The sequence below is a fragment of the Catharus ustulatus genome, chromosome 2 (genome assembly GCF_009819885.2).
Source record: "Catharus ustulatus isolate bCatUst1 chromosome 2, bCatUst1.pri.v2, whole genome shotgun sequence".
In the NCBI taxonomy this organism is placed as follows: domain Eukaryota; kingdom Metazoa; phylum Chordata; class Aves; order Passeriformes; family Turdidae; genus Catharus; species Catharus ustulatus.
This window is the reverse complement of record NC_046222.1, coordinates 108,712,578-109,000,935: the sequence shown is the minus strand read 5'-3', so window position 1 is coordinate 109,000,935 and position 288,358 is coordinate 108,712,578. Positions and strand designations below refer to the sequence as shown.

Here is a 288,358-nt window from a genome sequence, read left to right as displayed (position 1 = left end):
GCCGCGACCGCCCCGAGCCCCGCCTTGCCAGCCGGCACTGCAGGCAGACGGGAGTGCCGAGGCTCGTGGCAGGGGGAGGGTGCCTGGGACTGCATTTAAAGGCTGCGCCAATCTGTGAAAAGTGCTGGCAAATTGAGCACATGCCAGTAAACTTGCGATGGTGCGATTCTGTTACTAATTCATTACTTTCTTGCGCGCTGCGCGGCTCCTCACTGCAAAAAAAAAATGCACCTTATAGTCCGGTGTACCTTATCTGATCTACAAAGTTGCAACATTTGCCGACTCCCAGGGGGTGCGCCTTATAGTCCGGTGCACCTTGTGGTTGTGAAATTACTGTACTTGTATTCGGAAAAGTTCATGATGTGGTTGAAGGGATATGGAGGATGTAAAAGGCAGCTTGTGTACAGCAAGACTGTCTCCACTGACTCCACAAGAGTTTGTGAGAAAGATCTTAAAGTTAGATTCCCTGTACAGATTTCATTTTTTAAATGGGCAGAAGAAGCAGTGTGGTGGTGTTTGCTCTGAGATGCTGCGTATTCGGGTGGGTTCCTTTTGAGAATTTAATGTCCTCCAGACCTTTTTTTTGGAGATAAGGGCTTTTGTACTGATGAAGAGTAGTAACAGGTAAACTTTTGGAGATAGAATTCACTTTCTATGGTAGGAAAGTCAGATAGCCCAACTTAGGAAGGATGCTTCCTTCTCTAACCAGAAGTTCAGTCAATTATTTTCATTCATCCCATTCTACTTTAAAAATTATTTACTTTTTAAACAATACAGAATAGTTAACTGACTACTGCTTGAGTTTTGCATATTAAAGTTGGCATTGTCTTGGTATTGTATTAAGGGTCTTTTCCAGGCCTATACTAGGTGCTAAGAAAATAATTTTATAGTATCTGTAATACCTAATCACTTTACAGTGTTAAAGTAACAGCACTTGTACATAAGAGCTCTGAAAGACATACCTTACAGAAATATGTAAGTATGTATTTTATCTGGACTTAACATATAGTGAGAAGTCCTAATTTTCCTGAAAAATTACTATAGAAGTTAGAGTTCTGTCCAGATTTTCATGATCTATCAAGTCTCTACAGTTCTAGTTTTCAAAAAAACCAATTTTACTTCTGTGTAGGCAGAATCTAGTTGTTTCAAAAGAGATGTTTGATGTGACTTTGTTTTATCTTTACTGAAGGAGTTTAAATTCAGTAGGCTGGTATGTATAAAGGTGCGAATTTTTACTAGTGCTTTAACTTAATGGATATGTATTATTTTACTAAGAATATTGGTTCTCTCTCTCCTTCTACATAAGAAAATATCTACCCCGGATATATTCACAGAAAACTCCTTAAAAATTGTAGTGCAATTACAGTAATTTCACGACTATAAGGCGCACCCTTTTGACTAAAATCTCCCCCCAAAACCGGAAGTGCGCCTTATAGTCCGGTGCGCCTTATCTGATCTACAAAGTTGCGACATTTGCCACCCCGGAAGTGAGAGCCCGTCGGCATCGGGGCCTCCCCCACGCGGGGCGGGCCCACTGGCATCGGGGCCTCCCCCGCGCGGGGCGGACCCGCCGGCATCGGAGCCTCCCCCGCGCGGGGCGGGCCCACCGGCATCGGGGCCTCCCCGCCGGCTTCGGGGCCGCCCCCGCGCGGGGCGGACCCGCCGGCATCGGGGCCTCCCCGCCGGCATCGGGGCCGCCCCCGCGCGGGGCGGACCCGCCGGCATCGGGGCCGCCCCCGTGCGGGGCGGACCCGCCGGTTTTGAGGCCGCCCCCGCGCGGGGCCGGCCCGCCGACATTGGGACGGCTCCCTTGCGGGGGGTGTGAAAGCTGCAGGAATCGGATCGGCTGCTGCGCGGAGGGGGCGAAAGCCCCCGGAATCACGGCGGCCGCCGCGCGGGGGGGGCGAAAGCCACCGGAAGCACCGCGGCCGCCGCGCGGGGAGGGCGAAAGCCGCCGGAAGCACCGTGGCCGCCGCGCGGGGGGGGCGAAAGCCGCCGGAATCACAGCGGCTGCCATGCGGAGAGGGGGAAAGCCGCCAGAATCGGAGCGGCTGCCACGCGGGGAGGGGGCAAGCAGCTGGAATCGGGGCAGTGGCGGCACGGGGCAAGCCTGCCGGCATTGGGTCACCCGGAGCGCCAGGGAGCTCCCAGAACAGCGGGGCCCTGGGGATGCTGCACGGAGGGGCGGTGGGCATAGCCTGGCCCTGCCGGGTACAGGCAGGCCCGGGAGCCAATGGCTGCCGGATTGAGGCGGGGCCTCGGCCAGCAAGCGCGCGGGAGGAGCTGGGGGCGGAGCCTCGCTGCAAAAAAAAACCCGGTGCGCCTTATAGACCGGTGCGCCTTATCTGATCTACAAAGTTGCAAAATGTGCCGGCTCCCGGGGGGTGCGCCTTATAGTCCGGTGCGCCTTATGGTCGTGAAATTACTGTAATTGAATTTCCGTGTATTCATCCTGCCATATATCAGAGTTGCTGCTTTTAGCTTCATGCAGTGTACAACATTCAACAAAAATTAACTGGAATTTTTCATCTTGTCAAGCTCTCATGTTGTCTCTGACTTCAGATCGCTGGTCCCAGCATAGGGGTAGCCAGGCAGCAATCTGCTTACTTGGCTGGCAGCTGTCATCTTTGTGCATCTCACACCTTGCTCAGGAACAGGGACTGGTTAATTTCTGTCTCTCCTGAGTATTTATATGATGTGCATGCACATCATGGTGTTCATACATGTTACATTTTTGGTTGCTGCTATTTTAATCCACTCCATCTTCACTCAAGCAAATGTGCTGAATAGGTTTCTGAAGACACTGGAGATGGAAGAGAACTGGCAAAGCTCTTGGCCTAATCTGTATTTTCCATAAGTATGAAAAGATAAACTGAGGAAAAAACTGAACTGAAAAGAGTTTAACTTCCAGCTTTCAAAAAGTCTTGACACATATTTCTCAATGAATGCAAAGTAGTTTTGCAAATCATTTTCAAGTGAGGCAAGTGCCACATCTAAAAGGATTGTGTTTTTAAAAGTGTGTTTATGTATATGTGTGTGTTCAAATATATATGAAATCCTCTGCTCCTAAAAAATCTTCTTATTTTGCAGTTGAAACTACTGCTACACTGCCTAGCAGAAAAATAACAGGTATGTTGGGGTTCTGTGGGATTTTGCCCCATTATTCTTTTATTTTGGAAAGTGTGTAGTAAGATTGCTGCTAATGTTACTTTTTAATTCTTGGAGATAGTTAAGCATGTGCAAACACTTGTGAGTTAATTTTCCATATCATCCTTGTGGCTTATTAGCTAATTTTGTGGTGCAAATAGCATCAGTAATTTTCCAGAGAAAATGAAAATAAAGTCACTGAGATTCTGATTCTCCCTTCATTACAGAAGTCATATTCACATTTATCCTTTGGAAAGAAGCTGTTGCTAGTCCTCAGTAAGGCATGCAAAATAGTCTTAGTGGAGCAAGGAATTCATGAATGTTTAGCATTTCAGAAAATCCTTGTTTACTATTTTTAATTTTAAAAATCTGTTTTTCTTCAGGGACTTTTGGTATCTCTGATTTAAGTCTTCTGCAGCAGTAGGAAAGACTTTACACTAAAATTAGTGTATTGTAAGTAACATTATAGGATGACTTTTGACCTTTGAAAGATGTTGAAATACCTTAAGTGTATTTTTGAACAGTGCTTCATGTTTGCATCCAGCTGTTTTTTAGATTATATTTTTGTGATAACTGTGACCTGTAACTTGACTTGTCTCTGACAGTATCAAACCACCCAGTGACTGAAAGGGCGAACTTTAAAGTTGCTATGTGAACAAGATACCAAATTTCCTAATTTCTTTTTGAGCAAAATCCTAACTGTAACTATATAAAAATCTAATAGCTAGAGTTTGCTAAGTAAATAGTTGGCTGGTTCCTGTTAAAATCACAGGTTCAAACTTGAAATTAATTTTTTTTCCCTGCTGCTTTTTGCAGAATAGGAAAAGAGAATACATATGAATAGGATAAATTTTAAGTCACTAGTCTCACTGTTATTATAAAAAGTCTGAGAGGAGTTCTTCATACCCAGCCAGAGCCATCTTGCTGTGTATGCTTGATTCCCATTCCCAGAATTAGAAAGACACTAAGGATGAGCATGTAGCTTTCAGGCTTGGGTCTTTAACATTATATAATTGTGGTTTTGTAACATTATACAGTTCAAACTGTCCAGTATTTCTTGAAAAAAAAAAAATTGTCTTGCATCGAATTCTATTTGAGTGCATAAAAATTGTGGGTTTTTTTGGTTTTTGTTTTTTTAACCAGAGATTGCTACATCTGCCTTTTTTGACAACCTGTGTTGTTCTTAAAGAGCAGGTGTTGCCCTCTTCTGGTCAATGCAGTAAACTTTTGATAATATAAGAAAAGCCTGCTGAGAATGATAATGTATATGTTTGAAACTCCATAATGGTCTTTTTTTTTTTTTTTTAATCTAAAACAAAATTCACAGATTCAGAAGAATCAGCTGCAACAACAACTTTTGGTAAGAAAATCAGGACTTTACTGATTTTTCCAATCTTTGTTATTTCCTCTTAGATAAATCTACTTTTATCTGAGGTAGTGCAGAAAGGTTGTAATGTAGTAGAGTTCCAAAATTAAATTTTTTAAATTTCAAATTACTTGCTCCATTCTGCATTGTAAAAAGCTTATCTTATAGGATCACTCATGGCTTGTGGCAGTGGTGCTTGGAGTGAAGTAGGTGCAAGATGCTTGGTCAGGAACCTTTTTTTCAGTAGTCTGAACAGTGAAGAATTTGGAGAGATGGCAGAGGAGGAAAATTGTAGTGAGAACTCCTTTACATGTCCTCCCACCCTAGCAGGTGGTGTTTCACACACGGGGCTCTAGCAACTTCTGGAACCAGAGGTGATAAGCATCATCTCTGAAAGCATTTAAAAAAAACTATGAATGAGACACCCAGAAATAACTTGTGTGAAAGCCAGTTGCTTTCTTGCTCAGTGTATATTGACATAGAGGAAGTAGCAAGTGCTCTGGATAAAAGAAATAATGCAGATGCAAACACACCAGATCTTGTTATTTTACAGATACGGTCTGTCTTTGGGAATGGTTCATCTTTAACAACTGTATCATATTTAATATTTGTGTAGTGTATACTAGGCCAAGTAAAACAGATGAAAGCAGCAGTTAGTTACCACTCTGCTCATATTTTGGCTACTCGTTAATTGCCTCAGAAAATTTCTTCTTCTGTTGTGAATCTGATCTGGTCCATTTAAATGAAGTCACTAAGTTGAAGTGAAATAAAGTGGTCTTCTGACCACTTTGTTTTCCTGTGCAGACACCTAAAATATTCTTACTAAGCAGAGCCCTTTAAATTTTCATCTATTGTCTTGATTTTTTTTTTCCTTTTGATGTAGCTGAAAAAAAACTTTACATCATTATTTTATTTATAGATGGTTATTGACAAAAACAGCTTTTTTGGAGAGACAGTTTGCCAAACCCAGTGCCATCTCTGCTTATGAATTTTGTGAGTTCATGCAGGAAAAGGTCCTTGAGGTTAAGCAGTTACTGCAATTGGATATGCAAAAATTCATCTGCACCTTCTGAAAGAATGAAACCAGTAAAAGGAACTTATCTGAGTAAAATTTGATTCCCAGCTGGTTGTATTCAGATACTTAGATTTTCGAAATAACATGAACTCTATTTCAATTAGTATTGAGATAATGTGAACACTCCTAACAAGCTTTGCAGTTTTTCTAAAATGAAATTTAAATAAATAATATTCAGGTTTTGTTCAAAATCTTGCAGGCTTGATCTTTTTTCCTCAAAAATTCATAGAAGTAAAATACTTTATTAATACTATTTTTACTTCTTTTATCTTTTTGTCCCTAGAATTCTGTATTGGTTTTTTTATCACCTAACCTATTAATTCTTCAGGCAAGATGTTACTAATATTTCTTATTTAGATTTTGCTGTGTTTAGACTTCTGGGCTTTTCTTGTTTTATTTTATTTTTATAGATCTTATTGTTATGAATTTTTTTATTTCAGATATGTCTTCAGAGGAGACTACACAAAGTACAGGTGAGAATTTGCATGAAGAGAGTAAGTTTTCAAGGGAGATGTTAGTTGCATTCATGTTTTTTGTTGCTTTTTTGTTGTTGCTTTTAGTAACTGGGATTTGTTTATTCAAATATATTTTCATACATGATTTTAAAATTTGCATTTATCTGCAGTCTGTATTTTTATTCTGCTTGACTAGGTCTCTGAGGTGCACTTAGCTGAGCTGTAAACCTTTATATTTCATTCAAAATACTGTGTTGCTTACCAAAACCCAAACAGGGCAGATTATTTTTAGCAAGTATATAGGGAGGTTTTGCATATAGAATGTTTTCTATGCTTTCTGATACTATGTAAGCTATTTAACAGAAGTAAAATGTACATCCCATTCCTTGAAGACATATGCTCTTGCAAGGAGTTGTCAAATAGGTCAGAAAAGACTCAATTAAAAGAACTTGTTACCTTTCCTGATATTCCCATTTGAAACAAGGAGTAGGTTCTTTCCATATCAGTATGGGTTCTTCCATGCCTGTACAGGAGCTGGACATCTTGCTGTTCTTCATTGTTTATTGAAAAACACATTTTTAGAACAGGATTCCTCTTATGCTGAAGTGCCCATGTGGAAAAGGATAAATAGGAATCACCTTAAAAGCACCACTTTCTCCTCTTAACAATAGAGAGCCAGGAGTCACTGGCTCAGATGGGGATACAAACTGATTGGATGGTTCTTACTCCCTTTGGTGCTTTTGCATTTCCCACACTGAAAGTAACTTCATTTTCTTATAAATTGTCAGGTGTTTACACTTTTCCTGTAAAGACGGAGTCTGAAATAGAAATGAGCTTATTTCTGTGACATGTATTTCATGGGGGTTTTTTTAAGTTAAAATGTGAAAACTTTTGACTTTTTTTTTTTTTTTTAATTAACAGAAGTCCTTGCAACAACTGATTATTACTCCACCACAGCACCAGGTAGGATTCATCTATCACCACTGTTACATTTTTTTGCATCTCAAATTTTAAATGCGTGTGAGTTCAGGAAGTCTCCTGGCAAATTTTTAACATGCTTTTTACTTGGTATCGAGGTGTGCATTTTAACAGTCTGCCTTACCTCACATTAATGTCCAGTCTGGTAGAATAACTAATTCTGCAATGCTTGTCTAGATGGCTGCATATAGAAGAGTTTGGTTATTTTGTAAGTCAGAGCAGTAGATCGCTGTAATGTAAGAAACACAATCTCAGGGACCATGTTTACTTAAAAAGAAATCTTTGTGCTTTTTAGTAGATTGAAGCAAACTGAATACAGTTGTTGTATTTGCACTCAGGGCAGGCCCAGTAGGACCAGGAATAGACTGAATTTTATTTTTTAATTGTCCACATACAAGGTCAGTAGCCCAATTGCAATGGATTTGCCCTGAGTTAGAGCAAGTGGAAGAAGAACTGGCTTGGAGCCTTAAAGACAAGGATAATTTGACTGTGTGAACATCACCTGCAGAAACATTGCAGCTGTGTTATCTGATGCTCTCAGGGAACTGGAAGCCCTAGTGATTTTTGATCAATTTTTTATCCTCCACACTTCTAATGTATTTTGTGCATTTCGGTGGCATGCAGAGATCTTAAGACTAGGAGGCATACAAATGGGTGATCTCTAAGGAAAAGGGATCTGATATTAATCTTTTGTGGCACTTTCAGATTTTGTATTAGGTTTTTATAATTTACTCTCTGTGTAGTAAATAATGTTGACAATTTATTGTTATATTCACATTTGATTATTGTTTATTAGTTATTTATGAGCATTTTATTTTTTAAGGACTATTTAAAAAAGCAGTATACAAGGTTTGTAACTATTTCACTGCCAATGAAAGGGAAGGCAAACTTAAAGTCAAGGAATTGTTAAGGTTGGAAAAGATGTCTAAGATAATCAAGTCCAACCATCAAATTTATTTGATTCTAAACTGCTGTCTAAAAATTTTTTTTCTAATAATTTGAATACTGACACCAGCTTACAGTCTGTAACATGGCTTATTTATTGATGGTGATAAAATTAATAAAGCAGCAATCTTTTACATAAAATATTTGTACCACAGAGAAAGTGAAAAAAAAAAAATCCCTTCTCTATTGGTACTAACTAATAACAGCAGAAAAAATAGAATTTGTTTCTTTTCTGTTAATGGAGGCCAATCCATCTGCTTAAGTAAGGAAATTATTTTTAATGAACAAGTGTAGGAGTTTTGTCTTGGTTGCAAATATCTTTCCAGTGCTTTATTTTGAAATTATACAACAGAGCCATCTGTTTACAGTAGCCTAATTTAGGATCAATGTTATTTCTCAGCAGTGTAGGTTATATTAAAAATATGGAAAATATGCAGCAGCCAAAAGCCTTCAGTAACTGAATGAAGGCATGTTCTACTAGATGAAAGTGTACATGGTTGCTGTCATCCTAGCTTGAATTCCATCAGATAGAACAGTTTTGGCTTCATGCTATGGAGCCATAGTAGGATCCTCAGAAGCAGATAATATGCTAGTGATTGAGTTCTGTGATAATGAAAGAGCTTATCAATTATATGTTGATTTCTGTTTCTATTTAAATTTTTAAAAAAAGAAAAAAATTGAGACCACTTGCATGTAAGTGTTCTGTCAAAACTGTTGCAGAAAATTATTCAAAATAAATTAAACAAAGGCAGCATATTTCTGAATACTAAGTCTTAGAAAATTTCATGGTAAGTGCTGTAGAGAGGTGAAGCCTAGACAGTATGTCAAATACTTCCAGAAGATAAGGACATTTACATTTCAAACACTGGAATGATTGTAAATACATGTGATAATATTGGATTTAAGTTTAACTTTTTTATTCAGTAATTTTTTGGTTTTTTTCCCCAAAAAATCTATAGCAGGAGAAACCATTGTATGCAATGTAACACGTGTCTGTAATCATTCAGGTTAGTAGTTTTCTTTTGCTTGTTTTAAAATAAAAATCCAACTATTTTGTACACTATACAACTATTTTATAGAGTGATGAAGCAATGTTTAGTTGTCATGTAAAGTTAGGTTTGTAATAAATTTCCTTGTCAATTTAGAGAGATTTTATATGAATTCAAAATTATTAAAGGTGGGGAGCTTAAGAAGTGTTCAGACTCTTGTGCTTTTGATCTTTGGTTTCTCAGCAAAGGCACACAATTGCAGATAAGAATTGCAAAAAACCCCAAGAAACAAGTAAGCTATGTAGTTCTGTTTATAGCGATGTGAAGGGCAGTTTTTCTGTTTTGGGAAAAAATTAACTGGAAGGAATTTAGGGACAGCCATCAAAGTTAAATATATTTAATTAAGCTATTGGACTAGTTCATTTTTTGAAATAGGTGAAAAATTGGAAGAAAAATGGCAAAAATAGATAAGCTAGTGCAAGTGTTCTTGTTTCCCTTGTATCAAAACACAAGACATTAAATTTTTCAATTCTCAAAAAAGTCTGTGTTTTAGCATTGATTTTCCTAACTTTTTTATACTTTTGGTTTTAGTGTTCTATGTGGGCAAGGTGAAACTTCGGGCAAGTGAAGAAAGTAATGCATCATTAAATGTAGAAATAGTAAGTATTCTTTCTTTTAAAACTTTATTTTAAGGAAGATTGAAATAAGTTTGTCTACACTTAAAATAAGTGACGTGATTCTTACTGTGTTTGCAGTGGATAGACCATCTCTGTTTTAAACAGCTGCTTTGCAGATGAATTCTAAAATTGCAGCTAAGTAAACTTGCTACTGTAAGGACCTGTATTCTCTTCATAGCTACTGAGAGGAGGGGGAAGCCCTGGGTAATCTCAAGAGTTTACATTTAGACATGCAGGATCTTCCTTTGGAGATTAATTTAGGCACTTGCTTTTGGAAGATAAGCATCGTTAGATGGCAACTATTTGAGCATAATTAAATAGTTCATGTTGAGATTCTCATAGTTATATGTTTTTTTGTGTATTTTTTGATTATGCTTTTGATTGATCATTCTGTGTTTTTTTGGCTTGTGGTTACTGAGTTATTAATTTTGCAATAGGCTTATGTGACATGAGTGTGTCCATTTATACAATACAAGAGAGGGTTAAGAGGACCCTATCAAGCATGGCAAGGACTGTATAGATGACCCAGTATCAAGATAATACTAAGAGGATGAGAATGTTTCATTGTTACAGATGGAAACTGAGGGGAGGGAAAAACAAGGACCTTGTACCTTTATCCTACACATCCGTGTCAGCCCTCAGCCTGAGATTTCACATGCAAGTCTCTGAAAGCATGCACATGGAGCGTCGAGTTTGGTCAGGGATATGGCCCTGGCAAAAGCCACCTCTACATTCTGTTGTGTTTCAGTGGTGACAGTGCCTACTGAAACTGTCCTAGTAAGGTAGCATTACACCTACAGCTTCTGGAAAAACTGGTTTACATCTCTTGAAACTCTTTTGCTTTTTAGAAGAATATTTCTTGGGGAAGTCAATACCGTGTATATTAGAGTATGTGTTTCCTCATGGCCCTTGCTGCTTGCACAAAATGTGAAAATAACCAGTAATGCTGGTAACCAGAAGAGCATAAGAATGCATATATGGAAAGGGTTCTTAGATAAACCTCAGTGTATCCCCAGACCCTAATGGTAGATCATACTTACAGTAATTTCACGAATACAAGCCGCACCAATTTGACCAAAATTTTGGTGGAAACCCGGAAGTGCGGCCAATATTCCGGGGCGGCTAATACATTAACAAAATTCTAAAAGCTGCCAACACGGAAGTGAGAGCCCGCGGCAGCCCCAAGCCAAGCTGGAGCCCGGCCGGCCCCGGCTGAGGTGGGAAAGCCTGGCAGAGGCGGGGCCAGCAGTGTGGGGGGCGGGCGGCAGAGCCTGAGCCAGCAGGGCGGGGCAGGGGGGGCGGCAGAGCCCGGGCCAGCAGGGCAGGGGAGCGCGGGAGAACTGGGGCTAGCAGTGCAGGGGAGCATGGCAGAAGCAGGAAGGCCGGCGGGTGGGGCTGCCTGGCAGCGGGGGAAGCCCAGCAGAATCGGGGCCAGCAACGTGGGGGAGCCCGGCGGTGCGGGGGCCTGCAGTGCCGGTCAGGGCGAGGAAACGCGGCGGCGGTGCAGACGGGAGGGGGCGGCCGGCGAGCCTGGTGGCGGCGGCGGCAGCCCTGCCGGCGGGGCGAGCGAACGCGGCGCGGGGCGAGCGAGGCGCGGCACGAGCGAAAGCGGCGCGAGCGAAAGCGGCGCGAGCGAACGCGGCGCGGGGCGAGCGAGGCGCGGTGAGGGGCGAGCGAGGCGCGGGGCGAGCGAGGCGCGGGGCGAGCGAAAGCGGCGCGGGGCGAGCGAGGCGCGGCGCGAGCGAAAACGGCGCGGGGCGAGCGAGGCGCGGGGCGAGCGAGGCGCGGCGCGAGCGAAAGCGGCGCGAGCGAAAGCGGTGCGGGGCGAGCGCGGCGCGGGGTGAGCGAGGCGCGGGGCGAGCGAGGCGCGGGGCGAGCGCGGCGCGAGCGAAAGCGGCGCGAGTGAAAGCGGCGCGGGGCGAACGCGGCGCGGGGCGAACGCGGTGCGGGGCGAACGAACGCGGCGCGGGGCGAGCGGCGAGCCCGGCGGCGGCGGCAGCCCTGCCAGCTGGGCGAGCGAACGCGGCAGCGGGGCGGTGCTGACGGGAGAGGGGGGCCAGCGAGCCCGGCGGCGGCGGCAGCACCAGCCGGCCAGCCCCGCCGAGCCGTGGCGCTGAGCTGGGCCACCCGGCCCCGTCGGCAACCATGAGCGGGCCGAGCCTGCCTGGCCCCGCCCCGAGCCAGTAAACCCTGCTATGCCGCGATCCTGTTACTAATTGGCCAATTTGTGAAAGCTGCGCACGGATTCTCGCGACGAACGAAAGTGCGGCTAATATTCGGGGTGCGGCTTATCTATTGACAAAGACAGCAACATTGTCGAGGCACCGGGGGTGCGGCTTATAATCCGTGCGGCTTGTATTCGTGAAACTACTGTACTCAGCTCAGTTCTATCATGTCTTTCACTACAGTTCTTGAATTCTCACTGCAAGTATTCTGTCATCTGTTATTTGTGTCATTTATGGAGCTTGTCCCATTGTTGCTCTTTGAGTTTAAAAATTCATTCAGAGTCTGGACTAAGATGTCTTTGTTGCAAACTAAGCCAAATTCCTCTTTTACCAGCATAAGACATGCTGAGTTCATTGTCCTTTTGCCCATTTCACAAAGATTTAGGGGTTTGGCCTATACTAGATCAACACTTCCTTCCATAGATAGTGACAACAGTGTCACGGTAAATATTTGTTGCAGTGTATTCATGATAAAACATGCTTCTTATCTTTGTAATTTCAGCCTATTAAAATGCATGCTATGAATAATTTTCTTTTAAGGCTAAAAATTACTGATTATACTTAGCTGTGGGATCTTTTTTTTTGTAACAGATTAATAACATAACTACCCACAATCAAGTCAAAAAATTAATTGAAATTCCAGCACATACCCCACAGCAACTGAGGTAAGTAATTCTGAATAAGGATTGAAATCTTTTTTATATTTGAAAAAGATAAAGTGAAACCTTCCATGTGTTGAGCAGACTTTATTTTATTCCTGCACATTAAAAATTTCACACGTTGCAAGTTCTTGCTCTTTAACATAAAGTTCATACTTGCTAGTTTATGTATCATTGGAGTTTCTTTTAAAAAATAGTACACCAAATGTTTGTTACAATTTAAGGATTCAGTCTATGTGGTAGGAAGTGATGAAAAGAGCTTTCCTAGTTGATGTTCTTCAATAAATATTCTTAAAATCATATCTATGGTTTTATTTTGATGTAGTTGTTTCTTTGTCAGTCTTTATAAGAAGAGATTTGAATGAATTAATATTTCCCAAACTTGCCCTGAAAATCAGGGTGATGTGGTTGGCCAACAAATCTTGTTTGTAGAAGAAATCCATATTTCTTACTTGTTCTATTTCTGTGGCTTTGAGTCTTGGTAAAAGGCTACATTAAGATTTATATTTTGCTCTGTTAAATAACATTTGCAGTGGGTTGATGTTCAAATGTGATGACAGAGGTTTAAATTTAGTTTGTGTAGTGACTAATAAAAGTCAGCTCTTCAAATGTTTAATGCTCTGAAGAGTGGTTTTGCAGCATTAGAACTGGTGTGACGTTAAATAATCATTGATTGGAAAAATATTTTTTTCTCTGTAACTGTTTTTTTAATTAAATTGTTGTAATTATTTTTAGAGGCATAAATAAAAATCCTCCGTAACAGTAATATTTTATTTTAAAGCGTTTCAGAGTTCAACAAAACGTTGCAAGCAGTAAGTGAGGTAAGATTACTGATTTTTGTCACTGTTTGGAAAACTTTTTTCCAACTTACTCCTGATTTCTCCTTATAAACCCTTTTTTTCTGTTTTCATTTTTCATTACAGTCCTCTGTTATGGAATGCAGTGCAGAAAACCAGAGGTTTGTTCTTAAATTTTTAAATGCAAAATATTTCAAAGCTCACATATTGTCTTGTGATATATGAAGTATGAATGGATCTGATTCAGAAGAAAAAGACAAACTCTAGGAAGTTCAGAAGTTCAAGAAACAGTCTGGAGAAATATATATAGGTTAACAAAGAAATTCTGATTTCATTATTGTCCTACCATTAGTGATTTTGGAACAACCTTTTAGAGTTTGTTGGTTTTGTTTAAACCAAATGTATTGTTTCTCATTAGTCTTCTGCTGAAGCCCAGGCTTCCCTGCCGTATTTCTTCTGCATCTTGGTATCTGAGTCACATAACTGGGAGCACCAGAGTTCCAGAACGTGTGAATGCAATGCAATCTTTATGAGGGATTTGCTTGAGTTGCTGTTCTTCAGCTTGGGAAACCAACTATCTTTGGGGTAGGGGGAGCCTGAGGAAGTAACCAGTTCAGAGTCTGAAAACCATGGATTGTCAGAAGGGCAAAGCTGCTCCAGAGAGGTGATCCTGGAAATCCTGAAACATAGATGATGTCTCTCAGTTTAATAGTTGCCCACCATTAAATTTTCCATTAAAATGACCAGCTTAGAAACACTGTATTCTAAGACAAAACATGAAACTTTCCCCAAATACTTGAATCTGGACTTTATCTTCCTGGATTAGGATGAAAGAAAAGTTCAAAACACTCAAATAAAATAGACATAAAGTAGTTAAATCTCACCTTCATGTCACATACTGGCAGTTGCTAGGGGAATCTTTTCATTCTTATGAGCTGGAAAGAAACTGTTTTATTCATCTCTGTTTGCATTTGCTGAATATGAAAATCTTTTACTAGAAGTTCCCTAGTTTAGGCAGGGCTTCAAGTCCTTGAACTGTAGTCGTAAAGATGGAGTTACATGCTTGAATGAGTCACTGAAGTTCTCTCTAAAGTCATGAGAGAATGCTGGCTTACTCAGATGATGGAGGTTTCATAAACACATTACATTATTATCCTTATAAAATCATCAATTCTTTAATAACCAGCATTGATTAGGGAGGACCCCATTTAAGAATTGACATAGTAGAGATAAGGGACAATAAGTGCCACAAGCTGATGTATTATGCTTCCAATCAGCCTAGTGGTTTGCATGCATTAAAAGTATGCCCAGACCTGACAGAGACTAGGAAGAATGTGCTCTCACACTTAGCATTTATGCTGATGTGCTTTCATTTAGCATTTGATGTTAGTTCCATGTGTTATAAAGATGAGGCAGCTCTGTTTCTTGAGTCTTAAGCTTTTCTCTTCTCATTATAGTACATACTGCAAATTCATAATGAAGCTGGCTGAGAGACAGAATATAAGCAGTTTAACAGAAAAAGCAAAAATAAGTCAACTTGGTAAGTTATGTTTTAAACACAGTCTCATCACAATTTTATGTCTTTACGTGTGGTCTTCAAGTAGCTAAAAAGACAAGATAGTTACTTTTAGTTCAAAATATTTTCTGTTTTGAGCAATAGAAATACATAAAAATGCAGCCTTCTGATTTTGGGGGGTGTATGTGATAGAAATAACTTTAAAAAAAAAATTGGTATAAAATGACCAGCTACTTTAATAGAGCACACTTTGAAAGGGTTAGGTGTAAAATAAGCTGATAACATAAATGTCTTGCTGAAATGACAATCTGAATTGAAAGGATTGCTAAGTAGCCAAACTTTCTTAGTGATATTGTGACAGGATGGAGTACTGGCTCATACCATTTGTCTGTTTTAAAAGCTGTAGTGTTGAATTTTGGTTTATATAAAATAAAAAAATGTAAAAAAACCCCAAACCAAATCTGAACTTGTCAGGCATTGAACAAAACTCTGGGGGTATGGCAGTATCCTGACTGGTCAAGAGTTCTTTTGTTTTGCAAAACTAATTTGAAAACAAACTTCAAAATAAATTATGCAGTATGTACTGTAGTTTAAAGACATAATACACATGGTTAAATATTCTACTTAATGATATTAGCCATTTTTATGCTTAAGGATAATGCTTCTTTGTCATCTCAGATCAGTGCTGCTGTTCATCACTGAAGTATTGTTCTTTGACTGCTGAAGAATTACAAATTTAGTAAGTATAAATACCAAATTTGACTTGCTTATTTCCTTAATTTCCTAATACGTGGCTAGAGTCAACTTCCATGCTTCAGTGTAATAGCCAGAAAGGACTCCACAAGAAAAAGCTGACTGTCATTTTACTGACTCTAAACAGTGAAGCATGAAACATCCAATCTGACTGATTTTAAAATATTAATTATCAATAATTAGTATGTCCACATAATTTATATATATACCTCTATTATAACTTGTTTTCTTTAAAATAGAAAAAGTGTTAAACTTAACATGGATTTTTGTGTCTTTTTTTTCTTTTACAGTACTATACAAGTGCCACCTCATTTTATATGGGTTCCTTCCCCTCATTCTCCATCTCTCCCTGAAAAGAATTTGTTCAAATATGGTTCTTCTATTTCTCCCACTATCCTTTCTGCTAAAAAAAGCCCCTCAATTAGACCACTGATCCCACCAGTCACAGAACATTATCTTTCTGGAACTCTTTCCCTATCTCCCTTTACAAACCTTATCTCTGAAAATTCTATGCCTTCGACCAGTGTTACCACTACACGTTCCTCATCTGAGTCTCTTGCTCAACCTACCATGTCAACTTTTTCTTCGATAACTTCTAATAAATCCATCACTGTTCCCATACCTGCAACAGAGTCTGTCACTAATACTGCTTTCTCAATTAAATCTGATGCTGCACACCTTAGCAAGACTTTTACAGTACTTTCTCCTTCTGTAGGTTTCACTAAACATTCTTCACCTTCTTCTTCTGAGCCTCACAAACTTCCAATTGTAAGTGGTCACCTTGAGGCTATCACCAAATCTGTTGCACAAATTCCCCCTGCTACAAGCCAATCTATATCTGGTCACAAAAATGTTAGTACAGTACCTATTGTTCCCCTTACTCCTTTCACCCCTACTATTAGTCCTGTCAACCATTCTGTGTCAGCTTCTCGTCCTCATTCAACTGCTGATGGCCATGGGACCCCAGGTAAATATGACAAGTAAATAATTACTTTTGTTTGGATGCCATATACTGCATTTTCTTTTAAACTTCATTAAACAATGTTATATATATATGAGAGGTGACCTTACAATTATTATGAATTACTTTGGACGGAGTGTTGATCTGCTGGAGGGTGAGAAGGCTCTACAGAAGGATGGATCGATGAGCCAAGGCCAACTGTATGAGAGGCTCAACAAGGCCAAGTGCTGGGTCCTGCACTTGAGTCACAGCAACCCTAGGGAACAGTCCAAACTTGGGAATAGTGTCTGAAAGCTGCCTGAAGGAAAAGGACCCAGGGTGCTGACTGACAGTGGCTGAACCTGAGCCAGGGTGTGCCCAGGTGGCCGAGAAAGCCAATGGCATCCTGGCCTGTGTCAGCAATAGTGTGGCCAGCAGGACCAGGCCAGTGACTGTCTCCTTGTTCTCAGCACTGGTGAGGCTTTACTTCACACCTCATGTCCATTTCTGGACCCCTCACTACAAGAAGGACATTGAGGTGCTGGAGTGAGTCCAGAGAAGGGCTGTGGAGCTGGGGAAGGGTCTGGAGAAGAGGAGTCTCAGGGGTAACCTTATCACTCTGTACAACTCCCTGAAAAGAGATTTTAGCCAGGTGGGGATCAGCCTCTTCTCCCAGGCAACCAGTGACAGGATAGGAGTAAATGACTACAAGCTGTGCCAGGAAGATTGCTGGGCATCAGGAAAAATTTCTTCTCTGAAAGGATTGTTAAGCGCTGGAATGGGCTGCCCAGGAATGTAGTAGAGTCACCATCTCTGGAGATGTTTAGAGAACAACTAGACATGGCACTCAGTGCTCTGGTCTAGTTTACAAGGTGATGTTTACTGAAAGGCTGGACTTGATGATCTTAAAGGTCTTTTCCAAGCTAAATGATTCTGGGATTCTATTCTGTGTGAAAACCCTGAGACGACTTCCGCTTGGTGTGCACATATTTTGAGATACATATTTCTGATTCCTTTTGGCATGGTGGGTGATAACTCAACCTACACTACTGTTAGTAACTGTCGTAGGTAGGTAGGCTTGGTTCCCATTAAAACAAATGTCTTTTGGACAGAAAAAAATTAATCTGAGAGCAAAGTAGATTTTTTTTACACTAACCTAATATTTAAAATACTACACAGTAATGTTGGATCATCCTTAAAATATTGTTATTGACTTGGACTATTTTTGGTGGCTATGTATTTTCTTATGAAAACTGTACACATCTTTACAAGCTTCTTTTCAAATTTCTGACACTATCTTGATTTTACTCTGCATTCAGGTGTTCAGTGGCTAAAAATCCAAAATAATAAGTTATTGAATGTATTAATGGTCTGATATGTGGAACTTTGAAATCAATAAAATGTGAAATTAATGTTGTCAGTTTGAAACCTTGCTTTATGTTTTCATGAGATTTAAATTACTGCTTTCTGCGAAGTAGATGATAGGGAGGACTTGCATAACTTGTTGAGAAACCTTATGAGTAGTGATAAAAGTTTTTAATCATGAAGACTGTTTAATTTTTCTGCTTCTCCAACCTTATGTCATTTGTTGAACACAATGTTTAACTTTTCATTTGTCACAGGAAAAACCCTTTCAGTTACCACGAATCTAACTTCTGTACACACCACCATCAGTGTCGCCACAGCTGAGCAAATCGTGTCCAAAATAGAAAATGATTTAGCAGCTGGAAAAATAGAGCCAAAAGATGTAGAAAGGATGGTTAGTGAGGTGAGCAGTATCCTCACTGCTTCTCAGCCATTACCACCACGAATTTCTAACAGGTAGGTCATTTTGGCAATAGATTACAGGAGCGTTGTATTTACTGTCTTGATAAATTGGCTTCAGCAAGTTTTACTTTTTCATAGTCATAATCCAGAAGAATATGTCTTGTTCCTTAATGTAGTTGTTCAAAGTGGAAGGACTACTATTCTAATGTTGCCAGCTCTACTATAATATAATGCCATGGAAAACGTTGGGGGTTGTTTTGTTGCCACCATAATAAGTGAGCATTTTGCACTGCATGCAGATTATTGCTCCATAACCATAACTTGCTTGAGAATTTTGGATGTATGTGCTTGGTCATACTAAGTATCCTTTTTTCCAACAGAATTATAAAACTGGTGGACTATATTGGCTTAAAACTAAACTTATCAACATCATCTGCAGAATTTGTCTCCCCATCCTTGGCCCTGGCGGTTGTCAAAACCAACAGAATCCGCTCCAGTGAAATGTCTTTTGCTGTCCAGGACTCAGCTGATCTCCAGGTTACAAAATACTTACAATATCTGCAAATAGTCGAACATTTATTTTAAAGTGTTTATGGTTTTATATTTATAGGAACATGAGTTTGTTCTTTGTTTATGTCAATTTCAGGATCTTTAGTCCATGTTAGTTACATACTTTTTTTTAAGCCCTTCACAGTTTTTCATTTAACTTTCAACTATGTAAATAGGTGCAAAAGAAAACTGACTTAGCAGAAACTGGCAGAACGAATGTTAGAGAGGGTATGCTAGAACACCAGAATGGACAAGTGCTTTGCAGAGTAACTTTGCCCCAAGCCCCCTGAATTATGAGTCATTTATTCAGCCACCATGACAGTGCTGAAATTTTTCAGGAGTGTTGCAAGATGACTTCATCGGTTAGAAGGAAGTAATTGTAAAGGGTTCTAGGAAAGAGCTCTTAGGTGTGTTGTTTGGACAATGATGCTCAAACATTTGTCACTAATGGCATCTCACCAAGAAAGAAGTGCTTAGAAATTTTAGTTTGATCCCCTTTATCTCATTCAAAACCTCCCTCCTGACAGAGAAAATAATGGACAATACCAGCCTTGGAGGCTTAAGCAAGGAGAGATGGAAAGTTTTGGACCAAATTTGACACATTCTGCCTCCTCAGAGAAGAAAATAGCTTAATGTATCATAGGCCATATGTAGTACTGGAACTTTTCTGTGTTACTGAAAATTACATAAATGTTTAACATTTGAATCCTTTTATATTTTTTAGCAGTATATAGTGCATGAATGTGAGATGACTAGGAGATGGTAGTGCTGATGTACAGATACTTATTTGCTTAGGAAAGATTTTTTATTTCATGGCACTGGTAATGAAAATCTGAAAATTTTCAATAAGTATCATCTACTTCAAGCTAGAGCAACAGGCGTGTTTTTGTGGAATTCAGGATTTCTTTGATGGCTGCCTACACCAGTGATCTCCCAAGTGGGATTTGAGTACCTCAGGGTGTGCACACAACACTCCATTGCCATGCAGGATAATGTTATTTATATGATTAATCAATAAAAAATACATTTTTAAAGTAATTTTTAATCTCCTTAATTTTATTTTATATTTTATAACTTGCATAATATATTAGTAGACTAATTAATACATCTAACTTATAAATAGGTATATCCTAGGATTCATGCTCAAAAACTTTCAGGGGCTGCATCATCAAAAGCATTTGGAGTATGCTGGTGTAAACAGATGAGTTAAACCACATTGTTAGGGCACTTTGGGGAGTTCACACTGTTACTCTTATTGCAGCCATTCTTGCAATGCTCAGATAATTTCTTTCTGCAGTACTACTAATGTTTCACATCTCCCAGGAACTCTGAGGTGATGATATTTGTATGTAAAGGACTAATGTATGACAGGAATGTTAAGAGATTTTGTACTAAGCAAAGCTCCCTGTACTGTAAGCACAGCACATCAAATGTGCAGTGCATAAAATGGGTGAAAGTTCAGATCCCTTTTTGTACAGTAGTTAATCACTAAGCTCTTGAGGTACCTGAATTGTTGCTTAGCCAGTTTACTTTTGTAATTTTGGCCAGATGATCAATAAGTTAGGGTTTATGTTCTTATCTGAGAACATAAACTTAACCTACTGAACTTAAAAATGTATTGGCAAATAATGACTATTTACACTTTTCCTTGATTCTGACATACTTCCTACAGGGTGTAAAAATTCTTTGGCTTTGCAGACTTTCATGCTGTGCAATATTGATCTCCCTACATAGTTACAATTACAAAGAACTAGCTGGGTTTTTGCTCCTCACCTTTTCCAAATGCACAGTAGTGTGTTGTGTCCCTGTAAGGAAATGGTTAAAGCCAGATATTTTCAATGGTAGGCAGACCTGAAATAGGATGTATTTTTCAGTGCTGTAAGTGCTTTTTATGCATTGGAGCAGAAGAGGAATGACAGCAGCAGTGGGGTTGTGACAGTAATTAAAGAGATAATGGTTTATTTTCAGTTTAAAACTTCAAAATAAGTATTTATTTGGAGACTGAAACAAAGCATAATCCTGGTGTTTATTTTTCAGATCTCTCTAGGAGTTCAGAGAATTCAGAGTTTAAATAATCTTGGATCAATTACACTTCCTTCATCATTGCTGAAAAATTTACCCACTGAAGATTTGGAGGTGGCTTCTAGAATTATATTCAACTTCTTTAAAAAGACCACTGTGTTCCAGGTATTTTTTGACCCACAGTTCATAAGGATTTTAAATTTAAATTTGTCCAGTGCTTGTTCGACATAGTAAATGAGCTTGTGGGTACTGTACTCTAGTATTGTTTCCTTTAGGATTTTAAAGTCTGGGATTTTTTTTGTCATTCCAGGATCTGTCCTTGAAGAATGCATCTTTAATCAGCGGTGTTATATCATCAAGTGTTTCTAACCTCACAATTAGCTACTTAAGGGCAAATGTTACTGTCATTTTGCAGAATATCAAGCCTAATCAGGTAAAATTTACATTTTGGCAGACTTGAAGTACAGTTTTGTTGCCTCCACTGAAGTTGTAGTGGAAACATTTTACTAAGAATGCAGGTTCTGCTTTACTAGTGTGGACATTTAATCTCCACCCAGACATTAAAAATCACTCATATTTGCCTATTTACCACTGGTATAAATTTTGGTTTTCAAGTAATGTTAGGTAATTTTGCTCTATCAGAAATTCATCCAGCTTTTCTCTTTCTTACTTACCCTTCTGTTATATTGTACAAAGAATAAAAGCTCTTAGAGGGAAGACTGACAGTGTGAATTGCTGTGGTAGATGTTGCAGTTGTGACATTTATGGGTGTTGCATGGCCAGAAAATAAGCATTTTTTCTTAGGGAAGCTGAAAAACAGGATTTTGTCATCTGGAAGTATTAGAATTATTGCATGCCATCCCTTTCTAAAAAGAGCATCAAGGATCAAAGTCTTCTATCTCATATCTTAAGAAAGTTTAAAATACTCAATTATTATAAAGTGAAAAATGTAGGGATTCCACCCATGCACCTGGAGCCTTTCTCAGGAGATGGCTTAGTGGAGTCTTTATTTGACAGAATAATAAGTTTTGAAATAAAACTGTAGAAGTATCAATATTTATAGCGATATAGTGTATACTGGTATTTATAGAATTTGCATGTGTCTGGGGAAATCTACATGTAAATGTTTAACATTGGGATAGTAGAAGTGATCAAATATTTGCAAATGAAAAGGTTTTTCCTTTACTGTGGGGTCATGACTTCAAAAGTTACAAAGTCTGGAAGGAGAAGAAATCCCAAGAATTTATATGGTGTGGGAAGACAATGAAAAGCATTCAAAAGGTTCTACCAGGAACAGAATCTTTGCATAAGCACAAGAGCTAGCTCCTGTCTGGTGACTTCAGATTTGTTCAGCATATTTTTGCATGCAGTTTGCAATATTCATCCTTTTATACAATTAAATTAATTCTGTGTTCACGTAGAACAGACACATTTGCTGTGTACAGTGTTTATTCTTGCCTGAGTTTTGTAGATAATTCGTAAATCATTTGATCTAAACTCACGGTTTAGTAAGTTGTTTTTGGTTTGTTTTTTTTTCTTTTTACTTCTAAACAGGATAATTCAACGGTTAGATGTGTTTTTTGGGACTTTAATAAAAATGGTAAGTACTTGAGATCACCCAAGATGCTATGCTGTTTTAACATGTTAATCCATGTTAATATAAATGAAGCCTTTTATGAATAACAAAGCTGCTTTTTTTAACAGGTGGACATGGAGGCTGGTCATATGAAGGTTGCACAGTTAAAGAAAGTCGAGTAAATGAAACAGTCTGTTCATGCAACCATCTCACAAGTTTTGCAGTTTTGATGGTAATTATTTTAAAAATTATGCAATCTTGCACTTGTTCAAGAACACATTTACCCTTGAGTTGTCTTAAGCACGTGAAGACCCAGTAAGCTCATACAAACTAATAAATAATACTCAGGTTCTATTCACTTTAGTGTTAATACAGCTAGTTGTGCAATTAGTCACATGCTTAAACTCCTGTTTGAGTGGGAGTCCATGGGTTCCACTGGAGGTAAAAAAAAATTCTTTAAGTGCTGCAGCTTTTACATTTGGGCAGCTTTTTATACTTTAGGAAATAAAATTTAGGAAACCAAATTTAAAACAGGTTTTTAGTCAAATGGGTTTTCACGATTAGAGTCATAGAATTATAAAATAGTATCTCAAGTTGGAAGGGACCCATAAGGATCATGGAGTCCCTGCTCCCTGCTCTTTACAAAACTAGATTGGCTTTTTTTGTCATCTAACCTTTTATAAGAGCCATGATGAAAAGAATGCAGTCCTTTTTTTTTATTTAAAAGTGTAGAGGGAAAGGTGCATTTTGATTTATTTTGGTGGATTTTAAATCTTTTTCCATTAAATAAACCTTTTGTCTGAAAATAACTTCTATTTCTGTTTTAGGACCTGTATGGAAATAGTCCTTTGAATCCCACACAAGAATTGGTACTGACTTTTATATCATACATAGGCTGCGGCCTCTCTGCAATTTTTCTTTCTGTTACTCTTGTGACCTACATAGCCTTTGAGTAAGTACCATTCAGCTGAGCTCCCATTATTCTTCAGTTGTGATTGATAATAATCTTCACTGAGAAATCCTTTCCAATCGTTATGGATTCTGTCTCCACAAACAATTCACAGATTTGGCCAGTTCACCAGGAAGGTGTTGATTCCATCTAGGCAGTAAGAAGTGAAGAAGTAGCGGTCTGAAGTATTTTATAACGGATTATCATAATAGAAGTGTGAAGGAATGTATTTAAGATACAACATACAAAAAGAAGTACAAAATTTTAGCATTTTTGAAAGCATTTGTATTCTTTCTTTATTCTCCCATTATTCTAAATTGAGACTTGTCTCTATGAAGGTTTCAGACACCCAGTCTAAAGCTTGGTCTAGGATAGCAATAAAGAACAGACACGTTTTGGGTTTGGGTAACAATGTGACAAGAAGTCCAACATACAGTGTAAAAAAACCAAAAACAAAGTACTAAACACTTTGACTCCAAGTTATTATTTTTATTTATGTAACCTTTTATAAAAATCTTTATATATACAGACCATTAATTTAGAAGTATGTTGTAAATTATTATCTCCATGTATAAATGCAACACATGAAGCATTGTATATGAATGAAAACTTTTTTTTTTCTTGGCATTTGTGAAGGCTAAGGACTACAAGAGAGGAAATAAGCCAGGGATCCATGGAGACCTGATGTCATCTCATAAATTTGCTTTTTTTTAGGAAAATCCGGAGAGACTACCCCTCCAAAATACTTATTCAGCTGTGTGCTGCATTACTTCTACTCAACTTAGTTTTTCTCCTGGACTCATGGATTGCACTGTATGATACACAAGGCCTATGCATTGCAGTTGCAGTATTTCTTCACTATTTCCTCTTGGTTTCCTTCACCTGGATGGGCCTGGAAGCTTTCCACATGTATTTGGCCCTTGTGAAAGTCTTTAACACCTATGTACGGAAATACATCCTTAAATTTTGTGTTGTTGGTTGGGGTATGTATTTTTTTTTACTTTTTATTCTAAATAGATAATTCCTCTTATCAAGTATTTCAGTGAATGTGACACAAGACAGAAATGAAAATTAGGCAATCATTAAATGTTATGATACATGTTCCACCTTTCTGAGGCATGAAGACTGATGGCATTTGTTACTTTGTTCAGAAAGTTTTGGACCTGACTGTGGAGGACTCCTCTTGTTTCTTTGCAAGTTGTGCTCCTGAGCAGTTTGAATGCTGCAATTTTTCAGACAGCTAGTAGTCAGCAGAATTCAACAGCCAAATTTCAGAAACAAGTTGTAGATTCTGTAGAAAAATACAGTGATTTCAAATCCTCATAATACTGTCTCTGTTAGGATTCTTATGTATGTGTTTGTTCATAATCTTTTTAGGGTTACCAGCAGGAGTTGTGTCCATTGTGTTGGCAGTATCACCGGATAATTATGGACTTATAACCACTGGAAAGGTTTCAATAAATGGACCTGATGAATTGTGAGTTAAAGGGAGGTTCTTTGGGAGAGGTGAAGGTGGGGATTGGAGGGAGGTCCTACAAACTGCTTTTCTTTAAATAAAATGAGAAGGAAGGCAAGGAAACAATAGCAGTGCTTTGAAATGGTATAACTCTATGGTATCTCATGTGGTTTAGGGTTAGTGTCTGTAAGAAGGCTCATATGCTTTGGCAAGAAAAACCCCCCCTTTTTGTAAAAAGGCAATAATGGTTTGCATGTGCAACAAACTACAAGTTTTTCTTATGTTTACTTCACTTAATTTCTGTTTCTGATAATGTTTGACAGACTGTTCTTTTGTTCTAGCTGCTGGATCAAAAATAGAATTGTCTTCTATATTACTGCTGTGGGATACTTTTGCCTGATATTCCTGATCAATGTCAGCATGTTCATTGTTGTGCTGATCCAGCTCTGTCGTATCAAAAAGAAGAAACAACTCGGTGCTCAAAGGAAAACAAGTATCCAAGACCTTAGGAGTGTTGCTGGCCTTACATTCTTGCTGGGAATTACTTGGGGGTTTGCTTTCTTCACAGTAAATGAGGTATTTACTTACCTCTTTACTATTTTCAACACTTTGCAAGGTAAGTTTGTCCTCCATGTAACAACTTCCTGTGTATAATATAACAAACCAAATATTTTGAAATGTCATTTTCTTGATTCAGCAGTAAAAAATTAACTTTGATATGTGCAGTATCATATTAATTATATTAGAGATGAGATGATAACTGCTTTACAGTTATCTTAAATTGCAGGTTTGTTGTGATAAGGTATAGCCTAACTAGATACTATTTGTATAGGCATGGTATAGTTATAAATATTGTCATTTAAAAAGTGTCTGCAAACTAGATATCCCTGGAAGTGACTGTATTTCATTAATAAACAGATGAATTTTGAATACTTAGCTACTCTAAGTGTTCATGTTATAATGCAATTAATGTAGTGAAAATGGTATCATTTCCCCAGTTCCTCTAAGGCTTCAGGGGGAGGCTTGACATTCAGCAAAGGGTCATTGAGATAGGCAAGGCTGCAACATCTAAAAGTTAGTGACCCAACTCTTAAGCACGGCCTGTATAGTACTTGTGAACATAAGGGAAGTAGATGTGAAAACAGGAAGCTTTGCAAAGGCCAGGGCACTACTGCATATCCAAAAGCAGAGTTGGTGCAAAGACTTTTATGTAAACAGGAGGTATTGTAGCTGTCCACAGTGTCCTAAATATACCTGAACTGCCCTTCTGAAGTTTGGATCCAAACTTCTGCTTAAATGACACTTAGATGACTGGCTGAATGATTTCCCAGAGAGACTAAAGCCATGAAAATTGCAGTTCAGTGTATACACCACCCCCCAGTTTGCTGTGTTGGTTTGCTATTATTTACTATTCATTCTAAACCTAATACAACTGTTTCCCTTTGCAGATTGGAAACTGTGCAAAGATTGTGTGCCGCTTTCCCTTAAAGGGGGGAATTGTGATGAACTTTTTAGCACAGGAAGTTAGATGCCACCCTTTGTCAGTAGTGAATGAGAAGTAGACAAAGACTGTTATGTGGCACTGGTTGGAGATGGGATGAGCACCATCCCTTCTAAAAAATATTTGAAATCATGGTAAAGGGGGTACCATTTATAGTTATTTTAGATATGAATTATTTTCTTTGTATGAGTGCTCAAAATTTTATAGCAGGTAATAGGTTAGCTGCTAATAAATGATGTAACACAGTCACCCCATGTGCTAAAAAAGCTTTATAGTCTGACAGTATGTCTTTGACATTGCTTTGAGTTCTTTTCCAAGAGCATGAAGTATATTTCAAGATCAACAGAATTTTACCTTTTTATTTGATAGAAGGAAACTTTACACACTTCATGCATTTGGTTGTATTTGTTGTTTTTTCTTTGTCTTCATGATTCCTCTAATCTATGTAAGGAAAATGTGCTCTGTAGTGTTCAGAGTTGCAAACATTTTCAGGTGTCATTACTTTTCATTAGAATTTTAAAATAAATGAAAGAAAACCAAAACATTGTTCATTAGGAACTAGTAATAGTGAATTTTGCAACAGTCTTTTATGTTATTGCTTTGCAGGGTTCTTCATTTTCATCTTCTACTGTGTGACAAAGGAGAATGTCCGTAAACAGTGGAGAAGATATCTTTGTTGTGGGAAATTCAGGCTGCCTGAAAACTCTGGTAAATTTTTCATTTTTAAACTTCTGAATACTTACATATAGTGTTAAATTCCTGGGATTTTGTAATAATTACAAAAAAAAAGAAAAAGGCAATTGATCATGTTGCTGCAGTTGCACTTCTAATTTATTATCCAAGGTACAGTAAATCTCCAAAATTATACTTTTTAAAGGTGGTAACTGATGCAGCTCTTGCATGTTTACATGCTGTTGTCTAAAGCTGTTAACTGCTAAGAGATGACCTCTTCCACTGCAGGGTAAAGGCATGTCTTTGCAGAAGACTTTTGGTCAGTTAGAAACGGTAAGATTTGTTCCAGCTTCTGGGTCAACCATAGTTTTACCAGTGACTTCCACAAAAAAAAAGCGAAGTATGGTTTGAACCATAAAAGACATTAATTACTCTGTGTTATTTTGTTACTAAGTAGTTGTCCTTTTGTAAAGCCATCTACTTTTTATACATTTTCACTTAAAGGATCAACTGCAAGTCAGTTATTTTTCTGATCTGGTCTGCAGCTGTGAAACTATGACAGTTGGCTGCTTGTATTTTAAAAAGGGACAAGAGAAAAGGAACTAGATTTAAATAATTTTAAACAACGAGAGTATTTAAATTCTTAGGAGAATATAATTCTGTATAGAATACTGTAAGAAGTGTATAAAAGCTTGGTTTTACATCAATTCAGTTGCTTTATTAACTATATTTTTATATAGTGCTTGTATGACTTGTGTTATTTTCTGTTTTAGACTGGAGTAGAACAGCTACGAATGGTTTAAAGAAGCAGACTGTAAATCAAGGAGTATCGAGTTCTTCCAATTCCTTACAATCAAACAGTAACTCCACTAACTCTACAACACTGCTAATGAATAATGATTATTCAGTCCATGCAAATGGAAATGGTGAGTATAATGCAAAATAGTATTTCTTCAGAAGTAAAATTCTCCATCCTTCCTGTTCTAACATAGTACTGTCCTCTGCACTGCAGCCCTCTGCTCTGTTCCTGAGAAGTTGAAATGCAGGTATAAGTAGCACTGCACTCAATTTCAGTTGCAATTTGCTGTGGCCTGTCTGTTAAGAAAACTAGATATGAATCACCATTGAATGAATTTATTAAAAAATGAGCTTTTTTCAGTGAACATAACCTAGTTCTGCACACTCTTGCAGGACACATGCCATGCTGCTGATTTGAGCTCTCAGTTAAGATAATCAGTTTTTCAAACTGAAAAATAATTTAAAAATCTGGAATGTGTAAAACCCTAAGTCGAACAAAAGTCAGAAGACATTATTCCTGTGTGCCTGAGGTATTTTCCCTAATTGATCAAGAATTGAGGCTAAGAAGTCATATCGTCAACTAGAATGTTTATTATGAAGTTGTTGAACATGCTTGGAGAGGCTGTGTTGTCCTCATTTCTTGGCCTTTCTTCTGACAACACATAATCATCAGGATTATATCAGCAGATAACCTCTCAAATGTACAGAGTAAAAGCTATGGAGTTCATGTGTGGGTTAAAGGTTACAGTTACTTTGAGTGTACTAACTGCGGAGAAATCACAACACTTCGGAAGATGGCATTTGGATATGCGCTGAACAGCTTTCTAAATTGAGGTTTTTTGGGATTTTTAAAATTCATTTGTAAAATCTCCTTGTTTGGACATCACATAATGCAATAATTAACATACAGTAATTTCACGATTATAAGCTGCACCATTTTGACTAAAATTTTGGTCCGAACCCAAAGTGCGGCTTATAATCAGGTGCAGCTTATATATGGACAAAGAACGAAAAGTTGCTGTTTTAGTTTGGAGGACAGGTGTCTGCTGAGAAAGGCAGGAGCTTCTCTTTGAAATGAAGAATGTAAACCCCCTCCCTCCAAATTGTTATAATTTTGAAATCAAGGGGCTTTCAGGCAAACATATGGGAATTAGGAATAACAGTTCTTTACGAGGGAAATTAAAAATAGAAATACAGTACTACAAAGAAACAAACTCCAAAACCTGACAAAGTCAGAGTACAACCTGACACCGCGTCAGGCAGGGTGTTGGTAGCAGTCCCATTAAATGGTGGCTGCATCCTCCTGCAGTGACAGATGTGATTCAGTTGAAGCAGTGCTCCTGTAGAAGGTGCAGTTTCCCTCCAGAGGTCCAGTGGTGATGTGGAGAAATCAAGTTTTCCTCTGGAGTCCCGTGGAGAAAGGGGCTCCCTTAGTGTCCCAAAACCTCTGTTTTTATTTTGGTAAGAAATGTCGGGCTCTTCCCCCTGACTGGAGCAACTTCCAATGGGATGCAGTAATTTTATCAGTCACACAGTGGGACTCAATGGGCCATTAGCAGAAAATGACTCGCTAGAGGAAGGATGGGTTGTGAAAAGATAAAGAACAATGCTCTGCCTGGTTTCAATGGATGGCCCATTAGCAGAATATCTCCCATGGAGATAAGGATCACTGTCCCCACCCTCAACAGATGGTGATAGAATAGATACCTTTTATCACACTGTATTGTAATGCAAGACAGTTGCTGACACCCGGACATGTGGCTTATAATCAGGTGGGGCTTATAATCTTGAAATTACTGTAGTACTTTTTATCTAAATCAGTTGAGAACCAGAATCCAGTAATAGTCGCTATAATTAAATACAAAAGAAGGCAATATTTTTAGGTAGAAATACTTCCTTTCAAAGAGAGAAATTTTCAGGCACAAAAGTCTACATGTCTTGTAGGGTTCTTTTTTCCCTGCTGCATTAATGACTCTGATGAAAGAAACCATCTCTCCCTGCAACATCTGACATCCTTATACATAGCTACAAAAGCATTCTGACTGCTTTTCTCAACAGAAAGAAAGATTGCAAAAATGTTCTATTGAATTTGTTTATTGTAGCAACTGAGTGAATGAGCCTATTGTGACTTTCTGGAAGAAGTTTTGTTCTTTTGGGTATTTTAGAATGAGATGCTAAATTGATGATCTAAACCATTGAGTGATGCCAGTTCTGTTGGATGTGCTCCAATTCTGTCCTATTATATTCACATAATCAGACATTTCCAGTGTGAATGTCTCTATGTCCTGTTCCAAAAGCTTCTTAGACAAAAGCAGCTGAAAGAACTTCAACAAAACCTTGTTCCTGCACACTTACAAATATGGATATCTCGGGTGACCCACCTAATTTCCTATTTTATTGTCTATTTTGAATGCTGTGAACCTGATACCACATCTTCCGTTCATAGCAAGAGGGTTGTATCATACCTTGCCTACATAGTTTGACTAATTAATTCTTCTGGGCCCTTAGAACTTCTGTAAGAGGCTAAACCTATGCTTGGATAGCTCCCAGCAGAGCTCTTGGAGGCAATTCCTTACAGCTGGGCTAATGCCTCCAAAAGGTATTAGACTGCTGTTAGTAGCAGTAGTTGTAGTTGGTATCAGACATGGGACCTTCTAATTTGCTGCACCTGATTGCTCTCCTCTCAAAGCTGGAACTCGAAAATAATGTTGCAACACTTCATTTTAAAAAGCAACCTCCAAAACCACCAAAAAACCTAGAAATTAAGACCTATGTCATAAATATTCTGAGCTGTAGACACTTCATGGTTTTAGCCTCACTGCTTCTACTGAAATGCTATTCCAGATTCAGGACTGAGTGACTTACTGTGGTAAGTTTGGGATGTCTGTATAACCTGTGACTTTGCTTTCCTGCTGGACTTCATCTATTCGTGGCATTCTAATATTTCCTTATTTTCAGTTTTTCTCTTGTAGATTTGCATGTTTCAGAAACTACCATTAGGTATCACATGGCAGATTTCCTGCAGATTTCCTCACTGAGGAACAAATCACCTTTCTGAATTTTTTCACAGAAAAGCCTTATATTCTTCTCAGCTTTTGCCCTAACATTAGGGTACAGCTATTTTGAACACTCCTAAGATATAACAGTGTTAGTCAAGGGATTTAACAAAAATCACAGTATTAGCAAGTATGGTTATTTTCTGTAATTTCAACCTTTTTCTTAGTTGAATTAATGAACAAAGCTCTCTGCTTGTCTTACCCTGTCTACATTTGTGCCTATTTAAGTGCTTGATGGCTGCTTAAATTAATAACTAAATGTTTAAAAAAATCCAAACTGAAGTGTTTGCACAAATACTTACAATAAAAAACTCAAAATTCTCATTAAAAATATTTAGAACATGATACATAGAAGCAGGAGATTTATACAGTGAACTAAACATTTGTGGAGCATTTCAATAAAAGGCTTCAGTCAGCAGTGGTATTAGATGTGTTCATTGTGGATTCACCTAAATGTGTAAGATTCCCTGCAGTCTAAATATGATTTTGACCCATGATGAGCCTTATTCTGATTGTCCTTCAGAAGTAAATGCTGTAAGCTGAATTCCTTTCCAAGGCAAAAAAAAAATTCCTTGTATTCTCAAACACATTCTTCTTTCAGATGCATGGCACACCTGAGATGCCTTTAAAACTAAATTCGATAAAGAAAATCTTTAAAATGAGGAGTGTTTTGCATCTTATCTAGTAGTGATACTTATTCCAAGTGAAGTCTGCATTTTGAGAATTGTCACCTTCATTGCTTAAAATATAGAATCCTTGTGCATAAATATATTAAATTTCTCAAATATCAGAATTTCATAAAGGAAAAGAAATATATACAAAATATTTACCGAAAATATGCATTTTAAAATTGTTGCAGGGAATGAACTCCCTACAGTGACTAAAAAAGCATGGGAGGCTTGATTCTGAACCTTTCTGATAGGAGATGCACTTTTTTGTTTCAACAGGTCATCTTTCCAGTGAGAAGAATGGTGTTTGTTTCAGTGTACAGAATGGTGATGTGTGTCTCCATGACTTTTCAGGCAAACAACTTGTATTTCAAGACAAGGACGATACTGGAAGCCAAGAAAGCCAAATCTCACACAGAAGGACTGCAAAGAGAGGAAGCCTAAGTTCTATGGAGAAAATGTGATTTCCTTTTAAACAGCACATTGTTTTACAGTGTGAAGTAGAGTTTTACTTTACCAGTTTTACATAATGTGAGCAGACCCAGAACTGGTTTAATTTAATATATGGTACTGGAACTTCAAGGCAGCCATGCAATGGATTGACAAGGACAATTTTTTTTTTTAAAGAAAAAGGAATCTACTATTTTGACAAGGTCTTGGATGTCAGATTACAGCTGGCACACTTCCATTTTGTTTCTTCAACAGAGTGGGCTTTTTTGAGGTTTTTGGGGTTTTTTTTACATTTAAACAAAAGTTTTATTTAGACTTTTTTCTTTACAATTAAGTTTATCTGGATATAATACTTAGTAGTATTGTATAAATGTAGAAAGTTACAGCTTGTGCATACAAACAATGTTAACTTTAAAAATGTTAGCTACGCTGTCTTCAACTTTTTGTACGTTTTAGTATCAAACTCTGCAGAGGTGTACATAAGCAGAAAATATCAACCTTTAAGCATCTCAATGATACTTTTATATTTATTTCTTGTAATATAAATTTAAATATACCATGTATAGAAAAATAACTGGTATTTTATTTGTAACTTTTATTGTAAGTTTGCATTTTTTCTTCAGTTAATTAACTTTAACATAGAATGATACAAAAGTTAATTTGTCCAGTAAGTGGATTGAGTATATTCACTAGATGCAGAACTGTAAATAACAAACACAATCAGTCTCGAACCTCTAGCTACCTTTTAGTACATTCAAATGGAGTGCCATGAATGGAGTACTAAATAGTAGGTTACTAAGTACTTGTTCTAAGTTGTGTTGGGGGCTTGAGTGAACTCATCAGTTTTTTCTATTGATTTCAACAGGGTCAGTATTTATCTTGAGTGGTGAGACACTGCCATTTCTCATTTTCAATTATGAAAGTAGAGAAGTTTGGGGCTGGCGGGAGGCAAGTTGAAGAAAAAATAGAAATAATAAATGACAGCTGCTGTATTTAGCAGCTGAGAAATTGTTTCATTGCATGGCTGTTTTTTAAGGGGCAGCTCCTGAGGTATTCTAATGAGTATTTCTGCTTGTGCTTTGGCTTTTGGTTGCCAAACCAAATACTGAGGTGCTAGCTCAGTAATTGCTGAAGCAAAATTTCATTCCTCTTGTGCTATTCACCTGAAAAAAATTAATTTTGACTCTTCATGTAAAACAGCTGAAAATCCATACAACATTGTGAAGATTCCTCCTGAACAGAAACTGGCCTAAGCACTGGATTTACCTCTTCTTCCTCACACACATGTGCATCTCTGGCCACTGCTTTTTCAATTTGCATTCTTGGGTGAAAGTTGGATGCTCCCAAAGCAAGCCAGGACAAACTAGTGCCAGACTGCAGAGTACCAGGCCCTGTAAAGAGGGCTGCATGAAGCAGGTGCATGCTGAAGGGGAGCAAGGGCTTTGCTTTCCCAGTGGGGAAGGCTCTGTGGGGCACCCTGAAAACACTCTCCTGAACAAAAAGCATGAGTTACATGCCTTTTACCTGGGGCTCTCTTGGAGTTAGCAATTGAACCTCTTCAGTACTCAAACCCCAATGTGGTTCTGTGGGCAACACATGGGGTTCTTTCAGTCACTTACGTCCAAGATTACTCTGACTATGCTTTTAAGGTGAGAATTTAAAGTATTTGTTGTGTTTATCCACAGGGTTTTAGCTGCATGTTGGTAAAAGCCCATCCTGGAATGCTAGTAGCTGGAATACATTTCTGTGAATGCTTTGACTGTTTGGCTAGTTGTCTTTGCAGTGTTTCTTGTAAATTTATTTAATGTTCTTATATTTATAATTTCAACTGTAAAAAAAAAAGTAATAAATTTGTAGCAAGTACAACACAAAATATATAAACTTTGTCTTTTAGATAAATGTGTCATTAATACTGGGCTGTGTTACAATTCTTCAGATGACAGGATCAACAGTACATAACCTCTTGGAGAAAAAGCTGAGCCACCTTTTGCATTTATTGTCTGCTACATATTCTACCTTGCATGGTTCTAACAGATCTGGATTTTAGCAGAGAAAACCCTGACATAAGTCCAGTCAACACCTGCCCTCAAGTCTGCTGAAGCTCTCCCGCAGGAATGCTGTAAGCAAAAGCACATAGCTGAGTTTGGCTTCAGTAATTAAATTCCATATGAGTACACATGCTCCACTGACCTGTCCGGAGTCTTCTTTTTGTTTTTATTTTTGCACACTAAAATACGTTAGGATTCTTGAAATAATTTTTATTTTATATATTCTTAGAGGAGACTTTGTGGCTTTGCCACTTACTAGCATGTACATACTGTAGTAAAAGTTTGCACTTAGACCAGCATAATACTTTAGCATAATATGTTAGCTCATCCTCAAACTAGCTGAAAACGTGTTTTTACATTGGGTATTACAGTATCCTTTTGGTATTTGGTCTCTCGGACTTGGTTTAGCCAGGACATCCAGAGCTCGGGGAAAGCTGCAACATCTACCCAGAGCACAAAGTAAAATTCTTTGCATCGGTTTGTGGCTGCAGAGCTATCTCGGGACATCTGTAAGGAGGTTTTAAGCTTAGTCAAAGAAAACAGCAACCGGCTCTGTACAGCTGGCATCACCCTGCTCAGCAAACTTGGTCTCACTAAAAGCGGTGCCCTGAAAGGAGCTCAGGGCAAGAGGGAGCCGGTCCGTGTTCTGGCACGGCGCAGATTTCACCGCGTGGCTCTGAGGAGGGAGATGAAGCAGCCCGAGCTCTGCCCTCTTCACTGCTGTGCAGAGCCCGCAGAGCGCTGTCCCACCGCCACCGAGGGAACGAGCACGTCTGTGAGCGCCGCGTTCTCAACCGCGGCAGTCAATGAACAACAGCGAGGAAAAGTTACAACAGTAATTCTGTTCATGCTACGATTTCACTTAAAAAAAAAAAAAAGACAACGGGAAAAAAAATCTTTCTGAATTTTGAGTGAATACCACACCTTCAGCTACTCTGCAACATCTGCTCCGTGTTTTCATTCGATCAGATAGATCTCAGAACGGTGGGGGTTTTCAAGGCTGGGGGAAAGTAAAGCTCCCAGTAAGTATTCTGACATTCTCAGCTTTATTTTAAGAAGTTACGAAGAGGCTGTATAAAATCGACACGACGTTTTACAAATGCAGCCGGGCTTCTGACACGCCAGGCGGGCCCTCCCGTGCTCGGTCCCTGCGCACGGTGTTCCCGAGTCCCCGCGGTGCCTGAGGGCGGAGGCCGCTCCCGCCCCGCCCCGCTCCGCCCCGCTCCGCCGTGAGGGCGGGGAGAGGCCGCCGCCATCTCCGGGTACCGGCGCTCCGAGCGCAGCCGGGCCGGCCGTGGGGCCATGAGGAGCCGCAGCAACTCGGGGGTGCGCCTGGACGGCTACGCCCGCCTGGTCCAGCGGACCATCCTCTGCCACCAGGTGAGGAGCAGCCGCCGCCCCGGGACTGGGCTGAGGCTGAGGTTGCCGGGCGCGGTGGGGCCGTGCCGGGGCCGTGCGGCGGCTGCCGGGGCGGGGGCTGCAGGAGGAACACGAACATCCATCCCTGCTCCGGCCGGAGCACGGCCTCCTGTCCGCATGTCCCGCCCCGCCTGCGGAGCGGCGCCGGGAATGCTAAGGCGGGGCGGATCCTGGGGGTGCTTGAGTAAATGCAACTTGGAAATCCTTGTGTGGAAAACACAGCGAGTCTGAGCTTGTAAATAATAATAGTATTGTGTATACAATGTTTTCATGGCCATATAATACACACCCACCCGTTGTGCACTATATATACTATAGACTACGTATATGGATATATATATACACAAACGCACAGCAGCAGCAGCGCTACGCCCCGGTGAGATAAGAGCTCCGGGCAGGACTTTGTGCCGTGCCTGTCAGCAGAGCGGTGCGGATCCCTGCGTGCTCCCCGCAGCACGTGTGGCGGCAGGGCACGTCCCAGAGCTTCCAGTCTGTTCTCCCGCTGTCCGCACTGCTGAGGCTCTGGAGCGTCAGGCGGGGCTGCCTGCACGGCCGAGCGGCGGAACAACGAACGTAGCAGGGATAGTTGGGGCAGGTGGTGGAGCACCCTGTGTTCCCTGTGTGTTTTGGTCAGCACAGTGCTCTCTGCTTTGTGTGCTTGCTTCGCCCAGATGGGCACTGAGGACTCAGAAGGTGTTCAGCAGTGTCATGCTTTGATTAAAACAATCCAGTATATAAGGATGAGCAGCAGCATTTTTTGCACAGATTCATTACCAAATACGGTTTGTTGGTGACAGTTGCAAGAAGCTGGTAAGCAGTGAAAGAAGAGGCTGGGACCCAAAGGCACTTTGATCAGTAAGATTTTTGTCACTGGCTGTTTTGAACACAGGGTCCAAACACCTGTGAGTTGGTGTTTGTGTACTAATTATTGTAGACTTAGTAGAAACAAATTCAAGAACTGGTATATATGGTGTGAGAAGATAATTTTTGTCTCTTGCTGCGCTGGGGTGCAGGAGAAGCTTTTAGTTGTGCTCCCATCTCTGCCTTTTGACAGCAAGATGACCTTGGGCAAGTCACTTTGGCTTCCAGTGCCTGCCTTGATTTCCTTGTTTATAAGATGAGGATGCTGATAACAGCTTCCATTAAGGGATACATGGAGCCTCTGAGAGTCAGAGCTCAGACATGCCCCATGAAAGTCTTGATGATATAAATATTTAACAATGGTAAAAAGAGTAAGTAAATGGTAATACAGGGGTTCATACTGGTGACCCAGAATTTTGTAATTGCTATTTAAAGCAATAGGATAAGTGTTCATGACTGTATATTGGTATTTCCACTAAGGGCTCAATGTCAAGAAGAATTCAGAGGTGGGGAAAGCAGGTAAGTAAGTTTTCTTCTTTGTGTGGAAAGCAAGTCACAAACTAGCATCAAGGCAGAGGATCAGTGGTATCTCAAGATATCAGAGAGATGCTCAAGGCACATTTCCAGATTTTTTTTCCCTGTAATTACAGTCTTTCTGGTTTTGTCCCTGCAATAGATTGAAAATGTTGCGTATAGCTGGGTGAAGAGATGCAGTGCTTACTTGGGCAAGTTGGGAAGGCTGTCTTTGGGCCATGTGCAACTGTGTCTTTCTTGGGAGCACAAAGTCTGTGGCTGTATGGGCTTGGGCGCTGCTGCTTCACTGCTGCTGGTGCTTTGTTAGTGCCTCTCGGGAAGGAGCCAGGGAGGTGGGTTTTAGCCATGGCTTTGCATAGGAACAGCCTGGCAGAAGAACCAGAAGGTGTTTAAAACGCTTCTGAGGTGTCTCTGCTCAGCAGGGGAGTGATGTGTGTCTGTGACCCTGCACCTCACATCCCCAGCTGCGGGAATGCAGCCTTGGCACATCAGCTGCTGTGCTCTGACAGAGGGCAGGGCCATGCTCACTCTGTGGGGTGCAGCAAGGGCAGCGGGGAGCGTGCACAGAGCGCTGGTCTTTGATCAGATGTTTAATACACCAGGAGCCAGGTTTCTCAGTTGCAGCAATTGATCTTGTGCCCATTCCAATCCCTCTAAATCAGTGGGATTTTAGAGGCAATTTTAAATGCAGGATATCTGCAGATGTGTTCAAAGGACAGGTGCAACTGCGCCAGGGCTGACAGTTTTCTGTGTGTGGCACCTTGCAGGATCAGGTCAGTAGCAAACCTTTTCTGTTTTGCAGAAGTTGCATTGTCCTTGTCAGTTCCTGTAGCATGCACAGTGATAGTTACCATCCTGTTAAAGGTTGTAAAAGGAGGATTAGACCAGACTACTGGCTCCTGTCTGTGGGGGGCCTGCCTTCTGTTGCATGTACCCCTAGGGACAGGGGTCAGAGGGATGCTTTGGTGCTGAAGCAGAGCAGACATTGAAAAGCCACCAGAAGGATGTTCTCAGCTGCTTATTACACCTGTTAAATTGAATGACATAAGAAAAAAATGCGAATATTGAGATCAGGAAATAGTAAAACTTAACATCTCTGTACATTTTAAGTATTGCTATGGTACTATAAGTGAAAAGCATATGGACCTGATAAGGAAAGCTCATACCTTTATGGGTAACCCCAGCTGTGTTACAGACTCGCAAGAATCATCAAGTCCAACTACTGATCCTGGACAGGACTGCCCCAAGACTCACACGCATCATGTTACGTCTGGTTTCACAAGCAAATCTACAAGATTTGCTAGAGCTGACCTCAGTTTCACCTGACAGGTCAATGAGACAATCTGTTTAATTTGCACCTTTCAGAAAGATGCTAAATTACTCATTTGCTGTTCTTGTTAGAACCCCACTGGGTTTGTGTCCATCCTACTGAAGTTCTTATGACACCTGCTGTCCTGTAGGAACTGGTGTGTTTTGTGGTTTGGGATGTTGGAGGGCCTTTTTGTCTCCAGACTGACAGATAGATTTAAAAATAGGTTTGGGTGTGATACAACAGTTTAAAGTCTTAGTCCAGCAATCAGCTTTCTATTGCAGTGCTCTCAGCTGGCAGCCAGTGGTGCTGATAAAATTCTTTGCTCTGTGGATCTTACATGCAGTGTGATTTGCAGGATGAGACCTGCTAGTCTAATTAGCCATCATTGCATAAATGGAATGCTTGAATTACTAGCTAAGCTAAAATCCCTTTGACATCAGTGGGATTAAGTGCACTCTGTTTCTGGGGGTTCTTTATTACCTTGTAAGCGCTGTAGTTTTCACATAGTGTCAGCAGGTAACAGAAGAAAGTAATTGTAGTTTTTATGAGAAGACACTTCAAAAAACTGAAACAAAACCACTTAAAATATTAGTATATTACATTGCTCTGCTAACATTCTGGATGTGCATGAGGAAAAACATTAATGTGTTGTCAGTCCATGAGAGCCAGCACCAGTGCACCCCAAAAGCTGGGCCCAACTTGTAGAGGAATCAAAGGTGGTGAAATGGTGATAGCTGCCTGTAGATATGTTTAATACAACCTATTGAGGTAGGCAAATTCCTCCCTGGGAGCTGAATAGGCTTTTAAAGTCTTGGATGGTCCATTTCTCTGGGATTTCCATGTGGTACAAAAAGACTTTTTGATTTTTCAACTGACAGCTAGCCCAGCATGGAGAGTAGGGAAAAATAAACCAAAATGGTAATTTCTCAGACCGCAGAGTGATCGCTATCAGGCCAGGGCTGTGGGTGAGTAGACATTTGCTGTCCTGTGTTGGAGGGAGGGAAACAAAATGTCCTCTACAAATGTTGGGAATATGTGATCTGCCTTTTGAGACACTGGGTTTTGTCATGTGGGCACAGTGCTGAACTGGGACTTCTGTTACTCCTTGTTGGACTTTTCAAGATCAAAAAGAAGTTTTTTAAGCTGTTTGCATTCATATGTGCTAGTTTTCTTGTCAAATAGGTGAGTAGGGGTCCTTCAGCTGTTACTTGTTTTGTGAAGACTTTGCTGTGGTGGGGCTGTTGCAGCAGAACTTCATTTCTACTCTGAGTGAGCCACTCAGCATTGCTGTATTAAACCATAACAATAGGGCTGACTGTGCTGGGTCATGTCTGTCTCCCCTGTGCTGCTCAGGGTCACATGCAGAGACCAGGAAATTGTAACTAAAGCCCCTCCCCCTCAAATCAACTTTTTAAAAAATAATGAGTTGAGTTTCTCTCCTCAGTGTGTGGGAGAAATGAAAAATTGGTGGATGTATACTTTTAAATTTTACTTTTGTAAAAGTAGTCTTTACTATTGTAATCTTTGCCCTTTGTCACACCAACCCCACCAACTGGTCTTCATTCACTGAAATTTTCTGTAAAGGCTTGATTTGATTGAAAGTTCTATTGAACTTCTGCTTCTTTGTCTCATTTTTTTTGTTAGTCAAGAATGTACACCCAAGAAAGTCTAAAAAAAATTAAGGATAGTGAAGTGATGAGAATTAATGATGCAGTGTAAAATTTAATGGAGTATTTAGGATGCAGGAGATTACTCATTGCTCTGCTTTTCAGACAGTGCTGCCTTTCAACACCTTCAGAATTTTTTTCCTCCAAAGGAGGGTATAAAAAGGTTTTGCATTCATTTAGCTATCATAAACCCAGTGGGCAGATATCTAGAAATACTTCTTTAATCTCCTAGAGGATCACTAGTGGTTTTTTTACTTTCGCAAGAGTATGCCACAGACCAGTTACATAGAGAAGCATATATCCCACACTCAATTTCTAGTGCGAACTCAGTACCTTCTTTTCCTCATAAATATGTAAAATTTAAATTTCCATTTCCTTGATGTGTTCTGAATTTCACTCGGTGACTTAGCTACTAATCCTGCATAGATGAAGATGTCCAGCTGGATGCTGTAAACTTACAACCTGAAGTGTTCAAATAAATTTTGCATTTCACTTGTGTGAGTTTGGGAGAGAACGATGTGATCTCACTTCTGTTGTGAAATCACGAGCAACCGCAGTGTGCACTTGGCATGAAATCATCTTTAGTTTGTTACCCTTAAATACAGACAGAAGTGATGCTTCTTAAAAGATGAGACTGAGCTGGTAATGTTTTTCCTTTGTTCCTTGTGCCCTGGATAGAACCCAGTGACAGGGCTGCTTTCAGCCGGGGTGGACCATAAGGATGCCTGGGTCCGAGACAACATCTACAGCATCCTGGCCGTGTGGGGGCTGGGAATGGCGTATCGGAAGAACGCCGACCGGGATGAGGATAAAGCCAAAGCCTACGAGCTCGAGCAGGTGCGTCAAGGCTCGGCATAAACCAGTTCCACTCTTTGGGTTTTCTTACTGTAGTGTTTTTGGAGAGTGCATTCACACTGCTCCTGTGTCTGGGATCTGGCAGGGTTTTCCCATCTTGGAGTACATGTCTTGTTCCAAAGACAGCAACATCCATGTAGTGTGTGGTGTACAGTATCCCTGGTAACCTTCTGGCAAGGAGGATTTGAAGAACTGGATGGTAGAGAGGCTAACATCTGAATTTAACTACAAGCAAAAGAAAAATGTGTAGAAGCCAAACTTCCATCAGTTGACTGATTGTTGAAAATTAGACTTCTGAGAGATTTTGTACTCCAATTTAGAAGCCTCTCTGTGATTGAACCTTGACGTCCCTTATGAATGTGTTATGGAGCAGCCTAGGCTGTTTGGATCTTGCAGCAATTTATCTGTTATCTCTTTTCCCATAAAGAGAAGCATGCCATTTAAAGTAGAAGTCTTTGAAATGTGCACAGGGGTTGTACATGGTGTGTAGGTGTGTTTGATCATAGCAGAGAAGGTAACAGTCTCCAGACTGATAAGATCTGTGCTGGAGAATTGGAAGGGGACATAATTCACACAGTTAAATACTAAAATCTGCAGCTGGGAATGTGAGTATCAGAAATGACAGGGTAGACAGACGTGGGTTAAATGGGAAGTGAGAGACTGTTGGTGTCCTGATGTTGTTTTGGAGTCACTAGATAATTTTTTTGTTCGAACCAGGGAGGTCCATGGTGACAGTTGTATAATCATATTTTGAGGCTATATTTTTGGGGTGAAAAGGTGGGGTTGATTATTTATTTAATGCACAGTCTTGTACTTCTCTGCATTCACATTTACAGCCCTTTCTCTGCCAGTCATTTGATTTTTGTTGTACTGTATAAAGAGTAGAAGAAGCTTTACAGGTTTTGCAGTCATGTCAATCTCTTGAAGTCACCTACCAATGTTCCCTAGATCTGTCACGCAAAAAATTATTAGTATTAATTTTCTTACAAGACATAGCATTCTTCTTACTTCCTTTAGCTGGCTAGAAGGACCACAAAGAGTTGTTCTATTGTTTAGAGAGGACCTTTGTGAAAAGAATTCTTCTAGATAGGGATGAAGAAATAAAATCTGATTAGCATATTAAAAAAAAAAGCATGCAAAACATTTTTGGCAAATACACATTATTTTTCCCCTTGGGCAGGACATTAATAGAGGGTGTGAACTTAGCCATTTTTGGATGTTGTTTGTAAGAGCTGATGAGGCTGAAATTATCACTGCCTGTTTTGTTCCTGCAGAATGTTGTGAAGCTGATGCGGGGACTCTTGCAGTGCATGATGAGACAGGTAATGCCATAGGATTGAGCTGAATTAGTAGATGTTGTATGTACAAAGCATTTCATTGAAGCGTGTAGTTCTTGTGTCTTCTGTGGAGTCACTTATTTTGTGTGTGTGCAGATGATGGTGTGGGGAGTCTTCTTAAAACTCTTGAGCAAAATACTGACCTTTTGAGGTAACATTTTGAGATAGTGCTTGTAGCAAATTAGAGTTTTGCCTTTGCAAACTGATTTTCACCAAGATGCATGCCTGTAGTTTAGATCTGAACTCAACAAGGTAATTTAATCATACTCTTTCCTGTGGAGATGTGGATTTAACTGGAGTCTAAAGTCAGAGTAGTGTTTAAGCCCTCTGATCAATCAAAACTGAGTGAGGTAACAGGATTAAGACCTCAAGATTCTCCTCACCTAAGAAAAGTTGTTAATTTTGAAGTAATTTGGAGAATTTCTTCCAAAATGTTCCAGATTTGAGATTTGTGGTGTTTTCTAGGTAGATAAGGTAGAGAAATTCAAACGCACTCAGAGTACCAAAGACTGCCTCCATGCCAAGTATAACTCTGCAACTTGTGCCACCGTGGTTGGCGATGACCAGTGGGGGCATCTACAAGTGGATGCAACTTCCCTCTACCTGCTCTTCTTGGCACAGATGACTGCATCAGGTAAGCAGAAGATATTTTTGCCTTTTGTTGCAACCTTTTCTATTCCAGCTTTTATTTTAAAAGGACAAAACCCAGTAACCAGCTTCAAAGATCTTTATATAATTATTACAGTAAATTCACGAATACAAGCCGCACTGATTATAAGCCGCATCTCTGGGTCTTGGCAAACATTTCGGTTTTTGTCCATAGATAAGCCGCACTCGAATATAAGCCGCTTTGTTGTTCGCAGCGAGGACCCGCGTGCAATTAGTAACAGAACCGCGGGAGGGCGGGGTTTACTGGCTGAGCTAAGGCTGTGCAGGCTCGGCCCGCTAGGGGCCGCTGACGGGGCCAGGTGGCCCAGCCCGGTGCTGCAGCTCGGGGCCGGCCGCCACTGCCACTGGGCTCGGTCACCCCGGGTCGGCGCTGCCCCGCGGTGGCAGGCAGGGACGGAGCTTCCCCCGCTCCTACGGCAGTGGCGGCGGGCGGGGACGGAGCTTTCCCGCGCCCGTGGCGCCGGCGGCGGGCAGGGACGGAGTTTCCCCGCTCCTGCCGCGGCGGCGGCGGGCGGGGACAAAGCACCCCGTCGGCTCCCCGAGCCACGGCAATGGCTGCACAGGGCTCCCGTCGGCTCCCCGAGCCACAGCAATGGCTTGCGCGGGGCTCCCGTCGGCTCCCCGGGCCACAGCAATGGCGGCGCGGGCTTCTCCCCCCCTCCCCGGGCCGCAGCAATGGCGGCGCGGGCTTCCCCCCCTCTCCCTGGGCCGCGGTAGGGGCGGCCCGGGTCCCCCCTCTCCTCCCCGAGCTGCAGCAATGGCGGTGCCCCCCCACCCCCGTCTCTCCCCTGGGCTGTGGCAGAGGAGGAAAGAGAGCTCTCCCGCCTCTCTCCCCGCCCCCCGTGCTGCCTACAGGGAGCCAGGCTCCACCCGCGGTGCAACAGAGTAGCGATTTGTAACAATCGCAAAATGCCGACTTTGCAGCTGCTCGGCTCAGCACTCTGGCAGGCACTTCTGAGGTTGTATTAGCCGCTCCTGATTATTAGCCGCATTTCCGGTTTAGGAGCAAAATCTTAGTCAAATTGGTGCGGCTTGTATTCGTGAAATTACTGTACTCAGAAGCAAGTCATGTTTCTCTGGAAAAGAGATATACTTTACTTGGAATTTCATGTTTATAGTAACTGGCAGTGTCTATGCCCTTAATCAAGGCATCGTATGAGATATTTAGAGTCATGTCAGAGAAGTCTCATGTTTAAAGACTTCATGGGATACAACCACATTTGTCAGGTGCACTTGTGCCATCAGTGTTTTTTCTCTTACTGGTGCTGTTTCATCTTCTGTTCTTCATCGTACTCCTCCTGTGAGGATAAGGATCCGCTTCCTTACATGCTTTTCTGCCCTTGAAACCCCTTGCAACTGATCCCTTCAGGCTTCTGGTCATCTTGAAAATTCCTGGATAGAGCACTAAGCAGGCAGAGGGCTGGGGAACTGCAGGAATTGGTATGCACTGCTCTGGGGAGCCAGAAGTGACTCAGGTGCCTCTGCTTTATACCCATGGTCTGAGTGTCACCCTCACTGAGGTAGTTTTTGGTTGGTGATTGAAACAATCTGTAGTGGTGGGGTTTGAATTATTTTTTCATTATCAAAATATTGGTCAGTAGCAAGTATTGAGGCTTGCTGCCTGACCTTTGGAAATCAGTTTGAGTTTTTCCTTTGATTTCAGTGAGCAGGGGTTGGTAGCAATTAAACAAAAGCATGAAACTCACTGAAGAGTAGCTGTTGCCGTTCTGATGCAATGTAATTATTCTCTTTCCTTCTTTTGGTCAGGGCTACGTATTATCTTCACCCTTGATGAAGTTACCTTTATCCAGAATCTTGTTTTTTACATAGAAGCTGCCTACAAAGTTGCTGTAAGTAGTTATTTATATGTAAATCATCTGAACACTGCTCAAGCGTGGGTGGAAAATTATTTATTGCTGGAGAAGTATAATAGGGGCTTGTTTTTTCCATGAGAAGATATCAGAACCTGTCAGTGCTTTACATTGTGAGCAGCATCTTTGGAGCTGTTGGGAGGGCTGTGGAGGATTTACTGCTGTGTGGGTGAGGTATACTTGTTCTATCATAATAATAGGGGGTTTTATTGATAATTAATATTATTTCCTGATGTGTAAGTCTTGTGGGCCTTTATAGAAAGGACAGGTTGTTATCAAACCAAGTTCAAGGGACATGAGGATAAGCATGCACAGGAAGAGGGATAAAGGGCTTTTTGTGTTCTGTGAACGCAGTGATTCATGACTTTGTACGTGGTCCTGCTGGGGTGTATTTTTATGTGCTGCTTTTCACACATGAGAAGGGTCTCTTGAGACTTGGAGCCCCCCTTTTATTTAATAATAAACTAATTTCATGTAGGGATGCCCCTTTTTTTTTTAATAATAAACTAATTTCATGTAGGGATGGGGATTTGTTGTGGGACAGAACATTGCTTTTGTATATAATCATGCCATTTTTTTCTTGATGATGTTCTAGGATTATGGAATTTGGGAACGTGGTGACAAGACAAACCAAGGAATCCCTGAACTGAATGCGAGCTCCGTAGGGATGGCCAAAGTGAGAATGTCTTCTTGACATCTCCTTCGTGGCTGCTGTGTTGTGCTTAAGGCCTCTGACAAACCTGATGGCTTCCTTTGTATGGTCTTCTTGGCCACTGCAATAATTAGCTGATTGTATAAGAATTTTTGTTTAGGTATGAGTATTTTTTAGTGTAAAATCTGAGATAATGACTCTCATTGAAGGACTTCAGCACAGTTGTTCCAGGAATTGCAAGAAGGGTACCAGATTAATTGAACCATGAATCTGACAGATTCAGTGAGGTGAGGTCTTATAAAGTGGCCTCTGGTTTTCTTTCCCTCCTCCTTAATTCTTCAGCCTCAGTGTCATCTGTGATGTTATCATGGTAAGATTAGCTAAGATACAAATTATAAAAAACAGCAGAATATCAGTTTAAGAAATTTTCTACAGGTAGTTTAGAGAGAAAAATAAATGAAGATATACTTAAGAGAAAATGGCTATTTTTGATTCCCTCATAGCATAAGATCGCAGAGATACTGAATGAAGCTCAGAAGACCATAAATGTAAATGTGCAATTGACAACTACCTCATTACATGGTGTCTGAGAGACAGACAGAAGACAAATATTGTTAAGGTCAAAGGTGTATTTGCCTTTCAGCAGCATTTGTTAGATCTTGTGTGCACTGCAAGAGGGAGAGACTGGTGATCCTGGCCCCACACTGATAAAGGGGGCTGTTTTTGAATATAGGACAGGACAAGCGTTTTTTACTAAGTATGTTAATATTTAGATGATGTCTCAGTGGAAACCCAGCTCCCAGTTTTTTTGCATTGCCTTTGAATTGTAGGAAGGATCACCAGTACGTCAATCCTCTATCCTACTACTTGAAAACCAGAAATAGTTACTTTTTCTAAAATATTGCCAAGCTTCCCTTTAAGGATGAAAAGAATGTCAGTGGGGCAAACTGCTGTCTTATGTAATTTCCTTCAGAGATTAAGCACAGGTGCTAGGGTGTATACTTGGTTTAAAAGATATTTATTGATTTTAGATTGTGGTTTGGTTTTCTTTGAAGGCTGCTTTGGAAGCCATTGATGAACTAGATCTTTTTGGAGCTCATGGAGGACACAAGTCAGTGATTCATGTTCTTCCGGATGAAGTGGAACACTGTCAGGTAAAAATTAGTCTGCTCTTTGCTTTGCTAGGGGAAAGCCTAACACCCTTTGTTTTTAAATGAAGTGTTGATTAACTAAGCCAAGAATGTATCATAGTAAGGACGTCTTAAGGCTAAGCTGCTTATTCTGTTCCTAGTAGATCATGTGAAATTGAATAGTGTAAAGCATTCTCAGTCTAACTCAGTTAAAAATAACTGCACAGACTTCTCTGTCAGTTTGCAAACAGTGTAGTCTCATTTGCACATGACATAGATTTTTTGAAGTAGGAAAATTGTTTTACATCCCTCTCTCCTGTTCTTGTTTTGCTCAGTCTATTCTGTACTCCATGTTGCCAAGGGCATCCACATCAAAGGAGATAGATGCTGGCCTTCTGTCTATTATTTCTTACCCAGCTTTTGCAGTGGAGGATGTAAACCTTGTTAATGTCACCAAGAGTGAAATCATATCCAAATTGCAGGTAAGGATTGATTTTATTTTTGTTTTCCAAAGACAGGAGTAGAACCTCTTTCTAAACCAAAAATCCTAATTAAACAAGGGTTGCCAGACTTGGTTCATCTGTACATGAAGAGAGAGAGGAAGATCCCTAAGTGACCAGTAATAATCAGCACATACTTTTATGCTGACATTAGTCTGAAGAAGTGCATGGGAAATGTTCTACAATGTTGTCTGTTTTTACAGGGCCGTTATGGCTGCTGTCGCTTTCTCCGCGATGGTTACAAGACACCCAGAGAGGTATTTATGATGTATATTTTCAGTAAGACCATGGGAAGAATTTTATCTTGTCTTTATAGACGTATTTTGTTTTATTTACATGAAGGGGTGAAGTTCTCCACCACTGCTAAGACTTCTTAGTGGATTTGGGGGTAACCCACATATCCACCCTGGAAAGGACATATTTGAGGGGAGACTAAGGGTTTATAAAACAGTTATTGAGGACAGAACTTAATTCATAATTCTGTAGATATACTTATGGTGTCTAAAATGAAATGGTATCTCTGAAACATCCCAAAATATCTTTGAAGTGAGAGAGAGCCAAAATCATTTGGGAGACACTTAGGTCCTGAGACTGAGAGGAATCAATTTGTCTGGAGTACCATTAAATGAGTTTGAGAGTGGCAAAGTCAAGAGACTGCATGGAAGCTATTTCTGGTGGGTTTATTTATTTCTGTGTTTTAATTTGTATAAAATAGGCTACCATTATGATTGGAATGTAAGTTACTTATTTAGCACTGTGACTGAATGAGTGTGGTTGAATTTTTTAGGATCCAAGCAGGCTGCACTATGATCCTGCTGAGCTCAAGCTCTTTGAGAATATTGAATGTGAGTGGCCAGTATTCTGGACATACTTCCTAATTGATGGAATATTTAATGAGGACAAAATTCAGGTGAGGAAAGAAGAAATTGCTTTCAAATTGCAAAACCATTTGCCCACAGTATTTTGTAACGTTGTTCTGTGTTTGTTTTGGGTATTATTTGGATATTCCACCCCAATATCTTCAGTCTTCAGCCAATTTCTGCTTGCTGGGGAGTTCATGGCGTGGTAGAGAGGCAGGAGGGTTGTGCACACTGGGGCCTGGTTGCCTTCTCCCTAGCAGGTTGAGTGGCTCTGTTAGCTGGGTGTAAAACTGGGCTGAATAGGGTTTATTTCCCTGGTTTTGTCTTATCACCAACCTTGATGTTCCTTTCACAATTACTTCAGGATGAGACAAGCTTCTTTTTCCCCAACCTCTCTGACTTGGCTGCTGAGAACAAGATTTGTAGTACTTTCAGTCTTTTTCTGCTTTGGTATTTGCTTATGTGGGGCAATTTCATTTTCACTAATTCCCTAAATCACTTCATGCCATTACTACCAGACATCCAGTGGTCAGTGGAACTAAACTGATTGAAGCCGTCCAAAGGTTAGGGTCGCACCTGGGCAGTGTTGGTGAGTTAAAGAGCAGCAAGGAGCCAGGACTAAATTCATTCGTACCAGAACTTCTGCAGATTGGTAGCTTGAAAGAAATTAAGAATACATGTAAAATTGCCTAGTATGCAAAGGGATGAGAGATTGCTAAACTTCTTTAAAAATTAAAATGTTATCAGAAAAAAATCAGAGAATTTCATACCCAAGAGCCCTCTTTCTGTATCAGATGTTGTAAATCAGGTGAAATTCCTCCTGACACTAGACACATGAAATGTTTTCCTGAACACAGTGAAAGTGTTCAGGTGAGGAGAGAAATGGCATTATTTTGTGAGGGGGAAAATCAGAAAGTTTACTGAAACTTCAGTACCACCAATAAAATACCACTAGCAATCTCTAGACCTTAGTTGGATTATCTGGGACAGTATGTACCTGGTTGTTTTTTTTTTTTGGCATGCAGATAGACTGTCAGGGCATGGTCAGGGCAATTGCTCCCAGTTTCCACTGTTTAAACATAGCTGAATGAGTCACTGAAACGCTCAGGTGAATGTCTAGTCCCCAGTTACCGGTGCAAAAAAATCATTTTGCTAGAAAAATAAGCACCCTCAGGACTCAAAAAAGTCCTCAAAGGAGTGGGACAGGATACTGGAAATGTCAGTGTATGTGAACCTGTGGGTACTTACTGTGAGTGACCCACTGTACTACAGAATAGCATAAAAAAGGGTTTCTGAGGCAGGTGCTGGTAGTTCTTGAAGAGTTTCCCTCAAAGTAAAAACTTGTAATGGATAGTTAATAAATGGAACTGGAAAGGAATCTAGTAAAAAGAAAATGTATTACATGTTCTTATCTGTCTGCTATTCTTATTCCTAATAGGTTGTCTAATATCACAAGAACAAAAGGGTTTGCTGTTCAGTGAACTTGGATATTTTAAAATATATTTTAAACTCTATTTTAACCTTTTCTTGTGACAAAATTTTAATCAAATCAGTGAAAAGAAACTGATTTCCCAGTCCTACAAAGCAGAATTCAGTAAACCATAGACAAAATTCATGACATACAGCTAATAATTTATACACCTTACACTCTGATCAATACTGACAGTCTGATGTGTGTGTCAATGCACTGTCATCCATTAAAAACTCCATGTAGGATCTATTCCAGTGACTTCCCAATAGGAATATATTGGAAGTTTTGTACAGCAGCAATGTGTTACAGATTAAAGACAAATGTTCATTTTTCTCATAACACTGAAATGCTGGAACAGTCTCTGATAATTTGAGTTCTTCCATCAGTGAGTTACGACTCCTCCACTCCTTTTTTCTTTTTTAAATATATAATTTTCAGTAAAAAAGTACAGTAATTTCATGATTATAAGCCGCACCATTTTGACTAAAATTTTGGTCCAAACCCGAAGAGCGGCTTATAATCAGGTGTGGCTTATATATGATGAGATTCAGAAATTTGCTAACCCGGAAGTGCGAGCCCGCACGGCCCCGAGCCGATCTGAGCCCACACGGCCCCGACAGGGGAAAAAGCGGGGCCAATCTGAGTCTGCACAGCCCAGGTGGTGGGATGGAGGGGCCAATCTGAGCCTGCACAGCCCAGGTGGTGGGATGGAGGGGCCAATCTGAGCCTGCACAGCCCAGGCGGTGGGATGGAGGGGCCAATCTGAGCCTGCACAGCCCAGGTGGTGGGATGGAGGGGCCAATCTGAGCCTGCACGGCCCCAGCGAAGGCGGTGGCAGGGCCGATCCGAGCCTGCACAGCCTCGAGCCGAGCCAGTAAATTCCGCAATCCCACGATTCTGTTACTATTTAGCAACTTTGTGAAAGTTGCACATGGATCCTGGCTGCGAACAAAAGTGTAGCTTATAATCCGGTGCGGCTTGTATATGGAGGAAAAACAAAACGTTGCTGATACCCCAGAAGTGCGGCTTATAATCTATGCGGCTTGTAATCATGAAATTACTGTACTGTTCAAAAATACTTTATTGTTTCAGTTATGTTGACTGTAATGTGATGTCTCATGCTCTTTTAAAAATAATTCCAGGTACAAGAGTACAGAGAGGCTCTGGAAGGAATACTTATTAGAGAGAAGAATGGATTAGTGCTAATGCCTGAACTGTACGCAGTCCCTCCAGAAAAGGTATTGTGAAAATGCAGCATCCATTTCAGAATGCAAATAGAGAGAGTGAGAGGAATGTCAGTCTTACATTTTTCCTGTGTCTGATAAATCTCAACCAACAATAAAAAAGACTATTGCACATTAGTTTAAAAAGTAAGAGACCTCTCACAGCTCCTGCTGGGAAATGGTGAACTTTAGGCTTCCAAATGGTCACATTTTTCACTTGTAGATTTGAGTATCTGTGGAAATATTACAGCAGGTCTAAAATTTTACATCCTTAGAGCAAGACATGTATTTAAGAAGTGTTGATACTGACTTGGGAAATGAGGCTCAAAGAAGAAATAAAACACAGACTGTCCTGCCTGTCTAGTCCATTGGTTGTGCTGCCCTTTTCCAGAGCATGTATGGGAGGCAGGTTTCAAAAGGATCAGGGCTTGGTCTGGGATTTTTGTTTGGTTTGTTTGGGTATTGTACCCCACCTTGCCTCTTACTGTTTATCTCATTCTCCCATTGTGACAGAAAAATTCAGATGAGCTTATGTGCTCTTCCATGCTATTTGCCTTTGTATCCCTCCTTGCCAACAACTTCTCCCACTCCAGACTTCAGCACTCACTCACTAAGGGTATGGAGCCTCCTGGGTTGGTCTGAGTTGCTCAGCCGACAGCTGATGCCTTGCTCGCAGATCTGAGGTGGAAACTGAATTGCCTTCCTAGTGGGAACAAGTGTGTAAGAGTCCAGAGCCTTCTTGTGAATTTTGATATGATAATGATCTGGAAAACATGCCACATAAACAGGGTAGATTTTTGTCTGTCTGTAAAACAAATGTGAAATAGCTGCCTGAAGATGTGATCTGGGAGGGTTTTTGCCCTGTCCTCAATAGATCTGTATACTGCAAAACTAAGGCTGGTTTTCTAAATTAGTGAGTCTACCCTCAATTTTTCAATTGACCATCATTGCTAATGCAGGAAAGGTGGAATAATCTTAATATTGGAAAGTACCTTTGCTTCAGAAAGCTACATAGACATCAGTGAAGTTAAAGTGTGATCTTGGAACGGGTTGGAAAGCAGACACTGAATTATCTATGAGCAGCCTAGAGGGAAGGCAGCAAAGGCACAGTGAGAAGAAAGTGGAAGAACTCATTTCAAAGCTGTAATTGCATGCAGAGTCTCCATTCATCCTCCAGCTTTGAAGGGTGAGAAAAGGTACAAAAAGGAAGTATAGTTCTTGTCCCGGAAAAGGTGTAGCCTTATAAGTGAACCCACAACATCTACACGAGTAGTAACGGCAGGCTTGAGAGGGTTGGTGTTAAACTGTATGTCTGCAAATACTCACATGTAATTGATTGTTCTTCACAGCTTTAGGGTAATTTTTCTTGCTTATGTATTTGTCTTCAGGTGGATGAGGAGTATGAAAATCCTCACTCAGTGGATCGTGTCCCAGTGGGAAAGTTGCCACATCTCTGGGGCCAATCATTGTATGTCCTAAGCTGCCTGTTAGCAGAGGTAATTATTTCTTGCATAGTAGATAAACTTGTATTTCATTTTGTTTGAGGTGGCTTGGGCTTTAAGTACAGTTTGGTTGACAGGTAGAGGACAGTGGGTTTTCCAGTAGAAACACGCACATGAACCATGAAAGGCCGACTCTCAGATTTCAGGACCTTGTTTTTATTTTTTTTAATGTAGTTATGCAATTGTCTATTTCTAATCAAGCTGAGTAAGTTGTCACAGGGTCTGGATATATGGTTGGAATAGAGGAGTATGCCCAGGCTGACCTGGCTGTTCCAGAGCCAGGATTTTGGGCCATTTCAGCTTTACTAGGCTATTCCTTGCTCTATGGCGTTATGTATCTACTAGTCAGACACAGTAAAGTCAGACTAGTTATAAGAAGCACAATAACAAAAGAAATCACTTTCCTGGTAAAATTATGTCAGTTGCTGTAACTCTGAAATAGGAATTCTGAATGTGTCAGTCACAACCATTTTCTTTTTATTCCAAAAAATATTGCAACCTTTATTTTTTTTAATGTGCTACTATATGGACAGAGTAAATAGACCAGGCTGAAAAATGTGAAAACTGGTTAGTATTTATTCTCTATGTCAGAAGCCTTTTGGTTAAATTGTTTGTTTCCATACTTTTTTCTTTGTTTTGCATTTGTTCTAGGGATTTCTTGCTGCAGGTGAAATTGATCCCTTAAGCAGGAGATTTTCCACTGGATTTAAACCTGATGTTGTGGTACAAGGTGAGGGAATTTTGTGAACGTTCTGTGTGAATTGAATCATGTGGTGGCAAAGTCCCTGTGTACAGGAGAGATGAAAGATGTGTTTAAAAATAATGTGGAGTTTTTTTTGCATGAGACATAGATGCTTGGATGACACTATTAGAAGGAGAAAGAGTTTGTTTGCCTAGCTACCTTTTTTCCAGGAGGGAAGATCAGGTTTAAGACATTTTTTTAAAATATATATTTGTTAAAATTTTAAGAATTGTCTGGTATTGAAGAGTGGCAAACTTAGTCTTGTAGTGAAAAGGAAAATCTTGTCAACTTCTAGAAAGAAGAAGCAGGACTGAGGGAGACCAGGGTAATCAGGTTTCATGTAGCTCCTTTCAGAGGAACCAGAGTACACTGAATGCTGAGGATCCCTGTACACAGAGGTGAGGCATACAGCACTACCAGCTTTTGGCTGCTGCAGGAAGTGGCCTCTGTAGTTTGTGCAAGGACAGCCAAAACCAGAAAGAAAGTAGAGAGCAGACACCAGCAGATCAGGTCTTAAAGACTTTTCTGGGGCCTGAACTGCTCTAAAAGAGCAACCAGCTCATTTATCAGGAGCAACCTTTGTCAAGGATCCTGTGACCTGGGCTGGTGCTTGTTTACCCCCTGTTGTTGCCTCATGGGAATAGCATTTTATTATTCTCAAATGCTTCACTGCCAGTAGAAATAGAAGTGTTTGCTTATTTTTAGCGTTCTTTTGCAAGTATTCACAATGCAAAGAAGAATACTTCATTATTAGTCCCAAATCAATAAGCCATTTATCATGGGCAAAAGAGATAAATTCTGGGCCTGGATTGTAAGTTCCTCTCATTAGGGAATTTTCTTTTCTCCCTACCTCTGCCATTTTGTGTCCTCTGAAACATTTATTGCTGTACAAGTGATAGTACCTGCTCCCCAGTGACTTGGCTGCATTGCTATAATGTGCTGTGTTAAAATAACAAAGTTTTTCAAATCATGTTTCCCTTTGTTCTACTGGGGGAAAGCCCTAAAAGACTCTGCTAAAAGAGACTGTGTGATCCAAACTAGCGGCAGTCAAAGAAATCAGGAACAACTGATGAAGTCCCCAAGAACCTGCTTTAACCTCAGCAGCTCTGACCCTTCTTTGAGCAGAATGTTTCAATAGAGACCTCAGAGGACTCTTCTGACCTTTCTGAACACCACTGTTGTCCATATTGGACAGGAATGGCAAAAAATACTGAGAAACAGAATTAAAATCTGTCAGTTGCCATATTGCAATCCCTTTTGATTCATGAATCCATGAATTGAGAAAAAAATGAAGCCTTTGTGCCTTTTTAGTTAACTAAATGCATTTGTTGAGAGGTTACAGTAGAAACAGTCAGTTAAAAAGAGTAGAACATTGTGTTTTACTTGTGTTTTTGTTTTCTGTTACACAGTAACTGTTTTGGCAGAATCTAATCAAATTAAGAATCTCTTGCAAGACCGTGGAATCAATGTTCAGAGCATTGCTGATATCCATCCACTCAGAGTGCAGCCAGCTCGCATCCTCAGCAACCTCTACACCATGCTGGGTAAGTATTTCAATATGGAAGCCTCTCTACTGCCAGGCAAGGTATTTTTTTAGGAAGCTTAACCAACTTAGAACTTCTGTCTTAAATGAGGGACTCGAACAGAGGGAAAAAATTACCTCATTAGAAATGGTGGCAAAAATACAAGTTTCCCTGTGGCTTTGGAGTTAGACAAACCTGACTCTTCTTATGTCCTCCAAAAATTACTTCCACAGAGAAACTGGTTTTTGAAAAAATGCCTGGAAAAACACAGAAGAAAAAATCAAATCTTTTTCCTTTGAGAAGTCATTTGAGTCTGGAAACTGGGCAGTATGATTTTTATCTTCCCAGCAGGTTGTCTGGGAAATTTTCTGCTCCAAATCAGGGAAACTGTGCTGCTATCAGAGCATCTCTGGGCTGTCGGGTTCCTGCTAAAGTTCCTTCCAACCCAGAGCTGAGATAAGTTGCTGAAGTTCTCTGCCTCTGTTGAAAACCCAGAAACCTTTAGGGCTTTTCTAAACAGAGGACTTTAAATTTTGAATTCCTCAGCAGTGGCTCTCAAATCCTGTTTTCCTCAGAGCCTGAACTGACTTAAATAAATGCCCCAAATCTCTGACTGGTTCTAGTTATTAAATCTTTTCATAACTGGTTCTTGATAATCCTTGCTGGTATTGTTTGGGTCTTGGTGGAAAGTGTGTTACAGGTATTCCTAATTTAACTTAGAAGTTTTACTTCTTCAGGCATGCCAGCAACTCATGACTCAAAATTGTGGATACTGCTGTAAAGTAAAATTGAGGTGGGGTAACTCAGCACTGGTAGATTCCTTTGCTGTGTGGTCAAGGGGAGCTGTATCCTGCTTCCCTCAGTCTGGAGCATGTTCCTATGGCAATTTGCTTACAGATAATGCTGAGGCTGCTCATGGGGTGAACATTCCTTATTGTGGTTTTTCTTTTTAAGGTTTGTTTTTTTTGTTTTAACAGGGAGCTTTTTTTGAAATCATTCAGAGTAATGGGCCTTCAGATAAATTTTAGAAAGTATGCCTTTTACACAAGAAATTGTATATGTTCCTTCTGCAAAAGAAATTGTCAATATTCCTTCTCGCTCTTCATCTCAAAGTTCTTTAAAAAAATGAAACCTTTTCAGGGCTTTGTTGAGGCTTACATTTATTTTACTATAATTCATAATAGCTTTCACTAGTGGGGTGTGAGTAGGATGATTTGATACATTGCTTTTAATAGTGACTATTTTGGGAATGTTCACAGTAGTATTTTTCAGACACATGGTTGTTTGGTCCTTACTCCTTGTGAGAAAGATTCAGGTCAGCTCCTGGCTGCTGGTGCAAAGGCTGTAGTATGGATCATTTGCTGATAAGCTCTACTGATAAAAGTGAAGTTTATTAAAGCCTGATGAAAATCTGTCATTGTATTTGGATGTACTTTGTGTGTTGATTTAGCCTGCAGGTGTGAGTTTTTAAGGTGCTATATTAGAAAACACTGGAATTTCTGGGTTATGTTGATGGCCTTGTTTTTGTAATGTCACCTCTCCTGCCCTTCGTGGTGGGGATGCTTTGGCTTCTGAGCAATTACTGTAATTATAAGATCAAATCCATGGTCAGTCAAGCCAAAATTTTAATTTTTAATTAGGCCTTTGAAGGACTCTGGCTCTTATATTGCTGCTTGCTACAAAACCAGTTTGTACCCTCACATTCTGTTACTGGTTTTCTGCCTGACTAGTATTAGTGGAGTAAATTTTCCTGTCTGAAGTGGTTATTTTAAAAACCAACACAGAAAATGTTATCTGAGATGAATTTCTTTCTCTTTCCTTTCCAGGTCGGAACAAGAACATGAAATTAAGTGGCCGACCACACCGACACATTGGAGTGTTGGGCACCTCCAAGCTCTACGTGATAAGAAATCAAATATTTGCTTTTACCCCTCAGGTAAACATGTAAAGCTGTCAGGAAAATCACTCCTTTCTTAAAGGTGAATCATTAGTGAAGCACTCTGCTTTTCCCTGCTGTCATTGTACCTTAGGTATAACAGAGCTGACATAGCAGATGTGCTTTACTTTGTAGGGTTTTTAAGAGCATGGGATGATCAGTGTGGTAGAACAGCTGATAAATCTCTTTTCTATCATACACAGTCTGGTTTCTTTGGCTTCTGGCTTAGGACAACGCAGTGAATCAATAGTACAAAGTTGTTATTGATCTCTGCCCGCACCAGCATTCATATTAATGAAATAATTTCTGCAGAAATAGATCACTTAATAGAGCTTTCTTCTAATTGGTTTGATGAAAAACTTAGTACCACATAAGTGTGCCAAATACTCTAACCCCTGGGAGATGATGGTGTGATCTTGTCATTATATTGTTGAAAGGGTCAGTAGTGCTGAGAAATGGATGTTCTGTCTTTTTCTTCCCTTTAGTGTGTTTTTTCAATGTTGCTGGAAGTTTGGATCCTCACAGAATCAATGGCTCCTGTTTATACATTTAATGAAATGCAACACACTTATTTCAATAGAATTATTCCAGTGGTTGGTACTAGATGGCAGGGAGTCACCTACTCCAAGCATGTACAACTGATGCAGGATAAAGAATGCATGCACCCTTCTAAACAGATGTTTGACTAATGAAGTTTTTAAACTCCAGCTGAAGGCATTCAGTGGACTCCATACAAGGCTTCTTTACTGCTTTATAATGTCCAAATAAATCAGATTTACTTTCTCATTCTTCCTTATGTCAGTTGGTCACAAGCAGCTTTATAAAATGTTGGTTGTTGTGTTACTTCCCTGTACCAATTTTCACTTTTGCAAATAAGGGAAAGATTCCTTAGAGATGTGATTTTTTTTCAAACACATCTTACTATGTAAGAAGTACCCAGTATTCCCACTAAAAGCTTGTCATGTATCAAATAAGGACGTACTTACTAAGATATTCCAAAATGGCATTTATCTTTACATTAACAACACAATGACAGTTCCTGCTTATTCCATGTTTTACTAAAACCTCCGTAATGTTTTCCATTGTACTTTGAAGCCAGACACTTCCCCTTACTTTTGTTTTGAGGTGGATGGAGTTAATGTTTAATGTTGCCTTCCTAAGGTTAGTAGTTAAAGCATCCTGTTGATCTTGACAAGTGTCCACAAATTTTGTGATTTTGTCATTTGTATTTCATTCCCTTTCTAGTGAAAACATTGATTAGGTGTGGCACAAAGGCTGACTCAATTCAGATACAGTAATTCTGAAAAAATTATTAATAACCACCTTTTGCGAACAATTTTAAAAGTTGTTCTGCTTCAGCTGATCTGTTGAGATTGGTGTTTGACCATCTTTATCATTTTGTAACTATCTTGACTGTCTTGAATTTGCTTTGTTTTCCTTTGCTTTCACACACTGGAATTGGCCTGACTTTTTAAATGGCTCTTGCTTTTTAAAGACAGGCAGTGTGTTTCCTTGTCTCTGGATTTCTGGGACTTCTTCCTAAATTACCAAAGCTAATTGCAAGTGGCTCAAGGATTGTTTTGGCTAGTCCCTGATTCCTTCTATGAAGAAATTTCTCTGGACTTTTTCAGCTTGAACTTCCATGTTCTTTATGCACTTACCCCTCCCCAAGTCGTATGGGCTTCCTTAACTTTTGTTGTAGCTACTTTGACATACTTTCCATTATTTGTCCAGCTTCTTTGTTTCCAACTCCTGACGTAGCCATAATAGTCTCTTACTGTGGTTCTTGACTTCCTGCTGCAGTGGGAGCAGCACTTTGCAATTTCACATTTCATGTACTTTTTTTGCTCAGTAACTGCCAGCTTTTCTGTATTCTGCTTGACTTTCACATGGTTCCCAAGAGACACAGAGTATCTGGCTCCCAGTCCCCAGCGTGCACTTGAGTCTGTTAACTGTTTTTGTTGCTACTGTTACCTTTTGTTCCACATTTAGAGTGCTTCCATCTTCCAGATCATAGGTCAGTGTAATTGGTCATTTGGAAGATTCTGCTTCATGGCTGTGATTGCCTAGGTTTTGTTTGCATGGCTTGCTTTGATGGTCAGTCTACAGGCATAAGAAAGTGGACTCTTGCACAAGCATGGATTTCTCTTTCACTGTCTGAGACCTTGTTAGGTTAATTCAGGTCGTTTGTGTTGTGGTCAGGAGTAGCTCATACCGCTTTTGTGAATGATTTAAGGGAAAAAACAGAAAAAATTAAGGGAAGCACTGACAACTACCCCTGTATTGTGTTTTTCTCTTCTCTAGTTTACTGACCAGCACCACTTCTATCTGGCTTTAGACAATCAGATGATTGTGGAGATGCTCAAGACAGAGCTGGCTTACCTCACTTCTTGCTGGAGGATGACAGGGAGACCAACCTTGATATTTCCCATCACCCACACAATGCTTGGTAAAATTAATTTTCGTTTCAAGTAGAGTAGATTACTGCAGGAGAATAAGATGGGCATTGGTTTGAGAGGAGACAGGTAGCAGGACTTCTAACATCAGAAGTATAGTTTAATTTTCTCGTGTGCATGCTGAATTTGGATGACATGGTAATACTTAATTTTGGTTTTACTCTCTCTTCATATGCTTCCATCACCCCATCATCTCCATGCTATTTCTGTCTAAAGAAATTATTTATAAATCCCTTTGGAACTTGTCTTGAGCGGGTTGGTGTTTGTCTGTGGAGCTTGTCTAGGGGTTGTGTTTTGTTTTCTTGTTTGTCTGGGACTTTGGAATAAGCTAGTATTGATAACAGTTGTGGGTTCTGCTTTAAATTTGCCCAATTTACATTGTAGACAGCACCCAATAATTCACTGTATTTGGATGTGAGAATGTGAGAATATGTGGGTGAGCTTCAGTTCTTCCATTATTCTTTTCTAGTTGATGATGGTACTGACATTCATCCAGCAGTTCTTGCCACAATAAGAAAATTAGAAGATGGTTATTTTGGAGGTGCAAGGTAATGTCAGAATTGCCAAATTATTATCTCTATGATTTTTTAAATTAAATCCTATAAAAGTCTGTTTTCAACTTGTGATAGTGCACAGACTGTACTAGAATTCTACAGAGAAGGAAGTTTCAGCTTTAATTATTATTTGGCAATCAAATAGTAGCTGGATCTCAGGGGCGGTGGAAAAGATCTGTCTCCCAAAAAGTGCACCATCTCTGACTGCCATTAATGGATAAAGAAAACAAACATAAAATCTTTGGAAAGATGAAATCTTGACTCTGGCTGGGCTTCTGTTATTAAAAAGTAAATTACTTTCACAGTTACTGGACATGATTTGAACATTGATTGCATGTGGTACTTGTAAGTTGGTGTGTTCCATTCATCCATTTGTAAAATATGATGCCACAGTACCTCTCTATTCTTTTTCTACTTGCCCTCTCAATCATTGTCTTCCTTTGACAATCAAATATTCTCATGGTTTAAAACCAGTCCACAACTCAGCCCTACGTGGCCACTCCCCTTAGTGGGATTGGGGAGAGTATTGGAAGAATTCAAGCGAGAAAACTCATGGGTTGTGATAGTTTAGTAAATAAAGCAAAAATCACACATGCAGGCAAAGCAAAATGGGAAAATCATTCACCACTTTCCATGGGCAGGAAGTTCAGCCATCTTCAGGAAGGCTGGACTCCCATCAAATGTAACTGTGGCTTGGGAAGAAAAACCCCTGTATCCCTGAACATCCTCCCCTTCATCCTTCTTTCCCCAGCTTTATAAGCTGAGCATGACACCCTATGGTATGTGGTCAGCAGGAGTCAGCTGTCTGGCTGTCTGTCAGCTCCTTGTGCACCCCCTGCCTGTGCGGGTGAGGTGAGGAGCAGAAAAGGCTGAAATGCTTTGTAAGCTCTGCTTAGCAGTAACTAATACATCCCTGTAACTAATACATCCCCAAAGCATAGCCCCATCATTAACTCTTACCCCTAAAACCAGCACAGATGGTTTAGCAGCTCCAAGTTCTGTGAAAAGACACTGCCATTCATGGGGCCTTCTCAGCCCCAGTCTCTTATGCATTATCATTGGAGTTCAGGTCTTTGTTCAGGGTCTCTCTTCATACAAACATACAACACTCTGTACAATTAGGCTTTGAGTTAGGCCTGTTACCATAACAAAGTTAAAATCAATTAATACCTAGAGCAGTAAGTACCCAGGTGGATCTGCAACTGTTGTTTTCCTTTTTTATTTTTCAGTGTCAGTTTCTGTGGCTTTATAGTTGCCAAAGGTGGATTGAACAGTAGGTTTCATAAATTTTGGAGGAGTTGTTGAAAGTAAGTGAGCATTAATCAGTATCAGAATGTCTCCTTTTGCAGGGTGAAGATAGGCAAGCTATCAGAATTTCTTACCACCTCTTTTCACACATATCTGAGCTTCCTGGATCCAGACTGTGACCTGAAACTGTTTGATGACCGTAATGACAACTGTCATAGTCCTGACAGTGAATATGGAGACTACCCAGCAGATTTCTGTGAAAAAGGTAGTAGTGTTTTTTCACTTGGTATTTTTTCTCTGCCAAGTTCTATCAGCAGAGTCTGGGTTTGCCTGCTGTGCAGAGTCTGTTCTGTGCACAGCTGATGGTCATTTGGTTTTCTCTTGCATCCACCCCAGAACAGGATCTGCGTGACTAGGTTTGGAGAAAGAATTCATGTGTGTTCTTCCTGTATTTGTAGTATGGTATTGACTGGCAGCTGCTACAGCAAAGCTGAGTCTGGAGGTGTGGAAGAGGTTAGAGGGAAGTGTACTATGAGGGGTCATGGACAAGAGCTTGTGTGGAAGAGATGATAGAATCTTAGAGTTGTACAAGTTGGAAGAGACTTTTGCAATCATCAAGTCCAGCTGTTTTCTATGATCTACCAACAAGATAAAACCCCTTTTGATTCCTTTCAAAGGCAAAACTAGCTTCTAAATCTGTTTTCAGTGTCAAAAAATAATTTTTTCTTTTGTTTCCAATTTGTTTGGATTAAAAATCTTTTCCTTACACTATTTTTGCATATTTGAGTGCCTTATAAATGAGTAAGAACGTAGTGTTGTATTTGAATAAGAAAGTGATGATGATAAATAGTGATTTTTCCCTTTAAGAAACCTCTATTTTTAATGTATGTTACACTAGATAGCCAGGATGAGCTGGATCAGTATATAAATGATGTCCTGCAGAGCACAGCACTGAAGTCATACCTGCCTCCAACTTCAAACACAACGAGTCAACCACCTGTGTTCAGTGCAAACCATTCCACAGAGGAGATACTGTCAATAATGGCCAAGACAAAGGGCTTGGAAGTTCCAGGTATTTCTCTGTTGTTTATTTAGTGAGAATAATTTTAAAACTTGGTTTGGCTGCTACAAGGGGTAAGTTTTGACATACTTGTACTACTAGTTCTTTCTGTATAGAGAAGAAACAAGAAATTCCTTAAGAAGTAAGAATGACTGAAGCTGTTGCTGTCATGTTCTCACAGTATCCTGTACCATGGTGTATACACAGAAAACCTGCAATGAAATTTAACATTTAATCAAAATTAGTGTTATGGAAGCTGCTACAGCTTCTTTGTTGGATAGAATTTTAGAATCCAAATCAGTTAATTAATTGTTTTGTCTTTGCTTGTATAAAGGCAGACAAAATGTACTTTTTAATTTTAATAAAGTTGCTGTGAAATGAAATGTTTCGATACAAGAAAAACATAAATATTCACTCGTACTTTCTAAATTTGTAAGAACAAATGAAGTAAAGAGGAAGCATAGTCTTTCTAACTATACTACATTTCTGATAGCCTGATTGGAGGATATACACCAAAATAAGACTTTGCCTGAATTTGTAAATAGATTCCAACATATGCAGTGTTTTATATGTAAATATACAGTATTCAATGCCCTGGTCAATGGAAGACTTCCCTTAACTTGAGCGTAAATTAATAACTTCCAAGCTTTTCTGTTAGTCTGTTTTGCTATCTTTCATGTTGCACATAATCTGATCCTCCATTGAATTCAGCATATGAAGTTAACAGAGCATTAACCTGCCTTTAGCATTGTAATTTTAATTATGAAATCTTACCAGTTAGGCCATCTTCTCCACTCATTTTCTGTTGAAGTGTTTAAAACACTTGGCAGAGTCAGGTTATTGGGCAGCAGGATTTTAGCATCATGGACCAAATAAGAGGGATCAGCTGAGCATGTAGCCCCCGAGCCTTTGGCATGTTGATCTCAGAAACTCTCAGAGCAAACCTGCAAGGAGATAAGGTTCAGAACATGAGCTTGCCTCAGAGTTCCATGCACAGCATCTCAGAAGCACTGCCTCTGTACTTTGACTCTTGGAGGTATTTCTGTTGTTTTTACCTAGTCAGGCTGCTTCATGTAGGTGTTTTTGATTTTCATGTTACTGAAAAATACTTTTCTTTCTTTCTGTTCTGGTGACTTTGCTTTCCAGCCGTGTCTATGTCTCTTCCCACTAAAGTTCTGAACACACACAGAAAGTCTCTGAATCTCGTTGATAATCCTCGTTTCTTTGAGACAAAGGTAAGGTGTGGGAATTTTTATGCTGTTTGTGATTTTAGGATGCAATGCTGTAGCCTTTCCTTGTGTTTTCCTTTCAAACCCTATGCCAGATGTCATTTTTCTTCACAGACTTCCAAGGCTCTCCCTTGTTTTGGAAATTATTTTTTTTGCTGGATGAAGGTTTTTTAGTCAAATAGGCACTATCAAGTGGAAAGTTTTTAATTACATGTATAAAACAGAACATAGTAGTTGCTTTACTTTTAAAAGCCAAAAGTTAAGTCATCGTCTTTAGTTTTAGCTGAACACAAGGGGAAGGACAGGATGTTTACAACCTTTAGAGATGTTTTCCAAGAAATGCTGCTTACAACAACATGTGAGCAAGAGGGAATGTGTGAATATCCTTAAGACACCAGCCAAATCCTACCTCAAGGCATGGAGATGAGGTTATGCTGTGCACTTATTTTGTCTTGGTATTTGTGACCAGCTGCTGAGAATGGCTAAAAGAGATTATATCCAGCCTCCTGAAGGATCCTGCTCTGCACAAGGCTCTGTTTGTGGGAATGGTGTTTTAGCATTGTGTAAATTGCTGAACAGCTTGTTAAACAAAACTTCATTTCATCCAAGAATTCACCATAGGATTACATCATCTGATTCGTTACCATTTTACTTTCATAAGCTTGCAAAATTTATTATGGCAATATCTGCATTCATGAAGTGCCACTTATATACAGGTTAGAGATGGAACTCCAAAAAGCTCGTAATTATTTCAGTTTTAAAACAGGACAGTATCTCTCTGCTTTTCTCTTTATAAGTAACATAGATAAAAGGAAAAGAATGCAAATGGTTTAATTTATTTGTTTTGTTAAAAAAAAGAAAATAATAGATACAAGGTTCCATTCTGGGAGTTGTGTTTCTTGGAATTAGTCTCCTTTTTGTCCCTGCAGTCCCCTGGCAAGAACTAAGTGATGTGTCTGTATTTCTAGTGCAGAACTTCGTTGCAAGTCTGTTGTGTTTTTTTTTTAATGGGAAGTTTGTAGTTACAGGAAGTTACAGATCTACTTTTTTCAAGGTCACGTCTTTTGATTTTTCATCCATCTTTGTTATCAGGACTGTGAAAATGTTTTGCACTTACCTAAAGATGCTCATGGTGATTTGGATTGCAGGAAGCTCGTTCATCAGCTGAAGGAATGTCCAACACTCCATGATCAAGCTGATATCTTGTATATTTTGCATATACTCAAGTAAGTTGCCTGAGTATGAACTTCAGCATCTTTAAGTTTAGTCACAGGTATCTGATTATTCTTGTGCAAAAGGTTTCCACTGTTCAGTTGTGTTTTGAGGGGACAGAGGAAATATTTTGTGCCCATTTTCAGTTAATTTGATTACATGAATTATTTGGATACAAAAGAAGACTTGAGCAAATTTTAGAGTTGATTGGCACACAGTTGCAAATACATACGATCTCCAGGGCTCACAAATTAGATGCACAGATCCTTTCCACAAATGATAACATGGCCTGCTGTATTTGTGGGATTTCATTTAAAGTTCACAAAGATTTGGTGTGATTTTCATGCACAAGAATTAAAATGGAGGGAAATTCTTCTTGTCATTTTCTAACTAAAGGCAAAATGCAATTTTAATGAATGTTCACTATTTTTCCTCTAATCCCTTTGCATATTTAAGTATACACAACTGGCTAAAATTTGGTACTTTTTAAAACATTCTTGAAAGTAGAATAGACCCATCTGCTGGGGATAGTAAACACCTGCTATTTAAATTGGTTTGATGGGAACAAAATGAAAATACAAACAACAGAATCGTCTTCTGAAGTGTGTTTATGTAGCTTTTTTTTCCTGTGCAGGAGAATACTGCCGAAACCTGTCAGGCAGTTAGCTTTTGGTGCAAAGACAAGTATGTGTTAATCACAGATGGTCTGGTCTTCCCTACTGCTACAAAGACTGCATTTTTGTTTATTTTAGTCTGTCTCCTGTGAGGACTTCTTCTTTGATCTTTTTGATTTCCCAAACAAAATGCTTAGCATCCGCTCTTAAAAAGTGAATGAAATCCTATAAAAATTATGTTTTGTTGCTTAACTGCATCTAACACCAGTAATGTCACCAAGGGAGACTGTTGGGCATGCAGATGGACCTCTGATGGACTCTACCAACAGGAGTCAAAAAATCATTCTGTGACACTTCAAAACATTACCAAATAGAGGCCATAATGCAGTGAATTTCACAACCAGGAGAGGAACAGAAATCTCTCTTGCTTTTTTCAGTAATAGCATAAGCAACACAGAAGTTTAGCTAATAGCTAAGAAAGAGGAAAGGCTAAAAAATTCCCCTGAAAAATGAGTGTAGTCTTCAGCAGTACTGAAGATACTGTTGAATTCTGGTCTGAAAAAGCAATACATGGAGTATTCCTCCAGCAAACTCTCAATATGAATACTCAATTTCAAATCTAGTGGGAAATCCTTCAGGTGGTTCCTTTTCAAGTCACTGGCTCACAGCTGAGTGAGTGCTCAAATTAGTGTGAAAGTTCCTGGTATCAAGAGGATTTTGTCCACGTATGATCAGTCTGTGGTGAAGGCACAGATGTCCCATTTGGTATTTAATTCTGTCATCAATGTGAGCAAGGCAGTCAAAATCCAGCTGTGTGGTAAAGTTTTGCTTCTTGCCTGATGAGAATTACCTCCTGTTTGTTTTGTGGCAGAGGTGCTGACTGGGACACAGAGCTGGATGGACAGTATGGTGTCACTGTTCACTGCCTCCTCAATGAGCTCTACAAAAAGGCAGGCCTCAATCAGGAATGGGGCTTAATCCGTTACATTTCTGGCATACTCAAAAAGAGAGTTGAAGTCCTGGCTGAGGTATGAAATACAAATAATCCCGGTTCTAGCTTCCTGCTTGGGAACAGAGATAAAACTGCCAATTTGCTGTTGGGGTTTGTGTTTGCCCTTCTTCTGATTTTACTTTACAACATATGTAGTCCAGCATTTTTAATTAAATATTGGTTGTTTTTCTGATCTAGAGTCTTACTACATCTTTATCTATCTGTACTGCAAACTGCTAATGTTGGCATGGACTGAGAATGTCACACTGTAAATAGTTGTGAAGGCTTAATTTCATCTCTGTTAATTGAAGAATCTTAATTATGTGCTTTGAAAGCTGCAGTTGTCACTGGTAATTCTCTACTGCTGTTGTGATGGTATGAACACTTTTGGAGCACTGCTATGTCAGAGTGCTAGTGATGACAGGAAAATGTTCTGCCCATTTCCATCCCTTTAGGTGAACAGTCTGCCTTGTGAATGGATGTTTGGAACCATTTAAATATCCATGACTATTAAGTGGTAACAAGAAAAATCCACTGTTAGGAGTACAGATATGATTTTGATCATGACAAAAAGGTTTCCTCTCAAGTATTCTAAAAGTACTTGTTTAATTTTCTAGTAATCCCCTGCAAATTTCTGAGGAGCTCTTTCCTGGCCATTTTCAAGTCCTCTGTCACATCTAGGATGCCTTATTTAGTGACAGTCCTGTCTGTGGGGAGCAGTTTGTGGTAATCACTGTGCATAGTACTTCATTAAGCACAGAACTTTTTTCCCTTCTCAAGACACAAGAGATGAGCAGTACAGACATGCTCACAAAAAGCCATATATGCTAACTTGAGAAGGTGTTGACAAACGATGGAGGAGGAGGAGAATAGAGATGATCTGTTTCCTTCCATGTTAAGGGAGTGAAAATAGACTTTGCAAAATCAGAGGAACACTACTCTGATTTTTTGATTCAGGATACTAAAACAGGTAAACTGAACACCCACTTTAAAAGGAGGTCAATATAAAGAGTAAACACTGAGGTCTGGGGAAAGTGTCTATTTCAGACTCAATCAGGAATGTCAAGGAGTATTCTGGGTGTTTGTTTTTGGAAATATTTTAGTACACAGGGGCTTTTTTTAACTAATGCTGCCAAACTTTTCATTGATTAAAAATATAGTTGTCTTAAATAAAGAGCAGAAGTTTATCATATGATAAAGGATGAAAGCCTTTATTGATCTGCCAGCCCTAATCTAATCATTATGCTGCTGATTTCACTGAGCAGGGAAAACAGGCCACATTCAGCCTGGGCAAACTCTCTTATCTCTGTTGACCTCAGGAGATCTTTGGAAACTATTTAATAGCATTCTGCAGGATTTGGATGTCTGGTAATTAATAGAAATGCACTTAAAAAATGCTGAAGAAATTGAATTGATTTAATTTGGTGAATTAAAAGCCATATCACTTCCACATGACTCAGAGAAAGATCTCTTGCTTTTTGTCCCCTTATGATAGGCATGCACAGACCTTCTGTCACACCACAAGCAACTTACAGTGGGCCTGCCACCAGAACCCCGTGAGAAAATCATTACCACGTAAGTTGGAGCTCTGCCTCAGGCACAGGCTGCCCTCCATCTTCCTGCTGGTACCATTCTGCTGCTATTACCTTCTTTCAAACCTTACTCCTTGCCCTCAAAAGGATTTACAACCACCCAGGTAGAATTGTAGGCACCTTTGTTCTGGGTGATTTGATCCTGGTGCTTGTTCAAGAATTTAACATCTGGTTGTACTGAGTGACTGCTCCCTGTGTTTGTCTTCTCGCAGCCCACTGCCACCTGAGGAGCTCACCAATCTCATTTACGAAGCCAGTGGCCAAGACATCAGTATTGCAGTCCTGACACAGGTATGCAGCCTGTGCAAAAAGGCATCTTGGACTGTGCCCAGTGCTGTGCCAGTGTTTGCTCTGAGACTGGGAAAGCCGTGAAGACCCACTCTGACAGGTGCCTTTATGGATTTGTCCTTTCAGGAGATAATTATGTACTTGGCGATGTATGTCCGCTCCCAGCCCAGTCTTTTTGTGGAGATGCTCAGGCTCCGCATTGGTCTGATAATCCAGGTCATGGCCACTGAGCTGGCACGAAGTCTGAAATGCTCAGGTAGGAAGCAGTTTAATTGTAAGGGTATTTATGGTATTTTTGCTTCACCCTTTGTGGTTGATCTTCTCATTTACGTGTGTTAAATCCTTTTATTGACCTCTTAGTTCATATGTGGAGTTACAAACCTTGAAAATTACTTTTTTTTTTTACTTAATGAAAGATTTCTCTCCCCCCCCAGCACCCAGTTATTAAAAAAAAATCAGAGGATATTCTTTATGGAATAACTCTGTCTCTGGAATTTAGATCCACGTGTCATCTGCTGTTGGGAGATGGATGTGATACCTTTCCAAGTGATTTTGTTCTATAAGGGAACAACTGTTTTCTCATCATAAGCTTCAGTGAAATTTTGCACAAGCTATGACATAATAAAGATTAATGCAAATAGTGTTATTTCCATGGAGTGTTTGTTATTTAGTCCTGAAATATATTTTCTTTTAAATGTGACTACATATTAATTTTTTTAAAGGAAGGGCTAGCCAAAGAGTTAAATGTGATTGGATTAATTTGCAGTTTCCTTAGCTGGCTTTATAACTTGTTGTCTTCCCAGTGACATTTGTCATTTTGTTTTGTTTAATTAGGTGAAGAAGCTTCAGAGAGCTTGATGAATCTAAGCCCCTTTGATATGAAAAGTCTTCTACATCATATTCTCAGTGGGAAAGAGTTTGGAGTGGAAAGAAGCTGTAAGTTGTTCACTTTTATATGTTAAATTAGATTGTCTTATAAGTGTGGATCTATTCTTTCTGCATGTAAAATAAAGGTATATAGATAATGTATTAATCATGGGTGACCAGTGCATATATATGTCTGCTGTAAAATAAACAAAACACAGAAAGCTATCCTGCACTGAAATGTGATTGTATCAAGTTTGCAGTAATATGAAGGCAAACTTCTAAAATGAAGAAATTTTATGGAATCAAAACACAAGCCATTAAAAGGTCATATCTAACCTGCCTTCAAGAAGCATGTCTTTGATGCCCACATATTCCTGACTGGCACATCAACTGTCTCCTGAGCTCTCTGTAGACCCTCAGGGACCTGTTGCAATTCTGACTAAATTTACAATTGCTCACTGTCTTGGAAAATCAGTTTCTGGTATCCAAGAATGGATTTAGGCCCCTTACTTGACACAATCAGGTTTAAACTCATGTTGTGATTCTGTGAAAGGATGCTGTCACCAACAGCATTGCTCATTTCTGAATTTATTTGTGTTTAACTTCTTAGATACAGTTTCATCTATTTTTCTACCCCTAGAATGTTAAAAATGTCCATTTGCTTCTTTAGTGCGACCTGTAGATTCTTCTTCATCCAGCCCTGCAATTTCTATTCATGAGATGGGGCATTCTGGAGCAACCAAAACAGAAAGAAGTGGTATTACTAAATTGAAGAGTGAGATGAAACAGGTGAGGGTTTTCTATCAATACTCGTCAGAAAGTTCAGTTGCTCTGGAACTGTGTTATGTTAGGTTTTATTCTTGCTAAGTATCAGAAATTTCCAAGGTTGCTTTGATGTTAAAACTGATCACTAAATAGAAGGCATTTAAGGAATATTTCCTCCAAAAATATTCTTCCTCTTTTGTTCTTGTTTCACATGCTGAATGTCGAAGAACTTTAACCAAGTGTAATCCATTTGTGGCATCCACTGTAAAAAACAGCTCTTCCATCACATTTAGCTAAAGAAAAGTCAGATGTACAAAGAGAAGCTTTTATACAGTGTTCATTCTTGTACTTGACCCAAGTTGCAAAACTGGACCATATGCCTTTTGGAAAAGATTCCATGCCGTGTGGAAAAGGAATCTTGTTTTGTTTTCTTCTGGTTCTGTTTCTTCAGGAATGGAGGATAATTAGTGCTAGAATTTATACAAGTTCAATACTTTAAATTACAGTTCAAGTGAGTATATGGAGAGATAACAGAAAACACAACCAAAATACTCTGAATGAATGTGACTGATGATTTTGTCATGAGTGGTTTGATTTCTCTATTTTGTGTCTCTATTAGTAATTTTCTTGTGCTTGAAATAAATAGAAAGGTAGTGGTCAAATAAAATACATTTATAAGAATGGTTCTATTTTTCCTCATGGGTTATTTAAACTAGAGAGAGAAGACTCCAAGAGACCTTATTGCAACCTTGCAGTATATCAAGGAGACTTAAAGGAAAGATAAAGAGGTGCTTTTTGCCAAGGCCTGTAGTGACAGGATAAGGAGCAACAGTTTTAAACTGAAAGGGTGGGTTTAGATTAGATACAAGGACACTTTTTTACGATGAAGGGGGAGAGGCAGTGGAACAGGTTGTCCAATGAAGTTATGGATGTCCTGTCCCTGGAATTGTGTAAGGTCAGATGTATAAGAATGGGGCTTTGAGCAGCCTCATTAAAGGAAATATTTGATGTTTTCCTTTGATTGATGAAACAGATGGAATAAGCCTTCAGAAAGGAGTGGCATTTTTACATGGTCTTAACATGAAGCATTTGCTGTTGGCAGTAAAGATCAGTTAATGATTCTTTATGGGACATGGTCAGGCAGGGAAGCAGAGACCCCTCAGGAGCACATGATGTCTCTTGCTGTGTTTGAGCTGTGCCACTGCTGGAGCATCATCGTGGATGAGGGGGAGGCTGTGAAGGCGCTGCCAGCTGTGCTGCACTGGCCCTAAGGTGGCCTTGGAGGTCAGTCTGAGCAGGCCCCCCAGTCAAATGGGGGTGTCTGGATCCGGGGCCTTTCCAGGAAGGAGGAGGGACAAGGCACTAGATGGCAGCATTATTTTGTTTGAAATACAGAGGTGGGTGAGTTGGAGTACTTGGACCTCTCTTGACATTAGAAGCATAGTTCCTTTGTTGCTTTCACATTCCACAAAAACTTGGTGTTTTGCACAGAGGAGGAGTTGGCTGGGCTTATTTTTGTGCCTCCTCCTCGCACACACACTTTGCTTTTCCTGCTGCTTCCTACCACATCTCACTGGATTCTCTGAATTATTGCCTAGCAGCTAATGTTGGCCAGCAGCGAATTAATGTAATGTCATTTTGGCAGGTGATTGGTGGGGTGCTGCAGGATACACTTTTTGTTGCTAGGAGTATTTCAAGTACTTCTGCTAACATCTGTGGATGTGTTGAGCAACTGCAGCTCCCTGTTTTGTGGCTGTTCTTTCTTCAGTCAGAACCATTAACACTAAATGTGAAGGCGTGGTTTGGGGTGGGTATTTAGAGAAGAGTGCTTAAAGGATGTGAGGTTCTGCATCCACAGTTCAGCAAAAAATTTGCCTTGCAACTTTTTATTTAATGCTGCCCGTCTGGTTGGCAGCCTGCTGTCTCTCCAGCAAGACGACCTTCTTATGCAAAGAGGAGCTGGTGGGACTGAAACAAACTAGGAATGGAAGTAGGGAGTTCGGTTTTAACCTCAGCCCCAAGTCACAGGGGAGCTTTTGCTTGCATCTTAAACTGGTGGTTTGTGCTGGCCATGCTGCGAGCTCCATGGATGGCATGGGCTGCCAAACAGGCTCGGCCTCATGGTGACCCTGAGAATCAGCAGCAGCTGCCCCGGTATCAGCTGAAGTGCAGTACTGCAGGAGGCCAGGGGTTGCTGCAATTTTTCCCTGAGTACCCGAGGTTATTCCATATTTCTTGTCTTTGCACCTGTGTGCTACCTAACCTTGTCTGTGTTCTGTTCTCCTGGCTGTCTGATGTTGGTGTCTGGTTTTGTTTCGCAGTTCTTTCATGAGGGGCACTCCATGTCCAGCAGCATGTTTGGTTCCACGGTAAAACACGCTCTGTAGCTCTGCACTGCTCTTCACCTCTGTGTGTTCGTGTGCAAGGGTCTTGACTCTAGACACTTCCTCTGTCTTCTCCTGCCTAAAACCTTGTTTTCGAACCCTACCTCTGTGTCTTGTCTCCATTGGGAACCCATTCTCATTAGTAATGTTCTACTAGAAGTTGAGTCTTGCATTTAGATCCACTTAGTTCTGAAGCTTAAGCAGTTTTAGCATATAAAGTACTATAGCACATTTAGGTACTTGGTAGTGAATTGTTACAGGTGTCTTCAGCATGTAAAAGTGATGTAGTGTTGATAAATGCTGACAGCCTCTGGACAGTGAGGAACCCAGAATCAAGATGCTGAGATAAGGGGTTGCATGGGTATCTCTTCAAGAAGTCATCTTCTTTCCAGGCAGAGAACTGTAGCTCTTCTGAAGCTCTCACTGTCTGCATCTTCAGACTTACTGTCAATGGCACACCTCCCAAATGCCCTAAATACACAGCTATAGAGCAGGAAGTTCTGTCTGTCACGGTCAGTTTGCAGTGGAAAGGAACAGCAAGCATTGGAACATCAAAGGAACGCGAAGTTTGCCTCATGGACACTAGTAGCAGTGGAAAATGACTATTTGCTGGGGATTTTTTTTTTTTTTTTTTTTTTTTTTACATGCAGTTCACAGTCATTTTCCTCATTGCCCATTACAGGTGGCTTCTTACTTGGAGATAAGGGATTTAAGATGGCACTTTCAGTGAAGTCCTTTCTGGGCTGAAAGTAACAGGTATCAAAAAGGAAGGAGAACTGTGCTGGTTTGAAAGCAAACCAGTGGGAGATTCCAAGTCAGAACTACAATTTAGTAGGAAAATTAAAATAAAATGCAGTGGTACAAAAACACTGACGGAGTCAGAAAATAACCTGACACCCAAGGTCCACTGGTGATGTATAAGGGTCTGGTCTTCCTCTGGGAATCCAGTGGAAAAAGGCTGTCTGTGGTGTTCCAAATCTCAGATTATATCCAGGTAGGAATGCTTGGTTCCTTCCCCTGGGTGGAGCATCTCACAATGGGATGATGTAATTTTATCAGTCAGGCAGTGGGACTCAATTATTATCTGGGGCTATTAACAGAAGATATTTCCCTGGAGGGAGGATCTTGTGGAAGAGATATAGAACACTGCCCTACCTGATTTTAATAGATGGCCCATTAACAGAATATATCCCCCCTGAAGTTGTGAGGGATGGGTCATACAAGAGATAAAGATCACTGCCCCACCTGGTTTCAACAGATGGTAATAGAATACATACTTCTGGTTGCATCTTGCATTGCAACCCAAGACAAGAACACAGAAGAGCACAGTCTCTAGGAGTGCAAGGAATGGGCAGACTGCATGTGTGGAAATCACAACAGCAATTTGGTGGTATTGCCCCAACTTTGAAAATTATTTGCTGCCTAATTTAGTGTCCAGACCTGGTAGAGCAACAAGGGTAGTAAAGGAAACAAGACTAATACTTACAGAGAGGCAGGCATGATGTTTTTGTGGCTTCATTAAGTCAATTTTTAATCTACTTACTTTAATGGAGCTTTTGCATGAGGGCCTCTCTTGCTGGACTTATGAACCCCTTGATACTTTTACAGCACCGAGCCCCATGTCCAAGTGAATCAGACCTAGCTGCAGATCCCCTCACCTTGCACAGCACTGACACTGCCCTGGAAGCAGCTCGTGCTTGTTAAAATAGGCAGGTGTTAAACCAAGCAGTGAAGTTAACATGAGTTCACCATGTTGAAATGCTTGCCTGTTTTGTTGGGAAATGATGGAAGTACTTGAGAAATTAAACTTGTTGCAAAGGGGAGAGATGCGAATGAAGAATCAATCCTACCCCATCATCCTTTATGACACCATTTTTCCCTGGTTCTGAGGTAGCATTACAACAGGAATGTATTGGCCAGGAGTGGTAAAAAGCAACTAACCAAAGCTTTAATGTCCTTACAGAGGAGCAGTACTCCATCATCTCCCACCAGTACTTCTCCAACTGGCTCCAGTGGAGACATGAGCTGGGGTGACAGAAAAGGGCAGTGGCTGCGCAGAAGGAGACTTGATGGTGCAATTAACAGAGTTCCTGTTGGCTTTTATGAGAAAGTGTGGAAAATCCTTCAGAAGGTAAGCTGACTGCTGTGGAGGAAGCAAACAAGCTGTAACTCAGGGAGGTGGTGGTCCAGGGGTGGCATCTTGCCAGGAGTGGAAGTTGGTTGATTGGTGGAAACCAGAGTCACTGGTAGAAGGGTGTCTCTTGAATGTAAAAGGGCTCCATTGACGTAAGTTCACGTGTTTCTTTGAAAGTGTGTTTTTTTTCTGAAACCACCAATGCTGAATTTTGGCTGAATGATTCTGTTCCAGCACTGCCTGTTGTGCATCCCCTGGCCTAATGCACATTGTCAGTGCACCTGAAGGGCACTGCAGTGGAATGCAGTTCTGTGCTCCAGGTCAGAAAGGCTGTGAGAGATGAAGTGGAAACTGCTCTAACTCTTCCAGAATGTATTGAGACCTCTTGCTGGCTCTTCTGAGCTGTATGTTTTTTGTTTGTTAGTTTGGTTTTAAGTGAAAAGGAAGTCCTTGCCAGCACCTTGGATATCAGGGGTGTAGAAATGTAAAACAAAAAGGCAGCTCTCCAGGAAGAAGGAGAGGGGAATTACAAATTTTAACTTACTTCAGAGTGATTATGCACCTGTTTTTCTGCTTTGCTGGATACAGGCCAGGGTTGGCACCTTGCAGCACTGAGCTGTTCATGCTTGCTTAGTTGGGAAAAGAGTGCATCACCAATTCAGGCTGCTTTGTCCGTCTCAAATCCCTTACACTGAAGCTGTTAATGTTGATGTCAACCAAGACAAATCATATATCACCTCTTGACTGTTTACTAATAGGATCTTCCAGTAGAGTGAACATCGCTTCTGACCTAATGTAATAGCTGGAAGTAATTGGATGTTTTTCCCAGCTGTTAAAATTAATTTTGCTTGTCTTTAATATTTCATTCTTCAGATCTCTTTGGACTATTCATAAAATCTGTGTCCTGTTTTTGCTGTGTTTCTATACCTCATGTACCCAGATATGTCCCTCCTTAACCTGCCTTTTCACCATTTAGGTTTTGTCACTGGTTTTTTTTATACCACTTGTTATTTCTCTCCCCCAGTGGTTGACATCCTGAGGTGTGGTGTCCTGGATCTGAAACATATAACTAAATGTTGCTCTAGCGAAAATGAAAAAAGATTCTTGCTTTTGTGGTCTGATGTCTTGCTTTTGTGTTACCTTTTATTTCCAAATCCCTTCCAGCAGAATGCTCCCATCGATTTGTTTCCCTCCTCTGTGTGCTTTTGCTGTAGTGGCTTCTGAAGTGCTCTGCTTCGTTAGCTGGGCTGGAGCACAGCATGCTCTGGTGTGACATGTCAGGCTATTTCTAATCTTTGCCAGTTACATAATAACTTCTTCAGGAAGGATAAAATAATATTTTTAAACAGGGCTTTTTGTGTAATTTGGGGACTTTTACTTTGCTTTTTTTTTTTCTCTTAACTGAAAGTTGTTACATACTGGCTTAAAACAGAGAACCGTCAGATTGACTTGCAAGAACTGTAATTTCTCTTCACTCTTGAAATGTTTCAGTGCCATGGTCTGTCCATTGATGGGTATGTCCTTCCTTCTTCAACTACCAGAGAGGTACAGTAAAATGCCCATGCTTTTCTAGCCACATGTCTGAATGTCTGGTTTGACAGTGCAAGATACAGCAGGGCCTTTGTTACAGATTCTTGGTTTTACTTTTAGAACATCTGGACCCAACACCTCTGCCAGATGCCCTGAGTCTGTGCAGGTGAATTCCTGCCAGGCAGGCCTGGGAGGAGGCTTGTGACAGGTTTTCCCTATACTGAGCCTGCCTCCTGCGCACCCTCACTGTCCCCCTGTGCCCACTGGGAGGTTCCAGAGGGGAGTCTGACAGCAGCCTTTGGGGGGGAAGGTGAGGCAGCACAGGCTTGTTGGAATAAAGCAGACACGTTGCTTGCCACTTTTTTTTTTTTAACATGCTGCAACAGCAGGCAGTGTATTTTGGCTTCACAGTCTCAAAAGTAAATACCAGTTAAGGATGATTGTTTCTAACCAAAGCTTTGGCTCTTTAAATCCATAATATTTTCTTGTATTTTTTTCTTAGCTGGATACTGTCTTTAGGTGCTCTGGCAAATTTTGAATTCACATCTATAAAACAAACTCTTGTGGATAGTAATCCATCAATGCAGGAGTGGTGCTTGTGGGCCCAAGACTGTTTTCCTGACTGTTTCCCTCAGATTTGTCTCTGTCTTCTTCTTTTCTGAGGAGCTGTGATAACAACTGAAGAGAGCAGCTGGAATTTTCTGTCAAATTTAAATGTTGGGGTTTGTGGCTTTTTTTTTTTTTCAGAAAGGAGAGCTTTATTTATCCCTATTGTGTAGATAAAGAGACTTCTATTTTTAGCCTGTCAGACCTGGACAGTATCTAATTTTGCTGTTTAATACAATTGAATAAAATAAGCACAAACTTCCTAGGGCATCATAACATCCACAGAGCCATGCCAGTGCAAATTAAGCTGCTCTGCAAACAGAATAGTGATATTCCTTCATGGCAAAGCTCAGGGGTTATTTTAAAATCTCCACTCTAAGCAGGTGGTTGTTTTTAAAACAGCAATAAGTTTGGCTGTGCAATTCACCTGCAATGCCAGAAAGATTTGTACAAAGCAGAGTGTGCGAGACCACAGCCTGAGGAGCAAAGAGTTAATGTGCCAGCTAAGCATCAGCAGCACTGTGAGATGTGTGTGATGACTTGCAGGGCTGGAGCAGGCTTCTGGACGTTGTGTAACTGTTTGCAGAATCAGGTCTAGCAGCACGAAAACTTTCTGTAAGTGCTAAAGCTGCACAAACATTTTGTTCGCTTCAGTCAGTCTGCCCCCACGTGTGGAGAGGAGCATATGTTTCAGTGCTTGCAGGATGTGGGGAGCTAGTCTTTTGGATTTGTCAGTTTGTCTTTCCATTTCCACTCAAACTTGCCAGATGACCCCGTGCGAAATCAAGTTTGCAGTGCACGTGGAGTCAGTGCTGAACCACGTCCCGCAGCCCGAGTACAGGCAGCTCCTGGTGGAAGCTATTCTCGTCCTAACCTTCCTGTCTGACATCGAGGTGAACAGCATTGGGGGCATCATCCACGTGGACAGAATCGTGCACATGGCCAATGACCTGTTTCTGCAGGAGCTGGTGAGCTCAAAGGGCAGTGGGGGGAAGCCTCCTCCTTTCAAAATTATCCCCTGCTCTTTTTTTAATGTGCGTGATGAACATGATTTTTGTCCTGGCTCTTCCTCCTTTGTCTCTGACAAAGACAGACCAAATCACTTAAGTATCTTCTGGAAATATATTTGGGAAAACTAATGTAAGAATCGTGAGGGATTTAAAGTGAATAAAATTGTAGTGGCTAACTAGCTCTGAAGTGCAAGGGTAGATTGAAGTGAAAATCTGCTTTATCAAGGCATTACTATTACCAATATTTGAGTAATCCCACCCATTCCCCCAAAGGACAAAAATCCATGAAGTTATATGTTTTTCATTTACTTGCACTGATCCAGCTAAGTCATGGGGGCCCTATAGTAATCGTGATTAAGGTTTTCATGAGGGGAAAGAGAATTGCTTTCAGTGTTCAGCACAAATAAAAAATCATAATGTGGTGAGGATTTTTTTCAATAAATAAGCATGCATGCCTAACATTGCCCTACTTCTTTGCTTGTGTCTTTACAGAAATCATTTGGAGCTACTGGCAGTATCTTGGAGAAAGACGGGGCCACAGGAATTTGCCACTATTTTTATGACAGTGCTCCCAGCGGAGCCTATGGCACCATGACTTACCTAACAAAAGCCATAATTATTTATTTACACGATTTCCTGCCCAGCACAGGCTGTGCAATGCAGTAAGTGCCGTCTCACATGGGAGGGAAGGCTCAGAGGCTCTTCCTCCCCAGTTTGCTGTCACGAACCTCTTGGTTGGTTGCTGCCTGTGTGTGTGCCATGCACTCCCTGAGCATTTGGCACTGCTGGGGATGCTCTGTGCACACCTACTGCTGGGGACAGGGAGCTGGAATTTGACCTGGAGAGTGTGTGAGAAATAACAAATAATGAGGCTTATTCTGCCCAAAGTGCATAAATGTAATTTGTATTAAATTAGCAAGAATTATACAATTCTGCCAAGGGCAAAACAGATTACTTTGTGGAGATCAAAAGGCATAATAAAAGGAGGGAGCTGCATCGTGGGCATAGTGTCTCACAAATCAGGGAAGTGATGGAATTCATTAATTTTTCTCCTGCTGTGTGTAAATGTACATCATTGTGAATCACTAATGCACAGTGTGAAACATCCAGGGAAATGTAAATTAGAGGAGTAAGAAAAACTTGAAATAATTTGGTGATATTTCTAATACACTTTTATCCTGATTCTCTTCTCATTTGCACCTAGTCAGTGTAGGGCTAATACCAGTGGGGACAAACATCTTACAGTATCCACTAATTTGAGAGGATAGCCTCTGTCAGGAAGCCACATCTGTCTTTAATCTGAATAGCTTTCTTCCCTGCATCCCCAAGACTTAGGAGGCAAAATCTCAAGACTCCAGCTTCTCCAGTGTGACAGACAGTTTATGCCTGTAATCCTTTTCTCTGAATGGAGCGAGATAAACCTCTTCCATGTGAGCAGCCTTTCCAAGTCTCCTGATCATTTCCCTTGCAAACAACCTCAGAGTTAAGAATGGCATAATTGTGGCTTTTCCAGTGTAGTATGAGTTTATAGAAGGCTTTGCTGTTTATCTTTGTTTTTTGTTTAGGTTTTTTTCTTTTCTTTCTTTTTTTCTTTTCCATTTTTCTTTTTCTTCTTTCTACTTTAAAGTCACAGTGGTCTCATGTAATTAGGAGCTGGGCTGCCTGGAAGTCTCCCTGCAGACAGGTCCCAGGTTCATGCTGTCAGTTAGAAGCTCTGAGGTGCTGCAGGGTGTAGGTGCATCCTGCATGGAAATGACTCTGTGGCCATTTAAACTAAAACCAGAGGTAGGCAGCCTCTGGAGAGGAAAACCCTGCCTTACCCCAGGCACTGGCTGTGGTTTTTCTTGTGCCTGTGCTGCTGGCTTTGCCACCAGCCGCATGTCAGTACCTGGCTAACAGCTTAGGGAAGTGGCAGTAGCTTCAGCATCACATGGCCACAGACAGGTTCCCTCAGTAGCACTGCTGCCATGTGAGCAGAAAAGATCAGAACAATTCTGTCTTACCAGGTAGAGGGGAAAAGAGCAGACAGGCCTGTAAAAATAAGAGCTTTCTGAGCTATATAAGCCTGATAAGCTGTTTCTGTAAGCCTCACCTCCACTCTTTCAAAACATAACTGTGCCATTTATAGGATTTAATTTGTTTTTTTAAACAATAGTGTGTGCTGCTTTTGAGAGTGAGGTTTGTGTTCTCGGTGGAAGTAATGTCCTGTCTCATTTGCCAGCCCTCATGGTCCGAAAAGCCATGACTCTCTGCCTGCTGTCCCTCTGCTGCTGCAGCAGTATCTGGGAGCTGGCTCTAGAGAGTGTAGGTATAGGAGGCCTTAGTGTGAGGTGATTTAATGTTTTTTTTCAGAGACCAGAGGAGTTTGGTAGTCCAGAGTCCTGTGTTAACTACCATGGGAACCGTGGGCCTGTGCAGGGGCCAGTATAAAGCGACAGTTCAGGTACAATTAGCACTTGGGTGTGGAAGTTATTTTATTGGTGTGGTGCCTGTTTTGTAAGGGTTTGCCTTTGTTATTGTTTGGTTTGGGTTTTTTAACTTTTCATATGTATTGTGAGAGCTCACTTGGTTTGTTTCCCAGTAAAAGGAAGTGAAATCTTTTTTCTAGTTTAAGCAGATGTGACAGTGTAGAGTGTAAGCACAAAAAGAGCAAGGTGATGTTTTTTTTATTCTACATGGTATCATAAAAAAGTAGTTGCAGTTATTTTTGCTTTTCTTCTTGAATTCTAGATTGAGAGAGATGCAAGATGACTTTTTTTCTCAGACTTGTAATATATATGTATTTTTTTAGCTACTGTGTGAATTTGTTTTCAAAAACAAGAAGGCTGATGTTGGTTTTCCATGCAGCTGCATTGAAGTCTAAAGCAATGAAATGTAAGGCCCAACATACCTGGGCACCTCTTAACACTTCTTTGTTTTTAAATGGGAGTGTCATTGATGTCTTTAATATCAAATTCATGGTATGACCTAGGTTTTGGTATATTCATGATGATCACAATAAATTACCATGTGGAATGCAGGCAGTTAGAAGGTATTTATGAGGCAATTTGAAGAGTTTAGGTATCTGGTGGTGCAGGATGGTACTCAAACACAAGGTCAGTGGAAGGCAAATTTACATTACTTGCAGACACATCAAAAGTATCATTGATCTCCCTGAGCTGCTGGTTCCACAGGTAACTGTGAAAACTGAATGGGTGGAGTACAAAGTTTGTCTGGCGTCTCTCCTGCTAATTGTAGTCTCCTTTCTAAGGGAAAGAGTCCTGCTTGTTCCTGGAAGGTTCAGGTGAGCCACACAGTCCTTAGCTGCCCTGCAAAGGAGAAGCCACGTCCTGTGGGGCAGTGAAACACCTGGCCTGCCCCATGTGGGCATGGGACACTGCAGGAATGTGCCAGTAGCCAGGGCCTTGAGTGAAGTGGGAGCTTGAGTCAACCAACCTTGGGCACTTTGTGGAGTGGTCAGGAGGTAGGAGCAGAAAGCAGGAGAGTGATGCTGCCAGTGGTGGCATCTGCAGCTGTAGGGTGAGAGCTTGGCATTCATGTGCAGGCTGATTCAGGTGCTGCTTAAAGGACCACTTACATCTGGAATATTAAGTAGCTGCTGCATAGAATCATGACTAAAAAAGGGGTTGAGGGTGGGGGTTATTAAAAAGAGCAGCTCAAACAGCTTGGATTTAACTGCAACCAGCAAGGTGTTTTCCCACTCCCCGTTTCAGTCTCAAGTGGCATTTATTCCCAGCTTTAGATGTTTCACAGTAAGTCCCCCTGCCACCCCCCTTCTGTCAAGGGGCTCTTTGTGCCACCAGCAACTGGCAGGACAGCACTGTCTGTTTTGGCTCAATGATTCAGCTCCTCTCACACCTCAGTATGGCATCCCCAAAAGGCTCTCACTTCCTGCTAAGTGAAGCCATGCTCCGACTGTACCTTGGCATCCCCTCTCAGGAAGTGATCCACAGAGGCCAGTCCCCTTCATGCCAGGTTCAGGAATGTGTCCTTAGTGGGGGACATCCACACTGGAGGCTGCCAGCCATCCTTCAGAGCTCTTGTGTCTCATTGTACAGCCTGGCTTTGTCCTCTTTACTGGGGCAGGTGACAAAGGGGACTCCAGTGCTGCAGTGTCCAGTTCCACCTTGTCACTTCACACCCACCGCATGGAAGCCATCAGGGGGGAGCAAAATCCCACCACACCAATGTTTGGCCATTGTAAGTGGAGCCTTTTTGTCACCCCACTGGAATAAGGTGGGACTGATCATCACAGTGTACAATCAGAATAACAGCATGCTCTAAATACATTATGTATTACCAATGCCATTAAAGTTTCACTGTAAATTTTGTTTGTTCTATTAAAGATTTTTCTTTCTTCTCCCCCAAGGCAGTATAAATAAGTATGTGCATGTTTGTTTATTCATCTGTCAAGTCACAAAATACTTCTGGAAAAGTGTTCTTAAAAAAAAAAAGAAAAGTGTATTTAATAGTAGAAAATAAGATTTTAGAGAGACAGCAACGCCTTAAGCTTAGGCTGCTATTACATTCTGGGATGATAAACTTGGAAGCTTTTTTTGTACTTTCAACACTTCTATTAAATAAAATCGAGGTGCTTTTAGCTCATCTTTAGCTGTTAAAATTTAAAGAGGGACTAGGTTGGAACATTTTCCTACCCAAAAAGCACTTTATGTGCATTGCATTTACTGAGGCTGAATGAGGTAATAGTTACCAAAAAGCTCCTGACCTGATGTTGCTTTCAGAGTGTAAGATGCAAGAGAATTAGGTCCAGATCTTCTGACTTCTCCCCTTTGGGATTTGACAGGGTGGTACTGGCAGGAATGGGAATATTGACTTGCAGTTAGGGAAAGTATTCAGGAATGTGAGTGCAAGAGTCTTCCATCTTGCTGCCTTCCAAAAACTCAATTTCAGAATTTCTCGGTTTCCTTTTCTTGGTAAAGAATTTGTTTAACTATATGCAAGAATATTTAGACTTAGTAACATCAAAATATGTTTACAAGAACCCCAGGTCATCTTCAGGAACAGTGTTCTGTGGTGATGGGAACAGGGTAACAAAACACATGCATAGAGACAACCCACTCAGGCACTGCTCAGAAAGCTAAAGCTTTATTCTGTGATCTATCATGTTGCATTAACATGCTGTGGATTTAGCTTTCATTAAGGTGACGAGTTATCACGGAATCACCAAATCCCAGAATGGGTCATGCTGGAAGAGACCACAATGAATCATCTGGTCCAACCTCCCGGCTCAGGCAGGGTCATCCCATAACACAAAGCACAGGACTACATCCAGATGGTTCTTGAATACCTCTAGTCAGGGAGACTCTCTGGGCATTCTGTTCCAGTGCTCAGTCGCTGCACAGTGAAGAAGTTCTTCCTCATGTTCAGATGGAACTTCCTGTGCATCATCTTCTGCCCACTGCCTCTTGTCCTATTGCTCAGCACCATTGTGGAGAGCCTGGCTCCATGTCAGAAACAGTTACGATTATTTCATGGCTCCAAATTCCAACAAATGTGGGGAAAAGTAACCGAGGCAAGAGGAAATTTAGTGCAAGTGTAAACACCTTTCAACCACAATCCTTTTAAGTTGTGCCTAAGTTGTGTAAACTCTTGGAAGGGTGAGATTGACCTGGAATGATTTAATTCCTCTGCATCATGCAAAGAGCAAGATTAAACACAGAACTACCCGTTTTAACCAGATGCTTCTTCCTGTTTTTCACTCCTGCAATGGACACTCCACAGCCAGCCTCTCTTGTGCCTGTTCCATCACCAGGGTGGGTCTGATATGTTCCTTGTGGTGATCCATGCTCTCAGCTGTCTTTAAAGACTTCTGACAGACACATACCAAATTCTCTCTTCCTACACAGCTGTAAGCATGACCTTGGCAATCTTCAGGGATTAGATTGATGGGGAAGATGCCACCAAGAGGAGGGGGTAAATTGGAAGGTCCTGGCAGTGTGTGGCAGTGACACAGTAATACTGTAAGTGTGAGTTTTCATCTCCTCTGTCCATTATTAGCAGGTATAGATGATCCAGGAAGGGCTAAATAAAGGCTTGCACAGTGACCTTATCGAGCAGTCCTTTTATGACTAATGACAGCAAGCTGAGCTTCCAAGACAACCCACAAGAAGTTCTGCCTTTTCAGGAGGTTGCCTTTTTCTCGAGTCTGTGAACAACGTGAAAGGCCTCTAAAAATTCACTGAAGTCAATGTGGCCATCTTTGTTGTAGTCTATGCTGAGGACTAACTTGTCAATGGAGTCATCCTGTACATCAATGCCCAGGTGAGAAGTGAAGAGTCTCCATGTCTGGCTGAATTCCTCAAGAGAAATCAAACCTAAAGGAGGCAGAAAGTAGGTTGCTTTTGGCAGTGTTGTTTCCCTTCCTGCATAAACACACAAATGCACACTCCTTCACTGCAAGAAAGTTACCTGCCTACCGTGGTAGGGTTAGTGCTTCCATGATTGAAGCAAATTATTACTTTAGGTAATGATTGAATGCTTTGACAGTAGAATTGAGAAAGAAGTAAAGAGTAAGACAGAGTAGAAGGGAGAAAAAGGCCCCAAAAGAGTGAAGCCAATATTGGAGCTGGGGTATGTGAGAATCTTTTCTTGTTAGACTCTGTGCACTGTCCCTTATATGGTTGCAGACTGACTGCTTAAAATAGTTTCCACTAAACTGGAGAAATGACATCACCTCTGGTTCCTCTACATTTAGAAGCCTTAAGGAGAAAACACAGTGGGGAAAAGATAATTCGTATAGGCTCCTTAGAGCTGACACAGTGAAGGTACATGGACTTACCTGAGTGGTCTTTGTCAATGATGTTAAAGATAATCTCCAGGTCCTTTCTGTATCTGCACAGTGTTTCTGCCAAAGCTGGCTGAGCCTGGTTTTGAAATCACATACAAGAAGCTATTCAGACCTTGGCTTGAGTTAATTTAACCAACTAAGTATCTACTATCCAATTTCCATTTTCCCAGTTTAACCTGTCAAATCTTTAAAAAAAAATGTTTAGGCTTGAGTTCTCTGGAATGACACTTCTGTGTCTTGCCCTGAGGAGTCATCAGATAAAACCTGTCACTTTCAAATGGCAGGGCAAGGGGGAGCCCTGCACACCTCCCACCTTCAGCAATTATTTGTGGAAATAATCTTGGATAATCTAGGGAAGATGGCATAGACCGTGCACTCATACAAAGCACTCACAGATGTGAGTACAGATGTGAATGGATCCTGCTGTTTAGGGAAATCACAGTGATACCTCTGTACCAAAGCACTGTGCAGCATTTGGTAATAACTGGACTCTGTAGAAGTGACCTCAGATACCATTATAAACATCTAAAAGTCCATCAACAAATACGACTTCCTCCTACAGGAGCCTGAACTGCCTCTGGAACTTGTTTGAAAAGCCCATTTCAAAGAGTAAGGGTTGAGTGCTCTGGGCAGGATTTGTCACATCTCCTCAGCTCTGTTATCTAAACGCCCTCGAGAGCCAACAGAAAGTAAGAAGGAAGCAGTTCTAGCATGTGATTCATCCAACCTATTTTAAGCTTCTACCTTTGCAGGGAATGATGATTCGTACCCTAGCAGTGCTCATTTTCCTCCAGTGACTATAAAAGGAAACTCAGCAACTAGTTCAGATGTAGATGCCTACTTGTTGGGCCAAACCACTATCTTGTGCCTTAATTTGCAGCAAAAGTTGTTCCTCCAAGAATTGCAAGGAGATGTTTTCCTCTTTACCTCTTTTGTAGGTTGACCCATTTTCAAATCATAAAAACAAGACATGAAATCAACTTCTCCATCTGGGTTCATCTGTGCTAACTGAGACCGCAGCATCCTCCAGGGCAGTTCCAGCTGTAGGACAGACTCCATGGCTGCAGCCCAGTCGTTGACAGAAATCCTGCCTGCCAGAAGGGGTCAGGTCATGGTTAAAAGTACAGGACACAGCACACATCAGTCACCAGCACAAAAGGGTTATAAAACACAAGGATTTTCTCTGAACCCTGGGATAAAAGTCCTCATAACAAAAGAGCAGTGGGGTTGGACTAGGCATTTCCAGCCACAAAGTTGTCATGCTGTTATGATGTTCAGCATGTTTTAGCATCTTTTGAGAAAGCCAGATTATGCCATGAAGAGCACTTCAGGTGTCAGTTGAGCTGCAATTAAGTGACATGTGGCTGAAAACTCAGCCAGACAGAACTATGTGAAACAGCTATTCAGTGGCCAAAGAAACAACATCATGTTATTGAGTGCCTTTGTAAGGGCACAGTCAAGTGAGAAGCCATCACAATGAAAAGTTGTATTTGTGGCAGAAATCAACTTCTTTCTTCTACCTAAAAGATTCATCTATTAACTTAGCACTGGTTTTTCTTCAGCTGAGGGGTGAGTGTGTGTCTGCTGGAGGTATAGGCAGGCAACTTTCCTCAGATACTTCCCAGACTCAGGAGACCCATTCCTCCCCCCAACCTGAGACCCCAGCTCCCTGTCTGACACATTCTGGACTCTCCTACATGAAGGTGGTGGTGACCTTTGAGCTTCTGGAACTGGATTTGCCTGCCCAAACTCTCTACCTAACAACAAACATAATTTCTTTATTTGCCCATGTCTTTCAGTTTTCTTTTTCCTACTTCAAGCTTCATCCCCTTAAGCTGCTTTGGGCTAAGCCCTTCCCAATGCCCATCCTCCTCTGTGGTCATGAAGAACGAGGTCTACCAGCTCTTCTGCCCTCAACCTGACACTGGCAGGCAGGCAAGACTCCTCTCGATGGGGTTTGTCCCCTCTGCCCCCCACACATGGAAGCTGTTTTCCCCATGGAGGCAACTGGACAGAGAAGTAGCAGTACCTGTGCCATTGACGTCGTATTGTGCAAAAGCACTGGTGAGTTCAGACTTGTGAGCATAAATCTTCTCTCGCAAGGACTTCAAGGCAGATGATTCAATTGTACCTACCCTAGGAGAAAAAAAAATCAGTAGATTATTAAAGCATTAAAACCCTCTAGCATTCAACACTCATTATAAAATTTTTATATCCTTTAGCATGTAGTATGTTTAAGGTATAGTATGTTTAAGTAGAATGACCCAAAACACACTAAAACACATAAGACAACATTCAGGGAGGGGTGGAAACCCCAAACCAAACACAGCCAACAATGCTCCATATGAATAATCTGAGTTTATGAGATAATTGAGTTTATGCAAGTAATATTAAGCTGCTTTCCTTTAGTAATCTGACCACACTGCTAGGTATAGCAAAGCTGTCATGATAAAATTTTGAGACTCGATGCATAACAGGATTTGTCCAGATTAACATTGCAGCCTTAAAGTAGACAGGTGCAGGCCATTTATGAGTCCCTGACAATTGTCTGTTCTAACTGCTTACCTCCCCTAATTACCTTTGGGAGTTTCTCAGAAAACCAAGTTAAGCACTTAGAACATGTTTTGTCTACTGTATTAATTTTTAAATTGCAAAATAGAAAACCAGTGAGAATCAAGGAAAATGGATGCCTATTTAATTATTCAGTTAAGCTCTAGATTTTTGGCAGGTACACTCATATGCGAGCAGAGTCCACGCTCACTGCATGCAACACACAGCTTTACCTCTCCCGGAGATTCTTCCTGCGCGTGAACTTGCTGACCTGGTACTGCACGAACCGGGGGATCAGCTCGGGATTCAGCTTGATGTAAGCACCCCGGTTACTGCCCTCTTCGTAATAGTTAGAGGCAGAGAATATGGTGATAACCTGACACAGGAAACAAAGAAACTGGATTGGCCAGAACAGCTATTCTTGTCACTTATTTCTGAAACCAATCTGAGAAAAAATTCCAGGTTACAAAATTACGTATGTGTCTACATATAAAACTGTGTCATTCACCAAATTGCTCTTGCCTTTTGAGTCAGAGCTCTGGGCCTTTAATTTTGACCTGTTACATTTCAGAGAGCAGTAAGATATAAGATGCTGCTTAACAGAAACCCCTTTCTAAAGGAGACCTGGTTTTCAGGATTCTTGTTGGCCTCCCAATACAGCATGTTAGAAAGCAGGGTCAAAAGAGAAATCAGTAAATTAAAGGCTTCTAGAACCTTAGAGCATCTCTTGAACTGTATTGACACACAACTCTTGTGGGTGATTTTGTTGCTGTCCATTTGTTTTCGTGTAAGTAATAAATTGGTCCCCACTCCCTAAAGCCATAAAGAATTTTGTTACTCAGAGCTCAGTAATTTGTTATAACGTCTATCTAGGGCAAAGTTCCCCCAAATCCAGTTTAACAAAGTGACTCTTTTTTTAAAATAAATTTTGCAGACAAATCTAATGTGGATGTTCCTGTGAAATTCACAGGAGAATTCTGCTTTACATGGAAGCACCTTACCTTCCCATCATGACTGATCTCATAACCTTCTGGCTTAAATTCATGAGACCTGATGAGCATCTTCAGATTATACCTCTCAAACAGCTTGGCAGTGACATCAGGACCAAAGTAACAGCCTCCTCCTCGACTCTTGTTTGGTGTACAGCCATTTTGGCTTCTTGGATCACTCCACAGAATGTCAAGGATCTATAAACAGCAAACTCAAGCAAGTGACAACTGACAGTAGGGGAAGACTGGAAGACTATGGCTCTTTCAAGTCCTGGTCACCACAGAAGCCCCACAGCACAGGGAGAAAACACATCTGAGTTAACACATAGGTCTTGGGGTTTTTCCTTCTTTTCAGGAGCATATTCTTTTGGGCTGAGACTTCTGTTCTACTTTTTAAGAAATATTATCTGAATTTCAGCAATGTACCTCCTTTCACAGCTGAGGTTTTCTGACTTAGACAGGTGTATCAGGAACAGTACCTGTGCTATTTCAAAGAGAACAAAAGCTGCCTTCTTTTAATAAGAGGCAATTTCTATTTCCCAGCACAAACTGGATACCCACATTGGTCAGTAGTTTTACCTAAGCTTGGGAGTACCTGCCCTAAGCGAGACAAGAGTTGCCTTTGACTTTTACTGTCATTAGTTAGTTCAAGTTTAAAACCAACATTTTACATATTAGCATTTTAGCAGAATTCAGACATGAAGAGGAATTATCATGGTTTAATTCTAGTCAGTAGCAAACATTATTCAAAATGTCTTTGTTTAAACTTTTCTGGACAAAAGCTCTATATTGGGTCATATATTAGAGGTGAAATGAACAGCCAGAGGACAAAAACTTCCCACTTCTGAGTAATCTGCCTGTCGGTCTCAGGAGCTGAGTGGTTTTTTTGGACTGTATCAGCATTCAGCTGCCAAAAGCACAGCCAAGAAAAAGGTGCTTTGTCTCACCAACAATGCAGTCTGACCTGTTTGAACCAACAGTCATTTATGTACCAACAGATCCAACCACATGAGGGCAGGCAAACCCATTTCCTGCTGAGAAGTTTCCTCCTCCTAACGGCTATGAAAAGAAAACACTGGATGAATTTTAAATGTAAGGTATAAAATCCCAAGCCTTTATTACCAGGTCTACAAACAGCACCCGAAAAAACTAATAGGTATCTAACATGCTCCTTAGAAGGACTGTTTTCCTATGAAGAGACAGTTCCCTCAGACTCACAAACACGCTGCCTGAACAGAACACCCGCTGAGTTTGTGCGGGAGGGGTTTGGTATCAGCGTGTCTTTGGTTTCACCTACCTGTTTCCATTCCTTCAGGGCGGGGTCTGGAGGCAAATTAGAGCCTGAAGGCTCAGGGAAGCCGGACGAAGAGTTGTGTTGGGTCTTCCCTGCAACATGCTGGTTGGCAATATGTTTACTGGGTTTGGTCGTGGGAATTCTCTTCTCCGTTTGGTCCTGTCTTTCTTTCACTGACTTTGGTGGCCGCATCAAAGATTTCAACTTCAAAATAATTAAAAAAAAAAAAAGTTACCATCACAGCAACAAAAGTTGATACAGAGAGGCACATCAGCTCATGTTTCCTGTACTCAGGAAAACTCCTTGAGAGTTCAACTAATGTTAACTCTCATAATATCCTCAATTCACAGGTTTAGGAGAAGCTGCAGGTATTTGGCAAAAATTTTGCTTTATACCTATCAGTAACCAGGCTCTTCAGAGCTCTTACGTATTCTTACCCAGACACACACTCGTTCCAAACACAGTCAGTCTTAAGGTTTCACTGTACAGAAAGGGGGACCTGGGCTCAGGGAAGACACTTCAGTGCCCAGCTCCCTGAAAACAAAATATACATTCATACTGTACTGAAGGTGAAACTCATTCACTTCTGCTCTGACACAGGACTGTGCTGTTAGATTAATTTGGCTAAATTAAAAAGTATCAGGAAGACAGTTGTGAAACTGATGAAATATTACATCAGGCCTTATACTGCTAAATCAAACTCCTCAAACATGCATGGGCATTTGCTTTTTTGGAGTGGTGCACTATGGTTCCATGAATGACCATTAATATGGATTCTTCTCCAGAGAATGTCTTCTCATTTCAAATTCTCTCATACTAACTTATTTCCAGAACAAAGCCAAAATAAACCCCAAAATCAAACCAACCAACCAACCCAAAAAACCCAAAGTAAAACAAAAAACCCCAAGCCAAAAAAAAATCACCCACCAATAGAACACACACAGTCCACAGACCCCCAGATTTTACTCTTTAACAAAGGACTAATTCAGAACAAAATGCATCACACAAAGTTATTTGTCAGTGCACTGACCAGTATTTGAAACTTGTCAGCTGCCAGCTGTACCAATTAAAATACATCACTTGGCCTTGAGTGACATTGCCCTGGGTTGTGGCCCACACATGTCTCATTAGCCACACTCTCCTGTGGCAGCAACTTTGACCTGTTAATTCTGCACTTCACAGATACAGCATCAGAAACATGCAGAGCTGAGCCCTGGTGAAAGCATGGGCAGAATTCAGCTCGTGGTTAGGACACCTCTATCTGTAAGATTACCCAGTTTTAGTGCACAGTGGTGCAGCCAACAGAGCCTAGACTCCAATTATCAGAAGTATTCATGCCCTTTTTCATATCTTTAAAAAAGAGACACAACTGACTGTCCTGCAAAACATTTATTTTTGCTTTAAAAAATACAAGGATGACAAAAATAGCTCTATATTCCACAGACACTGATGACAGGGTACACTAAGTTGCTCAAACATTTCTCTCCTATGTCATCTGAGATGCTCCACTATGTCTGTGAATTAGTGTAAGGGGGGCAGACACAAATCTGGCCTAAAGGGGACTGGTGGAGGGGACCTACAGAGAAGACTTTCTTCAGAAGCAGGCAAAGGCCAAAGGGGACATTCCTAGCCAATGGTGCACTTCCTTGAACAGCACTGGAGATGTGTGCCTAAGTAATGATCTCCACCAGATCTCCTGGATCTCCATTGACTATAAGGAGGCTCAGCACCTGATTTAGTTGTCCAAATCAAGACCAAATCCCACACCATTTTCCACTGATTTGAAGGACCTGTGTTTGCTCATCATTTCAGAAAAAAACATGAACATTTCTGTCTTCTAAATCCCTGAAAAGCAGTATATTCTGTTTTATCAAGGCCAGCTCTTGAATTTTGATCCTTCTGGAAAGGCTCTCCCACATGAATAACGCTCAGCTGCTGCCAAGGGAGCGCCTCACAGGTGGAGAACTTCCCCCACACAACAGATGGCAGAAGCACAGCCCCAGGAAAAAAGGCAGTGCTGGAAATATGTGGCTAGATTGATTTCTAAAGTTTTTAAAGGAAATGCCTAAGAATCAAGTAGTTTTCATACTTTCTGGCTAATGTGTCATCACTGCAGGAGGAGGCATCTAGTGGCTTTAGCTATTGTAAGATCAAAAGACCCATGTTATCCAGAGAGCAGACAATTGGCTCTCAACACCTAGTACAACCTTCCTTCCTAAGCCTTGATTTTGAAGAAAAATTGGGCTATTATTTTTCTTATATGCCTTACACTGCTGCCATTTTCTTTCCTGAAGCAAGTGACTTGATCTGAGCATTTGTACCGCAAAATTTTGAAAGGAAAACAAAATTACCCTCACATGAATATGATCTCTTACCTTATTTCTCTCAAGTGCATTCAGGAAATCCAAATCTGTGGTGTCTGAAATGCCCCCATGTAGGATAAGAACTTTGCTATCAATTATAGTGGCAAGGGGAAGCCAGCTAAAAACATCTCGCAGAAGACACAAAATCTGTTTCCAATGGTCCTGTAAAATATACTTTTACATTAGATCCTATTTCTGACAGATTCTGTTGCTTCTAAGTTCAGGATTTTGCTGAAGTGTCTGCAACAGTTTTTATGAACAATTTTGTTCAGGTGATATCCTGTACTGCAACCCTGACAAACATATTCTGACATTTACTGTAGGGCCATTTGATGTCTCTGTTTCTTTCATGTTCATCTCTTTTTGTGTATTTGATTGGTCTTACGGATGTTACTCATTTCATCCCATAGATATCTGGGCATAAGAGCAATAGTTAGCAATAGTTTTGTCAGATATTCCACTGATAGGCCAAAATAATTTCACCTACATCACTTAAGTAATTCTCTGCTACACCTAAATAAACTGATTTGAAGTTTTCTTGTTTACACAGGTTTCATTTTCCATGTCCAAGACTACAAAAATATAGGGGAAGGAGGAGGAATCTTACCTTGTACTTCTTTGAAACTTCTTTTGTGAAGCCATATCTGAAAACAGGACAGCATAATGAATTAGTTTTCAGTATGCCCCTTCTGCATGGTTTCCTGTGCTATGGTGTTTTCCTGGAGTTTTCTAGCCCCTTTTTTCACCTGCCATTCAATCTCACCTCAGTTGAAATGTCTTTTCCTCCACTCTGTCTCGAGAATTGAGTTAAAGTGGTTTCTTGTACGTAACAGAGGCTGGGAACAGAATCCAGCCCCATAATTATTAAGAGGCCTTTTTGCCAGCTCTACCTTTTACATACCAGAGAGAAATTCCAAAGGAACCTGATAATGAGCAAAAATTCCCACAAAACCTTTGGAGAGTTTTTGTCTTAAACATCATAGAATCACATATAATAGAATATTATAGAGATAGAGATATATATCATAGAATGGTTTGAGTTGGAAGGGGCCTTAAAGATCATCTCATTCCAACCCGCTGCCATGGGGAGGGACTCCTTCCACTAGTTCAGAATGCTCAGAGCTTCATCCAACTGTAAGGTCTTTTCCCCCACAAGGGACAAGGATTTTGATACCTCATTCTTTTAACACCAAGATATCCTCCATCAAGGGGCATTTTCACAACACTCAGCTTTCAAATTTACCAATGTGCAGCACTGCTAATCAAAATGCACAGCAAAGAGTGATAGACAGGAATGTATCTGTGCATATCATACCATCATAGACTTAGTTAATATTTTCTGCTATTTTCGGAAGGAATTTTCCTACCTTGTAGATTAAGTAACTGATCTTGGTTTATGTTTCTTGGTTTTTGGGGTGTTTTCAGTTAAGTGCTGAAAAAGTAACTATCATGTGAAACTGATTCTCTTTTGTGGATCATTAGTAGGACTTGCCTATGTGCCTCTGACCCAGGTGCTAACACAGAGGCCTGTGTTAAAACAGCAACACATCCTGTGTGCGCACATCAAATGACCCAAGGGGTACAGCAGGTATCCACCAGTCAATCACCCAGAAACTTTCTGGGGTGGCTTAGAATTGTAGGGAGTAGGACTGAGGAGTTCTCACATCTCTGAGATGCTTTTTGTTTCCAAGTCACATTTTGACTACAGCCAGAGCCACTGGCTGTGCTCACTCTATTGGCTGCACTGCACAGCTGAGTGCAAACGTCTTGTGTTAGAAAACAGGGTGTCAGCTTTCCTGCACGGACACCTCCAACTAATACAGCTCCTCTGAGTAGAAGGCAGGATATCTACCCGCCCCTAGTGTTAGGGAAGTGAAATCTTAGTTCAAAGTTAACTAAGATATCAGATTTTGCTTTAACTAAAATATCATCCTTCCATCTTTCCTTCCCCTTCCTTTTGATACTCTGGAAGCTGTACTAAGCCCTCTGACTTCAATGAATTATGATTAGATCAAAGATCTAAAAACATGATTCCCATTCAAATGTTGGTGTGTAGTGAGGAGGTTCCTTCCCCACATACATGCTGAAAGGGCAAGGCTACATTTGACTACTTAATAAAACATTATTTCTGTTTTAGGGTGTCACAGTGGCTAAAGTAGCATTCAAAAGCTCAAATATTTCTAGTGATAGGCCAGATAACACCTACCCGACCCCCAAAATCTACCTCAGGTTCATGATGTAGTCTTCATGGTTTCCTCTATTCAAGTGTAAATCATTGGGATAGATGAGAAGAAATGCAAACAGGATTATAAGTATTTCCATAGAATTTTTCCCTCTGTCGACAAAATCACCATTAAAGACATAGCGGTTTTGTTCTGAAGGCAGACCATTCTGCAGAAAGAAAAAAAGGGGCATTTAGAGAGGCTGCTATCCTACTGTAATAAAGGAAATCACATTTAAATGGGATCCCATTGCTAGAAATTCTGAAAAAAATCCTGCATAATACAGAGATCTAAAATGCCGCATTTCTTTATTTCCACTGCTTAGAATAAAAACCTTCATATTAGGCAACCTGAGCCATTACAGAAGAGAGGACCTCTCTGGCTGTTCTTACAATCCCATCTCTAATCCTTTCCTCTACCTATTAAATTGAAAGGGACCAAAAGGAACAACAGTCTTGTAGTAAAATACACATTTTTGTTAATGCAACTGTTGCCAGGAAATTATGCACTTGCAAACAGAAGGGAGTAATTCGCTTTGAATGGAAGATAGGAAATACATGAAAAATTACCTTCTGATGCAAGTTTGAATGGATTTTGTATATTAAAATTGTTTGCAGTGTATGCTTCCAAAACTCCTGAGAAGGACTAGGGGTCCAGATGAGATAAAATCTTAAAACAGAACTTTGAAGCGTTTGATTTCAGTTGCTTTAATCCTGAAAGCACTACTTGAATTTTACTCAATGAGAGCCAAGATATACTTGAAAGCTCACAAACCTGAGAGGTTTTATATACGGGTATTTTTTACCTTACTTTTTTTCTGAAGATACAGAGAAATGCTTTGTTATAAATGGTGACTTAGTAAAAACAAGTATTTTGAACTGATGATATGTTTTATTAGATTAATTACCAACACATCAATGGGTGCCATCAGCTTACAGAAAATATAGCACCACCTATAATTGTAGCTTCATCATTTCCAATCGTGAGTATCAGAAATAGTATTTCAAGTTTGACGTACTGGAAAAGGGAAACCTCTGTTTTCTCAATTGATATGCACAAGAAATATCAATAGAACATCTATAAAATTATGTTTCAACTGTGGAAGCCACTCTTAAAAGATTTGGCAGCATTGCAAGGCATCCCACTTCTTGAATATATCTACAGTGTCAGTGTCAAGCCTTCCTTGTGCTCCTATGGCATTACTGGTATTCTGCCTTAGTGGGTTTATTGCAGGATGCATGATGTGGCCAGGGACTCGATGAAATGTGTAAGTTTAATCCTTATGAGAATATCTTTTTTTGTCCCAATCAGTGTCCTGTGCTTTTATGTTAGGATGCAGTAGTGAACCCTGGTCTCTCCATCCTAGCTGCTGTAAATCCAGCTTCCTTGGATTTTGCTAAAGCCTGTCCTGAGCCCTTTTCAACTTAACTTAGAAGGGGCCTGTGCTTGCTCTGTGCTCACAGGAGTGGCAACGTATGAGACTTCTAATGCAGTGGGTTGAAGTGATTTTAAAAAGGAGAGGATGGATTTCAGGAGAGGAACAGACAGCAGAAACTCAGTAGCAATTTCTGGAAAGACCAATAAATAAATAAAAGCTTTGCCCAATAGGTATGTGAATTCACCAGCAGATTGTGAGTGTACGCACAACCACTCTAACTGCAGACCTCACAGCAAGACACGTCTACTGAAGCACTCTCCAGACTTCATCACCCTTCTTTTGGAAAAGGTTACGCACAATTTGAGTTTTAAACAAGTTTGGTTTGAACTTCCAACTTTAATGTGACATTTTAGTTTTGTTCCACACATATGGACTCTCCTTTTCTATAGTTACAACCAACAATGAGAGCAAAACTAAATTAAAGGCTGTTGCAGCCTCTGACACGTCAGAGAGGTAAACAAGGCCCTCTAATGATTAGCCACTTGCTGCTGGGCATCATTACTGTATCTCCTGGGTTAGTGATTAATTAACTTCCGTTTGTTGTTGGCATTTTCTACTGCTTCAGGCTATTTCTATCTATAGCATCCCTTTAACAATCTAACTTAGCAATACATAATTTAAAATTCAAATGTTTCAAGGAATACCAGGAAATGCTGTAATTTAATAAAGATTAATGCAGGGACTGAATAACCTCATGGACTGGTTATTGAGGAAAAAAACATATGTGTCCTAGCTTCAGCCGAACCAGGTGTAAAGATTATATACCATCTTCAGCATTTTATCAATATGTTGTGGATTGCCAGCTCTGTGTGTTTGCTGGGGGTGGTTTGTGGAAGTGACAAGCCTGGTCTGCATGTAGGCCTCCAGAATACATTTCAATTCTGCACAGCCCTGTGCAGACTGAGATCACTCCCATGGCATTGTTTAAGATTGTACCCTTTTGTTTAAGGTAGTTTGTACCAACTCAGAGAATGAAATCCCTTCCAACTGAAACAGAGTTTGGGAAGGAGAAAAATAATGGATCCCAGAAGCCAACTAGGTTCACTGCTCATCTGAGTAAACTGCTCAGAGGGGACGTTTAATTTGCTTCTAAATCACTAATCAGCTCTGTCATATGCTCTCTATATTCTCAACTACTCTGAAATGACAAAACATTTGCCCATTTTATTTGGTCTGATGGAAGGGACTCCCCTGGAAGTTTAAGAGAGAACAACTGGGTGTTATCTCTAGTCTGAAGTCAGTGGGAGTTTTGGCTCTGAATTCATTGCAGTCAGGATGAGAGTTCTTTTTTTTCCTCTTTATAACATCCATTAGAGGGGGGGAAAGAATCGGCATCTGTTTACTCCAAAAAATAAAATGCAGGGTGATTGCAGTTATAAATATAATTGTATCTAAGAATTTATCTCCAGTAGTTATATTTCCCATTCCAGGTTCTGTGTTGGAAACCAATAGGTATCATACTCTTATTCCAGTTTTGAAAAGAGAGCTAAACAACTATAAGACTGCAAGCCAAGGACCAGCTAAGGATGGTTGATTAGTAAGAAAAGCAGGGCTCTATAAAAAGTCTGATTATACTTTAACAATATTTCAACAGATTTCAAGTGTGCACTTGGGCAAAACAACCACATTTACATTCAACAAGTGTCAGACTAAGTGTAACAAAGCTGGAAGCAGAGGGAGAACTACATCATTTAAACACCTGGTTTATCTCACTTCAGTCTCCATTCAGGTCAGGATCTGACACAAACCCCTTCTCCCCCCGGAAAGCTCAAATCAAAGAGAGTACCTACTCAATCAAAGGTGGTGATTCATCCTGAAGATAAATGTGAAACTAAATACACAACATTTCCTGCATCTTCAGTTAAACATACAATTGTGGAAAAGTTAGCCTGGAGCTTTATTTGTTTTACACCTCAGTAAAACAGAGCTATGCCTTTTTAGCATGATAAAAAAGGATATGTAAAGGGTGCCCGAAGTGCTTCTATTTTGTGCAGACCATGTGACTGCTTCCAAGGCTTACAAAGCTTTTAAAACACCACTCTTTCCTGTTTCTTGTTCAAAACAAAACAAAAAACCAAAAACAACCCCCCAAAAAACAACAACAAAATAAAACCCCCAACAAACCCAAAAAACCAAACCAAACAAAAAAACCCAACCAAACAACTAGAAACCGCAAACCAACCCCAAAGCAAACCAATAAACGTGCAGGTATCAGTGGAAGGCCTAAATGAAAGCTTCTGCATTTTTTCTTCAGTGTCAAAATTACCTATGGTGTAGTGTTACATCAAGAACTCAGATTCTGATTTTAGCAGACTTCAGTCAATATGAAATTTAAAACAATGGCAGAATTCTGGATACTTTGTAAGAAGTCCTCTTAAATTCTGGCTCATGCTGCAGTTCAGCATTCAGGAAAATAATCATCTCCTCGATGAGCAGGAGGATATGAAGAAGGAAAAACTCTGACAAAGGCACCAGATTGTTTCAGGATTTGTGATGTATGCATACCACATGAGCAGTTCTAAAGGTGATAAATCTATCACACATAAATAATAACAAGTCATAAAGTGAAAATGCTACATCTCAGAGTACTTACTTACCTTATAGAATATCAGCAAAAGATCATCCAGGTTTCCATGCAAATCTCCTACAGGAAACAAAAACTTTTTTTTTAAATTTTCTCACAGAGGAAGAAACTGAATTATAAAACTGCAATTAGTTGTACCTAATAAGTTTTCCCCCATGTTTTCCTTATGTATATAAACCCCAAAAATGCCACTAAAAGACATATTTTGAAATATAGTAGACTTCTATGTAATAATGGGTTTAAATTTACCAAAGCAGACCTTTTTATACTGCACAACTGAATGTGTTTCAGGGATGTGGCTTGATTACTACCAGCAGGAAACAATGGAGAGTGTCAAGATCTGTCTGTGCCTGTGTGCGTGAATGCTAAAGCCATGGGAAGGACAGATTGGGCCCTTTTTGAGATGTTTGTTTGGAACAGGTAGCAGGATTTCACCCCAACACAAAGCATCACTGCAGCACAGATCCCCTGTGCATCTGACTGCATTTCATACTCACGGAGCCAACCTTCTCATGTCTGTGACTCACCACCACAAAGCTGCAGAACAGTTTCAAAACCTATTTGTGATAATTGGCTTTTACCACCAATGATTAGGAAAAGAGAAGTGACATTTTTATGTGTATATGTTTTCTGTATAGCTTCTGATTAATTATGAGCCTGCTGAATTTGTTCTAAGGGATCTTTCAAGATATGACAGATATTTAGCACATATGTGGATGCAAACATTCCAGGTATATATTTAATCTGCATTATTAATTTGAAATTATAAGAAATGGAGAGTGATACCTTAAAGAAATCAACATTTTGGATCAATTATGCTTAAAAATGGGTTATCTGTCTTCTGCATAGGCTCCTTCTGGTGACAAAAGCTTGTAGTTTCAGTATAGGAGAGGGATCCCTTATAGTGCTGCTTACGTAGTGCAAATGCAATACAAACATGAAAAGGAATGTTTATTTAACAAGAACACGTTGTGTTGTGAACAAGCATGAATCTATGTTTCCTTGATTTGGAAAGGGGTCTTGTTGGCTTGGTTCATAAATTATTGTTTATACAAAACCTCATTTAAACAAACCCTTTCCTGGCAATCAAAGAAGGTCTATAACCACATCTTAAAAAACATTATTTATTTTGCATATCTCACAGTACCTCCCTTATACCTCTTTACTATTACACAGAGCACACACTGATAGATGTCAAGGGTTATGTCACCATTATTGTTCTGTTTTGCAGCTACTGCATTCTGTGTCAAGTCAGAATACCGCATCCCATTATCCATAATTTACAAAAGTGTAACAAAATAGATGGGCAAAGAGCTCTTAGTTTTTTACTGTGTGACACATTATTCTGTGAGACTAATTTGTTGGTTGTATAAAGACTTAGCCATCCTCCTGGGTCTCCTTAGAAATGAGGGGTTATTATGATTTCAATTTATTCTAGATAGTCATGCTGTCAATGAAAGGTCTTTTTTGCCACCCATATTAAACCCTCATTAAAATAATTATTGAGTAAATTATGATTAAAGTCATTAAAATCATTACCAAATAAGGTATTTTTCTCAGTGAGAGGAGAAAGAGGTGAGACTTATAGGCAGTGATCAAAATACTTGGTGGCACTTTAGAGGTGGAAGTGCAGGAGTATTTAAGCTGCACTGCAGTGTTAGCTGAATTAATACTGACTCATTCAGAAATGTTAAACAAGAACAGGAAAAAGGAGGTGAGGGAATTTCTTAAAATATACTTACTATGACTCAGGAACTTTATTTTTTTGGTTTTTTGCTCCAATTTATGCATTTATGGGGGAAAATAAAATAAATAAATAACTTTTTAAAGGGCACTGAGAACTTTCTTCTAATGGCAAAACTTGGAAATGTCAGTATCATTCTCTACCACTTAGAATATCAAGCCATAGCCCAAAGCAGGTATCTTCTCTGGCACCTTACCACAGACAGTTATCTCCTTGGAATAGGAAGTTGAAAGATGGGTGATATTTGGCATCTCCTTGAGAACCCTCCTAGTTTCACTTAGCAGCTGCAGTACATAGCGGGCATGAAGCAGCTGTGAGAAGAAAAGGTAGGTAGAAAAGGAAGGCTTCTTTGAATTAGCAATAGGTCTGGTTGCTTTATTAATATCAGACATTAACTGCCAAGGTTATTTATAGTGTAGACCTCCAGACATGAGTACAGGCTGTATGGCCTAGTGCTGGGAATTAGGAGTGTTCATAGCTTTGCATTTGTTTGCGGGTGAATGGACATGGAGCCCTTACTGAACTTGCTTTACAGATTTTACCACTTTATTTATACTGTACTATTTCTTCTCTTCCTGTTTTTCAGAAGAGCTAGGACTTATAGAGCACTAAGAATCATTGCATAAGGCCATCTGTTTAAAGTAACTGGGGAAAAAATAAAGAGGATGTCATTCTAGGTGTGAGTAAACAAACAAACAAAAAAATCTCACAACCTCCGAAACACAAGCCAACAAAAAAATATCCCCAAAGGCCATAAATGATATTTCAGTGATGCAAAAACAATTACAAGAAAACTCCAGTAAGGGCTGCCTTGGTAAGAGTTATCTTCCTGTTCACAGGAAGAAGTTATGACAATGCAATGTTGAAGCTTCTGGTCTTCTCTCCAAATGTTTTTTATGAACATTTTGTCAGTTGCTGATTTTTAAAGCTTTTAATTCCAACAGAGATCTGAGGAATTTTGATAGAGGAGATAGATTAGCTACAGAATGACTTTTCAAGATTCATGTTTTTAAGCAAACAAAAATGCCAATTACCTATGACTGTTTCCTTAATAAAATGCCAGCCATAGTAAGAGAAGAGAGAGTGGACAGTAAGGTGAAGTCTGGATTGGCTTATTTATCACATGCTTTATATTTGGTACTTTTCAAACAATCAGGTTCCACAGAAAATTACTGGAGAAAAATATTCTTATTTAGTAAATTAAAAAGCATGATAGACTCTTGCCCCTTTTATAGAGCATATTGTTAAGCAGCAATAATTACAAGTTCAAACAAAGCCGTGTCATTTAATGCCTCCCTGCTCCACCCTCATCTTGTGGGCAACAAAAGGGCTTGCTCAGGAACATAGAGAATGAGAAACAGGCTCCTCAATGCCTTGGAAGCTGCAGCCCGAGCTCCAGAGATCTGTGCTATCACTCTGTTCTGCTACATGAGCAATGCTTTATAGCCACTCCACTCTTATAGCAGAGTCTTGCAGCCTGCAACGAGGTGATTGACCCTTACACCTCAATTCAAGGTGGGGGACAAAAGACAGAAGACCAAACAATGAACACTTTTAACCCATAAAAAGATTTTAGTTTAGGATACCTTCCCCAGTTCTGCACTGTCACTTGCCTTGCAGCTGTTAAGGGTTCCCATTTCATTTCACTAGTCCCTGCCTCCTCCCCAGTGCCAGACCTGGTGGTCATGCAGCAAAGTAGTGAAACAAATGTGGGAACTCGTGTGTCTGAGAACTGTCTGCTTTTGATTTTATTGTATTAGCTTGCAGGCAGATCAACTTCCCAAGGTAGCTTACCATGCACATTTATGATCACACTGGGTTAGCAGGAAAAATAAATGAGATGTAAAAGAAGGGTGAAATATTTCTTTGGGCATGAGTTTAGCCTTACACTGGATTATGGACTTACAACTTTACAGATCTAAAATAAATTAAAAAAAGAAAACAAGCTAGTTGCAAATTACCTGTTCGTTCCTGAAAGCATGAAGGAGAGCATTGGCATCTTCCACAGTAAGGGGGAATGAGAGTCGTGGTCCATAATAGGAGTCTGGAACATCAATCTTCTTTTCAAATTCTTTTAAACATAAATCTTCGTCCACCACCTGAGGAGCACTAGGACTGGTGAAAATTTGAGAAACTGGAACAAGGTAGAAAGAAAACAAAAATGTAGAAACTCCACCAGTTCCCCACAGAGCTGTAACAGCATGGCCAGAATTGGTTGAATGTAACTGCTTTAACTGCTGCAGTATTATAGTGGCTGACTCCTGCCTCCTATAGTGGAAAAGCGCCAGGTTCCCCAGACTGTTTCACAATACTAAAATCAACGACTACAAAGTAAAAAAAAAGACCAAACCAAAGTTAAAAACAGGCAAAAACTCTTTTCCGCTTCTGGAAAAGAAGCTGTGGTCAGGGTGAAAACATTTTGCACTGAAGTTGTAGAGCAGTCTGCTCACAGGTAACAAGAACCATCACCTGGTACAAACTTCCTTCTCCTTCCCCCTTGGTGCAAGGAGATACAAAAGTCATGGCTGATCATTTAATGACTATCTGTTTTAAGTTCAATATTACACTTTTAATTCAGGTTTTGAAGATTCACTTCTATTGCTTTTATTTTCTACTTAAAATTTTTAGGCTCAATACCAGCAGGCCACAGTGATTATTTTAAAAGCCACCAACAAAATTCTATTTATTCACAGTGGATTGCAAATCACTCCTTTCTGATGCAGCTAGGAAACAATGCCAGCTTTTGGTTGGCTGCCATAAAACTACTGGATGAAATAAAGTAAACAAAAACAGAGTGGTGAAAATGGAACACAGCTTCCAATTTTCCTGGAACATGGAGAAAGCAGGAACACTGCTAATTGCTTCAATACATTCTTTTTCTTGACATAACCTTAAAATGTAACTGACTGATCAGCAGATTTCAGTGTTTTCTTCTTGCAGATTGTCTCGGTCATATATTATTCTAAATGAGAGAACTAGGCCCTAAATGAAAGTGTTTTAGTAGATGCTGTTGCAGAGTTGCTCTTGTGAGATGACTGTTGTAAACACTTTTTGCTGGGCTAAAGTTAGGTTTTCTGTAACCCTGATTTCCTGCAACAGCAAATAAAAATGTATTATTTACAACTGTGGAGCTGTATTATTTATTGCTGATTTACAGCTGACCTGTAGCTGTGACTCAAAACTTACAGTAGCCAAAACCAGCATGCAACATCATAAATTATGAAATTCATAAAGGCCAACTTGTCTTCCTACTGGATAAAATCCATATTAAAGAAATAAATAGATAAAAACATAGCCTGGATTTTAAAAAGTCCTCTTTTACTATCAGCACTTCAGCTGTGAGCTGATTAGCACATTCAGTGCCAATGCAATGTTATACTTGGCCATTTAAATGGATTAAGGCATCAAGTAACAGCAAGGTGCTTGGGGTTCACCGTTTTCACCAAGTGCTGTTTGATTTGAAGTCTTCCATAGTTACAGCTTTGTCTGGCTGGACACCAGAACATCACCATGGACTGAAATTACCGATTCTCACATAGCGATCAGCCAAGCACATTTGCACCAATTCTTGCTCCAGCTCTAGCAGCAGGCCTCTGGACAGTATCGCCCTCTACACCCTACTTCCCAAGAAGTGGGCAGCTGCAGGACCAACTCTTCAGACCACCCAAATGCCTCATTTCTTGCCTGTTCTAACCAGCTGCCCTCATCTGACATGACTCTTCAGAGTCAGTGACTTTGTCAGCATTTCAAGCCAGGGAGACACCTGCCCGTGCCTGCTCCTACTCCTGCCTTCCCCCTTTCAGCACACAGTAGGCCATCCATCCATCACTCTGCCTCTGATCATGAACTTACATTCCTCACAGACTCACTTCCATTTAGGCATATGCTCAGGCTGGGAAACTCAATCCTTCCTTGCAGGGCATATCTCTTCAAAGTACACCCCATTTTCCCTCCTGGATGAGCTGTCAAAAGCCAGTCATGGTCATTACCCTTAGAGTGTGCTTACAGCTCCTCAGGCAGTATTTCAGATGGACTTTAAGGCTTGTTCCTGCACAGCATGACTGTCCCATCTCTGAACAGTCAGTAATGGATTACCTAATGCAGCCTGGGGAATCACCATGCTGTCCAGCAAGTACCCCAGCTCACCACATGCCCCATGCAGGACTAATTCTGAAGGATTCAGAACCCCTCACATTTTGCTGTTCTAGTTGAAGCTGTCAAGGCTCTTTCAATTCATACTGAAAGACAGGGATGAGAAGTCTTGGCATGCCTAGTTCAGGCACATGTGTCAAGACAGAATGAAATATCCTCTGCAGCATCTGCATCGCTCCACTAACTAGAGGGAGGACAGACAATGACCAGCTTTGTACTCTGACACCAGAGGTCTAGCCCAGGCTCAGGGAGTTGAGCCTTCACTATTAACAAAACCCAAACAACTACCCTACAGCCATATTCCATGTTAAACACAAACACCCAGAGCTAAGTGGAGTCCATTTGGTCACAGAAAGCCCAAAAACCCATTTCTCCTGACAAGATCACCTTGTCATGGGAGTTTTTCAAGGCAAGTCAAAGCTGCCAAGGATGTACTGACTATCAGGGGAACAGGGAATCAGCTACTTCTGCAACTCTGAAATCAGTTCTCTGTTCTGCCACTACCTGTGGGCCTTCAGCCTGACCATAGGGGTACCTGAGAGTACCTCTGACTCTTGGGAAGTGCTCTTACATAAGCCAGATGCTGACCCACAGCCCTCAGGTCAAAGCCAAATGGACACTGAGCCTACAAAGAGGAAGGAAGTTTCTAAAATGCTTCAAACATTTCTTACTTCACACCATTCCTGGTGCTATAAACTGCAAGCAGCTATAACTTATTCCCCACTGCAATAATCACTGTGCAAAACATCTTGGAAGGGTGTTAAAGCTGTAAGGGAGGCATCACAGGGACTGAAACTGCAGAAAACAACACTTTTTTTTGTTTCCCTTTGAAGGAAGGCTCCAGGAGGTGCCCTGGTGACCTTGAGAGGAACGGGTTTAGATTCCCAGTCCCACCATTTTTCTCAGGATGTGTCTGCAGTCTTCTCACCCTCAATGTGCCCATAAAAGAGTGAGTAAATGGGTCATCTTTTGCTGGAAAGGCAGTTTCCAGCTTTCTCTGACCAGAGAACTTTCCATTGAAAGCTGAGAAGGTAGGAAGATTTTTTTTTTTCAGGAAATGAGGGAGAAAAGTGTAAGGTAGAAAAGGGTTTTATGCTTATTTTCCACAAACCCTTGCAAAATAGCCTTTAATAAGAAGCAGAACAAGACACTCAGCTATATAATATCCCAATCACAAACTACACTGACATCTTAAGAAGAATGAGAGGATGAAAAAAGCTTTAGGCTATAACAGATAAACAATCACATCAAAAGCACTACTGTGTTAATGAGACGGCAGCTGCTTCTCTTTCATTGAAAAACAATCTGAAAAAAACAGATTAAAAAGAGGAAAGTAAGATTAATGGTGGAGGTTGAGTAGTTTATAACGTAAGGAAAACCACAGATCACAAAATGTTCAGGTAACTTTCTTATCACATACTGACAAGAACAGGCAACCTATTCTTTGGTAAGAATATTATATACTGTCTTCTTGGAGACAGCTTTTGAACTATATGTTATGACTTTAATTTAAGTGAACACACATTGATGAAAAGAAAAAAAAAAAGCCAGAGAATTGGAATTGCAGGTTTTAGAAAATGCTTGAGAATAGCAAAGTCAATTTGAAGTCTCTCTGGTTTTGATGTTTACATTCACTGTGGTTCACGTCTTAAGATGGTGATTCAGCAGAAGTGGAAGCAGTTCTTTAAGAATCTCTCTATTCAGCATTGATTTTGCTTACATCAGTGGGGCTAGCATGAGTGCTGCAAAGGTCACTTCCAGGGGCAAGCAATCAAGAGCTTAAAGCAAAGAATGCATGCAGCTAGCAGTTGGACAAAATAGCCACAACCCACACAATACACATTTGATATGCAATTCCCCCCCAGAAAAAAAGAAAAAAAAAAAAAAATAAAGCCTTTGGAGCTGTTATCAAGTCTCAACAACGTCAGCCCTAAAAGATGGAAGTTTTAAGCCAGCAAGACAAAGGGATGCTTTTACCATAAACCATATACACTTTATGATTTGTTTCAGCCTTAACCTGAATTGCACATCTGCAATTCCCAATATCTACAAGACCAAGAAATAGGGCCACGTGTGCAGTGGTGATGAGGGGCAGCCCACAGGACCCTCCATCTCCCTCCCTGTGCACAGGTGAGGCTCAGATCTTCACTTGCACATGAACCGCCTGTGCATGTATCAGTGGGCTCTGCAATGTCCTGAGCCCTAGCAAGTCACCTGAGACACCTCACCTTTATTCTTTCTGCCAGTAGACACAGTTAATAAAGGTGGATAAATCATATCTACAACAAGCAACTGTAAAATTCCATTTCAGTATTATAATAAAAATAGAGATTAACAATATTTTGCCAAATCTCAGACCTAGCACTACTGTTTTCTTTCCCATTCAGGTAGAAAAGCTGAACAGAGGTGCACTATCAGCATGAAGAAGTAGATGACATGAGCAGTATCTGATTTTCTTTAATTTTGCCAAGTCCTTCCCAGGAAGTTAAATGACTAAAGCAGAATTTCTTCCCAGAATATGGCAGTAATGGGAAAAAAATCAAAGGGAGGAGTATTGCGTCATCTGCCCTGACTTTGGAGCAAAGCTCACATGTAATTTATTTTTCTGCAGAGCTCAGAGAGCATTAGGCACTCTAAAGTACTTAAGAGAGAAAAATTGCCATTTCTACCAGTTGTCATTAGAACACTGAACCACTTAAGGTTTTGATGGTGGTTTTATCCTGCTATTAAAGTATCTTGCGCAAATTTTAATTGGAATAACCTGTGGCTAGACCAGATGAAAGAGAAAGGGCATTCTCTTGTAATGCAATAAGAAGGGGACAGCCTCATTTTTAACTCCACTGGGATTAGATCTATTTTGAATTTGTTCAGGGAAGTCACATTTGTTTTCTGGACTTAGGAATCACTTTCAGTCTGTCCTTCTGTTGAGCTTGACCTCAAAAGTAAGTTATGTCCAAGGCTCCCAAAATACTTCAAAAATTAAAGGTTGTTCCTTGAATAACTGAAGCTTAAATTAGATGGTTTCTGAAGATTTATCTCCAGCAGTTTAAATTTATTTCCTTTATTTCCATTCACATACTGATACATGTTGCAGTGAAATATAGAACAAATTAAATTAAAAAGTGGTCCAGAACTGCCAGAATTGGTGGGTGGTGGGGGAGAAGGAGCAACATCTTTGATTATATGTGCTTTAAACCAACTGAACACAATCTTTCTGAATACTCACATTTCATAGTTCAAGAAAACATGCATAGAAAGCTGTGAAACTTGCATTCTGTAGGAAGGGCAGTAACATATAAGAAAGCCCTCTGATCATCTCTGAATATTCTCATAAGGACAACAGGCACCTGTTCTGACTTACTGACTGCTCTTACACCAAGTAGATAGTGAGCAGTGTCAACACTTAGAGGATCAAATTCATATTGCAGTGTTTGGGAGATCAAACCTCAACCCCAGCATGTGCCATAGGCTGTAAATATCACACTGAAAAGTAGCTTTCCTCACATCAAGTTTTTCAAACACAATCTCCACATTACTTTTACTTTTATTGTTACCTGAATCAGGATGAGTACAATGATCCAGCATGAATGTAAAAAAGTTGGATAGCTGAGCATGAAAAAGAAAAGAACAAACACACTGATCAGTTCAGGTGATCTAACAAGCATCAACATCTTTCCTACTCAATTACTTGCAATTTCTCATTTAGGGGGATATAAGTCACTACTGTATACTCCCATAATATCAGCCTGCAATAATGACAATCTGTGTCCTACTATCAGTTTCCTTTTTTTGAATGAATGAATTCACAAGTAACACTTCACGAATACATAAAATGTTTCAGGGCTGTTTCAGTGTTGTTGATGTTTCTGAGTGTAATTCCTCTTGCCCACCACCCAAACTATTTGCCAAGACTTTCTTCATAGTCAGTAGAAACAACAATGCAGTGAACTGACTTTAGACACAGATGCTAGGATGAAAACAAAGGCCTGTAAGTTCCTATATTGACCCTAAAGGAAGCCCGTGCTGACATGCTGAAACACTGATATCTCTGTTGGACATATATTGCCTCATGGACAGTTAGGATCACCACAGTGATCTGTAAATGACCTACAGTCCCCGGCTAACAGAGCTGCTATACAGAAACCTATACCCCAGATATGCTGCACGGGCAGAATGGTGTCCTGATGCCTATGTAGTTACATCCCGCTGTATGTCTGTGTATGAATACACAACTTAGTTCATGTGTCAGGCAGGGAAACAGTTCTATTAAACATGACCCAGCTTTGTAGAAGAAATCACCACTCACCCATTTTGTTTGTGAAACCACAGTCCTGGGGATAACATAACTGCTTGTATAGGAAGAATGGAAGATTACAAACCTGTAGTTGATCCTGTTCATCAGCATATTCAATTGACTGAAAGATACTGAGAGAATAGCGGCGCCTCATCTCCAGCCGGGCCATCGTAAAGCGGTACCACTTCTGGATGAGGATTGCAGCTCTAATGACTGTCAAAACAGAAAGCAGTGAAGTACACATGGATGCAGGGTAATCTACAAGGAAAATATACATGCTGCATTTGCAGAATTTTGCAATCAGATGACGAATTCAGTCCATTGTGCACAGTTAACAATAAAATGAAACCTAGTGAGAGTGAGACTGAAAAAGTACAGTAATTTCATGACTAAGACGCACCTTTTTGACTAAAATTTTCCCTCGAACCTGGAAGTGCGCCTTATAGTTCGGTGCGCCTTATATGATGGACAAAGTTGCGAAATTTTCCAATGTGGAAGTTGGAGCTGTGAGCGGGGGCAGCACCGTGGGAGCACCGAGCCGCGTGGCGGGGCAGGGAGTCAGCAGCCCCAGCCCAGCAGGGCGGGGAGACAGGGGCGGAGTGAGGAGGCAGGGGAGGGTGGGGAGGCAGGAAGACGGCGGCCCCAGCCCAGCAGGAGTGGGGTGGGGAGGCAGGAAGTCAGCGGCCCCAGCCCGGCTGGAGTGGGGTGGGGAGACAGGGAGCCGGTGGCCCCAGCCCAGCAGGAGTGGGGTGGCGAGGCAGGGGCGGTGCGTGGGGAGGAAGGCGGGTGGCCCCGGCCGCTGTATGGGGAGGGAGGGAGGGAGCCGGTGGCCACCCCAAGCCAACTCAGAAGTGTGAGCTGCAGCCGCGCCACAGCAGCCCTGAACCGCCCTGGACCGTGGACAGCCCCTGTTACTAATTCTTACTTTGTTGCGTGCCACGTGGCTCCTCGCTGCAAAAAAAAGTGCACCTTATAGTCCGGTGCGCCTTATATGATCTACAAAGTTGTGAAATTTGCCGACTCCCGGGGGTTGCACCTTATAGTCCGGTGCACCTTATGGTCGTGAAATTACTGTACACGATGCCTTTACTGTTTCTGTCTTCTGACACAGATCCCAAGCTAACTGACTTGCTCAGGCCTAAGTAGTTAGTAACCTTCCCCATTTAATTGTCTTGAAGACAGCATCCAGGTAAGAAGTCAGTCCTGTTCAGCTGATGGGCACTATATGGGTTTTGGGAAGGTGAAGAAAGGAAGAACAGTTTGGCCTAACAACAATGTATTTCTTTATACAGCCGCAGTAAAAAGTTTTGATTTTGCAAGCTGTGACATGAACAACCATGCAATGAGAATATTTGCAACAGCCTCCTCTACCAGAAAGTTTTTGCCTGTAGAGCTGCATCAGTAAGCCAAATTCAACAAAATTCAAATCCTAGGATAAAAAGTCAACAAATGGGGTAGAATCTGTGCTTAAATAGACAAGCGAAAAGGCAATGAGGTATAGCTTTAGCTAGCTTGGTTAACAAAAGAACACTCACCCCAAAAAGTCAATGGAACATGCCAGAAGACCATTTTTGACTATGTGCTGAATATGCATTCCATTCAGCACTTTAAGAAATTGTGTCTACTATGGTCTCAGTCTGGAAAACTGCTGGAAACTTTGCTGAAGGACAACCATCAAGACTGCAGCCTGGACGAAAGAGCCTGCTGCCCACAGGCCTCATTCATGCCACAGAGAGATCACATTCCTTGAACTGCTCAGATAAAAGTTTATTGAGCAGACAAACATCTGGTGGCAGAAAGAGGTCCTGGGATGGGCACTGTCTTGCACTGCAGAACAGTAAAGAAAGCTCTGTACTACAGAGACAACCGTTTACACCAGTCAAGTATTGTAACTGATGACAAATACCAGGAATTTTTATTCTAGGATGAGTGGAACCTGAGTGAGAATGATTTTTTTCCTTACTGATAGTTATGCAGGTAAGGACAAATATTAATGGGAAGGTGATTCTATTAACAAAATATAACATTAAGGAAACATTTTTATAAACATGTTGTTTGCTTATTTTACCATTAATGAGTATACAGTATAGTTAAAATGGTAACATTTTCTAGTCGAAAAAGACCAAAATCCAGAAAGACTCCCATCCTGTAGATATTGCATCCATCCTAGAAAAATCCGCCTGCCTGAAGGAAATGTAATCCTTATATCACTAAGAGCATTCTTCAGACCCTGCATAAAGTCTCAGATCTCTCTTATTTTCTGTCCTTTCTGGAAGTCCCCACCACTACAGACCTGAAAGCCTGACACATTACAGCAAGGCTGTCACCAACATTTATGTTTTGAAGAGTACCTAAGGGGCAAAGCACAACCACCAGCACAGAAAGAGATTTCCAGCATCAGAGTCATTAAACTTCCCATTAAAGCCCCCTGGGTTGCTTAATGGTCCTGAGCACTTAACGTGGCACAGTTCCATTGCTATCACATAAGACAGATACATATCAATCCCTATGGTTAATGTTGCAAATCTAACAGAATGTTTCCTGTCTTTTTTTTCTGTTTAATTGTACTTATTACAGCACTGTTATTCTCCGGAATGAATCAGAACATCATTTTCACACTAGGCTAAACTGCATCTCTAAAAGAAATTGTTATCAGTTGCAGAAGGTCTCTACACCAACAAGTATCAGTTAAATTCATGTTATTAATGCATTAGAGAAATGTACAGCCTCAGGCTGGCAGATAGAATGATGGTTCAGCATCACTTGACTACTGTTCAAGAGCAGAAAGAAAACTATCCAGCAACTCCAGAAAACAAAACAGAGTTCATCAAACACACAAAATCCTAAGCCCCACATCAATGTGTATTGATGGCTGTTGACCAAGAAAGAGTACAGCTCCTCATGCCCACTCCAAGCTTTTACACACTCAGAAATATTCACAAGTAGCACATCCCCAAGGTCTTGCAAGGTCTGCAAACCCAAAGAGGAAGAGCTGCCTCCCAGTTACAGGTAGGTCTGGCAGTCTGGATGATTCCATTCTACTTTCACTGCTGTGATACAGCACTGATGCTGCTTTGTAGTAGCATACACAAAGTTGAGGGCTGCTCTCAAACCAGTCAGTTGAAATCCCTGTAGCCATGACTAAGTGCTCCTGCTTCTTAGTCACCAACTTCCTGTGACTTATGTTCTGGCTTGATAGCCAGAAAGAGCCTGCCTTTTCAACCATGCCTGTTCAGCATAATAATGTCCTAAGACTATGCACAGTACCATGTAACATGGCTCTCTGCTGACCAATAAATTATGCTTTAATGAAAAATCTTGAAAGAGAACACAAAGGGTCTGAACAAAAGTGAATCCTGGAACATACTTGCTTGAGTGAATCCTGGAACTCACCTGCCTGTGCAAGACTACTGAGTTCATACCAAGGTGGGGTATGATTAAAAGGAGGGTGATGATGCATTAGTTTAATTGAACATTTAACCAGGCCCTGTGGAGACTTTGAACTGATGGCCTCAGTAATTGTCAGGGACAATGTCAGGCCAGGCACTTGGTAGGCCAGAAAACTGATTTTGAAGTCATTGTAATGGCTCTGCTTTATTACACTTGTTTCATAACTGGGGTCATACAACAGCAGGGAAATTGGGGCGGTTTGCCCAGGAATCCTGTGGTGTGAAAAGCCATAAAACCCACTCAATACCTTACTCTCTGCCAGTGACAGAGCGAGCACAGACACCTCTGAAATTTAGCTTCTGTCCCAGATGCTGTGAAACTTTTACAACCCAATCTGTCAACGTTAGAGGTGGTCTAAAGCTGCTTCCTGACCTCAGTCAGGATCTAAAAGCTAATCACAGTTTTAAAAAGAAAATTATTTTCCCTGAACAAGTATTTTGACAACAGGACTTGGGGGGGCAGGGGGAAACTTTACCTTGCAATCCTCTTCTGGTGTTAGAGAAAGAAAAACCACTTGCTCTGAAGACAAAGGCAACACTCACCATTCTCTGACTTTCTGTCAGCCACAGAACTGCTGCACCCCATGGTTCCAATGATGCTGCCCATCCGTTTTAATTGCTGCTGATACAAAGCATGTTTCTGTCAGTTGTTAGTGTTATACACATTTCCAGTGTTGTTCTTTCAGTGATGAGTGTACTCCTTTGGGCTCCTGGGATCTTCCTAGTATTCCTAACAGGGATGAGATTGGAAAGAAGGGATAGGGAGAAAAAAAATGGTACTTGACAACACAGAATCTGAAGTACCTTCAGCATGTAACAAATTATTGTACAGCACATCCTACCTAAACTGGACCACACTAGGGTTTTTTTTCCTCACATCTGATTACTATCAACTTGCAGACAAGAGAAATTAACTTAGTCATGAATAGTTTACTCCTTATATGTTAGCTTAATGTTAATGTGCAGCAGCAATTTCTTATATGAAAAATAGCTATTTAAAGCCTTACTACTAGAGACAAGGGACTACAGAGACATTACTCTTCATTCTTATGATTTGAAAATTGGAACTGCAGAATTTTAAACATTTTAAATTACATGTGATAGTATTGCTAAAAAAACCCCAACCCTCAATCCTCCTAATGCTCCATTGATTTGAAAATTCTTACCAACCCATTTATCACTTCATTGCTCAGTGTCACCACCACCAAATGTAGCAGGACAGACAGCACCACAGCAAATCACTTCATTATCACATTTCATTTAAATAAAATATCCAACTTTCTGTTGCATTTCTGCTGAAAAAAAATCCAAGGAAAAGATTTTGTTTCATTAAATAGATGAACAAAATACATTTTGAAGTGAAGTCTTTTGGGCTTTTCTCCTGGCACTTGCTCAGCTCTTCACTAAATAGTATAATTCACTAATGCAATACATTCTCTAATCAACAAATTCAAATGAATATAATTCCTCTGAGATACAAAATGGATCAATTTCTAAGCAACAAGAAATTCACGGATGCTCTTAGATACTGAGCTTTGTTTTAGCTAAAGATTTCTTATATGATCACACTGACCCCTCTCTCTCTCTGTCTCCAGGGATACATCTGACATCTAAATTATTTTATCTGTTGTTTTGTTTCATTGATATTACTTTCCTTTTAACTTGAGTTTTAAAACAAAGAAGAAAATAATAAACAAAAATGAATTCTTAGCTACTATTTTCCTTTGGTTTTACTAGCAGAAATCAAAATAAAAGAAGGATAGAAAAGAAAAAACATAAATGCGTAACTAGGTGATTTTTCAAGTTCATTAATTAGAAAGCATTTATAGTTGTAGGTCTGTATGTGCAGATTTTTATATTTATTATATATGATATTCTATCCTGTTAATATAACACAACTCTTTGTAGTTCTCGGACTTTTTTTCAGGGTCCCACAAAACAAGGGTATCCTACACTTGAGCTGGGTCTGACTCCTTATGGGTAATTATTTTAAGAAAAAAGGATAGACTTCTTTACTTCCCTCTGAAGGAGCTATCATGAAATCCAAAAAAAGTGCTCTTGCATAAACTTTGAGCCCATCAATGGCTTTGGCAACATCAAATACAGCATTGATATTACTAATAGCTCAAATCTGTCTTCTCTCCAAACAACTTTTGTTCTCCAGGTTACCATCTCCTCACTTTTCCTCTTAAAAGAACCTCAAGCCTTCATTACTCCATCTCAAAGAATCCAGTCATGATCTGAATTGCAATCTGAAGACTGGCACTAAGGGCAAAATGGATCTTACAATCTAAATTCTACTGCAGCATGACTCTTGATTAAAGGGCAGGTCAGCCTGTGCCCAGCAAGTGGGAGCCCCAAACAGAACCATCACACCTCTCAGGGCTCTCTCCAAATGACAGCAAACAGTGTGTTGACCCAAGAAATGGAGGGGCTGAGTGATCACACCCTGCTTTCAACAACTTCAGCTTTCCTCCCAGTCATCACCACTCTCCTCCACACACCTCTAAACTCATGAACTTCTAGAACCTCCCTGAGCAAAGAAATTAAAAGATAGAGTCATAGGGACAGAAATTTTATTGTGACAACAGTAAATGAAGATTCAAACATATACTCAGAGCTTGGAGAAAAACTTGTGCAGATATATCATATCATTAAACCTCCTAAAAAGGTCAAATCTGGCTATCAAAGAGCTAGTCCAGGGGAATAATCATCACCTTCAGTCCCAAATATCTGCATTCTAAAATGGACAGAGCGAATATTCAACCACCTTTTCACGACAACTTCTCAAGTGGCTCTGGAGCCATCCCCACTGCCAATCTGCATGCCCAGACTCCAGGCCAGGAGAGTAATTGCTGTCAGCTATTTACTACACAGAGTAGCAGTGCCTGGTGAAGAATCATTTGCCATTACAAAATTCCCCCCAAATGTTGCCTGATGAAATTGAAAGCTGGGCTTTCACCAAGGTATTGCAAGAGACACAAGGCAGCTGGATGAGAATTTTAAATAAAATGCCGTATTAATATTCGGAATATTATACCACTGATTTACCTTTAAGAGAGAATCTGTCATGTTGACTAAAAAGCAGGCATTCTATTTCTACCAGTCAGTGATCTGCCCCACTTTTAGACATAACTTTAAAAATTGCTAGATTTCTCTCAGTTTAGCAAAAAAGACAGTTTTGTGATAGACAGGCACTGAAAGCACAACCCATCCACTGAAGCAAAATAAAATGTCTTTGCAATCATGCCAATGGAATGCACAAAGCTAAGCCAGAGTGGCACATGCTGCACTTTCCTAGACAGGAGTCACTGAAGGTTATGCCAGCAAGTGCTCTGAAATTTGGGGTTGAGAACCCGAGCTGTTGAGAGCCTGATTTACAGAGAATATGGCTCAGCATCATTTGGTCTGGATGTAATAGGTGCTGCCCTAAATCAATCATGCCTCCAGTTTGTCAGTCACATAAAAGACCAGGTTGCCTCAGCCTCAAGGAAAATGAAAATCCTGTAAAGATTTATAGCTGACTTTTAATGAAATCAGACACCAGAGTCTTTGGGCAGACAGCCATCCTTTAAAGCACACCTTACCTTTTAAAATTATTTGAGCTGTGCTACTGTCAGACAACTGTAGGTTAAACCTGAGGATATGGGAGCCATAAAAATAAGAGCCACTAGGATTTAAATTCTTACTCCTCTGTTCTTTTCATTTGTTTCTCACCTTTGATAAACAAAAATGAAATGCTCCTCCTTTTGTTTTAACTGGGATGGAATTGTTTCAACATCTCTCTCCAGCAATGTGCCTCCTTTCACTACTCACCCCTTTTCTCAATTGTATTTGTGAACAGGTAGCTATGATCTCCTCCCATATCTTAGGTGGTACATGCCCATGGAGAGGTAATGAGATCAAGACAGTTTTCTGCATAAAGATCAGATGGATGGATGGATGCTTCTAATGAGGCTTTCCATTGATGCCATATTACTATAATATTTTTATTTTACTGGGATTCACAGATTTCCTTTAGAATTGTTTTTCTTTGGAAACTAGGACTGCAGAGAATGTAGATATGCCACATCATGCTTTTGTGATGGATTTGCTTCTGTGCATTGCTGAGGGAATGAAGCTGGAAAGACTAAAATACCCTAGAGAAGAGAACCCAGACATTAAATCATAACACTCAGGTCAGGACCTGCAGAAGGACAGATCTCCAAAACTGTCTTGTTGGGATTGGCAAGGATGGCAATCTGGAGAGGAAGATTTCATTAGCTAAAAGACCCACCCTACAGAAAGTAGGATAAAGAGGTCACAGCCAACTAGCAGAGTGAAATGGAACCTGGTTACAGCAAAGGAGCTGTAATTTTGACCCCAACACTGAATTTGATCTGCCAAGAGAACATCAAACATAGATAAATCAATATGTGATTAGTTCTCCATTGTTTCACATCCATGGAACAAACTAACATTTCTATTAAGTGTCTTTGAGTAAGTATATAGATGTGAAAGACAGAAATGAGAAAGGGTTTTTGTTAACAGATAATTTCTTCAGCCTGCTCAGAGAAGCAAGGCTAAGCTCAGTATAGAGCTGATGGAATGATTGCTATAAGTGGCCGTGTTGATAGACGTCAGTGTTGGGGCCAGGAATCAATAGGGAATGAGATGCATGAGTAGGTTGAGCGCTCGCCAAATGTAAGTAAGATACCAGAAAGCCAGCAAAGCCTGAAAGAGAAGAGGATGAAGAATAGGATGAAGTTTTAAGGTGGACTCATACTCCTGAGCTAAAAAATGCGCTGCAAAAAGAAATAAAAACAAGAGTAGCAAAGGTGTGAACATGTAGATAATTCAAGCAATCCCTGAGCTCAGGGATTGCATGCAAACCCGAAGAAAATCTGTAGAAAAAATGGTGGGAGATTACCAGTTCATGTTATTTATAATCAAGAAGGGGTACATTTACATTTTTATTTCTTTTTTTGCTTTTTGTGCAGAAAATAAACAAACAAAGCAAGCAGCCTCATTTTATGTACAGCAAGACTTTAGGTAGTTTTTTTTTTAAAAAGAGGAGGAGAAGCAAATACAAGTGGATAAATGGGGTACACATTCTTTCACACCTTGAAGAATAAGCAAACCCATCATATCACTTTCCAGAAATGTTAAACACCTCTAGGGGGAGATTCTTTTAGGTAACAAGGGGAAAACTGAAAATTCTGCAGCAAATTTGGTTCTAGTAAACTGAACTCAACTGGAGCATAAAAGTTAACACCATTTAAGCAAAAAGTTGGATCACATACTGTCCTGCAGTTAATGAGCAGGGTCTTAATGACATCCTGAAAAAAACAAATTTTCAGAATAAACATGTGTTGAAATCTGAGCCGCTTTAAAAATTAAATTTATGCTTCAGCGTGGTTTTCCTAAAATTTAAGTTAAGCATCAGAACAAGGTTCAAAATATAATAAAAATTATTTTTCCTAAAATAAAAAATACATGAAATACAGTAGTCTCAATGCTATTTGAACTCATCTGTACTCAGAAGTTCTGGAAAACTGATTCAGTCCAGGTCAAACATTATAGTTTGAAGCACAATGATTTTTCTCATGGTAAAATCATAAATAATGCCACATACATCTGCCAATTTGCTCTTTAAAAGTGAGCTAAATACATATATATATACATATATATATAAATATACCCCACCCAGATATTACCTTCTTTTCTTTTTGCTTCAGCAATACCGAGATTTTTTGTATAAGAGTACCTTTAGAAGATTCTCTTTTTTTAAGAGAAAGCAACCCCTGAGGGGTGCAGCTCTGCAGAACAGGTGCTCCAATTCTCTCTGGGGCTCTGGAGCTCAGGAGCTGCAATGCACTTGCTCTCCACCTATTTATACAGCTTCCCAAGAGGAAATTTCTTGAATGCTGCTCTTCAGAAACAGTCAGGGGAAAATGCTGTTTTCATCGTCCAACCTGATGTGAAAGCTCATGGCTGCAGCCCTGCAGCTGTGCTGTTTCCGTGTTCAAGAGCTCTTTTGTCACCATGCCTCCTGAATCTCAGGCAGAGAAAGGGATGGGCTGAAGTTATCTGCCTCACATCTGAAGTCACATGATCTCTTTCGGCCTTTCTGCTGTGTTGAGGCAATGATTTGCATTTTAGCAGATCTAGCACACCGGAAAAAAACATAAGGCTATCCAGGTTATTTGGTTATCTGATGTGACTGGCATGGTTATGAAAGCCCTTAAGGAAAGAAATACTGAATTTACCACAAGGCATTGCATCTGCAGGCAAGTGATATAAGTATTCTCCAAACCACTCAGTCATACCCAGATAATGGCACAAGTGTGAAGCACTCAGATCTTGTGTTGGAAGCTAACGCCTTCAGTTCGTTTCTTCATGCTTGAAGATGTTCTCACCATAAACACGTGACTGGAGTTCCGTGGACTCAGTTCACGTTTTGGCTTGTCTTCTCCTTGTGTGACTGCAGGGAAGGGATTGGAGAAGCCGAGAACACCACAGCCTTGCTCTGGTCAGAAAGCCACAATTTGAAATAGAACCCTGACCCCTTGGAGCACATCCTACATCTGACCCAGCTCCTGGCCGCACTGGTCCTTGACTCTCAGTAACTGCACAGGATCCCTAGGGAAGGGCAGAGCCATCATGGTGATTTGTTACTGCCCACTGCTCACACAACAGCCCCTGAGGAATCTGCTCCACAGGCAGCATGGGGACACTGTGATTTCAAACACAATACCCCACCAAACCACTCAAAACTAAGAGGTGTCTGTAGAAGCATGATAGTGTAATATCACCACTACAGCCTTGGGCCCAGTCCTCATCAGCACTTATGCTCATCAGGTCACCTTTGCCCCACTTCAAAATCCAGGGAGGGGTTGCTTGCTGCTGTGCAGTGACGGAACAGAGCACAGCAGCCATTTCTGTGGGGTCAGGGCAGGGCCTGTGGGTCCAAAGAGGACCACAGGTTATAAAGTATGCTGTGGTGGGAGAAAGCTCCATGTGCACAGGCACAAGATGAAGATCACTGTGCCTTTGCTCTGAAGCCTCTCCAGATGATGGAGCCCCACCAGGGCTGGATAGAAACAAAAGATTTCTGAGAACAGAGGCAAAGTAATACCTTCATGCTCCTGCCCATCCCCAAAGGTCTAATAATACCATAACATGCTATTTTCAGAAATTTTTTGCCATCAGTGTGGTGACAGTTCTAAAGGCATCAACCATCACTCCAAAGGACAGAGTGATCAAATCTCCTTTTGAAACAGACTGTTATTAAGGTGCAAAAGATATCGAAAATGCCAAACCAGCAAAGCAGAAGGCATTGGATTGACTGAGCTAGTCCTCTGAGGTTCAGGAGTCCCAGACACAAGCTTCCACTTTCAAAGCTGTTCCTCTCCTGTGAGATGAGACAATAAATGGAAAGCATACCAAGCGCAATAATTCTGCATGACCCAGAACAGTTTTGATGTTTGTTTTTTCTGGCAGGATGCACTTTCCCTGATCTGAGTTACAGCAGCTAATCTTTTATGTATGATCACATTGCTCTGCCAAAATGCATGCAAGCAAAAATACATCACAACCTCTTTCCACTGCACTCTTGGGATACACATTATTTATAACCATTTACTGTACCTGATAAGTTCATCTATATTGGCATTTACCAAGATCTCCGCATAATGAGAGGTTTGCTCCAAATGCCAATAAATCCATCCATTTCATCCAAGATCAGGGGAGAGTGTTAACCTTAGCAGTTAGGTTCTTTAGGACATGTTTTCTTTTGTTTGTCTTCTTTGTCCTCGGTCTCAGTGATCTGACATGACCAAGGAACCTGATAAAGAGTCAGTGTTGCTGGACTGAGCCACCTCTCCAGTTACTTGTGGGGATCACAATAACATGCAACTTGAGGAAACACAAATGTCCTTTCCAAATTATTCACGTCCAAGGAGACAACACCATTTTCCTTTCTACAAAGGGCAAAGAGAACATACCAGTCCCATTAACAAGGTCACACATACTACTGCTTTTTTGCTCAGCAGTCATGTATCTCTCACACACTTAATATGCTGAATAGACTTTTATCATCAACAGCTGCAACAGAAAGTAGGCCAAAAATTCTGACAATATATGATTGAGCAGTCTAGCATGACAAGAAAAAACCCAGTGATGGTGCTAGTGTAGAAATCAGGGCATCCCTCTAAAAGCAGCCCTTCTTGATGTAATAGCACATATTCTGTTTTCCAAATACTTTGGAAACATTAACCTCCTGAGCAAGTCTTCGTGCAGGCATTCCACATACATAATTCAAATTCTGCTTCAGGCTTATTTCTCAGAAGCACCCACTACAAAGTGATGTAACTGATATTTTTTCAAAAAGGATGAAAATAATCATAGTCGAAGGGAATGTGCTCCAGAAGGTCTGGCCATGGTTTCCCTCCTCTTGCCCTACCAAGCTTAAAGAAGTATTTTTATATGACCCAGCAAAGTATTTTAAAGTACTAGCCAGGGGAAAAGTCCTTGACTGCGAAACATGTATGGCCAAAAAAAAACTAATAGAAAAAAATGAAGACAAATTAATGTCCAGAACAAATTTAAACTCTGACTCAGTCAGTGAGATGACAGAAATGTGTGCTCACACATTAGAAGAAGTAGGTTAATTTGTGTGAACACAAAAAGAAATGTTCCCCCACTGACAGCTCTAGGTGAGAAGGTGAATAAAAGACATCAAAACTAGCATCCTTGGCAAAAAGCACACCAAATCAGAAATGTGAAAGAAAGGCAGCAGTAGGGCCTCAAAGCTCCTGAAGACCAAGAAACTAGACCAGAACACTATGAAACCATCAGGATACCCTCTGTAAAAAATGAGAACAATTTTTTTTTAAAGAAAGTTTCCCAAATTATCAGATGAATGCAGATTATTCTGGGAAGCAGTGACTAATGACCTAATTTGTACAACTCTACCTCCCTGACATTAGCTTCAACCTCCACTTGGAGCTTATAGAAATGATAGCTATCCATCTACAGCACTCAAGGTTTGACAGATCTTAGTAAAGCAGCATGAGGAAAAAGAAATGGGTATAAGAATTGCCTAACAAAAGTTTTATGTGCATTTTGTCGGTGTGGTGAACCAGCAGCTCTGCACACAGTGCAAACCCCAGATCCTGATGCCTCAGGCCTGGCAGACTGTCCCTTTGCCAAAGGGGTAAAGCCTTGAAATCAGGAGACCTGGTTCAAACCAGGCTCTCCAGGTCAGGAGAGCACACAGATTTGACTCACTCACTAATAATCAGTATGTAAAAGGATCTTAAAAATATTTTAAATTGTTTTTTAAACAATGGAATCTATCAACTATTAAGTGCAAACACATACATGGCAAAGAGTCATCAAGTCTGTGGAAATAATTGTCTTAATATCTATTATTATCTAATGCTTATTAAACTGCTTTTAATGAAAAGAGGACAACATTTTCTATATAACTTTTAGAGCAAATAAATTTGCTGCTTCAGCAAAATATGATTAGCTTCAAAAGTCATATCAACAATTTAGTCACGAACAATACAAGCACCACACTTCTGAAAACTCCCAAACTTCCCTTTTATAGTCCAAATAATAACTTCTGATAGTAACTTTTAACCTGCAAACATAGCACAGGTGCCTTAATTTGTGCTCCCAAGAGCCACTCCCTGTGAGATGTGAGGCGAGGCACAGTACGGTGAGGACTGAGGTAGTGCAAAACATCGGGTAAAACATAATAGAGGGAAGACGGCGATTACTGTGGGGTGTAAGGGGTGACAGGAAGGCGCATGGATGGATGAATGGATGGATACATAACCAAAGCAGCACTCACGGAGGTGTCTCCCCACAGGCCCCGGGCCCGAGCGCGGCCTGAGGCGGTGGGCGAGCGCGGGGCGCCCCCTGGCGGCGGCGCGGAGGCGGCGGGAGCCCTCTGTGCTGCAAACTCTGCGTCCTCCCAGGGACGGAAAGAGCCGGGCGCTGCTGCCTCTCACTGCCTTGTGTTTGCCAAGCAGCCTCCTGCACCGAGGAAATCACCTACACGTCCTTTACCAAACAGCCTCCTGCACCGAGGAAATCACCTACACGTCCTTCCCCCTTCCCGCAGCTGGGCGAGTGGCAATGGCGCTGGGAGCGCACGGCTGAAGGCAAAGATTTACCGAACACATTCGGTATGCGTGTGCCGAGTACACGCAGGGGGAGGGAGCGCTCCCTGTAACGTGGCCCGCACCCCCAGGGTCGTTACCTGCTCCCGTGCGCCGTGTGCGGAGCGGGGCCCGCCGCTGCCCCAGCACGCAGCGGCACAGGAGCCTCACCTGGAGCTGATTTACCCCCGTCACTGCCCCTCTGTAGCTATCAGGAAGGCAGAAAACTCAGTAGGGTCATTTTTAATTACTACATGTGTTTTTAATCAACCAGCAATTAAAGAGAAAATTCCAAACTTCACAGTGAGCGAGAGGCGTAGCCAGAGTCTCGTCGATAGGAGCAGTGCAGCACGAGGTGTTGTACGTGGCGGTTCCATAGTGTAGTGGTTATCACGTCTGCTTTACACGCAGAAGGTCCTGGGTTCGAGCCCCAGTGGAACCAGCGCCAAAAAGTTACTTTTTTTCTCCCTTGGCTCGCGCTGTTTTGGTTCCCCCCCAACCTCCCCCACCACAATTTCTTTTAACGCGTTGTGATTCTGTTTAGCTGTTTCCTCCGCAAGACAGGGAACCTTATAAGCAGCTAAAGAAGGGGCGGGCTCTGCGTGCGGCAGCGGCGGAGCGCTGTTCCCAGGGGAGCAGGAAGGCGCCCCAAGTGGGACCCTCTGTCACACGGGATCCCTTCCACAGGCTGTAACCTCGGCAGGGAACGCCCGTCCGCAAGAGGAGCCTTTCGCTGGCAGCGCTGAGAGGAATCCCCACGTTACCGTGCTCCCTCGGAGGAGAGCACAGAGAGCAGAGGCAGTGATAGGAGCAGCAGCCTGTGCCTGCTCCCAGGCAGTGGCGGAGTCTGCAGCCCCGTTGCAGCCCCAGGGCGTCTCACCGGGACAGACGGCACCATGGGTCCTTTCATCTCCCTTTGGAGTCGTGTTTAAACCCTGGGGAAAGGCCAGCGGTGTTCACAGCACACAGATAGCAAGCACAGTTAATTCCATCCTTGTTTTCCCCTGCACTGTGCATATCCTTTTTATTAACTGGGAAAGAAAGAGCCATCTCAGCTTGCCTCAGAGCAATTTAACTTTTAAATTATAACATGTTGTCTAATTTAGCACGTGCAAGGCTTTAGAAAAGGGTGACCTCTGGGCATGGGTGCTGGCACAGCATCTGTCTGTGCGTGGGAGCCCTATCGAATGCTGGGGCTAAGATGTCTGTGTAGGAGGAGGAGAAGAGTCCCTGAGCTCCAGTGACCTGGAGTTAGCTCTTGAGTATCTTTGAAGGATCAGAGTGGGAGGGTGTGATTTACCTATCTTAAAGATTAAAGAGAAAAAAATGGGCTTAACTTCCTTTAATCAGAAACTTATTAAGAAACTTACTTTCATCATCATCATATTGAGAAAACTATTAACCTTTGTCAGTGCTTGTTCTCTCTAAACAACCACTCTGGGGTATGGGCAAGCTGCAGTTAGAGATTGTAGATAGAGATTGCAGACTAATGCAAGGATACCTGGGCCAAGTTGCAAAGGCTTTTTTGGGTGGAAAGCAGCCGTACATCCCATAGTGAGACCTGGCAGGCTAAAGCAGTAACATTAACGCCGTACTGATGCTAAGGGCCTGTGCATCCTGCACCCTGAAAGTGCAGAAGTACTCAGTCTGGCTTTCCTGTGCCTGTTTGTTTAGCAGTGTGTGCACTGCCCACAGGAGGTGAAGCCAAAGCAATGTGATCCCCATCTGGGGTAAACTGCCTTCCACAGACTGGCTGCTTCCAGGATGCAGACTCAAAAGTGAGTCAGACATAGTTAGAGTTCTCCCAATGTAAAATATGCAAGCCTTTGGTGCAGGTTTAAAATCACCATTTAATAGGGATGGTGCTTCCATGGTGCCTACCCTGCCGTCAACAGCCACAGCACCCCCAAGTGCATGAGTTCCAGGGAATGGGCCTGGGCCTGGTGGTCAGTGGGTAATTATCTGCCTTTTGTTTTCTTACAATTAGGAGAAAGTCTCCTTTTCAGAAGATGAGTCATGCTTCAGACTTGTCAAAAGAATGTTTTATTCTGAGAGCAACATCTTAAATCTGTGTAGACCACTGCAGCTCAGTCCATTTGAAGGGGATCCAGCTCCTGACTCAGGCTCTAAAAGCACTGACAGTCTTACCCTCTCTGCACATCCATATCCTGATTCTGAGAGATGTCCGTGGTTCACACATACATGTATAAATGTGTGTGCTTTGTTCCTTCCCTTACTGTGCTGAAACAAAAGTGTGCCAGTCACACATTTCTGCTGAGGCACTGCTCGTTGTTCAGCTTCCAAACGCACGGATCTGTGCGTGCTGCTCCGATGGAGCCGTCTGGCACTCTGACTTGGGGAGAAGCATGACACTGCTACGTGGAGTTGCACTTCTCTCTCACACACGAGTACTTTTGCCTCCTGCTTCCCCTCTGAAGCCACACACACATGCTGCCAGTCAGACTAAAAGCATCTCCATGGTGCAGGGTGATCTCTGTTTTTTTTCCCACAATACGGCAGAAGAAAACACACCAAGAATTCTGAGTGCTATGAAAACATAGCAAAATGTCTTAGGGCCAATGGAACATGAACTAGAGCTGAAGATGTATGGACAAAAGAGCAAACCTGCCCAGGCAGTTCCTGTTTTACATAGCAGTGGGAATATTACCAAACTGTCTTAATTTGGACAGAAATGTAGCCATTTCTGGTGCTTTGTTATGTATTGGCCATTAAATTTTTTTCTGCCTTCTGTACCTGAAAATATTTCTGTGCTTGCTAGGAATTAACTACATGATTCACTTAGCAATATTGTCTGCAGTGGCAGCATGATTTTGCTGTTTACAGTTATTAAAATGAAGGACTATCAACACTGTTAGACACAGACTGTCTGAAGTGCATACTATTTCTATAGAGACTTTAATTTAAATACTTTTCTAATCTTCACGTGAAACAGTTTGGTTTTTTGAATGCTATAAACAATTTTTTAAACAAAAAAAAATCCTTCTGTATGGAGGGAATGTTTTAACTGGGCACCACCAGTCTTAAGAGTATCCTCTTGAACCAAATGTTCTTTGGTAAGAGCTGTGCTATTTCTGAACACATTCCCTCAGCTACTGTGCATTTCTTGCACAAAATCAAAATGTATTTGAAAGGTGAGGTTGACCATAAACCAAGCTGATTTAAAATTGCATGTGGTGATGGGAGAGAATTTGGCTTTGCTTTTCTTTAAAACATGGTAAGTGGTTTCTCTTTGTGTGAGTGGCTCTTTTCCCGTGACCTGTCCTTATGAGACCATAAGGTGAGAGGCTGAAGCTCAGGTCTGGTTTTCCAAGAGATGTGGGGATGAAGGTATTTAGGGATTTTTAAGCTGGGATTTTCAAACCCAAGAGATTTAGATACCAACTGCTCATCAATGCAGAGAGGGAATAGATATCTGAGTGTCTTCAGCAGCTATAGAAATCTCTGCCCCCATGGCAGCCCATTTTAGACTGAACAATATAAAGAGGATACTGTGTAGAGCCTGAAGTGAGATGCTGCACAGCAGCAGATGCACAGAGCCTGCCCTGGTACCCTCAATGGGTCTCATATTTCTTTAATTCCTGGCTACACCTTCTGGTGGGTCTCCAAGAACTATGTATGAACATGAGGCCTCTGGGAAAAACTCAGGAGCAGCCCCCTGCCCTTGGAAAAGTCACCCCTTGCCTGCAATGAGCTGCCCCACATGCTTGCCCTGCCATGCTTTGATTCTCCCCCGGGGTTTGGGGTGAGCTGGCCCGGGTCCATGAAGCAGAGTGGCCATGTCTGTGTCACAGGGATCTGCCTGTGACAGCCCTCCTCTCCATGTAGGTAGGGTAAAGTGGGAAAAGTGTTGGGCTGAGGAGGTTAAACTCCTTGAGGCTGAGCAAAGCAGTGAGCCCCCTTGGTGGGAGACCCCCTCCCATCCATGTCACATACCCTGGTGAGTCTGGGATATGTTTATACTGGAGGTGTGACTGCAGTGGGATGCTGTACCTGACAACAAATTTACAGGGCATTCCAAATTTGTGGGTATCCAAAGGCAAGTGAGATGAATCCTGCCCCAGGAGACTGTTTTCAAAAAGCCAGCATCCTTGTCTGCACAGCGTTTTTGAATGAATATAAAGCAGAAGAGTAGAGACACAACTGGCTTAATGCAACAGCAGCCCATGAAATTTAAGCAGTGCCTTAATCTATTCCCAGTGCATACAATCTGAGATCTCTTGAAACAAAGCAAGCTGCTTCTGAAGCAATTGCTTTCAAAAACCTCCATTAAAAATTCACTGCTAATTTTGTATAATCAACAGAGATTAGAGGAACAGGTGCAAGATCCAATGGAATCACTAACAGTCTGTTTTTATCATGAATCAGTCATTCTAAAATCAAATCTTTGATGTAGGCTGGTTGAGAGAACACTGTAGGTAGAACTGTTAGCAAAGAGAGGTTTACATTTTTGGCTAGAGATTTTTGCAGCCTAGCAAGTAAACAACTGAAAAACACTATTTTTGTTTGATCTAGTAATTGCAGTTTTCAGCCCTGTGCAATTAGGTGACTGGAAGAGCAGTAAGGCCAGGGCAGATTTCTAAACACAGCTACTGCTAGGAAAGACATTGCTAGTGTAGAGGTAAATAATTGGGGTGAAAGATAATGAATACATCCAATATACAATAGACAATATATACTATACATCTTTTATAAGCATTAGGCATCTGCATTTCTGTTGGTTGTATATGTGGTTTATATGTAGGTATATCCTGGTTTATTTGGACATATGTCTGCATGTACAATCAGATTCACACTCGGAGTGTCAGTACCTCAGTACTTGTTGCCTTTTAAAAACTGTTACAGATGGCACAGCCTCTAGGATGGGGTTTGACAGTAACAATTGTGTAGTTGGCTTGATGGCGCTTGATAAAATCATGGGAATGGAGTCGAGTAAGGTGCTTAGGCAATGCTTAAGTTAATCTCATGCCTTCCCATCAAGCCAAGCAGTACACTAAGGAGCTAGCTATTCACAACAGAGGAAGGAAAAGATGCAGTTCAAGATGGGGAGCGTCCTGCTGTCTCTTCTGTTCTGGTACAAAGGTATGCACTTTGCCTCCTGAGAGGCGCTTTCAGATATCCCTCTTTGTGTTTCCTGTTTTAGCCACGCTTTCTTCTGCCAGGGGCTGTGGGGTACAGAGCAAGTTCTTCTCTACATTCTCATGGAAACATAATAATTCGGGGAAAGGCAAAATGTGGAGGAGATGTGTAATTTATGTACATGAGTGAGCAGCATTCTTACAGCTCTATGAATATTCAGTAGTAAAACTCTGTTTCAAAAAAATAATTGCAGTGTAAAAAAATTGCCATATAATTTGTCAAAATATGAATTTGTGAAGAAAATTGTAGTGCAGCTGAGCCAGTGTGTAAATAATAACGCTGAAAAATGAGGTACAGTATAACATGAAAGACTGGTCCTTCATTAATCAAAACTCTTGATTAATCAAAAACTGATCATTTTCTCTAGCAGCAAGACATTGCTGATGAAGATTGCCTTTTTTAAAAGACCTTTCAAGGTATTTTGCCCTGGAAAAGACTTCCAAAGACACTTTTAGAACAAAAAGCAATTCACAAGTCTAGAAAATGAGAAGGGTATTTATCAATTTTCAGGCTATCTCATATTTATTTTTCAGAAAAGTAACAACAAAAGTAGGTAAGGGGGAGCTAGAAGAAGCCAGAGGGTCACAATCTCCTTCCATTTTGATTCATCCAGTTGTGGAGAACAAGGAGATGATTTCCTGGTTCATATTTAAATTTTTGGCTTCATCAAAGCCAATGGCACAGCTACTTTTTTCTTAAATGAGGGTGAGGGTTGCTTTTGATAAGTGGTGGGCAGTGTCTACCGACATGAATGTGTGAATCAAGCATGATCTGTCATAGTGAGGAACAGATTAATCAGACAGTCCAGCTTTTCTCCTGTGGGTGTTGAATTCCCAGTGTTTTCATATGTCTGGTTTTTTTCTGGTTTTTTTTTTCTCTTTTTCCATTGAGTATTTTGCTGTACCAAATTTCATGGGTCGGAAAAGAAGTGCTCCTCAACTAGCCATGCCTTCATTTCATCTTGTTATGTTTGGCTGTACCCAGCTCTGCCTAATTGATAGGTGTTTCTTTTAATCTCCCAGCAAATATTTGTACGTTCTCCTCGAACCTTATCTGTTCACACTTCTTTGTTTCACTTGGGAAGGTTACTGGTGCCTGAGCTTCTAGGAAGATTTTATATGGACTCCAGCATTTTTTTCTCTATTGGTGGCATAAGTGCAATTAGTCCTTGGAATAAGTTCATATACCTTGCTCTGAATTCCAGACACAGCTTGCTTTTAATAGACACCCACACATCAGGATATTTTTGGAGAGCCTGCAGTGAAAAATAAGTTCCAAGATCACTTTCCAGGCATCACTCCTTAGGTATTTAATTTATTTTCTTAGTTTATTGTATTTCTTAATTTACTGGTTTTCAGTCTAAGTGTCCTCTTGTGGATAAAAAGAGAGCATCCCAGGTGCCCCTCATGCTCCTGCCTCTCCCAGCACGAGGGTGCCGCTAGGTCAGCCCTCGGAGCTACGTGCACTGATGCCATGATAAGCTGCTTAGCTTATTTTCCCTGGCAGAGCAAGTGGCTTAGAGGAGCACCCGCGCCCTGGCTGGGCTTGTGTTCGCTGGGGACACAGCCCAGCAGCAGCAGAGCAGCAGCAGCAGCACATGGAGCAGCGGAGGCTCCTGCGAGAGGCGGCTGCAAGAGCCGGGTCCGCTGCGCTGCAGGAACCGGCGCACCGCAACAACCCCAGAAAGGGGATTTCTTTTTTTTACCACTGTTTTTTGTAGCTTTGAAAAAAAACCACAAAAAAACAAAACCAAAACAAGACACCCCCCCCCCAAAAAAAAAAAAAAGTAGTAAAAACAAAAATTAAAGGCTCAAAAATGCAAAAATGCCTTTGGATTACAGTAAATAACATCTTGAGTAGTGCTGTCCTTTGGCATAATCAAATAGTCTTGAGTAGTGCTGCCCTCAGGCATAATCAATGCATCTAATGAAATTACTATGCAGGCAATGTTCTGTGTAGTTCCAAACAGGAAGGAACAAACATGTCAATAAGGTTAGAAAATGCCAAAAATTTCTAAGGAACACTTTGGGAAAAAAGATAATTAATCATACATGTCTTAAGTAAAATGGGAGTAAAGGTAATTTTATTTTTTTTTTTTACCAATTAATTTAGGTTTTTTTCAAATATTGTCACAACATTAAAAAAATAGTGGAAGCATTATGGAAAATGAGAAATTAATATTAATTAAATAGGTGAAATTGTGATTACTTCACTATGTTTTTTATTGCCTTCAAATAAATACCAGTAAATATTAAATGAAACACAATACAAATGAATGGAAAGGAAAATCTAATTAAAATCATTGAAATAAAGAAAATGAAATTGAAATTAAAATAATGCGACAGTGAAGTATCCCCATAAAATGAAGGAGGAAAAGAACAGCCTGAGTGAGAGTCAACACAAAGAATGAGACTAATGTCCTGTTGCTGATGTCCACTTGGCTTCAGTTTGTGCTCTGGCCGAGCCTGGCAGCGATCAGCAGAGGTCAGTGCTCGCAGGCTGATGTGTGCTCGCACCTGGCTGCTGGTCCCTGCTGGCTGCTGGTCCCTGCTGGCTGCTGCTGGGGCCACGATGTCACCTGCAGGAGAAACAGGCTCGGCATGTGGCCAGCCTGCTTTGGGTGTAGGAGTCCCTGGATGGGCACCCTGCTTCCACCAGGCCAGCCTGGTGGCGATGTTTTTGGGTGGACACAGACCTGCAGGAGGTCTCTGCCTGCAGGCACAGCTCCCATGCACTTCTTAGAAATAAAGGTGCTGTTTGCACAACACACGGTCCCGTGGAGCCTGCCTAGCTTGGCCATGGAAAAAGCCCCGGGGGAAAATCAACAAAAGCAATCAGGAAGCGTGTGGGCACAGGGGCTGGCTTGCCAGGGGGACCTGGGGACCAGCCACAGCTGGTGGACCCCTGGGACCATTGCCTCTGGCACAGGGGCAAGGAGAGGTGGGGAGAATGTGCCAGCTTCCCGAAATGCACCTTTTTACGGGGGCTGGTGCAGCCTGATGTGAGTCACCTCAGTCGCCTGGCACGATTTTCAGGGCTGGGATGTAAAAATAGCCTAAGTTAATAATATAGCAAGATAGAAACTAGCACCCAACGGGCACAGAGGCACTGCAATGCTTTTTTCAGTGTCTCACCCCTCTGTATTGCTTACAGGCTGTTACCTAACTCTGCTTCCTGATGCTGTCTAATGTGGTGCTCAAGGGAAAGAGGGCCTTTCAGAAAGCATGATGAAACCAGTGCCACCCATGCCAGCCATACCTTTCATTTTTGTGACTTTCTGGAGCTTTTCTAGGACTCCAGTCTTATTTTTCTGGGGTCATCCTTTCCCCTAGCCCATAACCTACAGGTGCAGAAGGGAAGCAGGTGACTATCTGTGCAAAAGGAGCCATTGCACCAAAAAAGCACTGCTGCATCATGGGGGCATTGCTCTCCACTGTGGTAGAAAAATAATTTTACCTCTCTGAGCCCTGTTAAACTGAGATGTTGCTTACAGAGATGAGACAAAAAAATCAACTGTTTTCCAGCTGAAGCTTCTAGGACACCTATATAATAAAGTAAATAAATAAAGAGATTTACATTTTCCATACTTTTCTTGCAATGATCAAGTTTACATGAACTTATTCCAGTAAATTGAGTGACTGACATTTATTCTGTGCTACATTTTATTTCTTTTTAAAAATATTTATAATGTGTTTTCTCATGCTTGCATACCTGTCATTAATTCTTACACTGAAAGATGACTTGCTGCTTTGACTTTATGGTCAGGATAGTGAATATGATTCCTCAGAGTTACTGTATTGAACACAGCCTTTGGCAGTGTTACTTCTGCCCACACTTATCTTCCTCCTTTATTTTTCTTATTTAACCACATTCCTAATGATTATATTTTTTACAAGAAGCACAGTTACCTGTTCCTCTTATTAAAATGCCCGCAACTGAGTTTCCTTACTATTGATTACCCTTTTCCCAAGTAGCCCTTTGCTGTGCCTGCTGCTTTATCCAACTTCCACCTCAGGAAACCTTATCCTGGCACCTCAGGCTACCTCTGCCAGCTCTTTTCTTTCTGCCCCAAACCTGGACCAGTTCCTGGAGTATCATTCCCCTTCATCCTGCTCAACAGCAGGTGCCAAGGGGAAACATCTCAGGACCTGGGCTCCAGCCCAGCCTCACCAGCACAGGTTCCCTGGCACAAAATCATCCCCTGGATCTTGTCCCAAGCCCTGGTCCCTAAATCCTGTGCTATGGGATAGAATTTGTGCATGGCAGTGCTCTGGACACAACACACTGCAGGTGGAATGAAAGGACAGGAAACATGCATGCCTTATCTCCCTGCCTCCCACAAACACAGATAATAATTTATTTCACTGGACTGATGGTTTGCCGAAGGTCCTGGAGGGCCATAAATAGAGCTCTTTCCTTTTAAATGTTTTGGGGTTTTGTCAGTCCTGTGCTTTTAAAACAGCCCCTGGTGGCCATACAGGCCTTATGACTCTCCCTTGAATTGCAGCAATTCGTTCTCTCTGACCTACAATTACCAATTATCTTTGTAACCTTCCTTGAAGGCAAACATGCTGGCTATAAAAGCATGCTGCCCATCACATTTTTAGACTATTGGCAGCCAGCTTTCCTCCTCATTTCCTTTGTAGGACAGGGCCTGTCACAGCTGTAAACACACCAATATATCAATTACTATGTTTTGTGGCCAACTGCAGGCAAGGGCGTCTTTCATTTGCTTTCCTCTCCCAAGGCCAGGGGTTATCAGGCTGCACTGCCCAGGCAGGAGGGCATTTGGCTATCCAGTGCTGTGTTTATCCCATGCCAAGCCTGCTACTTCCCTGTACCATGGTTGGATGGCTGAGCCCCTTGTGCTTGAGCCCTTAGCAGTTCACTTTTTCTAGCTGAGAAAGGGGAAGCTGAATTCCTGTTTGAGATGTTTAAATCAGCAAGTTATGTGGTGAGGAGTGAAGGTGCCCAGCCCAGCTGGGACAGCCAGAGGGGCAGCATGCCAGCACTGCCTGGGACTGCCTTTGCACTGCTGTGTGTTGTGGGACTGACCCAATAAAACCCTGCATTGAATAAAGGGCTTTGGAGCTTGCATTTCACGCCCTAGCTTGATTTGCAGTGGTATCCCCTAATATATGAAGCTAAAAGCCCCAAAGCCATTCTGGTAGCTCAGGAGCAGCCACCACTGGCTGAGTGCAGCCACCCACAAAATTCTGGGTCGCCTAGGAAGGAGGATTTATTCCTGGTGCTTGAATTGATATTACCATACACCCACCCACCTGAAATCTATTCCTTTTTTGCCTGTTGCTTCCCTCACAGCTGTTGAGTTTGCAGCTGCATGTGTCAATGGCATATTAAATTTTGATCTTGGGCCTCAAAGGGAGGGACTCAGGAGGCCGATTGAAGGGTTCAGCATGGTCACAAAGCAATATCCTGCACCATCCTGGTAACTCACATCCCCTTTCCCTACCCCAGGCATGGAGTGCTCAAGAACAGGCCTCACCACACTATAGTCATGGAACATCCTTAGGTTAATGGCTGGACTCAATGATCCAGAACAAGCCTTTTTAAACCCCCTTTCCAGGCTAAAGTGCATTAAACCATCATAAGAAAAACCCCCAAAAAACCCACAAAAGTTTTCTCCGCAAAAATCAGTCTTCTAAAGATGAAAATGAAGTGGTTAAGCAGATGGAAGGAGCCAAGCCTGCAGCCCTGTGAGCCAGGGATTGCTGGGCAATGGGAACACACAGCAGGCTGTGATGGCTGGGGAGCCATCCCAGGTGTCAGGGCAAAGGAATCATTCCCTTGCAGCTGGTGCTCCTGGAGCAGGGCACCTGTCCTGTTGGGACAGGACACCCCTCTATGGGCCAGGGGGGCAGGAGAGACACCTGCCAGCCTGGATCTCATGCCCCAGGTACCAGTGCCTCTCCAGCACTGGCATCAGACAGCACAGGGCAGACAGGAGAGGCAGGCACTGCATTGATTGTAATGGCACAGATGGTCCAGTTTTGGTAAGTGATAAAATCCTGGTTTCTCTTGTATTAACAGACAGCATTAACTTAAATCACCTTCACACAGGTTTAAGTCAAACTTCTTTGCCCCATGTGGCACAGCACTGGAGTGGCTTTGAGTTTGCCCCTCTGCCTTGGTTTTCTGATCACACAGTGGAGTTCTAGAGCTTGGCTTGGTAACATTTGTGCTGGGAAAGGTGTAGTGAGTGCTGTGTGGGACCTCCAGCTTTCCAAGATGTCTGGAGATGTATAACCATGTTTTCCTCCTGAGCATACTGGACTCTTGGTGATCCCTGCCTCCTTCTTGGGTCGGACTAGAAGCCACAACTTTTTATTGTAGACTGGCATTTACTTTTTCTGCCAGGGCCAATGCCATGGGTTAATGTGGTAAGTTCCTAATGCCAGAAACGGCACTCTGAGACACTGAAGCACAGGAGACCATCACTGTGTTGGAGAAAGGAATTTTTAAAAATTTCTTTATCATTTTGCTTCTGGAGGTCTTTTTTTTTAGATTCTTGATACATTTAGACTCATTTTCACACCCAAGGAGCAGTAGCATTTCAGTGATAAACAAAGCTTTGTATATAGTTTATATTTCAGCTGATTATAATTGCTCTGTGTTTGTGAGTCTTTTGAGATGAAACTTACTATAGTAATGTAAGATGTAAATTCCCAGCATTAGCTGGAGCTTCCTAGGCTCAGCAAAGTGACAGTGTATGAATGAATAAATCATAACTAGATTTCAGTGAATAATTCAGAGTCTAATTCATTTGGTGAAAAAAATCATCTTTTCATCTTCACAAAATATGAAGCCTGCCTCTGGAGATGGCAGATTTCTCATAGCTCCTGTATGCAAGCTTTTACCTGCTCAATCACTTTTTCCTTACTGGCTTGTAGATTCCCTACATCTTTGAAAACCTTATGTTTGACATTTGACTTGTGTTGATGAGTTATCAGTAGTCATGGGATTATTTTTTTTATTATTTTATTTTCAAAGCTGTTTGTCTAAAGGCTATTAACATACTCTGCTTTGGACTTCACTGTGAAGCAAGAAGAGCCTTTTCAGTAAGGCAAAAACCTCACAAAAAAGCCATTGCTCAGTAAGAGGCAGGAGATAAAACAGGTCAGATGCTGCAAAAATAGCATCTCTTCCTGCACAGCCACAATTACTGGTTTTCCCTAAGAAAGGAAAAAAGGGAGTCTTGTCTGTAAGACAGATTAGGAAGGCCTATTTACATTTACTTTTTCTCCATCACATCCAGAGGGAGGGATCAGGCCAAGCACCTTGTGAGGTGCCCTATCTCCTCCAAAGATGCTTGGGATCTGCAGTGGCACCAGGCTAGGATTTCACCCTTGGAGTTCATCAGCTTAAACATTTTAAGGGGAAAATGTGACAGGGAAAGTGTGGAGCAGGAAGACATAAAAATTGGATATTTGCCGAATTAGCTGTAAAGGAGAGACTGAGAGGTCCAGCATGTGTTTTGCCTCAGGATGATTCAGGTGTATCTGATCAAGAAGGTAAACCTGATGGAGGAGTGACACAGACATGAGCACATGCAGTGCCCTGCCCATGTTCTCTTTCCTTCTCCTGGCAATCAGCCTGGGGAAATGTGGTAGATTCCTCTATTTATTTGTCTCTATCTCAGGAGTAAACGCTGATGGTATTTTCTGATGTTTGCTTACAGCATCTTTGTTTTTGATCTCTCTCTCTCTTCCTCCCTCCATGCCCACTGCCCAGCTGTGATGGCCCTCTCCCCAGGAGAGGTAAGTCTCTCTGGATAGTTCAGCTGCCAGGTGAATGCTGGGGGTCTGACACTGCTCAGCCCTGGTGCCTTGGGGCAAAGGAGGGATGGCACCTGGGCCTTCAAGCTCAGGCACATGCTCTGACCTCTGAATCCAAGGGGATCCAAGTTGTTCTGTGCTTCCTGCTGAGCTGGCACAGGAAAGGGTCTCAGACAAGGTGCAGCAGTCCAGACAGGCACAAACATTTGTCTAAGGTTCAGAATTCAGATTTGGCCTCATGACACTAATGTTGATGATTACGTTGATTTATTAGTAATTTTTTACCTTTCCTTTAGGATGAGAGACTGGAGCTATGGCACAGCAAGGCTTGCAAATGTGATTGCCAAGGAGGCCCTAACTCAGTGTGGTCCAGCGAGAATAATGGCTTAGAGTGCATGCCAGGTAACGGGGAGAGCCTTCAGCTGTGTTTGTCTGGTGCCCTTCAGCAGCTTCCCCTTTGCACAGCTGGCACCTTCCAAATCCAGCTGCTGATGGGGCTGGTGGAGCTGAACCAGCCCCACCTCTGGTGAGGTGAGGGGATGATCCTGCACCATCAGGCAGAGAGGCAGCCCCCTGGGCTTGGGAGGTCACCTAGGGTGGCCCATGCTGGCCAATGACAGTGGGCATTTGTCCTTCTCCTCCTGGAGCCTGTGGTACTGGTGCTTCCAGAAACTGGCTGGGGCAGCTACTGCCATGGGTAGGATTTGCTGCAGGAAACCTCTTTGTACCATGCCTGTGACATCTTCTAGAGTCTCTAGGGATCAAGAAAAACAGTTTATTCCTTCTTTGCAGCATATTATTAAAAGGGAAGGGAAGGGAAGGGAAGGGAAGGGAAGGGAAGGGAAGGGAAGGGAAGGGAAGGGAAGGGAAGGGAAGGGAAGGGAAGGGAAGGGAAGGGAAGGGAAGGGAAGGGAAGGGAAGGGAAGGGAAGGGAAGGGAAGGGAAGGGAAGGGAAGGGAAGGGAAGGGAAGGGAAGGGAAGGGAAGGGAAGGGAAGGGAAGGGAAGGGAAGGGGAAGGGAAGGGGAAAGGGAAGGGAAGGTTGATCTGTCCATGGCCAAGGAACATATGTGCAAGAAGTGGTGCTGGGTTTCCTGGCCAGGCCAGGTGTGAGGGGATGTTTCTCCCATTAGTATTATGTAGCTGAGTAATGAAGGCATTTCCCCTGTTCTCCTGAATGAGGAACATTTCCACTGTAACTCCCAGCTGTTGCTTTTCCCAGAGAGGCGCTTGCATTCCCCTTGCCCAGCCCAGCCCGGCCAACGTGGTGTGGCCTGACATTCCCTGCTGCCCGGGGACAGTTTGCAGAGCAGCCATGCAGAGCTGCTGTGGCATGGCTGAAGGGACAGCTGGTGTTGCAAACGCTGCATGACCTTTCTCTGGCTTGGCAGTAACAGTGTTCAGTGGTCCAGCTGCTCTGGCTGGGCAGGCACCAGGCGTCTGCTTCGGCAGATCCCTGTGCATGGCACAAATGGACTCACCAGAAGGTGACCTGCTAATTGCATTATGGTTGTGTGGTCTGTGGATTAGTGTTGCTAAAAGTAAAGTTGGGTGGAGTTTGAGATTAGGTTGACAAATAGTAAACACATGCAGCCACTCTCTTGCACAAGGGGAGCAAGGCTTTTAACGTGGTGGAAAAGCATGATGTTTCCATGCCTGGAGGAAGGCGGGACAGTAGCTGTATGTTTTCATGGGGAAAAACATGTTAATGAGGTCCCAACTGAGCAAGATATGTTAATGAGTTATTGATGAATGCAATATTGACCTAGTAGAGCTTGCTAATGAGACATCGACTGCATGGCTGCAGTGCTGTGGAGTTGCAGTGGGGAGGCCACAGTCATGCCAGGTTCTGGGTACCTGCTGATGCTCCCCATATGTTGATTGTTTTTAACATGAGGCACCACGGTGGTTGTTCAGGCATGGATAAGGCAAGGAAACCTCTTACCCACAAATGAATCTTCACAGAGCTTTGCTTGTTCCTCTGTTGCGGTGACCCATGAAACAGACTATGCTAAACTGAGGGACAGAATTACCTTTGGGGACTCCAGAGGCTCCACAGGCTGCCAAATCAGAAAAATCAGAAAGTGCTGCCCGTGATATAGATGTTTGCCTAGGCAATCCCTATGTGATACTTGGGTGCCTTCATTCTGTGTATCTTGATACAGAATCATAACCTGATCACATAAGAAAAAGATCATAATAAAAAATACCACAGCTGGGTGCAGGTAGCATGCAGGTGCTCATGCATCACTAAAGTCTTGCCTTCCAGAGCACACTGTGGTGACCCATCCAGAAAGTTTTAATGATGAATGAGTATTTCTTTCTCCAGTAGTTTTGCAGCCAGTGGTAGTTGTGTTGAATTTCTACTGAAGAAGACAGTTGTGGGGCAGGATTGTTACCCTGAAGATCTGCAGTCAAAAACTGAGATGGAAATCCCTGAGCCTTCTGCAGGGCTGAGCATCACACCTCACTGGCACCAGAGCCACAAGTTTTCCACAAGGCAAGGTCACCTCCAGACACAAAGAAGGTCCCCATAGCAGAAAGTGCCGATCTGAGGGTGCTTAAGGCGGGATGACCAGAGCTGGCTCAGCAATTTTGCCATGCAAGTAGAGCCATAAATCAAGACAGTCATTGGAGGGACAGAAGGAGGTAAAGCCCAGCAAGAAAAGTGCCCAGCATTGCTCAAGAACCAGGCAAAAGCTGACAGCCTGGAGACTGGATCCAGGCTGATGCATCCAGTCAGGCTCTTCCACATGCTTAAAAGAGGAAGATTCAGACTGCAACATCTGAATAAAGCCTTACCCAAAAATGTTGCAGTCAGAACAAGTCTAGTAAGTTTGAGAGAGAAAGAAGAGTTAGAAATCAACACAAGTGATGATAAAAGGACAACCCTATGGCCTCAGGGCAAGTTGTGGTCTGGGGTAAGAGCATTCCCAGCATCCTAATCAGGGAGAAGAGAGAGCAATGAGACCCCAGGAGGTGTTCAGGAAACAGAGCCACTTCTGTCCCTTAAGTGTTTTCCCCTTGTTCTGCAGAGTGTCCCTACCACAAGCCTCTGGGCTTTGAGTCTGGTGCTGTGACCCCAGACCAGATCAGCTGCTCCAACCCTGAGCAGTACACGGGCTGGTACTCCTCCTGGACAGCCAACAAGGCCCGCCTCAATGGCCAAGGCTTCGGGTGAGTTCAAAAATGCCTCCCTGAGGGGTCCTGGGGGCTCTGGGTGTGGGGGCTGGGGAGTCCTGGCTATGGGAGGGCACGGTGGAAGAGATAACAGAGCTGGTGGTGTCCCCCCAGGTGTGCATGGCTCTCCAAATACCAGGACACTGCACAGTGGCTGCAGATCGACCTGAAGGAGGTGAAGGTGATTTCGGGGATCCTCACACAAGGGCGCTGTGACGCTGACGAGTGGATGACCAAGTACAGTGTACAGTTCCGCACCGACGAAAACCTCAACTGGGTGTACTACAAGGACCAGACTGGGAACAACCGGGTCAGTGACCTTTGCTCTGGGGCCACTTTGCTCTTGGGCTGGAAGGGTGACATGTTTGGTGAGAACAGGTCTCAGAGGAAGGTGCATTAAAAGGGGGATCCTGTGGGAGCAGCAGGGTGGATGGGTCTCAGTGCTCACTCTGTGTCAGGGAGCAGCACAGAGAGGGGCCATTCCCCCTGAGGTGAGAGCGTGTCATGCTGGCCAGTGCAGAAGGACAAAATACATTATTTGTGTTTTCTAATGATCATACTGGATTAAGCTCAGAGGCATTAGCTGGCAGTCCAGAGAAGGCAGCACCTCCGTGATAAAACCGTTTTCTCAGCTGTGGCCACACATTCCCAGCCATGCTTTGGCACTGCATGGGATTTGTTTTATTGCCATGTCCAGGGATAGTGAATGATCCTGGTACAGAAAAACCCCTCAGACAAAATCAGCAGCTAGTTAAGTGATAACCACCAAACCATTTTCAAGCTGCACTTCTTACTGGTTGACTTTAAATAAAACATTGCACTGCGGAGATATTACAGAGTTGTCTCTGATCACTGTTCAGTCCAGGTGGGCTGGGGGATGCCACAGCTGCTGCCTCCCAGGTGCCCTAAATGTCCATCTGTGGGAATGGCCCTGTCCTAGTGTAGGAGGCTCTGCTGGCTTTGCTGAACTTCCTACAGCCCTGGGGAGACCAGGGTCATGGCAGCAGATGTGACATCCAGGCCAAGGAATGGGGAAAGGGCCCTCAAATATATATTTTTTGTCTATACTGGCTTGTGTTGGAGCCTGACTTACGAACTTCAACGAGCCAGAGTCAACCGTGTTTACTCCAAACAAGCAGTGCCTTGGTACAGAAATGAGAGAGAATGGTATGAGAATGGGGTGAGATTTTCTGGCCTAACCATAAGAAGTGCTGGACTGATGGGGGAAAATGGAAAACTGCATCAGTGTGACAAAAATTGTCTACATCTGGCTATTTTTAAAATCTTTTGTTTTGAGGGTGGAACCTCCTTCTCCTCTGCTCTGCACAGACACCCCAAACTCATGGGACAGGATTTCCAGCTCCTTAACCACCCCTCCCTTCACAGGTTTTCTACGGCAACTCCGACCGCTCGTCCTCGGTGCAGAACCTGCTGCGGCCGCCCATCGTGGCCCGCTACATCCGCCTGATCCCGCTGGGCTGGCACGTGCGCATCGCCATCCGCATGGAGCTGCTCGAGTGCCTGGGCAAGTGCGGCTGAGCGCTGTGTCCGGAGGGCTCCCCGGGCCTGGGTGCCTGCGCAGCCGCCAGGCCTCGCCCCGCCGCCCTCCTGGGAGCACCCAGCCTGCAAAGGAAGGGCTGTCCTGAATAAAATGTTACTTCACACCATGCTGGTGTACAGCTGATGGGGGCTTGTGGGACACACACTGGGGACGGGGATGGTTCAGGGCCACGGCTTGGATCCTGTGAGATGTGGTGCTTCTGGCCCTGGGTGTTGGGTTGGGGAAATGATCATCATGATGTGCTGTGAACACTGAAATACACACAGATGGGGTAGGGCAGGGCTCAGATTCTCTTTGGAAGGGCAGGTGTATGCCAGGACAGACATCTCATGGCCTGAGACAGGCCTGTCCCTGGTACAAGGGCCCCCATCTGAACCTCACACTCTCAAATCACCTCATGTTTGCTTGTATCAAGCACCCTCTGAATTGCTGGGGCTGGTTTTGGGACAGATATCGGTGCCTTGAGCAAAACCGTCTCTGGTTTTGCACTGACACATCTTGGGGACCCCAGCACTTTGCTCCCTGTGGATGTTTGGGCACAGACACAGGGACTCACTCTTGTCAACTGTTTGATCTCCATGGCCCACTCTCCAGTGGGTGTCTAGCACCCAAGGAATTTGGGGCATGTGGATGATGGACCCATCTTCCTGGGGTGACAGCCCAATTCCTAAGGTTCATGTCCCTCCCTCAGCCCAGGAGCCAATGCCAACACAGCCTAAGTGGGAACTGCAGCCCCCACAGCTCCCATGAGGGAGGCTGTGGGGAGCTCTGGAATGATGGCTTTGGTTTGCCTTCCCACACACCTGTAGCACAAACCTGGCAGATACCAGAGGCCTCTCCCTATTTTCTAACAATCTGTGCGTCCATCCCAAAGAGTCACAGCATGAGAACCTGAGCTGTCTCAGGGAAGAGAGGAGAGGCATGAAGACAGTGGCACTGAGGTAGCCTGTCTGCCTCTCCTGTCGTCTCCTTATCCCTGTGGGCAGAGGGGTGAATACTCGGTGTGCAGAGCAGGAGTACAGATATCACTAAAAACAAATGAGATATGATCAAAAATATGAGAAAAGCCTTTGGATAGCGGTGCAATTCATCACATTCATTTGTGAGAGCAGATGTTTCTGCCTTGCTTTGTTCCTGTATGTTGAGACAAATAATAGCTGCCAGGGAAATAAGCTCTTCTGGCAAGTCTGAATGCTACTCTGCAAACCAACAGTATGAAGTCTACAGAGATGTAGAAAAGACCAATTCCCATCTGCTGAGATGATTGCAATACACCAGCACTCCCTTGCTTCCCTCCCACCACCTCATCCATGGACAGGATTTTTGCCTATCCACAGATTGGTCTAGGGACAGATTTTCTTAGTAAGAAATCACCGTGGGGTTCTCTTAAGGCTGAACCATCAAGGCAAGCTCTGCTAAGAAGATTCACTGAGCTTGAGGCACTTCCTCACCACAGCCAAGCTGTGGGACCAGCATGGTATTACAGCCTCCCTGGAGGCACTGCACTTCCAGCACGAGGGAGACAAGGGCTCCCCAGTGGCCATCACAGCTCTTGTCTTGCTAATGCTGAAAGCTGAAGCATTTCCAGACCCTGGATGCAGTTGCCAACACGTTAACATACACAGCTCTGCCTGCCCTAAAAGCAGCACAGGGAGCTCTCCTCCATGTCCTGATGGATGGTAATGGGGCAAGAAGCCTTCACTGCTGATGTTTTCCTGCATGACTGAGGAGTGGAGGGGGGGCCATGAAGGGCAGAAGGATGAACTGGGCACAAGCTGATTAATATTTTTATCACCCTCAAAGCAGTTAAGCTTGACTGTAGTTAGTCAAAGCCTTGTCTGTGGCTGGCCTCTGACAAGTTCCTATGCTCAGTCCTGGGTTTTTTAGTTGTCTGGTCTTGGAAATGCACCCAGTGGCAAAGGTGAAGAAGCTCCTGTGAGGTTTGGAAGAGCTGGCAGGCTTAATGCACAGCCTGAATGCATGGACCACACACCATTATACACCACACTAAATTACATATCTTCACTTGACTGATCTTATAGAGGAAAAAATAAAACCTTGGAGGAAGAAAATACTTTCTAGGTAGAAAGGACCTGTGCTATCACTCTTCCAAGCCTCCAATCTTCAAAGAAATCACTAGACCTTTTTCTAGATTGAAATGTCTGGCAATACATAAGATGGAACACAGTGCATTTCACAGTTCATTTGCCCCTTGCCTTGCCCTGTCCTTTGTCCGCAGTTCATCTCTCCAGCTTGCATGGGGAAGGGACCTATTCCTGACTTGCAACTAAATGATTCCTAATAAAGCAGGAGTTTCTGTTCTGATCCCTGCTATGCAGCTCACTTGCTAATTGACCTCTAGAAATTCACTTAACCTCTACCTCTTATATAAAGAGTGCTGAGAGGCTTAATTAATTAAGTGGTCCTAAAATGCTTTCAGAATTGCATTTAACTTCCACTTCTGCATAAATTCAGCATGTTGGAGTAACAGTGTGATTGAGGCCATCATGAAAGTGAGACAGCATCAATTGAAGTATAATTACATAAATACAAAAGCTTTTCCTCATAATCATAGAATCACAGAATGGTTTGGGTTGGAAGGAACCTTAAAGATCATTTAGCTTCCATCTCCCTGCCATGGGCAGGGCCATCTTCCAAAGACCAGGTTTCATCAGAGCCCAATCCAACCTGGGCTTGAACACCTCCAGTGGATGGGGAGTCCACAGCTTCTCTGGGGACTCTGTCCCAGTGCCTCACCACCCTCACAGTAAAGAATTTCTTCCTAATATCTAATCTAAACCTGCCCTCCTTTAGCTTAGAGCCAATCCCCCTTGTCCTATAACTACATGCACTTGTGAAAGTCCCTCTCCAGTTCTACTGCAGCCTTCTTTAGGTACTGGGAGGTGCTGAGGTCTCACCAGAGTCTTCTCTTCCAGGCCCAAATCTCTCAGCCTGTTTTCATAGGAGAGGTGTGCCAGCCCTGTGAACAATTCAGTGACCCTCCTCTGGACATGCTCTAATAAGTTCCCATCTTTCTTGCATTGGGAGCCCCAGACCTGGACACAACACTCCAGAAGTCTCACTGGAACAGAGCAGAGCAGAGGAGGGAAAGAATCCCCTCCCTCACCCTGCTGCCCACACTGCTTTCAATACAGTCCAGGGTACAACTGACCTTCTGGGCTGGAGCTGCACTTTGTCGCCTCGTGCTAAACTTTTCATCCACCAGCAGCCCCAAGTCCTTCCCCTCAGGGGTGCTCTTGATCTGTTGCTCCTCCAGTCTGTATTTCTACTTGTGTCTTGACCCACTTGCAGGATCTTGCACTTGGCTTTGTTGAACTTCGTGAGGTTTGCACAGGCTCAGTTCTCAAGCCTGCCCAGCTCCCTGGGCATGGGTTCCCTTCCCTCCAGCGTGTCAACTTCATAACAGGGTTTGGTGAGAGTGCACTCAATCCCACTTGTCCATGTTACTGACAAAGATGTCAAACAATCCTGCAGAGATTATAGAACACAAGGGGTTTGAAACAGGAAGCAGGACCAAGAACTGCTTTCAGCTTTATGACCTGGATTTTCAGGACGGGATGCATAGAGAGAAATGAGGGAACAAATAGTGCTGACAAGTTTGTACCCAGTCTAAGTTACCTGATCAGAGACTGCCTCAGGCCCCCAGACCAGCCCCTTTATCTTAGTGGGTACATGCAGGAATGATCCCTTCACTTCAACCCAAGGAAAAATGTCCACTCTGCCCTCTGTCCCATGGGGGCCTAATCCTGACTACACTGGGGATACCACATCGAGGTGCCCAACCTCTTCAAGGAGATCAAACTCCAGTTTCTGGGGCTCTGCAGGGGGTACTAAATGAGATTGTTGGAAGAATAAGAGCCAAGTAAGGTTTTAAGAGTAAAGCCAAGTTCCCCAGAGCATTAGGCAGCTTAAGAAAATGCTTTTTAACCCCATTTCTGGGTGGAAATGTTAAAATGCTAGACTGCTTGTCCTGGTGGAAGTTGAAGCCATTAGCTCAGGCTGGAAGTTTCCCTCTTGGGGAGGTGATGGGCACAGCTCAGTGCAGGCACTGGCAGCAGCCTGGTGCCACCAGGGCTGTGGTTGCTGCACAACCCATCAGGCAGCTGTTTTGGAGGGATCTAACAGACTGCAAGTCCTGGCTTTCAGCAAGTCTTGCTGGAGCTCACAGGGAAAGAAGGGAAGCCCAGGAAAAGTGGTCTCTATTCCTCAGTTTGTTTCCAATTACTCCAAAGAATGAGAGACTAGCTGGGAAAAATTTAAAGTTTTTTTAAAGCTGCACACAGTAACAAAAAAACCCCTCATAGCCAGGATACATTAAAGAGGAAGGAATCAAAAACTCTGACACCTCAACACTTGTCTAGAAGTGTCTCAGTTTACATGTGACAATGATGAATGCCATCATGACACTTTTCCTGTGGTGAAGACTGTGGGCTGGAAGCTTTCAGGGCCTTTTAATTCTGATAGTGCCTGTTGAGGGGCTTGGTGGGTTTTGACACTTTTCAAAATAAAGAACAGCAGAGATTCTTGCCCTGAAAGGAAGAATCTGTCCTGCAACGAGACTAGAGGAATGGTGGGCAACAAAGTGCTTCTGAGATGTTGTCCTGTGAAAACACCCCATGAAAACATCAGGCTTGTGGACAGATACAAGCAGCCTCTCAGATGGGGGAGTCAGCCAGGACCTGGCAGTGACCCGCTGGGCACAGGAGTCCTGGTTCTGGTCCATTCCACTCATCTGAACCAAGCTAATGTATGGAGAGGTGCTCTGGAAGAGATGTGTCAGGAATAAGATCAGCTGTTGAACAATGCCAGTGTTCTAGTGCAAAATTTGCATTTTTATTAAAGACATATTTTGGAAGGCCCATTCAAAAATACATTGTGCTCAGTAAAAATTAACCATTTCCATGCTGATAATTAAGGTTACCACAGGATTTTTTTTTCTCTTTTAGAATATTTACAGCAACAATAGAAATTGTACAGAAGTAAAGAATGGAATACATGCTCAAAAAAAATTTGGTAAGGTGTACCAACAACATGATACAAAGGGTTGTATACAAACACTTTACAAATGGTTTATTAGCTTGCATGAAGTCATCCCTACATATTCAACACATTTTAAAATCAATTTGTATTCCAGGATTAAAAAGGCTAACACCACAACATATCCCTTCCACAACAAAAAGCACGGTAGATTTAAAAGTTTGTGCGCTTTAGATTTATAGTAGCTGTTAAAAAACATCAGGGAATCTTATCCATAAATTTTTAAGTTTTGAAAGCTGCCTCCCCAGCCTGTTAATCTGTACTGGCAGATAGTGGGAAAAAAAAAAAATTTCCTAAACTTCATTTTTCCTTCTTTCTTCCAAATGACACATTTAAAATTAAGTATTCTCAGTGGAGACCTAAGCAGTCTTGGAATTCCTTATCAGATTAACCAGATTTTAAAATGCCTGCATAGAATTTCCAATGAAATCATGGTTTCTGGGAGGATTTTAACTTATTGTTCCATATGTCCAAATATAAAGTTACTTCAATCAGTTTCAATCAGTCATATCCCTCAGTAGTACAAGTCCAAGATGTGCACTAGCAAAAAAAAAAAAAAAAAAACAAGCAAGAAAAGGAAAGTCAAGACAGTTCCCTATGCTTAAAGTTTTGCCTTGTAACTAAAGAGTTAAAAGCTCTGCCACTGGATTTACATGTCAGGAGTTTACACCAAGAGGTTCATATCCTACAGGAAAATTGAACAGCAGCTTCCACCTTGTGCTATGAACATGCTTTATCTTTATGCTAATGGAAAGCTCTACGACAGCAGCTACTTCACAACGCGTTTCTATGCCTGTACAATTAAGATGCCACCTTGCATTTCTCAGAACGGATCCAGAGAAACAATGCCCTGTGAAAACAGAGACCTGGTGGAACAAAAAGCCTGGTAGGCAGCGTGTTTTGGTGGGGGCACAATGAGGTAAGGTATCTCACCCAGATGAAATGGAAAATTAAAATGAAGGAAATCCTGAGCAAGTCTAAGGATAGCTGTTTGAGTAAAACAGCAAATAGGGTGGAGTAGTAGATAAGGCCTCTAACTCCCTGAAAATCTGCACTAGAGAAACAACAAAGAACAAGGCAACTGCAATATTTGAGAATCACAAGGGGAAAGCCAAGGGAAGACTGCAAAGCAGTGCAAAGGATGGCACTGGGATTCTAGAGGGAGAGCTCAGATGGCTTGGAGGTTTCAGAAGTATTTCAGAAGAAGGCCCAACAATATTTTATTACATGGTTGCTAACAGTACCTGGAGGAAAAATCTTTTTAGATGTATTTTCAAAATTTGGAGTCAATAATAATCTCAGAATAAAGAAACCCAACCTCAACCACATTCTGCAAGAGAGAGGAGGTAGATTGACTTGCAGAGAAGACAAGAGATGTGTAGTCATTCTTAGGCTAAGACACAGATTCCACGTTCAGGCTCTTGGGCCATGTTTCGAGTCACTTTTGCCCAGCTGCATATTTTGTTATGTTCTAAAGGAGCCTGAGAAGCAATCTGATTTGGTGGAATGAAAGCATCCAAACATAGTGAGGCCAGTCCTCTCACACTTGGCATGCATCTTCCACCGAGTAGGTCAAACCCCAGCTTTTGCATCAAACAATTGGTTGCACACAAGGTCACAAATCTGTATCCAAGCAGAACTCAGAACAAGTAAAGTCAGACCTAATCGATCAGATTTACCTATGCTGTCTCATGTAGTAGTTGTTGAGAAGTCCACTAAGAGAACAGATGACCTAACACAGCTTTTTCTCTTACAATTGAAAGAGGATCTCCTATAAAATCTGTTTGCTAATTTTAATGAAATTTGCTTTGTGATTACAAAATGAGGAATCTTGTTTCAGTAAAACATTCAGTACAGCACAAGCCTTCACTTGCCTGATGATTGATGCACTGCTGCTGCTTGACCATTTGAAAAAGGTGCCAACATCTAGAACTTCCAAGCTTTGTTATATTGAAAGGGTTTACTCAAATCACTCCCTTTTAAAAAAAGGCCAGAAGTTAAATGGCTTTTTTCCTCATTCACTGCAAACCCAGTTAATGAACGGTTGATATTGTACAACTAGAAAGAGCTGTGTAGGGAAAGGCACCTGTTCTTAAATAGTGTCCTGATTTGAAGGTTATTAAAAAATGGTTACATAGGGCACATCACCTTTCCAACCATCTTCTGTGGCACCCCTATTTCAAATGGTGGGCCTACTAGCATGAACAATAGCCTAGATGCATGGTTTGTGACATTAACCCATTAAGAGATGTAGTATGTATAGTAGCTGGAATGGAAAAAATAAACATTCACTGCCACCCCACAATTTGTAATGTATCATATATGGCTATCCTTTTCATACTCTTTGTGTGACTGGGATGCAAATATTCTCCCAGCTCTACTCTGACAGCGATCAACATGTACAGAATCAACTATGTGCAAGTATTTTGAAGCATGTCTCACTATCAAATTGTTACGAGACAACAAAAACAACAAAAAGAAACGTGAATAAAACCCCTAATATTTTTAGAGCTCCTCTTAAAATGGCTAGGTTTTGCCTTAGCCACCTAGATCACAACCATGCTTTCAGAGCTGTATAATCTGTGTTCCAATAGGTTCCCTGTATTCTCATAGGGAGGTCTACAGAATTGTTGAGAATACATAGCTTTTTCTGGGTGAACCCAGGAGCCTATTCAGCTAACACCTCATCAGATTTTGAAGAAAAAAAGAAAAGGTTGGTATGTAGCTTTATAAACAAATGAGATTCATCTCCTAAGAGATCTAACTGCAATGACAAGGAAGGTGAAGAGCCTACCACAGGCCACTGCTTCCTGAAGAGTCACTCCAGCCTTGGTCCCAGAAACAAGCTGGTGTGGTACAGAGCAAGGTGACAAGCCCAAATGATGAACTAAGGATGTCACATGCACTTGGAAGTTTGAAGTCTGCTTTAAAATTTATCTAAAAGTGGTGTTTGAGGAATGTTTTAAGAGACAAATATGGGATCATTGCCAAGAACTCTGCCCAGTGCTCTCCCAGCAACCTCTTAGAGGGGCAACGAAGCTTGGACTGCAATAAGTGGAGCAAGAAGTGTTAAATAGGTCAAAGGGACTGCTCTCTGTGGCCAGGTCTGTTGATAATAGATATTGTTCTAGGTTAATACATTTACATGGCAGTTTAAAACGACAGCTTAGACACTTACACAATTTCAGTTAGGATGAGCTTAAGGTGCTTTTTTTTCAGTTAAAAAAGCTCAAGAGCTATAACAAAAACATATAGACAAGTTTAGGCAGCTTGACTTCTGCAAAATGAGCACAATTAATTTCTGAAACTTAGTTTCTTTTTTTATTCACATCATCAGTGATGCCATAAGGCAAAAGATTGCCAAAGAATAAAATGCAGTTTAACTAGGCTCCTTTATACTAAATCAATCTATAGAGCATGTAGTACAGGACTCACAGACCAGTGAAAAGGAAAGCTCACACTTACAAAATAGTTTGCTCTGTAATTCTCTTCCTCTTTATTAAGTCAGAAAATCTCAGTCACTATAATAAGACTCCTTTGAAAACCTGGACAAAATCACATTAGCCATATTCTACATATTGGGAAGCTAGACCAAGTTAAAAATACACAATTCATCCCAGCACCCGCTGGCCGAGCTGTTGGAATTTCTTTCCAACAGTAGAAAGAAAATACTACATACATTCAACACAATTTAGTATTCAACTGAAAGCTACTACAGTTTGCTGAATTCAAGAGGAAAATGCAGTATGAAGTAGAAACAAGTTTCTGTAAATATGGGCCACCAAATACTCAAACATTCCTTGGGTCACCTTTGAAGATTTGCTAACTACTTTAAACAGCTATATGTACAGTCAGGGATTACCCTGATTTAACTTAATGGATACAGAGAAAAAAAAAATCCATTAGAAACATTTTTCCTTGCTAGAAATCAAAACAACCACATATAGCCCAGCATCATCATCCCCAGCACAAAGATCTTCCCAGTAAGCTAAAAACCTTGCAGAGGCCAAATGATACATATCCACGAAGCACAGAAGAGTCTAGACTGAACATTCCCTGTGAGACTGAATGCAGAATCAAGGCTGGAAGAAACCTTCAGGATCATCCAGTCCAGCAGTCAACCACCCCAGTCACCCCCACACCATATCCCCAAGTGCCATGTCCAGATGCCTCTCAAGCACTTCCAGAGCGGGTTATTGCACCATGTCCCTGGACAACTTATTCCAATGCCTGAACACTTTTTCAGTGATTTTTTCCCCTAATATTTAATTTGAACCTCTCCTGGTGCAACAGGAGGTTATTTCCTGTCATCCTTTCACTTAAGAGATGGGAGAAGAGGCTGACCCCCACCTGGCTACACCCTCCTTTCAGGTGGTTGTAGAGAGCAATGAGGTCCCTCCTGAGATTCTTTTTCCAGACTAAACAACCCCAGCTCCCTCAGCCACTTTCTCAAGACTTGTGCTCCAGGCCCTTCACCAGCTCTGTTGCCCTAAAAGAGACATTCAAACTGCACTGCTTAGAGCCCCACTCTCGCAGGGTGAGGGATTTCAGTGGCATCAGCCCATTTCCAAGCAGGGCTAATAGGGCTCATGTAGCTGAGACCAAGCAATGAATCTAACAGACACTGCTAAAATAAGCTGCTAAACTCTGACAGTGATGACAAGTAAATATCACAATATCTTTCCTGGATGCCCACTGAACTTAGGAAAAATCTGAATACCCTTTCATGTCTATTGTATTTATATATGCTATATATATGATATATCAATACAGTATATATCATATATAGAGAGATATTATATAGCATATCTATCTACAGAAAAATCACATGCACATTTCTTGCAGGCAATTGACAAAGGAAGAATTCCTATTTTGTAATTTTTTCAAATTTAGTAGACTTATTTTTAGTCCTGGACAAAACTGATATAACATCTTCCATACAGTTCTTTCTGAAAACAATTTTTACAGTAGTGGTGCCGAATTTGCTGTTGTTAAAACTTTGGTATGACTCAAGAGGTACTGAACAGCATGTCCAGTTTGCATTGTTATCCAAGTCAAAAGTTCAGCTTTTACTGCCTGGCTGCTTCTGTTAACTACATCTATGGCTAAATCATCCAATTTACATTCAGGTTAATCTCTTTTTGGAAAAGACAGTATATTTGTAAGTACAGGTGTCTTATGAGGACAGCATCTAGAAAACAAACTGTGCTGCAGAGTAATGAGAGAATAGAACTAATGTGTTTAAAAAAGGAAAGATTGTATTGTTCTGACACTACAGGCCTGGCTCTCCTCTTATTGCACAAAGTTTAGACTGGCATAACTCTTTTGACTCCTACTGGCTCACCTTTGATTTACTTTACTGGTAGCAACAGAGGAATCAGGTTGTGTATTTGCTACACTTGACATTCACCAAGGTAAAGGCAGTTTTAACTATGTTGTACAGGAGACTGGAACCCAAGATCTAGTATTTTGCTGAGACTGGTAGCTAAACTGGGTATGGGACTATTTGGACAGTAAGACCTAAGGAGAAATCAAGTTGCATGGCAACCTTCTCCCTCAATATCCAAATATCAGAATTGTAGCTTTAAATACATCCTGAAATATAATAAAAAGTGCAAGAGTAGTTTAAATTCTAATACAGTGTTTATCTTATTAGTTAATAGATTGCTAGAGATGTAAAATACACATATGCATAAAAGCTTATATCATGATCTGCAGTGCCATGCTATGCTTAAGTGTCGAAGTTTTGCATTTCACTTGCAATTCATGCTGTGTTTCTTTGGTTTTCACCCCTGCTATTAAGTGGAAGAGCACCTGCTTTCGCTTGTAGTCATGGGGCACTTTATCTCTCTGGAAGAAACAAAAATTTGGTACTGGGGCTCTGTGCTCTTGATGCAGAAATCCCATTAATATTACTAGGAAAGCTAAGGACACAGGGGAGAACACACCACATTTAGATAACTGTACAGTTCTGCAGTCTCTTACATTTAGCCAGTACTTCCAACAAAATATCCCATAATAAAGCTTGGAATTGAATGTTGTCTCTTTTTGTAACCTATAATGCCTATAATACTGGGCTCTCATAGCCAAGCAAGATTCATACTGTTACAGTCACATTTATATCCACATTCAACTTCCTTTTATTAGAAGTATAATACTGCACTTTATATCACAAATGTATAAAAAATATGGCAGATAGTGTCATAACAATACTTTTCTTTTAAATGAGTATATTTAAAAAACAGACAGTTATTTTCCATTTATATATATATTTATATATAGAATAAAATACTCCTGATGCAATATATAAATGTTACTGTTAGTTTTTTATAGAAACTACTGTAGCTGTTGCACTGCTTCACAATGTTTCAAACAGCTCAAAATAACTTTACATTATAACATAAAAGATATGATTATAACAGTACGATATTAGGTCATCATAAATAAATATTACAAATCCTATCAAATATGGAAGTTTAAAAAACAAATTTAAGACATACAATTTAACTTTAAACCCTTAACAGGGATACACTTTTATCACATAAACCCCACTGTTTTAACTAGGCAGCAAAAAATTTAATAAGGGCATAGGTCTAGACAATGTTTTCACCCTTATAAGTGCCAATACATACCAGAAATCTCCCAGCTCTCAGACAGAGATGTGCACTAAGCTGGAATGTAAATGAGAGAAAATGACAATGCATTTTTCTCCCTGACGGGCACACTCTGCCTGGCCCAGTGACCTTTCTGATGACTGGTAATTCATAGTTCCACTTGTGTTCCTGTATAATCCCTGACTCTCTCGTGGTACCGAACAGCATAGCTCCACCTGTACATATTGCACACCTTTATAAAGCTGGAAATGCAGTCTCACCATGACCAGAACCACCACTGCTCCCCAGGCTGATCTCACCCACACCGGTCAGTTTGCTGGAGCGCAATTACAAGGCTGTCTCTTTGAGATCGTTCAGGTTCGGCATTCGCGCCCGGTTTGTTCGGCCGTAGGTGTGCCCGTTCTGTCCGCTCTTGGAGGGCAGCTGCTCCGAGTAGGGGGGCCCATCGCCCACGCTCCTGTTCACGGGGGACACGTGCCAGGTGGGCTCCAGCTGGCTCGGGATCTGCAGCGCTGGCCGGCTCTTGGGCTGCGCCTCGGGCCGCACGTTGCTGCTGCCGCTGCTGGAGCTCTGACTCATGGCATGGATGCGCACTTCAGGAAAAGAAGCTTTGGCTGGCTGGCTGGGTAAGGGCTGGAAGCGGGGCTCAGCGGCCACAGGATGGTTTGAAGAGAGGTGCAAGAGCTTCCGAAGAGATTTTAACGGCTGGCTCTGAAAGACACGCAGAAAAGCTCCATCATATCAGACCTCCCATGAAAAAGCTGTCCTGGCCTAAACTGAACATCTTGAACTTTACAGGACTTCTTCACTTTTAGTTCTAACTTGTTTGATATATTTCATTCCAAGCTTTGACTACAAACCTGAGAAAATGTCTTCTCATCACAGTCTAATCTATTAGCTACCTGAAAAGATGGAACCTTTTCTCCCTCAGTAAAAATCGCTCCCATCAATTATTTTAGCCTTGTTTCCTTTGAAAATGCAGCCATAGACACTTGCATTAGCTGTCCATCTGTCAGTTCTCCTGCTATTGACTAAAGAACCTCAGCCATATTTTATGAGGAACAGATTTCAGAAATACAAGTTCTTAAAAATGTTGTAAACAGAAATTAGAGGTTAGAGTGAGCCTCGAGTAACCATCTGCACTGAAACAAGGTCTGGCAGAATTCAGAAGTTACATATTTTGTTTGCTGGCAGCTGGGTGATAGGCAGATCTAGTCTCCTGCAGCTTCTTTCACTGGTGAGCAGATTGAAGGTAAATGGTGATATGGGGTTACTGAAAATGGGCAGCAACAGCCTGGGGAAGCCTGAGTACACAAAATGGTATGAAAGCAGTCTCACTAAATTCCACAGCTCACAGAGCAACTTGTTTCTTCAAACACTGCAGCTGGAACAAACCCTCTTTTCCAGTTTCCAATGTGGCAGCAATGAAGTATGGCACTGACATTCCCTCCCAAATACTGCCCATTGAGCTAGTTTTAGAACTGGAGAAAATAAAGTTGCACTAGTGCAGTGCTATGCTCCAAAAATGCAGCCTGCTGAAACTGCAGTCTGTGTCAGCCACACTGTAACGTGGTCTCAATGCTTTGGTGATTACATCAAGTATCAAACTCTGCTGAGCAGCAGCCAACCCTCAGGATTCCCCATTCCTTCCAGAGCTGACCTGAGGCTTTTGTACAGCACTGCAGCACTACCACAGACGTGCACTGAAACACTGCTTGTCTATAATACAAAATTACAACCAATATTTCAAAGGGCTCAAAGACTGACACAAGACATTTAGTCTCTCTTTTCCCTGTCATTCATGTCCACATTTAAAAAAAATTATCCAGGACTGCAGGTAAACAATTTTTTACATCCAGTGAACGAGGAATTAGAAAGTTGGGAAACAATGTCACATGCAATTCTTCTATTCACCAGAGAAAAAAGCTGTCAAGATACATCAGTGATATTAATATACAGGGAATTGCCAATACCACTTACATGAGGCTGGATTTCTGTCATCTTCTCAGGATGCCAATCCTTCTGCCTGCTGCTCTGGTGATTAGAAGAATGAATGGCTTTCTGTAATGCCAAGAGATCCTGACCTTCAGTGTTAGGCATCTGCAACAAAATATTAAATACTGGTCTCCTAATATTTTCTTAAGAATAGCTGTAAATAATTTCCCCCAGTTAATTACAGAACTCAAGTGAAGCCCATTACTGTAGCAGAATTGCAATAACCTCTCAACAATCCTCCCCATAGTAAGAGCAAGTGGCTGTGGACATCATGCAGATTTGCTCTACCCTTAGCCCTTAAAGCATTCACATGCTGTTAGTGTTATTTGCTGTAAGAAAGAGCAGTTAAAGCCTCAAAAATAAAATTTAAACCAAAATATTGTTGAGCCTCATCTTCATTTAAAAAGCATTCCATACTGCAGTTAAGACCATGGATCAGTTCTATAAATTTGCTCCAGAGTGAAGCAGACCAAAATCCCTCTAAACTGATGTCTTGACTGACATAACAAAACCAAGAGCTTTCTCTAGTCCCATCTTTCTTCTCCACAAATATCCCAAACGAAAGCAAAAATTAAGAAACAGCTGAAACTTTATGGCAGAAAGATAATTTAAAACTTACATGTAGCTTTTTATCTCATTTCAAGAATTCTAAGTAAAAAGAGGACAGTCAAAATAGAATGTATTTTTAATGTAAGCTGTCTTTTATCATGAACAATCAGGACAAACAAAAATACAACAGACACATGAGCTAAAGTTCTTTCTAGATAATCCATTGTTAGTATTTGATTTCTTTAAATTTATATATAAAGGAATAGTTTGTATAAAATGATGTATTTACAATATAGTTATAAACCAAACCAGGTTAATTTTTTTCACGAATGAAACATAATGAGACAATTTAATTTTAAATATACACAATTTCACAACTATTTCGCTTCCTCAGTCTTACTCCTAAGGCTCATTCTCTCTGGAACTGTGTTTGTTACATTTTAACTATATCAAATCCTAAAAAAAAAAAAAAATATTAGGCACAATCTGTTTCAACAAAACTGCCAATTTTTCTTAAATTTATTGAACTGGCCCAAGATACTTAACTGGCATGAAGAGGAAGTGATACCATGAAAATAAACCACATGCTGCCGTAGTCAGTAAAACAAATTTACTGGAGCATTTTACAGTGTTACTGTACTTAAAAATTTATACCATTGGTAGAGTGACTACAGGAAGTTTTTTCAAAGAAGAGCTATGCTTTAAATTATTCTTTGAATTAAAAAGAGGAAAGAGGGATTTCTTGATGCTTGGATTCTCGCCGTTGGTTGAGTCTGTCTGCAATATAAGACACAAAAACTAAATGCACAGTATTTCAATTCAAGAGATCTGCCCCTTACTATGCTAACATTTTTTCTTCCTTTTTTTTGACAATATATGTTATCAGGCTTATAATTTGCTTTTGGAAAATAAAATAATGATTGAAAAAATCCTATGGAACAAATTCAAGGAACTTAATGCATAGAAAGAACATAAAAAAAGATCAGCACACCTATTCTTATATCCATGTTCATTAGTTATACAGAATGTGTTTATTTCAAAGGCTTTTGGAAATAACTGGTAGCTCTTGTTGACTTTACTGAGCTTTGAATTAAATCCTGTAACTCTGGTAATCATTTGTATTTCTGATAATGACCTAAAGCAGTATGAAATTTCTTATTTTTACATAAAGAAAATATTAAAGATACACTAACAATAACAGGAGTTGGTTTCAGAATGAGCAGTTGATAGTTACTCTAGGAAAAAAAAAAGCATTCTATTTTTAACTTGCAGTAAGAGCTAAGGCTCCAAGATGAATTATTTCAGTTCTAACATAAATATGCCATTGGTAACTTCACATATAGCTGCAAGTACACTGGCAGTTTTATTTTAATTTCTGCAGCACAATCAAAGAGCTTACCAGTGGATGCATGAACAACAGAACTATAAGGTATCAGAATTATAAATGAGTCTATTTCTCCCCATGTTCAGGTGCAAACAAGCATAGGACACATATATTGTGCCTTGCATTTTCCTGTCTATCAGAAGAAATCTTTATTCTGCAATAGAATTATTATATGACTAAATACAATGATAACTGCAGTATCAAAAGCAAGGGCTTTCAAACAGCTTTCTCAGCTTCTAAATTCCATCCAAGTTAATGAAAATCAATAATTAGCATAGGTTATGTTTGGAACTTTATGGTCAGAAGAATGTCCTGTTTCAAATTTAGTAAATTAAAAATGAATGAAAGCATTGCTAAGAGAAATGCTCACCTGCAACTGTTTTTTCCAAAGCAGATAATTTCTTCAGACCCATAGCTTGGAATAAGTGTCAAAATCTGCAAAACTCAGGCTCCTCTGAAGATAGTGCCTACTGACACTGTGCACAACCCTCATGGATATCAAATTGTTTGGTGGTAGATGACATAAAACTGTGATTCTAACAATCCTCAAAACCTTTTGCTACATTACTAAAACACCCCAAAAGATGAAAAGGAGAATGGGATAAGAACAGCTCTGCAAAACCAATATTGCAAAGAATTCCCATAACAGGCAGTAACAATTGCTATCCCACGAGGTACTGCACCTGGAGAACTCTAGGGAGAATGATTCATGGGAACAACCTGCAGGAAGAAGCGTCAGGAACTGGGGTCAATTCTGGGCTAGTCGATATTTTGAGAATGACATTACTAAGATGTCTTCAAACCAATTTCAGGTGTCTTTTATGACTCCTGTGATGATGATCACCAAGCAAAATGAGATTTGCCAAAGGATATCAGAAGGAAATCACAGCTAGCTATTATGTTCTTCCTAGCTCTGTGACAGTCCTCAGGTCCAGTTTGTTATTTCTTGCTGGAAGTCTGTGTTTGAATAAAGAACTGGAATTTCATAGTTGTAGAACTCTATATGAATAGTAGGTCTCAGAAAAAAAACCTTGGGTAGTCACAAGCTGTCTATTAAGACTTCTAATAGAAATTCATAGAAAATATTATATGTGTAGCTGAAGAGCTAATATTAGAGTGCTGTGAACAGCTTTTACTACTAGTGCCAACTCTGGTTCTAAATTGAAGACAGTAATTTTATTTTGTGCTGGAAGATCCTAAAGACTGTCCCAATGTTTGTTAGGTCGATGTCTTCAACTAACAGATGAAGAAGAAAAAAGAACACTGTCTGAGCCAGACACTTGTACACACATCAGTGGCACCGCCTATGCCTAGATACTGTCCTAGTAATCAGTTGTAAATATAAATTAAAGGAGGTTTTTCCAGCTCTGGTTTGATCCAAAACTCAAATTGATCTCAGTGAGTTTCTAGCTGAGGATGTAAGAGTTGTATCACTGTATTATTTCACTACTTTATTTATCTTTCTGTGAGATACCAACTCTAAATAGCAGTTTTTTTCCCTTCTCTCTCTCTCCCCCTTCCCCTCTACCCTTCTTCTTAAAAGTGGGAGGAAACACGAGTAAGGATTATATATAAATCTGCCTTAGCTTGTAATCAGAGATGGTTTTGCTAGCTATAGATCAAGCAGCGTTTGATTTAGCTGTTTTGGAGATTTTGAGAGGCAACACAATCCAGTATGTATTTCTTTCACACAATTTAATGTGGAGGTAATGAATACACCATATATACCAGCTGAGCTATTGGAGTGTTGTCTGCCACCATGTCTGGATGGCTGGAATCAGAGTACAGTATAGCCAATGCAAATTAACACCTTTTTTTTTTTCCCCCTTTAAAATGCATCACTGGAACCAATGGCCTTAGGTGTGTTATCCTTACATGGACATTTTGGTATCAAACAGTCCCAGAGCTTTAACCTAGACATTTTGTTTAATACAAATGATTATGTTTGAGCTGCATACAGGTATGAGGGTGAACAAGTTCAGAAGGACAGGTAGATGCCATTGCTGTAAATCCCCCCCTGCAGGAAGGTGAGGTGCATTTCTGAGCACTAGTTAATATACATATGCATATGTTCCACACAGTTCAAAGAAACTTAAAAAGAACCCTAACAACAAAAAGCCTGATAATCTCTCCCAATTCTCAATAGATCATCCCTCCACCAACACTCAGAGTCATATCACCTCACTCCTTGACAGTAAATATTTTCATTAAGTCACCACCCTTTGCATGATTTACTCAATTCTGAAAATCTTCAAAACTATATCTGCATTTACACTTACAGGAATGCTAGAGTTTTAAATGTTTTACTATTTTCAGAGCTGTCATTTAAGAATGAGATTACTAGATATTTAGGTTACTTCAGTTCAGTTTATAGAAGTTTGTGAAATGTTAGTATACCACTACTTTCCAATAAAAGAAAGTCCTTTCTCTCTCCCAAAAACTATATGGAAATGTAAAAATGTATAAAACACCAAAGACTTATACTGAATAACAAAAGTCACAATCTATTCCCTCAACAAAACATAAAACACTTAAGAATGGTAAAGACACAATCATCCTTATTCCAGTCATGGAATGCAACAAGAAGAGAGAGGCTGTTACCAAGACACTTCCATGAAAAAGGCTGGGAAGAATTCTCATTTGTAACAGTCTCATTTTCTCTGTTTGGGTGCCTGAAACTATTCAAGCTTTGGGGACACGCAACAATGAATTTACTATTGTTGGAATGGTATCACCATATCCTGAAAAAGAATTTGTTGCAACATCATCTTAAAGCTTGCATCAAAACTGGCTCTTAAAGAGTCTGAATGAAAACAAAGGTGCACAGGACTAGTAAGTGAAGAAATATTTGAAAAGGTAGAAAAATCAGCCCTGAACAGAAGAATTTTACTTTAATATAGTGAAGACAGAAAATAAAAGAACAAGTGTACACACACACACAATCATAAATAATACAAAGCTACTGTACTAATCTAGCATATTGAAATGCTGCAATTCAAAATGAATAAAAGAAATCTTCTATTAGAAATGCCGCATACTTACATTCTGAGATTTCTTCTTTTTCTTTTTTATTGCCCTGAAAAAACCTTGCTTTTCTTTCTCCTTGAGCTGTTCTGAGTGACTGTTAAGGTTTTCAGGACTTTTCCTAAATATGAAATAAGGTATTGTAAGAGAAATTTTATTATGGTATGACTTTGTAAATTCTGTGTAATACTGAGATCTGATGCCAAAGAATGCAAATATTTGATTAAAGTAAAAAAATACTTAATGTTTTAGCATTCATTGGTTCCAGGGTTACTACACAAATACCATATAGACTTATTACAAGGGATAGGAGGTACATAGTGTTAGGGTAAAGTGATTAGTTTAAACCAATGAATAGTTATTTAGGGAAAAGGAAAGCATGCATGTGTTCTTTTAAGTCAGAATTTTATACTCAAACCAAAATATCACACACAAGGTCTTTTAGAAAAATGAAAAGCATATCTGAGAGAACATACAAATGGTGATGAGCTATAAAAGCACAGGTCCAGTTTATCCATTGCTTGCTGGAGAACCAGGAGTTGCAAAGTTGGCCAGAGAGAACCACTTTCAAGTGCACTTCCTGACCCTTGCTGACATGGTTCCAAATTTATCATCGGGGAAGCTGGGGATCTACTGTTGTCCATTTCAACTTAAATCCTTCAGTTAGTTTGTTATGCGTGAGTGAGACAGTGTTGGCAAAAGGAGGTGACCCAAAAATGGAACAGGTGACTTGCCTGAAGACTGAATTTTTGCCTTTTAACTCTTAACTTACACGTCTGAAGCAACTACAGCTGATAAAGAACATGTTACTTTCAATATACACAGTAAACCATGTATGTAAAGTACTTAATGGGGTAAAAAGATGTTTTACAAGGACAATGGTGAGACATAACTGAATGCAGTTCTAGTGCCCTTTAAAATAGCTTGAAAATTGAAAATGGTGTAGGAAAGTATCACAAAAATACTTTCAGAGATTTCCATCTCTTTAGTGTGTTTAAAAACACAGTCAAACCAGCCCAAATATTTAGTTTCCTTAATCCTGATGCACAATTACTTATCCAGAAAGAAATTACAGAATACTAGAAAAATCTTTAAACTAACAGGCAAAGATATAACAAATAGGTGGATGATGAAGCCTAAGAATTTATATTAGCAATAAGCCACTGATTTTCACAAAAACATAATTAACTGCCAGAACAAACTCCTTACTGAAGTGAATTTCCCATCCTTGACATTTTAAATCAGGACCTAATACTCATCTGGGAGAAACAGAGCCAAGAGATCTGCCTCTGGGCCTGGATCCCAGAAGATGAACAACATTTAAGAGCAACTAACACACAGCAAGTCATACCAGGTCATTTAATAGTCCCTTTTCATGCTTAAATTGCATGAAAACAAAAAAGAAATTATTCTATTGTCTTGATGGAAACCAAAAGCAAAGGCACTGTTTGAAGGGCTCTGTATGACAAACAGGATCAGCTTTTCTTGGAGTGACTGGAATGTAGCAACATTTAACTGTCTAATATAGTTGTCCCTGGTTTCTAATTCTGGCTTTAAATGCTATGCTATCAGCTGGTGATTCAGCTGCTACTACATGCCAGGTTGACTTTTTTTCCCCCAAATAAATGTGAAAAACATAACTGGGGTAGAAATCACTGGAGTAATCCTCCTTATTGATTAAACCATCTTCACTCTGGTAGATGGTATCAGTTCCTCAATTTCTACGCAAAATCACCTCGAGCTTGAAATGTTACCTGGCTCTATGTATAAATGCATGAGGTGTTTAAATCCTGTAATAAAGTGCAACTGTTCTTTAAGAGAATGGTCTCAGCAAAAAGATTCATAGGCAGGAAGTATGGTAGAAATTTTCCTAATTTAGATTTTTAGGAATTTATATGTAGATGCATAAAATACATTCAGGTGTCTGACAATATATATTTAATGAGGAAATTGCAATACTACTACAGGGAAACAACTCTAATGTAATTATTATATTTTTAGCACATATTTTAAATATAGTGGATTGCTAAGGATTCCTGTTGCTGTCACATCCCTGTAGTTGGTACTACTCTAAGTAGTGTGACAGATGTAAAGTGTTCTTAAAACACCAAGGAGAAAGCCAGAGCAAAGACTACTGATAGCTTTCGATTAAGTGAACTCAGTAGTCTGACTTAGCATAGACAGAACACACGCTGAATTATTTACTAAATGATTTTTACTTGATCTGTTAGAAAAGTTGGAGGAAAGCATACACCCAAAGTATCCTGCTTGTACTCAGAAAGTAATGTAAATAGAGCTAAGAATCTTCTGAGTCTTTCCCCAAATGAGCTCCTGTGACTCCGCATCTGCAAACATATCCCAAACCATAGCCCCAGTGCAAATTACCAACCTGACGATTGTTGTCCACTGAGGAACCAGTGTCAGATCATAAACAAGAGCCCACTAGCCTTTAAAATTTTTCAATGTCTTGCTATAGCTTTTTTATTATAAAGACTATTCCAAAATGGAGATGCTATATTTTAAAAGGTGGAGTTAATCTTCAGAGTGAAGCTTGGAACAATTCTTGCAATACTTTTAAACAGAGATTCACTCAAGTGTGATTCTTTTCTTTGGCCCACTGAACCTGGATGAGAAAACTGCTCTCCACAGCAGTTGAGCAGAGAGGAGAGAAATGAAATTCTGCACCATCATTTCCTCTTTATGGCTACAGTGACCAGAGAGAATTGGAAAATAAGGGGCTGAGAACTGCTCATTTTCAATTGCAGCTTACCCAAAAGCCAGTGGTTTTATACTGAATGGTTTATGTCATTAACTCCTATGACTCATATTGCAGTACAGTTGTCTGAAAAAGCATTGACCTTGAAAAGCAACTGCTTCAAAACACATGCTCATTATGTGAAGAGAGTGAACATATATAGCATTATAGCAGGAAGCTTCAACACCAGGATTTTGTACTGAGTAAAAATAGAGCAGAACATTTTGATCGATGATGAAACACTGGGATATTTTCAGCATCCCAAAAGATGATTTTCAGATAATGGACAGTACAGGGAAAAATTAGGATTATCAAAAAAATCTGTATGGTAGAGTCACACAACACTAAACTCTTACAACATGCTGCAAGAACCTTGGTATTTTGCAAAAAGCTTCAGCTCTTGAAAACAAACAGTTCCACCAGAAACTTTTATGTTCTGTTTTACTAGCAAGTAAGAGCAGCCCTAGAGAAGAGCCCCCACTGAGAGAGCTCATTCTCAAGCAGAAACCAAAGGCAAAATGTGCTGTGCTTTGTTATTTTATCTTCGTGTACCTTTTGCATGCTTAGGACGTATCATGTAGAACACATTGGTTATTCTGGTCTGAAACACTTGGAAAAGGTCTAAGTACAAACAGAAATTCTGTGATTGTCTCTCATAGTAGGAAAGGTACCCAGCTTCATGCAGGTGACATGAGGTGTAGCAGCAAACATGCATGTGGCAAGCAAGCTGATTTACATTCACTAAAAAGAAAAAATAGGAAGTATGTTGCATTTGTGCTGCCATAGAGAGATTCTTTTGGGAGACAATTCCTCGTGCTTGTTTTGGTTATTCTGCAGCAACCCTAATCTCAGCAGGCAGCCTGGTTTGGAAACCCTCATGTACCCTTTTTATTGATCCAATCACAATTACATGAGTAAGGTTTTTGTCTAATGAAGAAGTTACTGAAATAGCTGAACTTTTCTTTGGAAGATAAATGACAAACACTAATTCTCCAAGATAGTTTTTGGTTTTACTAAAAGTAAGACCCTTAAGGGACAGTTACACAGTTACCATTCAGCAAAGGCAAGAAAATGTCAGAAACTAATGAAACAATTCAAATAGATAGTCCAAGATCAGAATCTCAATCCCACAAACTGAAGCCCACAAAACTTCATGGTCTGAAAATCTGCCATTGAAAGCTTAAAAATCAAAAGATCAAATCTGAACTCTGTTTGGAGCTGCAATTTTTTTATTTTTCATGTGGAGAAGGAGGATTTATTAATTGGAATAAACCCCAGATCTATTATCTCATATACACAATACCATCCAGAATTTGCAATTTTCTGATTGTTTTTTTACAAATTCCATTAAAGAACTGGAAAGTATTTATAATGCAGCAACACATGCTGCACACATGGCTGAAGATGCTCTAAACTAACTTGCTCAGATGTTGGTAACCTTTCACTTTCAGGAATAGTAAGTGTGAGTATAATGTTATACTGACACTGACACAGCAATATAAAAGTCAGCCGTGTCCTGTTTACAAAATACTGTATTGTTGTGGGACCTTGAAACTTAATAGTGGAAAAAGTTTTAAGCCTTTTACTCTTTTTTGTTCTTTTCTTGAATGAAAGAGATTTTGTGTGTGTTTATATGTATTATATACATATAAAAATAATAATATTATATGTATACTTCCTCTTTTTTATTATTTTTGCAGAAATGTATGAAATATGCTAGAGAGGCTATGACAAGCTGTTTGTCATAGCACAGCTACATTTGCATGGACATAAAAGGTCTAAACAAAAATACTTTCCAGAAGCCCCCAAATATCTTGTAAGCAATGCAAACACTTCCAATATGATGTGAGATACAGTACTGCATGTTGAAATTGTTTCTAAAGAGATATTTAGAACTATGACAGTGGTAAAGATAACTCAAGCCAATGTTCTGGCACAGTGGCAGAATACAATTAAGTATCTTGCCTACACCTACTGATTTTGCCCAGCTCAGGACAAAGCTTGTATGAGTACAACAGAACAAAACACCTATTCTTTTACCAATAAATAAAAATTGAGCAAGTTCGAGGTAATTTACAGGAAATTAAACTCTAGCAAAGAAAAGATTTTCTAGAAGGATAAAAAAAATTGCCTTTTTTCCAAATCAAGTTGTCTGAAGTTCAGAAATGATCTAGTATTTTAAGAGTAAAATCTGATCACAAAAGTCAAGTTTATAACATCTTTATTTTAAAAGGCAGGACAGTGGGGACAGAGCAAAAAAATGCACACAAAGACAAGGGAACATCTGTGACAATTCAATCTAGCAAACATTCACATAATCTTTGACAGAAGAAAGGCAACACAGAGCAATAGTATGAGAAGCAATATTTTACAGTAGTGGCAAGTCCAGGTGGAATACATGTCACTCATAATTTGAGATGAATTGTCATGTATCAGTTAGGTATGTCAGTCAAACATCAAATATTTACTTCATCATAAAATTGATGTAAGCAGAATCACATTCCAATAGAGCTTTCAACATCTTCATAAGCATTTACACAACTTCCATACAGAAAATTAAGTAGAGGAACACAGACTCTTCACCACTCAGGAATCTGATTAAGCCGCATTTATGGCACAGAACAATTTTGCAACAACATTAGACCATTGCCTGGACAACTCAAGCAGAGTTAGCATGTAGAGCTGGGCAGGAAACATTTTGGGAAAATAGGGAGTAGGAAAAGAAAAGAGAAAGATGAGCATATGCCAAAATAGCAGTAACTTGGTGTTGCAGGTACTGCTATTTCTACCATTTCATAAAAAGAAATGCTTATTCTTCTGTGGGTTCTTCTCTCAAAGGAGCTGTTCCACTTTGTAATAATATTTGAGTAATCTGGAGCAAGGACTTAAATCTGTCTCTAAGTTAATGAAGGGCCTTTTTCTCAAGGCCATATTCAGCACCTCTGTAGTCCTTTCACTGTTTTAACAAGATGAAACAGCTTCAAGAGAATATATTGAGGGAACCAGACAATGTCCTTCAGAATAACCTCTAACTTCTGGTTTAGGGCATTCACTTGTTAGATCTAAGATCTTGGTTCAAGCCCCTGATTTAAATAACAAAGACCCTGCATTCAAGTTCCTTGCATTCTAAAAAATAATGCTGCCTCAAAAATATTTGTTATTTTGAGAGTATCTCTGGTTTTGACTGGCAATTCCATTCTGGAGCACAAGAATCTTCAAGATAAAAGATTAATGGGTATCAGCCAGTTCCTTTGAAAAGTTTATAATGCCAAATTACCAAAACCATAAATAAAAAAAACTTCATCAAAAAATTCCCAACCAGCTCTAATAACATACGCTAATTTTTTCAGTTCAGAGTTAGAATAACATTACATGTTTCTTTGCAGTCAAGACAATATATTGCTGAATGATATATAAAGCAAAACAAGATTCCAGTTGTCTTATATTAATATGCAAGATAGAAAGATCCAGATAGGAAGGACAATGTAAAATAGTAAAAGGGTTCAACAGTAGGAGTAAATACCTTCTTTAGCCACTTAAGTCACAACATAAGTACCACCTTTTTACATAAATGACCGGTTTCCTCAGCTAACTTCCAGAAAATGGATGTAGGTGGAGCTACTGAAGGACAGGAAGCAGACTCTAGTGAATCAGAGCAGGTGAGAAGGGTTCTGGAGTAAACATCTTCTATTACTGACATAGATATAAAACCTGAACACAAGCTGAAATACCAACTGAAATACCACCCTCCACCCCCCTTTCTCTTTTAAGCACATAATTCACTGGTTATTTGTGAAAACACATCAAGTCAACAAACCACTGAAACAGTTTAGATAGCATAACTTTATGGCCCTTTCAGAGAGAAGTGCTTCAGAGAGTGGTATAAAACATAGTTGAACCATGCAAATGTATGCAGTCCATTCCTCCCACCAATCCTGTGAAGCTCCATCTGCTCATTTTTATTCGATATGCCTTACTGTGATTTAACAAAGTATAAGATTAAGAATATTTTAGAGCCAAACAGCTCTCAGAGAAACAAAATATTTCCCTTCAAGTTCTGCAAAGCTATGTATATGCTGTCATTTTATTAGCATAATTAAGGTGCTCTATGCTATATAATGGAGTCATGTCATGCTTTCAATCTTTTAAAATCAATATCCACCATTAAGATGTTTCTTAGTCCATTTTCCCATAAAATGTATTTATTTCCTTCTGTGTGTAACAAAGAGAGCAGTGGTCTCCATTGTGGGGTGAAAATATTCTTCATTAATATAGTACTACTTTACACATGGAAACATGCATTTTTATATTTTTTCCACTTGTCTAACAATTCATGCTTCTGGAATCCACAAATTTCTATAAATACTACACACATAAGCACTTTGTACTATCTCTAACTAAAGACTAATACCGGGAAAAAAATTGTGAAGGACTGGACAAAAGTATATAAACTTTAATGCATTCATGTTATGGGTGCAATGAAGGATTTCTTGCTGCTCAAAAGGGGACAGAAAACATGCCATGCTATGCCAGTACAGCTGGAGGAAGCAACTAAGCACATGGACAATTGCAAATCTTGAGAAAAGCGTGAGGTTTTTTTTTTCCCTTCTTCTAAAACCACATGTTTTTCCTGCCATTCTCTACACGTGTGTGCAAATTACAACTCACCAGGTATCAAAGGTGGTTTGTCTCTTGGGGTGGTTTGTCACCGTGGTGCTGTCTGCGGGTAACACCGAGGCTCTGTTTGACACATTGTTCTCTATGTAAGTGCTCTCTGGACGTGGAGATGGAACTGAACAGAGAAACAGCAAATGTACACAGAGCTCTGTCAAAAATCCCAGCTCCCACTTCTCTGCTCCCTCTCTGCCTCTTACCACAACAAGAGAGCAAAGACATGGTTGTGTGTTGCGTATGATTGAAAAAAAAGCTGACTTTTGTGATCCTTGCAGGGTAATTCTGGTAGTAAAATGAGACCATCATAAGAACCTGGGTAAATTGTTATTAGATTTGAGAACACCTCCATTTGTAGGGAGCTCTAAGTGTGATTGATATTTAAAAACAGGAAAGAGAATAAGATGTTGAAATAGTGTTACTAAAGACAGGAACTACTATAGTTTACACTTCATCTTTGCTTTAGACCTTAAAAAAATAGTACCCATCTTGGAAATTTTTTAAAATTTACTTTTAATGTAACTAAGAGGTAATGCACTAAAATTTAAAACATCAAAATCAGATATTGTGTATTTTTCAAACAGACATACTGTGCTTTTGAAATTACACAACTATATACAGAGATAGAACATAAATTTATTAGAATTATGAATATCACTAGAAATACCTGCACTAGATTAAAAATTGACCAGACACCAGTTGGAACATTATTGCAGCATCACATTGCACAATCCATCAAAGAAGCATCTGTAAGTTTTTGTTCAAGTTGTAGTACAAAAGTATATGCTAAGAAATACTGTTCTAATACAAGGGCTAAACATTATATAAATCAGGATTTACCTTTTTCACAATAACTTGCATATACTATTACCACCAGTTTTGCATATAGTATTATCAATATATTATTTTAAACGTTGCATCATCTTCACAGAGCAATAATCAAGCCATCTAAAATATATTTGTTCAAGAGAAAGTTGAAGAGGAAAAACCTTCTTGCTTATAATAAGGGATTGAATAAATCCCAGACCTACAGTTTGTTTAGCAAATGACTTATGGTACTTTTGTTTCACTATGTATAAAAAAGAAGGATAATCCATATCCAATTTTAGGAGGATTTTAGGGGTTAATGAAAGCAATTCAGGATTTAGAAATCTTAAGGATCCTCCATTGCATTTGCAACCAAAACACTCAAAAGCATTGCTCAAAACAGTACAAGCTTTAATTCTGCTCACAGGTTTTAATATTGCAGTGGGACACTCAGAAGGACTGTCAGATTTTAACGTGTCTAAATCAGGTCATCAGCCAACTGATCAACCTGAAGAGGATCAAAGGGAGATTTGTGACTCTGCTTAGGCCTATTAGGTGACTCATAATCGAATTTCAGCTCATTGGGACTTCTTAAGGTTCAGGGGAGCCCCATAAGCCTCCTAACACTTGCAGGACAGTAATTAGCCTCTTATCATCTTTTTCAAAACAATTACCCAGGTTTAGCCATGAGGCAGCTGCTCAGAAATCACCCTCTTTTGTGTGCCATAATAGAACAGTATCTATTAGTGTGTATCCATACACAAACCTGTTTTATTGTTTATTCTGAATTGGAATTATGTAAGTGTGCTCTTGCTTATAGGAAAGCCTGACCTTTACTAAGTCTTAACAAAAGAAATGCCGCAGGTTTCAAGCCATGAAGAGCTAGCATTACAGTTCCATGCAACATAGTATGTGAAACAGATCAGTAAGTATGTCTATGTGCTCCAAGTGCACAGGTGTAAATAGAATCTTTATAAGAATTGAAAACTAAAATTAAAAATATTAAGTAACTGATTGCTTTGGTTACAATTGTTCATTTGGTTCAATTTGCTCATTTCGCCCTGATAAATTATATTCTGCTTTACAAGGTACTGCAGTGGATATACTTTCCAACTAAAGTGAGTTATCATTTACAAATAAACAATATGGTACCAATGCAGTTCCTGTAAAGAATCTAGCAGGTAAACTCTGAAAGCTAATAACGAAATAAAAATTCTTTTTCCAATAAACTTTTGCAGCTGTTCATGTTAATTCTCTGTACCAATTTCTACTACCTAATTTATATTCCATACTAAAATCCTTGATTAAATTTGAAAGATCCACCATGGAATTACCTCTGTAAAAGCTGCCAACTCTTCTCGGAACAGGGTCATTATACAGAATTCTATTCTCCTTAGTAGATGCTCCATCTTCTGTGTGTGGATCATGATATGCTCCACCCTATGCAAAAGAACAATAAATTGTTTTAAATGAAAGACTGTAAACTGATGTGCAGTTTTAACCAACATACATAAGCAAGGAAACTCCAAAATTCACCATACAATTTTCCTTTTATATTATTAATAACTGCAAATATCAAATCACAGTCTACGTAATCAATAATTACTTGGTTTTCCTGCTTGCTTGCTTCTTTCCAAAATGACAATAATGGTATCAACAAAATTTTGCCTCTAAGTTGTAACTTTAAATGAATCTGATTCAGGGCCTCAGATTTTCAACCTGAATGAAATGCAACTGTAACATCTCCGGAGGAATCTTTTACTGGAGGCTTGCTAAATTAATTTCTGATGGAATCTAGTCACTCTGCTACTGGCAAACTTTAAAAAGCAGACAGGAATGCATCTAATTTGTGATAGTTGCAACACCAAAGCACTATAATCTCATCATCTCATATCTCTTAATATCATTACCTAGAGGTATCAACAGTCACAAAATCTACTGTATGCAAAGTCTCTAAACTAAGAAATCTATAGACACAAAGTACTTCAGTCAGACAGGATAGCAAAAAGCATGTAATTACCTCTAACTTATTCTGTTTTTCTGAGAACAGTACTTCCTGGAAGTACTTCAAGTAAAAGTTTAGATGAGCCCTTAGAAACATCCTTATGCACATAATTTGCCACCAATATGACTTAACCCCACTTTTAAATTAACAAGAAGTTACAACTTTTTCCTCAGTATGGACTGACCACATGAAATTAAATGCTCTCCCCAAGACCCCACAAGAAACTACTGAAACCCCTGTACAAATTGAAATCTAGAATGTCCAAGAAGGACAAAGGTTTAAAAAAAAAGGCCACAAATAAACCTACCCAAAATTAAAAACTGGGTTTTCCTTCACTGCGCAAGCGATTTGCAAAATCTACTTTGCTTTTTGTGGCCGAAGATCTGGTCTCACTGTCACAGAGAAAACAAACCTTGAAACCAAGACCAGAACTGCAGCTAAAACAATGCTTCAAATCTCAGTTGAATTCTTCTAAAATTTACCAGAGGCTGAAGCATTTGATTAAATTACTACTTGTATTAGACACTTCTTATTTATCAGCAGTTAAATTTCAAACATGAGACAGGAATAGCAACTTGTATTTGATTTTCTTCTGCTTAACCCTTTTTGTGCACACTTAATTTAAATGTAAAAAAACTCCTTAAAACAAAACTGTTGTGTTTAGACTTGAAAAGTCCTAAAACTATGACTTGATTTTCTTAAATAAGATTTAAAGCTTGGCAAACAAAGAATGTTTTTCTTTAAAAAGACTTGATAGAGCTAAAAAGAAAATTAATGAGAAGCTGGAAACAATGGAAGTCAGGAAACTTCACAAAATATGAGTTAAGAAAAAAAAACCAGGAGAACTGATCAGAAAAAGTAAGTATGAAAACAGTAAAAAATCTATGAGGACACATATTATTAGTGAGTTTTTTAGTTCACTACTCCTGAGGGGAATGAAATTTTCTGATTCCTAATGCATTATGTAGAAAAGGGTGAAACAATAAGGACAGGGAGGAGCCAAAGAATGACTTCTCTGTGAAAATGCCTTTATGAGGCATAAGATTGACAATTTGATTTTGATTTGTTACTGAAAGCAGTATAAACAAATAAAAAACAGCTTTGTGAATTCATAGACTTAGCATTTCAGAAAAGTAATTTTCCTCTCACACTTCTAATGGTTGAAATACAGATTTAAAAGCACTGAGTGAACGCTGAAGTTTTAAAAATAGTGACCATAACAGATAAGGGAAAGTTCTTTATCTTAAATGAACAGACTTTCCAAAGCAAATGAAAATGAACAAAAACACAAGCATTACAATACACATCGATTTTGCTAATTAAAATAAAAATCTGTCAACCAATTTTCAAAGACAAAGAATGATCCAATAAAAACCACTGGCCTCTAAATAGTAGGAAATAAAATTACTTGAAATTACTCTCTGCTGCATAATGCAGAAAATGAGCTGAAGAATACAAGGTAATGTGACCTTTTATTATCAAAAACTTAAATGCTGATATTACTGCCCTTCCAAAAAATATCCTGAAGAATAATTAACACGCATTTTGACTGAAATGAGAAAAACAGAAAAATAAGTACGGAGAAAAAAACTGGTTTTGAAATGGAGATGCTGTAATCCCTTCTAGGTAGCTTAAAAATAAAATATTATTCCCTTGCACTTCTATTTTGATATTTTCTCATGTTTGACTACACATAATCTTGAATGTAGGAGATGTGCTACCAATGAAAAAACATATTATGTCTCTTTTTCTCTCCTGGACTAAGGAGACAACCACTACCTGAAATTCTTCTTTTTGGTACTTGTAGACCCCTATTAGGTCAGCTACACATATTGTTTAGATAGTTTACATAGTTTAGATTTATTGTTTAAATAGTAGGCAGGCAGAGTATTTTAGTTTCTCAGAGTAAACCATAATCTTCGGACCTTAAATATTATTTGCACCTCTTTGACTTTCTTCAATTTGTCAAAAAATCTAAACTAGATGTTCTTTCCATAGAAGGCAGTTTATCACACGTGTAGGCATAGAGAAACAAACATTCATTTTTGTATTTGTCTCTACATCATTTTGTTAATAGAGGAATTTAAAGCTCTGAGGACAAATACAGTCATCTTTACATATCTGATGTGTAAAACGAGGTAATTCAGAAGTGTTGTGTAACAAATGTAAATCAACACCAGAACCAGCCTGTCCTCTGCTCTAATTAATGCTCACAGAAAAACACAACCAGGTATCCACTGACAGTAACCATTGTGAGGATCAATTTACCAGTGGCCACTAAAACATGATATCTCTAGACTACCCCAATTATTTATCATATCAATCCAAAGAAATATTGCAAGCTTTGATATTTCTCTATAAATTAGGGTATTTCAGCAATAATGTCCTGCTATACCTGAATGACACAATGGTTTCAAAAATTAACATTAGCATTCATAACAGAAATACATATAGGAAAAGCTAAATAAAAACACAAATGAGAAAGATAATTAAGCAAAATGATACAGCAAAAATGACATCAGACCATGCAATCAAGGACTAAAAACAACTAATGAAATTTTAACTTCAGAGACAATTTTTCCATTCTCACATTTCAGTACTCTAAGCTAACAGTATTCATACTCCATTTTTTAAAAGTACCTTGAAATATTCAGCTCTTCTGAAAACAAGCCCCCAGCAATATCCCCATGCCTTACAAGACAAATAATTGAGTAACTGCAAAGAAACACATGGAAGACAGAAAGCAGGCCACTGCCCCTACATGAGTTAAAAAGAGGAAGGTAGACCTTAAACAAGAGGCAATATTTTGGACTAACCCTATTAGAATCTTCTGTACAGTCTTCTCGTGATGAGCCAACAGACCTTGTGAGTGACTTATGCTGCACCTGTGGAGATAACAGTTGCAGGCTGTTTGCTCTGGCTGCCATCCCTTGCCCTATGCTTAAGCCACCCTCTGAGCCCTTTGACCTCACTCTGTCCCGGCTCACATACATAGAGTGTCTATGAGGGCGCTGCTGTGAAGAAAAAGGACTGGTATAACCTAGACCATAGGAAAAAGATTCATGTGGAGCAGATAGAGAGTGGGAATGGCTTCCATCCATGTGGTCTGGCAGTTTTAACTCCTCCATTGTTTTGGAGTGTCTTGTTGGTGGTCTTCGGGTGTCCAGGGTACCCTCGCTGCGGTTATTCCTGGCGGAGGGACTGAGCATAGTTCTGTTATCACTGTGCCGGGGAGCACTTGGACTGGTAGGAGAGTTCAAGTCCATACAGCTGGATGGAAAATACCTACTGGTGTTTGGTTCTGCAGCTTGGGCCCTGGCCTCAGAGAGGTTGCCCACGGATTTTGAGTCTGTCAGAACTCCATGGCTCTTGGACTTTGTCCGATAGGAGGGACTCTTAGAAGACTGTGGGATGGTATCGATGTAGCTGTGGCGACTGTGCTTGTCGCCAGGCTGCAGCGTCCCGGTTTTGCTTTGAGAGGTTTCCATGAAGGAGTGCCGGTTCTGCTGAGATCTGGTGTTAGACTTCAGGTACTTTGTGCCTGAACCATCTGAACTTTTGGTGTCCACATTAAAATCAAACTCAGTTTTTCCCTTTGGTTCCTTTGGGCTAAGGAGATGCGGCATGTTATTATTGGCTATATCCTTGTTGCCAGATCCAGGTGTGTTGCTCGGTTTTTTCGCGTGCATTGGACTAGGTGCAGGTCCAGGAAGGTTTCCATTTAAAAAGCTTTCATTTGCTGGAAGCCCCTCTTCTCTTGGCCCGCCAGCCCCTAGTGTCTGCATATCCTTGCTGTTTGATCTGTGGTGTGACTGCAAAGCAGAACTTTTGCTGGCTTGATTTCTATATTAAAATGCATAAAGAGGCATTAATATACCAGATTACTTATTCATGTATTAATAACTTCAAAAAAGTACACCCATTTCAGTTGCCATTTAAAACCACAAAATTTAACTGCAGTAAGATCAAATATTGCCAACTGAGGCACCAAAAGCTTCACTAAAATAACAGATTTGCAAGCATTCATGCATTCATACATTGTTGTTACTGGTTATAATCTGATGGCAAACTGTGCTTTGGTTAATGATTTTGCTGACAAAAAAACCCTGAAGACATCAAATCTAATCATAGAAATTCCAATATATATTTGCATATTTATGCATGTACGTGTGTACTATGTAAGCACATCACTAAGTGAAGCACTACATTATGAAAATTAGCTGCATATCAGTTGAAAAAATCTTAAATACACCTGGCATATCAAAGGAAGGTAGAACAATCAAGTATGTCAGCACTGTCAAAAAACCCTGATACAATCAATGCTCTAGGCTATCCAGTGTATTCCTGGTTTGGAGGAGGAAGGGAGAAGAAAAAAGGGGAAAAGAGGTTATTGTTCAGATGGAGTGAGCCTGAGCAAGCCCTATAACACCAAACCCAAAACCAGGTTTACCACAGAGAGACAGCTTTTGTGGAACTTGGCACTATGCCAGTTTCTGGTACATTAACTCATTCCAAAGCTGCACCTGAAAGGTTCTGCAGCCAGACTGACTCGGTACAGAGCTCCCTGGTTGTATCCTTAGCCCCCACTCTACTTCCTAGCTCTTCTGGTTTTGGATTACAGGACTTGAAATACGAGTTGGTTCTGCAAACCCTGAGCCTGATTTTCTTTGAGCAGGGTTTATTATCTCAGGTTTTCTGGCATTAAACCATTTCTGCTTCTGGACTTGGGCTGGCACTGCAAACTAGCAAGACTGAGCAGTGTTGGAACTGTGCTTTTTTGCCGTGATGTACCCAGGGAAGCTGTGAACTATTAACTTATTTCTGTAACAAATCTATGGTGTAACTCAGATATACTACTGAAGTGAGAGCTCACTGCACCTTTGTAGATCTTTTTGTTAATTATAATTGGATAATGGTAGCCATTTTTATACCCAGGATTTTTGCATTAACCACTTCCAATGATCTCATCATCTATTTCATTATAGTTTCTAGAAATTCAGCAATTTTAATGCCAGTTAAAAATATTTTTCAGTTAACAGAAAGTATATATTTTTTAAACTTAGAGATATGAATAACCTAGTATTTTTACTAGACAAGCCTTTTGGACAAGTTTCCAGTGGAGGTAGGTATTTCTTTCTGATGCCACATGTCTAATGGTAAAACTACTCTAAGCATCTCTAAAGGCAGATAGAACTTTTTGGTGTCTATCTTTGAAAAAGTATAGATTGTGAATGTCATCATCCCAAGTCTTAAAACAGAGGAGCAATTTTTTGAACCTCACAGGATAAACTAAAGAAAAACATGGCAGGACTAAAAGCCTCCATATAGAATACTAAAATATTCTGCATACTTCAGAGGGCAACCTTTATGAATGTATTTATCACAGCAATAACATGAAGCTTTTTCTACTGAAATATATTATCCACCAGTAAATCTGGTTCATTGACATATTAAAATTAAGTGGCTTCTCTCAAGCTATGTGGGTCCAGGAAGGGAGACACTGACCAAACACAGTCTGCTTTGAGTTTGAGGTCAAATAGACTAGACCAAATCCACAGCTGCAACTGCAGACAAAATTCTATTCATCTCCAATTTGGAATGTGATCAATGTGCACAATTTTCTGGACATTTAGCTGCTACAAATCTGTGTGAACTTTAAGCTTTTAAATATCAAATTCTTGGACAGATTTGTACATATACAGCAATGGTAGCATTCCAAAGAAAAGAGCATTCCTTTGGAATCTTGGGCATCTTCCAAACCACAAAATTCCTATTGTTCAAGAAAAAGGCTAAAATTTTTTTAAGGTGCTTCAGCCAATTATTATTCTTTGACATGCACAGAAATGGCTTCAACATTGTTTTGTTGGGCTTTTTTTAAAGACACATTCAGCCTGATACAGAAAGTTAGCAAAAATTTCAGCCTATGTAGCTGTAAGTACTATGTCTGCTTCCTTTATTCAGAGAGGCAACACAGAAGAGCATGCCACATGTCTCAGTGTGCCTAAGCTGAGACAACCACTTTTCTTGTGGGTGATGCTGCATGTGAGCACAACAACTCACTCACTGGCAGAACAATGTCAGTGATAACAGTGACAAGACTACATTTACCTGTTAGATAAAGTGTTGCTGTCTGCATGGTAAGGTTTTCTCTTAGCTGACCGTGAAGGTGAACTTCCACAGCGATCCAAGAGTCTTTGCGTTTGAAACGAAGGGTGGTTCAAACATTGCTCTGTCAAATATCTATCTGCTGGATCTAACTTCAGCAAGTTCTTTGAAAAACAAATACCAGAGTTTAAATATTAGCATCTGTATTTACATTAGCAAAAAAAAAAAAAAAAAAAAATCCAAAACAAAACCAACACAGAAAAAGCAAAAAACCCCCAAACAAAACCAAAACCAAACCCACAAAAAACCAAAACCAAACAACAACAAAAAAACAAAATAAAGAATATTATTGGGATAATTTTTTAATCTCCAGAGTTTCTGGGATCAGATGTCACTGCTAGAATAATCTCATGGTGCATTAAACTACATATGATACAAAATAAACACATATATGTGTTACATGTATAGAATGTTATGTACACATATACGATAGTATATTTAAAAGGCAAGATATCTAAAACTTTTAAAACATGTTTTATATATACACACACATATATATGTTTTAAATATATGCATTTTAAGCCTATTTTTCAGGACATACCTTACAACATTGTTTTGAATCAAAAATATTGAATATATCAGTAATAAAATCTACAATGAAACAGGCTTTACAAACAACAAAACAACTATATGGGAACATTCTTATGCAAAAATAAACATAATTTTATAGTTATTATTTTCAAAAATACACAAATAAACAAGAGTTCTGGTTCTAGCTTATAGGGTTCAAGCCCACCCATATTTTCAAAGAATTCTCTAAACTATTAACAATGCATTCAGAATAACACTTGCCTTATAATTCTGTTGGACCAGCTGTGATCCTAAACAAAAGACACTTCCTGACACGTAGAAAATATTTAATCACAAAACTAAAAACAGGAGCTTGGGTATTTCAGGAAGTTTGAAAGGTTTCTCACAGGAAAAGAGCAATACAAAGTTTACATTGGAATATTCAAACATGCATGACTATTAGTTAGATTAAAAGTTTGAATGGTTATTAAGTAAGAAACCCAGCTATTTCTTAAGGGTTGTATATGTTTAAGAGAGAAGAAATCTATGTGTGTCTGTGTACACACACACCACACACACACACACACACAACTTTAACACCATATTCAGCCACTAGACCCCAACTGGTTTTCCCTTCCCAGGATCCCTGCACTTCAAAACGGAAAATGCTCAGGAAACAAATCAAGTGGCAAACCAAACTCCTATGCAGCTTGGTCATACAGTATGCAGCATCTTTCTTTCCCAAGTGACAAACTGTACTGAATGATTAACAACTTATTTCCCCCTTTTTTGCTGGTGCTTATCACTACAGTGGCTCAAAAGGCTAAACAAACATGGGAAGGCTACAAGTGATTCCTACATTTCCCCTCAAAAGAGAGGATGTCCAAAGGCTTCTCACAACTGCCTCACTACTTTACACAGGCTGGATGACAAGCAAGGAGAACTGAAGTCCATAGGGTATCACAAGGCTTGGAATCTGTCTGGAATTCCAGAGAAGTAGTGGGACAGGGCTCATGGCATGGTCACTGATGGGTACAACTGGTCTCAGAAGGAAGGGGATGGAGAGGGAGAAAAGTGACACTCCATATAATTGACTACCTAGATCATATCCAATGTCAGTATGGAACAAAAGGTTTATCCATTGACAATCCTAGGTTAGGATTAGAAGGGAAAGCAACATTTGATATGTTATGGTGGGAGTTTGTTACCAACAATGCATTGAAGAGCATTAAGGTGATGAAGAGGAAAACTCTCTGCATCAACAAAAAATGTCTCCTGGTCACAGATCCTGATCCTCACAGCAGACTTCAGCTATCCTGACATTCAGCCTGTGAACATGTTCCAAGAGATTTCTTGACTCTTTTGGTGGAAATTTCCTGGTGCAGCTGCTGGAGAGGCAAATTAGCCAAGGCGGGGGACTTCATTGTACTCGAGCTGCTGCTCAACATTAAAGTACTGGTGAGAAATCTGATCTGAGCTGTAGCAACTATGAGATGATTACAGCTAGGACTGAAAGAAGAGGTGTGAAGCTTAACATCAGAGATAAGACCCAGGACTTCAGGAGAGAAAATTCTATTTTCTACAAGGAATTACTGGGCAGAATCTCCTGAAAAACTACCATAACAGGAAAGGTGTCCAGGACAGCCATTGATTTTTACAGAAAATTTATTGAGAGTTCAGGAATAAAGCATCTTACTGTACAGAAGACCAAAATCTTTCTCATAGGTTCAGGTTGGCTAAACAGGGAGTTTCCTAATGAACGAAAATGCAAAACAGGAGTGTGTGAGAAGCAGAGTGAAGGACAGGACAAAGGTGGACTATAAAATCAGTGTATTAGCACAAAGGTTAGGCCACTTCAGAAGGCCAAAGTCCAGCTAAGGGAAGTAAAGAAAACCAAGGGTAAAAAGAAAGGGTTATACAAGTACAGTAATTTCACGATTACAAGCTGCACTGATTATAAGCCGTATGTCTGGGTGTCGGCAACATTTCGTTTTTTGTCCATAAATAAGCCGCACCAGATTATTAGCTGCACTTTCATTCGCAGCGAGGACCTGCATGCAACTTTCACAAAGTTGCCAAATAGTAACAGAATTGCGGGATCGCAGGGTTTACTGGCTCAGCTCGGGGCCACGTGGGTTTGGCCTGCTTGGGGCTGCTGACGGGGCCGAGTGAGCCAGCTCAGCGCTGCCGCTCGGCGGGGCCGCTCGGGGCCGGCCGCTGCTGCCAGGCTCGCTTGTCCCTGCCTGCACTGCCGGCGTCGGGCGGGCTGGTCCCGCCACCGCTGCGTTTGCTCTCCCCGGCCCAGGGCTGCCTGCCCGGCCCCCGCCACATTTGCTCCCCCCGGCCCAGGGCTGCCCGCCTGGCCCCCGCCACATTTGCTCCCCCCGGCCCAGGGCTGCCTGCCCGGCCCCCGCCACATTTGCTCCCCCTGGCCTGGTGCTGCCTGCCCGGCCCCCGCCGTGTTCGCTCCCCCCAGCCTGGCGCTGCCCTGCCGGGGTCGGGTGGCTCGGCTTGGCTTGGGCTGCTGCCGGCTCGCATTTCTGGTTGGCAAATTTCAGAATTTTTTATCACATATTAGCCGCTCCGGATTACAAGCCGCACTCCGGGTTCGGACCAAAACTTTAGTCAAAATAGTGCGGCTTATAATCGTGAAATTACTCCCTTTAGCAAACAGAAGCTCAGAGGAAATGCATGTCTGGTGCTGAATGGCAGAGACAATTGAAATACAAATTACAGTAATTTCACGATTATAAGCCACACCATTTTGACTAAAATTTTGGTCCGAACCCAAAGTGCGGCTTATAATCAGGTGCAGTTTATATATGGACAAAGAACAAAAATTTGCTGTTTTAGTTTGGAGGACAGGTGTCTGCTGAGAAAGGCAGGAACTTCTCTTTGAAATGGAGAATGTAAACCCCCTCTCTCCAAATTATTATAATTTGGAAATCAAGGGGCTTTCAGGCAAAAATATGGAAATTAGGAATAACAGTTCTTTTCTAGGGAAATCAAAATAGAAATACAGTACTACAAAGAAACAAACCCCAAACCCTGACAAAGTCAGAGTACAACCTGACACCCCGTCAGGCAGGGTGTTGGTAGCAGTCCCATTAAATGGTAGCTGCATCCTCCTGCAGTGACAGATGTGATTCAGTTGGAGCAGTGCTCCTGTAGAAGGTGCAATTTTCCTCCAGAGGTCCTTGGTGATGTGGAGAAATCCAGTTTTCCTCTGGAGTCCAGTGGAGAAAGGGGCTCTCTTAGTGTCCCAAAGCCTCTGTTTTTATCTTGGTAAGAAATGTTGGGCTCTTTCCCCTGGCTGGAGCAACTTTCAATGGGATGCAGTAATTTTATCAGTCACACAGTGGGACTCAATGGGCCATTAGCAGACAATGACTTCCTGGAGGAAGGATGGGGTGTGAAAAGATAAAGAACAATGCCCTGCCTGGTTTCAATGGATGGGCCATTAGCAGAATATCTGCCGTTGAGATAAGGATCACTGTCCCCACCCTCAACAGATGGTGATAGAATAGATAGATTTTATCACACTCTGTATTGTAACGTGCGGCTTATAATCAGGTGCGGCTTATGTATGGACAAAGAATGAAAAGTTGCTGAAACCCACAAGTGCGGCTTATACTCAGTGTGGCTTATAATCGTGAAATTACTGTATATTAAAAAGACAGTCTCAATGTCCTTTTTTTCACCAAGTCATAACATGTAAAACCAGTTCCCAACTCCCTAATACTTGCAAATCAGCGTGACTTGTGAAGGAGAGAGGAGGACTGGAGCAACAACAAAGCAACAAGGTCAAATTGGTGGCTCTTCATTAATCCAGCCCAGAAATGCTCTCTAAACAGATATATGTTAAAAACTCCCTAGTTCAGTTGGCATAAATTGAAGCGTGGGTTATTCAGTAATCTAGTAATCCGACCTGAGATCCCTGGGAATGCAGATGAGGAGCACAAGTGTGGACATGTGTCAGACTGTCCATTGTCTGCAGAAGAGACAGGCATACAGCAAAGTATGTGCAGCATTTGCAACATGCAACTTAACAAGTCCCTTCTGTCTCTCCTTGTAGGTTTCTGCTTATTGTTTAACAAGGTTCAAATGCCTGAATTAAGAAATGCAGGTCAAACACAAAATATCCCCTCTACAGAATTCATTTCCTTTCTCACCTTGTAGGCAGAAACATGGACAAAAAAGATGAAAAGAATGGAATTATTTGGAAACCTGTGTTTCCCTAAAACTCAAGTGCTTCTTTTCACAACTTTGCAATGTTTAAATCATATCAAAAGAACCTAAAAGACACTAAGATGTAACATAAAATCTAGGATAAAATGAAAATAAACTCTCTCCCGTATATGTAACAATGTTCTTAAGATTGATCTTGAAATTTCCATTCTGCAATATATGCTACCAGATCTTGAGTTACAGCTAACAATGAAAAAAAGCTTCTGTGAATTAGAAAACAGAGGAGAAAGTATAATACCAAAACAAGTTATTATATGCACTGGAGTATTATGTTGCAGACTCCTTGAAACCAAGATAAAGGCCATGCTGACTCTCTTCATAAGGCAAGGAGATCGAAGGGATTTGAACTGCTTGTGTTGAAGAAGAGTAGAGCAAATTTGGTGGATTTCTGCTGGCTACAACAACACTACTAAAAGTATATCCCAAAGCATCTTTGTTTTCCAAGACAACCGGTGCAGAGGGGTTTGGGATCATACAATTCATTCAGAATTGATCAGCCATATCCACGCTTCATATGTGTCCCATATTGCCTTTAATTAGGTGGTTCTGTGATTCTAAACCTAATTTTGGATACTATGACTTCTTTCTTCAGCTTACTGGGGATGAAATGATGTGAGGGTTGTATTGCAGCTTACCATGGGAGTTTTCTTAAAGCAGTAAGGACAACAGTGTGTGCTCCATACCCAGGAACACAGCACAAAGGCATAGCACAATGTTTTTGGGGAGAATGAGCTTTGAGCATCTCCTGATTCCCCATAAGAAGAACTCTCGGGATCATACCTAGTTTGGCCATATGTAACTAGCTGACTTGTTCCAAAACAGGACTGAAGAGTAACCTAACATACACACTGTGGAGAGGTGACAGCAAGCAGATTAAGAGTTTGGAAAGAAACCCAAAACTCCCGTGTGTCAACTCTGACAACCATCCATATCCTCACACTTACCCAACAACAAATGAAAAACAACTCAGGTTAGCCCAATACTCTGTGGATGTATCTAAATATGGGTTGAGAGCTCACACTCCAGCAGTCAGTGTCTCTGCATGGATGTGTGTGAATGCACAGCCCTGCAAAGGGTGGTAATGATGCTTTGTCTGTATTACATATTCTTTACCAGATCAGTTAAAATTGAGCAGACTCTCCTGGCATTTGCAAGGGATATTTTCCTGATTCCTAGGAAATACCAAGCCTTACTACAAACAATGGTGGAATCAAAATACCTCAAAATGGAGTTACCAAGTCCTTCTAAGATGCATTATATTAAGAAAAAAAGGTTAAAATTCACTTATATATTTTCCTACATATTACAGACAGAAAATAAAAGACATTTTCCTACCTTCATAAGATCAAGCAATACACCGCTTAAAATTCCCAAGTATCTTCTCTCTAAAGACTGTGGATGATTGACTGCTGGAAACTGTAAAAAATACACTGTAAATATCCTGATCATGTCAACAAGGTAATACATGAATACCACATTTCAAAAAATAGAAACTAGTGAATCAAGACATGCAATTAATAGGAGTCATAAGCACTGAAAAAGTTAGTGGTTTATGAAAACTGTAAAATATTATAGTGAAACAAATAACTCTTGATGTGTGGTAAGCACATAGTCAACCAAAGAAAGTATTCTTCAATACTAGGGCAGCCAAGAAACCACTCTCAAGTGAGAAATAATAAACTTCAATTTTTTTAGTGGCATTTTGATTGACAGGAGGTTTAAAATAGATTCAGAAGTAACATAAGCAATATATATTTATTTTTAAAAAGGTTAAAAATAGCTCAGAGAGAATTTGAGAGTGCAAATAAATACTAAACATAAACAATTCCCAAGGTTTTTTAGTGAAAAAAGGCAGAAGCTCAAAGGTTTATGTTTCAGGGTTACTGCTAAGGTCATGCTGCTGGCAACACCATGAGAAGCAGTGCACACTGCTGGGGCATCCCTTAGGTGTACTAGTATTACTTTTCATAAATTACATTATGTGAACTTTAAAGAAAAATGGAAGAATATTAGTTTGAATGCTTTTATTCCTAAACAGTTTCTGTATTTTTCTTTTGACTTTGCTTTATTTTCCAGTGGTTTACTAATAATTGAGAATTTTTTTAAGTCCAAGTCTGCTAACCAAGGCTTCTACACTTCCTCCAATTTTGTAAAGTGTTTGTGTCTTCCTGTAGATTGACAATCATAAAGAAGCTTTTGTATTTAGAATGATGAGGGAAACAGGGAAATGTGCTAAAACTGCGCAAAGCACCAGTGGTTTTTCACTGTAATTGTTCAGATTCTTCATGTAACTTATTGGTAGAACAAATATTTATAGCCCTACATTGCCACTCACACTTTTCTGCAAAGTCATGAGCTTACTGGTAATTTCTGATCCCCATATTATTTTACTTCCTGATGTCTTCAACATACCCTGGATGTTTTCCTCCTCAAAAGAATTGAAGAGAGATCACTAAATATTCCCTAAACCTCAGGAGCAAAGAAAACTGTGTTATATACATATATATTTGGATGATACTAGTAGAAAGAAAAGACAAAGTTCACAAATGTGCATTTGGACATGCTGGAGTGTTTGAGGAGAATTTTTTTAATCCTGTTTTACAATATGGTAATATTTACTTACTGAATACTAATGTACTGTATGTAATGTAATGCAGAAATTCACAAAGTTTAAGCATATGGATAAAAAGTTCCACATCATGGGCTAGTTTCTATCTTGAGAATATCCAGCAGCAAATCCAGGCTGTAAGTAATAATTGGTTTGATCACAGCATACCTACTGTCTGCTCTGCAACAGAAAATCTTTCACTATTAAGCACTACATTATATTCAGAAAAATTGTACTTTTAAGGTTGTCTTATAGCACAAAGTAATTTCTTCACATGAATTAACTAAAGAATATCATATTTCAAACAAACAATTTTTGTACCATTTTTGTACCATTTTTGATGTTTCAGCTGTTATTCAGACTTTACTTCTGTTCTAAAAAATACTCTCTATGAGGAGCCATATGGCACTGTCCACATCAGCAGTATCCTGACTTTACAGGCAGGACTAAGAAGGCAAGAACATATCTGAGGCAAAGCAACAAACCACTGATCCAGGATGAGAACAAAGACCCATAACTCTGAACCTTGTGCTAATCACATTAGGTCCATGCTGTCTTCTTGAATTACTGTGTTTTAAAGCTACAAAACAAAGATACTCCATCCTCATCTTAAGACATCACAGAGAATTTATCCAAACAAGATTACACTGCACAACCAGAAATGCTGTAAAATAATGTTGAAGAGGCAGTAATTTATTTTGCTTACAATTTTAAAGCATTGCTTTCCTAATAAGGGGTTACAAATTTCTCATACAAAACCCCTATCCAGCCCACTGCTCTAAACAGAGTGAAATACAAAGAGGATCTTGCAAGAAATGCTTGTCTAATAATTTTTTTTTAAACTCTCCACTCTTGAAGGGTCTACAAACTTCAACAAAAATTCTTCATAATTAGTTATCCTTATACCTAAAATAATTACAGTAAATTCACGAATACAAGCCGCACTGAGTATAAGCCGCATCTCTGGGTGTTGGCAAATATTTCGGTTTTTGTCCATAAATAAGCCGCACCCGAATATAAGCCGCTCTGTCGTTCGCAGCGAGGACCCGCGTGCAATTAGTAACAGAACCGTGGGAGGGCGGGGTTTACTGGCTGAGCTAAGGCTGTGCAGGCTCGGCCCGCTAGGGGCTGCTGACGGGGCCAGGTGGCCCAGCCCGGTGCTGCCGCTCGGGGCCGGCCGGCGCTGCCCCTGGGCTCGGTCACCCCGGGTAGGCGCTGCCCCGCGGTGGCAGGCAGGGACGGAGCTTCCCCCGCTCCTACGGCAGCGGCGGCGGGCGGGGACGGAGCTTTCCCGCGCCCGTGGGGCCGGTGGCAGGCGCGGACAAGGCACCCCGCCTCCTCCCCGGGCCGCGGCAATGGCGGCGCGCACTTCCCGCCCCCCCCCGGGCTGCGGCAATGGCGGCGCGCGCTTCCACCCGCCTCCCCGGGCCACAGCAATGGCTGTGCAGGGCTCCCGTCGGCTCCCCGAGACGCGGTAATGGCGGCGCCCCCCGCGCCCCCCCCCCTCCTCCCCTGGGCTGCGGCAGAGGAGGGAAGAAGAGAGCTCTCCCGCCTCTCTCCCCGCCCCCCGTGCTGCCTGCAGGGAGCCAGGGCAACACGGTAACACTGTAACAATTGCGAAATGCCGGCTTTTACTGGCCGGTGCTTGGCTCGGCACTCTGGCTGGCACGTCTGGGGTTGTAAATGTCAGAAAATTATTAACATATTAGCCGCACCCGACTATTAGCCGCACTTCCGGGTTTCCACCAAAATTTTTGTCAAATTGCTGCGGCTTGTATTCGTGAAATTACTGTACCTTAACACCTTAAGTCAACTCTTTTCTTATCAATGTCAGCTAAACCAAATTTATGGCAACTTAGAACATGTTTTAACAGAACTAGGTCCCCACTTCTTCCCTTTCACATTCTCTCATTTTCTCAGAGTAAACCTCAAATCTTGAGTCTTTAGCCCAGATTTGGTCTCCTAAAACCTTTACATGTCTCTTTATATGATTTACACTAATGATTTCAGAATATTATCAAGATCATAAACTCTCCTTTCCAAGCAACATTCATCAATAAAGAAAGGAGAACCAAAACTGAATTACAAGGAAACATGAGTACAATCAGTGACCAGGTATTGTTTAAAGTAACAGAGCTATTACTTATTTACTGATTCTGGTATTTTGTCATATCCCAGCTTGCATAAATCTTCCCACCAGTCTCTGTCATTATATTTTATTGGCAAACCCTTGAAAAAAACAATGCAGTAGGAACAGCAGGAAGAGCTTTTTTTACTCATAAGACTTACTTAAACTCCCCAGGTATATAAGTCAAAAGGCAGAAAAATCTTCTTCATCTATAGCTCAGATTTTCCCAACAAACAAGCTTGAGGACAGCAGTCCTGAATTTTCCACAACCTGGCCTTACAGAGCTTTGCCACTAAACTTTACAGTGCAAACCTGGCACGGTAATGTTAGATTGGGTATAAGAGGTAAATCACATGTCATAAATATCAAAGAAATTAAAGAAAATCTTTAAACAACTTTTAACAAGAAAACAAATGTATTTATAATGGTCACTTCTGATGTAATCAGTATTTTACTTTGGCTTATGAATACCTTATAATCTATATATCCAAAACTTACACAGAAACTTAGGCAGTGGATAATGCACAATGTATTTTACTTTGGCTTATGAATACCTTATAATCTATATATCCAATACTCACACAGAAACATATACAGTGGATAAGGCACAGTGTAAAGGAAAAGAACCTTTGCAGCACTTTACACAAGTAAATAAGAAAAATAAGAAAAAAGAACAAAGCTTTCTCTTACCCGCAAGCCATGGAAGCGTGGGTTGCTGTAGAAGAGCTTCATCTGCTCAGCTGGCAGAGGGCCTAGCACCTTCTGAATGGTGAAGAGCTGGTCAATCTCACTCTCGCCAGGGAACAAGGGCTGCCCGTCGCTCAGCTCCCCCAGGATGCAGCCTACAGACCACATATCCACAGCCTTGCCATAAGGGGCTCTGCAAAGCCAAAATAAAATGTTTGTCACTCACTGCCACTGCCTTCTCATTGAGCTGCTTCAATTTACTGGCCGTATTTCCCATGGCACACTTCCTCATAACACAGAAAAATAAACTTTGTTATTAAGCAAACTACCTCAAAACCCAAGCCCTCTGTTTCTGCCCTAGATTTCCTGATGTATCTATCACTGCTTGAAAAGGCAGGAGAGGGATTCTCAAGTGCCCCAAGGGATCTTGCTCTTTTTGAAAAATCTTACATACAAGAATAATCTTTTTGACTGCAAAGCATTCTCCACTCACAATTAAACTACCACTACATTCCCTTCTCTCTAGAGCTCATGCCTGCACTCAGTTCCTGCATTATATTTCTTGTGCTTAACAGGTGGATGGGCATACTAGTCTTGCCACTGGGAGAACAGAAGTTCTAAGAAATCTTTATTTCAGCATTTATACACAAAAATTTTAATTAGCAATAAAACAGAGCCTGAAAACTATTCCTTAGGAAAAAAAAACATGTAAGGAAGCCATGAAAGCATCATAAAGTAATTCCTGGTTGGGAGCAAAGCCACAGGCTGGGGTTTGGGGAGAACTCTTTTTTATATACCCAAATTCTTGCTTGTTGAATTTGCAAAAAAAAAATTTGTAAACACCCATATTATTCCAATAATGTCTTTCCAATGTTTAGATCTAGATTCCAATGTTTAGATCCAGATTCTTGCTTGTTGAATTTGCAAAAAAAATTTGTAAGCACCTATATTATTCCAATAATATCTTTCCAATGTTTAGATTTTGAACAGAATGACCATAGAATTCTTTTTATGTAAAAAACAAAAAGTATATAAAAATAATAAAGACTGGAACAAAGACTGAACTGAAAACATATTTCACTGAGTCTCTTCTTTTTGTAACTTGTAATCCAGTACCTCAAACTCTGTTTCAAGAGATTTAAGTTACAGCTGGCTTGCCTTTTTCTGGAATAAGACAGCACCAAGAGTTGCAGGTGACAAATCCTATCCTAAATCTGTCTCCTTCTCTTCTTGCTTATGTTGCCGATTAATGATGTTTAGAGAAAGAATACCCTCAAACTAAAAAAATAAAAATGTTTGACTCTTCCCTAGTGATTACTCATGATTATTTGCTTTACTTGTGGGGAGGACACCTGGCATTGGAACAGTAAACCCTTTTGATGATTTGGCTAGGTGAAGGTGAGAAAGCATTTCTAGTTGGACAATAGCCCAAGTGAAACCACAGCCTCACTGAGCTGACTGGTGCAGGACTCTATAGCAGTGGGGAAAGCTGAAGCAGGGCACCAACACTTCAAGAACCTGTCTTAGAGAGAGTGCCATGAGACACTGTAGTCCTCTCACAACAGCCATCCCAAAACCAAAAGTTTGCCCCACTGGAAGAGACTGTTGATAAGGAACCACCAGCGGCAAAGCAGACCATGTCACAATTCCTCAGGTACCACCACTACTCAGTGGGGCTCATAACTTCTTTACTAATCCTGCATAGTGGCTCCCAGCTGATTTGCAGAGACTCAATGTTTCTAGGATGCTGCTAGTCCAACCCACCCATTAAGTCAGAATGACAAGTAGTTTTTTTTCTCAGTGCACAAGGTAACACAAGCAAGAATGGACTCTAAAGCCAAGGATCTGCTCTTAAAATATTCTGTGCGTCTACTGGGAAACTGAGGCTCTGTAGGCAAAACAGTGAGAGTGCAGGTAAAAATCCTACCCTTTTATTATGAGAAAAAAACCCCAAATACATCTTTGTTTGCCACTCCTTTAATACACAGTTTTCTCCACTAAAATGTGAAATGGGGAAAAGCTGTTGTAGACCGGGGTACTGAAAAACAAGCTAGGGTTACAACTGAGGAATGGGCTAAAACTCCTTTAAGTCACAGACCATTACCTTTCCTTGCTCTCGGGAATAAAGAAGTTGAACTACAGTTAAGAACTTTTCACTATTTACTCTGTAGTCAAACAGAACCAACCCAAAACCTGCCATTTCTCCAGGCAGCACAAAATGCAATATTGTTGTTTGAAAAAGCAAACTCGAGACTTTTCTGCTTGTCAGGATCAGTCTCGTCAGATCACAGCAGACAAAAAAAATGCAAGAGTGACATGGCTGGACAAATGAAATAACTAGACCATACCTCAGAAGCACTACAGTCTATGCCTGCACATATTAGATTCTCCAAAACATGTTTGCAACATAATTTAGCATGCTTTAAAATCTACTGGCTTTTAGCAATATTTCGTCATCAAAGAGTACTCCACTAACAGTAGTTACCTGAGGCTCTCCAAAGTGAGTAGATTTTAGATGTTCTGTGAATAATTAGGGAGCAAATTCTTTCCTTTCCTGAAATTTAAGTCTTGAATGTTATCACTAAACAAAAACCTCTCTGGGACACATTTTAAAAATTCAAAATATAAACCTGTATTTATTAATTTGAATGTATTTAACAAACAGGTGAAGATTTTTGAATATTAGATGCTTATAAAAATTCAGTAAATGTAAGGAAAGGGGGGGATGGGAAAGATGATTGCCATGGGAAATAGAACAGCATTGCCAAGAAAAAGGCATCACTTTGCCAGAAAAACTTGGCTTTAAAAACATACACCAGCACAACCGAAACATTAAATACACAAATCCCCTCCCTTTCTCTACTAGCTAATCAAACAGATTTAGTCAACTACAAACAGACATAATTCCTGCTCAATTTCCTCTGCCAACAGAATAGCTTCAAAAACTGCAGGTCAGACTAATACTATGTCTGTCAAGCTTTTCATGTCTTTCCTCCCAAATCCTCATTACTATTAGAGACAGAAAAAGGTCACAATTGATGCTGTTTTTCCAAGTCTTTTTTTTATACTTTTATATGCACATACACACTTCACTGGAAACTTACTGTTTTCTCCAAAACATGAAAAATTGAGCTTTGAGTTTTTAAATGGTAACTTCAGGATAATATTATGCACATAATATTAAGATAAGATATTATCTTAATTAACAGATCTTATTAACATAAGGTATTACCTTATGTTAAGATATTAACATAAGATAATAATATGCACATAAGAAAACAACTGCCAACAAATTTGATTAAGATTAGCATCACTCTGGGAATATTGGAATGACTTTATTGACAGAATAATTATTACTTAATTATTTACCTGTTAAAAAAAATCTAGTTCAGTGTTAATCAAAGGTTCCAACAAAGAGTTGTTTTCTAGGAGCACTTGACACGGTGCTTAAAGACCCGTAGGAGTGACATGGCATTTTTTAATTCATCCTGTGGCTAATAGTTCCTTTTTTTAAGAATATGTATATATAAATACACATGCACTGCATATTGGAATTGTATTCTATGAGAGCTTTTATGTAGTTTAAATTACTGCTCTGTTTAACTTGACTGTAATGGGAAGTTCACATGTCACTTTTTTTTCCCCCTCTTCCTTTGCCCTTTTGAATTTGTTTCAATTTGGGTCCTATGAATTTGTTAATTTAGTATCTCAAAATCTGTTTTACCTTGTGAGATAGTAAAATGTTTGTTTTATAGATGAATAAGGAGTAAAGGTAGGAGTAAAACGAAATTTTCTGGCTGAGGCTACTCATGCAACTAATACTTATGCAGTCAATACAATGCTAACCTCTCAGTGCTTTATTAAAATGATTTATACAGCCTCCTTCAATAAATTCTTCCTAACTAGTGAAAAACCAGCACCATCCTTGTGAGTGACTTCAGCAGTGCTGGCAAAGGTTAACTACAAATGAAAATCAAAGCACAGAATCATGTGATGTCCACACAGGGCTGATGGAACATTCCAGGTTAGAGAACTACCATGGAAGCCTCTTCTGAAAGAACTGGGAATGGGGGTGCAGAAGCTGGAAGTACATCTGTTATAATTCAACCTAATATTTTAATTAGTTAAACACTGCTCAGCTCAAGACAGGTCGATGTGTCAATGATTCATACTGACTTACTGGAAATGAACAAAATATGCATGAAAATCTGGAAGCCTCTTGAAATCTTGCCTTTAAATCAAACCTAGTTCTCCACAGGCAAAGCTTACAAAAGGTGCTGAAAAACCATATAGAGTAAAGATTTATTATGGCAATTTTCTAACTGTACTTACCCAAGCAAGAGTTCAGGTGAGCGGTACCATCTGGTAGCCACGTATTCTGTGTAATTAGCATTGCTTCCTTCAGACAGATTACGAGCAAAGCCTGTCAAAGAAACGAAAATATTATATACCATTTAAAAAATATATACCATTTAAAAAACAATATGTGTATCACCACTGATTTGGGCAGTAAGAGATCATGTCTATTTATATAGAAGCAAATTATTTACAACCCCTGTGGCAGAATGATGTCTCCAACAACTGAAATGCAAGTTTTTATTGATACAACAGCGAAAGTCAAGCATGTCTGCTTTAATGACTCCCGGACTTGTGTACTATCCTCACAAATCAGTGGGGTTTTTCTATTACTCTGTATGCTATTATGTAATCAAAATATACTGATAAAAGATAACTGTCAGTGTGCCGTGTCAACTATTGAAATATTACATTAAATTTCACTGAGGTGCTGTTTGCAGAAGATTCATAACTTTAGAGTTTCTAAACATTATACATGCATGTGTACTAGACTCTTCTGGTCATTGATTCTAACTACTACAGTCTTTGTTCTTTAAACTGGTCAAAAAACTATGTACTATTCTCATCTAAGGATACCACCTCCCAGGCTTGGCAAGGAAAATGGTCACCTCCTCAAAACTATAAAATGCAGGAATCCAGGAAAATCAACAAAACTGTTTATATCAGCACTTAGCTCACTCCACATGTTTTGGTTTCCCAACCGCTTTAGCATCCCATTCCCAACAAGGTTCTTCATAAATTAGGATCAGAAATCATGTCCAAATTAACTTTTTTATTCACATCATTTTGTTAAGAATAAAACAAAAAATTTTAAAATGCCTACTTATTTGCAATTGCACCAAAACTTCCCTACTGTCCTAAGGCATAACAATTATGACCACTAGCTGAGAGACGAGTGCATATTCTGTAAAATCCATTTGTAGGAAAAATTTGAACTTTTATTTTCATTCTCCTCCATTCATTAAAAGTCAGCCAAGCACCACAATAATGTTACTGGATTTTTCATGTAGAAGTACTCTAGGACAGATGTTGGCACTATTTTCAAAAAGTATCAAGTCTTACTGTTTTCAAATAATTAATTAACAATTAGGTGAGACAGGACAGAGAGATCTCAGCAGCAAGACTCCACTGACACAGGAGTGTCAGCTCCTTACTAAAGCTCAAACTGAGACAAACTTTTGGGGCTGAAATGCAGAAGCAGCATTTCCGAAATGCTTTCTTATTGGGGTGTGGCATTAAAACACAGTTCAAAATTCCCTACAGTGAAATCACTATAAGTCTTTCCAATTTTGCATGAACAATAAAGTGTTGCAGAAGAATAAGGCGTAACTTTATTTCCTGAACCAATAAGTGCTACTTAAATACAATAGATGTTTTTCTTTATATCTGAGTTCCTTCGCAGAAGCTGCCAAAATTGCTTTTCCTATTCAACTGTTTTGCAAAGTTGTAATTTTTTTTTTAGTATTCTGAAAGTGTAAAGTTTAGCATGAAGAAGCCCAGTTCCACTAGAACTGTAGAATAATAATTTATTACAAGTTGAAGCAAAAATTTAGATGCAGATTATTATTCTTATTATTAGTCTAGTGATCATAGAAAACAATTTTAAATTTGTTAATGACATAGGTTACAGCTGTTACTTTTTGCAAGATACCTCTAACTTCAAGTGTTAGTAAACACAAAGACAGGATGAGTATGATGATGAACGGGTATTTCAAAGCTGTCTGAACATAAGAATTCATATCTGTTCCCATAAAATCTAATGAATATTACTGGTGCTGCAGAAAAGCTGGAAAGGAATTTTTCTTTTTTTTTTTTACTTCTAACATGGGAATTGAGTGAATTTTGAAATATTACTATATTTAGAAATGCTTAGGCAGCCCCATTTCTGTTTCAAATTACGAGCTATCTGATTAATCTTGGCAGTGGAAAATCTTTCATTCATGTGTTTAAAGAACAGAGGGAAGACAATCAGGAGCTACACCAAAGAAATGGAACAGTCAAAATGTGGGAAACACCAGACTTAAGGGCTGAGGGAAAGAAAGAAAAAAGTTGTCACATAATAGAAATAAACAGATGCTGATGTAACATATGAGCCTGGCAGCACATGGGCTCTGGTGCATCAGAAGAATCAACAGGTCAAAGTTTCATCCTCCTTCCTCCAGGCCAGTCTATCAGAACTTGGTTACAGACAGGCAGGAGCTATTATGTCCAGAAACTGGTTAATGTTGCCTGAAAAATCAACCCCTAACTTTACAGGCCAGGTGCAGCATGGATTTGATGTGGCAAGACAGACTACCATCATGGGTTTCCATGTACTTTATGCTGTCAAGTGATGCATTTTGTAGATCCAGTATTGCTCTGACCCTACGACACCATGCAGAGAGGTGACAGAACTAACAGTTCAGGAAAGCATATCTTTCTAAGGGAACAATTATTTTTGGTTATGAGGGAGTTTGCTTATTGTTCCTTCTTCCAAATTGTGCTGAGGTATCAGGAACATGGAAATATGAGAAGGAAGCTAGGAAGAAGATTAGACAAACTCTAAACAGTGAGAAGAACACATAAGAAGATGAAGATAGGAGGATATTTGGGTGAGAGCAACTATGAAAACGAGTATTTGTAAAGGCATCACAGTGCAGAAAAAAATAAGCAAAACCAGAAATTTCAGGAAAGGACTTTAAACAACTCAGAACACGGTAGGAGAGATGTCAAGGAAAAAGATGTAAGAAAAAAAAAGGGGACGTTGTCAGCTTCTTACAGAGAAACAAGGCACATTTAAGTTCTACATAACGTAAAGCGTTCTAATCTTCATGACATGCAACACTAGGGAACCTCTATTAATCAGAATTTTAAGAATATACTAAGAAAACACCTGTCAAGAATGACACAGACATTCTTAATCCTTTTTTTGAGTAGGTGGAAAAACTAGAGGATTTCTTGAGGTCTTTTCCATGTTTCACGATTTCTATGAGTACACACCATACAGAAATTAAGAGGTTGCTAAAACAAGAAATTTTGAAGTCCTGGTGTTGAAACAGCAAACACACTAGTCAGAAAACTGAATTATTTCCAACAGTCAGATGCATTGCTGTAATTGGCACTTTGTACTGCTCTCTTTTTCCACTTCTATTGGCAGCAATGACACCCACACAACATGTGTCCACGCAAGCACAACAACCAATCTCAATTTTATTTAGCACAGTATGTACAGAACACATGGCACAAGGATTCTGAAGAATTAACTCATTAAAAATTTATGAACTTTTCTGCTTAAGCTGGTTGTGTCCACTGGGCTATTGCAAATGGATGCATTATCCTTTTCTTTGTATTTGCAATACATGAGGAACATGACATTGTATGTGGCAAGTACCCATGTTCCAAAACATGAATTAAATAAGGTAGTCAGACCAGTCAGCATATGTTAAATCATGCTAAAAGGCATATTCTTACATCCTAATCTCTACATATTCAGGAAACACTTGTGCTTAACACCATTCTGACATGTATTTTACAGTAATAGCTTAAGCTACTAGCAATTATGTCAATTAGCAGTAACACTAAAAAATTAAAACTGATTCCATCTTATGAGAGTTGCTCAGAATTTTAAATTCAACTAGAACTGAAAGGTAAATTAAAATTAAAACTAACCCACATGAACATTAAGAACCACAGAAATACCCAGAACAGTTTGCCTTCCTTGATACTATGCTGATCACTGAGTACACTGTGACTGCACGTCTTTTTCAACAGCAGAATGAGAACGTGGCCGGAGCACACGGCGTGAGCAAGCCAGCACACCACAGAGAACACCACTGCTGGCAGAATCTCTATCTGGAGTGAAAACTGATGTCCAAAACACTACCATAACATTTGTCTAGCTTTTTATTTTCCTGCAATTATGCTGCACAGAGGCTGTTAACACAAGTTCGTATTTGTCAGCTGATGTCATGCAACAACTCTAATGGCATTACTTACAAACAGGGAAATCCCTCATCCAAAAAAACAGAGAGAGAGAGAGAGAGGGAGGGAGGGAGGGAAGGACATGTGGGGTGCACAGCTCCCACAAAGACCCACTCATGGTCCATGCTCCACTGGCTGTTCCTGCTTGTGATGGCTTTAGCCCAGACTGGGGCATGCACTGTGCAGGGACAGGTGCTGCCTGTGCTGGTTGTTCAGCTCTGCACAGGACAGTGGTTTGGTCCCTCAGTGGGGTTTGCTTGGCAAGGGAAACACTCTGATAATCACTGTAAGGTAAGGGAGGGTAATCACAGCAGTGCAGAGAGGAGGTCTGTGGATGCCAGAAATGCAAAGGCACCAAGGGCACCACACCGATGCTCTGTCAGAGCTGTCAGTACTTTACACTGCAGAATAAATGGCACTGAATTCAAAGAACCTATATGGACCAAATATTCTAAGGTTTTTCCTAGAACAGTTTTGTTTCTGAATGTTTGAGCAAAAATGCCTTTAGTATTAAAAGAAATAAGTAGCACTGCAAATGACAAACACCTTTCTTGTCTTCCTTAAAAACTATTTTGATCTATTTTGTTAGTAGTTCTTTTCATTCAAAATTGCAGAGGTTTGAAATGACAGCTTTCAAACTGCACTTACTGAAAAGTGCCCTTGGGGTAACACTATGGAATTGGCTTTTGTTTACCAAGCCAAACTGTTTTCAGAGTGAACAGTATTTTATTCTGTGTTTATGCAGCATTTAGAATAAAAATACAGATTGTTGGAACATTCTGCCCTCTTGCCTTCTTGGATTACTCACACAGCCAAGGTTCACCTTGTACTTGGGTGATGTTCTTCAAAGCCTTAAAGCTGACATTAAACAGGCATTGGTAGGTCAGGAAACATCAGAGTTAACCTAGCATGTACAGCTCTGACTCCCACCTCCAGTCACTCAGTCATTAATCACAGGCAGACATGTGATTCCTTAATTAACAAAAATCCTTGACCTATAACTACACACATAACACTCCACAAAAGCCAATGGTTCAAAAAACACATAAAAAGTACAAGTTTACTGTGTCTTTACTAAGCTAGCAGTAAGTATCTTTTCTTTTAATACAGAGGCCAGATAAATCTATAGTTTTGCCAGTCTCCAAATCAGCTCATCTGTGCTCTTCTCAGCTGAGTCTCAGCAACATTAAAAGCAGAATCCTTGTTTAATACAGGAAGAGAGAAATGCAGTGTTTCTACGGACATGTTGACACAGGTATCCCACAGGGTATGCAAATTAAGACCAGAAATCTTTCTAATTAAAACAGTAGCCCCTAACCTGAAGCAGTAATCAATTCTGACTGCTAGAATTTTGAACAGTACATACTGTAGAACTCTTACAAAATAAGGCAAAAACTTTAAAAAGATAAGCAGCAGGTATCTTCCAAACTTACCGAAATCACACAACTTCAGGACATCATTGTGGCTTATTAAGAGATTCTCTGGCTTGATATCTGAAGTATCAGAGCAGGTGAAAAAATAAAAAAAGCAGATAATGTCTCTTAATTTTGGACTTTGTCAACAAGTATTATTTCATTATAACTTATTTAGAGATATTAATGCAATTATAAATGAAGCATTACAAGAGCAACTGCTGAAACAGCTTCCAGCGATTCAGTTTGTGAACAGGTAGAATTAATTTTCTGTCTTTTGAAGTCTTTTAAAGTGTTTCCCAACAAAATATGGAAACATAAAATGTGCTTACAGATATTCCTAGGCAGAAAAACAATACCCATATTTCATATTGAAAAATGAAAGAAAGGACTGATATTCAATTACCCAGTTAATCAATAATATAATGAGTATGTTGTGCTCAATATTATAATGACCATTTGATCACCTCTCGCAATTCGCTTAGAAAAAATATCTTTCCCAGTTTTAAGCCCTTTTTTCATTCCTACATTGTACACACAGTAATTTTTTCAAATTACATTTTGAAAATATTTTCAGAATCGGGTTGGTCTTAAATATAAAAACACATGATGTGAGAATTTTATGTTATTGAAATATTAATTAAAAATGTTAGCCTTGCAAAGTAACATAGCAAAAGACAATTTTATTGACTCAGGATAAAATACACAAAACTAGATAAAGTCATACATCAAGATATGTACTCTAAGTGCTTGAAGCTTAAGGAGAAAGTAAATACACAGAGCTGAAACTCAAGGAAGCTGGGAGGAACATCCTTAAGAAGTAAAACATGGAGAACCAAGTTTTAAGTTTTAGGTTATTTTTCTTCTATATTCTATTATCAGATTCAAAAATGAAATGACTGAGCACCATGAAATGTTTAAAAAAATCCTTTTTATTAGACAATATCTGTGCCTGCAGTTACAGTTTGCTGTGCTTATCACTTCCCAAAGACAGTGCACAGCAAACCTTTTATGTAAATGAATTTTGTTTGAAAATGATCTGGAGCCATACAGCAGACTTAAGACCCAGCCATATTTACATTTTTTTTTAAGCTGATATAAAGAAATTGCTTATATTTATGTTAAATGCAAATTACTTCAAGCTGTAATATGTTTCCCTTTAGAAAGGGTCTATCCCATGTGGAGAAGTACACACTTACCTCTATGAACAATATCATTCTTATGGCACCAATGAATTGCTTTAATTAGCTGGTAGATGTAGCTTTTCACTTTTTCTGGTGGAACTCCATTTGGCATTTCTTCTAGCAATTCAAGCATATTCTAAACATTTAAAAGACACAGTATTTAAAAGAGCTACACTCTAGCTGCTGGAAGATAACGTGCTTTCAGACTTCTGAAGCAACATATTCAGGCTACAGAGCTCAGCTATTGAAAATCAGTAGTTTAACATTCAGGGAGTGAATTTTCATCATAAGCATTCTTCTAGCTGCTTTCATTCTGGAGAAAACACTTGTGAAGACAATAATCCTAAAACGTGAACCACAAATATACTACAAGTCCTCAAAAGACTGTCATCAAACCATTTTCCTTAAAACACCTAAAAGGTCATTTAGTTACAAAATGCTGCTTAAACACAAACACCAGGTCAGCTGTGTGGCCATATAAAAAGTTCAGCAAATCAAAGCATTTTGTAGATATTCAACAATGCTTTAACATACTGTTCTCTTCAATAAGTTAGTTCTGCCACTTTGACACTGCAGGGCCATGATGAATCACCAACTGTATCTGTATATGGATGGGTATAAAACAACACAAGCCTCTTAGTGCAAATGAAGTAACAGATATAAAAATGTCTCACAGGGGCATAAATAGAAACCTAGAGAGTGTCCTATAGCTACAGATCAGCTGTAGTGATCTTGGACATCTTGGCACTACAGCAACTATGCCCACATCAACTATTTTGTGGATATAAATAGGAAAGAAAATGAACTCGCTGTTTATATTAGTACACTTCCTCTTTGAAAAAGAGTACTTAGAGTCCCATTATGTTAGCAAATGTCTCTAATTTTGCACAATTAGAAGCACAATGAAGTTGGTATGCTGATTTCTGAAATAATAGTGGGCAGCAGTAGCCCACTTTGCAGAGAGAAAAAAAGTCTTATTTACTGAACAGCAAAATAGGAGTATTTTGGCTATACTGCCTTACAGAACTAATTTAATTATGGATTTGAGCATTTGTAGATTTTTTATTAAAAGTGAATTTACCTTGTCTTTGACAAACACTTTCTTTAGCTGTACAGTAAAATTTTTGAGGTTTCTCTTTAAAGACGTTTTAATGAACAGTAAAGATTTTGGTGATATTTGAAAACATTTCTAAGTTTTGCAATTTGGAAATAAATACTGGAACTTATGTGCTTGAGTGTAAGTTTTCTTAAAACACACTTCACATCTGAGGAAAGGCATTTTCTTACAGGTATTAGTCTTACAAATACAAAACAAAATAATAGCATCAACACAGGAAGACTTAATCCTATATGAAGACATTGACTAAAGGGATGATGAATAAAGGAGATTAGACTAAATATGAATTTAAGTAATCTGGATTTCAGTATTGCGGAGTTAACATTCCCCAAAGGACACAAAGTGCTCATTACCAGTTAAACAAAAAATTAGTCTATTCCACCACATTTTATTTAATTCAACTCTCCCATCATCCAAAGAATACAGAAACATCCTGGTTTTCAAAGAAACTATGGATGACACTATTTAAGATATCAGAAAATAAGAAATGCTCATTTAATTCAAAGTTTAACTGAAATGAAAGATGAATATTAATACAGAAATGAGATTATGTACAAACTATACTATACATTTATCACAAAATTCTTTTATTCTGATGCAAAATACATTAGATATTGTAGCCTTGTGTTTTTACCAATATTAACCAGTTTTTAAATATATACCCCTTATCAGATCAATTAAATATCTTTTACTTATGCTGTTCTTTCAACCCACTTCTCCAGTCAGCTTATTACAGAAAATTAAATGTATGTTTTAAGTTGGTGTGTGATCAAAGACATTTCATGTGTTTGGAACACTTACAAGGAACATGGGTGAAACATGTCAAGCTTTGAATGTCAGATCCAAGTAACATCCACCACATTACAAGTTGTTGATCCGCTGGTGAAAATCAAAATTGATTTCTGCCAAATTGTGGGTTAATATAGGTCACCTCACATTATGTAGTCAAGTTATATGATAAAATAAGTTGTCAACTGGACGTAAAGGAGACAGCATTTAGAGTGAGGAATTTTTATGTGAGAGAAAATTGACAGAGGACTAGCACTCAGCTAGACTGCAACACTACACTGGTAGGAAATTAAATGAAAATTTCAACCAAAACAACAGTATTTCATGAAGGCTATAGACATATTTAAACCTGCATTTTGTTTTACTCTGTGTATCTGAATAGCATGCAACTATTTCCATGAAGAAATGCTAATTGGTTAGAATTCAGAGGGAAGGTCTACCTTCACCAGGAAGGTTGCAAAAACGAAAAAAGACCAATCTGTTCTAGGTTGTTTGTCCCTGGAAACAGATCAGGATGCTTGGCAGTAGTACGCAAATCTAAGGAAATTTTGGAATAGTTTCAAAATGAGGTCAGGATTGGAGTTAATGACAGTGGTCTTTGCCAAATCCCTCAAAGCAACTATTGATAGTGGCCTTGTTACAGAAATACACAAACAAATCCTATTTTTAACAGAGAAGGGTGGAGAAAATTAAAAGAGATTCCAAGGTCAAAAGTCTACGATCTTGTTTTGAAAGACTACATCAAAACTCATTACAAAACATAACACAGGACAGTGATGCAGCTTTACAATTAAACTGGATTAAAGAGTTCAGATGCAAATTTTTCTTCAAATCATATGTATATCAGTCTGCATAATTTTTAACATGTTGGTGTTCACAAACGGAAGATTTTTTTTTTTTAAAATACCAAGACATGTCCTAAAAACAAGAGTAATCAATATTGCCATCTCACAACAGATGACTAATTAAAACTCCTATCATATTAAAGTTTCTGCTTCTTCTCTTTAGAGATTAAGATAGCATAACTTTTAAAAATAATATTTCAATTTTAAAGACATTTTCAGTAAGCTGATGATTTAACTGTGGCAAGGTTACTACAAACTTTACTCACTTTTTCCACATATTCAAAAACTAAGTATAATTTTCCTCTTCTTCTGAAAGCTTCCTTCAGCTCCACAATGTTCTCCTGTTTCAAAGTGCGAAGCATTTTAAGCTCTCGTAAAGTGGTTTCTTTGACTTCTTCATTTTCTAGAGTGTAAAGTAAAAGTGACAATGTAAGATGATTAAAAAATGAAACAAATCCTCCAAGTAAAAAGCATTATAAAGATTGATTTTGAACCCCTGATTAAATTTTCTGGACATTACAGGGAAAAAAAAAAAGCTTATTTTTCAGTGTGGACTCCACTTCTGCAATGGAATACAGGTAAGTGATGACTGGGCTTATTATGCAACCCTCACAGATCTGCAGTAGAGAATGTAATAAGAAACAAATTTTTTGCATTTCTATCTTTTTTAATTATGAAGGGAACTAATATGCTTAAAAAAAAATTCATGTGTGTGTACACGCTCTACCTCACAAATACACATCACACACATAAACCACTGGGAAGGTTGTCCTCAGCAGAAACACTGGAATGCAAAGCTCATCTTGGAACAATACCAAAAAAATGTATTTGATTCTAAAATAATTTTCTTTTCCAAAAGCCATGACAAATTTTAAGACTGAAGCACAGTCCGTACATTCCCCACATGGCTTTCACAAGAAATTCAGCAATGCCAGTGTAGCAGCCACAGAAGGCAGTAGAGTAAGTATTGTTGCAACAAAGTCTTGAATCTAATTCAGAGGAGTCAAGAAATTTAACTGTTTCATCAATTAAATTTAATTTTAATTTAACTGCTTTTACAATTTAATTGTCTGAAAAGTGTTCAAGAAAGGAGGAGCACTTCACTAACATTTCATACACTGCTTGTCATTAAGGGGCTGTGAACTAACAAAAGGTTCTAAAGGATACCAGCAACCATATGTGAAGTAAACATGACTATATTATGTTTAATTTTTCATTTAGTAAAATGAAATCCATTAATTCAGTAAATTTGCTCATGCACACATAGAAGCTGTGTACTTAATCTCTTAGAACTGTTATCCTCAAAAGAGAGTTAGTAAATGGGAAATGTTTGCATAAATTCAAAGCTAAATCACATTTGCAGGTCATGTACTACAAAGACAGTTAGAGACAGAGGAAGAAACAAGGAAGAGAAATTGTTTTCCCAAGGCAAAAGGCAAGAAGACATTTGCAGGGGAGAGTGAATAATACTGGTCACGCAAATGCACTAATCATCATCAGAAGAGAGAGGGGAAAAATAAAAAATTGAAGTGCAGCAGGAGGGAAAAGGAAAACAAAATACTATAATCACAAATGTTTTGATTAAAAAAGATATAATTTAGAGCAATCTAAATCTTTTCATTTTTAAACTGAGTACTTCATGTTGGCTTGCATGAGCCTGATTGCATAATCTCATCTGTAACAAGAAAGTCACTTTCCAGTACATTTAGTATTCGTATGTCAAACAACGGCAAAAATTCAGTGAAACAAAAATGTCAATAGAAACAATTACAGTATATTCAAACTTCTAATGAACTACCATATTAACAAGACAGATGTGAAATGGGCTGAATCAAATCCATCAAAAGAACTTCTGTCGTATTTCCAGAAACTCGTAAACAACTAGCTACAAATCTGAAAAGCAGTCATCAGTCATGTAAACTGATATGATGTAATACCCTTGGAAAGCCAGACCTAATGGCAATGTTGTATTTTTTTGTTTTCATTTTTTGGTAGACAAGTTAATACAATAATCCTGTTTAGGGCTTAATACTGAGATTTACTTCCTAGGATCTGTACTGAATAACCACAGCAAGTTCCAAAAAGCAATTCTGAGATACTCTTGTGACCTGGTCAAGATGATCTTCTACATCCTTTACAGGAATTTAAAACAGATTTCCGAACAGCAGAGCTAAAACATTTATCAAATATACTCTTCAAGTCTGGGAAAATTACATGCCAAACAGAGATTGCACTGTGCAAAACAAGATGCAAATCAGACTTTTCTGTGTCTGACTGACTGAAAAATATGGTCCTTGTAACCAATATCACCTTCATGGACACCAGTAATCCTGTAGGATAGCAAAGAAGAAAGTTGGCTAAAAGAAAGTGGCTGTTGTTTCTTTAAACAACATTGCTAACTTTTGGCTAAAGCCTCGGTCCATGGCAAGCCACAGCAGCATCGCATCACACCAGGATGACCCCTCTCACACTTCATACTTCTGTTTGTGCAGATCTTTGAGGCTCAGGGCTGACTCGTGATGCACACAAGGTACACAGCTGCTCTCATGGCTGATTGCCAGCGCTGTCTGTGATAGGACATGGTGATTCCCAGTCCCCCGATAAGCGTGGGTCAGAGAGCCAGCCTTGTCTTTGGGTTTGTTACTGTTGGGTGAGGAATGCCTGTGGAGCACTCAGAATGATTTCCATATCCCTGCCTTCAACCTCCCTCTTTGTCAGCAACACTAATCCTTGCACAAATTGGCTCTTCCTCCCTCTCAGCAAACTCAGCAATGCTGCAGAGTACACAGGGTCTGCTGTGAAGGGGCAAAGAGTAAGTTTCCTGAGCAGACTGAAGCCCACTGAAGTGAGGACAGAGCTGCTGCCTCACCACCCAGCTCCCTCCACAGATCCTTGAGAGCTCCCAGATTTATCTTCCCGTGACTGAACTTCTCAACCACTTCTTTTAATCTCCTCCATTTACAACTTCATGTTACCCTGACATTAAGATCCCCTCTCACAGATGAAGGGTGTTAAAGCCCAAGGACTCTGCAAGTCACTATTACAAGAGGACTCTTTTACATTTTCTGGTCACATCTAGTCTCCAAGTGGTAGATCTTACTACCATGTACAGCACCACAGTCTCATCCATATTAAGACAGATGCATCAAGAAAGAAAGGTAGTTAGCTAATTAGAGTGTATAATGCAGTTTCTAGGAAAGCATGAAAGATCAAGTGCCTTGAATATTTACAGAGCTAATAAATAATTTTCTTTTTAAAATCATATCTTGCTTTATGAGATTTCTCATTTTAATGGAACAGATATTAACAACGCAGTTACTGACATTAAAGATCATGCAGCAGAAAAGATTACCTTCACTGTCTTTGAATTTCTTGATAGCCACAATTTCATGTGTCTCCTGTAAAATAAAAGCAAAGAAATTAAAATGAGCAAGATTTGTTGGGCATTTTCTCTTGCCTTTTTCCCTCCCTAAGCATCAGAGGAAGAAAAAAACAAGCATCCAAAAAGAATTTCACACTCCAGAAAGTTAATTGGAAACCTGGTAAATACCTTGGCGACCAGGCCAAGTGCAATAGAAACCCACACATAGCAGATATGTCACAATTAGGATCCCCAGTACAAAAGCAACAGAGTTAAATGCCAAAAGTTCATATTTAAACACCTTGTAATATATACCAGTGAAATTTTCAGAAGTGTTTTTCTGTGACTCTTGTTTCTTAGTTATTCTGAAACTCTAGCAATCTTTTATCCAATCACAGTATGAATATGGGTGCTTATCCTTATGAGGTGAACTGAAAATACTGTGCCAGTATGTGGCTAAGGCTTATAGCGAGACCTGTGATTTTGGCTGCCAAAAGTTTTTGGGCTTCAAAATTCAAACATCCACAAAGAACACAGTATTAGGAAAGTAGTTTCTCTGTGCCTCCTATTAAAAATTTGTCACCTTAAGGGAAACCTATCCAAAATGGGAATCAGTTATTGCATTTGGCAGTGTTCAACCATGCTTACTGTAGAGTCATAAGTGATAACTGCCTAATGCCCGCCTGACCCGCCTCTGCATTCCTCTAGCATTCTCTACTCACCAAATCACAGCCAGATTTTTCTCTTAAGTTTCTCTCTTGTTGTTTGAGCAGGAATGCATTTAACACATGGACAAAACATAGCCAGCACACATAGCCTAGTTCAGATCTGTTCACACCATGAGGCAGCAACTGAACTTCAGCAACAGGATGTGGAGGAAGCCTTAAAGTCACAGGGTAAGGGCTTGGGGGCACGCAGGCAGAAGGCTACCTGAGTACTTGATGACCTAGATGTACCTTACACACCTTTACCAAACATCACAGTTTTAAAAACACAAACAGCAATAACCCACCATTAATAGCATACAAAGACCAGACTGGAGAACAGCAATAAAAATGAAGGCAGTCTGGAATATCTGAAGAGAGGTGCATAACAAATTATTGAGTAACACAAACATTTAATCCATTTTTAATTTTAAATTATTGTAACACATGCACCTGTAAAATACCTGATCCCAGTTAAAATAAAAGCACCTGGAAAGAATGCTCAAAAATAAACTGAAAAAACTACTTTATTAATTGTGTCTCTACCACTGAGTTACAGTATTGTTATATTAATTAATTTTAATTCTAGTAAAAATAGTAATAGTTACTAGGACTGAAGGAACATTAAGAGAGAGAGTAAATTTAGTTTGACCTCTGGTACCTACTGGTAGGTGCTCTAGCTCATTAAGCCACTGAAAGATCTTTCAGAAAAGGAACACTGTCGGTGCCCTCAAAAACCTCTGCTGACTAATATGCATTTATTTATGTTTAGACAGCATGGATACACAACTTTGCAATTTATCCATTAGTATTACATGCCTATTTCACACGAGGTAAAAGAAAAATTTCTAGATGTTTCAACTACCACAAAAAAGCTGTGTTTTTATTCTCAAAGTAATTACTAAGTACACTGAAAGAAATACAGGAGTTGAAACATGTATCCTCAGACAGCAATTCTGATTCATTTAAGAAAACTACTTCACATGGTCTCTCTCCCATATCCTGATGTTTACAGTGAATGTGATTACTTTGGAAGCTTTAAAAGCCCTTGGATCAAGGTCTTTCAAAGACTTGGGTAAGACGTGCTATCAAACATCCTAGAGGATTCCAACTATTTATAGTACAGTAATTTCACGAATACAAGCCGCACTGAGTATAAGCCGCATCTCTGGGTGTTGGCAAACATTTCATTTTTTGTCCATAAATAAGCCGCACCCGAGTACAAGCCGCTCTGTCGTTCGCAGCGAGGACCTGCGTGCAACAAAGTTGCCAATTAGTAACAGAACGGCGGCAGGGCGGGGTTTACTGGTTCTGCTCAGGCTGTGCAGGCTCGGCCCGCTCGGGGCTGCCGACGGGGCCAGGTGGCCCAGTTTGGCGCTGCCGCTCGGGGCCGGCCGCCGCTGCCCCTGGGCTCGGTCACCACGGCCCGGCGCTGCCCCGTGGTGGCAGGCAGGGACGGAGCACCCCCGCTCCCACGGCAGCGGCGGTGGGCAGGGACGGAGCTTCCCCGCTCCTGCCGCAGCGCCGGCGGGCCGGGATGGAGCCTGCCTGCTCCTGCCACGCCGGGCAGGGTCAGGAGCCCTCCGCTTACCCCATGGGCTGCGGGGAAGGCAGCACGGGGCCCCCCCGTCTCTCCCCCGGGCTGCGGGAGAGGAGGGAAGGAGAGAGCTCTCCCGCCTCTCTCCCCGCCCCCCGTGCTGCCTGCAGGGAGCCAGGCTCCACCCGTGGCACAAGAGTAGCAATTTGTAACAATCGTGAAATGCCGGCTTTTACTGGCAAGTTGCTCGACTCGGCACTTCGGTTTCCACTTCTGGGGTTGGAAATGTCAGAAAATTATTCACATATTAGCCGCTCCTGAGTATTAGCCGCATTACCGGTTTGGGAGTAAAATTTTAGTCAAAATAATGCGGCTTGTATTCGTGAAACTACTGTACTTAAAGCATGAGTGGTTCTAGGAATAACAGAACAGAAAGACCTCAGGAACCCACTTAGGGATAAAGAAGTTACTCAAAGAGTTCAAAAAATATAACATTTAAGAAATTTTCATTTAAATAGATTTGACACTTGTATTATTTCATTAAACCAATGAAATTATTAATGTCATAAGCAATTAAGAAGTTGTACATGACACTTTCCCTGTCTTTGAAAAAACCCAATAAATATTATTTAAATAACCTGAAGTGAAATAACAGCAAAATGAGACTAGGCAATTCGTGTTTTAAGGAGATGCCCTAGTAACATTATGTTCCATCTTAACAAGGAACTTTCTTGTCTAGGTTTCTTGGAGAATCTCATCCTTTTAAATTATATTCCCTAGGAATGTGCTACTGGTGAAGCAGTCAAGCCAAGGTTAACCTGGATACAAGGACACTGAAGATTACTACCCACAGATTTTTAAATACACTCACTGCACCTGCTTGACAAAAAGTCAGTAACATGCCTATGATGCAGAACACCTCCAAAAGAGCTGGGGTGTCCATCTGACAGAAGAGAAAATTGCAGCCAAGTGGACATTTCTCAGTTCTTGCTCACATGCTTTAAAACAAATAAATGGTTTACATGAAGTGATATAAAAAATAGTCACTCATAATTTTAAACTAGTTTCAAATGAAAGAACCCATCTGAAATGCCTGGTTCCTCTATTTCCATTACTACTACTAATTTTGAACTAGATGTCTGGTTTCCACCAAATTTTAAAAAGAAAGGCTAGTTATAAAAAAGAGGAAATTTCCAAGAAAAGGTCTCAAATTTGTCATCTGCATACAGAATATCCTTCCTTGGGGGAAAGAAGCAGCAAGAACTCAGTTTCCTGTACCCTGTGTGTGTGATGCTGCAGGTCAGCAGCACATGAAGACTGTGTAATGCAATCAGCCATTGCACATAATTTTCATTAACGTAAACTAATACAGAACTGAAAATAAATAATGGAATAAATATTCGAATGAATTTTTTTATATGGATGAATGCAGCAAGCATATAATAGAGGTGGCAAAAATGATCTTCCTGAATCAGGAGAGACACAGGCTAAACCTGCAGTTTCAAACAAGTATTGACAGGGACTTGGTGCAAAGCAGTCACCATATTGCTGAGCCCTGAGAAGATGGACAGAACACAGGATACAAAGAAAAGCGGAGCTTTGAGGAATGAAGAAATTCAATAGTGATAATTCAGACTTCTGGGCAAATCTGAAAGGTTATTTACAGATTGAATTTAGACATTGTTACTTAAAAGTCTACTTAAAAGACACCTGGGAGATTTGAGCTCTTCTGTGGATCTGGTTTTCTGCTCTTCAAAAAAGGTTGAATTGGAATTCAAAAAAATACAACTGTCATTCACTAAACGTGAATTTTTTTGAATTTCAAGGGGTGAATTTTCAAAATTGTACTGTGAAACAACATAACAGTACTGAAAACAATGTTTAGCTTGATTGTGGAAACCTATCTATAAAGTAGCTTAGTATCCAACTCCTAGCATGACAATTATCATTGACAAGTAAATGTATCACCTAGGCAGATAAGCTGTTACTAGTTAATTCAGTGTTTGACTTCAGAGAATGTCAAGGAAAGAAAAAACACATAATCCTTTCTGGTCTCCACTACTTACTACTACCACCTTGTATCACAAAGTAGGAAAATTTGAGTTTGCTTAGCTGCAATTTTGCTTCACTCAGCTACATTTATTACTAAGCACCTCATTACCATGTTCTAATAAAAGAATTATGGCCTCAATATTTGACTTTACAACAACAGCAAATTTACAAATGCAGAAGTCAAATCTCTCTTAACACTGTCATTACCTCTGATTATTGAGCATATATATATATATATATTATAAACATTCTATGCTATAAAGTGATAAGAAGAACACAGTTTTACAATTGAACATATCACAAGAGATGCATATTATTGAAAAGACTGTGTAAAAGTTAAGGATACACAGAAACTGGTTATTCAGACTACATGATTACATGTGTCTAACATGGGGCAAAATATGTTTCTTCACATACAAACCTGCAAATATCTTTTAATAAGGCTAAGACAAAAATTCATGTTCTATTTCCTTCACATGTAAATATAGAGATAGAGAGGAGGAAGGAGAAACCTGTTCATGGGAAAAGGGTACCTTCAGCCCTGGAGAGAACAATCACTTCATATTAGGGTTCAGTCCTTTCCTTTACCTCAAAATATGTGTGGGAATTGCCTCTGGAGAAAACACATGCTTTACTGTCTGCCCATTTAACCACAGATGAGAGTACGGCTATGAGAGCTGAGCATTTTCCCTGCTGTGCTCCCTGCCACCCACGAGTTTCTCTCTGAGGTTTCCTCACAAGACTGTCATAGCTGGTGTTTCCTGCCACCACTATCAAGCTAGAAGTGCTCCTAACTCAAAACCACTTAATTTTATCTAATTTAAAGGACAGAGGTTCCTATTTTCCCACTGTCTCTACAAAATTTATAAGGCAGAAGTCACTTCTATTATATGTAATTATATATGGCACAAGACACAAGTGTCAGAACAGCAAAGTAGTGTATCTCTGTTGTTTTCTTGAAAGATCTTTGATGGGACTACTCAAGGAAAAAGATGCTGTTTAGCATAAATCAAGATCTTAGAACTACAGTTATTATTGTCTGGAAAGAGAAAACATATCCTATTCTTGAAAATGTCATGTTACAAAAAAAAAAAAATCTTTAAAAATGTTTGTCCTTATTTTATTTCAAAGATTTCTGTTAGGACTTTTCTTCCTTTTTCTTTTGCATACCATGGAAAATCTGACACAAAGCACAGGCACACAACAAGATTCTTGAAAAACAGGTAAGATTCCAACATTCTGAAAATTACATCATTCACCTCTAATTTTACTGCCTCACCCTGTGTGAGTACAAGAATTTCTCAAACATGGCATTTTTAAGCAACTGAAAGAACAAATGTTTACAAATATCAATAAATGTGAGCAGAGACAGCAGTGGTCAACACTGAGCATCGCCCATGCACAAGCAGCATATTGCTGCCTTTACTCAGGGGGTGCTGCTCAAACACTATTTAGTACATCCCATCAGGGTTTTACACTGATATATTAAGTGAAACAATAAAATATGATATGGCATGTCCTGTGGTTGGCTCATAATTTCTATCTGTACAAGTGTGAGGTTGTTCAGGCCCAAACTCAACTTGCGTTAGAAAAAGTTAAATTAATCACATTCTCTACTGACAGAGAACATTTACATGTCATAAAAATTATTTAGAAGTAAGCAATAACCTGGTTTGATCCTCATTGATCCATTATTACAAAGACACACATTTTTAAAAAAATCAACAAAATTCAGCCAAACATATCCAATGGTTAATATCTTTTCAGAACAAAGTAATACAGTTTTACTTTGACTTGCATAAACATTAATATGTTCAACAACATTAAAGTATTTAGAACAGATTTTTCAATTATCTTGATTCTAGCAAAATCACAGAATATTAAGCAGTCAGATGCAAGGTAACAAAAGCCCAGAAAACCATTACAAGATGGTAAAGCATTTTCATGAGTTGCCTAAAAAAACCCAAACCCCAACCACATAATTTTTCAAGTTTACTCTCAGAACAAGAACATAGCATTTTAGTCAGATCAAAGTATCATAAATGTGACATTTTTAATTACAAAAGTTTTTAAACTAAGCCAAGCAATGAATGTTCTGAGAGGTCACAGGGGTTGTTGCCTGTAATTACATCAGGTGCTTAATTCATTGCCCAGACACTGTCTTGACTCCATTTCCATGCTGCCTTAAAACACTACTGCCTTTAGACAGTACCAGGACCCGAACACAGATTCCTGCTGTCTCAACACTTCTGATATTACATGCTGGCAATTTTGCTGACAATTGTTTTCAAAATCTAGTGGAGTACCTTAAAATATTCTCTATAAAGAGAAATGTGCAAGATGATGTAATTTCTTTTTTCAAACAGTTTGACAATGTAAAGTCACCGTGTCTTCTTCTACAGCTAAAAAACTTTGGAGAATGTCCCTCAAGAGATGCCTCACTCTTTTGACCTTATATTTCTCCCTTGAGAAAACTGTAATTCTTCTGTTTATCAGCTAAAACCCCCACACTTAGTTTATCCAAGCAATATAAGTCTTAGCATAGGAGAACTTCCAGGAAATTACTAACTAATCTAAAAGTCCCATTTATTTTTAGGAAGAGAGAGTCTTTGGTAAATAACGACAGAACAGTATGTCTGAGTTATCACAATGCCTTTATGTACTGATAAATTGCTTAGAATTTTTCCAACACATATATGTTAGAGTTTACTTGAGAAGAAGCACCTAGAGTGAATCACCACAAATCAATTTTTTATCTCTTGAAAGCAGAATGTTATTTACTAACCATCTAAGTGCAGGGGAAGACTCCTGATGGAGCAAAGAATTCTATATTTGATGTGCCATTTTAGAGAAGATGGTCACACTCTCTCCTGAGAAAGAACAAGAGGACTAGGGAAAGCTTAAACCACTCAAAGATTTCCATGGGGAACAGCCATATAAGCTCAGCTATTCCAGTGGGGAAAGAAGCACAAGTAAAGGCTGAAACCTTGAGCTACATGTTTGACAGAAAATTACCAGTAACTGCAGGTAACGATGCAAACAGACTTTTTTTATAAAAATGCATGCAGATTACAACAGTTTCTGTGATTTCTTCATCTATGTCCTTCAGAAACACTTGCAACAACTTCACTGTTTGTTCAGATGTCACCAGCAAATGCTTGCATTACCAATCTTGCTTATTTGTTTTAAATCAAGTGTAGGATAAGGGAGTCATAAACAGCAGGTATTTCACATCCAATTATTAGATGAATCCATAAGCCAAATGAGTGGTCCATCTGTGTCCATGGACTCCCAGACTGGAGCTCCAGCCCCAGCGGCAGGCTCAGTGACAATGTTGCTGATGCCAGGGACTCTTCAGACTGCAGGAAGTTTACAGGCTCACAGGACAGTTCTGCTGATTTTGAATGTCCCCTTTTCTAGGGATATTCTGAATAGTCTTCAAGGCATTCAAAATCCACCAGGATAAGATTTGGAGCATGCATTTTACATTCTTCAACAACTTGCAGTCTACTATTTTAGGGTGTAAACAGCATGAAAAGAACACTTGAAAGAAAGTGAACCCACTCAGTATTTTCTAACTAACTGTTGGGCTGATGATAGTGGTTAGCATCAAAACTTCCATTGTTCCAAGAAGATTTTTCACATTTATTCACAATTTTCTCCAAGCAAGAAAGTAAATATGCATCTCCAAAGAATGTGTACAATAACATAATGTAAAGGATCTGGAATAAAAAACAGCTTTAACACATTAAATGTAGCTATTCTAGCTTTTCATTATAAACTAGTACTATTGTAGCAATTTTTAAAATAATCTGTTTCACTTCATTCTGTTGTAGCACTAATCCATACAATTTTACAATTTGACAGTATTGTTTAATCCAAGTCATGGATGTAAAACAGAAACCAAATTCAGCAAATGTCTATAAAATCCTTCTGATGCTGAAATGTCAGCAATAGTAATTTCAGTTTCAAACCTCAGTCTTCTTCCAGTTCTATTTGTTCGGGTTTTTTTTTTTTTGTCTGTTAACACTTGAAATTGTGAAAATGAATTACAGTAATTTCACGAATATAAGCCGCAGTAATTAGACAAAAATTTTGGTGGAAACCCGGAAGTGTGGCTAATATTTGGGTGCGGCTAATCTATGAACAAAAATGTGATATCTGCCCTTACCTAGTATCATACCAGTCCAGTCCCGAGCCGAAACAGTTTGAAATCCATGGTTTCCCATTGTTCCGACGATGAACCAATCAGAGGACAGCTTATTGCCTGCCTGTGGATGGCGGCGTTACTGAGGGACGGGGGTTGTTATCGGGGTGAGTTACCTCGGCAGTTCGATAAAAGTGTGTGATATTTCTCTGTACTTTTTAAAGTGTTTTCAGTCTTGTGCGGCTATGGGGCTGGCTGGGCTCGCAGGGAGAGGGCTGGGGGAGCCGCTCAGCCCGCAGGGAGAGGGGTAGAACGGCCACTCGGCTCGCAGGGAGAGGGCTACAACGGCCGCTCGCCCCGCGGGGCTGCGAGGGCTACAACGGCCGCTCGCCCACGGGGCTGCGAGGGCTACAACGGCCGCTCGCCCACGGGGCTGCGAGGGCTACAACGGGCGCTCCCCCCGCGGGCCGCGAGAGCTACAACGGCCGCTCGCCCCGCGGGGCTGCAAGGGCTAAAACGGCCGCTCGCCCCGCGGGCCGCGAGGGCTACAACGGCCGCTCGCCCCGCGGGGCTGCAAGGGCTAAAACGGCCGCTCCCCCCGCAGGGCTGCGAGGGCCAGAGCGGCCGCTCCTGTGCCAGCATGGAGATGTGGTTCCGCTCGGAGCTCAGCTGCCTGCCCGCGTGGCTGAGCGGCTGTTTAAAGGCAACGCGGATCCATTGGGAATGCTCGCAAAATGACCACACTATTGTTCCTGTCTTTTTCGGATTGTAAATAAAGGGTGTGTCTTTTTTCACTTGGAAACAATGTTTCCGAGGTCGGCAGTAAGCCAGTAAGCCCCGGCGATTCTGCGATTGTGTTACTAAATGACGACTTTGTGAAAGTTCGCAGCGAACTAAAGTGCGGCTAATATTCCAGGTGCGGCTTATTTATTGACAAAGACATCAATGTTGCCAACACACCGGATATGCGGCTTATACTCCGTGCGGCTTGTATTCGTGAATTTACTGTATGCTTTTTATAAATAGCATAATATTGCATTGGCAGATACCAGCATTATTTAATTACTTTTTATAGCATAATCTTGACAGTTGTAGTACAAGTGATAACAAAGTAGAAAATATAGAAAGGCATACTGTACTACTTCCATGGCTTCCTTTAAGATATCACTAACTCTATAAATTCAGAAGTCAACAAGACATTCATAATTACACTGTATTTCCTAATTTTTGTGTTATTATAATGCAATGCTCCTTTCCTGGGCACCTTGTAACTCAAGACTAGGTAGAACTTACTAGAAAACAGTTACTTTGCTTGGTTGGCTGTTTTTGAAAAAACTTTATCAGTGCCAAAGTCCTCAGTGTTGTTATCCTAAGTCTCAGAGACAAAATAGTTCCAGCATGACTGGCTGAACTTCTGAAGTTTATCACATCTCAAGCTTTAGTTTTGAAATCTTTATTTCTGCAGTGGGTACAATTTATTTTTGATCTGGTACTTTCACGTTTTTAGTTTTTGGGGGTTCATTTTTTCTCATCAACAATTTGACAGGCATTTCCTTTAAATTGTAAAGCAAGACCTACTGTGAACCAAAGGCAAACTTGTCAAGCAGGTTCCTGAGGCTGAAACTCTTCAGATGGAATTCAGTTTCAGATTAAGACATCCATATTCAGATCCCTGTATGTGAGCTGTGTGTTCAAACTTCTAAGAGCTCTGTATTGATCAGTCACTCGAGCCATGATTCAGTACCATTTAAGATTGCTGAGGTAGGTACTACAACACTCACACGGGATTGTCACTGAGGCCTTCAGAGTTGCCTCCCCTGAAATCTCCACCTATCAGTTTTCTGAATACTCTCTATTCAAGGTCTGTCCTTTCTAACATTTTCTCCTCAATATGATCTTGAACCCCACTATTTTGCAAACAAATTAGCCAGTTATTCTAACAATCTTTTCATCACCTGCATCAAGACATTTTCCCTGATAACCTACAGAAATCTTGAACTGCAGACTTTCCACCCACGGCCTGTCCAGAAAATGTAAGGGAAGTTAAAGTGGTCCCTGAAAACAAGAGTCAGAATTCCCCTTCTGAAAAACAAGTGTTTCAGAAACATCATCAGCTGTGTAAAGAAGGCTTTGTCCATTTGTTCACTTTGATCAGGTGGTCTGCAACAAAGATCCAGTATGGCACAGTTTCTGGTCTCACCTCTAACTCTGAATCACAGGGTCTCAACCACACTGTCATCCATCTGCTATGATCTACTCTTCCCTTAAGAATGGGCCATCATACCATCCCAGAAAATACCACCATCTATCTGAGACACTCTTTCTCACAAAGGGAAACTTCACTCCTCTTTCTTTTGAGCCCATCTTTTCTGAAATGTCTGTGTTCATCCATCCATCATAAAGTACTCATTAATTAATTGTATGTTAGCAGTTTTTATATACCAACTAAATTTTTGTCTTAGTGTGCAAGCTACAAAGGAATTTCTCAAACTTAGTTTACTTGGCTGAACACTAGAATATTAGAAAAAAGATTGTCTCAGTGCTGAAAGAAAAACACCTAAACACAGCAGCAGCTACTGTCATTTCCATGCTGCAGAAGTAGAGAGAAGGTTTGCCCTTACTTTAACACCTCTCATGTGAAAATGGCAGCACAATGGTGAGCTCTCCACATCTGGAGGAAAGTCTAAGCTACAATGGTTTTCCTGTCTAGAATCCCAAAAATGAGAACTTTTATATTTAGTGCCTCCAATTAAAAAAAAAAAAAAAAATTAAACTGAAAACTTTTCCTCTTCCCATTTTGGACAGACAAAATAGTGTAACACTGTAATACTGTCTTCTTTGTGCAATATGGTATGCAAAAGGTGTTAGCTAATGTACCCATCACATTCTGTATTCTGGTGTCAGCTCATTGTTAGGTTCCATAGCTCATTGGCTATAGAACATTTCAGAGATGTCTGAATTAACCCCAAGAATCTGTCATTCCCTTTCACTTATTCTAGATCTTTAATGAGAATATTTTTTGTATTGTTCTCCAGGGAAGGATAAATTTGAACAGGAAATGCCACCTGTATTTTCAAGCCTCAGTTCACATTAGACAACAGTATTACAGAAAGAAAACAAGATCTTCCTCTGCCCCTAATGATTTTGTGGAATTTAGAAGGCATCTTTTCGCTCTCTAGGTCTTCTTCATCAAGAAATATTTTTGGTGACATTATGCTCTTATCAAAGAAAACAAAATTTTAGAAATTTTTTCCTATCTGTATATTGATGTGTATTGCAGTAGAGACCTTAATTTCTCCTCAAAGTTTCTACATTCAGGTTTGCAGAGAAAAAAAAGGCTTTTCTTGTCTGGGATTATACAGATGTACACTTTGGAAAATAAGAGAGAAATTCTTACCTCCCAATAAAACTGCTGTTTTTATTTGTGCAGCATTTAAAAGTGCACGCTGCAGAGGTCAGAGGAACAGGAGGGCTGCTTCTACACAAGTTGCATGGTAATTTAGCTAACTTGAGAAGCCAACCATACATGTGGAAATAAAGAAATCTGCATCCAGGGAAGATTTCTGCTACTACTAACAGATAAGAAATGGCAGCTAAGTTGTCACAAAAATAACATTTTCTGCAGATGAAATTTCAACTTTGGAGCTAAATTGAGAAAGAGATTTTCTGGACTTATTTCAGATAGTTTCTTCAGCATCCAAAAAGTCATGGCTAGATCAGTATATTTTTCCTCACATTTCAATAAGGAGAAAAAAAGTCTAAACATCACAGAAGTTCTGGGAAGACTAAAAAAACCTCTTCTACTGCTCTTACCAATAAGACTAACATATTGCACTTTCAGATCTTACACAAAACACATGTACTTTTGAGCTAGGACAAAAGAAAAAGGATAACCACACAGAATTCAAGTGCACTGTGAAAGTTTGCCCAAGCATGACAAACAAATACTTCTTGAAAAATGGAGAAGGAAAAGGGTGATCTCACCAAGTTTATCATCACAAACACGATGTGGGGAGAGAGGATAAAAAAGTGCAGACGAAGAGCAAAGGGCCAGGGAATACACAGGCTAAAGAAACTGGGAAAAGAAGGCAGACAAATGCAGCCTGAAAACACATTGGAAAAAAGAACTGGGGTAAGGCATCTTGACTCAGAAGTTAGTGTTAAAACCAGGATAACAAATAAATGAATCTGTGAACATGAAAATTTTAGTGGAACCCAATTTAACTGAAAGCAGAGGAACAGTGAGAATTCAGAAATAGCTGCAAACCCACTAAAACCACAGATGAGTCTCATTCCACAGTGTTCTGGTATGCACGGGGGATGAAGGCAACAGGTTACCAGCTATGCCACCTCAAATACTAGAAGTTGACAGCTGTGTGACAACTGCGTGGGTATCCATATGGTGTTTCATGATGAATTTTGTATTTGAGAAGTCTAGAAAATTATGAGGGGGAAAAAAAAAGTAAGTTTTTCCCAGTGTATATATAAGCAAGGCAGTATTTGAGGGGAAAAGGTAGCATTCTTTCATTAGAAATACCAGCACATGCAAAAGAAACTGAAGCCCTTCTCCAGGCTTAAAATAGAAACAGCAACCTCCAAGGCTAAATTTAAACTGTGAACAATTATATTCTGTGTTTTAAAAGACTCAATGAATCTACATAAAAGGCCAAACACCTCCTAAGGTAGAGTCTCTTTCTTTCAGCTTTAGCCAGCTAGGAGTTAGATACTCAATGTGAATTGTCAAGGCTTTCCCCACAGTTAGTAAAAGCAGGGGAGGGAGAGAAGATCTGGCCAGAAGGTTACTGATTTTAATGATTTCCAGATGGCAAGAGTTGCTTTTCGGATTTTGGACTCTCTCAACTTACATAAACGAGGGAGATTGGTTATGCAAGACCTAAGCACTGAAACAGTGGGTGAGATTAATTCCACCCAAGTTACTTAACTCTGCAGCCCTTCTGTCTGTATGTTTTATTTTTGCATGCACAAACTTATATGCATGCACATGTTTTTAAGGTACATTTCCAAATCTTATCAAGACTAGGTACCTCAGGGACATTACTTTCCCTGGATCATTATTCCATGAGTTGCATTGCTACATTTAAGATCATCACAGTCCACTGGACTGTATTTGCAATTAACATGCTAGAAACACAAAGTATTCCAAACTGTGCTACTGAAGTAAGAACATCTCCATTGCCAACGTAACTGCAGCGTCAATTCTCACATCCCACAAAGCAATCTGGCATAGCTAGCAGCAAGACCAGAATTTCTGAAGCTCATCCTTCTTCCACCTGCATATTAGAGAATAAAGTATATGTTCACTGGTGAGGATCTTCATGAAGCTATAAATATCCCTGCTATGAGCTTTCCATTTCCTTTCTCTGGTACAATTAAAGGTATTACCTGAGATTAATAAAACTTTAAATAACTTGTAAATAAGGCCCCATTAGAAGTAGTTTCTCCTTATGTTAAGCTTCCAGAAGAATGCTTCAGATCAGACCCTTGAGCAAGAGCTCAAACATTTGAGAGGTTTTCATAAGAAAATTATGGATTTAGAATGCATGTCATATATTAATCTCCTAGAGTCATATTTCTCTCAGTTCCAAGGCACTATAAAGATTCATTTAAACAGAGGTGAAAGAAGAAGTAACAGTTGGAAAAGTTTTATGATACTTTGTGGAGTAAAGATTTTGAACCTTTTACTTAACAAAATCTCTCATTAATGTTTAATAACATGATTCCTACTTCAGATTTGATTTAAAATTACATACTACAAAAATCCAAAAGCTAAACCTGTACAAGTACGCTTGGAACTTCATTGCAGTACTTGGTCTAAACTAGATGCAATATGGAAAACAAAGCTTCCTCAGAGGAAGGGCGCCTTCTGTCCTTTATGAACTGATATAGTAGCAAGCCTTCTGGTGGTACAGGGAGTAAACAATAGTTTTAACAGCAGTTTGTTGACTAGCATTCATGCCTGAATGTGCTAAATCTGACTTGGTTTCATCATATCATGATTCTGGGTGTGATTTCTTTTTTTAAAAAAAACTCCACAACATTGCAGTATAAAATGATATAGCAATAGCTCTGGACATACAGTAATAAATAAAAAAGCTAGCAAATTAATAAATTGAAAATTTATTTGAAATCTTCATGTTAAAAAATATTAGTCCTATCACACAGGTTTCATTCAGGTAGTACTGTTTGAATAGTCAATTATCACCACCTCCTCAAAAAATAAAAAGGTGGCCTTGAAGAATGTTAATTGTTAACCTATCCCAGTGTAAAAAAAAACAAGAGAAAAACCTCAAACAAACCCACAGATAAGAGATCCCTGTACCTAATTTTTCATTTACTTTTGTCTTTCCACATATTTGTTCTTTGCAAGAATAAAATATGCCCTCATAACTTGATTCCTAGCCAGATCTATTCAGGAAGGGCATGTTCTTCCATTGAAAAATTCCGGGTCTTATTGTTTACTGCAGATACAGACCTATAAAACTAAACAGACCTTTCATTTTCATTTTTCTTTTAATAGCTCAGAAGTGGTAAAAGATTTTCTTCCTTCACGTAAACATATTTAGGATACATTTTCAGAAAGTTCCTGAAACAGTCTTCAGATGAAGAGACAAGTGAAAGCTGAGAAAATATAATCACAAGACTTTGGCTGTGAAAATTTTATTCATATTTTCGTTAAAGTCTTGTACATGCCTGCTAAATACTTTGATAAAACAACAGATTTATTGCCATTCATATTTTATACTGAGACACAAGTATTCAATTCTCCTTACATCCATAAAAATGAAAAGCATAACTGTGTGCTAACAAGTACATACAAAAATCTTTGTAGAAGCAACAGAAGGAAGGGGCTAGTAGCATTTTGTAAAACTGCCCAGAAGAGACCACTATACTGTAACTCATTAATTAAACAAATGTGTGGGGGGGTGTATACACACTTGTGCACAGCTCTGTATGTGTGCACATGTGTATTGGAAGGATGCTGGTAAAGGAACAGAAACTCATCCTCAGCAATACAAACTAAACACTATCCATTTCACTGGGAACCCTACTAAACAGAAACCAAGAAATACTACAGATAGGCTGATCACCCTTGATTTGCTTCTCTGATCCTGGCATCATCTAGACATCTACTCTGCATTCCCTTTGATGTTATCTGAGGAATATGGATGAAGGGGGCACTACACTCTGGAGATTCTGAGGAGAAATGCCACTCCCTCGCTTTCTTTTTTTTTAAACCTTCTAGAGTTCATGGGATGGATGTTGTTTGGCCTATGTTCAACCTTTCTAGAAGTCACTGGGGAAGCTCTCACTGATTCTCTTTTGCTCCCCAAATAGTGCCTTAGCAGTATAACAAGATTTCTAGCAGTGGAAGCAGGAAGGACTTGCAAAATCAGAACAGGTTCGGTGCCCAGGGTGCAAGTCCATCAGATACTATCTTGTATATATTTCTTAACACCACTTTTCACTGGTTGATGGTTTGAGGGGAAAAAAATGGTAGGCACCACTTGGATGAGTTTTTCACACAAACAGTCACAGAAAACTTGATCCTGTAGAAGCAGCAGCTAGTCAGCTCTGCTTTGCAGATGGCATTGCCTGCAACATATTTCTGTGCATAAACATGGCATTACTCTATCTCTGTTGGAAATGTTAATTGATTTCAAGAAGATAGCTTGCCTCCTGGTCAAGATGCATACTGTCAAAAGAACAGGTAGGTGTAAGTGTAACCAGTCAAGTTTTTTAGGTCTTAACAGAATTTCATCTTTCCACACATCAGCACATTATTACACTTATAAATATCATCTACCTCTGTCATACCTCAAAACCATTATTTTTAAAGCCCATATATAATCCAAAGGAAAATCAATAATTATGATAATTCTGTTCAGCCAACGTCTAAGTAAACTATTTTGCAAATAATTTTCAGCACACTGGAATCTGTGCTAATCTTCAGTTCTTAGAACTGTATGAAAATATGCTTCAAAATATGCATTTAGGAAGGAGTTCTCAATGTTACAGGGATTCTTTCTGGACTGAAAGATTAGGAGAGCTGTTTAATAAGACAGCACACTTCTATGCCAAGAACTGGAAACACAACAAGCACCCTTTCAGAGAACATAGGCATCTTATTTCTGCAGCAGGAGTGTGTAACACATCAGGGTTAGTATGAATAGAATATTGGAGGAAGCACTGAGAGAGTGCATACACAAGCATGCACGAGCATGAGAAGAAACTGCACAGGGTTTCAAGAAGAAACAGTGCTGATAATCCAGAATATTGTTCATGGGATGGTGCTTCAAAAGTAAAATTGAGTAAAGCATTATGCTAAACCCAGAAGGTTGCAGCACAGCTGATTCACATGCAGACCATGCATCCCCCAACGGGAGAATGGCCACAAGATTGCAGCTCATTATATGTGAGCCTATCTTGTTTTAGTCCACCAAGGAAACAGATTATTAACATACTTTTCAAACACAAACTCCAAACAAGGAAAAGCAGAAAACAGAAGTTGAAGGACCACCTCATTATAACAGACAACACCTGAACCTAATATATAAATAGAAGATGTGAGAACTAGTTTGTTATTACCACCCAGAGGAACATCAGAGATGAAGGAGAGACTTGAAAGCTCCTTACCCTCATCCTTCATTCTGCACCCTGGAGATACTGCCTGAATCAGACACCTCTCATGAGCACACACTCGTCCCTTTATACTTCTAAGCATGTGGGTATGAGGGTACAAGTGAATGAAACCATGAAGAAATGGGCATTCATGAGTGCAATCATTTCACTTCAAGACCTGCAAATATTCACCCTTCCTTTATGCAAGACTGAGCTTCATTACACTAATCTTTCTACACCCAGTACTGTATGGAAATTACAGTAATTTCACGATTTTAAGCTGCACATTGCAATACAGAGTGTGATAAAAGGTATCTATGCTATCACCATCTGTTGAGGGTAGGGGCAGTGATCCTTATCTCCGTGGGAGATATTCTGCTAATGGGCAATCCATTGAAACCAGGCAGGGCATTGTTCTTTATCTTTTCACAACCCATCCTTCCTCCAGGGAGTCATTTTCTGCTAATGGCCATTGAGTCCCACTGTGGGACTGATAAAATTACTGCATCCCATTGGAAGTTGCTCCAGCCAGGGGGAAGTGCCCAACATTTCTTACCAAGATAAAAACAGAGGTTTTGGGACACTAAAGTAGCCCCTTTTTCCACTGGACTCCAGAGGAAAACCAGATTTCTCCACATCACCACTGGACCTCCAGAGGGAAACTGCACCTTCTGCAGGAGCACTGCTCCAACTGAATCACATCTGTCACTGCAGGAGGATGCAGCCACCATGGAATGGGACTGCTACCAACACCCTGCCTGACGGGGTGTCAGGTTGTACTCCGACTTTGTCAGGGTTTGGGGTTTGTTTCTTTGTAGTACTGCATTTCTATTTTAATTTCCCTAGAAAAGAACTGTTATTCCTAATTCCCATATGTTTGCCTGAGAGCCCCTTGATTTCAAAATTATAATAATTTGGAGGGAGGGGGTTTACATTCTCCATTTCAAAGAGAAGTTCCTGCCTTTCCCAGCAGACACCTGTCGTCCAAACTAAAACAGCAACTTTTCGTTCTTTGTCCGTGTATAAGCCGCACCTGATTATAAGCGGCACTTTGGGTTTGAACCAAAATTTTAGTCAAAATGGTGCAGCTTATAATCGTGAAATTACTGTAGTCTTCACACAGAAGTAGAAACAGATCAAAGTTTTTAAGGAGCCTTATCAAACTTTCTAAGGTGCAAGCGACTATAAAGTTGGAGAGCAATGTTGGCCTCTATTTCCAAAAAAGAGTTGCCTGTTTTGTTCATAAACAAATTCTCACTTTCCTACACATCTGAAAAAGTGAAAATAAAATTGCATGAAATGTGTGATTTTTCATAATGGGCAAAGTAAAACCATAACGTTCTATGGTGTTAGACTTAAAAGGAGCTCACACAAAGATTGGTCAAATTTAGCAATTTAAGCTAAAATTAATCAGGGATAGTAAAAATGCAAATACAGTAATTTCACGAATACAAGCCGCAGCAATTTGACAAAAATTTTGGTGGAAACCCGGAAGTGCGGCTAATAGTCGGGTGCGGCTAATATATTAATAATTTTCTGACATTTACAACCCCAGACGTGCCAGCCAGAGTGCCGAGCCAAGCACCGGCCAGTAAAAGCCGGCATTTCGCAATTGTTACAGTGTTACCGTGTTGCCCTGGCTCCCTGCAGGCAGCACGGGGGGCGGGGAGAGAGGCGGGAGAGCTCTCTTCTTCCCTCCTCTGCTGCAGCCCAGGGGAGGAGGGGGGGGGGGGGCGCCGCCATTGCCGCGGCCCGGGGAGCCGACGGGGGGGGGGGCGCCGCCATTGCCGCGGCCCGGGGAGGACGCGGGGGGGCCGCGCCGCCATTGCCGCGGCTCGGGGAGCCGACGGGGGGGCGCCGCCATTGCCGCGGCTCGGGGGGGCCGCGCCGCCATTGCCGCGGCCCAGGGAGCCGACGGGGGGGGGGCGCCGCCATTGCCGCGGCTCCGGGAGCCGACGGGAGCCCTGCGCAGCCATTGCCGCGGCCCGGGGGGGGGGCGGGAAGTGCGCGCCGCCATTGCCGCAGCTCGGGGAGCCGGCGGGAGCCCCACGCCGCCATTGCCGTGGCCCGGGGGGGGGCGGGAAGTGCGCGCCGCCATTACCGCGGCTCGGGGAGGAGGCGGGGTGCTTTGTCCGCGCCCGCCGCTGGCGCCACGGGCGCGGGAAAGCTCCGTCCCCGCCCGCCGCCGCTGCCGTAGGAGCGGGGGAAGCTCCGTCCCTGCCTGCCACCGCGGGGCAGCGCCGACCCGGGGTGACCGAGCCCAGTGGCAGCGGCGGCCGGCCCCGAGCGGCAGCACCGGGCTGGGCCACCTGGTCCCGTCAGCAGCCCCTAGCGGGCCGAGCCTGCACAGCCTTAGCTCAGCCAGTAAACCCCGCCCTGCCGCCGTTCTGTTACTAATTGCACGCGGGTCCTCGCTGTGAACGACAGAGCGGCTTATATTCGGGTGCGGCTTATCTATGGACAAAAACCAAAATATTTGCCAACACCCAGAGATCCGGCTTATAGTCAGTGCGGCTTGTATTCGTGAATTTACTGTACTTTATAAATTTAGACAATGTTTTAGTTTTTATCTTAAATACATATACTTTAGAAAAGGAGAGGTTAGCATGCAGTTGGAGCATTTTTGAAAAAAGCAAGCAGCAGATCATTAAGTTTTATTGTCCAGGTAAAGCTACATAAAGCAAAAAGAAGTATGTGTTTTGAAGAGTTTCAGAATTACAATGCATGTATGAGGCATATATACCATAAAGAATGACTCCAGTTCTGTGCAAACATTTAACAACTGCTATTGATTGAAAAAAGAGCACAAAGCAGTCTTAGAAAAGTGGCCTCTACACAACAGCTCAGCCTGCCTTCCCACTGCATCCAAAATTTCTTGATCATCACATTCTGATGTCAGGTTTGTCCAGTCCCTTACTTAGGCATTTAGCTGTGATCAAACCACACATTATAAGTGCAATTATTAGGACCTTTGTACAAGAATTTACAGATTTGTACAAATGTTAACAGCTGTAATGGTAGAAAAGGAAACTACTTTCCTTTTTTCCCTATTTATTGTTATCTAGACTTTGAATGAGAAGTAAATACCACTATACTGCAGAAGAAGTTAAAAATTCCAAGAATTTTTATTCATAAAGAATAGAAAGTTTTTTATATTTTTGGATGGTATTCCATGAGTTAGGAATCATGAAAAAGTGAGTAATTAAGGAAATATAAATTGCTTGAACAAGGACATTCAGAGGGACAACTTACTGTTTAAAAACACACTGTAATCTTATATTGATGAAAAAATATTGTGCCAAAAAGAACCTATAGTTTTCAGAAAAATTGAAATGACAGAAATTTCTCATTGTTATTGTCAACGTTCTACCTACACTGTGAAATGCTCATTTCCCAGGACACCTGAGGTTTTTTTTAAAAAAAGGACTTTAAATTCACAAAAAAATTAAGAAAATAAGGTAATGTGAATGAAATATTCAGTACACTTTTGCGTATTTAAATTTTAGATCAACTTGGTTGCTACAAATAATTCTGAAAGACAGACAGATGATCCAGACCCATTTTTACCATGGTACATTTAATAATCTACATGAATGATCTCCTGAAACACAGAGTTGTGCTCTTAGTGGCCTTTGTTTAAACACACAGTGTCCATGAACCAATGACTAACCTAGTGCTCTTAGAGCTTCTCAAGTGTCTTAGAAAAGTTTAAAAACTCCACAAGAATCCCTTGCAAGAAAACAATTAGCCTAAAATTTAGAAATACCATTTTGTTTGCATCAATTATGCTACACAGTAATTTTCAATTTGATGACAAGACCAGATTGTAATCCAATATTCAACCAAGTTCATACTACTACAGATGTAGTCCTATAATTAGCCATATGCTGTTCCCTCTCCCATATATTAATTTGCATTAACTATAAATTCCCTCGCTTGCACTGCTACTTTCCTAATGATCCAAGACCCTACATCAAGTCTTTAAATCTCATCTATTTCAGTTTCTTCTGCTAATGCTTCTAAGAAATATTGTAGTCATGTCCCTAAACTTTAATTTTCAGCATAACATTTTCAACTCTTTACAAGAAAAAATAATTTGTATGGATAGTCTTGCTTTGGGTGCTCATCACATCCGCACTTAAAAACAAGATTTCACTTACAAGGACCTTAAAATGAGATACAGCTCTACAAGCTGTTTGCAATTAAGAGACATTAAGGGTAGCCACAGAACACACTGCTGCAGGTCTGAATATGATTCCTGTATTATTACAAGTGTAATGATATATAATCCCTTTGCAGATGGAGTTTGCAGCAGCTACTAGGGGGTTTGTTTATTTACTGGCAATAATCCAAGCAAAGCATTTACTTGCAGCATAAGCAGTAACCTTTCACTTAGCAACACCAGTACCCACAGCAAGAATTCACATAAAAGATTGTGTAAAATACTATCAAAAATACATACAGTTTTTTTAAGAAACAAAAGAAAAAGGGCAAAAGATGTCTGGTTTATCCAGAGCCATTAGTGGGACCAACTGTAAGAAACTGTCTGACTAAAAGAAATACTGATCTGAGATACCATGACTGCAACAAATTGCTTATCTTTGACTTAATTTAAATTGAAAACCATCAGCAATACATTTTACATATCCTTCCAAAGCAAGATGAATCACTCTTGTTATTTTTAACTAGGTTTCTATGCTTCTTTCAGCTACCTGCATTTTTGAAGGACAAGGGTGATCCCCCGTTCGTCTCCCTCACCCTTCTTGTTTTGAAGATCTTCTGCAGCATCAAGTGTCTCTGCACCCCAGCTTTGTACTGCATGAAATGTTGTAATGGACAAGCCAGCTTAAGCCATCCTAATTTGTGGTACTGAGAGCAAACACCCTCAAAATGTACACTGCTTTAAACTGAACACATCCGAAAAAAAAAATTCTTAGTATCCCCTTCCACAGCAAGTTAATTTCTCCACTCAGAAGGCTGTCTCTTATCTTTGTCCTGCACCTTCCATTTTCAAATATTAGCTGTCAGGAGCAAAGGAGGGATGGAATGAGAATTTTTATTACTGAATACCATCCATATCTGAGCAGTGTTCATAACATGACAAGCACAAAAAAGGAGGTAAGGGAATGGAGTATCCTACAAGGAAACTTTGAACCAGTCTGGATTGTCAGAAAAGACTCAAAGGGAAACAACACAGTACAACTGCAGACATCAAAGCAGCATCATTTCATTGATATGGCTACAAAATGACTTATGTTATTAATGAAAAACTTCAATAAAATCATAGAATATCCTTAGCTGGAAAGGACCCACAAGGATGCTCAAATCCAGCTCCTGGCCATGCACAGGACACCCCAGGAATCACACCAGGTTCCTGAGAGCACTGTCCAAACACCTCTGGAACTCTGTCAGGCTTGGTGCCATGACCACTCCCCTGGAGACCTGCTCCAGTGCCCAACCACCCTCTGGGTGAAGAACCTTTTACTAATATCCAACCCAAACCTCTCTTACCATTGCCTCCAGTAACTTACTGCATTTAAAAATGCACTCATGCCCACTTTGTTGAACTCTGGCCAAGTCCTCTTACAGAAATCATTGTATGTGCCTGATAATGATAGCAAGGGTTTATATAAAATCAAATTAAATAAAACCTTGAAACAGAGCATATCTTAGCAATGTATAGCAGAAATAACAGACACAAAACAATAAAAGCAATGAAAAAAAGATCTGGGACTACCTTACTTCATCCCCTCATCCTACATAGCCTTACAAGTGTGAACACAAGTGTTTACTTCAGTTAATCCCAGGACTCAGGCTTTGAGGAAATTAGGAAAACACCAGAGATCTTTTCCTGTAGTGCGGGTAAGTAATTTTTAAGTCTGATAGTTTACTCAAAATCAGTGCTTTAACAGTTTTTATTAAGAAATGTATTATGAAAAAACTCTTTAAAAATAATTGAAGAATGAAAGAGACTTGGGAACAAGATTTTGAGGAAAAGAAATAAAAGGAAGCAGTACTGTGATACAGAGAATATTATAGCCCACTTTGGGGGTGTGATGGGGGACTGAATTAGTGGTGGTCTGCTCAAGCTGTGAGAACTCAGTAAGTTCAGTTTCTATGCTCCATATTGCACAGCTATCTGATCTTTGAAGCACTAACAGTACACACAGGAATCTTCCACTTAGTTGAATGCAAATCAGCACTTTATTGATTTCAATCATATTTAAAACACATTAATATAATGCCATCTGATTGTCTGTTTCCCCCTGCCACAGGGGACTGAGAGGACTATGGAAGAGGTTCAGGTTAAGACAGTGTCACAATGCATCAATGAAAAATGAAAGCTTTATAAATTGTCAATAACACATTTACATCTGCCCTGCATAGGAAGCAATTATAGATGTTTATTGTATGTCTCTTACATGTATAGAAAGCAATACCTGAAGTGAATCACCACTAATCAAGCTTGCGTCTCACTGCTGCACTCAAGCAAATACCATGGAAGTAGAGTTTGGAAGTCCATGAAATAAATACTCTACAGCTAACATTTCACACCAGAATTCTGTAAGGAATTCAAAAGGTTATTCACTGCCTTATAGTGAAGTTAAAGCAAGTGGTAATTAAAGAGTTACTATGATTTTCAGCACTACCACTTGCCTAGTAGCTCTATTATCCTCACATAATACTTAGGACAGATCTCAACTTTGACTAATGCAAACATTTACTACTGGTAAACTAAGTATCCAGAAGGTCAAAAAGTCTCATACTCGTTGTATGTATTTCACACAATTTTTGTCACAAAAAACTACCAGTGCTATGATGCTTCAGCCCAAGGAACAACAGCATTAATGGAATAATCTTCCTTAGGTAAGCTGCCATACTGAAAGAAAACAGTATGCTGCACACAGATTTTACCCTGGCAAAAATCAAAACCAAAAATCCTGCCTCAAAGCCAAACCAAATTTGACCAATTGAGAAAATTAGCACATTGCTTTAAATTACATTTTAGAAAATATTAGCAAAAAAATTGAGGATGGTGGGAAAAAACACAGGCAGCAATCTGGTCTCATTTTGAGATTTTTCATTTACTCATAATTTAATTTCTCAATCAACCAAACAGGAACTACTGTGAAATCAGTCACACCTAAAGTAAAACAAAAAAGAGCTGTACCCATTTCAATACAAAAGCTAATACCATAAAAGTTAAACTGCAATGACTGTATTCTTCAATCTAAGTACTTGACATAACACATGCTGGGGAGCTAAGGAACCTTGAGAGCCAAATCTAAAGAAAGTACACGAAAAAATACAACACACTGAAAATACCTGCAGCTTTTATAAACAAGTACACTGACCTTTTTATTTTGACACTAAAGAGGAACTCAACAACATAAAAAGGGTTAGCAGATTTAAAGTGCAAAGGTGTTAATAATACCAGCAGACACAAGAATAGGAAAAGGGATTCTAACATCCACCACGGTTATTCAGAATTCTGCTTTTATGACAGCATTAGAGAAAACTCAAGTTTTCTATGAATATGAGGTTCTTATTTGCTCTATGAAAGCAAATGGTGCAGGTACATAAAATTGCTGAGAAAAGGCCAGGAGGAACTACAAATCAGTGCACAGTTCTTGAAATATGAATTATCTGGACTACCTGTCATCTTGGATGATGAAACCACTCTTCAGGGTTACAGAAAATGTGGTAGAATAGTTTGTATGACCAGAGATCTGCCACAACAGACACAGTTCATCTTCTGTTAAATATCCTGAGAAGGCAAGGAGGTTCTCACAGAGGAGAGGGGTGCCTGAATGCACGTACATTTGCTTTCCAATAGCTAGCAAATAGAAAATTTGCTTTCAAGACAAAAGTCAAAAGTTTTTGCACAAGGGTTAGGAGACAGAACAACATAGTTTACATTAGGGGGAACACCTGGTTCAAAGCACCTTATGAAGAGAGCAAAATAGATAAAGCCTTTTTATGGGAAGCCTTCCAATGAAGTCCAGTTTTCACAGAGGACTCAGAGTACTCCAACGTTTGTTCCACAGGTAATACAGCATGATGGAGACAATCAGATTTTGGGAAAACAGAGAAGGCAATTGCTTGACACTGATCAACGATCCAACAGGAATGTGAAGGCTGATGATAACCCCAGAGACGATGTGTATGCCTGACAGATGACCACTGCACATGAAGGAATTAGTGATGCACATCAGAGTTCATCTGATGTGACCCAGGTTCAGCTGCCTGGACTGCAGGACAAACTCAGGTCATTGTATCAGAGGAGCAGCATTTCCTATTGTGCCAGCATCTGAAGCTACGTAACCTGCATGGCCTTGCCTTTATCTAGGGATGTAGCAAGAAGTTCTTCTAATCACTTCACAATAGAAATGATTAGGAGTTTTCTTCTAAAAGAATCCTGTAATACTTTGAAAAAAGAAAATCATGAAAAAACCCTTCTTACAGACTGGTCTGCACAGTATGCTGCACAACTGCAGATTCCAGCATCTAAAGGGATGTAAGATCATCTGTTCCATTTTTAACCTTATTACAGTGAAGTTGATACTCAATGAAGAAGCAGCGCTTTATATCACAATTGACAGAGCCCACGTGCCTTTCTTATGGGTATTACACAAACCAGCATCTCCACCATGACAGCGGAATTCAAGACTCTGAAAGAATTAAGAGAGGAACAATAGAAATACAACCCTGGACTTTCAAAACCATTACCCTGTTGGTCCGTACAGGTTCTAGTAAAAAAAGATATGAAAAAGGTTGACATACTAAAAAAAAAAAATTCATTATTCTGCTACATATGCATAATCTCTGTATTTTCTAATGAGTAAAATGTACATTTCTTTAAGGGGTCAGCAAATATTTCTTTCATGTATTCTGAGGCAGATAAACAACTTCTCTGAACACAATGCAAGAGTATTACAGAAGGTTCAAACAAGACAAAATTAAATATTAGGCTAAGAAGACATTGCCTAGAAGTATTAAACCAGTTCCAGAGATTATTCTTCATTACTCTTCAATGCACTGAAATGTCAAATAATTCTAACTAACATTTCTTTTTGTTTTTAATTGGGAGTTGAGTGGTGTTTATCACAAAGAAAAAGGTCTAAAAATGCCTCATACTATTAATAACCACCAAAACCAGACACATTTCGAAAATAAAAGGCCAAAAAAATCTCATTAGGCAGGAGATGTTGAACATATAAGAACAACTGCCACCAAACTTCCAAATCATTAAATTGGATTCCCTTTGGCTTAAGGCCTTTGGCAACACACAACACACTGCAAGAGAAGAAGTCAAGGAAATTTAATCAACTATGCTTTTAGAGAACTGCATCACCACACACCTTTCTGCATAGCTGGCTAACCTAAAAAGCCACCATTAATGTATATATACATATACATACATATATATATATATATATATATAGGCATAGAATCATAGAATGTCCTGAGTTGGAAGGGACCCACAAGAATCATCAAAGTCCCACTCCTGGTCCTGCACGACACCCCAAGAATCAGAGCATTTGTCCAAATGCTTCTCATGGTTTCACTGCCTGTTCCTATGACCTTGCCTTCCTCTCCAGCCTGGTTGTGTGGTCACCTCTGCCTCATCCTAAAAAAAACCCCTGTTCCAGTATCATCATCATCATCTCCACCTAGACAGAGTCTCCACTGATCTCAGGCATCTAAGGATGTACTCCCCTCATTTCTACAAACTCTACTTGCAGCTGTAATTGTCAGTGTTCCTCCTATAAACACAGTTCATTATCTCACAGTGTAATATTTCCTTTTCACACTAGCTTTTGGTTTAATTTTTTTCTTTAGGCTTCTTTCTCCATGTGCCCATCTTTGGAGACCTATGGCTTTACCACAGCATCTTCCTATCATATTATTGCCCAACAACTCTGCATGAAGCAGCAAGACCACTTTGTAAAGTAAAAGGGATACTGGTTTTATTTAAAAGGCAAACATTTGACAAGTCTTAAACATTAGCAAAGATTATTTTCTTCAGCCATGATCTCTGACACTGCCAAACTGTTCAAGTGGTTTTGCTTTTCAGAAAATAGCCAAAATCCAAATAAGCTAATACAGCCTTTTTTAACAGTCTGTAACTATCAAATGTATTTCTAGTATTATCAAACACAATGCACTTCAGTGCATTTCCTTAGGAAACATCCTCTGATTAAATGAAAAAAATTGGAAAAGCTTTTCAGAACATCATCTCTGCTTTTTTTCAACATTATTTGTATTAGCTTAGCATCAGAAAAACACTCTCAGATAAACAAGTAATCTTTATGCACAAACCACAATTAGCAATGAAGAATTTGAGATAAAAACAGGCTGTATAATAATGTAAACATAGTCATTCTAGAGGAGCTACTTTAGCTTTTCTGGTAATGTTCCCATAGCAAAGGAAAAACACATACAATAATGACAAGGTATTTGTTCCTTATGCCATTCTCTCCTACTTAAATCTATATACACATGCCAATGAAATGCACTGAGGTAAAAAGCTACATATTTACTGAAGCACTAGTGGATTATATGTTGGAAAATTGTTGCAATTAGGGCTGGCTCCTCATTTCACACAAAATTTACCCTCTGAAAAATACAGTGGAGATATATTGATTTAAAATAGCTGGGAATTTGATCCTGGCATATTACTACTATTTATAAACATTAATATAAATACTTCTATATTCAAAAGTATGCCCACCAGTAGTAAAACAGTAAAAAAAACACCCTAAGAAACCCCCAAAAAATGCAAACAAAAAAACCCAACCCATACATCCTTGAATTTCCAGATAAGTCTGTTAAGACTGTATTCAAGGGTTTTTAATCTTTATTTTCCTATACAAGTAGGAAAGGCCAACATTTAGCATTTAGACAGTCACTTTTTTTTTGTAAAATAGATAGCTCCTAAACTCATCTGTTCTCAAAGGTTTGGTGCAGTTTGTTTTAAGCGAGACTCATAAATCAGTTAGATGAACACAGCAACATGCCTCACCTTTTCTTTACATTTCCAAAAACTGGAAACCTTAGGTCTTGGTAAACTCACTTGCTAGAAGCTTAAAGAAATACCACTTTGTTTTAAACCTTTAGCACAGCTGTTTCCATTAAGATGAAACTGTAGGAAAAAAAATGGTGCAACTACCAAAAAATTTAGATGCTCTCAAGGAAGGCAGCAGCCTTACACAGGTTTACACAGGTTGTTGGAACACTTTCTGCTAAAGAAAAGTCTTTCCTTTCTAGTTATCTGGTGTGCTGCAAGGTACTCTCATAGGAACATGGACAACAAATTATCCAGCCAATATATCATACTTTTAGAGCACTGAACTCTTTTGCATGAGCATGAATAGACATGCATAGCTTAAATTTCACTCAGCAATGCAGGGAATCCTAGAAACTTCTTGGGTCTGGGTGAGGTTATTACCACAAAGAATAGAGCTGCCTAGTACAAACTGTATCATCACTACCCTGGTGTTCTCAAACTACTCACCCTGAATTTTCACACCATAATTATCTAAAAAGACCCAATTTACCTAAGTCACTCTATTGACTGCTATACATCCCCAAGCTCAACAAGGCTTCACCCTGCGATGGGATCTTAAATTCAATATTCTTTTTTACCTTTAAGTCAGCACAACAGTGTAAAACACACCAGACAGAACCATACAGCATGTGCAGCAGCCCCTCTGTGTACATGCTAAAAGCCACCATAGGAACACAAGCCCTCTGCACTGTCCTAATTTTTTTCTATAAAAAGGTATGAAGTACAGTAATTTCACAACTATAAGGCGCACCCTCCTTTTGACTAAAATTTTTCCCCGAACCCGGAAGTGCGTCTTATAGTCCGGTGCGCCTTATCTGATGCACAAAGTTGCGACATTTGCCACCCCGGAAGTGCGAGCCCGCAACAGTCCCCAGCCGAGCAGAGCCCGCCTGGCGGTGGCATCAGGCCCGCGCCGAGCCGGGGCAAGCCCGGTGGCATTGGGGCAGTGGCTGCATGGGGGAGGGAAAGAGCGGTGGTGCAGCCCGGGCAGGGGGGCAAAGCCGCCGGCATCGGGGAGGTGGTCCCGCAGGGCGGGCCCGTCGGCATCGGGGCGTCCCCCGCGTTGGGGGGGAAAAGCCGCCGGAATTCAGGGAAGTGGCCCCGCGGGGAAGGGAAAGCCACCGGCATCGGGGCAGCAGCGAAGCGGGGCGAGCCTGCTGGCATCGGGTCACCCGGAGTGCCAGGGAACTCCAGGAGCAGCGGGGCCCCGGGGACGGTGCACGGATCGGGTGCAGGCGCGCCCGGGGGCCAATGGCTGCCAGGTTGAGGCGGGGCCTCGGCCAGTAACCGCATGGGGGGAGCTGGGGGCGGAGCCTCGCTGCAAAAAAAAAGTGCGCCTTATAGTCCAGTGCACCTTATCTGATCTACAAAGTTGCGAATTTTGCCGACTCCTGGGGGGTGCGCCTTATAGTCCGGTGCGCTTTATGGTCGTGAAATTACTGTACATAAAAAGATGTTTATAGATTCTTGGATTGCTACAATTCTATGATTCTGAAATGTTTTCCTTCAGAGACGCTGTTTTGTTAAACGACTACACTGCAGCTCCAAAGACAGCAGAATGGTTTGTGTCAGTTCCGTGTTGATGAGCAGCAAGTTCAGATACATCCACCAGTTAAAGTAGCATAAAAAGGTTGCCAGACTTCATTTTTGTATCAAACAGTGTTTTTTCTTTCCTTTTTAACTTCTTCCTTTTCCAAATTAAAATCAACAACAAAAAAAGTCACTGTTTTCTTACTGTCATTTGACCATCCTGCAGATGCTGAAATCCCTCATGGGCTCCCCTTTCTCTCCCCTGACACTTCCAGGACAGCTAAGTGTTTCCACAGCAGTATTTGGCAAACAGTTTGACATTCTAATCAAGAGTGCTTAAGCATAAACTGTGTTCCAATAATAATCTTTTTTGGTCTCTTTTCTGAAAAACTCTCTTAGCTGAAATTAATAAAACATTAGTAATATTTCAGACAAATATTAAACACAAAAATTTGAGATTTGGTACTAGATATAGCCATTTCCTCTGAAACTTGCAATTAAGATTGCTATTAAGTAACTGCCTGCAAGAAAAAGTCCACCCCAGATGCCGTGTCTAATATATATTAACATGTTAGTTCTCATCAAAAGTCACTGCTTCACTCAAACACCATTTCCCTCTGACTTAAAAACAATTCACTTACCTTGTGTCTGCATTTAAGTACAACGCCATAGGCTCCTGAAACAAAGAAGAAGAGAGAGAAACTATCTCAAAGCAGAAAAAAATTAAAAGTGGAAAGATAAAACAGTGCTCAGCAACATTCTAACTATGGAAGTAACATTTTTCCCAGTATTATTATGTAGAACTTGCATATACAGGAACTAAATCTCTGTACACTTAAACAATTTCATAAAAATTGTTCAAAAGTAAATGGATTTTAAAACATTGAAATTATTTTTTAAAAAACATACTTGTAGGTAACTGTGTTAACTTGCATCTCCCTAGCACCACTAATGAGAAGTCAATATATTAAACTTATAAAAGGAAAAAAACAAAAACAAAGCAACAAAAAAATAAAAACCACCACAAAAAACCCAACCCCCCCCCCAAACTATTCTATTTCTCTTCCCTTTCTTTCAGCTTCCCAACTTCTTCATCCATCTGACAAGGAAATTAGCAGAAGCTATAGAAAATAAACACATACAAGAAAACTTTTGCAGTTGGTAACTTATCATCAAGAGAGCTAAGTCAAATCTGTATAAAATTCTAATTAATCTTTTATTAAGATACTACTTACCTTCACCTACAACCCCAAGGATCTCAAATTTATTCATCACATTACCAATGTTAGGAATCTTCATCAAGACAAATTCCTCTTACGGTGAGAGCCACAAAACATGGCACAAATGGGACCGTCTGAAGATTCTGCAAAAGGCAGTTGAGAAAAGGCTCTTGGAAAAAAAAAAAATTCCACCTTGATCAAACTTCTCACACCCTCTTAATTTCTAGGCAATCAATAGTTTCCTGAGGAAAGAATAGAAAATAACATAATTAGTACTTTGATTTATGTCAGTAAGAGAAAGCAATGGCATATAGACATCACACCCATATAGTCTAACAATTTTAACAAACAATTAATTTACTTCCACATTTTATGATCAGGAGAGCTTAGCAGCAGGTATAATGGACAGAACCTATTGACACCATACATCTGACACAACAGCTGGCCTTGTAATCCTATACATGGGATGTCTATTAGAACAATAGCTAACTGGCATAAAGCAATTTCCTACAGAACAGAAGCAAACAAAAATGATGACAGGAACTACCTCAGTAAGTAAAAATAAGCTTATAATTATTTATGGTCTGCTTGATGTATGTTGACAGGTAAAAAATCAAATTTGTTTCAAATTTGTTTAGTTAATTTCTTATTTGTCTATAGAAATGATGAAAAGGATATGGCAGGAAGAACATCCTATAGGAGAAAATAGCTTTCTACTACCATTTTCTGTGATTATAAAAAAAAAATTAAAAGAAATTAATTTGCTAGACTGACTAGGAATGAGATTTAACAATTATTTCTATTATCAGATTATTTAAGAAATGTGATAAACAGAAAAAAATATTTTCAAAGGGTTTTTCCCATGCTCCCCAAACACTGAAGTAACTTTTCAAATTAAGCAACTGTACAAAAGGAAAAGAACAAAGTTTTTTGGCCTGTTTTAGGTTCACCACTTTCTGCTATCCTATTAGAAGTTTGATACACAAAACCCATCAAAGTTTGATTTTACTAATTCTGACCACATTTGCTCCCCTAATATTAAAGTTGTATCTCCTACACTCAAAAATGGGGAAGGAAAAACTCTGAAACGGTTGCAGCATGAATTGGAAATATGTCATCTTTACAATTCAGTGATTCAAAGACAGAACTACTCATGAAGAACATGATGGCAGGATGGAAGTGAGTACATTTAATTATGTGCAATGGGTGAGTGTGACCCAATAAGGCTGGGTTCAGCTCACACAAATGGGATTTCACTATAAACCAGGGGTGCTGGCCAAAAGCCCAGTGCTGACCAGGTCAGCAAGAAAAGGACAACCCAAGGGTGGAGAAGAACCACAATGACATTGGCTTCAGCAAGACACAGGCAGATCATGTGGGGAGGCCTTGTTATTTTAGAAGCAACTCCAGAGTTAATCAACCACAGTAATTTGAAAATAAAGCAGTGAGTTCCAAATTAAAGGGATAGTTAGGGTTTTCTTGTTTGCTTTTTTTTTTTTTTTTTAAAGCTGTCCAGTCCTTTATTAATTATTTCAGTGGTTTAATTTACTGTTTTAATTAATCCATTTTTTCTTCACTTGTGAATTGTAAAATACTCTTTCCTTTCCCTTCCATATGTTCTCCTCCTATTTCATTTGGCATCTCCTTCTCACAAAAGCCTTTTTGCTGTTTGTCCAGACTTTCTGGTTACAGTAACAAACTAAAAAAAATGAGGTCCTGGAAAAACAGGAGCATCTGTTCAGTTGCACCCATCAACAGGAGAACAGAGCCTGCACTGAGTTGCTTCAGCTTTCTACCGAAACAGGCTGGTGCCAGGCACAGGGTGCAGCTGACTGTCCCCATGCTGCAGCTGAGTGACAGAAATACTGCTACAGAGACCTTGAAACAACCATTAATGCCACCATAGTGGAAGCAAGACACAATAAAACTGGTCAGTCAAATTCAGAACAGCAAAACTACTTGCCAGAAAGAAAGGAAAAGTCAGAAAACATTTATTGTTTTCTGTTAGCACTATTCAGTTACATCACCAAACCTGTTCTTCAGCTCTCAACACTATTCAAATCCTTACAGAAATTAGTTCGTGATAAATACTTATCTGCTAATGTTATCACTGTACACTCTCATTCTGCCTTACTGTTGTACACAATAGTTTCTAGATATATGATGAAAAGCTGAAGAAATGTATGAGATAATGTACCAAAAACTCAAGAAGAAATTCAGATGCAGTTTCCTTTGTGCCTCATTCATAATTTCTAAATTTCTCACAAACTACTTAAAGCTATATAGGCCTAAAGCTTGTGATCCACTATTTTTATTTTTTATTTTCAGTTCTGCAAGTTTATTCAGTGTGAACTCCAGCTTTTTATTGGGAACAAAGGTTAGATTGCAAGCAGCCAATTTTCCTTTCTGAATTCCCCCAACTAGGGGAGGTTGTGGATCCCAAACTCCAGCAGTGTTAAAGGCCAGGTTGGATAAGGCCTTGAGCATCCTGTCTAGTGGGAGGTGTTCCTGCACATGGCAGGGAGGGTTGGGAGAAAATAATCTTTAAGGTCCCCTCTAACTCTTAACATTCTATGATTGTATGAAATTCAATAACATACATCTTTTCCCCTCTGATGATGTATCGTCTTCCCTTTTCATTGCATTAGAAGAGCCACAGAAAGCTGATTCCCTGCCACCCCTGGATTCATGGCACCTACAGAAGCATCTGCATGAAATTCCTTAAAGGTAAAACCCTTTCAACTCGCTCACTGATGTTCACTCACCATTAGTGACACACTTTGACTGGTCCAAAGAAACACACAAACCAGCTTCCCTAATTCTCCCCGAAGTGCATCATGACTGACTGACATGACTGGTAACACAGGGGGACTCCCAAAAGAAAACCGCACTCGAGTGACCCACCTCTTTTACACTAGCCCCAGGCAGCTTTGTGCCCAATTCAGCTTGAGGGCACTTTCTGAGAACTTAATCTTGAAATGCAAAGGAAAGCTAGTGAAAGATGACTAGTGGCACACAGCAGTAGTATAGATTCATACCCAAACACTTTTTGCCCCAAATCTTTTGCCTCAAACAGGGAAATAATTCAAATATTAGTGAAGTCAGATTAGCTAGACCCATTTAATCTCTAGAAAAAATTTATATGCTTGTTTGAGATCTTTGCCTACAAAAGCTACTGAAAGATTAAAATCAAGCTAGCATGTTAAAAATATTTGTTCCATGGCAGTACCCACTATTTGGGATTCTTCTGCTTTTTGAAAGGCACTGACCTTGTTAAGATTGTTTTGAAAATCACTGATTCTTGCAGGGAATCTGATAACATGAACTCAAAACTCCGTGAAGGACACAAAGTCTTATGAATATCAGAATGAGTAACTGTAATAACAAAAACAAGGAAAAACACCTAGAAGTTTTAAACAAAAAAGTAATTTCAAGAAAGCTATCCATTGCAAGAATTACTTCATTCTGCAACTTAGTGAGGACCGGCTGGATTCTTTCAAATTGAACATTGGAAATAGCAAGGAAAACCTTAGCTAATAGTAAGGAAAACCTAATAGCTGCTACAATTTGATTCTTTGCACTGAGTGACACACTGGTGTGTTTTCCTAAGTTGCTTGTTGGTTACAATAACCCTTCCAGAAGTGGAAACAAGGCCATCATTAGTAACAAGTGGAAGTAAGGCTCAAAGGCTCAAAGTTGGGAAATAGCAGTCGTTCTGCTAATATCCCTTTCTAAGGCAGCCAGATTCACAGCATATCAGCAATTTATTAATTAAACCAACATACCTCTGAGATGTTCTCAACATTACCATTGTTCCACAAAACACAGAGCCAACTCAGCAAAATGAAATGTCATGAGATGAACAAGAAAAGACTAGTTTTATTTAAACCAGAAGTGTAACAGTATGAGACTTTAATTCAAAAGTAGCTGTTTTGCAGTAGCATGTAAGGCTTATATGCAAATTCCAGAAAACAAACATTTTTTAAATGAGCATACTGAATACTACAGCATTATGGTACCTGATCATTTGAAATAAAATAAAAGCAGTGGGGAAAAACCCTAGCTTTTCCACAACTCCTTTTCCCTTCAGGACCGTTAAGAATTCTAGTGCATCACTCATAGCATAAGACTAAACCACTCAATCCAAAGCCTCAAACACAAGCAGAAATCCTATTCTTTAATTCATAATCTTCAACACCTGTGTGGAGAGGGGAAGCACTTTTTACATAGTTAGATTTTAGTAGAGACATTTAGTGAGAATTATGAAACACGTAAAGTAGATGTTTGTCTTCACAAAATGCAAAGAAGTACAACCATTCTAGAAATAGAATGTTAAATTTGTATATATGTGTCTCGTAAATCAAGTATTCAGTTAATTTCATTTATCATGACAAAAAGAATGCGACCTACATCCTGTTGAACTTGGTTACAAACTCCTCATTGACTTCAAACTCATCCATGAGCTTTTAAACAAGCTTCTTGCTAGCAGATAATATACCCCTCTCGCTCTTCTAAAACAAGAAGTAAACTTAATCTGTTTATTTATTTATTATGTTTACTCACAAAGAGGACACAACTAAGAACTTCTAGAGGCTGGTTTACACTTTCCTCTGTGCACTAACAAACCAGCAGGTTTTACACAAATGTAAAGAACTTATACCATACTATCTGTCTTTGATGGTTATGCACTGATCCACACCCTGGCATGTCTTCTGTCAAACAAGGTATGTGGATGAAAGAAGCATTAACCACTTCTGTTAGCAATGATGCATCATTCAGCACCTTCACTCTTCCTCTCCCATACACATGTAGCTCTACTCTTTGAGTTTTTCCAGGAAAACCCTAGCACCCAATTCAGTGTTATAGCAGTATATACAACTGACAAGGTAAAGAAAATGGGTGAGATTTTTTTTTCTGGATTTATTGATCCAGAGGAATGCATCAGGATTATTATGAAGAATTACTGATTAGGAAAAAAAATTCAGTATACAAAAAGCTGCAGGAGGAAGAAAGCAGTAACATTCTGACTTAAGGAATGGAGAGAAAAAGGATACAATCATACTGCTAGTGACATGGTACCAGTCTCACTCCTTAATTTGGAAAGAAAGTTACTACTTTATTTTTCCATCTTACAGAGGGATAGTAGAACCTCTAAATGAGACAAGATTCTGCAGAAAGAGCCGTCAAAATTTCACAGTATGAAGAAACCCACAATGAGGAAGTTGGAAAAAGAAAAAGCTAAAGAGATAAAAAGCAAGGAGAACTTTACAATTATAGCAAGCCATTTTTCATACTCTAAGTTTCAATCTATCCTCCTCTGCTTGCAAGAAAAAAACCAGGAATTAAAAAAACAGCTGGTGAAAATAAATAGAAAATTTAGAAAACTGTCAAACTTGAACTTATGTAAAAGCAAAAGGTTCCTTGCACAGGCTTACAAGTTTTAAAATTCAGCTCCAGAAAGTTTTTATTGATATTGCTAATATCAGCATTGGACCCTGACTTCACCATTGCTGGTTTTCAGAGAACTCGCTTGGGGTTTTTTGGTTTTGGGTTTTTTAATAGCTGTTGATACACTGAAACCTGCAAGTGCATCTGAATGATGCACTACATTGAGGGAAGGCATCATCACATACCTGGCCTAAAGGCAGCAGATCTCCATGGCCACAGGACCAGGAGTGCATGGGGGAAGAACCTGAGCAAAGTTCCCATCCCACAGCAAGCAAATAACTAGAAAAAGGGTGAATCAGTTCCCAACTATTGAAGATACCTGTTCAATTAAACTCCTAAAGGAAAAGTGAGCTTGAAGGCCAGGGCAGCAATAATGATTTAGTTTGTTTTATCTTGTTCTATGAGTGCTCTTACTTTTGAATTCAAGTACAGATTCAAAAACAAATTCAGCTCATCCTGGATATATGAACTAAATTCACTTCTCTGAGTTAAAACTCAGGATTCACAATCTTCCCCAACAGCTGTGGCCAACTCAAAAAGAGTGGGTGCTTAGCAGGATGCTTCTAAGACCATACTGACAAATAAGCAGACTGATTATGAAAGCACTGAGCACAAAAGCAGCTCCCATGAGTCATAACAGGAGGACAGGAAAGACAATTTTGCTTCCATTTTAGTCTTGCTCTCCAGTAAGAACCTTAACAAGTAAGTCTATTGTGGGTGTGACAGCTTCTTACGCACTTGATGCCGGTCTTTGCGCATGCTGGGTGGGCTCCACTGTACCTGTGAGAGCTCCGAAGAAAAGTCATCAGTGCGCACAGGGTAAGACTCTCAACAGCAACCTGTGAAATCCAAAGCTTTTTTGGGTTTCTTCTGGCACAAGGCACCTGACACTTTACTTTCTCATTTCTATCCAATACAAGTGGCCAACATGTGTAGTTGAAGTAAAAGCAAATTTTGGCTTACTGATATATTCTTAGGCAAACAGGGGGAATTTTTTTTTTTAGATAATAGAAGGTTTTATTTGGTAACAGAATAGCTTGCTGTGGAAGAAGCTAATATTTCTTTATCTGATGCAATATTTGTAGTGGTCCTCTTGGAAGTTGGTTCTTGATTTTAACCTTTCCTTCTCTCTTGACAAGAACACTGTTCTCTAGTAATATCCTATATTCATTTGTCATGTTGCCTATGATTTAGTCCCATATTATTTTTAACTATCTGTCATGGACTTTAAATCCTCAATATAATATTAAAAAATATAATATTACAGGCATTGTTTCATCTTCAGAAGTACCCAAAAAAAGTTGCTATTTTCAAGTCACACATCAGGAATCACTTTGTGCCTCAATTCCAATGTTTAAAGATATGTACTTAGGAATAAGAAGGAAAAAAAAAAGGCACAAGGGCAGAGGGTGTTCCTGTCCAACAAAAGTACAATATATTCTCTTGAAAGGGACATGTTGGAAGCAGCCAGTCAGCTGAAGGTCTGGGCTGAAGTCTGAGCTCAGCAGGGTAGTTGTGGAAAGAATGGGGCTCCCGCCCCGGTGCCTGGCATCCCCTGGCACCGAGAGGCTCCTCTCAAGGGCAGAGCCCTGCAGTGCTGCGCTGCCATGCTGGCAGCAGACAAAACAACAGATGTACAAGACTTGGCCACTTCAGGAAAAGTCCTCTGATGCGTTCCTAACTGGATCAGCCACTGAATCTTTCATATGTGCACACACAAAGCATACTGGTGATTTTGTGAGACTGAAATTCTTCTAATCTGACAAAGATTCCCCCCTCGTTCCAACCCAGTTTTGTCTTCATTGTTCTAAAAATAACTCCCATTCACATTCTAAAAGTCAGATGTTCCTCTCTGCACTGTATTTGGCTGAGATGGATCTTTCTCATAAGAGTACAGAAAAGTAAAGGTGAATAAAAAGTATTTATAAATAGCAAACAAATGCTGAAACTAAATTCTGTGGGCATTTTAATGCAGATCAAAACAACTGCAAAGACTACTCTCCTAATCTTCAAGCATATAATTAAATACAGATTACTGGTTCACTATCTGAACTAAATAGAGGAAAAAAAGCCAAAACAAGAGATCACTTCTTCCTTGAAAAGGGCATACCAAATACATAGAACAAGCAAAAGTATGAGGGGGGAGCCCCCCAAAACGTAGAACTAAATTAATAATAAAAAACAATACATCCAAATGAACTGAACTACATTCAAATTATACCATAAAATTATTTATCATTGCTTCTTCAGGCATTTTCCAAGCAAATCATTAGAAACATTTTATTTAAACAATACTGATCTACCTTATACAAAGCTAACCCTGAAAAGAATGCCATCAAAAGTTTTTTAAAAAGGACAAAAAGAAGCCACTCATCAACTAATGGTCCTAATATCCAAAGACAGGTCATTTAAAGAATAAATTCACATTAGTATGCAAGCATATGTGCAGGAGCACATTTAAAGAAACAACTCAAAGATTTATCATATGGTCTTCTGTCACTAAAGTCATTACAAGTGATTAAAAAACATGGTGGACAAATAGTGTACGGTGAGGTTTTGTGGGGGAGTGTTGGAGGACTTTGTAATATTTTTGTTTAGGTTTGACTTACTTTTTAATTAGAAAAAGACTCTCTAATTCCATCAACCTTTAAAGTAGATTGGTTAAAAACCCCCAAAGAAATTAAAACCAATAGAAACATCTCTCCATATGAAGTTTCACCTGAATTTGAAGATATTGCTACTATTTCAATGTGTGAAACTACTACAAGGCATTTGCTCCAATTTTACCAGCTAGGAATTTAACTGAGTATGATTAGTACAAGAAGTGTAACAATGTGCTTATTTTACACTCCATAGTTGGGGCTTTTTAAAGATATCTATTATCAGAGTAACTGAACACTAACATGAACTGAACATGTTTAAATTCAAGGTGAGTTTTTCTATGCTTTCTAGTTGGAAAAAAAACCCCAAAAACCAAAAAACAATAAACTTACACAGGTGAATAAATCAATTAAGTAAAACCCAGGTGAAGAAGACTAATCTCCAAAGTGGTTCAGACTGCATTAAGACATTATGACTATCACAAGATGAAGTTCAATAAAAAAGACTCACGTTCCAGAAGAAGAAGAGAAAAAAAAAAAACCCAACCAACTAACAATTCCCCTAAATTAACATTATTTGTTAATTGTAAACTGTTATTAATGTAACAACTTATTAACATATGCTTCCTTGAAGCGGAAGATAAAAGGTTAGAGTGCTCTGGAATGCAGCAGCAGCAATGCACCATGTACAAAGACAATTTGAGGGTGGACTCTGAATATTACACTGAAAACTCTGAAATAAAGATTATGTTTAGTGCAAATCCACTGCAGAGAAAGTACAGCAACAGTGTTGACTTGTGCTGTGATGACAGATGTCCTCGTGCTGAGCCACCTAGAACACCTTCAGGTAGGACAACTTCAGTGTGCTAAATTACTGCAGACATTTCTGGAAGATAAATTAAGGTGACCAACTCAATTTGCAATACGTGCAAGCAATTTTCCAGTAGAGGAAAAAAAGGTAAAGAAACAAAGGCACAAATTTAATTTGGTGATCTCATCCAAAAGCAGCAGAAAAATAAATATTCATTACACTATCTCTCCCCAGCTGAGGACACAGGTAAGGAACTGGCTGGCTGGACGCAGCCAGAGAGTTGTGGTCAATGGCTCCACGTTCCAGTTGGAAGTCGATGACGAGTGGTGTTCCTCAGGGCTCTGTCCTGAGTCCAGTGTACTTCAATATCTTTATCAATGCCACAGACAGCGAGATTGAGTGCACCTCAGCAAGTTTACAGTTGACATGAAGTTGGGTGGTACGGCTGACACAACAGAAGGACAAGATGGCATCCAGAGGGACCCGGAAACCCTTGAGGGGTGAGAACCTCATAAAGTTCAACAAGTGAAAGGTGCTGCACCTGGGTCAGGGCAGACCCAGACATGAATACAGGACTGTGAGAAGCTGTCACTGAGAGCAGCCCTGCAGAGAAGGACTTGGGAGTTGTATGGATGAAAAGCTGGAGATGAGCCACAGACTGCTTGGCCAGCCAGGGCTGCAGTGAAAGCAGCCCAGGCAGCAGGAGGGAATTCTGCCACTGCAGGCTGCCCTCAGGAGACCCAGCTGTGGGGCTGTGTCCAGGTCTGGGGCCCGCAGCACAGCAGAAATGTGAATGTATCAGAGTAGCACAGCAGAAATGTGAATGTATCAGAGTAGCACAGCAGAAATGTGAACGTATCAGAGCAGCACAGCAGAAATGTGAATGTATCAGAGTAGCACAGCAGAAACGTGAACATATCAGAGCAGCTACGGAGGAGGCCGCATGCCAAGACAGTCAGAGGGCTGGAGCAGGTTTCCTTCAGACAAGCTGAGAGAGCTGGGGCTGTCCAGCATTGAAGACCCTGGGGAGAGGAGGTGGAACAAGACTCCTTCCAACCCAAACCCTCCATGATGCTCTCAGGAGGTGAGCAGAGTGACTGGTGGCAGTGGACAGGCAAGGTCCCACAGATTCCTAATTGTACAGACATACTCATGATTGTGTTCTCTTTTCCTCTCCTGCTTATTTCAATTGTTAGTTGCATTCTTAGGCCTTGTCTTTAATTAGATGTTAAGCTCTTTGATGAGGGAATTTTTTCCTATGTTGAAGGACTCTGGTGGTGTTGTGAAATAATTAAGATTTAATGTTTGAAACCATGCTATGGTAATGGTTCTTTGCATGAACAGCATTGCTGCGGTAGAGTATGAGTCTTAAGGTAAGTGAAAGTCTTACAAGAAAGCCAGGAAAAAAACTTCAAAAAAAATACGAGGCAATTTGATTCATTTCTGGAAACAGGATGTGGTAATAATTTTATTTTTTAATAATCAACAATGTTATTTCAATGCCAGCTTCCACAATGCCTTTTAAAAAAACCAAACGATAACTCCTGATTTCAGTCTAGCGATTTCCATTTTGCAGTTAAAAGAAAAAAAAAGAAAAATATTTTAAATCTCACATAACACAAAAGCCATCCTCATAATTAAAAGTACAAACATTCGGACTAACTTTCTTAATACAAATGTTGTCTGTCTTGCTCTATGCCTTTATTGACCACCATCGATACAGTGATAAAACATTTATATCCAATGAATTTCGTTTAACTAGTATTTTTTCCACACTATTAATCTGACAAAAATGTCTCTAAAGTAAATAGAGTTTACTACTGAAGGCATACCTCAAAAAAACAAGCCAAAAAAGCCAAAAAACAAAAAAACCCAACCCCCCCAAAAAACCCAAAAATCAATCAAACAAAAAAGAACCCAAAAAAACCAAAACAACAACAAAAAAAGAAAAGGTAAAAGAATATTACTTCCAACTTAGTCACTATAACCTAAAGAGAAGAATCATCAGATTAGAAGTTTAGGTATCAATGGAAAAATATTTAAACATAAATAGGAAATGGCAGATACATGGCCTTTCTCCCACAGAGAAAGGCAAGCAAGGCAGAGCGTCTCCTGCTATGCTGACAGCTTCTTGCATGAGAAATTCCCATGACAGCAAAAGCATGTCTGGATATGTAAGTGACCCAAAAGAGGACCTGAAAAACAGGTCCTGAGAAGAAGGAGATGCATCTAAACAGTAAATAATGTTGGCAGACCTGCCAGAAGAAAGGCAATAAAAAAACCCCACATAATCCTGATTTTCATCCTTCATGTGTTTTTCTATCCTTTGAGTCTTCCAAATTTAATTATGAAGAGTAGAAGGTGGAAGAAGGAAAAAAAGATGGAAGGTAATGCTCCTGGCAAAGGGCAAGAAGGGTGGGTAAGAGAGGAAGAGAAGGGAAACTACTCCAGGGAGTCATGGGAGAAGACAGTAAAAGGCTGGCATATGGAGAAGTTCTGAAATGAAAGAAGAAAAAATAAATTCTAAGGACAAGATACTTCAGGCATGAGCAAAGAGTTCATCATGATATCTGAGATTTATATTAGTTTGTAAAAAAATACAGACTTGCAGCATCCAAAAGTCAATATTTGCATAACTGACTTTCTTGTTTCTTATATATCTAGTTACTTCTTGTACAAACAGGCTTCTAATATTCAGGGAAATAAAAGTAACTTGGGAGATATGAATGCAGAAGTCTACACATAGAAAAATACTGTCACTTATTTCCTCCAAAATAAAAGTAAAAACTACTAAGCAAATAAGGGCTGGCAACAATATAGGGCATAATATGTCTCAGAAGGTTAAACAGAGCTTCCCAAAGCTAGTGATACCTACTGACAAAGGCTGCTGGGGAGATGCTGAGGTGAAAGACCAAATTAAAGATGAAACAGCTGTCTTTTGCTTGCAAGCAAGCTGTACAGAACCACATACAGATATTGACAGGCTCAAATATTTGTCATCAAGGAACTGGATGGATGCATATCAAGACATTTCCTCACCCACCACTGGCAGCAATCACAGAGCAGCAGCACGCTGACCCAGGCCTAACCCAGCACACCCACCCAGGCCCAACCCAGGCACTGCTCAGCAGGCAGGCAGGCAACATGCAAGATTACAGTGTTAACCACAACATATTATTTCTTTCCACTGATGTTCTCTTTGTGCCTTTCTAGCTTTGGAAGAATAATCTCCACCTTCCTTTGGAATCCAGACAGAATGGGTGATACGCTATTTGCTCAGACAAAAAGTCAGAAATAATTCTTGTAATCTCCTTTGGATTATACCACTTTCTTTGTTGTTGAAGCAACACACTAAACCAGTTTAAATGCAAGTTTAACATTTAGGCCTTTTTGTGGAGCTAGATATGCATTTTATGTTCCTCTCCACTATATGTCAAAAAACCCAACCAAATACAACCCACCAAAACACCAACTTACAGAGCTGAACACCTACTGCTGGAGAGAGATGTTTCTAATATACAGGAGTCATTCCCCCCACAGCTGTAATGAGGAGAGCTAAAAGACAAGGAATGCAAAAAGTCTCCATCCTGAACTGAAATTTCAAATATGGATGTTAAATAAATTTCACAGTCCATTTGCATCTATTTTTCAACTAAAAAAATACTTCATAGTTTAGAATAAATCTATTTCTCTGCTTGCATTGTAAGATATTTTTAAAAAAACAAAATACTTTCAAAATAATTTGCACAACATTTTGCAACAAAATGCAGCTGAAGTACTTTTTCCCACTGCAAGGTATTTACTAGACTGCAGTAATTCTCTTAACACTTTTAAAGCTTGAAACACACCTTCTGTTGAATGCTATGAGTCAGTTTTAATGACAGTGTTATGTTCAATTGCTCTGTAGCTTATGCAAGAGAATGAATTTGCATTAAGTACCCAACTTTAGAAGCCACCTTCTCTTCTCCTTTGTTAATACTGAATAAAGGTAAAAAAAGGGCTATATTCTCTGCCTGCTTTCTTATTGTTTTAAAAGAATAAATCTAGTAAGATGGCTGTAATATAAAATGGACATTTTTTTTTATTGTCACTCTACTAATATGGGGGGAGGGTGGTATGGCGGGGGGGGTGTTGTTATTTTTGTTGTTGTTCGGGTTTTTTTCCAGAAAGCCAGAATACAGAAAAAGAAGAGTAAGAGTTTTCTTATTTAGTAAAATTTTAGAACTTTAAACTATTTTTTCTGCATGAAAACTAACAGTTACCTTCAGAAGAAGACTAATAAAACAGTCTAAAATGCTAATTCAAGAGAGGGAAATAAAATGAAGAAAAGAAGATTCACTGCTATCATTAGGGTGAGGGTGTGCAATAACTTTGTTTTCTTCAAGAAATTCAACATGAAAAAGTTGCAACACAACATCTCTTTCCACTATAAGTCTTTTAGTCCAGACAACTGCCCAGTTTTATTACGCTTTTCTGTAACTCGCTTTGTCCTCTCATTTAAAATTCCTCAACTCCTCAACCCACCCCAGCACATACCTCATACTTACATTGGGGTATTTTGGGGAAGTTTTTTATTCTTTTTATTCTTTTCAAACAAGATTACACTTCCCTCAGCTCAACAAAATGAGGGTTTGGCCAGCTTTGCCAGAGATAAGACTGGCAAATTTTTAACTGGTTCTCATGCACACTGATGCCCAAAATTCCTCACAAATACCCTTGCCACACAGACATACAAGGTCAACTTTTTTTTTCTTATCTCTGCAGATTATATATACACACGGAGAAAAAAGTACATATGAGTCCACTCTTAATGGTAGCAAATTTACAGTAATTTCACGACTATAAGGCGCACCCTTTTGACTAAAATTTTCCACCCAACCCGGAAGTGCGCCTTATAGTCTGGTGCGCCTTATCTGATGGACAAAGTTGTGACATTTGCCACCCCGGAAGTGAGAGCCGTGAGCCGTGGGGGGAGCTGGCAGTGCCACGGCAGCCATGTGGAGGAGGGCCAGGGGGCCCGCGGCGCTGCCCCTCCCGGGTCCAGGCAGGCCTGGTGGCTCGCAGCATCGCCCCTGCCGGGTACAGGCAGATCCAGGGGCCAATGGCTGCTGGGTTGAGGCGGGGCCTCGGCCAGCAACCGCATGGGGGGAGCTGGGGGTGGAGCCTCGCTGCAAAAAAACAGTGCACCTTATATGATCTACAAAGTTGCGAAAGTTGCCGACTCCCGGGGGTTGCGCCTTATAGTCCGGTGCGCCTTATGGTCGTGAACTTACTGTAATTTCTTTGAAGTTCAACTAAATTACCACCTTTCTTGTCTTTATTGAAAGTAATTGCAAATTAAATGGACTACCTCTTCTATTCTTTCTACTTTATAGAAATGCATCATACACAAGTCAAAAGCTTCACTGAAATCGTAACTTACTATCTTTTTATCACTTTTAAACAGATCCTAGATTCCCAAACAGGAAAAAAGCAGTTTACTTCCTATTTTTAGTCTAAGGTAAACTCTACAAAAATGAAGAAAAAGACTGATGGACATCTTTGTCCATGGTTGGAAGATCTTCTATAAAAGGCTATGCTTTTACAGTAATAAATTACATTTTTGCAGTGCAGAAAAAGCACCAAGAAAACCTGATTTCTCATATACCAGTGGACTAGAAGACTGATACAGACCACCACTTTCTGAAAGCTCTGCATAGAAAAACACTTGTAAAATAAAGCAACTCTTTGGACTGAAGAAATTATATGCTTTACAAACCTGTAGAGACAGCAGCTCATGAATTAACAAAGGACTGTCACCCACATGAGGGTAAAACAGATACATGGATCACACTTTGCCCAGCATATTGGAGAACAATATTCACCTTTATGAAACAACTGTAAGGAAAATGTCAACTGTCTCCAGCACAAAAAGAGTAAATTTCTCAAAATAGAAGGTCTGTCATTATTGCCATGAGATGTGAACACAAATTATACTGCCATTTTTATTAATTTGCAAGTAAAAACAGAGAGGAAAATCTAATACCATTCTGATCTTGTTTGGGGGTGTGAGGAGGAGGTATCAGCCCTTTTCTTTTACTTATGTAAAAGCAAGCCTTCTTTTCTTTTTTTCTCTTAGAAGAACTTCTTCATATAGTACTTGAATCTGCTCCAATAACAAGCTCTCAATTCACTTCAGAAATATATTCTAGCTCAAGAAGTTCAATTAATTGGGGGGAAGGGGGGAGGAATCCATCAGCACATTTTCCAACCATTAGAAACTTGTTTCTTGGCAAGCTGAGAACTTGGCCAACTGAGAACTTCAATAATTTTGTACCCTTAACTCCAATGGCAGTGAAATGCAATGATCTTACTTCTAGTTCAGCCTGGAAGCAGCAGTAGCAGCTAAGTAACACCAGAAATAGAACATGGAATGCAGTTAACTTCAGGCATTTTGAAAGTCTCCTCAGCACACATTAACACATCAAGTGAGATAAAGGTTAATGAAATATGCACAGATATTCATACTGCAAACAAAAGCAATTATTTTTAGCCTGATGAAAGTGTTGATGGACTTTCTCTAAGTAGGATTATATTAATTAATGTTCAGTGTATAGTTTTGTTAATAATTAAAAACTGTAATGTCAAATGCCATTATTAGGAAGACAAATACATTTGCACCAAAAACCTGAATCATTGAGATCTTGCAACACTTGATTCCAAAAGCAGAAGTAAAAGATTTATCTCCACGCAGTTTTTTAATGCAGCATGCCATCAAAAATAGTTTGCATCCTCTTCCTTCACATGAGAAAAGGGAAATCCCCTCCCAAGACACAGTACACAAGCAAGTTCTCCTCAAAGCTGTTTGAAAACTTGTGTCTACTTGAGGAAAATACTGAAATGAATGTATAGTAAAAAGAAGAAATACTATTTAACCTCATCTGAAGTATCCAATTAAAGTGGGAAAACACTAAAACTTTCTGAGTTCAAGAATATAGGTGGCTAGAGGTTCAAGCATAATAAACACTTATTTTACTTGTAACAGAGGCACTTGTCAAGTGCCCACTAAGCAAATGTAATTCATACTAAAACCCAGGGCTAAATTAGTCGGTGTCCTTTTAGCAATTCTTTGCCCAATTTAGATTTATCCTGCTTAGTTTATGTAAACTGTTTAGACACTGAATGTGCCAGCTTGAATTTGGCAAGGAAAACATGCTTTACTATGTAGAGCCTGATTTAGTTTCATTTCTATCTAATTAATTAAAAATAAGTTGTGATGGGATATTTACGCTAAAATAAAAATCAAGACTTTCACCTGTAACATTTATACCATATTTAAAAGAATCGAGAATATTTTTTAAAATTCTACTGCCATGAAAAGTCAAATCTGTCTAGTACCGAAAATATTAACATAAATATATTATGCTTTATAGTAAGATAATGCAAACTACTTAGAAATTGTACAAACCAAAGCCATCACAATACAAAGCATCAGCCACTGGTGGTGTGTTCCATTCAATTCACAGACATACAACTACAGATTTCCTATCCTCAGTACAGTAAAATCCCAGCGTCTGCTCCCTACCAAAGTACATTACCATGCTTTCCTACCTCATAGAACTTTGACAACAGAAGGAAAACAAAACAAAAAACCCACATCAACAACAAAAAAACAACAAAACCACACAAACAAACAAACAAACAAACAAAAATCTCCAAGACTATTTCAGGTTTTCTTCTGGATATAATCCAAATCAGTTTTTGAGGCGATAAAAATATTTTACCCTTAAAAATCTTCACACAATGAGTTTCACATACTCTGCACTTAAATCAGCAAGAGATCACTGAGGATTGCCAGCAAAAGACCACTGAGGAGCAAAGGACTGTTGTATCACTTGAAGCTCTAATGTTTATTAAATTCCACACACAAATGCAGCCAAAACCTTGACTAGTCCTCAATTAACACTAACCAATAAACTTTCACATCGCAACTCAAGACAACAGGAAGTAAGAACACAAGGCTCTAGTCCTCTGTACTGCCTTCCCCGGGTCTCAGTCCCATGTCCTATGAGGTATATAAACTCTTTTTTCCTGCAGTAAAGAAAAACAGTTTCCAAAACCTGGCTCAGAGGAGCCATATCATCTTAATATTCCCTCCAGAAAGTTAACTTAAAAGGGAAATACAAACAGAAATTTTAGGAAGTCGGAGTACAACACTGGTAATCTTACAGCACCTTCAGAGATACTGTCCAATCCAATCTCATATCATCCCTACACAACAGATAACAAGCCATCATTTCAGAAAAACAGCAATGCACATTTTCCCAATGCAAACCAGAAAATTATTTCCAGATCCGGCAGTGAGACCACACCACAGAAATGTCAATGTGCCAAGGACACCTTCACTAGGAGTAAAACAAGCATCTACACCCACGTTTGTAACCACAATACTGAGTTCCAACAGCTTACCTGAACTGAAAAGAGTAGAAAACTCGGCAAAGAGCTTTTAGAGCTGAAAGAAAGAATGGAACCAACGTTTGCTAAGGGCTTGGCTTCCAGCAAAGGCACACCTCCACTGAGCTGCTCTTTCAACAACTTAGATCAGCACGCTTTTCAACACTCATGGGTTATTTGGCATCAGTATGTAAACCAATTACAATCGAATGTACTACCTTAACTAAAAATCCTCACCTTTATAATACATCATTTGATTCACAGGAAAGCACTAACCAATTTATTTACCAGCTTCTAAAAACACTCCTCCTATATGAAATTGCAAGTATCAGCTTTCATAAATAAACTCTTGACACCATATAACCTATAAGGTAGTAGAAGCAAAGATGTAAGAAGCTCCAGATACATCAACCAAGTGTCAGAACCAGAAGCACACCATTTTGTATATATACAGTGTATATTTTTATACACACACACATATATATTTATAAAAATATATACATACTGTATAGTATACAGAGTAGTAAGAAAACATAATATGAGAGAAAATGTAAAGAAGCATTTGTATTTGAGAATATCCCGATGGCAGACCTATAACCACACACAGACTGTGAAAAAAACCTGGTTTCCAGAAGTGAGCAGCAGAGCAGAAGAAGGGAGTGCACTAGGTTAGAACTGCAGAAGATGTGGCTGGAAGGGACTAAGTAGAAGAGCAGAACCTGCTCTACTCTAACTCGAAATGGGACAAAGTCATTCAATCAGACTGCTCAGGACTCAGGCTATAATCCTCATTACATTTGTGGAGCATTTTGAACAAGACAAACTAGAACAACATGATGACAGATGTGCTTTGACTGCAGTATCCAGAGAAAAAAAACATCATCAAAAACAACCAAACAACAACAACAAAAACTGTATCACATTTACAGCACCAACCAGCAATGACGAGAAAACAATTCACTCAAAACCCAAAACAACAAATATAAGAGCACAAGGATGAGCAGATAAAAATTCAACAGTACTGAACACTATTCACTCACATTTAACACAAAGCATATTCAACCATCCAAAGTTTGCTACTTTTTGCTGGTTGGATTTTTTAATTGCTGGCACTGCCTCCCAATATCAAACCGAACTGTTACAACATGCCTCTACTAACAAAACTGAAGTCTACAAAAGTACTTCTAAGTTTCATTCCATTTCATCCTCTAACTGCTTGTCTAATGGCACACAATTAGTTTTGAAAAATCTCTAAAGGAAAATCGAGGTTTTTTTCTCTGCAGTGAAATGGAGTCTCATCTATTTTCTTCAGTGTCATGCTGGCTGATTAGCTTCTTTTTTTGCACTCAGGTAAGACCTCAGTAGTCAACTGGGAGCCTCCTGAAATCTGCAAATCAAGATGCAGAAATTACCATTCTAAAAGCCCTGTGCTTTCTTAGTTTCTCCTGTTTAAATGAGGTCAGTACACAAAAAACATGTTCTAGAAGGAGAAGCTAGGGTCCAGATGTGCTGAATAATCGAAAAAGATAATAGAGATAGTGCAGTGATGTCCCAGCTGTTCCTCCCCATTGCTAGCAAGACTTCCAAAGAACTTGCAGCTCAGTTCATCTGAATAAGCCACAACAGAAATGTATGACTGGAAATGCTACACCCCAGATGTTAGAAAGCCTGTGCTTTCTACAGGCCCAAGAAAAATCATCTGCCTTCAGTATTTTCTTGTTGTTCTATCAAAAAGAAGAAAGAAAAAGAATTATGCTGTAAAATAATTTCATCAATAGCCAGAACAACAACTGCACTGAGGGACTACAATGAGCTAAATTCATAGGTACACTAAGCAAAAGGCAACGACAAAGTTTCATTTCAAAAGAACAGATGATATTTTGCAAGACATATGGTATTTATTTTTATACATTAGTCACACAAGAATACTACAAGCCTAGTTTTTCTTTAAAATAGCACAGTATTTTATGTTGAAGTGTGCTGCTAATATTAATTTTGTATAGTTTACCTTTTTTTTAGTTGCAAAACTTCTGATTGCAATTTTCAAATCATGAACATACTATACACAGAAAGGAGCATTCAGTGCACATACAGGTGTGTAGAGCACCTTTTAAAAAAGAACAAGTCTTATCAAAAACTACTACTGCATTCGGAGAAGGGAAAAAAAGAAGTCTAATGCAAACATGCTAATTTTTGAGTATCTCTTTTCAATAAAATGACCTAAAAACCTCATTATACATGAAATAGCAACAAATAATTGGTTTTGGATTGTTGCAATGACTGTTAGGTCAGTACAGAGTAGGTAAAAAGGCACTCAATGATATCAGCAACAGATTCCATCTGAACTGTAACATATCCTTGTTGACTTCATCTAAGTGAAAAGTGTTCCAAAGCACTACAGTTTTTAATATTTCATTTTTCAATATGAGAAAATGTGATAGACTATATCCCCTTTCTCATTTTATGCAGATTTTGACTGGTATTCTTGCAGTAATTTATTTATTTATTAAAATTAATATTAATTCTCAAGTAAATTCAACAGATTCTTTGGGTGAGGGTGTTTCAGTATTATCAATGTAAATTTTTTGTAAGTTTTTTCATGTCTTAATGTTTCTTAGTTGCCCTCCTCTTTCTCCAACATATTTTCCGGTTAAACTTCTTCAGATAAAAACTTCCATGTAGCATCAAAAGTAATGATAGGAAAATATTATGTATTACTAAAAATAAAAATATAAATATAAAAATAAATGCCCTCCTAAAAAGCCCTTATCCCAAATCAAGCCAGAAAATCTAATAAAAATTTATGAACCTTGCAGACACAGAAAACAGAGTCTGTTGGTTTGTGAAAGTAGCTCTTGCAGGGGTCAGCCCACTCACAGAGAAGACAACAGAACTTGACTGAAGCCTCACCATTAAGAAATGGTCTCTATCATGGTAGGTCCAGAATGTGTTTAAAGAGTAAAACACCCTAATATTGTTTTATGGTGTTTTAAGCATGGATTTGTTGCTATCCTTACTTATATAGAAGCCTGTGAAACACACCACAGGCTTGGCATTCACAGAACTTCATTGAACAGAAAACCAAAACTAACAAAAATAAAAGTGTCCACAGATACTTGTGAGACAATACTTAAATGTTTCAGGATACAAGATGCTCAATTCTAGCTGCTCTTGACGCAGATAAAGTTGCTTGCTAATCCAAGTATCCACAGCCAATCACAAATCCCTATTTCTACCACCTCTACTAGTCCAGGGTCAAAAACCAGTTCTAGTTTAAAAGTTTTTACACAAATCTATTTTATTAGTTTACATGCAACTTTTTAAAAAGAAGAAATCCCCACAAAGTTATTTAGCTTTCTTCTTTGAAATTAGATACTACTTCCAAAAACCTTTGCAATAAACCTACTATATTCTTTTTTCAGCCCAGAAGATTTTACACAACAAGGACAAAGAGCAGATTTGATTTTTTCCAAAAAAACCCTCTGCTCTCCCTTTAGGCCACCATCACAGCAGGCTCAAGGGGACCCTCCAGAATAGCTTTGCCATCTGGATTCCAGGTTGCCAAATTACTAATGGTCCTTCAAACAATGACCCCAAGCAAAGACAGTAAACCTTTCACAGAATCCTGCCACTGTTTCTCTTGCCAGATGACAATTACAGACTCATGTCAGCAAAGACAGTTCACAGATCAAGCTACCTAGACCACATGGATTCTCACACACCTCCCCCTACCCCAGCCTAGGTTAACACTTTAAGATTTCACACTACAAATTCAAGATTGTCTTTCAACTCTGTATCTAACAGAGGTGACTAAGTCTGTCCTGTATCACTAACAGATTAGCAGCATGAAACTTTTTTTAAAATAGCATAGCAATCACAATGGTAGAAGTTTTACCTGTTGTGTAAACAAAAATTCACTGCTTTTGTTCCAATACAACAGTGATTAGCTTGAACAAAGATTGAGAAAGACAGAGGCTCTTTTAAAAAGCAGTAGATGCACTTAGTTTTGTTAACAGCTGCAAGTATGTTTGCCATGTCACGGACTTAAATCTGGGTATATCATTACTCTGTACTGTTTAATTCAATGCCTACAGATACTAAATATAGATCATTAAGTTACAGTGACGAGAGAATTGGAACAAGCAAAAAGAAAGCATAACAATGCATCAGCATCCCAACAAAAATATCCAAGAATATACATCTACAATGTCATTATCCATCCCTCCCTTCCTAGTGTAAAGGATAACATTATTCTAGTACTTGAGGTAGAATATTTTTAAGTTCAATATTTAAGACTTGTAGGATGACATAAATACACGGAAGCATTATGAATCATCCAGAGAAAATAAAAATAACATTTGGGTCTTTAAAAATGCTACAGCATTCAAAAAAGTAGACAATTATCTTTTCTTCAGTTAAGCATATAAAAGACCTGTATTGGGTCCCCCATTCACTCAGATTTTTAAAAATACAAATAAAAAAACCCCAATCATATTATGGTGCAGCCAAATTTCCTGAAAATTATTAAGAAAAAAAATTATCTCTGCTTTCCAACTAATTAACTATGCCCTCTAATAAACAAAGGAAGTCAGTACAAATAAGCCAGTTGCATGGCCAGGAAGTTTCTGGAATTAAGTTCAAGAAGTTCTAGCAGATGAGAAACAAGTCAATAAATTTAATTATTTCCAAATGGAAATACACTGAAACCCCATAAAACATATGCTACCAAAAAAGCTTGTACAGCATGGAAAGATTCTTCTGTCATTCTACTCTGGGTTCCCATTTTGATAGCTTAAGCAGGATTTTCCAACCATGTGCAACTCTCACGGCCACAACCAATTTCAAGACGAGTAAAAATTCGAAGCACAGGATGAAATGCTAAAAACTAAACTACCTAAAATAAGGTGCTAAACACTAAAATACATTTTAAACATTGCATGTACTCAAGTCACTCACCTTTCTAAGGAGAACACAAAATCAGAGAGCTGCACCAAGCACTTGTACCCTACAGTGACCAGGACACACAGAGCCTTTGAGAAAGCAAACAACTTTCCTTTCCTATCAGCGCTCAAACACTGCAAACACTGTTTGCTTTTTGATTTTGTTTACTCTGCAAAATGTATAATGCTCATTTAATAATCAGTTATTCCGTATGTCTTTTTTAACTTCTGTTTATTGTGGGTACGCAATCATATGATTTTTAGATCATATGAGCCAAATTCAAGCCACAAATTAAGAATGTTCAGGCACCCTATTTTTTTTTCTCTTTTATTCTGTTTCAACACAGGAATATTTTTAACAATTTACCTGTGTGGACACACTCATACATCTCTATGTAGGTTCTCCAGATGGTGCGTACGGACTGGAGGAGTAGATTAACTCGTTGTGCACAATGCATGTAGATAGTTCAAAAGCCAGTCAGAATCCCTGACTGCCCCACACCTATCACTGTCATTCAAACATTGCTCCCACTGAAATCTCAGCTTCCACAAGAAGCTTTTCAGTAGTGCCCAGCAGCAGGGCTAGAGGCAATGGCCTCAGACTGAAGCACACAAGGTTCCCTCTGAACACAAAGAAACCACTCCGAAAGTGACTGAGCCCTAGCACAAGTTTCTCTGCCTGGTTGAAGGTTGCAGTGTCCACTCTTGAGGATACCCAAAAGTCACCTGGACATGGATTTGAGCAACTGATTTTAGGTATCCCTGCTGGATCATGGGGTTGCACTGGATCACCTGAAGAATCCCTTCCAGCCTCAAACTCTCAGTTTTTCTGTGATCAGACCCCTACAGAGGGACAAAGAGATATAGTTTGCCACCAAGCCTCACAGCAGAGGAAGAAGAAAAAACTCCTTTTCAAAAACTTGGCATTAGAGCAGACTCCCTTTGCTAACTGTTTTGGTATCTTAAATCCCCTTCTCAATAACTGATCTTTACCTTGTCCTCAAATACAACCTCTTCTTCCCCCTCCCACACCATTATCCTGTATCTTAAGCTCAGTCACTCTACTAAGTTAAATCAATTTCCTAGTGTCCTCAGGCTTTTCATTTTTGGATCCCAGTAACTTCTAAATTCCAAACAGCAATAAGCACATTCAAACAGGATTTTTAAAATATTTTTTAAGTGTATGAAACCTGGATAAGTTTTTACCATTATTTGAGTGAATCATGAGACAGTGACTCTTCCATCCCTTATTAGATATTCTAACAGCACTTTAAAAGAAAACTTTGATTTTTTTACTTCTGAAGTAGCTACTTTGTAAACCATTAACTGTTTTGGTTTGAATTAAGTAAGAGTCAGAACCAAACCACATGAAAATCCGTAAAATAATCAGGTTGAGGCAGTCATCCAGTAGAGAGAGGGTGGAGAGAAGAAAAAAAAAATAGCCCAGATGCATTTGGCAAAAGTTACAAGCAATTTTAAAGCACGATCCAAAGGACAAGCTTTGGAAACCTTAATTATAGAGAATTCCAAACCTGTGTACTAAAAAAAACCCAACCCAAGAAACCCCAAAACATCCGAAGAGCTAGGAAGACCAGATGTTTCAATTTATTCTTTTTGTGTCTTTGTTAAATAAACATCGCTGTTTTAAAACAAGCCTAGAAACTCCCATATATATATCAACATTTATTTTAAACCAATAAATCTCACTTTTTATCTCCAGATCTGTATATATCACAGAATGCGAGTACTGTTACAGAATTCAGTTCTCAAATTTACAAATTTCAAGCTGACAACCATGATATTCATGAAGACTTCATTCCATTTAGAGCAGAGATTTGAGATAAACAGAAAGGGATGGATTGAGTATGATATATATATATATAGTGTGGAACTGGTGTTGCTCTTCCTTTCAGTAACAAAAAAACCTGGCACTGCAAGATAAACAAAAGACTGTTTAAAATGTATATGCCTTGATTTTAAAAGATTGAAAATGAGCCCAAGGATTGGAGGAAGTGGTCTTGAAAAACCAAAAAAGTAAAAAACCCCACACATTGCACAAATGCTGAACCAGGATCTAGGTTTTCTGTTTAGGTGTTTTTTTGTTTGTGGGGTTTGGTATTTTGTTGGGGGTTTTTTATAATTTCTTACACTGTTGTCTGTCCACAAGTTTAAAGCCATATCAAGAAGCCCATTTCAGTTACCCAAGCATTTCTTTCCTGCAAAATACCACTTGTTCAGAAGGTTCACTTAGTGAAATAAAAGAAAGCAGATTAAATCAAAAGATCAGTTAATGCAATATCATGGAAATACGAGACTTTTGCTAGTTTTAATAAAGAAGAGAGATCTGCAATCAAGAACTGATTGGTTGTTTCTAGTGCAACAGGAAAGACTGAAATAAAGGAGAATTGTAACCAAACAAAAGCCCAACAACAGAAAAAAAGAGGGAAAGATAATGAGCTGTAAAATGAAAGGCAGTTACCCAAGGAAAGTGTTTCAAGTCCTCCATATGAGGTGGGGGAACCACTCCCTTCTGAAGCACTGCAATTCATTAAGTTATTTCATGGGTTTAATTTCTTTACCACAAAACTTAGATCAGAAAACTGATACAGACTTAAAACAGATGTGAATGTAATTTAACTTGAAGACTACCAGTTGCCTATTTGGTAGGACATTTTCAGGATTACCTGAAGGGAACAGAAGTTTCATTAGTAAAATTGGTTTTGGGTTAAGTCCCCAGAAACCTGAGCCTGTTTTATCCACTTCTATCACAGATTCTTGGGCTTTCTAAAATGTTTTACAGTAACGTGGTTTTCTTCTGTCACAAGAAAAATAAAACTACAGTTTGAGAAGAAACACTTACTATTGCTTTGTACTAAGTAGAGACTCGGCACATTCTCTCACCAGAGCCTTCAAAACTCATTTCTGGGTGATGCTGTGTGGCCTTTCATGACCCTAAAAAGCACTAAACAATTCTGCTTCATGGATTAACCCTGCAGTTTAATATTGATAATTGGATTTGTATATCTGCCAAGAAAAAGTGATTCAGTGTTCATCCACCGTACTTATTTCTCTCAAGGTTTAGCATCATTCTCTGCATCAGCATGATCAGTAGGGATCACTAAGAGTATCTCCCTACAGCATATGAAGAAGCCAAAAGGAGTACTTGTGACTGCACATTTTCCTAATAAAATTTAGAAATTCTGCTTGTAATTATGCAATTTGAAGTTATCAGGTTCAATTTTGGAACTACCTTTTTGTTCCTGTGAAAAGGGAAATGCTACACAACCATTTAAAGAATGGTATTTGCAACCAGCATCCTCAGCTGTTAAATATTGCCTAAATATAGATCATGGAACCTGTTTAGCAGCTTAGTTAAATTTAAACTTGAAATGCAAGCCTTGGAAAAAAGAAAAAGATATTTGATCATCTACACCAATTAAATACTGGCAATACTGTTTTTCATTATTCCAAATTCAAGCAAAATCCTGAGTTATATTTGTATCTCAACCTGAACTGCACTGATATCTCTCTTAGTTCCAATCTCATTGGGACACTACAATTTGATAGGCAAACCAGTTTGCATTAGAGCACACAAGGACACAGGCACTAAGGCTGCATTCCATCCTGATATTAGTTTTTATAGAAGATTCTTCAGCACTAGTATTTTTCACTACACACCTTTATCTTGGAAAAAAACATAAAATGGAGTGATCCAAATAATCACCTATCTTCTTCAAATAATTACAAATTGTCTGGCATGATGTATACCTTTAAAACCCAGCATATAATAATAATCAACCACCTCAGTGACTACTGTAACTATTGATTCTATAGGTCAAACTATAAACTTCATAGGGAAGACAGTAAGGCCTTGTCAATTTGGGTAGCATTCACTTTAGGAAAGCAAACCAAAGTTAAAAGGCTTACGTTTCTACCACACGTGCTGCTCTTTTCTATACAGAGCAATAACAATTTACTTTGTGATAGATATAGTATTATTCCCCACAGCAACTCTAGCACACCCTCTCAAGTCTAATTCATTGCTTCTATATATAGTAAGTATTTTTACTGTATTAAATCCCTTTCCATATGATCCAGCTCCATATACCTTTAAACTCTACTTTAGGGATTAAATAGCAGAGTATTGCATGAATAAATGGACATCTAAGCAGATTAAACCAATGCTGCAGTCAGAATACTATGAATTACTTCTTTCTGTACCAATAGCAACCACTGATCAACGGCCCATTGTACTACCCCACACTAATAATGATCACCTTATATATATACACTGTAGTTTGGTAGAAACAGATATTATGCCTTGCATGTCACCCTCAGTAATTAGAAGCAAATTTCAGTAACAGCATATTCCAAGAGCTCTTGGACCAATTGCTATAGCAATAGGAGGAGATCATAAAAAAATGTTCAACTGGGTGTAAAGAATTTTTCTCATGTTCCCTTCATGCTACTTGTGTGCACTTCAGAGGCAAAGGAGAAATGGCCAAGAAGGTCAACTGGTAAAAAAATGGTCATTGAGAAGCCCCACAGTTCCAGCAATGGCTATAAAGTCCTGTGATAAAAATCAAGACACTGGCAGAAGACTACAGAGATTTCCTAGTTACTCGGACAAGCTCCACCAGCACCTGCAAACTCAGGACACTGCATGAGCTCAAATAGGAGCAAACAAGAGTTAGCCAATTTCACACTGCCAGAGTAACACTGGAGCTACTGTGCTCCCTCCCCTTGCAGTTTTACCAACAGTAGTACTGGCAAGACAGGAAAAATCCTGACAGCTTCAGATTAATGGGAGCTCCCAAATTCTCCTTCTAAACTCATAAATTGGGAAAAGGTACATTATTTCTTCAGTGTGCTTCACAATCCACCTGATCACCATGGCAATCTCCCAAAAAATAACATGGCTTGTTCATGACTAGAATCTTTAGCAACTCACATATCTGAGATGAAAAACCAGCACAAAGGTTTTGCTGTGATGGACTCTCATTCACTTTCACCGTCATGAACAAATCAGTAAGATTCTGATGGTCTTCTTTTCATTTTGTTAATTGAGAAGATTAACCCACGGAAATGGAAAATAAGCAGAAGATTACCAATGAATTAGAGAGGAACTGCTTAAGAGATAATTAAGCAACTGCAGGTTGAACAATGCATTCATGAGACTGAAAAGGATACAGTACAGTGTTTGATCAGATTAGGAACTGCTGAGCAACACTGCTTGTAACTGCACCAGCAACATCTGTGAACTTCACTCATGGTTGGGGGAGAAAAAAAATACTCTAAATTCTCCTCAGTTATACAAAGCACTTGCAGAATCCAAGCAAAATTAGCAGGGTTCATCTCAAGTTGTAGAACAAAAATTTTCTTTTCCTTCAAATTTGAAAACCAAATGAAGTATAGCAACCAGTTCAGTGATGTATATATGCAGATTACTTTTCAAGGTTATCTGAAGAGACTTATGGGATTTTGTGAAATATTCATATACACAAATACCTTGCACTTTCACTTTTAAAAATACTTTTACTTAGTAAAGATTCAAAACATAATAATGAGATTTTTTTAAATTGCTCTAAGAATCAAAACAATCAAAGTTTTTGAATTAAAAAATGAGAGGTAGTACGAATTGTAACTGCTCAAGCCCTCAGCTTGAGATGGTGTAACAGCAGCTCCAGGAGTGTTCAGGGTGATCTCGTGAGTCAGCAGGTACTACCACTTTCCAATACCCTACATTGAGGTGCCAAGGACTTCAGGCAGGCGACCAGACAGGGATCTTCACACAACAGGAAGTAACTGCCCAAATTCAAAGGAAGAGTGCAAAATTTTATTATCCCTTGCTTATTCTATAGTGTCCATGTTTAACACCGACATTTATTTTGCCACAACCCTCTTTAGCCCTGAGATATTCCTTTGCTCCTGCCCACACTTCAAGGCAGCTAGCAGTTTTCTAAACATTATGTCATCCATACATAGTCCCTTCAAATGTGCCTAAATTAAGACAGTTCTTTAACTTTGTATTGCTAATCTTGGCTCAGATGCCTGTTTTCCAAAATGTGAATTGTGCGTTCCCTCTTTCAATGCAACATGAAGTGTTTCCTGAATTTTCAGATGTCTTTATAGATTTCTAATTTTAAAAAATTAACAAGAAAAAAAATAACTTTGTTTCTTTATTCCCCACACTTGTTACATTAAATTAACTTATTGTTCTGTCATGTAGCAGTAACTTTAGCAAACAGAAATGTAAAAATACCTAAGCACTTGAGGGATAGTTCAGCAATTGAACTTTTGCAATCCTTTTTTCCATCACCAAAATAATACTAAAGCAATAGCCATTCACTTAAAATCTCTATCAGAGGCCCCAAGAATTAAATTATTTTACCAGGCTAGCTTTATTTGAAAAAGTAGTATGAACTGTGCCACCTTCCTTTGGGACAATGAAATGAAACAGGGATAGATACAAGATGAACTTTAACTCCCCTTGAAGAAGTTGCATGCAGCCTGAAATTACTCCTCAAGACATTCCAGGTCACCTGTGTTTGCCTCACCAGTGGATTAGTCCTCATTTTGTGGTTTCTTTTGTACAGAAAATGATTTATTAGCTGCTTATCCTCTATTTCGCATTACAAAAATATCGTCAAGTCTAAAAAGCCAGGACAGAACACTGTGTAATTAGGAGAATACAATGATATAATGCAACAAAATCTCAGACCCACAATGAGGAAAATCATCACAGAACTGAACATAAAAACGCATCACTGATTCAGGTTCTCTGTACGTTTTTAATTTTAATGTTCTGTGGAGAGGCAGAACGGATGGGAAAAAGTTTGCCACTTAGAACATCAAAGAAGAAAAAAGGTTTCAGTGAGAAGTTACTGAAAAGGGCTAGACTATGTATTTCCATTCCCACAGGAACAACAGGTTTTAGCCTTTTCATTGCTTGCTTAACTCTAACCATACTTATGATTTCTCTAGAGTATACAAATATACTAAGCAATAGTGTTTCAAATTAGAAAGGATGGTCTCCTGTAATCAAGGAAGAAGGACTGGTTTCTGTTATCTCTCCTACTCACCCACACTGGGTAAGATTAGACTCCAGGGAAAACTCTTTTCTTACAAGGTCACTTCTAATATCCCACTCCCATCTCAGCATACAGGGACAGGCAGCCCTGGCAAAGTAAAAAACACAGCCCTAAGAAAATTAATTTCAAGTTTTTTCAACTCTGTTTCAAAACTGATGCCTGCACTACTTACCTTTTACAATTAGACTGACAAGGTACAATTCAAAGGCTACCTAATTACATCCATATATCAAAGAACTGCTCAACAGCTTTTCCTCACAGACAGACACTTGGGGAGGACAAAGCCCTAGTACAAGCATGTCTATTTGTAGGTATCATGTGCCTATTATAACATTTAATATTACATCAAATAAAATTGTTTCATCAAATATTACATCAAATAAAAACATCTGATTCTTTAAAAGAAGGAGTGGAGGCTACATATCTTTAGATGCTTCTTATTTCTTTAAGCCAAAAGTAAATCATTACCACTAGTAAGACCTGCAGACCATTGGTATTTCAAATATTTGTAGCTCTGCTGACATAGTAGGAACCTATATGAAGCATTGTCATCTGCCTAAAAAAGGAGCTTTACTAAGATCCAATCTTTCAAGAACAGTAAAAAAGTTACACTTGATTGACCACAAGTCTACCAAATCCAGCATGTGGTTTCTGTCAACAGCCAGGGGGTAATAATGGGTAGAGTATAAGACTGCTGCAAGTAGGAAAGGACAACCCTTAATATTCTCCCAAAGACTCTCCGCATACAGACACAGCCCCCAAAACATAGCATTGTTTTCACTGTCTTCGAGTGAGATACAGTAATTTCACAAATACAAGTCGCAGCAATTTGACAAAAATTTTGGTGGAAACCCGGAAGTGCGGCTAATAGTCGGGGGCGGCTAATATGTGAATAATTTTCTGACATTTACAACCCCAGACGTGCCAGCCAGGGCGCTGAGCCAAGCACCTGCCAGTAAAAGCCGGCATTCTGCGATTGTTACAGTGTTACTGTGTTGCCCTGGCTCCCTGCAGGCAGCACGGGGGGCAGGGAGAGAGGCGGGAGAGCTCTCTTCTTCCCTCCTCTGCCGCAGCCCAGGGGAGGACGGGGGGGGGGGGGGGGGGGTGCCGACATTGCTGCAGCTCGGGGAGGGGGAGGGAAGTGCGCGCCGCCATTGCCGCGTCTCGGGGAGCCGACAGGAGCCCCGTGCAGCCATTGCCGCGGCTCGGGGAGGAGGCGGGGTGCTTTGTCCGCGCCCGCCGCCGGCGCCACGGGCGTGGGAAAGCTCCGTCCCCGCCCGCCGCCGCTGCTGTAGGAGCGGGGGAAGCTCCGTCCCTGCCTGCCACCGCGGGGGAGCGCCGACCCGGGGTGACCGAGCCCAGTGGCAGCGGCGGCCGGCCCCGAGCGGCAGCACTGGGCTGGGCCACCTGGCCCCGTCAGCAGCCCCTAGCGGGCCGAGCCTGCACAGCCTTAGCTCAGCCAGTAAACCCCGCCCTCCCGCGGTTCTGTTACTAATTGCACGCGGGTCCTCACTGCGAACGACAGAGTGGCTTATATTCGGGTGCGGCTTATCTATGGACAAAAACCGAAATATTTGCCAACACCCAGAGATGCGGCTTATACTCAGTGCGGCTTGTATTCGTGAATTTACTGCAATTGGTTTCTCAGCTCTAGATTTCAGTACAGCCCTGTTTTGTTCATTTTGACAAAACCATGTTTATTAAACAAAATACCCTAGAAACCAAAAGGATAGTATCATGCCATGTTGACAACAAGACAGTTGTAACAAGAAGAGTAATTTAATACAAGAATAATTTACCAAATACAGATTTGCAAGTAAAACCTAGTTTAACTCAAACTTGGTGTTATCATCCTTACACACAATTTTCTGGATAGATCACAAATTGATTTGTGGCAGACTAAGGCAGTTCATTACATTAGCTACTCAAGGTCTTAAAACCTATTAGCCTTACTTAGCAGTAAAAAGAATATCACTTTACAGAACAGAACAAGCTAAAAAGCAAACTGCCTTAGCTAACCAAAAGTCACAATAGTTAACTGAAAATGACTGAGCAATAAATCAGCCGTATGTTCAAAATATTTTTTTTTCTAAAAATGTCACATTCATTACTGAAAGGCCACAAATCATGTACCTTATTTGAAGAACCTAAAGTGGGTACTTGTCAACAGAAAAGGTTAGGATGCCAGAGAAACTAATACAAGGCTAAAGGATTTTTCACCCACAATAGCTCACATGAAGTGCAGAACAATTAAAGCATTCCATTCTACCATGTCCTCAGACTGCTTTCACTGAATACTGAAAACACTGCTAAGTGGTACTTATCTGAAAGAACATAGGAACCCAAAAATTTCAAAAATTATTAAGTTATAGCTGTAGTCACAACTTATCTGTGTTCTTATGAGTGCATCTAGTCAGGAGTGATTATTCTCATTTTACCAGAGTGCTGTTAAAGTGTAGCAATCCAGTTATAAGGACAAATTTGAACTTTGGGAGCTGAGGAGGGCAGGGAAAGAAGGGGAAATAGCCTGCTTAGTGCATTTACATTCAATATAATTTATATTCAGTATTCAATATTTACATTAATTTGTATATTTATACAAAATTAGTTTCCCCATCATACAAAACTGGGAGGAGCTGTTGACTTATGAAGGCAGAGAAGCCCTGCAGAGAGATCTGCACAAATCAGACAGCTGGGCAACCACCAACCCTATGAATATTAACATGGGCAAGTGCCAGGTTCTGCACCTGGGATGGGGCAATCGTGTGTTGGGGAGATTTAGATTAGAGATCAGGAAAAGGTTCTTCATCCAGAGGGTGGGTGAGCACTGGAACAGCTCCCCAGGGAACTGGCCAGAGCACCAAGCCTGACAGAGCTTGGGAAGTGTTTGGACAATGCTCTCAAGTACACGGTGGGAGTTTTGAGGTGTCCTATGAAGTGGTCAGGAGCTGGACTCTGTGATCCTTCTCATTTAGGCTTACTAGCAGAAACAGAACATCCACTATCTGTTTATGCCTTCAAATAATAATTTGCCTTTTTCTCCTTTATTTTCAGATTTGCAACATTGAAAAAAAACCTACTACCTTTTGACATTAGTCTTTTGAAATACACTACTGTAAAACTGATCTGATAGCTATTAAGTGTAATTTTATCAGTTTAAATTGAACTAGAATGGAAATTGAATAGGGTGTTTTCAGTAGTTTAAGAAGTGCAGATTACTCGATTCATTAATCTCAACACTCATTAAGGGTTACAATTAAATTGTTTTAATATGGAAGTCTTCCTGAGAAGGAAAAGACATTTATTTCTGGTTTGAAAGCATTTCTCTACCTGATACAAAAGCACAGAACAATATGAACTACTACTCTCAGTGTTTTCTGATCTCCTTCAATTTATTTGCATTGATTAGCGCACAAACATGGTTAACAACAGAATTCTACACTCACCACCAAATACAACGCCTTGTAAAAAGAACTGATCCTAAATAATATATTTTCTTTACTACATCTTGTATATGCCATAAATATGCAGCATGAACAAGTATTATACAGACCCAGTTGTAGAAAACGTAGATTAAAGACTAATATTGAAGACAGTGCCACATGATCTTCCACTGTAAAATGAACCCTACAGGCAGTAAAAATGAATTTTCATTCTCAAGCAATAGCACGAGTTCATATGTGTACAATTCCCACTTATGATATATACCTTTACAAAAATCAATAAGCTTTAAAACCTGCTGATGCTGACCTCATTAATCCCGCCATATATTAAGATGTTAGCCACCAGGAAGTGCAGCAGAATAGCAGCAGAGCTTTCATTTGTGGAAGATGATTAACAAAGTAGAATTTCCTATACCTCCTACCCACCAGCAAAGCCTAGCAAATAGAGCCAATTCTACATATGGGTATCAGTCTTCTAGAGATTAATGATTTCTTCTTCTTTCAGAGTACCTGATCAATGCATTATTGTCTTATCTGAAACAGGAATTTGAGCATCAGCTTCAAATCAGTTAATTTGGGATAGACACCTTGCATTATTCTATGTTTTCTGGGATATTAGACAGGAAATAAGACTTCAGGGAATAGTTCTGGTTTGGTATTTCATTTTATTACTGTCACCATTATGGATAAGCTATCACAGACATATCTTTCAAAAATACCAAGGCTAGAGTTTTTTAATTCTTTTGACTGTGACTGTGTATTGCAAATATCTAAGGTAACTGTTAGAACATCAGCTGGAATCAGCTGTAGACAATTCACTGATTTGTTTAATTTCTTTTTTTCTTTTGTTCAATTGATAAGACATAGTTCAGTATAATTTTCAAAGGATGTTTTATTAATACTTCAACTGAAGAGCTTCAAAACCCTATTTGAAGAATAAAAGTAGGAAGAGAAATAAAAATCCAAAAAGCTTAATACCACACATAACATACTAAAGATTTCTCTTAAGATCATCTTACATTTACAAACCATATGCACAGTATTTCTCTATCATACAAATAGACTATTTATAAGAATGTAATGCTGTTTAAGGAAAAAAATTAAGAGAGGCAGGCTCTACTTCAGGCTTACATAGGGTTTGAAACTTCAGAGAAACAGAAATGAATTGAATTAACTTTTTTTTCCTGTAGTGAAAATGAATGTAAATGAAGTGCAGACAGACTTTTTTCTATTTCTATTTGATACAGCATGCACTTGGCATCTAAACATGAAGTTCTTAAATGGTAAAAAAAACACAGAAGGGTAGATATTGATATTTCACCAGGATTTTTTCCCCAACCACCATTTTTCTCCTTCCTCTCTCTAATCTCCTGCAATATTTGCAGACGTTCCCCCCAAAAAATATCAGAACTGCAGAAGCCTATCAAACAAAATAACCCACACTGGAAAACCCAAGAACTACAGTGATCAGGCTGTCTGCAAAACAGAGTGGAAGAGCAGATCTTATTAAAGGTGGGTTTCTCACTGCTGAAAAAGCAAGTTAGCCTGGTGTTTCTGCATTACAGTATTTTAAAATGTGTTTATAGATGTACTACAGCAACACACTTCCCCCTCCTCCCCCAGTCTCACAAGCAATGCTTCAATGCTTCCCCTCTTGGTACTTGCATATCCTATCATCTCATTCGTCAATTATTGCTTTGCTTTTTATTTTCTTTATTTTACGTAAGTACAACTGAACTGCAAAGCTAGAAATGTAAAGTTTATGTAATTATGACTTAATTACTACCAAGCCTTTAGTCCTCAAGAGAAAAATATTATTGACATCATAGTGGGGTTTTGTGTCCCAATGAGAAGAGCAAATGCATTATGCAGTTGAATAGCTTTAATTTCTTTAATACAAATGGACAAAATAGTGAAGGACATTACTGGAACTTTAGGGAGAAATTACAATTATCACTGAATAAAAGAGTTCAGCATACCTCAGTATTCTATCTTAAAAGCAGTCTACAACCTAGGGAGATCTTTCAGGTTTGGTTTCTATTCAGGATTCTTAAATGCTGAACCAAGAAGTCCACTATCAAAAAGGAGAAAACTGAGGAGCTACAAACCACTTCCTGTGTACAGAGATAGGAGCAGGGACACTAAGGATTGCTCAGAACATCCCATCTCATGTCACTGAGAAAGCTGCAAAATCTATCTGAAATGTCTTCTCAGTATAATTTTGCTGTGCTTCTCAGCACCAGCAAAACTCATTTCCACTTAACCACTACCTTCTGGTACAAGTAGAATAGATGAAAACTATTGCTGTTCACAGCCTTCGGCTCTAATTCCATTAAGTTGTGCCTCTGCTGCAAGAAATACTTACAATAGAGGGATAGTTAAAAGCATTACCAAATAATTGGGGAAAATTATGTTGATTATTTTGCAACAGGACTACTTGATTATTATACTGTTTAACTAAAAGAATCATTACAAATAAGTGTCAAAGAAAATACTGACCACTTTTTTATCTTAAAATTGCATAAACAACAGCATATGAAGAGTGGGGAATAAAAGAATAAAGGTGCCACCCTGATCAGAGTCAAGCAACAAAGGTGGAAACTACACAGCAACTTCAGATAAAGCCCAGAACATTCACAGTTTATACCAAGAAGCATGAACACACTGCAGGTTTGTTTCCTGAAGGTTTACTCCAGTTTGTATTTCTACACCTTGCTTCACAAATCTCTTAAAGGAAAACATGCAAAACAAGGCAATTACATAAGTTCATTCATGGAAAGTATATTTTCAGGTCATGCTCAGCACAACTCCTTGTAAGGCACAGATTTTTTTTTTCCACTCTTTCCAAATCTAATATATTTTGTTTACTCCACTTAGTAACTTTGAACCATCGGTCCGTCATTTATACCATGGTACACAATGCTTTATTAGCTAGACTCCTTGAAGGCACAGGGGCAGTGTATGATATCCCACAATTCTAGCAGGCTTTTAAACAAAAAGCTGACTACTAGTTTGGAAACACAGACTCTCAAAAATGCTGATAGGAAAAAATACAGCTTTCATCACAGAACAAATGCAGGTAACTCACTCTTAATTGCCCAACACTAACTAAATCAGTTTCTCACTACCAAAGGACAAATTCCAGTTTTCATTTTCAAATTTCCAGTAATTCTTCTGTTGTGAAAAGGAAGGGTCATAAGGATGTATATTTAACAGTGTTTATAGAGTTTAATTCAGGTATGCTGGGTTCTCAGTATTTTAGGAGCATAGTAATGAACCAAAGTAAGCCTTAGTCAATGGATGTACCCTAGAATTTACTCACCTGGAATTTAGTCAAGTTGCTACCTTGACTTACATTCCACCATTTTTTAGCACTCCAGGCACAGCTGTACCATAAATAGCTACCACTGGCACATGCACAGCTTTCTCCCCTCACCCCCATTACTGACATCTTAACTTGAAATCAATTCGGAAACTTATTTTATATGTTTCTCCTTCACAAGCATTACATTTCTCTTAGGTACTGCAGTGCAATTGATCAACCCCTGCTTTCATCTTTCTTTTTTTTTTATTAGTTTGAGCTGTTTCTCCTCTTCCTTAGGTTTTGCTTCTAATTAAATGGCAGTATTGTTTTCCTCAGATGGAATTATTAGAAAGCATCTTGAGTTATAATAAAAGTGATAAACACAACATCCATTACTTTATTCTCTACTGCTAGGGAACAATATTTAAAAGAGAATATCTACTTGTCTTCATTTAATCAGAGAAAATGGAAAAAGATGTATCAAATTGAAGTATTTCAGTACATACATATTCTAGATGACTTTCTTGAACACTATTCAAAAACACTTCTTCGTGTTCCAGTGATCCATATACCTTTTGGACAACTTCAGTTCATGTATTTTGGAGGGATATTTAAAAAACAGCAACAACAAAAACCAAGCAAACAAGCAAAAACAATCAGGAGAAAATAAGCTCTTAGCATGGTATTATTTGTTACTTAAATATTCAATTGAGGCATTCTGTAATTTAAAATAACCTGGTTTTTGTAACAAACAATTTAATAGCTTGATTTATAATGAAACTATAGAGTTTAATGGTGGTTTTTCTACATTTTTGTACTCAAAGTCAGTATTAAAACACACATCACAGGACATTATCTAGCTTACAGATACTTAGGTGCTCCGCACCATTTAGTATTCTACCAGTAGCCCTACAGAATCTAAATGTGAGCACACACTACACTGCAGTAACATCCTTGTGCTTCTGCTTGCAACAAAAGCAGGGTTATCAAATGTTGAAAACTATCTCGGCTTTCACTAGTTTCCTTCCAGATTCAAACTTCAGGTTAAAGCACACTGTGATGCCACTTCTGCTGTGGTACCATGCCAAAAATCTGTTCCATGTAACCACCAGGCACTTGCAGACATTAAGCAATTCACATCACGTTCAGAATTATTTCTGATTTACAGCAGAGAACTTCGCCACCAGAGCCAGCCATATGTAATTTAATCTGTCCTGCAGTTCCTCAATGAAATGGCAAAGTCTATTAGAGAAGGAAAAGGAAGCCAGGAAAAAATTTACCATGCATTACACAAATATAATTGATCCTAAAGGTCCATTTTAATCTTTATCATTGCACCTCAAATAAGATCCAATTATTTCAGCCTCACAGGTGGACTGGCTTTTCATCCCAAGAAATGCATGAGCCATGAAATGATTTTAAAAATGTATATTTGTGTAATGTTAATTTACATGTTACATACTGAGCTGTCAAATCCCACACTTTAAACATCAAACTGAATCTGCAGGTCCCCAATCTAAACCTTTAGCACAACGTATCCTCTCAAATATTAGCAAGAGCACAAGGAGCACAAGGACTGCTATCCACAGTATAATGTCAAACTTGGGCAGTATGGCATTGTACTGTGGTGTAATGTTGACCTGTTGTTCCACCTCGAGCAGGAACACTCCAGGCCAGCGGGAGCCTCATCCACAGGGGCAACTTCTCACCACAGCCTTGGACCAGACCCTTCCGAATCACATGGCCCAGAACAATGCACACAGTCTTCCAGATTACCCAACACACAGCTCTCTCTGTGTCAGGGCTCCACAGCAGATGAAAAATCTGTAAATATGCTCTACAGAATGGTCTCGCTTTCACCCCTGCTTCCATTTCACTGCTGCAACCCAGATTCCACTACTGCGTTCTCAGCACTGTATGCAAAACCAGCTTCAAGGATAGGAAACGCACCATATTTTCATTTCTATTAGTTACATTCACAACAGGTGAAGTGGAAGTGGTCAGGTCATTCATCTGTACAGTAGCTTCCAGAAGCACAAATGAGGCTGGGGGGTCCCATCGTACAGCCCTTACCTTTGACCTTCAACAGTGTACAAAAACATTCTTATTTTCATGCATCATATTCATGGATTCATTACATTACTTTCATGTCCTACACCACAACCTTGTATAGTCAACACTAAAAGTCACACTGCAAATTTGGGGATATGAATGGTTTTGGATCGTTAAAAGTGCCATGGGACTAGGAAATTTGAGCAATTTGGTGGGAACCAATATGTTGTAACTATTTCTGCGCCTCACAAGTTACAAAGAGATAAAAGAACCATCAAAATATCAGAAAGCGAGCAAGAAAAATTCCAAAATACTTTGATAGTCACAAAGTAAAATTTACAACTGTTATTAATAAACTCTTTTACAATCTGAGCTATTAAAAAGGTGTAAGAACTAGGTTTTTTAAAAATTAGCCACTGATTTTAAAGTGTGAAAGTACATTTGCTAGTGTAAACTGTTCATTTATTTTTTCAATAACCGAACAATCTCTTCTCACTAGCACTGAAGCTTCATGTAGACTAATTCTTTAAGGACAGCATACCTTCTCTTGGTTAATTTCTTGGAAGAGCAGCAAGATAACAAGCTTGATCTGCCTTCCATTTTCATTGAAATAGCCAACAATAGCTCAAATGTTATTTTAAGTGACTATAACTGGAACAGTCAAACAAAAGGTCACCCATTTTACTGGTATGGAAAAATACAGGATAGGCTTCCAAGCCTCCCAGGGCCGTTCAGTAGTTTGAATGATCAAAGGCGAGCAGACTTTGACCTTAATACAAGTATCTTCCTATCTCCCCTCACCCATACATATTATTTGGAATCTAATTTTAGTCACTGTATTTTACAGTGATTTATATAAACAAATGTGATTTATCTCAGAAGGAAAAAAAAAACAAACATCTCCAAGCATCCAAATTTACAGTTAGAACAATCTTAAGTTTCAAATACCTTAATTACAAATATACATGGATTTTTTTTCTGTGAGTTACATCACATAATATTATTGAGTCAGCAAAGCAACTGAAAAATAACTAGGTTAATAGATGGAAGGCCAGGCCTTTTTTTTTTTTTTTTTTCAGATATGTTGTTCACTCACAGAGCTTTAGGCAACTAAAACGCCAATGTGTATGGAATTTACTGAAACAGATTTAATGATCTCCAAAAGACAGGAATAGCTGTTTGCTTGGAAAAAGCAGAGTCATGGTTCACCTTCTGAAAATACTGTTTTGTTACTAGTATCGTGGGCATCCCACACTGTCACCTTCGTACTGAAATCTGCTTTTATTTATACCAGTAGTAAAGTTTTTAAAGAGAGTCAAGTAACACATTTGTTGTGCTGAAGCTACAGATTTCTTTAAATCCTAAGCTGAATACAAATTTGAGCCCTCCAATTTTTTCAAGAAATGTTTCCATTATTTCAATCTAATTTGCTCTGCTACACCACCTCTATTCTCTCTAATCCCCCTTGTTTCTATATATGAGGTTGTGTTTGAAGCTCCTCCTGGCCAGCTGACAGTCTTCCTTCATTAAGTTCAGATTTCTGTCACTGACTTTATAGGATATGCACAACTTCCTACCCATGTACATCAGACAATGTTTTCTATGCCACCTATTCCCCCTTGCTCTGATGATGGGTCTAAGCCAAGCAGCTCTTTTCCAAACTCCCTTAAGGACAAGAAATTATTTTAAAACCTAAGTTAGACCATCAAACAGGTCTCCCACAGTAACTCTGGGTCCCATGATCATCCATGAGAATACCCTCGCTTCCCACCTACAACAACAACCCCAAATTATCACCCCTGTGACCTCCCTCCCATCTGCCTACTGCAGCAGCATCGTAACTCTCCCACTTTGCATCTGACCTTCCCTATGCACACTAGCCTAGCAAAAGGCAGCAAACGCCAGGGTGGTTATTACTACAGGCCAGCCACAGCCACACAGACTGGGGTTCCCTGTTTCTTGCCCAATCTCTTCTGTCACCATCTGCCTGTTTGTCAGACCTGAACATGCATGCAACAGGGTTGGAGAACACGGCCCCTCTGCCAAAGTCGACTAGGAATTGGGCGAGCAGTTCAGAAGTTACTGGCAGGGTGGGAGGAGGCTAATGGACAGATGGATGGACAGATGGAACAATTGCATAAGCAACCTTCCATCAAACTAAAAACTTTGAAGTCCCACCTGTTCCACAAAGTATTTCACCAGCACTAGCCACTCCCCACACTTCAAGGTTTTCTGTTTTAGACTAGGCTGTACTGCATAAAGTAGTAGCTTTAGTCTGCAGACTTACCGGATCAACACATTACTGACTGTACATCACGATGTGCAGCCACAGTGCTCCATAAATAACTGCCTTTAAACACAAGCTGTACCAAACAAGATTTCACAGTTAAAGAGGAAAAGAATGGTTGCATAAAAACATTATAATGGCATGTCATTTGAAACATCCTTTGAAATAATAATGCCAGCTAGGAAAGGATAAAGAAAGCACAAGCTTTTGGGGTGGGGTTTTTTCCCAGGTTGTCAATTTTTTCTTTTTTCTTTTTTTTTTTTCTTTTGGGGGGGATCTGTTTTGTTTTTCAAGAAATACGAAAAGAAGTAGAGAAGTAAAAATAAAGACTACTACCAATTAAAGGATCTGCAAAGGCGTCGTGCATCTCAACAGCCTAAAATTGTGTGAAGGGATTGAGAAGAAGCTGTGCTAGATGAACAGATGGATCAGGAAAGTGTGAAGAGGTCCATAAGGTAGACTCAAGTTTTTAAAGCATGAAACTTCTGAAGCCAGCACAGATTCATTGTAGGTGTTTTCATAAAAGGATAAGTTAAGGTGAGGGGAGTTGAGGGTTTCTTTGGCTTTTTGAAAAAGCTTATAGATGTACGTATATAACAGCATACTACGTGTACATGTCTGGAGTGGTGGATTTGGGAATACTCCATCCTTGACCGACATGCAGGGCAAGGAAGACTGGAAGCATTTTTGCAAAGGTTAAGCAAACAACCTGATGGCAACATTGTGAATGTGGTAGATCAAGAGTAGAATCAAAAATAGAGGCAGATCAGAGCCAAGAGAAAAGGGGGTTTGGAAAAAGCCTGCTTGCACCAAAGACATCTGCTTCATTTTAGTTAGAATTCTCTTTTTAAGTGCTCAAAAGAAAAAATGCAACAGTGTCATTAAAATGAGCTGAGCAGGCAAGTGTGTGTTCCCTGGAAAAAAAAGAATAATTTAATTTTACACAACTTCTTCCTACTGACATTTTAGGAATAAACAGACTTATAGGAAAATACTGCTTTTGAGCAGATCTACCTAGAAAACCTCCTGAGGGCCCTTTTCCATCACTGATGTTAATTATCACTTCAAAATACACTACACAATCCTAGTAAAAACAGCAGTAGAAAGTTGGACAGAGACTATTCTATATTTATTAATAGATTCAGCCTCATTTCAGTAAACATCCATCTTTCAATAAAAAAGGTTATGATTAAAAGTAGTGTATGCTCTGAGGTCCACAACTGAAAATTAGCAACAGCTACTGTCATTGCTGTGACAATCATCTAGTTTTTGACCAACAAACAGCTTTAACTTTTGGATGAATAATCCAATACATAAATAGCCCAGCCCATAAGCACAATAAACCATTTTTCATCTCAAATGGTATGTAACACTAAAAGTAAACTTATCATGTATTATAAACCCATGTCCATCTCCCATCCATCATCATTACATTTATATTTACATAACACAGAAAACACTGAAGAGCTTCCAGTAGGCCTACCAACTACTTTGAACATCAACTTGAAATATCAATTAAAATGTGTTTAAAACAGTTTCATACACTATACAAGCTGCTATATGTTTTGACAACTTTAAGATTTCTTCACCTGGGAAAGGGGTCACAAAGTCAGATGGGCCTTGATCCTGCATACACTTCTGTATAAGCAATGCAACTGAAGTAAAACACTGCTGAACTCGCCATGTGCACAAATATTTGTAGAGAGGGTTTAAGCGACTCTGGGGAGTAAACAAAATGCTGCCAAGTGTTCAAAATAAAAAACAGAAAAGGAAACTTTTCCTGCAATTTGTTTTTAGCTACTGGAAAGTTTTATTGAACACAGCAGGTTAACAGAAACGTAGAGCAACTGTAAAAAGTCTGACAAGAAGAGCTTTAGGAACAGCTGGCTACGATGCGTCCCCACCTTCCGTGCGCCTCAGTTTTGCCATTAGTATTTCAGGCAATAGCCAAAAATGCACCCTACAAAAACAAACAAACAAAAACAAACACAAAACCAACCAACCCAAAAAAACAAAACAAACAAAAAAACCCACTCTCACCATCTTGAAAGAAGCAGAATGACCAAACTACACTACAGTTACTCATTGAAAACACCTGTGACAAACCTCCCAATTAACATGATATACTGCCATGTGCAAGATACAACAAATCTCAGTGTGCCTGGTAAGACACAGCAGAGGGTAATACCCAAATCCTTCCACCAGAACACCATCCTCTTCACCATCACCTAGAAACGCATCCAGATGAAAAGGGAGAGGAGAGAAGAGCAGCACACACCACCAAGCATACTGAGCCCCCAACACTCAGGACACTGGACCTTCTGCTCCACACCAGCACAGTGCTGATGTATGCTGAGGCAAACACAGGGAGCTTTGGAAAAGTGAATTACATGAAAAATACACAAAAAAAATTATGACCTTCTTAAGATCAGAAAATATAGCAGCAAATAGAAATCTTATAAACACAAATTTACTATTCTATTGAGTTCAATTCAAAAGATTCTGTGCTTTAAAGATAAATATATAGAAGTACAATGTCCCACTTGCTAATACAAAGCTTAAAAAGCTGGCAGTTATTTTGCAGCCATGAAATCAGATTGATTTAACGAAGTTAAAATATCACCCAGAATATGACATGCAGGCCAAATAGAAGGATCTACCCTCTCAAAGTCAAGAAGCGATGAGACTGAAAAGCCCACAATGATGTACATTCACTTACTTTGCATAAAAGGTAGAACTTTACAGCTGAAGAGTTGCTCGCCTCATACGCACTAACTCAAAGTAAACTAAACACACTGGAAAACTCCGGGTGTTTCTACACCAGATAGCGATCCCAGAGAACCATGAACTTAGTAAGCACTTTAAAGAAATCCATTTTAGGACCCCAACTTCTATGAATTTGATGATTAAGTCAGCCAAAACATACTTCTACACTGAAATTATATTAAGTGTAAACTGTTTTTCCAAACTTACTAAGAAATGTACAGTTCCTACAATACAGAATTACTTTTAAACACTGACACCTAATTATAAAGAGGAGAAAAGAGTGAAAAAAGTTTTGGTTTCAAATTTGAGCTCCAAGAAATATTTTTTTTATACTTAATAGTTGAATAAATATTATATCCTACATAACCTTGCAGCCACATCCTCCCCTTCCTTCTGAATACAACAGTGTGTTACCATCAACATCTGTACTGCTATAGTCATCTGCAATAACACATTAACAGAGTCAGTGATACAATTTACCAAAATAATGGAGCTCTATGTGGCTGGCATACTGAAGATTCAGTTAAAAACGGATTCACACTGTGGGGTTTTCTCTCTCCTCACCCCTCTTTTTTAAAAAAATGATATTGCCAGGCAAGTATTTCTTGTAAACATCGACTACATCACCATATTAAGATTATATTCTTTTCGCCAAGCAAGTGTCAGTGTTAAATTAAGTTATCCTATTATTATAAATTAATAACTAAAGGATTAAATTTCAAGACACTAGTAGGCAATTCCACCAATAAAAGGCTGCATTAGGAATTCAAATTTGAAGCCAAGCTAGAACACACAAACATCTCTGCTGAAGTAACGTTAGAAAAATTAATTTAATTACACTAAAGCTAGAATTAAAAGCTTCTGGGGATCTAACAGTGCAGTTTTACAGAAAGTCATCATATAATAACTAATCCATATGCATTTTCCTCATTTTAAAACACAGCAATAGATTATTCTTACTCCACATCAGCTAAACCTAACTTACATCTCAAATATCACAAGACTGAGAAAAGAAACACAACTAACTTGAGACCCCATACATTCATTTCTGAAAGTTACTTCGCCTAAAGGAAACATGTATAGAAATTCTCTGAATGCTAACCTATTTCCAATGAAACTCTCACAGTTGCTTCAGAGAAGGGAGGAAAAAAAATATATGCAATATTTCTATAGCAACACAGTTTAAGACATGCAGAACCTTTTACATCTATTTTGTTCTTTCATTGTGACTTAGTCAAGATATTTAACACAACTATTGCTGCCATGCTAAAATATCTTCATTAACAGTGACAAAGAAATATATTATCATGCTTTAATTTTAAAAAATATTGTTAAAACCTGAATACATTAGTCTTGTGAACATTCAGAACTGTAACATTTTTCCTTCATCCACATTTAATATTATGAAACCACACAGACACAGCAACAGGGCTGATGTTGTTACACAGGGCTGTTGATGTGATTTCCTCCATTTATGTATTGCTTTAATGTTTAATTCATATTATAAAATTAATAGGATGCAGAAAGCTGGTATAACCATTCACAAACAAATCTTAATCAAGACACTAAAGTATCCAAGTTAAAATAGAGAATTTGGAACCAGGAAATTAATTCTATTGTTCATTATATTGCAAACACTCATCATTCTCATGTTAGAAATAACATCAGAATGATGATGCTCTGAAGCAAAAATCAAGATAATGATGTAGACTTTATAGGTCTAGCTCATGGGTAATACTAAAATTCTTTCAAATTCTCAAATAGAAAATATGACAAATATAAGGCACGCTTGTTCCTTTCACATGATGAGCACATAGTTCACAATGACTTCATTTATCCTCCATCTCAACACATTTCCAGGGTACTTATCTCTCATTACTGTTTTGTGAGCCATGTTCATACTTTGCACACAATAAGCATATAACCAAAACAAGATTTCTTAAATAAGAACTGATATCCTGGTCAGAACTTAAGTAGTACCTAGGAAAAACTCTTGGTTAGATTTTTTCTGTCCAGATTTCTACTGCTGTTATACTTTTGAGAGAGAGAGTGAAAACGAGTGCTTACATGTGAACAGTTTTCAAGAGTTTCCATATATAGTCAGTATTATAAATAGTTATTTTTACTGCAGCACTGAACTGACTTTTCAATATATATAAAGAGGGTGTTTTCTGCTTGCAGAAATTTTCTGCTATTCTACCTTGTACTTCCAGTCTCAGCTCTCCTCCCACTCACATGGTCTTGCTCCATACAGAAACAGAAATAGCCACTGCTAGTGTCAGGCCACCCTGGGACTACAGTTCACAGAACACCAGGTTGGAAGGGACCTCAAGGATCATTTGGCCCAGCCTTTCCTGGAAAAAGCACAATCTAGACAAGATGGCCCAGAATCTTCTCCAGCTATGTCTTACAAGTAGCCAGTGTGGGGGAATCCAACAGTTTCCCGGGAAGATTATTACTTCAGCTGATTGCTCCTATTGTGAAAAATTTTCCTCTCATGTCCCATTGGAATAGCCCCAGGAATAACCGGCACCCACCGCCTCTCATCTTTCCCATGGGACTCCTTGCAAAAGGGAATCTCCATCTTCTTTGTAGTCACCCTTTAAATACTGGAACTAGATCAGTGCTCCAGTAACAGTTTCCACCAAACTAACCCAAACCTCTGTGTTATAAAGAGGCTCTCTTTATACTGATCATACAGTTTTTTACACTTCCCTGGAGTTGCTTCACTGGTAAAGGCTTATGAAACGCATTGTCTCAAGGGTTTTGTTAGGAACACACAGTTAGAGTATGCATTTCAGTAGCAAAACTCCAAGTCTATCTTTTCCTTCAATGTTATTCAACTAAGCTGATAGGATCTATGAGAACATTAAAAAAGGATCTGCAATTTCTTTGTTTCAACACCAAGTTTTGAATACTAAGCCAGGGCACATCATCTACAACATTAACAGGTTTATTGTAACTTTCATTTAAAGTCAGACAAAAGGTATCCAAACAATAACCAGTTTCAGCTTCCATGAAATTCCAATCTAAAATGTTAAAAAAACCCTTTAACATAAACTAACTATGGATTATATATCAGATTGACTAAAACTGTCCACATTAAGTTAAAAAAACAAGTATAATATAAATATTTTTTACATCAAAGATAACTGCATTCAATGGCAGGTCCAACACCAACTGAAATTAATTCTAAAAGATCTAAAACATAGTATAGCATTTGCTCCTTGCAACATTTGATTTCTACAGCTTTAGATTTTTCCATGCTCCTATAAAATATGGTCTTTCACCAGCTGTAATGTGCCATCCAGCTCTTCTGCATGCTAGAAAAATCTAAGGAGCTAAATCCAGGGCAACAAAGATTTTGACACAATTCTGATGTAATTACCTAAATACTACAGTTTTAGGTAAATACTGACAAACAAGGCCATACTACTGAGAGTTATTCAATGCTGAGGCTTCTTGAGGCAAGAGATCTCTCCTTGAAGAACATCTTGCCAGAAGTACAAAGGGGGAGATTTTCCTTCCTCTTGCCAAACGAGTAAAATGAGAGAAATTTTGAACACCCACACAACAAGAGGTAGTATTTGAGCCTGTACAATAGAAAAGGCCAATACTTTTCTTATTCAATTCACATATTAAAAATGGCACTTCGTGCTTCTACTACACACAAATGTATTTTTTTAAAAGCTTGCTTTTTTTTTCGCCAACTGCAGATCTTTTTGCTGTTAAAAACACACACACTATGACAAGAAGAATCTTAATGATCATGCTGTTTCAGGCAAATACAAAAGACTATCTGAAATACTAAATTTTGACACACACTGTATCTGGGAAATAAATATTTAAGTGTACACACAGGTAGTAAATTAAAATGGGACTTTGAGATTGTGCTAGCCAAGGAGCCAGTATCATCCAGCCACATACAACTTGACCGCTCATTACACTGGAAGCTGGTGGTGCTCAACAACTCTGAAAAGCAGCAGAGAGGGATGAGAAAAACAAAAGAAACTAAGAGGACAATTTTAAACTTCTCTCCTGCAGTACTGCAGAGCCACTTGTGATCTCCGTTTATCAGTGTGCCAATGGATTTTCCCTGCCCTCCTCCTTGCACGTTCTCTTACAGCCTATTTGAGACCTTGCAAAGCTTTACTAGATAAACATGTATTTGTAATACACCATTCTCCCTGATGTGACCGTGACTAATGTATTACCACCCTGCCAAAGCCTACTGAGTACAAGCCGGGTAACAGCTTCCCTCGCCCGAGGCACAGCACCCAGGAATATGCAGGATCATTACTAATTTCACTATGGCTGTGGCTGTCTCCGACAGCTACCTGCCGCAGCCATGGTCGGCACTGCACGATGCAGACAGGAGGATGCAGGAGGAGCATCTCTGCGAGCAAGGCTGGAGTAGTTCAGCGACAGCAACAGCGTGCAGAGCCCTCACTTTCTATAAAGAGAACGGAACAGAGCTCAGCTTCTTGCTCCTCCAGCCCTAGAAGAGGCATTGCTGCAGACACACAAAACCCAGCTTGAAATAAAACCTTCTGCCTTCCATATACTCCAAGGACAGCGACCGAGGTTTCCCCGCTCACCAACCAATGTAAAAGATGAAAGCAGAGAGCAGAAACAAGGAATAGCCCAGCAACGGGAATCCCGGCATCCCTCATCTCGCTAGCGGCTCGAGGTGAGGAACAGCCTTCTCTCCTGGGTGTTGTCCCCTCGCATGCTCTCCATCACCACCTGCCTACCTTAGAACAACTAGAACGTTTTCTCACAACTGGCACCGATAACGCACAAGCCCAGCAACAGGGCGACTAATTAAAAAAAAAAATCCAAAAAACCCCCCAAAAACAACCAGAAAAAACCCAAAACCACACACAAAAAAACACCCTAATCCACCCAACTGAGAAATACTGCCTCCCCCAAATCACAATACTCTAAGGAGCATCTTTTTTAGAAAAAGCACTAAGCCCTTCCAGTGCGACGGAAGAAGGTATAGGGAGGAAGCGGAGAGAGCTCGCGCAAGACACGGGCGGAATTCCACGGGCGGAACCCCACGGGCGGCCGCTGCCCCCACCCCGGGGCACCACCGGCGGCACTGAGGGCGGGCCGCGCCCGCCGGCTCTGCCCCCTCCCGAGGGGCGGCCGCGGACCCCGCGCCCCGCCAGAGCCCGCCGGGCACCGCAGCCTCACCCCGGGCCCTTCCCGGCCCCTCGGGCGCACCTGGGCTGGGAGCGGAGCCGGGCGTAGACACCGACCGTCCCTGGCGGGTGGAAGGAGGGCGGCAGGCGGCCGCCAGTGGCGGCGGGGGAATCGCGGCTGGCCGAGGAGGAGTGGGGACGGACAGGGAGCCGAGGAAGGGGGCGAGGCGCGGGGCTGCCTCGCCGCAGCAGCAGCAAGAGCCCGGCAGCGGGGCGGTGACAGGTAAGGGCGGCGGAGGGCACGGGGCGAGCTCCCGGCGCTGCTCCCCTACCTGCGCTCCGGCGCTGCCGCTGCTCTCTCTCGGTGCGCCCGCTGGCGCTTCCCCGCCCGCCGCCACCGCCCCCTCGCTGCGCTCCCCCGCCCGCCGCGCTCACCGACCCCGCTGGCCGCAGGGCCCGCCCCCAGGCCTCACTGACGTATCCGCTCACCAATAGCAGAGGCGCGAGGGGGCTCCGTGCCACGCCTATACCCGCTCCAGCCAATAGCAGCTCGCCCAGGGCCCGTATTCCCGCCCCTGGCCCCGCCCCCGGCACCGCCCCGGCCGAGGCCGGCTCGGTTGAGGCGCAGCTGCCGCTCAGCGGGCGCGGGAGGCGGCGCGGCCGCGGTGCTGGCGACAGCGCCGGGCGGTCCCGGGGGCAGGTCCGGTCATGGGGGACAGGGGGACACCTCCGTAGGTAGAGGGAGAGCGCGCTAGCCCCCGGCAGTCCGGCACGGCTCGGCTCGGCTCGGCTCCGCTGTGGGAGATGTGTCCCTCCCTGACAGGGAGGGGGCAGGGGGGTTTCATGCGGGGGATTCCGCGGAACGGATGGGCTTCCTCCTTTTATTTTTTAATTTATTTTTTCTTTTTTTGGCATGGAAACTGGTCCCCGCCTCCGGCACGCAGAGCCGTTTGTCACCCGAGCGCGGGGCGGGGAGGCGAGAGAAGCGCCGCAGGAGCTGCTGCTGCTTTTGCTGGATGGGTGGAGAGAAGGAGAGCGGCTGGAGAGAAGGGGAGCGGGGATGTTAAAAATCAGTATCTCCTTTTTTTTTTTTTTTTCCCACACCATTTCCTGACACGGTGCAAATGCCTCCAGCCCTTAAGCATTTCTCCATCCTTTTTTTACAAAACTCTAGGCTTTCAGAATCTGTTACTGGCGCCTGTAAGGTTTTCACCTTTTAGCTTTGCCCACACATAATAACAGTATTAAACCAAAAGCCACTTTCCAGCAGACATCGAATATCAGATGCATCACGGCAAAATGTAGCTCTGCAAGTTATGGATGCTTGAACTCGACTCCCATTTTCTTGGTATGCTTCAATGGTTATTTAAATTAGAAAAATGTTATGAAGCCCAATGGACGTAACATGCCGCAGAATTGAGCAATGGTTGAGTATTGCTACCAAAAGTATATTTCTTCTTTAAGGATATGTACCCTAGAAAAATCTGCACAGACAAATAGCAGAATTTAAGGCATTGCAGTGCATAAAAATCAGGCATCTCATTTTCATTTGTTGTTCTACACAGACTGCTTCATGAGCCTTGGGGCACTGAAGTGTTTTAGTTTGGATCAGGGATGCACTTTTGAAGTAAATGCTGTCATCATCTCTGCTAACAGTGCTGTAATTCAGAGTGTGGAGTGGTGTTGGAGTGCATGAAATAGATCCCTTTTGTATAAAGCTAAACTAATGCATTCCAGCCACAAATGAGCACTGGGTGGAACTCAGACTGAACTAGTCAAACACCAGGAATCCCTGGAGTGAGTACAGCTGGAAGATCAGGCCCTCAGCACCAGCGGTTGAACTCTACAGGTCTGTTAGACCTTGGTGCTTGCCAGTGGAGTTGAAGATTTGGAGCTTTGTAGTTCAGAAGGAAGGTCCCAGGGGGTTTCTAGTGTAACATCTGAAAGACCTGATTCCTGGTTCACAGCTGGCAGTCAACCGATACTTAAAAACTTTGATGCTTAAAAGTCTGCCAGAACTCCCAGTTCGTGTATGGATCATCCCATATCTGTGTGTCAGGAGTACATCACATCATCCACAGCTATAAGGATAACTTGAATTGAAGTAAAAAATGTGCTACCACTGCTGGCGTTTCAGATATTGTCAATGGCTTTTGTGGTCCTTATTAATCTCGCTACACCTGCAACAGATTCCAGGATAGAAGGCAGTGGTGCTGCAAGTTTAAAATTAAGATAAATGACTGTGTAGTGGTTTAATGATTAAAAATAACTGAATGAACTTCCAACAACATATGTTAGCAATGAAAACATTTTTTTTCTATGAGGGTATCTTGTCATTTTAATATGAGGTCATATTTTAAGGAATGTAGCACACACAGAATTTTTGTAAGAAAGCATATAGAGAACCACTATGGTATCAAAATGAGAGAGAGAGAGATATTTTTCTTACAATGTACACAAAATAAATTTCTTTTTCTTACAGGCAACCAGTTTCATGCACTAAGATGATGTAGTTACTCCTTTTGTCTACTTTTGGAAGGTGTGTGTGACAGAAATATGTTATTTGATAGATAAAACACTTTCTTATAAACTTTAATCTTGAGGAGCTTGACTACAGAAAGCAGTCCATAATTTTACATGTCTGGAATCAAACATCATAGCTCACTTGTCTTCTAGGTTGCTTCCATATTCATCATCGTATTTTTTGCCCTCATTTTGTGGTTGTAACAGAAATGTTAGGATACAACAGATCTTTGTTTACCGTCTCCAAAAATTTAAGACTAATTTAACTCAATTATAAAGATGGAGTTTTCTAATGTGAACCCTTCAAATTAGGCATGATGTGGGAGGCCAAACCCTCTTTTACTGACGCATATATTATAGAGATTTTGTTTCAGCAAGATAGACTACATTCCACAAAGTCACTAAAACAAAATATAGGAAAAATATGATTTACCAAGTGAAGTAAGCATATATGACTCTGAATACAAATAAGCAGCAGGTTTCATTCATAACAAGATATCTTTTTTTAGACAAACTTCCTGTTAAAGAAAAAGGGGAGACACCCAATTTTCCCCAGGGCCACCTAAGTGTTTTCTCCAGGAACTTCTCAAGGGACTGTGGAGTGATCAAGGTCAGAGACAAACACCTGAAGGCAGCAGCCAGATTGTCGTGACTTCCCTTTTTGGTCCCACAAATGAGCTGGCTCAGTGTCAGGCTAGCCCTCCAGTGCAGATCAGAGCAGTCTGATCTGTTCTGCTGGAAATGGTGAGAAGTGCCAAGCCCTACACGTGTCCTGCTTCTCTGGAGCAGCTGTGAGTCACCTCATCGGCCAGGTGCAAAGGCAGCTCCTGGCCTGGTGGCCAACCAATGTCATACAGCCTGGAAGGAGAGACCTGCTTACCCACTGTATCCATATTTTCACTGACACTAAGAGCCAAGTAGGAATAAGTTTGATGCACACATAAGTGGAAGTGAGAGACAAGAGGACATTGAGCAAAGAGCATTAATTTAGTGAGCTATGAATGTATATAATGGGCCAAGATACTATAATGGCCTTAAGTAGAGCCTTTAAAAAAACAAAAATCAATGTGAGCTTTTCTTAACTGAAAAGTGCAGAAATTGGCACATGGATTGTAGCAGAATATTCATTTCTTCTTTCTTGCAGTGACATTTCATTACATACAGAAGAAAGAAAAACCATTAAATAGTCAATAGATATTCTTTCCTGAGGTCTTAAGAGAAAACAGCGTAACAAAAGGGAGTGATGTGGTTATATTATTGTTCTCAACAAACTGGCTGTTGCTTTCCTGGGAACCAAGCTCTGTTGAGCAATCAGTATTTTAAAAATAATTTTAAGGTGAATTTCCTATACACTGTTACACTTTTAATTGATGCAATAGTCACAATTCTCAGGTGGCAGAGTCTGCATTGGCATCCTTTTACCAAGCTTTTCCTAAAATGCTTATTTTAAAATGTATAATTTGCAATTATTGTTCTTGATCATTTAATCTGGAAGATTAGGTTCATGATCAAAGAGCTATGGCTTTATTCCTTCCTGTGCAATCATTTCTATGCAAGGACTACAAACTAATTCTTTCTTCCTTCATTTGTTGGGTGATGCAACCAAAATGACAAGTGGTTCACTCCGCAAGATTTTCCTGGTATGGGTGGTGTGTGTGAGTCAGTAGGGATGAGGATTTTCTGCACATCCTCATGACAGAAATACAAGCAGCTCTGCCCAGCACTTCTAAGCCAGCTGAAGTCCTTCCAAAGGCAAGGAAGTAACAGAAGAAATAGTGCTTGGTCTTTAAGAAATAGTCTGATTGTCTTCTTTAACAAGACTTGTTTAGGCTATGAAAAGTACCAGTGATCTAGAGCTTACCTACTCTCTACCTCTTAGTTTAAAAATAGGCTTTCTGTGCTGCTTAACCACCTGCTGTATTCTCCCCCTATGCATTAGCACTGCCCTTTCTGCTGGTTTCCTAAACATACGTGGGTAGATCGCAAGATACACATTCTGCTTTTGCAGAGGCAGGACTCAGCCTAATTATAACCTGCAAGATCAGAATGTGACTGTTTTGACTTGCAGAAGCAAAGATGAATAACCAAGTTGTTGGCATTTAATTTTAGATATTCTGAACTCAGTCCACTTTTTATTTCAATTTATTGTACTTATGACAGTGCTAACACCTGAAGAACTTGATCTATGTGTGCAAGCAGTCATTTGCATGTGTTTTCCAATGAAGTAAATTGACTTTTAGCAAAGTAAAACCACTTGCTGTTCTTTTGTACATCTAAAATCAGTGTATTTTTATTTTTTCTCTATGACAAGAAAATAATAGATGGAATAAAGTAAAAAATATTTTTACCAGACTACAGTAATTTAGACAATCTGACATTTCAAGACCTGTACATCTTTATTTCAATAATAATGACCAATAATGAGTTGTGATTAATGAATTGCATTCATCCTAATATCTCTTACTGTGTGTAATAGGCACATTCAGTGTGCACATAGGTAGCTTTGCCCATGACATATTTCATCCTTGAGCAAAATAATAGTTTTATATCAGCATTTGGTTGGAACAAGACGGGGGTAAGATGACATGATTACAGGGTGGCTTTATGCTGCAGTAGTCTGTGTGTAAAACTCTTGAGGGCAATTCCTGGCTGTCTAGACCCTTCAATGCTCCAGTCCTCACCTTCATATCAGAAAAATGTTTCTGACATATATCATTACAGACCTAGACATCACTTTGTTTTCCACCTATTTTCCCCCCATGGAGCTCTGGTGTCTCTAGACACAATGTGAGAATGAGTGTCCCTATGGTGACCCTAGCAATGATGACAGATTAAATAGGATAACTCACATATTTTTGTAGGGATTATTTTCTTAAAATCAGTCAAGTTTTCAGAACATTTCTAGCTTTACATAAACAGTTTCCCAAAGCATGTCCCTTTAGTTATATTTAAATATTATACTTCCCTTCACTAATTTGTCCTTCTTACTCCTTTCTCTCTTGATTGCATTTAACCTGTGTAGTTGCTATTGTTTTCAACCATATCAGCAGTATCCCTCATTTGGGGGCCCTTTTGACCTAATTTTTAAGAGACAATGTTTCCATATAAAAGTAGAATTACCCTACCTTCTATAAGAAATATAATTTGTTAATTGTCTTACTAAGCCAAGCCTCATGGAGAGTCCATGCTTCTACATTTAAAGTCTATATACACAATCCAAAAACTTGTAATATATGAAATACTGCACCTAGGTTGATGCACCGCTAAATGTAATCTCCAATTGGATAAAAAATATAACTTTCTTTAAATGTACTTTTAGTAAGGGGAAAGATGTGTATGTGTTTTTGTAGCCTGACATACAAAAGGTTATGTTCTAAAATCTGAATTTAAATATAGCAGAGAAAGAGAGTGTTGGACAACAGTATCAATGCAGTTGAGATGTTACAATTTTTATTTATTGTAACATCTATTATCATCCAAATTTTTCTTAAGAAGCGTCTTACTCTTGGACAGAATTCTTATTTAGATGGATCTGGTTTCATACAAACACAAAATTGTAGAATCATCCTTGCTTCCCGCCTCACCCCCCCTTATAATTTAAGAGTTAATAGTGAGAGACCATCAGGGAAAGATGAAGTAGTTCACACACATGATAGACAGTTGGCTAGATGTGTCCAAATTTGTAGCATCATGGCAAAGGTGAACCTCAAACTGAGATTTTTGAGGAAAATACTGAACCTGCTTTCCTGATGTTTATAAGGAACTCACAAGAATACGTAGAAGCACTCAGGAGATAACATAGATGTGCATTCCTGAATTTTTAACAAGAAGATAATACCTACTATCCTGGGTAGGGTGGATGTGAGAGCTTGGGAGATGATATAGTGGGGACAAACTGTAAATGGATTTGAAAATGAAAACAGTGTACCCTACTGCTGCAAAGATGGAGGGAACAAAGAGAGGGTTGTAGGAGAGGAGGATTTAGAACATGCCATCTCCAATAGTGATGATGAATTATTAAGGTAGTTTGTGGCAAGGGTAAGAAAACAGATGTTGCAGTAATAAATGTGTGGTATAATGAAAATTTGGATGAGTTTTAAGTATGCGTATAAATGCAAAAAGCCTTCCACTAGAAATGTTAGAAAAAAAGTCTTGTTAGGATTTCAGTATAATTTAGCTATGAAAAAAAGATGGAGGTGGAAAGTGCAGATAAGTGGCAGGCTAGATATGATTTGTCATAGTGACTGCAAAGAAGATGCAGCTGAAAGTGCTGTTTTAAACACATGATTCTGGGGTCATGTCCCTGGAGAACTAATCTGAGCCAAATTTTTTGAGTCTTTCCTTTGAATAAAAACAGTCAGATCTGCAGTGAAAGGATGAATATTCAAAATAATAACTAAATCATCATAGGGTCACATTGTCATGAATGCTGGAGGCGGGTCTTGAAAGAATGCCAAATGACATGAAGTGGAAATGGATAGATGCACAGAGAGAAAACAACAAAAAATAGAAAAATCATGGAAACTTAAGGAGGACAAGGTTTCAGTGATGGATTATTATTTTTCAACTTCATTTCAAAACCAGTAAAGTCAAAGGTAGAAGCAGATTGTGTTGTGTCTAAGGGGAGAAACCTTGTTTACAGAGGTTCTGAAATGAAACTGGAGAAGAGGTAAATTTAATGAGCTTGGAGATGGGAATGAGGAGCAGAGCAGTTTGTAGCTGGTGAGAAAAGGGGATCAGAAAAAGAATGTTTTTGGTGGGAGCATGAGAACTGAAGGAGGAGTGAACAACAGTTTGCTCAGGATGGAAGAACTGAGGCAAACGGAGGAGTTGGAAAAGAGAAATTCTTAAGGTGTGACATGGAAGAAGGAAAAGAGTTACAGAAAGGGAAGTGATGGAAAGCAGATGTTTCATGTAGAAGACATTGGGTGGAGAGTGAAGGAGATGCAGGAGTAGGGTAAAAGGGAGGATGATTCAGAGTAGCTAAGAATCCTACTTGAGATGACAGATATTCCCCAACTGTAGAACAGAGAATTACTGAACCAGGAAACGGAAGAAATATAGATGGATAAAAAAAGCTTTCAGTGGGGAAAAGGGGTGAAGTGAATGAGGTAGAAAATTAACAACAATACTTGGGATAAAAAGAGAAAGGAGACAAGAAATGTGAGGAAAAGAAAAGGGAGCCCAAGCTTGAGGGAGAAGATGACCTCAAGTATGAGGGTGCAAGGTATATGATCTTGTTTAAAAGAGAGGAGCACAGCATGAGATATTCAAGAATATGACTGCTGAAAATCAGTGCAAGGCTGTAAGGCTTGGTATAGGCTGAGCTGAAGGAGGAATGAACACAGAAGGGAGACATGGGACTTTTCAGCCAAGGGCTCAGGTGAATTGGTAGACCTATATGGGGTACAGTGAAAATAAAACAATGCCTTGAGCTGAAATTAAAAGACAAGGCTGAAGATGGAGAAAAGACAGAAAGAAAATGATAGGGGTTAGTGAGAAGGGTCATATTCAATGGAGAAAGAGTAAAAGGGATATAGCCCAGGGAAAGAGCAAAAATCCAGTGTGACTGCCATGAAATGTATCTGGGGGATAGAAATGAATGGAAAAAAGAAACTTCTGAAAGAGAGGGAAGATAAAAAAAAGGATCCAGTTGAGGGTGAAAGGAACCACATATGAAAAAGTCATGGATGACAGGGGTTTTTTACAGAGATAAAGGGAGTGGGAGGAAAGAAGGGTGTAGGTGTGAAATTTGAAGCTGTGAAACACGACAGGTAGAAGCAGTAAGAAAGGAAGATTTTCAAACTTGGATGGTAAAAATAATGATCCTAAATTCTGTTTAGCCATTTAGTAGAAAGTGGCTTTAAAGTAGAGTCCCTCAAAATATTTTTCTTTTTTCTTTCCAGACATCATCTGTAAATAGTTACTCAGATGTGTGGGCTTTTCTCTGGAGAGAGCAGTGGAAAATGAACTATGGATTCCTACTCTGTCATCTTCAGTGTGTTCATTAGG

The 288,358-nt window shown here is 39.9% G+C and overlaps 5 protein-coding genes and 1 non-coding gene across 15 annotated transcripts in view; 4 read left to right on the top strand and 2 right to left on the bottom strand.

Moving 5' to 3' along the window:
- Positions 1–32,258, top strand: part of ADGRG2 (adhesion G protein-coupled receptor G2) — a 57,084-nt gene extending 24,826 nt beyond the window's left edge. Inside the window, exons 4-28 of the mRNA XM_033052164.1 lie at positions 3,091–3,129; positions 4,475–4,507; positions 6,029–6,061; positions 6,965–7,006; positions 8,926–8,973; positions 9,547–9,614; positions 12,449–12,522; positions 13,298–13,337; positions 13,440–13,474; positions 14,771–14,853; positions 15,508–15,568; positions 15,873–16,549; positions 18,145–18,343; positions 18,670–18,826; positions 20,876–21,025; positions 21,171–21,293; positions 22,415–22,460; positions 22,565–22,668; positions 23,264–23,388; positions 24,100–24,368; positions 24,763–24,862; positions 25,183–25,457; positions 26,949–27,050; positions 27,788–27,940; positions 31,816–32,258. Of these exons, the coding sequence (XP_032908055.1) occupies positions 3,091–3,129; positions 4,475–4,507; positions 6,029–6,061; positions 6,965–7,006; positions 8,926–8,973; positions 9,547–9,614; positions 12,449–12,522; positions 13,298–13,337; positions 13,440–13,474; positions 14,771–14,853; positions 15,508–15,568; positions 15,873–16,549; positions 18,145–18,343; positions 18,670–18,826; positions 20,876–21,025; positions 21,171–21,293; positions 22,415–22,460; positions 22,565–22,668; positions 23,264–23,388; positions 24,100–24,368; positions 24,763–24,862; positions 25,183–25,457; positions 26,949–27,050; positions 27,788–27,940; positions 31,816–32,000 (3,221 nt within the window). The 3' untranslated portion in view covers positions 32,001–32,258. The remainder of the gene's footprint in view (positions 1–3,090; positions 3,130–4,474; positions 4,508–6,028; positions 6,062–6,964; positions 7,007–8,925; positions 8,974–9,546; positions 9,615–12,448; positions 12,523–13,297; positions 13,338–13,439; positions 13,475–14,770; positions 14,854–15,507; positions 15,569–15,872; positions 16,550–18,144; positions 18,344–18,669; positions 18,827–20,875; positions 21,026–21,170; positions 21,294–22,414; positions 22,461–22,564; positions 22,669–23,263; positions 23,389–24,099; positions 24,369–24,762; positions 24,863–25,182; positions 25,458–26,948; positions 27,051–27,787; positions 27,941–31,815) is intronic.
- A 3,007-nt stretch (positions 32,259–35,265) lies between these two features.
- Positions 35,266–77,444, top strand: PHKA2 (phosphorylase kinase regulatory subunit alpha 2). The gene is made up of 31 exons (XM_033052436.1): positions 35,266–35,414; positions 40,506–40,664; positions 41,957–42,004; positions 42,485–42,653; positions 44,456–44,538; positions 45,155–45,235; positions 46,267–46,365; positions 46,677–46,823; positions 47,045–47,098; positions 47,629–47,751; positions 50,315–50,410; positions 51,784–51,891; positions 52,549–52,627; positions 54,049–54,183; positions 55,989–56,098; positions 58,403–58,547; positions 59,024–59,102; positions 60,458–60,621; positions 61,255–61,428; positions 62,563–62,651; positions 63,738–63,871; positions 65,343–65,499; positions 66,958–67,037; positions 67,267–67,345; positions 67,469–67,598; positions 68,177–68,278; positions 68,880–68,998; positions 73,322–73,489; positions 74,984–75,037; positions 76,396–76,596; positions 77,131–77,444. The coding sequence occupies exons 1-31, from the start codon at positions 35,337–35,339 to the stop codon at positions 77,302–77,304; spliced, it is 3,618 nt and encodes a 1,205-aa protein (XP_032908327.1). The 5' UTR covers positions 35,266–35,336; the 3' UTR covers positions 77,305–77,444.
- A 387-nt stretch (positions 77,445–77,831) lies between these two features.
- PPEF1 (protein phosphatase with EF-hand domain 1) lies at positions 77,832–120,390 on the bottom strand. Of its 6 annotated transcripts, none has more exons than XM_033051848.1 (17): positions 120,367–120,390; positions 111,069–111,255; positions 107,162–107,289; positions 106,337–106,388; positions 100,592–100,764; positions 98,827–98,941; positions 96,900–96,946; positions 92,867–93,033; positions 91,250–91,286; positions 90,655–90,804; positions 88,283–88,483; positions 86,998–87,183; positions 86,230–86,372; positions 85,476–85,582; positions 84,374–84,537; positions 83,438–83,522; positions 77,832–82,973 (listed from the first exon to the last, which is right to left on the bottom strand). In XM_033051848.1, exons 2-17 carry the CDS (start codon positions 111,130–111,132, stop codon positions 82,780–82,782), a joined length of 2,013 nt encoding a protein of 670 aa, XP_032907739.1. In that variant the 5' UTR covers positions 111,133–111,255; positions 120,367–120,390; the 3' UTR covers positions 77,832–82,779. The 6 variants fall into 6 exon arrangements, with proteins under 6 accessions (XP_032907739.1, XP_032907738.1, XP_032907737.1 ...); XM_033051847.1 differs by lacking the exon at positions 120,367–120,390 and adding an exon at positions 118,155–118,178; XM_033051846.2 differs by lacking the exon at positions 120,367–120,390 and adding an exon at positions 116,222–116,701.
- Positions 120,391–121,045: 655 nt separating this feature from the next.
- On the top strand, positions 121,046–121,118 carry TRNAV-UAC. The gene has a single exon. It is a non-coding gene; the product is annotated as a tRNA-Val (tRNA).
- A 4,511-nt stretch (positions 121,119–125,629) lies between these two features.
- Positions 125,630–138,420, top strand: RS1 (retinoschisin 1). 3 transcript variants are annotated; one of them, XM_033052510.1, is made up of 6 exons: positions 125,630–125,776; positions 133,586–133,611; positions 133,926–134,031; positions 136,663–136,804; positions 136,922–137,117; positions 138,194–138,420. In XM_033052510.1, the coding sequence occupies exons 1-6, from the start codon at positions 125,725–125,727 to the stop codon at positions 138,344–138,346; spliced, it is 675 nt and encodes a 224-aa protein (XP_032908401.1). In that variant the 5' UTR covers positions 125,630–125,724; the 3' UTR covers positions 138,347–138,420. The 3 variants fall into 3 exon arrangements, with proteins under 3 accessions (XP_032908401.1, XP_032908402.1, XP_032908400.1); XM_033052511.1 differs by lacking the exon at positions 125,630–125,776 and adding an exon at positions 133,050–133,365; XM_033052509.1 differs by lacking the exon at positions 125,630–125,776 and adding an exon at positions 133,393–133,460.
- Positions 138,421–143,198: 4,778 nt separating this feature from the next.
- On the bottom strand, positions 143,199–280,230 carry CDKL5 (cyclin dependent kinase like 5). 3 transcript variants are annotated; one of them, XM_033052806.2, is made up of 18 exons: positions 280,156–280,230; positions 231,517–231,743; positions 230,923–230,957; positions 200,592–200,637; positions 197,506–197,642; positions 194,504–194,624; positions 193,326–193,385; positions 187,909–187,999; positions 183,580–183,769; positions 179,489–179,569; positions 173,339–173,499; positions 170,047–171,073; positions 166,560–166,665; positions 164,416–164,539; positions 157,011–157,113; positions 153,239–153,361; positions 152,021–152,140; positions 143,199–150,751 (listed from the first exon to the last, which is right to left on the bottom strand). In XM_033052806.2, the coding sequence occupies exons 2-18, from the start codon at positions 231,578–231,580 to the stop codon at positions 150,368–150,370; spliced, it is 2,973 nt and encodes a 990-aa protein (XP_032908697.1). In that variant the 5' UTR covers positions 231,581–231,743; positions 280,156–280,230; the 3' UTR covers positions 143,199–150,367. The 3 variants fall into 3 exon arrangements, with proteins under 3 accessions (XP_032908697.1, XP_032908698.1, XP_032908699.1); XM_033052807.2 differs by lacking the exon at positions 280,156–280,230 and adding an exon at positions 279,906–279,999; XM_033052808.2 differs by lacking the exon at positions 153,239–153,361.
- Positions 280,231–288,358: the final 8,128 nt, after the last annotated feature.

Bases quoted from the DNA above. Each gene is read 5' to 3' on its own strand.
- RS1 (XM_033052509.1), top strand. From the start codon at position 133,394: ATGAGCACATGCAGTGCCCTGCCCATGTTCTCTTTCCTTCTCCTGGCA. The intron at 133,612-133,925 runs GTAAGTCTCTCT...CCTTTCCTTTAG, and splicing joins TGGCCCTCTCCCCAGGAGAG to GATGAGAGACTGGAGCTATG. The intron at 136,805-136,921 runs GTGAGTTCAAAA...GTGTCCCCCCAG, and splicing joins CTCAATGGCCAAGGCTTCGG to GTGTGCATGGCTCTCCAAAT.
- PHKA2 (XM_033052436.1), top strand. From the start codon at position 35,337: ATGAGGAGCCGCAGCAACTCGGGGGTGCGCCTGGACGGCTACGCCCGC. The intron at 73,490-74,983 runs GTAAGCTGACTG...GAAATGTTTCAG, and splicing joins TGTGGAAAATCCTTCAGAAG to TGCCATGGTCTGTCCATTGA. The intron at 76,597-77,130 runs GTGAGCTCAAAG...GTGTCTTTACAG, and splicing joins ACCTGTTTCTGCAGGAGCTG to AAATCATTTGGAGCTACTGG.
- CDKL5 (XM_033052806.2), bottom strand. From the start codon at position 231,580: ATGAAGATTCCTAACATTGGTAATGTGATGAATAAATTTGAGATCCTT. The intron at 200,638-230,922 runs GTAAGTGAATTG...TTTATTTTACAG, and splicing joins TACTTAAATGCAGACACAAG to GAGACACATGAAATTGTGGC. The intron at 193,386-194,503 runs GTAAGTGTGTAC...CTGATACTTCAG, and splicing joins GAATGATATTGTTCATAGAG to ATATCAAGCCAGAGAATCTC.
- PPEF1 (XM_033051848.1), bottom strand. From the start codon at position 111,132: ATGGGCAGCATCATTGGAACCATGGGGTGCAGCAGTTCTGTGGCTGAC. The intron at 93,034-96,899 runs GTAAGTAAGTAC...TTCTTTCTGCAG, and splicing joins TTTTGCTGATATTCTATAAG to AATGGTCTGCCTTCAGAACA. The intron at 83,523-84,373 runs GTAAAGAGGAAA...TTTCAAAACCAG, and splicing joins TGGGTCAACCTACAAAAGAG to GCTCAGCCAGCTTTGGCAGA.